The sequence below is a fragment of the Falco cherrug genome, chromosome 1 (assembly GCF_023634085.1).
Source record: "Falco cherrug isolate bFalChe1 chromosome 1, bFalChe1.pri, whole genome shotgun sequence".
Lineage (NCBI taxonomy): Eukaryota > Metazoa > Chordata > Aves > Falconiformes > Falconidae > Falco > Falco cherrug.
The window spans coordinates 70,809,003-71,045,407 of NC_073697.1; the positions used below are offsets into that span (position 1 = coordinate 70,809,003).

At 38.8% G+C, this 236,405-nt stretch overlaps 1 protein-coding gene across 6 annotated transcripts; it reads right to left on the reverse strand.

Moving 5' to 3' along the window:
- Positions 1 to 245: 245 nt before the first annotated feature.
- BANK1 (B cell scaffold protein with ankyrin repeats 1) lies at positions 246 to 167,312 on the reverse strand. Of its 6 annotated transcripts, XM_055720306.1 has the most exons (18): positions 167,154 to 167,312; positions 144,194 to 144,290; positions 143,038 to 143,436; positions 133,997 to 134,062; positions 127,858 to 127,914; positions 122,342 to 122,490; positions 121,053 to 121,191; positions 118,888 to 119,030; positions 111,622 to 111,742; positions 102,608 to 102,804; positions 29,777 to 29,873; positions 27,912 to 28,217; positions 24,707 to 24,988; positions 14,564 to 14,626; positions 10,512 to 10,693; positions 8,799 to 8,862; positions 3,811 to 3,860; positions 246 to 843 (listed from the first exon to the last, which is right to left on the reverse strand). In XM_055720306.1, exons 2-17 carry the CDS (start codon positions 144,279 to 144,281, stop codon positions 3,850 to 3,852), a joined length of 2,364 nt encoding a protein of 787 aa, XP_055576281.1. In that variant the 5' UTR covers positions 144,282 to 144,290; positions 167,154 to 167,312; the 3' UTR covers positions 246 to 843; positions 3,811 to 3,849. The 6 variants fall into 6 exon arrangements, with proteins under 6 accessions (XP_055576281.1, XP_055576249.1, XP_055576243.1 ...); XM_055720274.1 differs by lacking the exon at positions 144,194 to 144,290 and having other exon boundaries at positions 127,858 to 127,911; positions 167,154 to 167,307; XM_055720268.1 differs by lacking the exon at positions 144,194 to 144,290 and having other exon boundaries at positions 167,154 to 167,306.
- Positions 167,313 to 236,405: the final 69,093 nt, after the last annotated feature.

Sequence of the window (236,405 nt, forward strand, 5' to 3'; positions counted from 1 at the left end):
CAGCAGGTGACACAGAGGTCTTTTTTTTGTGCATGAATTAGGGCAAGTTTTCTTGCATACTCCTGTTACTGTCACATGCTCACTTAAATTTTGGAGCATATAGCTGTGGGAATGGAGACCATTATACCCATTAACCATATCTACTACTTTAGTTTTGCTGTGTGAACGCAGTAGAGATTCTTTCAGTTTGGTCTGGATATCACTTACCTTAGGCGACTTACTAGACAAAACAATTTCCTTGTAAACCCAATTCTCGTAATCACTTTAATGCATTAGTAGATAATTAGTACACATAGTTTGACTTCAGAAATTAGCTTTGAGTACAATTATTTCAACTAGTGATGGAGTACAACTACTATTCCTAGGAAAGACAAATGTATATACAAAGTTTATAGAAAAATGTCTTAAAAAGTAAAACCTAAATTTTGTGTATTATAACTTCATAATCTTCATAACTTGTCACGATCTTCCTCTTTTGTGCATAAAATCTACTACTAAACAACTATCAAGCATTATGGAAAAATTGAAATGAGTTTAAAAATGATGAACCAAAACATGCAATATATCTTTATATAAAACCTCAGCTGTCATCTTGGGGAAAAAAACAAGACAAAGAAAAAAATCTGAAATTCAGTGCTGACTTTACCAGAAGTCTTATTAATTTGCTTTAGTGATACTGGATTCCGTCCAGAGTTGGCCCAGGTGAGATTCCAAGATGCTGAAGTGCAGCGATGATCGCACGCAGCCGCGCCACAGCAGCATGCGCTGGATGGAGCCTCAGGCTGTCAGGGCGCAGCCTGGAGACGTGTTGGATGCCAAGCAGAGGAAACGATGCACAGACGGCTGAAGAACCACTGTAAGAAATAATGAAAATGCCCATTATTCAGTAAGACTGGTCATGTTTGTTTAGAATAAGATCGAACACTGTATTTATTGAAACAAGTACGAAAGAATCAAAGCCACAGCCTCCTCCTTCAGGTCCACCAGCTGGATCTCAACTCTGTTATTCTTCTCCCCCCTTACGTAAGGGAAGTGTGATGATCTGTGGGTGGGCATGAGCAACATAACTAAGAACTTCGCCTTGGAGTTGGAGGCTCAATCATTTGGAGAGTCAGAGTATTAGCAATAGAATTGCAGTTTTTGAACGTTTTATCTGCAGGGTTTTTGTAATAATTAACCACTGAAAAATCTCCCTGCAATTGGTCATTAAAAAAACCAAACAGTGGTCTGTCTTCAGGCACACATTTTTTTTTTTTTTTTAAATCAAGAAAGGTCCCATCCTCCTATGTGGTATGCACAGTATTGTTGTGTACATCACTGAACATATTTCATCACGTTTAGAATACTGAAGTCTTTTAATTAAAAAAAAGACATTCAGTTACTTTCTCATGATTTAGAATTTTGCCTTAAATACATGTTTTCCAGCGCATGTGGGTGAACGAACATTCCCTTTCCAACTGTTATTTTTCTGTTAATACGATCTCCTTGCAAGTGATGGAAAAGAGAGAGTGGAAAAAACCTCAACCTCCAAACCACCAAGTTTTTTTAATCTTGACAGGGCTGTTCTGCTGCTTTACAGCTGTGGCACATGTGCCTCTACATAAATTCTTTGCTTTTCGAAGACTAGTACGTTCAGTGTTATGGTATTGTAAGGCCTCTGAACCAATCTGAAGACAGAAGAGCAAGAAAGCTATGGTGAGGCCATACTTTGCAGAAGAGGAGAACCTTGGCATTTGGTGCGGATAATTCACAAACAGAACTGATTGAATGTTCTGTTCTGGATAAATTCTATTTTGCATGATCTCCCACGTCTAATTCACCTTCTCTCTCCCATGTAACAATTTTCTAAAAGTGACAGATCACCTATTCTGATCCCAGGGGTAATTCCCCACCTTGAATGATTCATCTCACTTCAGCAATCTGCAATTTGTAAGCACCTCTGCTGTTACCAAGTTTTTCATAATAGTTTTCTTCAGCTTCAGAGCTTTTAACATTCAAAGCTTTTTTACCCATTTAGTGTAGGTGACTTCAGCTCTACTCAAGGAAACAGCTCTTTTAGGAAAGCCCATGTAGGAGTGGAGCTGCCTATTGAACAAGGAGTGGTAATTTTTCATTTTCAGGTCACACCGTAAGACTAATTTTAGGTTCTTATGAGAACTTTGGAGGAGGGGGGCCTGAACAAGTGAGTTAGAGGCTGAGCAGCAGCAGGGAAGGTACCTATTGTTTTATGGTGTGGGCACTGAACTCCAGTGAGCAGGAGGGCAGCTGGGTCCAGAAATGAGATGTGGAAACACAGTTCTCACAAGCAGCTACTGCTCTTTCCTTTACATGAGAGAAGGGTGGCAGAAAAGACCTCACTGAATATTATCTGTTTTCAGTGCCTCAAAAGTAATGCTGCAACAGTCTAAAATGTCATTCCGCCACTTGGAAAAGCTGGAGACACAAATTGAATCAAAGTAACTTAGCTAACAAAGCCTTTAAATAAAATTACCTTTGTCTTCAGGAATAAACTGCATCATTCTGTTACTGTGAACAAATATTACTTAATCCCTTTTATAACTCTAATAATGCAAAATTAAAAATGCTACTCATATCTAAAATGGTAAATTTTAATTTTGAAATTTTCAGGTCCTAAACTCATCTGAAGGAATGAAAACTGAAGAAGAAAATCTAACTTGGACTTTTGGAGCTGTTCAGCACAGACTGTTCTTGCAGAGATCAACAAACTGAAGAAATTCAGTGCCTAAGAAAACCAAGGGATTGGAAATTTGTTAAAGATCTCAAGGAAAAGATTTGCACATACATGACCAGAATGCAGACATCCTTGTCCTTATCCTTAAAATTTTAATAGCTGTCATCCTTCCATGCATAAAAAGGGTTGCATGACTCCTTCATTTTCAGGACAATTAGCAAAATGAGAAATTTTCCAGATTATTTTTTCAGTGTACCCTATCCTTAAAATGAAGGCAAGCTAATTCATGAGGTGATCTAAGTTCAGTTCCTGGTAAGTTTTTTTCTCAGCACAGGTGTTGAAAACTGAACTGATTAAAAAAACCAAAACACAAACCATAGAAAGCAACCACCAACCCCCCAAAAAACTCAATGAATGCTGTAAACCCAATTTATTTACTTTACCCTCCTAGCAGCAAGTCTAATGATCAAGCCTCATTGAAAGGTAGACATACAGTTCTAAAACTGCTATGAGATTACATGTAAGCACACAGGTACCAAAAACTAATTACCCCCCCCCCCCCCAACTATTAAAGAACTCATTAGATGCCCAAAGCCAAGAAACTCACAGTCACTAACACAAGCATCAGAAAATTCTGCTGTTTGTCGAGACAATACCATCACCTGTTGGCTTTTGAGCACTTAAGTGACCATTGGTCTCTTGGTTAATCAGTATTTCTGGACACATGCTTGTATCTGTGCCTTTCAACCTGATTTTGATGTTCGGTACATTTGATACTGCATGTGTGATCAGTATGGAGGAATACAGCCTCTAGGTGCATAAGCTCAATGAATTGCAATAACTAACGGGAACTCTCGTCAACTGCATCGACAAGTCAGGCAAGTGTCTCGCTGCTTGCAAATCTGCCCTGCAGTAACAAGAATAGGTTGACACCTGATAAAAACCAAGTTCCAGTATAAGCCAGAATGACTTCGAGAATCGGACTGATGTGAAATCAGATTTCTGAGATGCACTTCCATTCTATTGTTACACAAATGCACTCTGACGGAAGGTACTTCCACAAGTGTTTTCCATGACAAATAACGTCTCTGTGCCTGTGTTCATATACTTGCTCTTACCTGTGTTAATTAGGCATCTGTTCCCCTTCTGTTGGGCTCCTAGTTGGAGACTAAAAAGAAATAGATGCAATTAATAAATAGTCATGTATATCAATGATAAATTAGGCCAGTGCGGAATGTCTTTCAAAGTTGATTAATTCTCAAAACACATACCTAGGATGAGTCACTTCTTACTTGTTTTACTTCAAATGTGAATATAACATGTGTCCCTGGGAGCAGGGGAGCAAGAGACATCCACAAAAACAGGCAGGTGTTGTGTAGGAGAATGACATGAGGTGCATTTTGTACAAATCTTATTTCTAACAGCCATCTTTACTGGTGGCAATTAGGAGAGGCGGAGGGTACATGGATATTCAGTTGTTTTGGTGAACTCCTCAGTCAAGAGTCTGACTGTGAGCTTGCCTCATGAAGACCTGATTTGGTGACGAATGGGCAGGAACCTAGCTTTTTGTTATTTTCTTGATTTTAAATTTAAGCATCATGTGAAGCTACAGAATACTTAAGAAACTGGAAATAAGCCAGGCTAAAGGTGCAGCTTCACAAGTCTAATGGACACTATTGTAAACTACCAACAAGTATTTTCCAGACTAGAGGCCCTGACTGAAATGCATACCGTTGAAGTCATGAAGAAGATAAATCTTCTGTGACTTCCTCACTCCCCACACATACAAAAGCTTGTATATCCTTCAGGATCCTGAGTTATTTCAACTTTGCTAACTGGGTTGAGTAAAGAAGTCTTGAGTTCCCATCGATCCAAATGTCAAAATTAGTGTCTTTGTTCTTCTTCCTATCAACCTATCAGAGATGATGGAAATTGGTTAATGTGCTCAAAATTAAGTGCTGCTGTTTTAGTTTTAAGGGAACTCTACTTAGACACTAACTGCAAGCTGGAGTGGCATCAACTGATGAATAAGCAATCTGTTAGCAGCCTGGACTAAAAACAAAGTGCTGATGAGGGTTGAGGAATGAAGCCAGACCTTTAGGATAGCAAACGTAATCAATAACCTGCCAGTTTGTGAAAGGTGCATAGAGCTCTTCTGAGTGGTTTTCTGGATGAAGCTGAGGAAGAGATTTGGTCTTTGGCAGATGGTTGAGCAAACTTAATTAAGCCAGAGCTGCTTTATTTTCACAGGCATCTACAAATCTGGAAGAAGAAATTCTGTGGAGGATGCCTCTACTGCAGTGGATGGCCTGGCTGTTTACAGTGCCGTACAGGAGCGGGTCAGTATGTCAGTATTGAGCAGCCTGTAGCAACAGACAGTAAAATTGTCCTTCTGGGATATGAAGGCCACTTCCAGTGTAAGTACCTACTGATTTTAACAGCTAAGAAATAAATGCTTTCAGTTGAGTTCCCTGTGGAAAAAACTTTTGACCTTTCCACAGCAGGCCACCTACCTTGCCAGTCTTGCCAAGGATCCCAAGACGGGAACAGATGCAAAGACCGAATTGCTCATTTGCCCCACAGGTATATTTGTCACCAGAGCAATACTAAGAATCTTACATGTTTCCTAAGATCTATATTAATTTTAAACTATTACGTTAAGTTGCTGGCACTGAAATACTACTACTACTATAATTTTTAAAAAGTCAAGCTTCACATTTGCTTAATGCAGTACTGGTCTTCTGAAGTCCATCTGAATCACAGTTGGTCTTCTGTGGCCTTTATCTTGCTTGTTACCTGGCAGTGCGCCTACTGCTCAGCTCTTGCTGCTACGCTAGAAGTGGAGAACAGTGTCAGCCATTCCTGGTTCTGAGGAGGACTCTTACGCTATACTGGCTGTATCCCTAAAGACAAAGTTCAAGGCTCTACAGATTGGCTATGAGGGGATAACTAACTACAAGCAATTCAAGCCACCTTACGTAGTTTCTGCAATCTTGCACTTAGTTTTAGATGCTGGATGACTAAATCTGTGGGATGTGGCACATAAGGTGCCATAATGTTAATTGCAATAGAAGGCAGATTTTGAAATCTCATTTTCAGAAACAGCTAAATGATATTCACATAGGTAATTCAAATGTCCAAAGGCGCAGATAGTTGTTGGTTTGGTTTTTTTTTTTTTTAAATAAAATCCTGTGCTAAAAAGTATGGACATGGAACGCATGTGAAAGCTGCATTGTCTTTTAAGACTGTAAAGGAAACTTGTCTAGCCATCCTCACATACATGTTGTCTAAGCTGCTGCCATTCATTCTGTTAGTGGACACGCACAAACCCAAGACTCTTAAGCATTGCCCATAACCTTAAGCGTAAGGTAAGGAATCAGTTACCACAGAGTCAGCTGAGCTCTAACTATTTGGGTGCTCATGTCTTGTGGGATGTCACAGCAGCAGCACGCATCCACCTTAGCGTGACAGCACAGCATCTTCCTGGGAGAGCAGCACACATCTGCCTCACTGGGGGCAAATTCTGGCTGTCCTGATTTGGAAATGTCGCCCAGAGGAGACCTATGGCTGAGGCTTTCAAATGCCAAGACATACCTCCTCAGTTCAACTGTTTCAATCCTGTTGTTCTTTCCATTCTTCCTTGTCTCCTGCTCTAGTATTTCACGGTTGGCAAGGTGCCTTTCCGGACAGTGTATGAGCCTCGCTTATAAATGAAGCTTCCCATAGGCAGTAGACTACTTCTAGTTCAGTACTTCGGTGGTGTCAGGAAAAATGCCAAGGAAAATCTTAAAATACCTTAAAATGTCTGTGCCACTCAGATTTCAAAATGGAGCTTTTGTCCCCAAATCACTTACGTATTTCCATTAAATTTTATTAAAGGTATTTTTTATTCGTTGTTGTTCTGTTGGCTATGTCTTGCTTCCTTTCTTGGAAAAGATATTATCAATGTCTATGGGCAAGGCCTTATGTATATTATATAGTAATGAGATACATCATTGTGCCTGTACTTTCTGCAAGTGAACATTCTACAAGCTTAGTCCTTATTTTAAGAAAAAATAAATAGGTTTTTGTAGATATTTCATTCTAAGAGTGACGGAACTTTTTCTTTGCAGTTAATTTTTTTGAGGGGTGTTACTCAGTCTGATATTAAACTGTTGCAAAATGAGACACGAATTTTGAGATAGCATCAGATGTTTTAATGGAAGACTGAACTGAGTGCCACTCTCGTTAATAACTTTCATTACAGTGGAAGCAAGATCAAACTTACCAAGAAACTAACAATTATGTTCCATACCAATTTATAGGAGTTCTTTTCTTTTCTCATTAAAATAAAATCAAATTCCTTTTCTAAAAGGCTTCTGACATGATTGAATCCTCAATCACTACTTCAAAACCCATCTATGAAAAAGGCTGTCTGAATCTTGATTTCAAACATGGAGTCTGAAGAGGGAGGTGCAGATTGAGAGTCTGTATAGGCATGTAAGAACTGGAATTCATTAAACAAATCTGAGACCTGCTAACATTCATGCATACTGCTTTATTAAATGGCATCTGGAATAAAGGGTCTCGAAAACAAATGCTCCCTGGCCTGCTTTCCTTAGGAACTATGAAAGAGAAAAGAATGTGATTATCATTTTTGTTCCAGGCAATTTATTTACGCCTGAGCTTAGGTATTGGTCTCCTGAGATTCTTCTTTACTCCTGCCACCAATATGCTCCCAGCTGTAGAGGGAGTTCCATATTTCAGAAGTTCTTATTTTCAAGAAATTAAAGCTTTGATAATAAAGTGCACCGTTGGACAAGACAGGGGTCTCCATAATGATTCTTCCCATTGTATTTCTGCAGAGTGAAGCTGCTGATTTATATGGATCGCAAGGATACAAGATAGTGTAACAGAGGGAAGAAAGGTTGGGATCAGAAGGGAACACAGTGACTGTTATCCGACTTACTGGATAATTTCCAAAATTTAAAATTCTGGTGTTGATACTACATTTCTGCTGGTATTATTCAATAACCAAACTCTGGAGGGAGCAGTCAGAGACAGGACTGATGTGGCCTTAGAAGAAAACCCTACAGACAAATACTTTCCAAGAATCACTCTCATGTCATCCTGAGCTTTGCCTTGCCCATAGAAAAGACTGCAGGAACAAATGCAGTGATCCCAGGCCCCCAGGTGCCAAGCACCTCGTGAAGGCTTATGGACTGTCACATGCTCAGGATGCTGCATCCTTACCAAATGTTGAAGATATTAAAGCTGAAATATATAGTATATAGTATATATATAGAAGTATAAAGTTTCTACTGCAACTCTGCTAGGGCCAGCAAGAATTTCCCTAAATTGCAGTATCTTGGAGATCCACATAAATATAACACTGTCTAACAGAATAATGAAAGCAGTACTGTGGATTATGTTTCTCTCTTGCAGTACAGAAATTACACATTTAGGCGATAATTTTAAATAGCAATACACAAATGGTACTAAGTCCAACGTGAAAAAGAAACTATTCCCCTTCCAAGAATGTGTATGTACTAGAAGTTTACAGAAATCACAGGCCTAAACTCAACAGCATCTAAAGCAATCTTTTCATAACAACAAGAGATCGTTTGCAGGAAATGCAGGTGCTGCTGCTGCAGATGACATTCAATCACAAAGGGAAAAAGCATCTCAGATGACCAGAAGTACAGCTTTTATTAATGACTCACAATACTAAACTGCTGTGACAGTGGAAAGTTCATCAAGAATTTGCCAGTGCAAATTGATAGCTGATTTACAAATAAAATACTGAAGTCATCAAGTATATTGTTCTAAAGGAATCACCTACGCTAACTGTGATGAAGCAGTAGGAAATGGGCTGCAGAAAAGCTGAGCCACGAAGACTTGGTAAACTTTCTGCCCCATTAACTCTCAGTGAGCTCATCATTGAGATGAAATCTTGACCCTGCTGAAGACTGATTACACTAAGATAACTGGAATGTGGTCAGATACGGAAAATGCTCATTATAAATTCAATGCCTGATCCAAAAGTCTGCTTATGCTTTGGATCAGACCTTTGCAGTATGCTTACAGTTCCAGGCTTCAGTGAAAGGCAGAGAAAGTGCAACTTTACCATTCAGATTTTCCTTTTCTAGTCTGTTTCCAATAGTGGGGTCTCTAAGGTGATATGCTTTTTCCTTTAGTAAAAAACAAGCGTAAAACCAGCACCAGAAACCAGTAACGGAAATTTACTGTAGGAATAGCGAATAACTACAAAAAGTTGGATTCTTTAGCACTCTGAAGATCAAGCTTCCCTCTCCAGGAAAATAATGTTGAAAGAATGAAAAATGTCTATGATGTGCTATAAGTAAATACTAATTTTAGCATTTATACCTAAAAACTCTTGTGGAGTTTTTTCCTACCAGAAAGTTACACAGATTCTGGCATTAGATTAAAGAAGCTTGGAGGTTTATTTTTTTTCTTTGGACAAGCAATTTTTCTCAGAAATCCCAGTGAAGACCAGACAACTGCAGTGACAGCATGAAGTAAATTCATCTGCTCACATTGGGGTAATAGTGAAAGACTTTTCTATGGTACAAACCCAAAGAGCAATCACACACGCAGTGCAGGGTATAAACCACCCCTAGAAAGCAGCTTTTTCCCTGCAGTGAAAACAGGCCAAGTAAATCCTCCTTGAAATACAGGCATCTTCTAGTTGACCAAGAAAAAAAAAGACTTCCCTAATCTATGCAAAGGTAGCGGCACTAAGTTGTATCAGCTTCCTCCTTGCCTGACAGAGCAATACCAGCAGCTTCCACCAGCCTGTCTGGCCACAGGCAGACTTGGAAGGGGACGCCCACCACACTCACACGGTTTTCCAACAGCTGGTGCTGTGCTGCTGGTGCCCAGCCTGGGAACTGGGCTCCTAAACTGTTCTAAGCCTTGCGCTTGTGCTGTGACATGTTGCACTGTGACGACAAAGCTCACACTATTTCTTCATTAAATGCAAACACAGAGAGCATTTAATCTCTCCTTGTTGACAGCACCTGAGAGCTCTCCCACTCCACATGGCTAGAGTAGCAGACTAGCTTTGGTTCTTCCTCTTTCTACCAAATGCAAAGAAAATATTTTTGTTAATGCACAACCTCATATAAAATGAGGGCATAACCTCTTCCTCCAGCTGTCTTCTTAGAAGTAATTAACAAACCTCCTCACCGTGCCTTACTCCTTAGGCTGTAGCTTTGATGGAGTTCTTTCAGTGACTCAGTGCGTAGGCTTTTGTAAATCCTGGGTTTATGCACCTCACTTTACTCCACACGCTGAATATAAAGGAGCTGAAGAGCACAGCTAACAATTGTGAATTTCACTAAGTAGATTCAACACTTCCAGAGAGGCATCAAGCCTGGTGCAAGTCAATATATATTAACAATGTATGCTTGATATAGTTATGTTTCTGGTAGCTGACACTGTTCAATAGTGCATTTGGTTTGTTCAGCTACAGAAAGTTTTGTGGTTTCATAAAAGATGCATAGACCCAAGCGTCACATAGCAGTTCAAAACAGAAAGCTTAGAAGAGCAACGTATTAACTCATGATTTTAACCAAATGCAACAGCACCTGAAGTTAGGCGAAATAAATTCAGAAAACCTCTCAAGTAAATCAAACCACCATGGAAATGGGTATCTAGAAGATTCAGAACCATACACAGCAAGTTCCTTGGGAGCTGATGGGTATATAAATCATGACTCTTATTTTTGCCCTCATATCTAGGAGCCAAAATACAAGCGTTTGTTTTTGGAACTTCTGATCAAGATTCCTGTCAAGAAACATAAATTTCAGACTCATACCTGTTGAGTAGACTGTAGTATCTGCTTTTCATTCTGCCACTGTTTAAATCTGTCGAGCGCTTCATCCACAGAAATTGCCCCCTTTTTCACCTGTTCCTGCAAGTGGATGAGTTCTTCCTGTTCAGCAGGGATGTTGTGTTTCACAGTGCTATCAATTACTGTGTCAGTGTGGCCTCTGTGTGCTGGTACAAAATGTAGAAAGATAAAGAGAAAATATTATTAACCCATTTCATTTGTTTTGCTTTATGACAAAAACACTTTTTTCAACAAAGGCATGTAAGCAGTGATTTTATAATTGGACATCAATAAAAACACAGTCTTCAGGGTGGCTCCCTCCCTCCCTTTTCCTCTTTCTGTAGTTTTTTTACTGGGTTTTTGGTTTGTTTGTTTATTTCAATGAGAGAAATTTAACAAATCAGTGAGGATTTTACCATTACTCTTTGGCAGCAGAGTAGCATCTTAGACTTTTCATTCATTACTATTGTCCTGATCCACGGGTTCTCCATTAGTGTCAGTCAGTACTCCTTCTACCGCTAAAGCTGTTACTGACTTTTTAAAGGAAATTGTTGCTATGTTAAGACAAATAATATCCACAGTGCCTTTTTTTCCCCTTCCTTCTCCAACTTCACACATTTCTCAAAAGCTGGGCCTGAAATCTGGTCAGAAAGCATATTGAAATTTCACTTGATTTCCCTACCCCAAATTATTAAATACATTGCAGTGACAAGAAAACCACTAGGACTACAACCCAGTCCCTCCTCGAGGTTATGATACAGGTGCCCAGCTGAAGGGAAACGACAAGGAGACGTGTGTGATCAGTCACAGCTTGGCCCAAGGAGGTGTAGCACCACATATCGCCAGGATACTGATACTGAAATGGCCGATCCAGAACGCATGAGCCACCGTGAAGCAGGGCTCTCCCTGCCCTCTATAAGGCTCTTGCAAAGGTGCCATAAAGCACCTGTTTCACTGCACAGGGAATGCAGCCAGGGGAAAAGTTGAAACTGTCGGTATGATTTAGATCCGTTTTTCTGTGTTGTGCACCAATATCTTCATTTTAAGTGAGGAAGGACTGTGCAAAGGGAAATACACTAAGGAAACTAATAAGGAGCTGCTGTGGCTTCTCCCGTTCCTTCCTTTTGATCATACGAGCACATGCTAGGCATGAATCTCGGCGAACTGTTTCTGTTTTGATGGTGTACTGACCCTAATGCTTCCACCTGAGAGAATTAATTGGAAATCAGACTAGTTTAGACAAAACTGCATTTTTCATATCAGCAAAACAGGTATGCATGTGTGTATTTCTCAGACCCATAAAAACTCTGTTTTATCACAGAATGGTTTGGGTTGGAAGGGACCTTTAAAGGTCATCTAGTTCAAGCCCCTGCAGTAAGCAGGAACATCTTCAACTAGATCAGGTTGCTTAGAGCCCTGTCCAACTTAACTGTGAATGTTTCCAGGGATGGGGCATCTACAACCTCTCTGGGCAACCAGTTCCAGTGTTTCAGCACCCTCATTGTAAAACATTTCTTCCTTATATCTAGTCCAAATCTACCTTATTTCAGTTTAAAGCCATTACTCCTTGTCCTATTGCAACAGGCCCTACTAAACGTTTGTCCCCATCTTTCTCATAGGCTGTAATAAGGTCTCCCTTGGAGCCTTCTCTTCTGCAGGCTGAACAACCCTGATTCTCTCAGCCTGTCTTCATAGAGAGGTGCTCCAGCCCTCTGACCATTTCTCTGTCCCTCCTCTGGACCTGCTCCAACAGGTCCATGTCCTTGTTCTGTTGGGGGCCCCAGAGCTGGACACAGCACTACAGGTGGGGTCTCACCAGAGCAGAGGGGCAGAATCACCTCTCTCAACCTGCTGGCCATGCTTCTTTTGACGCAGCCTAGGATACGGTTGGCTTTCTGGGCTGCAGGCGAACACTGCTGGTTCCTGTCCAGCTTTTCAACCATCAGTACCCTCACCAGTCCTTCTCCACAGGGCTGCTCTCAATCCCTTCATCCCCCAGCCTGTATTGATACCAGGGGTTGCCCTGACCCAGGTGCAGGATCTTGCACTTGGCCTTGTTGAACCTCATGAGGTTCACATGGGCCCACTTCCTGAGCTTGTCCACATCCCTCTGGATGGTATCCCGTCCCTCAGGCATGTCAACCACACCACTCAGCTTGGGGTTGTCTGCAAACTTGCTGAGGATGCACTCAATCCCACTGTGTCATTGATGATGATATACTGGTCCCAGTATGGACCCCTGAGAGACACCACTTGTCACCGATCTCCATCTGGACATTGAGCCACTGACCACTACTCTCTGGATGCAACCACCCAACCAATTCCTCATCCATTGAACAGTCCATTCATCAAATCAATATCTCTCCAATTTAGAGAGAAGTATGGATAAGGAGATTGAATGCACCCTCAGTAAGTTTGCAGATGACACCAAGTTGCAGGGCAGGAGTGTTAATCTGCTTGAGGACAGGATCAGAGCAATCTGGACAGGTTGGATTGACGGGCCGAGGCCAATTGTATGAGGCTCCACAAGGAGAAGTGCCAGGTCCCGCACCTGGGTCATAACCACCCCACACAACGCTACAGGCTTGGGGAAGGGTGGCTGGAAAGCTGCCCAGCCGAGAAGGAGCTGGGGGGACTGGTAGGCTGAACATGAGCCAGCAGTGTGCCCAGGTGGCCAAGGTGGCCAATAGCATCCTGGCTTGTGTCTGAGATACTGTGGCCATGGCCAGCAGGACTTGGGAAGTGATTGTCCCCCTGTACTCAGCACTGGTGAGGCTGCACCTTGAATCCCGTGTTCAGTTTTGGGCCCCTCACTGCAAGAGGGACACTGAGGTGCTGCAGCGTGTCCAGAGAAGGGCGATGCAGCTGGTGAAGGGTCTGGAGTACAGGTCTTACGAGGAGCAGCTGAGGGAACTGGGGTGGTTTAGCCTGGAGAAAAGGAGGCTCAGGGGGACCTTCCTGCTCTGTACAACTACTTGAAAGGAGGTTGTAGCAAGGTGGAAATGGCCTCAAGTTGTGCCAGGGGAGGTTTAGATTGGATGTTAAAAAATTCCTTAACTGAAAGGGTGGTCAAGCATTGGAACAGGCTGCCCAGGGAAGTGGTTGAGTCACCATCCCTGGAGTTATTTAAAAAATGCATAGATGTGGCACTTAGGGATGTGGTTTAGTGGTGGACTAGGCTGTGCTAGGTTAATGGCTGGACTTCATGATCTTGAGGGTCTTTTCCAACCTAAACAATTCTGTGATTCTATGATTCTATGTTGTGGGGGACCATGTCAAAGGCCTTACAGAAGTCCAGGTAGACAATACTGGTAGCTATTCTCTTGTTCACTGATGTAGTTGCTCCATCACAAAAGGCCACTAGGTTGGTTACAAGAGGTATGCTACCAATATTCTAACATAGTAAGAGCTAGAAGGTCCTGTAATCTTTTCCTAAGTGGTTTAGCATTCATAAGAAATATTACCAGTTGCACTGGAGACTGCAGTTCCCTGCTGCAGCAACAGATGCTTATATGCTGTCCTGACCTGCTGCTTGTTAAAAGAAGGAGGAAAAAATCTTCACTCAGTGTTCGTTCATTTCGTACGTAACATTGTCAATTATTTTAGAGTACCATTAATGGAATTTATGGTAGCAACATTTGGATGTGCTACAACTCAAGTAACAACTGAACTGTCACAAGAAATTCATTTTTACATGGATCTTGGGGTAAGCAAGTTGCTCCCCATGCTGCTGCCTTTCCATGGCTGGAATTAGTGCACAGCTGAGCCCTCCTGCCCTTCCTTTTCTTGGTCTTAATCACAATGGAGAATGGAAACAGCAGAGCATAAAGTAACCTGACTCTACAAATCTTTTCCACAAGACTAACTTTTATTTTTCTTTCCTTAATCTGATCTCCTAATGCTGCAATACCATTAAGGATATAAATGGTATGTGGGAAAATAGATACTAAATCAGTCACAATCAAGTCACAGCAAATCTCTTACTAGTTCTACTGAAAAGCATCAAAGCAGATAAAGAGCTAAATTAAATTCCTTACCGGGCTTCCTGCAGTATGTCCTGTTGTTGTCACCGGGCACTCGGGTGGCCTTTTGCTGGAACACTACAACAAAATTAATAATAAAAGGAAGTTGGTGAAAAATTGTAATAAAGAACATCACACTTCCTGAATGAAGGAAGTAGGCTCAGAAAGCAGGCTGGAATAAATTTCTTGTTCTAGCCTAGAAGTACTTCTCAACCCACTTGTCAGTCTAATGTTAATTACTTGAAAAACTGTTCTGCTGCACAGAATGGCAGAATTACTGATATTACAGATACCATGACAAGAAGCTTTGAAGAAAATAAACCAGACTTATCACATTAATGGAGTACTTGTTTCAAAAAAACAGCTAGATTTTGGAGTTTTCTTCACATGGTGCAGACACTGTAGCCTGTTTCTTCTTTTATGGGGAAAGCTAAGGCAGAAAAAACAATAGTACTTGGTGAGAATGATGACACTACTTAAGAAAGAGTTTGCATACATTTTTGTCTATTTAAGCACCAGGAACAGCAAAGCATGATCACTTGTTCCACTAGCATAGCCCATCATCTCCATTCCTGTGAGGTGGCTGGAGTACAGCCAGCCTGGGCATGCCCTGAAAAGCTGCAGTCAAACTTTTGCTGGCAGCGTATGTAAAACCCAGAAGGTGGGAACTGCTTGGCTTCCGACTTAGCTACTGCCATATAGGCTTTCCCTCTGAAGTCTCAGTTCTGTTTTTAGCTAAAAAACCTGATAACTAGAATAATTCCTTCCACTAAGTAATCTTCCTGACATCACTGCAATGCAGCAAGGGTGCCAGTTCAATGGAGCAAAGACTCGCGCAGGGGCCAAGGCCCAGAACAACGGAGCTCTGCTCAAGTGGCAGAGCAGACACGCTCCGCAGGGTACCCAGAGTCCTGGCTTCTTGCTCCTGCTGACCTGGGAAACTGAGTGGACCTTGGCCTGCTCAGCCTGCCTTGTATGATGTATCCACTTCTCTCAGGGGAACTTGTAAAATGGATGCTAAAGTCTGCTGTGAGATCTAAACTCTGTGCGTGCTACATGCAGAGGTGAGGAAGGAGCGATTCCTGAGGGTGTATTTTCTACACTGCAGAATAAGTCTCCAGCTAACTCCTGAGTAGGCTTGTATGGAAGGTGATGATGAATGAAAACAGCTGGGGACTTGATGTTCCTTAAAAATGTTCTCAGGCTAAATGGAGAGACTAGAAGAACTATACAGGCAGCAGAGTCTGTGGATGTTATGTCCCTAGCTCCAGCCTAACACCGTTAAAGTTTAACTTTTGTAATAACTTTTCTCTGTAATTCTCGAAGAATCCTGCTAAATATGGTTGCAGTGTTTCCTTCTATACTTGAAATAGTATTCTCTTTTTAAAGAAGAAATTAAAGTAAACCAGAACACAGAAGTAATGCAGGCAGCTCTAATTTTACTGCGTGAGGAGGAGAAGGGATATACTCAACAATGTCCCTGATTGGAAAGCACTTTAATTGATGTGCTTTGAAATTTCTGCTGAGTTTTGCAATGTTGGCGTAATCAGAAATGGAATTACTCTTACAGTTCAACGTAAAATTGTCAAAACCACTTTACATGCCGCATCTTGCGGAAATGATTTTAGTTGGCAGCAAGTACTCAGTATTCAGCAAGACCTCAGTGGGTGAGGTCAATGAAAACAAATTTCTGTTTCTGGAATGCCTGGAAAGACATATGCATACACCACTGCACGACTGCCACAGGTTTAGGGAAGTCTCTAGCAATTTACCCTTTAATTCCCACATTCTAATTACTTACAAACTGCTTGAATACCGTAGTGGAATTAAAGAAACAGTTAATCTTGCACAGGGATACGCTCCCTTATTTCTTATGGAAGATAAAGTTAATAGTCCTTCAGTAAACCAATAGCAATTAATAGCAGGTTTTTTAAGTGTCAGAATGCCACAGACCTTCAGCCGAGGAAGAAATAAAAAAATTATTTTTTTTTCAGAGCCTCTCTGCCATAGATAATCTGATTAAAAAGTTGCAGTACTTCTACTACACTTTTTTGCTTTATGTGTGCCCTCCAGTAATATCTGCATAATTAGAAGGCAAGTCCTTTTGAATTTTTAATCACATTGTGACTGGCTAAAATACCCATAGATGCTTGTAGGTCAAAATCTACAGATTAAATGTCCCAACCCAATACATGCTATATAATTTTTGTCTACAATGTATCTCCTCTCAGTTTCTCAGAATTAAAGGAGGCTGAGAGAACTAATAAGTAATTCCATTTTATTTCCTCTCCTCTCCTCTCTTCAGTTGCTACAGGACACAGATGAAGTTCTTTGCATGCCCTAAATAAATTTTTATGTCTTAGGTATAAGATCACTTTTAAGGAATGTAATGTGACCTCTGTATTTCTCCAGTAAAGGAAACTCTGAGAGTAAGACACTACTGCAGTATTTTCTAATAGGACATCAAACCAGAAAACAACATTTTAAAAGTGTGACAAAACACAAATTTTGTAGCAAATATGTAGAACTCTGGGAAAATCCTTAAGAGAAGGCATGGAAAGTGAGTGGGATCCAAGGAACTCTAAGTTGCCTTTTTTATCTCAATCAGAGTAGCTACAGATGTTGTTTCAGGCTGTCTGCACATGCAGATAAATAACGTTATGAGGCTTGAAACAGGGTTAATATTGTCATGGTTATCACCACAAACAGAAGGGCTAGAAACATTTTAAATCTAAGTCTCATGTGTATAGTTTTGTACCAAGAAGAGCATTTTAGTCACACACTGTGCAAGAAACTGTGATGAGTATAAAGCGTCTAGAAAGAGAGAATGAAATTTTTTACAGTAAAGGCAGGTTGACAAAAAGAACAGGAATTTGATTTTCAAAATTAATTGAGGTTCTAACACAAAGCTGTAATGGTAAGGAATCATAGATGCGCTATGACATTTCAAAAATTGCTTAGTGTTACGCCAGTAAGAAGTGAGATAATTAGAAACATAGGCAATTGAAATGCGGAAACAGTTACAATATAGGAGAGGACAACTCATATCAGGTAAGAGGCAATGATCAACCAAGATATGGTTTCTAGTCTACATTTTACTTCACCCATCTAAACTATGAGCAATGTTGCCTGATTTGTTGTATTAGCAGCGTTACCTCTAAAAATCAACAACAGTTTGCCACTATTCACTAGCAATTAAAATAAAACCAGACCAAAGAACTTATCCTCTGGAAGAGAATGTGAGCTAATTGTACCTAATACCTACCTACTTACTCAACTTTTCCAGCAGAACAAACGCAAAAGAGAAAAGACACAGTGGAAAACCCCCCAATCAATAAATATCACTAATTTGAATTCAGTTTGCTTGGGGCAATTCAAGATGCATTTACCCATCAGCTTCATTGAGCTGATGTTCCAAACAAAATTACTATCGCCATGACTGTTTAATTTAGGAAACATTCAAAATGAAAATCCAGGGGAACAAAATCTTTATAGGAACACAAGGTTAAGTGATAATGCAAATTAATTAATACACTAGGGTTGCACTTATTAACACATCTCAGCTCAGTTGCAAATTACAGTGAGTTTGTAAGCTTCTTCCTTCTTAGTAGGTTTTTTGCTTCATTCTTTTTAGAATTGTTACACAATTAACTCATGATTAATAGAAGAATGCAGAAGGAGGGGTGAATTGCTACTTGGGATATGTTGCAGGGAGAGACTCCTATCTTTGCCCACTCTATTTTCCCCGTTATTTAAACATTTTAACACTTAAACTGTGTGCACATTGATTTAGATTGTAAATTAGATGTAGCACAGCAAGGGATGATAAATACACAGAGAATACAAAGGAAGGAATATAATACACATATTATTCTGGAGATGAGAACTCTGCAGATGTTCGTTCATTTTTTCCCCCATTATTTTAGATCTCATTTCCCTTTTGTCTTGTGTTGTTTGCCGACACGCTGACCATCACTCAGCATGAGGACTAGGCAGATGTTACCAATGCAATGCTAACCAACATTTTCTGAGAGATGATAAAGGACTGCCCCTAAAATTTAAGCAAACTAGTTCACATACTTAAAATTAAACCAAAAAAGTCTAGTGATTCTTAACATGAACTCAACCATGGAAACGGGATACTGTAAACAGTATGGACTTCTTTATTTTTCTGAGACAGCTGAGCACAGAACAAAAGTGTATCAGCATGCCTCGTGACTCTGGTCTCGTTAGGTCAAAGCACTGGGGAGAAGGGATGGCTGGGCTGTGTTACGCTGTGCAAGGTGACAAAGGCTGAAGTCCCAGAAGCTGTCCTGTCACGGTAGCACAGGTGTCTGAATGCACTTACACTGGTACGAGGCAAGGGGAAAATGACTGGCCAGTTTTTAACTGCACTGGTGTCAGAAAAGCAGTGACCACATCTAAACCGGTACGTAAGTTCTGATCTGTTCTAGATGTGCTGTCTGACACTCAAGACACTTACGAGAACCCGCAACAGTTGTTTCAGCAGAATAAAAACTAGATGATGTCAAATGCACTTGTGGTAACACCAAACTGCCATGCTGCTCCGTTATTTGCAGTGGCCCAATGCATCCCGCCCGAGTTTTTGAACCACAGCATCACGCCCACCGGTCACAACTTACACAGGCTGTTGTCAGCCTCTGCCTTCCACAGCCACATAATTAGTCAGTTGAGATTGACAAACCCCATTTTCTCAGACCAAAAGGAAAATGACTTTAAAACCAGTGTAATGACAATGTGAAAACATTAGTCCAAAAATAAACTTATGCTCACCAGCAATTCTCCTCCCAATTTGCAGTGAGATTCTCAGTCTGTCAAATATGAGCTCTGATCTGTTACAACTCCAGCAACCTTGGTCAGGGAGGGACCTCAAGAGACTACACAGAGACAACTCCCCTACACTGAGGCAAGATAATAAAAGTAATACCAGAACCCTTCTTATGGGAGGGGTAAAAACTGAGGGAGAAGAATAGGTACTGGTGGTTAGTTTAAGAAGCCGTTCAGAAGGCGGTGTCAATGCTTGCTGTGCCACACACAATGCAGAGAACTTCCCCACTGTTGCTCTTATCAGAAATTTAACTTAGTGGATCATAGAAGTTGGAAGGACTCGAGCGATATACTCAAGAATATTTGCCCCAGCCTGTAAAACCCGAATATACTTCTGCAGTCCTGTTTCTTCTGTAGAGAAAAGGAAAAAAGGGGAAGACTCTGTATTTACCAGAAATATGCTATTTAGAACAGTTTGCTTTTCAGCCAAGACAAATATCTTCTCTCTGTGCCCCTTATTCAGTACATGTTTCAATCCACCGAAGTCAAGATAGCAAAAAATCTGATGGAATGAACACAGTGGATGACGCTGGTTTACCACTTCCCAGCCAGGTCTGTAAAAACAGTTTAAGTGCTCTAAGACAGCTGAGCAGTGGTTCCTAGTATTTTATTCATGGAAAAACACCCTTAACTTGGGGATACATAATGAAATTCATCTGCACTGCAGTACTTTATACTCACTGTAGGAAAGTACTAAAAAATCCCTCTGTGGGACATAAATGTTTTGCACTTTGCATGAGACTACACTTTGGAAACCCCTGCTTTACAGCAGTTAAACAACGTGCATAATAAGAATTACTAACTCAAGATGCAATCACTACGGTTCCCAGTAAGCAGCCTGGTAAGTTTCCAAGACACTAACAGATCTGTTCTGGGTTTTGTTTTTTCAATTCATTTATGTTGTCTATTCTGTATATGAGATATTCTGCCTACCTACAAATATTCACTGGCTGCTGCTACTTCTGCATATCTTCTGATTCTGAGGAGCAATGAGAAAGCTATTTTCTTGTGGGATAGTACCTGGGAAACATATTTTTCCACTTCTAACTTTTAACCCTAGTGTGAAGTCCCCCAGACAGCTATCTTTAAATAGTAAAACATTTCCAGTGCACAGAAGGGAAACGCATTCCTTCAGGGATTTGTGAGAGGCTTGCAAAGAAATAGTGCATATGAAATTTCATTTAAGCTGTTGTAGGTAGGACAGGTGTCCTTGCTGCAGAGAGCCTCTCTCATACTGGTGGTCCCTGATAAAGAGGTAAATGATCAAACCAGGACAGTAACGTAATCCTTAAGCCCTGAGGTAGTCCTGGGAGGTCAGGAATGGGAGGGAGGCATTATAGAAACTCATCCACCTGTCCTAAGATCCACCAGGGACTTTGGTTTCCAGCTCAATCAAATCTGGTCTCAACAGGGAAAATTAAAACTGCACTGTAAACTGAAAGTGCAACACCTTCATACATTTATTTAACAGTTGTTTTGGCAGCACATGATTGAGAAAACACTGAAATAACCTAAAAAGGAATACTAAGCACTTGAGGAATGGAAAGGGAGCACGCTAAGAGTCACACAATCTGGACAACAAGCTATATGGCACCAATTTGCAGCTCCATTGGTTGATGAGCCTTTCACACAGAAGGCAGAATTCTTGCAGTGGTCTGAATGTGCTCTCTGTTTGTTAAAGATGCAGTACGTTTAGCAGTGTTCAATACAGTAGTTTGCATGTTCATTAAAATTTGAAAATAGAATAAATGAAACAGAGTAAAAGCAATTAGAACGTTCCTGTTTTATATATTTCAACTCACTCATGTTTCCCAGAATTCGTCGCAAATTCAGGTCAGCTGGTCAAACCATATATTGTGGTAGTTCAGTTATGACAGCTTGCATCATGAGTGCCTACTGACTAGGTTTTAAAGTGCAGATCCTGCTCTGAAAGAGACTCGAAAAAACGAACTTGTAAAGTTCCACGTTTGTTTTCTATAGATCAACAGTTCTGCTATCTTATTCTGCAGAGCACCAAGTGGGTAAGCCTACAGGGAGCAGGCTTTCTGCCTAGTATATACTTGAGCTTCCATCTATTTGAAAGCTACTCATTAGGAAGAGGGCTATTTGCTCACATTCTTTTATGCTGTTCTCATGGAAACCCCACCACTTTCACTTAAAGGAGAAGATACTCTTTTGTAACTTCATGGACTTCAGTGTGTGGTGAAAACCCTCGTGCGAATTCAGCCACTTAATTTTGTCCTGATGGATTCAAAAAACAAATTAAAAAGGAGGCACCAAGCGTGCAAGCCAAAAAGCAAAAGCCATTTCTGCTATGCAATGCTTATGCTTTTTTTTGCCAATAAATAAGCCCATCATCTCTGTGGGTGCATAAAGGGCAAGAAAAATTCTCTTCTTGCATCTCTGCACGGTGCTATCACAACAGCCCCTGTGATCCTTGGGGCATGAAACTTGTTCTTTCCATGAACTCCCCAAGTACATGGGGATCAGTCGTGGGTGACTGTGTAGCCTTAACACAGCCCTCCTCTGTGCATCCTGCTCCATTCTCTAAACCCATTTTTCCCATAGGACCTGCACCTTACTCGACACCAGAAGCGAACAGTTCTGAAGATCAACCAGAACTGTGCAGTGAAGACAACCTGCTTCTTACAGGAATATTTAATTTGTTTTAAAAGTTAAAAGGTATTTACTGAATGGAAGGAGAACAAAGAGGAGGGAAGGATGCCTCTGTTAAGTAACTAAAAGCTGCTCTGCAGAACAGGGCTTCTCTCTCCAATACAGCCCCAGCATAACCCCAGATGAGTCATTTCAGTCAGCAATCAGGCTGGTGAATCCAGGACATGAGGGTGCTGACTAGACACACTCATGATTTACTTTGAAGTTTGGAGCACTCGTAGTGGCCATGAAATCAATGGAATCTCTGCTTTCAATAGGTACAACCTTATCCAATACTGTTAGTCTTAGGAATTGCATCTTAGTTACTTCATACCGGAGATCCAAAAAATCAATCCAGAAAAATCCAAGGGTTTATCACAGGAGGGCCTGAAACAACACACTGGGACCTAGGGCAGGCACGAATTTTATTTTAAACAAAAATAGGAATGAAAAAAAAATGAAGAATTTTGCATCTTATGCTCACCCACTTTAAACAACAGATGAAACAAAGTATCTGTGATAAATAGCAGCATGTGGCTGTATACTTAAGGACTTACGTGGATACATGTATATACACATTTAAGAATTGTAATGTTTGTGGCATGGAGAAAGAAGTAAGACAGCAAAATTACCTCAATTCTAGCTTTTTGTTTATTTGGCTTTGCAACTTCTGCAATGCTCTTTTTAACATAATGTATGATAACAAAACCTGAAACTATCATTAATTTGAGAGATGAAAAATTTGTATATGCACTAGCCAGAGTAATTTTATTCTACAGTGATTCGATTCTTTTATAAAGCAATGGATGAAAACACATGCAGATTTTAATGATGGACTGGAGTGAAATTTTCTGGTTCTTACAGTGAAATAATCTTTTTTTCTGATTATAAGCAGTTTTAATATAATAAATTGGAAACTGGGATACTGCTGGACTGGACAGAGTTTTTTAAACCACTGCGGAGGAGGAGAAAAATTGGCAACCCAAGCCGCAAGAAAAATCTTTCAGCTGAAGATGTATCACTTCTGTCTAACATTTCACTATCTCTCTCAGTGAGAGATAGTGCACAAAACAGGAGACTGAGAAACTCCAGATCTGGAACCAGTAGGATGGCCAGGCAAAACAGAAGTCTGAGGCGCCAACTGAAGCTTTCTTGAAGTACTTCCACTTTTCTCATGTATGGTGTAAGTAAATGAACTTGACCCAGAGGCTGATTTCACAGAACAACAGGAAACTAATTTGTCTACCACTACCTGCTTATAAAAGCAAAGCTAAAAACCTTGGGGGTGTGTGTATATGTATCTATCTATATATATATCTGGCGTAAAAGAACTATGGTCCCATCAGAGCAGTTCCTCTATAGTCTCTTCTTTAGTGAACAGTTAGGGTAGACAAAGCAGAAACACTCTAGTGCAATAAAAGACAGTAAAAGCAATCTCCCAAATAATTTATCTTCACAGTAAGGGTTTTCAAGTCACTGGCCTGTCTATTATTATGGAGGAGGAAGATATGAGACGCTGCTCTAGCAATCTTAGTAAAAGCGACCATTCCAGGACTTTTGTAGTTCTAACAGGCCCCCTGTATACATCCATTCTTGGATTACACTTTAACTACTGTTACGATTTATCCTTATACCTCCTGAACCTACTGAAGAAAGAGCAACTGAATGATGAATGCATTAGCCTACACATTCTGGCCCTCACCTGGAGTTATACAGCCTGGAGGCAGAGAGCTAGCTAGAAGAATAAAATAAATCACTGACTGAAATAGGCATAGAAAAGGAGGTGCTCCTCTGTGTTTGGCAGAATGATTTGGGTAATATTAATCCTCTTTTAGTGCAGAGCATGCGCTGGATGGAGTAAGCAATCTACTGGTGTCCTTTCTCAGCCTGGTTTTCTACCATTTATTCTTATGCATATTCTTATTACATGGCAGGTTTTTGTAGAAGAGGCTGGAAATGCAGGCAGTATGGATTTGGGGGCTTACACAGAGATCTCTGCAGTAGGTTCACAGAAATTACTTTTGTTATTTTGAAATTTGGCTTGAGTCTGAACTGGACCACATGATAAAAAAATCTCTTTCAGCTTTACCTCTCCATGAATAAGCTCAAAAAGGTCCCCCCATTTTCACAGAAATGGTAAAAGGACACAATCCTTCCTCAGGTGGCCATTTCTAGCCATACATTGCAGAAAGGATATGTGAAAGAAGAGCTCTCACACTCCCATTTCTCCCTACCGCTCTCATCAGGGGAAAAAAAAATCCCCCCAAAAAACCTACTACAATCTTTCTCAGAGTTAAGCAAAAAAGTTTTGACAAACTGATAGGAACTGATAGGCTATTCAAATAGCACATTCTGTATCTCACCATTAAGAACAGACACACTCATAGCTAGCCCAGCGATTCTTAAATTTTCCATCACAATTTTTGTAAAATTAAAGCAAAAAAGTGATGCTATCTGAGATGCAAATTGAAAATTAACATTAGTTAGAGATGTTCTCAGCTCATTTGAAAGGTGAGAATAGGTTGACTGAATCAACCGATATCTTGGTTTGAAAGTAACTGAACAGGATCTTAGCCTTTTAAAATTACTATTCATCAAATAGAATAGACACATCTGTATTCTACCAGCAAATATTTACAAAGCAGCAGCACTAACCTTGTACTATATAGGGAGTGTTCTCATCCCTGACTAGTGAACACATGGGACGAGGGGCAGGGGCTGGTGGCCTGTTCATGATAAATGACCTGCGTTCTTTCCTTTTCTCCTCCTCCTCTTCAGCCAGTACGAAATCATACAGAGATTCATCCAGTTTCACCAAAGTGTACGGGTCTTCCTCCTCGCCATCTCCCTCGCATGTATCTTGGTCTTCTCTGTAGCGTGCCGTTATGAGTCCACCACCACATTCTCTTTCACTTCTGTCCTCCACAAAATTCCTCTCTGAAAAAGCAAGGAATTGTGTTCCATACATAGGGTAAAGAAAAGAGATTAGGACTTAAAGCTTTATAGTTTCCTAAAGTATCTCAGAGACCTCATTTCACTTCTCAGCTAAAGCACTCTGATTTTCAGAGGCTTCTGATCATCTAAGTCAGAAGAGAGGATGCCCCAAAGGACTAATTCCAACTTCAGGGCCTCCTCATGATTTCACATTGGATTATCAAAAGCAGATGCTTGGCTATTAGCCACAAAATAAATGGGCTTATTTAAAAGAAATACCGAGTGCCCCTGTTGCTCCTGCAAGAGTCATGCAAACATATTCTTTAATGGTGAAGCCACGTAAGTGGTTCCTGTGGCATTTTGGAAAGTCACACAATTTGATAGCTGTTGCAACAATGACTTAAGAATTGAAACTTATTTTAGAAGATGTTGGATTTTGTCTTTCCTATATCTTTGATATCCCAACTTGTTTTGAGGGCTTTACAAAGATGTACTGCAGGACAAGGTGAAAAAAAACTTTAAAAGCCCCTTACAGTGTAAATGAAATTTATGACCCCTTATAATCTATGCTAAGACTATCTAACTCCCCCAGTAACTTCCCTGACTCTCTATACTACCTATATTTCATGTATTTCATAGTACAACTACTTGGAAGTTGCTTTCCTTTAGATTTTACATTTTACAGCATTAAAAGGAATCAAAGAGTTTCCCAGTACCTGGATTTGTTTTAATTTGTCTTTAAAACCACCACAAATGGTAAGATTTAGAAGCTGTTACTGAGGTTGGTGTTCCTGTAAATGTCTGTAACTTCCTTGTGCTGATTACCCGTCTTTCATACAAAAACAGTAGACCTGCCTGAAAATTCTTGTACTGAGTTACGTTTTCCTCATGTTGTGATCTACTGCCTGTAAATGTGTATCTGCTAAACTAGGCTGTGGTCACTACTGGTGTTTTCAATCCTTTGGCCGCTATTTAAAGAACTGTTTTATCTGTTTATGGGTTCAGGGGAGCTAAACAATCTTTGTAAGTGAGATACATTTATAAATGGGATGTGTCATGTATAAATGGGATGTATTATTAATATGTACTGTCAACAGATATTCTGGCTGAGATGCAAAAATGCTTTAAAACAACAAGTGGGATTGATACACCTGTCATATTAAATATGAAAAATATTTTGTTTCCACGTTGCCATAAAAGTTCTGTTTCTTTCTCTGTCGGGTATTCTTCCTTTCAACTCCCACTGGGGGCACTCTAATGCCGCTGCCAAAACAGATTTCACGAAGAGGAGACTTGCCTTTTACGTATTCCACAGCAACACCTAAAACTGTGGCTGACTAAAAATACGTCGCAATGACTCCTAAGAGCTCCTCTTTGAAAGCAAGCACCATCCTCATTTAGAGGAATTCTGATAGCCCCCACCCCACTCCCCAATGACGAAACTGAGGCTAACTCTCAGGAAAATTCACAGCGTGTTTTAAATGAACTATTCACACAGAAGTGCTTTTAGACAAACTCTTCCTCACCAGCACAGGATTCAGCACAGGACACAACGTAGCTGAGAAACTTTCTCTGCTGGTACCCACATACAGACAGCCGGTGTTTGGCAGAGAGGGAGTAGCTCTCATGTGGCTATACCATCAAGTAGTAATGTGACCAAGACAGGCATTTATATCAAACCCACAGTAACAAATCCTGTATGCCAAACCTGACTCCTCATTTATGCACACATAGCTGCAGTTGAGTATTTTGTGGGAAGTAAACTGCACCTTTAACATTACTTTTATTCTGCCCCTCTTTCTCTTAGAATCCACCTAGACTTCCTGCATACACCAGCTTTTTCTTTCACAGCAGAAAACAGGACAAAACCCTACCTATAGCAGGCTATAAGGCTAGAAAGCTATTTTGATCTACTTATGTAAACTTCAAAGTGCTTGGTGATGTAATTTACGACTTTAATAGGTTATGCCACATTTAAAAACAGAGTTAACTGTAACAAGCAGTGGAGAAACTGAGAAGCAATTTGTGTGCACACTTATCAGTAGTGTCCGTGACAAATAAGCTGGGTTTTTTCACCCTATGTGACTATTTAAGTCTGGTATTTAAGCTCAAATTCTTTTGCATACTTTTCTCAATAAGAAAAAATTATAATCATCCTTTCTGAAACAGATACAAATAGTATTTTGGGCTTTTCATCACTTGAATCAAACTACAATACTAAGAGGTTTTTACTCTGGGGCAGAAGCACTTTAAACAAAAAGGAAAGAAAAAAAAAGGGCAAAGCATTTTATTACAGGTCACATTTTCTCTCTCACTTTTCATTCTGCAACACAATATAGCCTCTTATTTCTAACCATAACATAGGCTAAAATGTATTAAAATACTATAAAATACTATGTTACCTCTCTCTGCACAGTCCTTTTCTATTAATTCCACCTATGAAATTCCAAGCTGTATTAAATCAAATGTGTTTAATACTTTTAACATGGTGAATCTCTCCATACAGTCACTTTCTATTAATTCTACCTATGAAATTCCAAGCTGTATTAAATCAAGATAATATTTAATATTTTTAAAGGGTAAATGCTTGAGTTAACTTGACAAAAATACAAGCTCAATCTTTGTTTCAAGCCTCTCTTGTAAATCCAATGCATCATGTATTATTTGGCAGCTCTCTGAGATGTGCAGTATGGCAAAAACCTGAAACCTGAACCCAGCAGTCCATATCACAGTATAAGCTGACATACCTGGTCATGAAGATCTTGATGTGGCAAAGTTCATGTGCACATGCTTGCTTTGCAAATTTAGGACCATACTGCCCAGCTACCACTGCTAGAAGAAGTAATCAAACATAATCTCTACAGCAGCACCTAGTCTACACTTGCACATGTTTGTACCTGGGGTTATTTTCCTCCCAAGATCATACCTTGTGCTAAATTGTGCAGATCGTCCTGTCTTAGGATGCCAGGTAGATTTTGAGGGGGAGGAGGGGGTGGCCCCTTACAGGAAAAACAGCCTCTTCTGTTCTCTTTGAGGTCATCAGGTATGCTGGCATACAAATTGTCAGGACTGTTGTGAAAGCTGTATGAATCTTCCTCTTCTTGATCTTCATGTTCTGTCTCCTTTCTGCTGTCTTCTACATCATCTTTCTTTCCCTCATCCATCTCAGCTTCTTGTTGGCACCTTGATCCAAGTCCACATTGATCTCCTGGGTTCTGCGTGGCTTTTAATGCTAAAGAATGCATTTTATTTCATTTAAAATTTGCCACCTGGAAACATTTCCTGTTTAAAGGATTCCCACAGAAGCAACACAATGGCTTAATAAAACTTTTATGAACTGATACAGTAGGAAAGCTGTCAAATACATACTGTCAGTGAATAGCTCTTTAAATATTTACCAAATCAACAGTGGAAGTTTTTATTGTATCTTGCTACTCTGATACCATCCTTGTGCATGCAATGCTAAACTTTTCTAGAGCTGCTGTCAGAATGAAATCACACACAATTACCTTGCCTCCATGACTTGTATTACTTGACTTTCAGTGCAGCACAGAGCAACACTTAGTAAAATAAAGCTGTAGCTCAGGCAGCTGTGTAACTTGTTTTCGTACAATGGGTTTTGGGTGCTTATTTGAATCTTTTTAAAATGAAAAAAAAAACAACCCAGAAATGTTGTCCCTGGGAGACACGGCTGTATGCTTGTGGAAATGGAACTCTTTTGTCTTCAGTGGCCTGCAGACTGCAGAACAAGAATATAGTGGAGGGATGTGAAAGCGCACATTTTAGTCAGTATGTACAGCATCGAGATTTGGGTAGTCAGCCTCAGTAACATAACAGAGTAAACTATCCAAGTCCATCAGCAGACTCACAGTCAATGCATAGCAGGTAACACAAACCCCTTGAATTAGGTTTCTACCCTGAGTTACCCTTTGGTGACGCCTTGCTTTCGCCACTGATTCAAATGGCAGGTTAGGGCATTTAGCTGGCAAACATGGCCAGCTGTTCCAGTCCACAAGTCCGTGTTCTTCTTCCATGTGCCCATCCTGACGTGTTCCCATGTACAGCATGACAGAAACAGCGAAAATGTGATCGGGGCTAACCAGGTTTCTAGCTCTCATTCTCACAGTGTCTATCATCTACCCAGATGTGCTAAAGCAACCAGATTAAATTTAGCAAATAAGAAATATCCTTTTCATACAGAATATGAGACAGTTGAGAAAACAGAATTGTCAACAAACAGGTAAGATACAAATAGGATAAAGTTTAGCTTTATTGATCCATGATACTGCAAAACATATGCAAAATACACACCACCAGTAAATGCAAACCAGAAATTTTGTTTGCACTTTTCAAGGGGAATGTGCATGGTCACACAGATTGTCAACAAGACATGCTTAGATGTATGAACATCAAGCTGCAAAATGTCTACTATCTGTGTCTTCAGGACTTGGCTGCCGCTGTAGGCAGAGTCTCCCCTTATATGAAGGCTGTTCTCTGAAAACTTGGAGAATTTATCTGTTTTATAGATTCAGAGCAGAGATCACAGATTTCCAGAATTTACCAGGAGGGGTGGTTGCAGTGAGGTCTGTTTTACTGGGTGGTGACTGTTACCATGACTGCGTCCCTCACCTGCCTTCCCCCTTTTCCTAGGATATCTGCCCTCCCTGGAAGTTGCAGTAACATGTGGAAACCGAAAGTATTAAAATAATTTGCCCCCTCTGTTTGTCCATAATCCCACTCAATACAGCGCATGCTCTGTTACTGATAAAGCTGTCTAACAACATCACTTACTCACAGCTCGTTGGGTTTCTGAGGCTAACATAAGCATGTAAGTGTCATCTTCTTCTGCTTCCTTCTTGCAATTGGTGAAGTTATCTGCTGTGTTAATCTTGAAAGAAAAATAAAGGAGAACAGTTGTTTTGGTGATATCATCTCCTACCTTCACATTCTGCTATCAATATAATATTCAGCATTCTACTAAGGGAGAAGTGGAGACAGAAATATCATGCATTTGCAACTATGTAGTGGCATAAGTACTATAGGCAAAAGGAATGCATATATCTGGGCACATATAAAGGACATAAGGTTCTGCCATGAAGTGATATCCAAATTTGCACAGCAAGGACTGAGGCTAATTGGTCTTTCCTTAGCACTGTGCTGGGCTGTCCAGACAGTCCCCAGCTCTGCTCCCAGCAGTGAAGCACTCATAGGTAGTGACAAAGACCAGTAAACCAGGAAGTCTATAGGACATTACTGAATAGCTCAAGGGTGCACAGCATCCAAGAAATCTGTGGAGAGCCCATTACATTCCCATAGCCTAGTGGTTAGTACCAAAAGCCGCACGTGCATGAAACAGACAGAAACAGGACTGCAAAGCATGCTGACAGTTCTACCTCAGTGCCCAAATGTGGCAAAGTGTTGGGTTTTGTTCCTCTAGAAAGCTATTATGTTCACACAGCACTATTCAAAATTAACCTCAGGAGGTCAGAACAACAGTTCTCGAAAACGTTATCAATGTATTTCTTCACACAGAAGAGGTACAAACTTCTGCTCACCCATAGCCACTAAGAGCAAACCTGTAACATAACTACACACAGTTCTGTTGTCTTAAAATATACAACACACTTGTTAATTGCTGATTTTCAGAAACAACTGGAATTTCAAAAGGTGCCCTTTTTTTCCCCCCCAAGGAGTCCAGCAGGACCTTGATTCCCATGTAAGTGTAATACACAATGGAGCCCTCAATAATTATTCAGGAATTTTAAATCACAAAACGTTAACTCTGGAGTTTTGAATACACCAACCCCAAAGCAGGCAGAGAAACAGCATGGTCCACACATGATCCAGAGTGCAAGATGAATTACAAGCAGATTCATTCACTGTCAATTCATTCATTCACTGTCAATACAGACAGTGAAGTCAAGAGAAGAAACTGATGAACAGAAACTGCTTTCCAAGAGCTTGTCCAAGACTCTCAAGAAGTTTGTTCCTAATATCCTGCTGTCTCCTGGCATCCACAGCCACTGCCTCAGGGACAGAGTTTTCACTGTGTGAAAGGGGAAAAAGTTTGGAGAAATGGTGTTTTTTTCTGGGGAACTGAGAATGCCTTCTTCCCTGCTGCTCTTGTACACAGTCATCTCATGAATACCAGCCTTAAGACAGTGCAGCCATCAGTCTGTGCATCAGGTGCCTCCCTGGCCCACTTTAGCGCTGTTTTAAGAATATGCCTGGATCTCCACAAGGCTATACCTGCCTCCAACAACGAAGTATTAATCTCGGTCTTCTACACCATATAATGTGCAAATCAGTGCACACAAACAGAACTCTGTTTTGCCTGAACTTCCCCATCGTTTGTCTTGTTCCTCTACACTTCACAGAAATATGATACCTCTTCAAAGCCCTGAAGTCAGAGCTTTCCAGAATATTTATTTTCAGAAGATTTAGGCCTGCATGTGCTAAATGTAATTGCATAGTTGAGGCAAAAAAAAGGTCTTCTGATAAGTTCTGCATTTCTCCTGTGAACAGAGGATGTGTGCAGAAGAAATCAAACAAGCAGAGCTCTAGATCTATTAAGTTCTTCTGCTATTACAGTTGAGTACCATGAAATTCTTTTATCTTTGCAAACATGAAGTACACATGGATATATAGTTCATAGAATGAGGTAAAAAGGGCAAGTCAAGGAAACAAATGGCACTTTCTGATTTTCTTCTTTGGCATAGATATTTCTCAGCTGATGGAAACCTGGTGACTTGCAGGAAAACAACAGAATAGATATGATTAATATACATCTTTGAAACCTCAGTGTGTCAGAATATTGAAGGTCAGCCTTCCTGCCCTGCTAGCTTACAGTGGCTCCACTGATAATGCTGTATCTTAGGGAATTCAGGATGCAGTTCAGAAGTTTAGCCGCTGACGACATTTCCTAAAAGTCTCCTGGACCTGGGAAACACAGAAAAAACTGAAAAGATGGAAACAGACTTTAACTAAATATGTTTGCACTAGAAAAAGATTCTGTATAATGCACAAATTATTGATAAAAGCCTCCTCTGATACTGGGCATAAAGACATCATGCAGCTGAAAATGGTGCAGCACCTCCAAAGGCAGTGGAGAGTGTCCTTATTTAAGAATGCAAAGCAACATAGCTAAATCACAATAATCCTATGGCTCGGCTTGGAAACCTTGCCATGATGTCCTGAATGAATGCCTATTACTTTTAGGTTCTTTGATTTACACTTGGATTTCTTATTGATGTCAAGTCACCTTCCACAGGAAGAACTAGCTTTATGGGAAACGGGTATTACAAAAAAAGGTATTAAAAAGTTGTTGCTGTCAGCACAGAGCCGCTCACAACAGACTGCTGAAAAGGGCTCTGAAGGTCTGAAACTCTAGCTTTCTAGTTAGCAATAAAATTTCCTTAACTCAAGATGCCACAGGAATGCTGGAATGAATTGAAAGTCCTCTGAGAGGCTGATGATGTTTCACGTCCTAAGACTAAATGCCACCTCTCAACATCAAAACTTAATTTTCTTTCAGTTATGTATTTTAACTGTCTTTCAAAAAGGCCAAGTTTTTTAATAGCTTCAGAACTGTCCCTCTTATACAAAGCCTGAATTGATTTACCTCAGTTATTTACTCAAGAATGCCATTAGCAAAATTATTATAACCATCTTGTCAGCATTTTTTGCAACGCTTTTCTGAAAAGCTATCCTTTTTAAGACATGTTTTCTAAAGATTTCTTCCTTCTTATGCAAAGGATTTCTTACCCCTCAAAAATATTTCTCTCCAGTGAATATGTACTGCGAGGGAATCCTCCCCCTGGCAAGGGCCCACACCATTGTGTATAGAGAGGAGTGAAACATGAGAGAATTCAGAGGAATCTAACCCAACAGTGACATTGTATCAAGTTATGGCAAGAGTGAGAAGCACCTTCACTTATAAACAGTAGTTCACAGGTAAATACATCAATCACAGCTCACATTAGCCTTTATGTATAAGATATAAGTGGATATATAGAAAAAATATATCCATACCTTATATTCCTAGAAAAGAAGTAACACAGAACTCCTTACAGTACATTGCTGAACAGCTTCAAAATCAGATCTTCATGCTTAAAATTGGGCACGGGACAATGCTTAGGGTAATAATTCATTAATTCATGTGATTCGTATGTGCTTGATTCCATTGCTTTTTCCAATTGTCTCCTTATCAGTTGTCCTTTTCTTCCAGAAAATCGGCCCTTTAATAAGTTGGAAGGCAACTGTGTGTATATCTATCTACCTACCTATCGATCTATCTGTCCATCTCTTTTACACTGAATAATTACATCACTCGTGAGTATACGTTCAGACTCACATCTCTATTTCCTCTTACTGTACTGGTATTTCTTAAATTGTAATTTGGGAATTCATGCTTTCTCCTACATCCTCAGTTTTTCGGCATTGCAGCAACTAGGAAAACTGCTAGAGAAAATCCTCACCATTGCTTGTAAAATTCTTATGGATCCTTTTGACAAGACATTCTTTTTAGTTACAGCTGAATTAAAAAATAATTATTAGCCCATGGAAGTTAGTTCCCTGACGTGATGCAGGGTAGCTCATAGAAGTGCACTAGAATATTTAAGTTGTTGTATGGACTAACAAAGAGTTGCTTGTTTAGGCTTAAATATCAAGCACACCATTAAAATGCTGACATGGACTCAACAGTTTTGTGTCTCTGTCTTGACAAATCTGTCATCCCTTCTGTTCATTATTCTCTCATTTCTTGTAGACTTTGTATTCTCAAGTCACAGCTCTGTGCTGTCTGGCATTCAGTGTTGCTGCACCTGAGAGCTCAAATGCCACCTTGGCAAACCCCTTAAATCTGGACAAGGCACATTACTGCAGAACCACTTACAACGCTAAATGAAATGTGTATTCTGTGGGGCTCTGCAGTGAATCTTTTCATTAAACACCGGAACTGCAGACAATTTTCTTCTCTACAAGTCAGTCAGACTCTGCCAGGCCTACCAGGATATACTTTGCTGCATTCTCTCCACATATCTTCTTCTTCAGGATGAAATGATGTTTTTGCATCCTGTGTAAAAGATGCGTGAAAAACACCATGTTTTCCTTCCTCGAGACAAGATTTTCTTTCCTGAAAGTCAGTGCATTACTGCCTGAGCTAGGTGATCCTCTCCTCCTTTTCAGTACAAATTATCTTCCTTGTAGGCAGTATCTCAAGCAGGAGAGCACAAAAAAGGCAGCTCCCTGCAGCCAGTCTTGCAAAGCCCATAATTTATAGGATTGCCACAGGCCACATCTAAATTTTAATTCTAATCTTTATTTCTAATTCAACTTTCACACCTCAGTCAGTCCATCTGCCTACCGGTTTTCTTCATTAAGCCTTTTTCTGAGAGAAGCAAGACTTCAAACACTAGATTAAACTGAAGGTGCTGCCTTCAATTTTTAAGACAAAGACTATCTGATCTTCTTCTGGACTCTAGGACATTTCCAGCTGCCTGCTGGATAGCATTTCAGCCTTGCTGTCAGATATCTCAAAAATATTATCCAGTCACACTAAGGCTTGTTCTTCCAGAGCTGAGACAGATCTGTCTGCTTGATTTGTTTGTAACACGTCACCACAACAGTCCTTCTTATTCCACTCCCAACATTCAAAGTCTGCAACTCTGCCAAGAGGAGCATTGCTCATTCATGTGTGTCCTGCTACTCTGTAGCTCAGCATTTCAGATCAGAGGACCACCTCGGTATGGCTGTCCTCCAAGTGCAGCTTGGGGCATCTTCTTCTGACTATTAAGCAACAAGATGACATTGCCAGTCACCTGGAGTTGAACCTGTGTCAAACACCAGGAGTGAAACAGTTTCCATTGTGTGGCTTCCTTGAGGTGCACCAGTCTGAAAGACTCCACAGCTGCCCTCTCCCTCTGCTGATCTGGAGCCCTGATTTTCCTGGGTCTCTGAGAAACAAGTTGCCACGTGCTGGTCAAGGCTATCACCATCTATATGGACTTGCTAGAAAGGCTGTGAGAGCATGGATAGCTCAGATGCAAGTACAGTGGTGCTTTTAAAATTATCTGATAGCAACTATGCAGGTACATGGACGCCTGTGTCTTTGGGGTCAGTGCATCCTAAAGAAACTATCACCATTTTCTCTAAATACTATTATAAAAGAAAACCAAGTAGACATGGACTCATTTGCACTTATATTTTCAGTGGTTTTTCTCTCTTTTTTTCTCTTCAGTGCAGGCCTCAATACTGCATACAGTCCTTTCTTAAAAGTAAAGCCAACAGTTTTGAAAACCTGGAAGTAGATGAGAACTACGAACATCTCAAAACTTCATGTAACTGGGTAAGAGTATGCCCACCCATAAATCACCACACTGGATTGTAGAGCTGGAAGGAATACTGAAAAATCTATTATCTAAATTGCTAACAGGGTATTGAATAGCACTGGAACGAGGATGACTCTAATCAATAAGCCCTTCCATTCTGACAATGAATTGCTGAAAACTAGCCTTATAAAACATTTCTTATTACTTCTGATTACTCTTGTTAGCTGCATTTCATTGTGTGCCTTGGTCTTTCTCATAAAGTCCTTAAGTGCCTGTGCTACACTACTGGGAATCCTAGTAACCTGCTACAGTTTCTACTTCCTAAGGACTTCATTCTCCTGTTGGGGTTGTTCTCTTACTTACTGTACTTCCATTCTTTTCTCCTCAGTGAGGTAAGTTCGCAATTAGAAATGCTTTTTTTGAAATCTACCACTATTATGTTGTTATTTCTCGTTCTCATTACAGAAACACTGTATTGTATATGATATTGTATACAATAACGTATCTTAGATTCCTCTTGCCAACATTACTCTCTCTGGACACCCTCAATGACTTTCTCTTCTTTGTTTACAAAGGAAAGAGTCCTCTAGCTACCTCCTTCACCTTAAACATCAAAACCTTACCAATGCACTTAAAAACTTGCTGGATAATGTCTCCTGCCATACTGCTTTCCAGGCAGGTGTTGGTGATCTGGGTCTCAGAACAAGCCCACACATTGCTGTTACACAAACACTGCACTTTTTCCTGTTTACCCTTGACTGTGTTTCCTGAACAAGCTATGCTCTTTCATATAAAACATGTAAATTATTCCATCAGCTATCTCTTATATGAATTAATTCCAAGTTTGGTCACATAAAAGAACTGTATCCTTATCTTAACTTCTGTATCTTTTGAATTTTTATACAATTGCCTAAGTTTTTGGAGCACGGGCCTACTTTTTCTCTTCCTTTGGCTAAAAAACCCCTCCAAATGAAACTGTAAACAAACTTCTGCCTTCCCAGTTGGCAGACAGCAATACAAATCACTACAGATCAGCATTTAAGATTCTAGGAAAGGGAGATAGCACAAGCAACCTAAGCCTCAATTTGAGATCAACAAGCCCTAATATCATAAGTAGTTCTCTACTCCAATAGAGAAGGATGGGTTTTCATCTATTCAATTCAAAGCAATGGTATGGATATCAAAAGAAGATATGCTGGCTTCTTTCTGAAAAAGTATGCTGGATTCTTCTAAAAAAGGTCAACTTGTTAAAAAAAACCCAAACAACCATCCCCACCCCACCCCTGTTTCTACATCTTCTCTACTGCAAAGTGGAAAGTCTCTTCCAGATAATTTAAAAAGAAAACTATGAACCTGTTGTTTGTTTGTTTTTTTTAAGTGACATAAATTTTCAGTAATTTCATGGACTTTTCCATGTGACTTCCTGACGTAATAGAAAACTTATTGATCTCTTCACAAACTGTAGAACTGAAAATGAGATTTGCCTCTATTAAAAAAAAAAACAAACAAAACAAAAAACCAAACCTCATAGAAAACACTCATCTGGTCTTCCCACAAAATCCACTTTCACGTATGCTGTATAGATGTAGAAACAGATTAAGTATCATTCAAAACACCACCACACTTCACATTCTATGCCCTATGTTGGCATTTCTGATCTCGGGAGCAGAAAATATTTCCTCAAATGATTCTATTAGTTCATGTTTCATTACTGAATTATTTGTTGGCTTTGACCCTAACATGCTCATTTGGAAACTCAGCTCTCTTCCTTACCCAGCATTAAAGCATCAACATGATATATTTCCTACCCCTACACTGCTTCCAAGTGAATTCTGCACAGCCATCATTGTCTGCATTTTAATGTTAGCTGGTTTTGGGTGGGTGACACATCCACATTTTATTTAGAAAGGACTTAAATTCTGCAAAAGCAGGACTAGATTCCAACTCTCTTAAGTCCTACGAGAAGCACAATTTTAACACTAACTTTATGCGGTCCTTTAGGGTAGTTTCTGACGGACAAGCATTTCCACTTTGGTGCCCACGAAGACAACCTTAACTTCCAGTAAGAACTGATGTTGGGAGATGAGAGGAGAGAGCCTTTCCCAAAAGAAGGGGCTGTCCTTCTGGCCTACACTATGCCATCTGCTCCCAGAAAGCAGTAGCAACAATAAAACACTGCTTTCTTCTGTTACTAGATACCCAGGGACATGTTTGGCAGACTGTTTCTTTCCATGGGAGGTGAACTGTGCGGGCTAAACCAAGAGATCTGTCCTGTAGCCCAAGCAGGGTGCTGGTGCCTCTCAGGGGATGGAGTCCTCTCCTGTGCTCTGCAGGCTTTATCAACCAAAGGGCTTCAGTGCATTTCTGACTGATGTGGATACAGATCTCACCAGGCAGGGATTACAGAGGTTTGCATTGCTTAACAGACCACAACCACAGCTATAGCATCTTTTCACTGGGAGTGAACTTAAACACAGGTGAAAATGGTATAGAAATAGGGTAAATTATCTCAGAACCTCAAGAGAGAAGAAAGTGTTTTCCTTAGCTGGATGTTTCCTCCATTTCCCTGTCACAGGCATACAAGACTTGCTTTCTAAAGTATTTGTTCTTGCTTTCAGAGAAACTGGATGGAAACACAGTGGATGGACTTTTTTTCCAGCCCCAGGTGATCTGCTCAGACCACTCCTCAGACCTGCCAGCACTGTCTGCTTAGACTCTAGATGCAGCAACCAAAGTAGAAGGGACCTCAAATATACTGCCATTTGGCATCCATCTTGACAGTTATTGCTCCTTTTGTCTGACCCTTGCCATGGTCTACCCTGTGCTATACCCTTTGCCACTGGGCCTGCCCCAGCTTTCCAGAATGCAAAGGCGAAAACTAGATATGGTCCAGGAAATATCTGCCATTTGCACCCTCAGTACTTCATGAAAAGCTAGCAAACAATTTGGCAAACACTTTCCTTCATTCAGTTCCACCCACACCCCTGAGCTACAGCCTAGTGACAAGCCATTCTGGTTATAAAAATTTTTCTAACTCTCAAGTCTGCATTAATGTTACTAATATTCACATATTCTACAATGTAAAATATTCATCAAAGTATTGGAAGTGTTTAAGTATTTATTACTCATTTTTCCTAGGGCCTTGTATGAGCACCTGGAGAAATGACTGAAGAAGCCAGCTTCATAAAATTGATTGCATGCATGAGGACAGATCCAACATTGCTGTTCATTAGCTTTATTAATGTTAAGCACTTTTACTACCCTATTACCTTGCTTGATAACTCATGCTTGCAAAAAAAACCAGATGAGAAAACACAGATTTCTCTAAAGCATGAGCACAGTGAAACATTCAATACAATGTTATAAGCAAAGACAAAAAACACTTGGGAACCTAACCTAGTTTTAAAGCTGGGCAGGTGGAAAGCAAGGGGGGGGGTTTGCTGCACATGTTCTGCCATGAAATGCTGAAAGAGAAAGCAGTTTAAAGCAGTGTGGGCTGAGTAGCTTGGGGGCTGGATCCAGCCCTTGAAACACTTAAACCTGGCCTCCTGACCTAAGCAAGACTTGCCTTAGAGAAAGCCAAGAACAGCATATATTATCCGGCCAGCCAAAACTGCTGCCTTCTACTGCTTGCTCCCCATTTGCCAGAGCAAGCTGTGTGACGTGCAATGCACTCTGCCTTCTCAAAAAGCATGGCTGAGCCACAGCCAATGTACTGCGTGCTGCTGTGCGAGGTGGGCCTTCAGCTTCCTCCTTCTCAGCTTCACCAGAGACAAGAGAGCCTGCGTGCTGCAGTGCCTGCTCTACACCGCATCTTTGACTCATACACATCTCAGGCTGTGCCCAGGAGCTGCATGTGCAGCACGGTTGAGCCAGACAGATCAGCACATCCAACACCCAGAAATGAGTTAGAAGACCCTTCTCTAACTGTTTACAGAAAAAGTGCAGGGCCTAAAAAGTTCCTAGGATTTTTCTCACTGATGCTGTTCAGTGTTTTCCATGATTTCCTTTCAGTTTTCCATGCCTTATTGAGGCCTTATGATACCAATACAAGATGACAGCATCCACAGCACCATTAACATCCATTAGCAAGCTGAGTGAGAAGCAACTGACCCAAACCTGTGTGCCACACAAGTTGGACCACAAAAAAAAAAAAAAAAAAAGGGTATTTAAGATCAGTAACTGTATTTTTGAATAAAGCTGCTCATTCTATGAACAAAAGGCAATGATTGCTCCATTACTCAAAATGACTTCTCAGAGTAGCAAGCTATCACAATCTACCACAAACCTCATGCCTTTTTAGTTTCTCATGCAGCTGCTTACACCATGTGGCTTTTTATCAGATGTCTGGATGTAATAGATGCAGCAATGTTTTCAGTTCTTAAGTATATGACCCCTACCCCTGTTACAACTAACTCCTAACACTTGGAAGTATTCAAGGTCAGGCTGGACAAGGCTTTGAACAACCTGGTCTACTGCAAGTTGTCCCTGCCCATGGCAGGGGGGTTGGATTAAACGATCCTTAAATTTCCCTTCTGATCCAAACCATTTTCTAATTCTTCCTCAGCAATACACATGATTTTCTTTCAAAGGCACATTCCTGTTGTGTAAAACTGCATCATCATCTTTCCCAGAGCACAGATTTCTTTTTTGGGTCATAGGTGTGTATAATTGCTTTATTTCTCTTTATAGATTTCAGTTTAACTGACCGGTTTCTGCTTTGTTCATAATAGTCCAACTCAGGAGTACTTAATGATCTAACGGACAAGCATACTTATGTTCTGATTAGACTAATCCTAACAAATTAATATGAATTTAAAAAAAATACTAAACTAGGCAGAAAACTGAGCAAGGATGCAGAATGACAGTAAAAATAATATTGTGACTTCCACAATAATTTGTAAAATTCCTTCTGCATATAGTTTGCCAGAAGTCCCAACAGCTACCATATTTTCTGAAATACTAACGTGTTAGAATTCTTAAGTCAATGTGCTGAAAGTATATAAATGGACACAACTACCACAGATAGATGACTACACAGAATAAAAGAAATGAGACATGAACCATTCCACTACCAAAATCTAATGATTTTGAAATCAGTCTGGAGTAAATGTATGACTGAAACAAATTACTTGCAGTATATTAAGAAACTAAACAAATTAAAATATCAATGAATACCCAACTTTGGGCTCAGATATTTTAATAAGAGCAAAAAGAATTGCTTTTTTTGAAATCATCTATTGTGATCTTAAGTAATTTCTTTCTGGGCTGTCTTACTAAACCATTTCATTTGCACATCTGCCTTTAACTTCATTACAATCAGATTTACTGCACTGCATATCACCCAGCTAGCATCCCTGAACTGATCCCTATTTGCATCATTATTTTGTGTAACTTCATACTTACTTTGTATGCCTGTCTATTAAATCATAGTAAACTTTCTGCAATATTTTTTTAAACTCCTGCTTTTAACTGAATTTCTGGGAAAAAAGCTCTTCCATTGAACAAATTCACCACCACTGAGAAACAAGCAATAAACAAAACACAAGCTAAGTAAAACACAAGCTAAGTAAAATCTTGGTGTGTAAATAACGGTATCTCCCTTTGTGTTTTAAATGTCCATTTATTATTATAGAGAATTTGTGCTTGCTTTCTCTCTTCCAAGCATTTGTGCTGTTCTCCAACTACTGAGTATCACGGGATTTTTCTTCTGAGCATTCAAAAATAAAATTCCTCCTCAGACTCATTTTAGCTCATTTCTCCTTTAATGACAATTCTTGTTACTTCACTTTTCATACACCCACACGACTTTTTGAAAGACTTTCAAATCTTGTAGAGTACTGATTCTGCTGAACAAAATATCCACTGCTGTTTGACAGGCTGTGTAATCACTGCAAACTCCACAAAAGCACTCCCATCTCACCAACAGGTTAATTTTTCAGTCCAGCAGGATAAGAATTTTTCTTGCTTTTCTTAATTTTTTTCTGGGCAGAATGATAACCATTCTCCAGAGAGCTTCTCTTTCACTTGATGGCAATTATACTGTTTGAACTTTCAGTGTAGTTACTAAATTACTGCTCCCTTAGCAGACCAACTGGTAGCAGAGAGAGAAAATGCTAATTAATTAATTAATCAATCATTAGGTAACATCTAGGGTTTGTGTATGCTGCGAGATGAAGAACCCTTTCCATAAGGATTCCCTGTGGGAATCTGAACAGGATTTATAAATATAGATGTACTGAGCCTGGCTGGAATGGAGTTAACTTTCTTCACAGCAGCCCCTATGGTGTGGTATGGATTTGTCACTTAAACAGTGTTGATAACACACTCATGTTTTGGTTACTACTGAAGAGTGTTTGTACAGCCTCAAGGACTTCTCTTTTTCCTCCTCTGTCCCCCTCCCAGCAAAACAGGCTGAGGTGGGCAAGAAGTTGGGAGGGGACACAGCTGAACACTGGGTACTCTATGCCATATGTCATCATGCTCAGCAATAAAAACGGGTGGAGGAAGAAAAGGGTGGGTTTTTTGGCTTCTAAGGTGGCTGTTCAGAGCCTGGCTGGGCATTGGTCTGTCTGTGGGAGGTGGTGAACGATTTCCTTTGCTTCACTTGTTTTTTCTCCCTCTTTCCTTCACATACTAAACTGTATTTATCTCAACCCACACGTTTTCTTGCTTTTGCTCTTCCTATTCTCTCTCTTATCCCACTTGGGAGTGGGGCAGAGTGGGTGAGTGTGCATTTGTGTGGGTGCTTAGCTGCTGGCTATGGTCAACTCACCACACTGTATACCCCTATAAGTATACTCTGTAAAAAGGAACATGTGTAGCGTAACATTGATTTCTAAAGCATTTTAGGCTATGTCAACTGCAGCATCAGCCACTATGCAGTGAAGACTTCCTTCCATCAGTTCATGACAGTTCTCAAGAAGCTGCTGTCCAGCTCAAAACTGCTCTGGCATAGCTTCATCTAGATTCCTAGCACCTCCAAAAGTCATCCTGTAATGGAACAAAAATGCTATACCTACTACAGAGGTTCCTCAGCTTAAAAGACAGACAGCATTTGCAGCGCCTGAATAATACAGGAATAAGGCAGAATTTTAGATCTCATATCTATTTATTTCTGCTTTTATTTTTCCTAGATGGCACATAGTAAAACTTTTTTTTGTTTGTTTGTTTTACCCAAAGCAAGAAAAAAAGCTTATTTGGTTCTTTTAGACAGCCATAATATGTACAGGTAAGAATTTTGGCTTTGTAAAGCATAATTACGTTTTAGATGACCATAATATCATATAGGGGTGTCAAATGTTTCAAATACTGCAGGCGCACAGCAGCTAAATAACAGGTAGATAGAAATGCACCTGAAAGGGTAACCAGCTAGTGGAAGAGCAACACTTGTAGAAAACTTAACATTTGCACAAATGAACAGCTTATGCTTAATAAAGAAGAGTAAATAACTGGCATTTAGCAGGGTTTTTGGCCACTGAAATAATCAGTGACTCTATCTCAAAGGAAAGGAAGATGATGGAGAGGACACTGAGGAAATGCATCAAACATGCCTACAACCTGTGAGTCTTTCAATCCCTTTGCAGTGTGATGAGGACAAACATGGTCTGGCTAATGAAAAGAACATGAGTCTTTCAGTATGGTATGCTTCAAAGCCTTATGCTCCAGATTACTTAAAATTATGTCATGGGCTGGAGTCAAAGATTGTGGCATCTATACTGCTGGCAGAACATTTATGATTTATCAGTGGGTTCTAGTTCTCCAGCATCAGCCAATCCCTCTTTTTCTGCCCTGTATTCTATGTATACACTGCACAGTGCTGCTCTAGTGTGTTAAGCAGATGCTGTATTTTGCACCAGAAGAACTATGTTTTAGATGCTGTTGTTTGTCATTTGCACTCAATAGAAATTTCTAAGCTCTCTGGTGACCTCTAGGATTCAGCTCTTCACCCTGATCCTGCTGCATGCCTAGAAATTTTTCTTTTCTCACAAGAACCAGTGAGAGAGTTTTGCTGTCTAGCCAACCTTTTTTTTTTTTTAATATTGAAGCAAAGAGGAGAGGGATAAAGCGCCTAAATCTGTGAAATGCCATGGTGTTTCTAGAATATGTGCCACACAGATGTGCTATCAATAATCAAGAGTTTTCAGATACAAGTTTTTATATTCAGGTTCTTAAAATCATCTTTACATTCCTAAACAACAGCTAAGAAAAAGAATGAGAACAGTAGTTAAAATAGTAGTTATTATCTGTACTGCACTCAACTGTGTCAACTAAAAAGCTACTGTTCTCAGGCTGTGTATATACACACCAGCAAATACATTTTAGTGAAACATTCCTTCTGTGGGGACACTGGTACAGCATATGGTAAAATCAGGCACTTGATGAGAAATAAAAGTGAGAAAAAAGGTAAAACAATTTTCCCTTTGCAACATGTATCATGTAAATTAAACCCCTAGTTAATCAGATAAATAATTAGCCTTTGTAGAATTTAGTTTTCAAAGGCCAGCCAGGGTCTTTCTCTTAATTTTTAGTTATCTCTGAACAGATACAAACTTGGCACATGTACTGGCTTTCAGATTCAACTACTAAAAAACTGTTGCTAGTACCCTGGCCATTCTGCATTATTTTAGTTCAGGTATATCTTTGTATATAAACTGAAGGATAGTGACACTGTAGTCAAAACAACAGAAAGCAAATCAGAAGACAGGCTCTGCTAGAGACTTCATCTCCTTCTCTTTGTAAAATGGAGATGTTAATTTTTTCATTCTGTAAGCAAGTTTCAGGTCTTGGTAACAGGCTGCAAACTGCTTTGAATCCTTTGGACACCAATTTAAGTGAAAGCTGTTCTCTCTCTCTGAAAAAGACAATCTATGCATTTGATCCGTGACCTCTACACTACTGTCTCTGGACAAATCATTTCCCTTTAAGGTGCTTTGTTGCTTTCACATATTTTGGTGATGGTTTTATTTGATGGCTATATATTTACTACTTTCAAACTGTAATCCATTGTCTCAGAAATACACCTTGCATGTACAGAAAACAGCTAAAAGAGGCAAAAAAGCCAGCCTAAATTTCAGTCCATTTTGTGTACAGCATGCCAACAATATAAAGTTCATCTTCATAGCTTCTACAAGTCCTCTGACAATCCAGACCCCCAAAAGGAGGAGAGAAAGTGGCAACAGAGAAAAGAATACCAAGCTACTTTTTAAAAAGTCAAACCAAGGTACTTACAACTCAGCAAAACAAAATTCTTTTCAATGATCTGTTATGCAACATAAAGTAACACTGTGTTTCACTTGAACATTTCTATGGAGAGAAAGTCCTAATGCTTGAATGAAAAATTATACAACGTGGAATGTGAGTTCACAGAAGATGCTATCGAAAGAAATAAAGGTTTATTTGTCGTAATGTTATATTTCACTCTGACATGCTCTCATATCTTACGGAAAATACCCAGTCCTCTTAGCCTGGTTTGTTCTATGAACAGCAACAAACCAACAGTGAGCAGCCGCCTGTGCTTTGACAGTCTTTCTGAGAATAGATATATGTGATTTGTACCAGGGGCCATATGTACTTCAGCACTCGGTGACCTACTGTGAAACCTGCTGCAATATGTGGTCTCTGTCTCTAAACAAGAGCATCCTTCTTGAACTGTGTTGTTGCGTTTGTTCAATCTTTACCACAGACTGTCATCAGCTGCAGCTGCTTCCCATATAGACCCAATGCACATCTAAATTTCTGTTACCTGTAGCACTGTATTCCCCCAGAATCCTGTATGAACACGTAAGGGCTAAACAGCACAATGCACCGAACTATGTGCTATAAACCATACAACCTGTCACAGCTGAGGAATGGTTAAACAAACAGGAGTGTTTTGCATAAATCTGAAAGAAATACATTCCCTGATTGATGAATGAAAAACAATTGCTGCTTGCAGGGAACAGCCAGGTACTTGCTAAAAGTCGTAAAAGCTACTTTGGATCACATGGCATGTTGAGGCCTACTTCTGCTTCAGGAGGGCAAAAGAGACATAAAGACAAATTATAACTTGAAGGCACTAATATATGTAATCTGTGTTAAAAAAAGTTTGTAATTTTTTTTTTCTTCTCAATTTAAGGAGGGGAACCAACCAAACTTGGCTAATCAGCCTTCTGTTATGCTAATGACATCAGTATTAGAAAATGCTTAGTAAGCACAGCTCAGTAAAAATGTATTTGACAGCTATCCTAAAGGCAGCTGCTACTAGATTAGAACTTGGTATGAATATAGATCTCAAGTATTACCTTTTCAGTAAGCACTTTCAGTTCTCAAGATCAGAAAGGAGCAAAAACCAAAAAAGCCGAGGCAGAAAAAGACTATAAAACAAGAGAGAAAAAGGGGAAAGCAACTTAATCTGACATCCAGTGTGTGGCTTCCTACAGCATCACATTCTTACTTAATACCAGTAGCATTTGTCTACTGCAATTACCCTTGCTGTCACTTACATTTTTCTAATTCACAGTCAGGATCCAGAAGCTTAGTTAGTCAGTTTTATAATTTAGAGCAGTGGGCCAAGTTTTACATTTGGCAGACATACCTGCTGCATTAGAGTAAAACAAGATGCTAATGAACCTGGGATGTAATACATTAATGGATTGCTTTTTTTCTGCTTCCATCCCTCTCTCCGACACCTTGTAGCCCCTACTATCATTAACACAACACTATATAGCAGTAAAGCAATACAAGCAAGCAGAGATATTGGAGTTAATAAGCAACTGGATTCTACCTTTTCACTTCAGTTTTTTCCAGAGCGTTTTTTCCCTAACAGGTCACATAGCAATTTTTAACTAATTTGTTCCCCTCCTTCTCCTCTGCTCTCACGCAGAGCAGAAAGTAGCTATTGAGTGTAAAGAGAAGGTAACTTTACAAGAGCTCAGGAGCTGGAAGGACCCCAGCAGCAGAGGGGAAGATCAGCAGCAGTCAGTTACAAAAGGAGTCCCATTTTACTCTTTCCTCTGGGGCCTCTGCCAGCCACGTTGCACACGCCTTGCTGCAACATGCTCATGCAGGATAACACTCTTGGCGCAGATCTTCATGTGTAGTAAAATGTATGTCAGCCTCAAAGGGATTGTAATAATTTACATGAACTCTAAAACCTACTTTTTGTCTAAACATGTGTAGCAGGATAGGAAGAATGTCTGAATCTAAAGGTCTATAAACTCCACCTATAAAAACAAGTCTGTGGCAGAAAAAAAGTGTTCCAGACAAATCAACTACTGCTACCAACTATCACTTCACGGTGACTTGCCACATCTGACCTCCTACTAAATGCAGTTACTCTGGCAGGCAGGAATAAGAAAAGCAAGACGGAGATGGCACTGTATAACCTGCTGTCTGTAGCACTCTGGTATTGTTTTCCAATGGACTCCTGAGTGTCCTGCCTTGTCTTTTTGTTTTTCTGTTACATTGTAAATTCCATTTTGTGGAAATCTAATAATGTGTATAAACTCTGACATGCAATTCCTGTGATGGGCAAACTTTTGATATTCATGTTTCACTGAACAAACTCACAGTACGTTTAACTTCTTCATACAACAGTGTATGATGCTGAGGAAGCTTGGAAATCAGATTTATTGCGGAGGGTGGAAACCATTTTAAAATAATCTCTAATACTGAAGAGAGGTTACTTTTTGTCACAGCAGGCAACTGTGGAGCATTGAGAGATACAACTTTTCTGGTTCAGAGGAATGGGTGAATAGTAAAACCTTAAAATTCAATATATTTTTAAACTCAAAAACTTTAGCAGACACCATAAAGAAGAGACAATGCCATTGCAAGGAAATTACAGTTTAGAGAATATGAAAACCAGCGTAACTCAAATGTATTTCATATCAGTATTTCCATTTCTGCCTAAAATGCTTGAAAGGTTCATTTCGCCATGAGTGCTGGATGAACTGTTGTGCTGTTGAGCGCTGAAGAACCAAAGAATAATAAAAAAAAATATTAACAACATACCTAAGGGCAGGAGGGATATACAAGGCCAAATATCCATCTTTAAGAAACTGATTAAAACTACTCAAGCATTCCTGAAAAACAGGCAGTCACATGATAGATTAATATGAAACTTACAATTTTGCTCAATTTCCAGCCTATCTCTACTTCAGCAGCTAGGTAGACAGGATAGACTGACAGAAGAGAGAGCTAGAGGCTGACAGATGAACAAGGACCTTGGGGCACGAGTCATGAAGTTGTTGACTTACTACACTGCTAGGCACCAGTCTCTAGCTAACTCATGCTGAAACAGCAAGCAGCAAAACCCACACAGGAACAGATATTGTGGGAAAATGACTTTGGAGGGGAATTAGAGATAGCTGGGAGCTAATAGAAGTATAGCATTACAGAAAGCTTTTTAGAGTAAAATACAGCTATCACTTTCAGGATGGTTGGCACGCACGGAATCTGCTTTACCACAGCTCCCTATGCAACACACCCTGCCATCTCAGCACCTGCTGACAGAAGTAACGGAGGGTGGAGTGCAGTGGAGACACTGCAGCCAGGCCCTGTTGTGCTCCCTGCAGGAATGGGAACTTGATGGTCTGATAAGCTGCAGAGCAGTTGCCACATGAAGAATATATGAGAAGATGTCCACTGCTGAGCAAACCATTGTGGCTCAATTACATTCCTCAGATGAAATAATCTCACTGTAATACCAATGCACACCTCCATCCCAAAGTTACCTGCCTCTAAGGTACAGCTACACCTCACTGGGCTTGTGATACCCATCAGTAACAACAATATGTATGACTAGAGTCACTCCAGCTTCACCTAAATGTAAAGAAAGTGAACTGGTCCTGGTCAAAGGGTGTGGGGTGGGGAATGGGATTGTTGACTGAACTCCTGAAATACCACACACTGATTTAGTGTCACAAGGTTAGGTCAAGCTGGGACACCTTCTAAAGTTGTCAAAATTGATGAACGAAATGGAAGGATTCAGCCTTGAGAAGGACAGGAGACGAAGAACAGATGGGGAAAAGAAAACCATTATTTAAGAAAGAAGCATTCAAGTGAGGAAGTTCTGGCTGCAAGACAAGACTTGTGCTGATAAGGTGCTGCAAACCTCATACATCAACAGAAACTTAGTTGAAAGTAGGATAAAGTTAACTGTGGTAGTAGCAGATCATGATTGCTGACTCAAATAGCCCCCCAAAAGAAGGCAAAACCCTGCTTGGAGAGTATGCGTAGTTAGTAAACAACTCCGGTAGTGCTATCTGAGGATGTGTGCTAATGTGCATTAGAAGTGAGACATTTGTAACCAATCCTGTGTATGATAAATGAATATGCAATGTACTCTAAAGTATATATACTACAAAGTGAACAAATAGGAGAAGTTAGGGAAGGCTCCATTGTAACTTCTGGGATAAGTCAATGGGCTGAACCTGCCTTCTCCCCCATAGGGATGCCTGTTGGGCAAGAACTTTATTCTATGACCAACTCATGCTAGCTGTTAAGTGTACTGCTTTAAGCTTGTTTTGCAGTCATCACCAGCGATCTTTGAACCTTATTCTGTCACAAACTTGTATTTTGTGTAATAAAAATCTTCAGCTGAAGTTAATTTTGTATTAGTCTCCAGAGATTTGAGTAGTTGTTATAAGGGATTTGACTCAGTGATGCTGTCAGCAGGGGTCCCCGAACAGGTTAGTCAAATCACCCTCCGATACAGTGGGCTGTCAAAATGCAGGTAGTGGACAGGCTGGTTGGACACAAGGGTCCTGTCTTTCTTGGAAAACCGATAAGCTTCGAGGACCCCCCCCCCCTTCTTAAAGTGACAGATATCATCAAAACAGAAGCTACATGGCTTTGACACTTAGTCATGCCTGCAGTTCAGTGTTCCACGGGAAACTTGTTAATGCTTCATACATTAGGGTGGTTGCAGACTACTGCACTCATGTTTATTATGCTTTAGAAGAGCTCAGGTTTAATAAATGAAAACCAGCTCATGAGTACTGAGCAGACCCCAGTTGATTTCATTATTTCTTGACCATCAATTTAAATGGGATGCCTCCCCTTCAGCACAGCAGATTCTGCAGTATACAGGTGCTTTGCATGACTGATGCAATGGAAATACCAAAATAATACAAACACTACATACGTTTTCAGGTTTTTTTTTGATACTTCACTAAAAAGCATTTCACTAACAATGATGGTGGTTTGGAACATCTGGAAGGAAGGGGGAAAGAACTGAAATACAACTAGATTCTCTTGCTTGGGATCATCTTCTCAAGGTCTGCACAAGACTGATAATTCCTGAACATGCTGTCAGGAAGAAAACCACAGAACTGGACTCCATTGCCCAAGGAACACACACCTTGCATCACTTTGCCTTCCCATAAGAGAAGACAAAGTAGGAAAAAATAATATAATCATACCTCTCTCCTGTGCAGTTCAAGCTGCACAGTTTTGGAAATCATGGGGTCCTGTGTACCCTAGATTTGTCCTTGAAGTGAGCAAGCAGAGAAGAGGCAATAAAACGTTTAAGAGAATGATGAGAGAACAGATGAACACACACTACCAAACTCACTGTCTAATAACAAATGATTAAACACAAGAGACTGATGTTTTATACAGCAGTCCTCCAATGTAGAATCTCAGGATGGTTATTTATTGACTCAATTGAAATCTTAATAGATGAATGACACCTTGTTTCTATGACAAGGCATCGATATTTCTAGGGAGGGGAAGTTTTAGTACCTAAAGTAATACTACTTTTACATTGTAGTAGACCAAAGGAACTACCAAAGTTAACACAAAAGACTCATATTTTAGAGGGAAAAGTAGTGTTACCTGAACAGAATATTTCGAGGAAATATTACAGTGTTCTTCATCACAACCCATCTCCACATACCGAAATAGCAACTATGACTTTTCAGCTTAGTTTAGTGAAATAGGCAATTTACAAGCTTAAGGGACAACTTTCATTTACATTTTTATATTTCACTTTGTTTTGCTCTACCTGTTTGGCTGTTTAACCAGTCAAGACATTTAGATTTCCCTTTTTTTGCCGATTTGACTTTTTGATTGCCTTATATAATAAAATATTGTCAATGTTTAAGACACAAATATCCAGTTTAGGAGAAATGTGCAACATCCAAATTGTTTTTGTTAATGTAAAAGAAACAAATAGACACCCATGAAAACTAGAGCTCTGCAGAACCCCAAAGTATTGGCACAAGAAGGGCTTGGGGAGATGCTCTTGTGCCTCCACACAGACTGGGAAGCTTAAAGAATTTGTCCTCACAGTTCTCAGTGCAGGATTGTGTATCCTAAAACTCATGTCCAAACTACGCATCCATTGAGTTAAAAAGCAAGCAACTAACCAGAAGAAACCTGTTAAGACTGACAGAAATATTAGGGAACAAACTATCTCTTGTTTTGTATTTAATACCTTGAAGATCTCTTATCTCGTCAATGTATCAGAGTATCATTTACCAATAGATTTTCAGGCAATGTCCTCTATGGCCAGAAAAGAAAAACTGGTCAGAGAAATCCTTTGTGTAAACCTTTTGTTTCACAAAGCATCTACTAAGGGCATTGATCTCTGAAATACGTCATGCTTTTCATTGTAGTTTTCTGTCAAATATAGATATGACAGCCTAAAATACTGTGCATCTTCAGCCGTACCCCAAAATAACACACAGAACGTATTAACACAATATAATTACAATCATCTACTTCAGCACACCTTGTGAAGACCCGAGACACATCCAAGTCTTTGTAGCGTGTATATGCAAACATGCGTTTGCTGAATTACAAAGCAGAAATTGAGCAGCCTAATTCTATTCCATTTACAGTAGTAAAGGTGTCACTTATCAACTGTTGCAACATTTAAGTGAAGAATTCAGTACTTGAAAGGCATTTTTCATAAACAAAAAAAGTACCCTCCCCAAACCTCCAAAGAATGTATGACAAAATTATATATAGCCACCCAAAAGAGACAAAATGAAAGGGTTACATAGAAAGAGAGTGAGAAAGAGAAAGAAATAGAAAAGCAAAAACAACATTAAATCAAGCTATGGTGCTTTTCAACAGAATAGTCAGTGTATTATGCCTCCTCTTCAGGCAGAAGAAAAGATAACTTTCACAACTCCAATTTAGCAAGTTAGTTAATGATCTCAATATGCAAAGATGGTTTTGTATGTACACACACGTGTAGTATTTATGAAGCCGCTTATGACATTTGTGGCTGAAGGTGAATAATCATCACATTACAAGCAGTACTTCACAAATGTAGCAATTCCTTAAACATCAATGGAGCAGCGGAGTCACCTCCAGTCTTTCGCACTTAGCAGACCCATACAAAGACAAGTGTTTTTGTTTCTTTTGTGGGGCTGAAAAAGAAAAAAGAAATTGATAGTATCTGGAGATAACTGCAGTGACTCTTGTGAAAGAACTGGAAACAACAGAAAACAGAAGATACTCTGGGAGCTTGAGTAAGCGAGCAATTGAAGAACCATCCTGATAGTGTACCAGGACTAAATTTGATGCATAAGAGCGATACCGTGCATGCAAAGGAAGGGTAGCAGCTGACCTTCCTTGACCAACAAACAGGAACAGTGGTATATATGCAGGGAGGCAACTTCCTACCAAGACACAGACACAGGAGAAGTATACAAGCCAGGATCCAACAGCACTGAAGTAAACAAGTTTTACACTGGCTTCAATGGATCTCATAGCACTGATGCAATTTTTACCTCCTGTCACCCACAAACATCATCACTTAAACTTCCTCTTCAAAACCAAAAAGTTAGCACTGGAAAATTTCTATAGTGGTGAAGAAAAGCATGTTATCTTTTACCAGACTCACAGTATAGAGAACATCTTGCTATGTTTTTATCATAGCAGACCTGTAGAAAAAGGTTCTGGCAAATACAGTCATAAAGTGGCTTTTTATCCTCCTCTTGTGTTCTGAGATGGTTAAAAAAACCCAAAAACCTGAAGCTGAAATGTGTGGTTTTTTTTTTTTAAATAATCAAATTCTGCTCTTTTTCTGTAAGCTAGAGCTCTTAGCTATCTACACAAGGTGCTCAACGGTCTTGATTATATCCTGCCTGCTGGATAGCCACATCTCTGGTGTCCTATAATGCTTAGGGCTTTTTTTTTTTTTTCATTTTTCTTAGATCTCTCAAAAAATTCCAGTTCCCTTCTCTAGTGCTCCTGCTAGGTAGAGACTGGCTACTACAACCTTCTCAGGAATGCAGTACAAGGGCTGTAAGAGCAATATATAGGTCAGGAATGTTGGCTCCCAAGATCCCGTAATTTCTTAGGCATTATCAAGAGCTTCAACCTTGTGCATATGGGGAAAAGTTAAAGCCCGCACAGCCTCTAAGTTCTTCAGGAGTCCAGACCCTTTACCTAAAGCAGTAGCATAAAAACTATAGATATCTGTGAAACAACACATGTTCATATGCCCTACTATGCTTCAAATTCCTTGCCACGTTTCAGCACTCCTTGGGGCTAGGTCAGAGGTTCAACGCACAGCTTTTCTTGAGAAAAGGGAACCAGTTTCCCCTTTTTAAAGCAATCTGTTTCCCTTTCTTCTCCTTTCCAAACCTCCCTACTGCAAGCACTTTTGTTTTATAACCCTCATCCTCTTCACCTGGGGACTCTTCCATCAGCCTCCTTAGGTGATCCAAGTCCCACCAGCCGATCTGTTGCTTAGTTACTGCTCCTCTGTTTCAGACTCAAAAATGATCTGTCTGGGGCAATAGCCAACTTTTTGTAAAATATCGCTCTATTTAAATACATGTTCACTGTAGTTTAAATGACCTGTTCTTTTTGCTTTCTGGCACTGCAGATACTCTCCCTCTTCTCCCTGGTAGATTTTATAACAATATAGGAAGAGAGACTGCCAAGAAAGAAAGCAACCTCAATGTTCCAAGTGGCGTTCACAGTTTGATGCAGACTCTGTTCCCAGCACTGAAGAGAAGTCTCATGCTGCACAAAACCTGAAAAACCTCCTCCTGTTTTAATAGCATGTGACAAACCTGGAGAACACGCTCAAAATATGTGGTTTTGTTTTACATGGAGCTAATTGTGACAGCTGTATTTTGCTGTACTGAAGTCTCAAAATCCACTTATAACATGCTTACACTCTATGCTGCTAGGTGACGTACAAATGTGTTCTGCTGTTTCCAAAGAACTCAAATCCATTACAATTTGACCTTCTAACACAGCATCTTTCAAATTTCCCCAAATCATACCACTTTTTCCCCAAAAATCTGCATTTACAGGCCTGATTCTTATTTCCCAGTTGTTAGTTGTAAGCCACACTAACTTCCCCACCTGAGCTAAATTATTCTGGATTCCCTAAGCATCCATGAGTGGAGAATCAAGAAACTGAAAAAAATACAAAAAATGAGACAAAGTGTTTTTCTCTTCCTCGATTCCTACAGACAAACAACTGTCTACAACGTGAGATCTGAGGAGCACTAGACTTGTGTCTCAGTCTGTGTTCTTGGGAAGGTTGTTAGTGGTTCCAGACTGTGACAAAAGATTTCTCAAATTTCTCCCTATGTCCAGCCATGAATTTAACAACTGCAATAAAAAATATTGTTTTGCTTTGATTTTGCATTCCTCAACTTTTTTTTTCTAGCTCACGGTGGTAAGAGCAGTGTTGGCCATTAACATGCTGCCAGTTTACCTTGCAGATATGCCACCCAACACGTGTTCCTCACAAAGTTGCTACCTTCTTTTCTCCAACTAAGCACATGGAATAACTTACGAAACAAAGACAGGAGGCTGCTTGTGGGAGACATACTGACAAAGATTTATGGCAAAACCTTGTTTCTGGCCCCATCTATCAAGTAAGTAAATAGAAATACTTCCACTGTACTGTCTTCAGCAGGTATTTGATGTTACTCCTACTGCATCGGGAGCTGAATTTTGTAGACAGTTTTAGGAGAAAACAACATCAGGACCTTAATTGCAAATGACAATTTAAACAACAGGAAAAGAAAATGAATTTATCAACCATCTGGGCCATAATATCAGTGCAAAGTTCAAAAATGAGTATGTTTACTGTAGGAACTATCTCCAACAGCCTTAGTTTCATGAGACAGCATTATACTCTTGTATTATACAGTGCAAATGCTTGCAAGATAAAAGACTACTGACAGTGAATAAAGACATGAAAACTCTAGCCTCAACAGTATTAAAAATAATCTAGCTGATAAAGATAACCAAAAGTAACTTAAAATAGCTAAAAAGCTGGAAGCACACAGAATAAGCTCACACAGGAAACTGTTTTGAAATTGCTGTTCTAGAGGCCATTTTTGTTCTGGAAAGCAGTTTTTATCATCTGTCTGGACTGCTATCAGTGACCACAGATGAGAACCACCAGAAAGCAACAATTGCTCCCTTCCCACATGCATGTCCACATTTCCCACCAAGGGGCCTTCCAGAGACCATGTCTGGGAATCCAGGCTGAGGAACACGCTCCAGGGTCTCTGCCCTGTAATGTAAATACAACCTTTATGTATTTTTCAGATGCTGTCTCATAAGAGACTTTTATTCTGGAGGCCATGTATTTTCCAACTAATGTCTTTACAGTCATAAAAGAGAATGAGGCCTGCAGGTTGACTGGAAAAACATTTATTGCCCAGAAGTGAAGGACCATGAGGAGCTGTGTTCTGTGCACCCAGGTATGCCACCACTGCCATTAGCAGGACTGTGGGCCAGGTGGAAATTCAGGACAAGGCTCAGATGTGTTGCTCTAGGAGTGTTGTTAAGATTCTTGGAGATTATCAACAAGGTAATGAAAAGGGTAGCAGGGCACAATAAAGTATGAAGCTCAGCTTATGCTAAATACAAAGTTTGCTCTCCTTCCAAATCCAACCACATTCCTTTTGTATTTATATTGTGGCATTTGACATACTCACATTACGTGTCTGTTGTATTTGTGCTTCCACCCCTCAAAAATAGCATTGTGAAACAATAATGAAATTTCAATGAAACAATATAAAAAAGAAGAAATACGAAGATTTTCAGTGAAAAAAGAGAAAGCTTCCACAAGGGACCTTACTACTGCTATCAACTCTTACACTGAAAGCTGGAAGATAATACAGTAAGGAGTGATAATATATAAACTTAAAATAGAACAAGCAACATATAGCTTAAAGATGTTGAACATTTGTGACTGCGTACACAACCCTTGACTGTATTATATTCTGTGGGGCAGATCCTCAGACAGCCATTTGGAGTCCTGAAATGAATTATGTCAGCTGAGGAGCTGCTTTATGAGAGTTTGAAGCTTAAATTAAACTGAGAATACCAATACACTTATTTACTTCTGTACCTCTTGACTAGAGGTCCAGTTATTATTCCAGGGATTTAATGGACTATATTCATGACTCCTGATATTGTTCAATGTGCTATTTTAAATTATTCACCACAGTATAAAAAGTTAACTTCTACAAGTAGCTGCATACCCCACTGTCCCAATACATTATTTTCTTGACTGGTTACATTCATTCCCCCAATACACACATACACACAGACTGATAATTCTGACAGAGTGGAGTAATGTTCACATCGCCACTAAGATTTTCTGTTTCCTGAAAAATGCACCTTTATCCTGCATTATTTTTTATATTAGGGAAAACAAGAAAACACAAAATGCAACGTCTCCATGTCAGATTGGTATACGTATCTTCTTGAAGGCAGCTAGTCTCAGGACAAAGAGCTGCAGACAAACCATGCCTTGTGTTTAGTACAGGGTTTGACCAACAAAAGTAACTTCAAAGCTCCATACAAATTCTTCTCTGATCTCAGATTTTCTTTGTATTCAGCCTATGTATTAAGCTGTATCACACACTCAGAGTCCCCTCTTACCAAAATATTAATTCAGTGTACTGGGAGGAAAACTGGCATCCTAGTTAAAGCAAGAGAGTAGTAATAATCTTGTTTTCTCTCAACATTCAAAGAAACTGCAAATATTATAACCTGTGTGATATACAGCAAACACTACTGTGCTCTGTCTTTGTCTACAATTAAGGCCACTTGGAACTTCAAAATCAATGTGAGGTAACCACAAAGTGCACAGGAGTATCACTGCTGTATAGAAACATCTAAATCAGCTCACTGGAGGCTTACATGTAGCACAGTCTGAAACACACAGCCAATGTGCTATCTCTGCCCAGCTGGTGACCAGGAGTGGAAGACTTAACACGACATTCCCACAGCCATGCAAAAGTAGGATGAGGTTTTCCTCATTTCCCTAAAAACAGTCTAAAGAAGAGTAAAATCCAGATAAAGGTATGCAGCCATCAAAGACTGAAGCCTATGGGGAAGAATTTGGGGACAATTAAAAGAAGAAGTGGGAATTAAAAGTCATTCTCCCATTTTGAAGTTGAGAGATTAAGCTGTAGCTGCCAGGGTGCCTTTCTGCAGGATACCTTAGCTGCCTCTATGCCCACTTTGATATGCAATAGACAGTGCATTTTCCACTCCTCTCATGTACTGAAGCAATTTTTATTCAACACACCACAGTCCAATTCAGCTTTGTTAAAGCAGACAGTTGAAGAGAACAGTAAAGTTTTAGAGGTGCAGGTATGTATCATGCACACATATGCCTACATACCTTATTTGCAGCGACAGAAAGTGTAGACCTGTCCCACACTGCTTTACCACCAGCTCTTTAAAACAAAACACTCTGAACAATGCCCCTCTGTTAATTAACAGTCCAACAGCTACAGGGTCTGTCTGTGTTTCATGTTTCCCCCCCCAAAATGCAAATCTCAGCCCTGAACAACGAGACCCAAAATAGAATTCTGTACAAGTAATGCAACAGCACAGGGCTTGTGTCATTTACTGATAATGACTACTACAATTATTTTAATTGCTTTCCTGTTTATAATTTTATGCACACGTTTCCTTAAGGAGGGAATATTTTTTAATATAAACTTAACAAGAAAGACATATACTAAAAGATGCGAGCTTAAATTAAGTTTTCTGATCTCAAACAATAAATTCCATGATAAATTCACAGAAAAAATGCAACCAGTAGCAAAAGAAGATTAATAGGAGGATTCCAGCCAAAATAGGCTTTTGTAATCTGGGGGTCTGACAGTTCCATAAAAAATAGCGGACAAGAAGAAATAATGGCAAAGTTACAATCACAATAAAGGTAGCATATAAACTAGGTCTTTCAAAAGATAATGCTGTGTGTGGAACTTTGCACCAAAATTTCTTGAGCAAAAAACTGACTGCCTATAAAGTTATCTTTTGCTTCTTGTTCTAGTACATATGCAAATGAGAAAAAACCACAGATTTTAAAATACACAGCAAACTGGCCAGTAACAGAATTTACATAGCCACCTGAACAAAACAGGAAGAAACTTTATAGGGAACTATAAACATAGTCATTTATGAAAATCCACAACTAGCACTCATCTCTGGAGGACTGTCAAAGAATTCTGCTGTAAATACTGAAATAGTATCTTATAAAAGGAGCCATAATCCTGTTCTTCTCTTTGAAATTTAAATGCTGTTAAGTGTCTTTGCTTCTTTTAGTTTGGGGAATTGAGTATCACCTTTACAAAGGTAAAACTAGATAGGCAAATTCTGCTGTCAGAGCACATGAAACAAAGAATATTAGTGAGTCTGAACCCACCTTCCTTCTCCACCCAACAAGTCAGTCAAGGGCCAATGTTAGAAAGGGTTTGATATCAGCTCCAGTTGCATGTCCTTTTTCTAAAAGCCTGATATGGCTCTCATTGCACTGCTCTACTAGAAAGTATTACCACATTAGCCACTATTACTACTTACCAACCCTCCTGGAATCCCCAGGCAAACAAACTGCCTTACAACTTTTAATGCCATTAGAAAATAAATATGAATATACTGCATCAACCCAGTCCTAAGAGCAGACATGGGGCAAAACACCTGCAGTGCTCTCCATATTCACTGTTGTGGGCTCAAGAGATTTCCTGAGCTAAATATGGTTTCCCTGTATGTATTCACCCACAATGATTTTCTCTTCCTAGTACTATCCCAATCTCCCTCTGACTTAAGGGACACACCTTTAAACTCTGAGCATTCACAGCAGCCTGTGGCAATGATTTCCAGCTGTATATTGCCTGCTCTGTGAAAAATAATCTGTCTTGAACTCTGTTCTTAACCAGTTTCACCCAGTGCTCTCCAGCTCTTGGACCAGAAGAGAGGCTGATGGAGGGATGCCTATCTCCCCACTGCCTGCCCCTCAAGATGCCTCTGTCCCTCCCCTCTTATATTCCCCACCTACTGATGAACACCACACACATAAAGCAAGTTCTTCCATAAGCATATATTCTGACAGAATTGCATCAGCCTTGGCCCAAGACTGATAAAGGAATCCTAATTTTACCTATATTCGCTGTTTTTACCATGATTAAAAATTGATTAAAAGCCCTGTCTCAGCACTCATGTAATAGTATCTCCTTTTCCAAAATAAACTACGAGCTTGTTAGCTGACAAAAATATCCTGCCCTGAGAGCTGCTCCTTTCCTAAGTAAATTGCACCAAGCAACTCAAGGATCTGTAAAATACTACTACTGCTAAAACCTCTCCTTGACAGATTTGTCATGTTCTTGACAGAACTGTATTTTATTCTTCTGAACTTCAAAAAAGTGTCATAAAAATCCTTCTTGCTGTTTCTGAATTATAAAATATAAAAATGCAAACAACATTCTTCAGTTCTATTCACATCTTGTTCAAAAGATTTCATAAAATATTTTCCTGGGACTGGCATTATAGAGCAACTTTTTCTAACAGTCATAAAATCATGGAGTAACTTTTGTCAACATGACAATCTTTGGTCACTAAAATTCACTTAACTGAAAATTTTCTCATTGTACACAGCTCTAAATCTAGCACGTTATGCCACACACTCCTGAGAAAACTTTACTTCTAATTTTAATATGGTGATGTGGGGTAATACAAACCAAACAGAATTATTTTGGTTGCTTTGCCCTCTCAGCCCTTACTTGGAATCTGTATCTCAGTATTTCCACGGCAGTAGTGAATAGGGCTCAAATCATCATTTCAACGTTACTCTACAAATACTGTGTTAAAGTGTACATGCTTACATTATCAAACAAAACTTGTGGCTTTGCCTTGTCTATGTTCTTTCAGCCTAATTCTCAGCTGATTTATACACAGTATAAGTAAGGACCAATCCCACTGCAGACCAAGGAACTGTAAATAAATCAACACCAGTTCCTAATGCTTCACACCACTGAGCTGTCATGCTGTATCAGCTTCTGCTTCTTTACCTTTGAAAGTCCAGAAAATGCAGCAAACTCTCTAGACCTGATTTCCCCCATAAATTAGAACTAAATAAACCACCACAATCACCATCTTTGTGTGTAACAATCATTGTGGACTTCTCCTCTAAACTCCATTCTGAAAAATCAGGAGTTACTTTTAAGGCAAAACACCCAACTAATTCTGATTTCACTTTTATCAGCAGTCTACCAGTTAAAAAGAATACGAAGGTTACAGATCAGCTATAGTGATGAAATCAGGGAAAGCTTTTAAAAAACACCATCATCCAAAGAACTCAGATATCCAAGTCCCACCAAAATAGCTTATCATTTTTAGAGTCATAGATGCTTTTGCCAATCTACTGCATTCAGCTAGACATGAATTTATGAGTTTTGTATGCTTTGTGTTTAATGTCACCAGGCAGTGCTGCAATGAACTTAGGATAGAGATCCTTTGCTGAATCAGAGCTCATCATTTTGCAGGAATAAATACTTTTAAAGCTGCCAGTAAGCAAGGTACCATAACTTCATTGAAATGGACACAATTTATCTTGTTCTAAATATCATAGAAAGCTATGAATCACTGAAGTGCCCAGTTGCTTCCTGCATCAGATCAAGGTTTTGAAAGCAAGACATTAAAACACGCCTGACAGTCAGAAGCTTGCATACGAATTCAGTGAAAGCTGGCAATGGTATTTTCTTTTCCTTATAGCTCTGTCCACATTTTCTGATATCAGCCTCATCAACTACCTGCCACAGTGAGGCCTGCTGTGACCCTTAGACAATGCCAGTGAACTGTTACTAAAAAACACTGTGGGCAATGCAGCTGTGTTTTGGTGCTAGCATATTCCCAATTGATTTTTCTCAAGTACACAAAATGATATTAAGTATCATTCCACTAGAATACAGCACTGCACTAATTTAGCATTTTGTTGCAAAATCACACTCAGCGATATCAAATATTACTACATTTTGGCCCAGGAGGGCAGAACAATCAACAAATGGATTTCATGGCTAGGAGCTCCCTAGCCTAGAAAATCAGAAGCCTGAGTGTTTGCCATCTTCCAGTGAAATCAAGCACCGTGATATACAGTGAGCTCAGAAATTAACATAACAAGGGAGGCAGGAACAAGTATTGTAAGGAGTGGGAAAAATAAATGGGCTTTCAGAGCCAGTCCTCATTTAAAACAGAAATGGTTTTGTTAGTTCTAATCTTTGATAACTACCTTTGTTCTTGTAACTAAAAGAATGAGTGTATAGCTTTCCGCTAATTAGACTGGAATGTATTTTCATAAGAAGGGTGTAATGAAGAAATCTCTTAACTGCATAGCATGGAAGTGGTGATGATTCTGAATGTTAATTCCAAATTACTACACATTATAGCCTACTAACCTTTCCCGTTGCATTATTTTCCAGGATATCAAATCCATAAAGTAACTGTGTAAGAATTGGGAGCAGACTATTCAAAACTTTCCAGTTGTTTCACAATTTTCTGATAGACTTAACAGCCTAAGCATAGAAATACCATTTCAGGCTGACAATACATGCAGTTTCCATGATCGCTACATCTGACAGATTTGGCCATCTGAATTAATCTTTGGCCTGGAAATGTCAATATTTGACTCCTCCCTATTTTTTATTTCGGTCACCTGGGTCACATGGGAGATCACTTCAGAATGATTACAAATGAAAACTTGTTCTGACATCAACTTACCTTTTAATCATGGTAATTTCACTACTTAGATTTTGAAGCTGCACCTAATTTGAGCCACTTTGCTGAAAGCACAAGGGTCCACTGCAAGCAACTTTTGTGAAAATAATTGGGCTAAATTCAGTATTGCTGTAAATGAGTATAGGAACTGAGTGGAAAATAGGTGTGAGTTGATTTAACATTCAGAGGGAATGGAGGCAGAAGAGGCGATGAGCTGCTCCTGTGCATTTTCTTGGCCCTCTGTGTTTAAGACCAAATTCCATGTTTGCATCATCCATTTACAGGGAACACTGCTCACTTGTCAGAGCTTGAGTTTGATTCCCCACCTAAGATACTTATTTTGCACACACATACTAAACACAAAATCAGTTCTAGTCACATCACCCTTCTATTCCACTTGTTTTTTACCAACTCAAGACCTAATCAACAGCTCAAACTACTATTTAAATCACCACTGAACAGACCCAATATTTGTTTTGTCTTACTTTCACACCTAAATTTTGCTCCACTGGAAAAGGTACATACTGCTGCAGGAATCTTGTGGAGACACTATACAGACTTATTTCACATTTTATGACATGTCTAAAGATCAAAAGACTCTTTGAAATAAACTTAGATAATTGACCACACACAAATAAAGAAAACGGTGTCTTACTATTTGTAAGAAAATGACTGTAGCAAGGTAGTACTAAATGAGTATAAACGCAAATGTACTTTCCCCCACAGTTCACAAAGGAGAAGAAAAAGATGTCATCTTTGCAAAAGGTCATATTTCAGTATAATTGCTTTTTAATGTATTTTATATTTGGTTTTCTCTGTTATGTCTTACAGTAAATACACTTTATTTTAGCGATCCTTAATTGGGGATTGTATTTACTAGAGAGTGAGAGAAGCAGGAATTACTGCTTTTTTCTGCCCTTTTTTTTTTTTCTTTTTTTTTCTGTGCCTTGGGCTCAGCTAAGGCATGTGATCTGTTTATTGTATATGACTACCTGTATTATATTAATGGAAATGGATTTAGTTGTGGTCTCTGCTATTAAAGGTATTGTTTATCCACCAATACTAAATCTGCAACATGAGACCCCCCCTAGAACTGGCCACACATCACAGGAAAAAGAGAAAACCGGAATAAGGAGTGAACTTTCTGTATCTGGTATGGTCAAACTCCAAGCAAAGCTTTCTCCTCATGAGCATGTAACAACTTGTGAGTGTACTGAGTAACAGAGCATGAGCTCACATGAGTGAAACGCTTTCCTCCCTGGAGCACAATCCCAAGGGTCTCTCCTCAACACTTACTATATCTTCTTACAAAATCTGCAAAAAGCAAACATCTTTAAAAGATAACAGTAGTTAAATTCCTTTCCACCAAATACTAAACGTTTCATCACAGTGAACTGGAAATGGCCAGATAAACCTAACCCCAGGTTTGCTTTTATAGTTATGGCAAAAAGCAAATGGAAAAAGTTATGCTTATGCATTTATTGGGGATTACCAAAACTTCTATGTAAACCATTGTGAATGATCAGGAAAAAGACTCTGTACTGAACATCTTGAAGTCCCTTAAGAAATATACATAATACAAAAATAAAAGTGGCTTCAACCCATTATGTATTTCCAGCTGAAACACATACTCCACGGTTCTACATTATAATACCATGACTAAAACCAAATTCTTACACAACGTTCTTGCTATGCTACCTTTGCGAATACCTGAGCTATTGTACAGCTCAGTTGTTTGAATTTCTTCCTCTAAACTATCTATTAAATGTGGTGGTATTAGGCAATAACATGTGTTGCAAGTCTTCTCTTCATGTAAAAGTGGTTTTAGTGGCAGGTCATTTTCTGTGTTTATCCAGCTTTGCATTTTATAAAAGCAGAAAACACTTATCATACTATTAAGGCAAATAATGCACGCCACATGAGCCTTCCTCTGTCACAACTCATTAGGTGAGCTGCTGCACTCTTCCAAGCAGCTAGACAGAAAGAGACATGTCAAAACATGACTTCTTCAGGCTTGGCTTTTAGGATTTACTTTGACAGAAAACTCTGAAAAAAATTAATTCACAATGCTGACAATTCAGGTAAATTATAATTGCATCTACCTTTTTAATATTTTTTGATAGGTTGGCATTGTTTCTCTAATGTATAGCTGCATTACACAAGTCCTAAAGATGGCCTATCATTTTTACCTTGTTCTTGTGGTGTCAATCAAAGACGAACTTGCTTTCTTCGTAAGTACTGCACCACAGAACTGCTTGCCAAGTAAATGTAAAACATGTAAGATGTAATTTTGTTGAAAAGTCTATTTTTTTAGATTATGTAACACCGGAAGCATCTGTATTTCTACATAATACAAGAAACAGTTTTGAAAAAATTCAGCTGTAGCTACTATTTCCTTGTGATCTGCAAGCTTGCTATTTTTACACAATATACACTCTTTGGAACATACCATTAAAAACACTTATTTTAACCTCTGAAGATTTTATTCTTCTGTCTTTCAGATTCTAAGCCAGCCATGCAGCTACAGTGTATAAGCACCTGACACAGGAAACCAGCTCCACTGAAAACTAATGTTTTGGTAGCTCAAGAGCTTATAACAATGCAGTTAAACTAACACTAGTACAGATACTACTAGTTCACACTAAGCAGAGTAAAAGGAGGATTGCGTCAATGATACACACATGGTTCTCAAGTCAGGTTGTTTTCCACATAGCCTTCAAAAAAATTCATACAGTGGTTTGGGCTGGAAGGAACCTTAAACATCATCTAGTTCCAACCCCCTCACCATGGGCAGGGACACCTTCCACTAGACCAGGTTGCTCAGAGCCCAATCCAACCTGGCCTTGGTTTTGTTTTTTTAAAAACCTAGGAGATCTGTTACTCCTCAATACCATGCAAAGGTAAAAACCTAAAGAATACAATTTATCAATGGAAAATATCTCAAAGTTTTCTCTTGTTGTCCTACTAGAGAGGTGTAGGAGAGCCAGATTGCTTGTCAAATATGCTCACCTGCCATATCAACACTCAGCAAACACAGCTTTCAAAAGGCAGCAAACAAAAATAAAAATCAAAACTTGATACTTCAAATACAAGTCTAGGAGAAAGTGTTCCCTATCCATTCATAGATCCCTTACTGCTACCTACTGTATATAAGCCAAAGGAATTATCTATAAACATCAGGAGATCCAGCCAAGTGGATGTGCGGTCTCTAGGATGTTCCTGAATGAACCCTTGACACAGATTGTGAGAAAAGACTATAGGTGTTCTGCGAATGGTTAAATTCTAAAGTTCTGTTTAATTTGTTTAATTATGACTAGAAGCACTTCATTTTATATTTTAGAACATAGCTCACAGAAGAAATCTAAAAAAAAAAGAACAAATAAGCAGACAAATGCTGAACTCATATGCATATTCATAGATTTTTTTTTCTCTTTGCAATATATATCTTGTTCTGACCTAGCATACAGGTAACAACCTAGACAAAAAAGGTACAAGCTCAACAGCCAAATCTATACTATTCTGCACACGCTCAGCTGTTGTTATGAATGTATCTTTTTTTACTAACCAATGATCAGAACTTTCTATTCTTTTTACTTTTTCTTCTTTTCCTGTGTTACCTTTGAGACAACAGTAAAATGCCAGTAGTGGGATCCATTTGGATTGCTAGCGAGTTGTTTACACAGTCAACTTTGTATTTTCACGGTTAACAGTTTCCAGTTCAGCTGATGTAAGCAATACAGACTAAAGACAGAACAGAAAACTGAAAAATCAACGTAATCAAACCCTAAACTGTACACAGAACTATGGCATACTGAGAGTTTGGTGGTTAGTGAATAAGAACAATAGGAATAGCCAGTTTCTAGCAGCCAGCTTATTTTTCAGTGCTTGTGTATAAAAATCATTGCCCAAAAGCCTTCCAAATGGAACAGAAAATTAAATTCAAGCCTGACATTTAAATACCAATGGTATCTAAGTGAAATGTTATCATCCTGAAATCTGACTCACACCCTTCTGATTTGAAGAACATTACTTTCAGTATGTTAAAACACACTAGTATAACTAATAAAAGGTTTGCCAGACACAATAAAATGCTGGAATCATCATACCATTGTCATTTTGTCAAGCAGCAGTAGCTTTGGTGGATTCTGGAAGAGAAAAGAACTCTGGCAAGCAGCATTCACCCCCATGGCCAAAAGCAACAGCTTTTAAACAAACTGTGGTCTCAAATTTTTTTCCCTTACCCCATTTGTCAATTGGTGATTTAAATTCTTCTAAGTCCACTAGTCTTTGACAGACTTCCATTCAATGTTCTTTTTCTTAATCTAGTAGATGGAAGCAATGCCAGTCTCTTCATTCGATTGCTTTACAACACCAAGTAAGCTCTGAACAACAACTACATCAATGTCAACTGGAACGAGTTAATCTAATCACCTCCACCTGGAGATGAATGGGAACAGACAAGCACTCAAGTGCCTTTCAGGTGCAATTGCTTCACTTGGCACCCATGGGGTTCTTCAGAGAAGGACCCTTCCAATGAAGTTTTGTACTGAGTCCTTACTGGATAATTCATGGGGATCATCTGCCCAAACAGTATCATACTCAGTACTGGAGTTATCTAATTATGGTCTTCAAGGAGTAGCATACTTCTCTGAGCATGGTAGTCAATCCACATTTTAACACCACTGATTTCTCCTTGTACGTCATTGGCTAATTAGCAATAATGATGTCTTTTGATGCATCAGTCTTGTTCTGGCACCTTTAAAACAATGTAGGTATGAAAACTTCTTCCCTGTTACTTCCCCCTGCTCACAAACTGCATCAAACTTTTACTTTCTGTTTTTGCATAGTAAACATAAACCCAATTGAGGCAAAGTTCTATGTGCCTGTATTTATTGCTACTTCTTTAATATAACCCAAAAACATTTATAAGCAAAAGTAAGCATGCTACTGTGGAACATCTTCACGTAAATAAAGGCCCCAAACCAGTACAGAAATTTCCAGCAAAGAAAATCAAACCAGGAAGAAAGCCCTTTTCTTCCATGTACCAGTGACTGAACAGTAAGAATCTCAATAAAATTAGTGAAAAATTAAACCAAACTGTTAACTTAAAAGTTAACTGCTTTGTTACTGCAAAGCTATTGTCACAGACGGGAACTCTAGTGCCCTATATGCTCTCACAGACTAAACCCATTTCTTTGCTTTTGGATCCATGAGTCTATACAGGGTTATTTCTTCAGCTCAGTGCTACCTCTCGTCTTTCCCTACAATTCTGCAATACAAGTGCATTTTTTCTTTAAGTCAAGTTACTAGGTAACTAATATTCTGAAAATCTGCTCTATACATTCTTATATTAATAAGAATTAATTATAGCATCCCAATGTAGCTTTGCTTGTAATCTATTCAAGTATTCTGATGGTTCCCAGATGAACTTTATTCTTTTCACACTTAAGAAACATCCACTGCATTTCTCATAAAGACGGTAAATTGTCAGTTGAAGGCTGATTTATTTGTTTGTTTAGCTGGGAAAGAGAAACTGTAAAGATTTCCCACCCTGTTCTGCCTATAAACTCTGGCTTGGAAGTCCATCATTCAAGAGAACATGCTTTGGCCTTTCCACCGAGACATTCAACAAAGACATCAAGTAACTGCAGTGGTGATAGTATTCTGCAAAAATAAGGCAAAGAACAAGAGCTAAATTAAATTTTGGCTGCCACCTTTCAGTCTCTGCTGACATGGGCTAGATCTGAAAGGCTAATCTAGACAGATGGCTCTGCAGATAGAAACCATCTAGTTTCTGTACCACAAAGAAGAATTTCTACACAAATCTACTTAACATGAAGCAAACCACTGAGGAGTTTACTGTTTGTAAAACAGCACTCATTTTCCTCCTAGTTTAATTAGGCAAGGAAATTAAATACCTTGCATGTAGATATTAGTCTCCTACAATAGTGTAAAAGGATGGCTTGAACACAGAACGGCTTAACCCCTTGGGTAATGCACAGCCAATCTCTATTAAAAGGAGTTGGTTAGCATCTCAAAAAGCAGGAATAGCTCCCACATTTGGTGGACTACATGCTCCTGGTGATATACATGCTATTCTAGTAATCATTTGTCCACCCCCACCTCTGCTGCTGTCAGCACTGGTGATGAGTGCCCAGCACTCTACTGTATGACTTAGCTAGTACAGAAATTTGAGCTGCTACTGTCCATCATCTGTTCCTTCTCCACCTACAAACTTAAAACTGAAGGAGAGAGAAACTTCCCACCAACACCCATTTTCAGACTTCAGAGGAACGAAACCTGAAAATATCCAAAGCAGCTACGATGCTTCTTTCTGCCCCGCCCCCCCCCTTTGTTTCCTGTATCTTCTGATTTTACAGGATTTCCTTTCTGCCATAGCTGGGACATACTCAGTGCTCTATGGGACTCAGGAAAGGAGAAGTGGAATAAAACCATAGTTCTATAAAATCTTGTGTAACAGATGCACTTGACCCCTTAACCAAACTAGCAGTAGTTTGGTACAGGCTCTGAAGGAGGTAAAGGTCTGAGCCGTAGCTGAGCCAAGAGTTTGGTACAGGCTCTGAAGGAGGTAGAGGTCTGAGCTGTAACTGAGCCAAGAACTCCTCTAGTTTCAATCTGTTCTCTGAAAACTCACAAAGGAGCAGAGTGACACTGTGAACATCGATGCGTATGAACTTGGAACACTGATCATGTGATTAACATGAATAATACAAATAGTGGGTGGTTTTGCCAAGACTCATTTATCAAGGAGTGAAGACAGTGGCGGGTACAAGGAGTCTCATACATACTGTTGCTATTGCACATAACTGGACTACGAGCCAACTACTTTATTCCATAAATATGACAGCCTAAATGAGCCTTTTTTGAGCTCTCCCTGCTAGGCAGCGTAGCTGCATGGTGGTGGTCTCCCCTTGAGCTGGGATGCCCCTCAAGGTTGCTCCTTATGGCAGAGAAACCTTTTGCCAATGGCAGGTTTTCGGTAAGCAACGGATATCATGCCTAACATTGTAGTATGGTAACTATGATTGGTGCCTTAGTAACTTTGACTGGTGCCTTGGTAACTGAACCATTGTTCAAATGACTGTGCTGTATGGTAATAGAGTGAACCTTGCCTTTGAACTTTGTTAAGTCACAATTTTACAGCATTGTATTAAACCCACTTTTGCTAATACCTTCGTGTAGTGGGTTTGCACGGCAAGGTTTTGGTAGCAGGGGGGCTACAGCCATGGCTTCTGTGAGAAACTGCTAGAAACTTTACCTGTGTCTGATGGAACCAATGTCAACCAGCTCCAAGACAGATTTGCCACTGGCCAAGGCCAAGCCCATCAGCGACGTGATATCACGCCTCTGTGACAGCGTATTTAAGAAGGGGAAAAAAAATCTGTTCAAAACAAAATTGCAGCGGAAGACAGGAGTGAGAATATGTGAGAGCAACGGCTCTGCAGACACCCAGGAAGGAGAGGCAGGGGGGTGCTCCAGGCACTGGAGCAGAAATTCCCCTGCAGCTCGTGATGAAGACCATGGTGAGGCAGGCTGTGCCCATGCAGCCCATGGAGTTAATGCTGGAGCAGATATCCACCTCCAACCAATGGAGGACCCCACGCTGGAGCAGGTACATGCCCAAAGGAGGCTGTGACCCCGTGGGCAGCCCACGCTGGAGCAGGTTTGCTGGCCGGGCTTGTGACCCTGTGGGGGACCCACACTGGTGCAGTCTGTTCCTGAAGGATTGCACTCCATGGGAGGGACCCACGCTGGAGCAGCGTGTGAAGAACTGTAGCCTGTGGGAAGGACTCACATTGGAGAAGTTCATGCAGGATTGTCTCCTGTGAGAGGGACCCCACTCTGGAGTAGGGGAAGAGTATGAGGAAGGAGCAGCAGAAACATGCGATGAACTGGAATCCCCATTCCCCATCCCCCTGCACTACTCACGGGAGGAAGCAGATAAATCAGGAGGGAAGCTGAGCCCAGGAAGAAGGGGGAAGGTGTTTTTAAATTTTCATTTTTAGTTCTCATTATCCTACTCTGGTTTGAGTGGTAATAAATTAAATTAATTTCCCCAAGTCAAATCTGTTTTGCCCATGACGGTAATTGCTGAGTGATCTCCTTTCTTATCTCGACTCATGAGCCTTTTGTAATATTTTCTCTCCCCTATCCAGTTGAGGAGGAGGGGAGTGACAGAGCAGCTTTGGTGGGCACCTGGTGTCCAGCCAGGGTAAAAACCACCACACTTTGACAGTGGTCCTTCCAGCAATTTACATCACCCATTTGACACAAATAAGTGTAGTCAGCAGGATGGCAAGTAGTATCACTGATTACTTAGGGAAACACGGAATAAGTCTGGGTCCCAAATCCTCAGAAGAATGGGCTCGTGACCACTGGCATGACTGGGGTGTTACTGAAGAACAATTAACATTAGCAAGAGGAAATATTAAAGATGATAAAGGTAAAGGAATTATTTTTAAGATGTTAGGCACCTACCTAGAAGCCACCTGTCAGGATACAAAAAACCAAAATATAGAGAGACAAGATCTGAGAGAGGAAATAGAAGGCAGGAAGACAGCTGTGTTATTACTGGCCCTGCAAATTGAACCACTATAAAAGCAGTTACAGGAAGAAAAGGAGCAAAAACAAAAGTTGGAAGAAAAAATCAAGATGATGTGAGGCAGGCCCCACACCTGCCTAACCCCATGAAAATTAGGAAATTAATAGTGTTTCCAGGAGCAGGATGGTGATATTTGAGGTGATCCTGATGATTATGATGACCCCTTGATCCCCTCAGTTTCCCCTAAATATCAGGCTAGAGCCATCATTAAAACCGAATACGTTCTGGTTCCAGTTGGTCATCAATGACAACTGCTGAAATCTCTTAACAGATATCAATACTAACACAACAGGATGCTGAGAAGCTGGGTGTGCGACCTGGACAGCAGAGAGTTAAAGTCACCAGAGAAAATGGAGCATGTGTTATTTGCTAAACCGCAGAATTTAATTTATGGCTCCTGGGCAAGAAGTGCCTGTCCTCTACTAGCTTTTTGATTAAAAAGTACTATGAAAATATTCTGTATTTTCATGTTTTAACCGGAAAAAACTGCTGCTTGCCAGATGGCAGTGTGTGGTTCTTCAGGTACCTATGCCAACCCCAGCAGAAATCAGGAGACTACAGTGTGTGTATTCCATGCAGACCCTGCACTCCCCGATTAAAAAATACTGTGACATCCGGTTTCTGCTGCTGAACCCCCCCCCGAATTTCTAGTGTAATAGCAGACTTCAAAAAACGGCATATGATTTCCAGAACCCACTCGCCATACAATTCGCTTGTCTTGCCAGTCCAAAAGTTGGATGTGAGACAGCACCTGAGAGTTGATTATTGGTGCCTAAATGCCAACACAGCTCCACTAACAGTTGCCATACCTAATATTGCAACTAATTACCTAATATTGCTGCACTACAAGGAGCCACACATCCATAGATGGCAGTGCTAGATGTTAGGTATGTTCTTTATGGTCCTCTTGCAGGAGAAGAATAAAGAGAAATTTGCTTTTACTTGGGAAGGTATACAATGAACGTTTAACAGGCTCTCACAGGAGTATAAACATTCACCCATGACTGCTCATGCTGTGCTTGCTAAACTTTCACAGACAATCTCACTTCCTCAGGATATGAAACTATACCAATATATAGATGATATTCTGATTGGAGGGACCTCCCCTGAAAAGCTGGGAGAAGTGGCAGAAGCAGTGTGGCAGGCACTATATAAAGCAGAAGTTGAAGTTCCAACTGAAAAATGCAGGGACCAAGTAGAGAAGTAAAATTTTCAGGTACTTGGTGGGTTGCAGGTAGTGCGGCAATTCCAGCAGACACCTAAAGTAAAATAGAACAATTACACATGCCCCAATCTAGGAAAGAATTACAACAACTTATGTGTATTTTAGGATACTCGAGGAAATATACCTGGAGTTTCAATCATTGCTCACCCACTGTACTCACTTTTATGGAAGGGAAAACCATGGAAATGGAAGCCAGAATAGGAACAGGCAGTAAAAACTCTAACAGAGGAATTAAAAACATATCAGTCACTGGGGCCAGTACACCCCTGTGGCCCTGTTATAGCAGAATGGCGTTTTGCAGGTACTTGGCTAAGCAGGCCAAAAAGGCCTTTAACGTTTAGCTTGACTGCATTTAAAGAGACAGAACAGAGATATTCTGAGTGGGAAAAGGGACATCTGTCTTTTTAGTTCAAGCCGTTAAACAAGTTGAGAAAACACACCAGGGGCAACCTGTTCAGACTAGAGGGCCATTTAATTTGCTAGAAACAATCCTAAAAGGAACTGCTCCCTTAGAAGGAATTGCACATAAACCTACCACCAGGTAACGGTATGCCTACCTGATGGGAGTAGCAGATGAAATGCAATTGACTGAAGGACATACAAAAATTTCCAAATTACAAATGCCTATAAGCACTGACCCACTAGTACTAAAACAGCCATTTAAACCATCACTGATTCTAAACGCACCTCTCCTCCCTGAGAAAACACCAACTGAAGACGTGGTTTACCAGTGCCTCAGCAAAGAGGGTAAATGGCAGTATAAAGCCACCACATTAGAAATTAGCACCAGCGAACAAGTAATAGAAGAAAATGAAGGTAGTGCACAAGCAGGAGACTTAAGGGCAGTTATTCTAACAGCACAGATTGGAGCCAGTTATCTTTGTTGAGTCCTATGCCACGTGGGCAGAAGCCACACAACAGCTCTGTCAATGAGAATCCCTGAACTGGGAAGTAAACAGATCTCCAATTTGGAGAACTCAAGATTGGCACCTATTACTAAATATAGCCAGAAAAACATCATGTAAGATGGGATGGGTAAAAGCTCATGCCAAGGACAATAAACCGGCCACAAACTAGAACCAAAAGGTGGATGAACAGAGTAAAACTAGGAAAATAAAATTAGTAAACTCCTTAAATCCCAAGTGGCATTGGTTGGGAGAATGACTACACCAAAGATTAGGCCACATAGGTAAAGAAGTGCTTTATTTTGCTGCAAGGGTTGGCCTATAAACAGAAAAACTCATGAAACTATTATTACAGAATGTCCCCAGAGTAGATTGAAATTACAAGCAGATTATCCCGCTAAGGCACAACCTCTACATATCAATGAAGGGAAAACTTTAAGCTCTACATGGTAAACATCACACTGGGCCACTCAAACCCTCTGCAGGATATCGGTATATCCTCACAGGAGTGGAAGCAGTCTCCAACTTGCTTGTGGCAACTAAGTGCCAAAAAGCCAAAGGACAAAATACAGTACAAGGGCTACTGTTTTTGTTCTTAAGTCTGCCTCCTCCTGATGTCATCCAGAGTGATAACGGCTCACACTTCTCATGTATGGAAGTGCAAGAATGGGCAAAACAAGAAATTCAATGGGTATTTCACACACCATATTATCCTCAATCAAACAGGATGGTATAAAGACCTAATGGCTTATTGAAAAAGTGCCATAAGCCACACCAGGCCCACTGGGACACTTGACTTTCCAAAGTACTTGATCAATTCAATAACTGGTATGGGCCCACTGGGAGCCCTGTGAGCTGAGCATTCTTCGCAAAATCTGAAATTGATGAACCTTCTGACAAAAGACAATAGCTGACAATTTTACAGCAAGGATAACCTGTCATGGGAAATTTACCACAAATTGGAACTGTACCTATATGACTCTTAACTAAACCTCATGGCCCATTTGCCTGGGAAGCTATTGATAGCAGTGGTACAAAACATAGAATTAGCGCACAGTGGGTTTTTCCTTCTTTTTAATGGGCTAACCTGTTCAGACTCTCCCCACTGAAACAAGTCTATTTTTCTCTTACAGCATCCTGCAGGATGGCAAAGAGAAACGATATGTTCATATTACTATTCCAAATCCTAACAATGCTTCTTCTCCCAACCTGTGGCCAAAGAACCCTAGGGTGGCCATGGTCTCAAGCTTGTGTTAAGTATACCAGGACTATGGGAACACTCCCTAGTAAGGGAGGTTTAAACCTTTCCATTGTGGTCATGCACTGAACTAAAGTATACTTAGAAAATGAATGGAGCTGGGATAAAAGTGAAATTGATGTTAATAAAGTTCCCCGACTTCAGGGAACAGCAGGGAAAGAAATTAAAATAGGATACTGCATGATCAATGTCTCTACCCATGAGAAGGCAACTGAGATTTTTGTGCACAACATTACATCAAACATCACATACAGAACGTTGGGCTTTGAAAGACTGGGCTGTTGGTACAATTCTACCTTAGTACAACCCATTTTTATAATCTGCCTCTGGGCTCACAAGGACATGGGACTATAATTTAAATTTAAAATAGACATTACTGACCCATTCCTCCCCAACATCCACCCTGATTGTAAAGGATAAGACAATTCTATCCCCATAAATTACTGCTCTGTCCTCACAGACTTCTGAAATTGGACCATACACTATTAAATACACAGGCCAACAACAACTGTTGTTTAATCTGTAGTGGTCCCTCAGACGAGTGGAACTATCAATGCAGTATCTCTGCAATTAAACCTACTTGCTTGCTATTCTTAAGTACCTCCTATGCAGGATGGTTAGTGTAGTTGCACGGATCAACCTTCACCTCTCTAAAATGATCAAGAAGAGATGTGACTGGTATCTTAGGAACAGGATTAGGAATATTAAACAGCATGGACACTGAATTTTTAGCAAACAAAATAAGCTCAGCAACAAGTAATTTACACAAATTAGAACATCCATTGCAGTCTTCTCTATCAGCACTGGGAACTAACCAATGGCTCTCACTTAATATATTACCCCAATGGGAAAGAATTAATGAAAAGGAACACCAACTAATTGTGAACACACTAGGTGCAGCCTAAATTAATGTCTCTATCACTCCGAGTTGTATTCAGGCTCAACTATGGCTATCATCTACTGTGGCAGTGATTGTAAGAGAAAGTGAAGAGGGCACCTTACCCACTGTAATTCAAAAGGTAATCTGGGATAACACAACTGAATATGAAAGGGAATTCCAATCCTGGTGGTTAATTAATTTCACTTATGACCCCACCAACAGTAAAGCCACAGATTTTATTCTATCAATATGCAATGCTTTGGTATATACCATATACCCAATCATTGTGCTAAGATTGAATCAAAGTGGAACTGTCCTGTATTAGTTAGAACATAGAGTATGGGCCCAACAAAATGGGAACAAATGGCAAACTGTCAGTGTTGATGCATGTGTTGTATGGGAACAACAGGGATTTATTTGTGAAAGTAATACCATTAAGGCCCAAGACATTCGCCTTGACACTGAACAAAGTGTCTGTAATTTTGAAATACTGATTAAACCCCTGAAACTGTGCTTGTGTATGTTGCAAATGGCTGTGTTTGTATAGGAACCCTTTGTGAGTCTATATTTACAGACAACAGCACTGCACAGACACACAATCACTCAAATATCTGTATTTCTAATTTTACAAAAATCATAGGATACAACTTTTAGCTATTCGGCTCCTGTCACAACCCACCAATTGCTACAATCTAACTATACACTGTATAAAGACTGATTGCCTAACCCTATTGGAATGACTCTCATATTGGTCAAAGAATTGTTGCAACATGATGACCTCAGTCAATTGCTAAAATTAACTCAGAACAACAAAGAACCCTGACTACCATCCATCATGACAGGAAAGATGCACCATGTCCTAGAAGAGTGAAGAAAGATGGAGAACATCAATGGTGGAAAATTCTTTTTGAATGGTCAGCAACAGTATCTGGAATTTTGAATCTGATGCTGCACCCAATTGCAGTTTTGACCTTATTGTGTCTATTGCTTATAATTCTGTATACCAAAGTTTGACAAAAGATGAAACAAATTACATCAATCCAACAGTAAAATGTGTACAATCAACTGATTCTGTATGTGAAATGATATAGAATATTAATTGTGACACTAAAACTAAACAGCTTATGAAATAATTGGACTCCTACCACTGATATATGTCACATATTTACGACACACAAGCAAGAGACGTGTGATGGAAGCACATGACCCCTTAACCAAACTAGCAGTAGTTTGGTACAGGCTCTGAAGGAGGTAAAGGTCTCAGCTGTAGCTGAGCCAAGAACTCTTCTAGTTTCAATCTGTTCTCTGAAAACCCACAAAGGAGCAGAGTCACACTGTGAACATCGATGCATATGAACTTGGAACACCGATCATGCAATTAACACATGACTAGTGGGTGTTTTTTCAAAGACTCACTTATCAAGGAGCAAAGAAAGTTGTGGGTACAAGGAGTCTCATGCATACCTTTGACACTGCATGTAATCTGACTACGAGCCAACCACTTTATTCCATAAATAAAACAGCTTAAGTAAGCCTTTGTCCTAGTTTTGGCTGAGATAGAGTTAATTTTCTCTGGTGCAGTGCTGTTGTTTTGGATTTGGTGTAAGAACAATGCTGATAGGACACTGATGCTTTCAGTTGTTGCTGGGTGATGTTGATACTAAGTCAAGGACTTCTCAGTTTCTCAGGCCCTGTCAGCCAGAGGGCTGGAGGGACACAAGAAATTGGGAGGGGACACAGCCAGGACAGCTGACCCAAACTAGCCAAAGGGATATTCCATAATATAGAACATCATGCTGAGTATATCAGCTGGGGGAAGAAGAAGGAAGGTGGGGACATTTGGCATTATGGCGCTTGCCTTCCCAAGTAACCATTGGGCATGATGGAACTCTGCTGTCCTGGGGATGGCTGAACACCTGCCTGCCCATGGGGAGTGGTGAATAAATTCCTCGCTTTGCTTTGCTTGCTCATGTAGCTTTTGCTTTACCTATAAAAGTGTCTTTGCCTACACCCACGAGTTTTCTCACTTTCACCCTTCTGACCCTCGCCCTCATTCACTGTGGGGGGAGTGAGCGAGTGGTTGTGTGGTACTTAGCTGCCAGTTGGGGTTAAAGCCTGATAGCCAACTTTTCAGCTCTCCCTGCTAGGCAGCGTAACTGCACAGCGGTGGTCTCCCCTTGAGCTGGGATGCCCCTCAAGGTTGCTCCTTAAGGCAGAGAAACCTTTTACCAACGGCAAGTCTTCGGTAGCAACAGATATCACGTGTAACCTTGTAGTATGGTAACTTTGACTGGTGCCTTAGTAACTGAATCATTGTTCAAATGACTGTGCTGTATGGTTAAGAGTGAACCTTGCCATTGAACTTTGTTAAGTCACAATTTTACAACATCATATTAAAACCACTTTTGCTAATACCTTTGACAGTGATACTTTCAGTGATCTACATCACTCATTCATGACACTTTTATCTTCTCCTACTACCCACAAGCTCTGTGGAAGCACTGTCAGTGCAAATATTTTTGTAAGACGCAATTGCATTTGGAGAAAGGATATTGCCTTTAAACCTTGGGGGTTACATCAGCTCCAGAGCTAAAAGGTCAGCACAGCAGCACTAATGCAAGATGTATAAACAATGCAGGCTACTTAGATAATGAACACTATCTCTTCTGACCTTCAAATGTGAACTTAGGCTGTACAATCATTCCAATAAAATCCTCTACAATGTAAACCATAAAGTTACTGCCTTAACTGGATGTTGTCTTGGACTTACATCTGCTGGGGGGTGGGGAAGTCTTCTCATTTCCTACAGTACATTGCATATGGTTCCCTGATTTTTGCATCAGTGTTTCCCAGAAAGTATTGGCATCTGTGAAACAGAAGATCAGCTGCACACTCCTGAAGAAAGAACCTCAATGCATGAACCAGACTGAGTAGCCCACAAGTGCATAGCTAGAGGGCACATGTAAACCTCTGCCTTAGTGTTTCCATGGACGCTCAAGAGAACTGTGCTGTAGCCCGATGGATGCCTGGCTCTGAATCTAAATAGTATCCGACTGCAAACATTGGAGAATATCTAACCACTCTTCCCTATGGCCTCCACAACGAGCTCCTACTCCTCTGTCTAATGCCACCAAAGCATTTTTTTTTTTCCAGGAAACAGACTCTAGTCTTATCCTTTGGTACTCCTGTAGGAGAAACAAGATGTAAAGTTGGGGTTTTTTTCAGTTTTAAAGATGTTTAAAGATGTAAAGGAACAACCTGGCGCTCTCCAACTGTATATATTGCTATATACAGAAGTACTGTTACAAATACAAAGCACAAGACTACCTCTATAGCCATGTATACAGAATATTTATGATAAATCCATATATGAACAGGACCCAGTTTAATGAGACATGAATAAAGAGGATAAGATTCTATCTGCACTTCAGTACTGTGCTATATATGTATTAGAATGATGAAATTTTTTTTGCACACTACAACTTTTGCAGAGGTTAGTGGAAATGATCTTATTATTCAGCTAACTTCTGAACCAGGTCAGGAACTTCCTCATCTCCAAATGAAAAATACCTTCAGCTAATGTTGAAAGTTTCTGTGCAATCTTTTCTTCTAAAAATAGGAGAAATGTAATAACTGCACTGCTTTACTAGAACGATAAAAAAAAAGAGTGCAGAAAATGGTCATCTTATAGCCTGTCTGATGGAATGAAAAGAACTGCATTACCAGCAATAGTTCCAAAAATTACGATCAAATTAATCAATGCCTGAGCTGAAAAAAGGAGACAATTCTTTTCAATAAGTTATAAAAATAAAATAAAAATGAAAAAATTAAAAATGGCTAAAAAGTTCTGTGAAATCAGGCTAAGAGGTAAAATTACAACATTTTCTTCTCAGAAAAATTTTAATACACATTTTCCCCTATTTTTCTATTATTTTAAAAATATACAAGTGGGGGAAGTGATAAAAACAAGAGATGACAGATGTCTTCTGCCACGTGTCAAGTCAAATTAAATTTATGCTCTAAGATATACTTCAGCCATGAATACTGAAGGCTAAATAGTGACCTGTTGTCATACACATCTCTAGAACAATCATCCTTGGAACATTCTGACAAAACTACTTCCCACATACATATGCCATCTGAACGTATTTGCACCGGTTCAAACTGTGTTGCTAGAATTAACATCAGTAGTATTATAAAAACTGGAAACATCTGCTTACAAAACATCATCAAGTCCTGTGAAATCAGACAGTTCCTTCAGCAGTATTTTGAGTCAGCACAAAATATTTTTAGTTGAAGCCATCTTCAAAATCACAGCTAACACAGCATTTTAGGCATATATAAGCATGCACAGAACTGTAAATAAGAAACTTGATCTAATCATTAAGAGTTTTTAAAAAAATGCCAAATAGCTTTAAAATTTGAGCATACTCAAGTTCTCTGATAGCTTGTCTATTCCTTACAAGTTCACCTTCATCTCTGCATTTGTTTTATTGAAACCCTGTGCTGTTTTGCTCAAAGCTTAAGACAAATAAACAAATATGCAAAATTAAAAGTAAACAAACAACTATGCAAAGCCTGAAAGTGATGTTTCTCAACTAGCAATTATTAAAGTATCCAGAGAAAGGCTATTTTTTTAAAATATTGTTCTATAGTAAGAGAGTGAGAAGAGGGCTTTACAGAGAAGACACTCCTGGCTAGCCGTATTTGCCTTGGTTGTAATCTCTTATATGGGTATAAATGAGAGTCACTACTAATATCTCTCCTGAAGGTGCCATAACATATAATGCTGATGGTTCCATAATGGGATATTTCACTCTGTGAAAGTCTTACTCTGCTTGCATCAAGTTCTAGCTGTTTCTGGTGTTTAAGCACTTTGTAGAACTCCCACAGAAAAGAAAAATAAAATAAAAAAAGGAAGAAAACACAAAACTCTTAATGAAGAACCACGGGCAAATGTTTTGCGAATACTGATTTTTGGGGTTTATGTTTTCAAAAATGTATCTGTAGCAGGTTTGTACGCCTAACATTGCAGTTCCCTTAAAATGCATCTCTAAAGAGGAAGTTCTCCACTAATGCATAGGCCTTACTGGAAAAGCAAAAAATAATTCTTTCTTACTGAGAAATCTGCAAAAATTGCTAAAAGGTATATGGATTTCCTGCATACAAAAGGCAAATAAAATTAAAAGAAATTTCCAAGGGATTAGTTTGATGAATAATAAATCAGAAGGATAATACATTATCACCATCACTAATGTTAGAGCATTTTACCAATGACTGGGCATAATACAGTGCTATATTAGTTAAAATTATTATAGGTTAAGAACTAAACCCCAGTAATTATTACCATTACCCTAAAAAATAGTAATTTGCATTTTAAAATCACATTTATCAAGGCTTTTCTTTCAGTCTCTTCAACTCTGAACCATTAAGTGCTGCAGTTTTTTCCCAAAGCAACTGAATTAGAGACAACCAGCATGCACTCTTCTGATCATACGACTCTCCACAACCTCCTGTGTGATATAGTTCCAGTTCCAAGAGCCTTAACAGACTCACAGGAACAGTATGACTCATCTCTGTTCATGGAGTGAGTAACCCAGAACAGAGTGGGGAATCCCAACCCCCAAACACAGATTAGCAGACAGATTAGCAAATTCAGACAGGCACTGGTCTCTAAATCAGATAAAAAATACACATACTAGCATGCAAAAATGGAGCCAGAAAGAGCCTTCTGCACACGCCCCAGCAATTCTGATACTAACAAATCCCATGCTATTACTCTGAAATCCTCAGTAAACATCTGCATATCAATCTGTGAGTTGTTCCAAACTGCTGCAGTATAAAAATCACTATCTGATTCTGCAATTTACCAGTGTTAAAACAGGGTGGTAAAAATCCCACTGGCCTGCCTGCAGACACCCTTACATTTCTCTCAATGTTTGTATGCTGACTTTTTCTCTGATCCCAAAACAAGGACGTTCTGAGTGTGCACTGCAACATAAGGGAACCTGGATAGGACAACAGTAAACTATTCCTGCCCTCACACTCAAGCAGGAAAGGGACAGGGAGACTTCTCCCTCCATTGCTCTATCCATAGGAAGCAGGACAGATCCACATAGCAGAAATTTTAAAAAATTCTTCACAGTCAAAAGGCCTTCCTTATCTGATGGTTTCACCAAAGAGACAGGGCTTCTGCATCAGTTACAAATCTTGAGCTCCTACTGCATGACTCCCTGCCAAACTTAATTTGTCTGTTTTGTATGAAATGTATAAATGATACAGTAACAGTTACTGAAACAGCTGTGAATGAATCATCAGCTACAGTAAACACCATTTAGAAAGCCCCAATCAAAACATCTTGGTAATACTGCAAGTTTTGGGAACTTCAAACACAGAAATAGACTATCCCTAGACTTGCACAATCTGCTGCTCTCTGGATTTTTCAAAACCATCCAGAAAAGGAAGAAAGGAGGAGCAAGACAGATAAAGCAGCAGGGAAAGCAGCTCATTTCCTTTAGCTTAATTTTTCCCTCTTATACAACTCTTCTGTTGTATAAACAAAATCTTTTGAGCATGGAGATCAGAGAGGAATAACAGGTATGCAACTTCTCCTCAAGCTCCTCATGCAGTCTGGCTTCTCAAAAAAACCTTGCCATCTTGCTGGGTACATGGCCTAACACACTGGCCACTTCCCCCAGCTTTTTGAAGAACAGCCTACAGTTCCTTACGAAAATGAGAGGTGAGATAACATGCACAAACCAATTTTGACCACGACTCAGAACTGAAAAAAAGCACAAACCTTTCACTACCGTCTTTACTGACTGTATTTTATTGGTCATGGCAACACAAAAACCAAACAGGAGCCTTGTCATGCTGTATCCACTGGACGTCAAATATAGCTTCCAGGACTAATTTTGTTCTGAAGAGTTTCCTTCCGATATTTTGACTTGCTTTGTTTGTTTATTTTTAATAGATTATTACTGTTTTTCATCACCTAAATCTAGCTATTCTTTGCTGTTAGTTAAAGACTTGGCAAATTACAGAATACATAATTCATCATCTAAATATATACAAATGGATAACAGCTCAGTTGTGATTGGAGCTACTCTGTTCCTTTAATATGGTTGTGAATTTTGTGACTGTGCACTTAACAACATAATTAATCTATAAAATGTTTTCAAACTATCACTGTAATACACCTGTAGCATCTCATTCTATAGTTCTTTAACCCACTTACATGTCCACAGACTTCGTGGCAGGGAAAAGCACAAAGAGAAATCACACCAGGCAAAACACACGAAGCAAACACAAAAGTCTATCTAGACTTTTTCTAAGTTTTAAAATATTTTTAACATTTTAAATTTTAAATTTAACTAAAAAATAATTAAAAAAATACTTCTGTAAAAATAGTATTTACTTCATCAGTCCTTCCCATTAGAAGTTCCCAAGTCTCTGAGCCCACCTCCACATGTATTCTTTTATAATGTATTTGATATGCAAACAGAGGTTTACGTAAGCATTTTTAGCTGTACTCATCTCTAGCTGTTCATCTCCAGTCCACAAGTAGACTTACAGCAGGACTAAGATTTGGAAGCACTTAAAAAATACTGATTGCCAAATATCATCTTCCTGCCTGCCAGCTTTTAATATTGTAGATTTATCTATAGTATTTAGAACTAATTTTCTATTTTGTCATGTAAATAAGTATTTTTGAAGGACACACAGGCAGGAATGCCTTGCACTGCCAGCTACAATGTGGCTGAGATCATTTGAGACGGATACTATGTTTATTCAGCTGAGTCAGGATTTGACCATACGGAAGTTTAATGGCAAAGCCTGTATGTGGAACAGCTACTGATTACCTACAGAATAATCTGTTTCATTCAGAAGACCAGTAAGATCAAAGTAGTGCAAGACTGTATACAACAAGGAACAAAAATCTAGAGGAAAAAGGCTACTTTCTGCATGAATTCACAGGAAAATAAGCTATACTTGAATTTAAACTCTGAATTTAGCAGTCAGGTCACCTTTATATTTAAGTTTGTGAATCTTTCTAGCCATTTTCTTGTAGCATATATTCATTTGCTTGGAGAATGCATACGGTTGCAAAATTTTTAAGAACTCCCACAACTGGCACATAAAACTGCTTCAAAATGCTTCGCATTCTTCTGTGTCCACTGCTATTAACCTGAGGATCCCTGCTTTTCCTTCTTTTCTAGGCTATCTGCATTATTTTCCCAGAGCATTATCTGCTGTTCTCTCCACAGAAAGACAGACATGTGTCATACAGACAAATTCCTTCTCCTCTTCAGAAATAGTGTTCTAACCTGCATTACCCTCCAATTAGGTAACTGCCTAGGTCAAGTTTCCTGTGCTAAAAAAAACGTCAAGTTTTTTGGTGATCTGAACACCAAAGCCTGTCTGCCTTAATATTCCTTAAAGCACAGAAAACAGACAAAAATACAGCTGTTCTTGTTGTAGCAGATCACTGTGGCTTGCTGTCACTGAAAATGCCAGGCGAAGCTATGCTTGAACCTCTGCTCTAGCTATTTCTTCTTTTCTTCTTTCCTCTATGCTGATAAGCAACACGAGCACTACTGGATAGAATAACCTGGAATTTCAAAAGGTCAGACTTACTGCCTTTTTTCCAGACCTGGAAGCTATTTCAGGGATACTGTCCAAGGTTAACATCATTTATGTGTACTGTGAACCTCATTGAGGGCAGTAAGTGGAGTTACAAGGGGGAAGAGAGAGAGAGGTGAGAGACCCACACCTCAAAATAAAAGACTCTTCTCATTTAAAGGTATGAAATATTTCTCTGTGTAGAGTAAGAACACGTAAGGCTGAACAAGAGCTCTAACATGTTCCAAGTCCACCAATCAGTGCTCTATGAGGCCAGAGAATATTAACACTAGACTAAAATAGCTTTACACCTTTTTAACATATCCACCTATCATACATAATTAATACAAAAGTGCCTCATACAAGCACCATAATTTTATTAGCAGACACAATTTAAGTAGCACTAAACAAAAAGCTGACAAACATAAAAGTCCCACATATACATACAACAAAATTTCCTGACTTCTACTCCCTTTATCTTTCTCTAACCCTAGGAACAGCCCTCCTGTTATTTCTGACAAACTGACAGCCCCAATGGCATTCATCCTTTTCTTAATTGGTGTTGCACTTCTCCGATCAACAGAAAAAAGAACAAAACTTTGAGGAGAGAAGTGGCAAAGAAAAAATTACAGTGAAAGCACCTGAACTATGACATGTTTCACTAGATCTGAATAAATTCATAAACCTAATATATATTAAAAATAAATAAATAGTTTGCAATGAAAACAATAGTTTGCAACTAGGCCTAACAAAAAACAATAACCAGAGTTAACTTTCATAACTTGGTATTAAACTGCAGGTTTGATTCTTTATCTACTAAGTTCCTTGGGACAGAATCGCCTACTCACTCAGCCCGAAGTGACACAAGCTCATGTCATGGACAAGCTGTAGCCCTGTTACTTGTCAAAACTGTAAAGAATTGGGTAGATGCCCACAAATTCATCTCTATTACCTTAGCAACTTTGGGATTAAGTATCAGAAATTTTGGTGTGGGAAAGACAAAACAAACAAAATGATCAGGTTACCAATCTAAATTTTACACATGTAACGTATCTAACTTCCATGAAGCAGAACTGGCTGATATTTTAGACGTCATTAATAAAATAAATATGAGATTTCTGCACTGATTTATCCTCCTCCTGCTGCTGTTGATCTCTGCTTAGTCCATAGATTAGTCATCTCTACTAATCTGCCTTCTGCTCAACACTGCTCTATGCTTTGGAAATAATGTTAGGACTATCAAACTAACAAACTAAAAAAAAAAGTAATAGTGTTTTGTTTCCGTTTCATTCTCTTACTTACTCCAGTCCTTTTTGTATAAAAGGTTAGGGAAAGCAGCTTTTCCTGAAAAAGGACTGAAGAACTTTTCTGAAAACACTCCTTTCCAAAGGCCTAGTGACATCCACTGAACCTGTGATGCTTCAGGGTTTGAATATTCCATTTGCTGCATATTCTCAAAGCCTGATTAAGTCTGCAAGAGCCAGAGTGCAAAGCACAAGTGCAAGACTAAGCCCAGATAGAGGCCGGTGTAAAGACATCTGACATTCTTTCAATTTTTTTTACCAGCTTCCTTTGCATGGAGGTAAAAAAATAGTAAAAATACAGAAGAAAAGAACTGACAAAGATAAAAGGAGTATCTTAAAGAGCCAGTCTGAGCAAAATCTTAGCTTTTCCACATGAATATAACTGGGATCTCAAAAAATATCACGTTACTCAGAAATACGTTTATTAAAGGCCTCTTAGAGCTTCTCTAAAAATAAAGTTAGGCCTCTTCCATCTCAGACTAGCCAACTTAGCAATAATGCCTGTTACATACAGCCTGAATGAGGGAAACAGGATTCACCATCACAAAAAGACACACACAATTTTGTGTTCCTGCAAACACTACTCAAAAGCTGCACACCACTATCACAGTTTTGGGTATTGTTGGTATTCTTTTTTGGGTAGAATACGTTCCTTATTTATGATGTTAAAATATCCCCAATATTAGTGTTAATGGGGAAAAACCTGTCATGAAATTGTACCTCATCCTTGATCAGCATGAAATCAAAAAATGTGATTATAATTAGAAATAGATCAGAATCACAAATGGAATCTGACTTTTTATTATGTCAGGCATGTTACACCCACATTAGCTGTGATGGGAGTAACAGAAAGCCAGATCAAAACAGAAGTTTGCAGAAACCAGGAAGGCTGAGATCCTGTAAGTCCATTTCTTATAAATAAACGTCTTCGTACTCCTTTAAGTAGCTACAGACAGCTAAAACATGGAATAACACATGTAAAGTCTGTACTCAATTTGTCTCTATCCCTCTGCTGTATCTAGATGTACAACATGAGCGTAATGGATCAGGGGAATGATTTTGTCAGAATTTCTGAACTTAGGTCTCTAGTTACTTTTTGCAGATCATTCAAGGTGGTGGGAACAGAGGGTGTCTAATCTGTATAATATGTGTATTGACCAAATAAATTTAAGCTTTAAATCTTGAAAAAAGTTAGCACACACTGAGGATGCAATGTTTAAAACATGTAGGAGCTGGGGAAAAAATTTAGTATACAGTTTGGCAATTAAACATTGATATATAGGATGACAAATACTGACAGATTTTTGTAATGTGAGATAATTCTAGTTGTTATTCATAACATCACACTTTAATGCACGATATTTCATGTGCCTGAGCTCTAGGAAAGATCACCATGTACTTTTACATACAACCTACACTGATATGTGAATATTACATCTAAAACAACATTTGAAGGATATAATCAAGAACACCTTTAAAATCACAAAATGCTTTCCTAAAAACATAGAAATGCAAATGTTATCAGCCAAACACTAGAATAATTTTGTTAAATCACAGTATTGACACGATTTACGAGATAGGGATGCTCATATAAATTCCTTCTCAATGCTGACACCAATTGGAGTATTCAGTAACCATGGAAGCATTTATTCCCCAAATCACTCAGGAACAATTACTAACCACATTCCTATCCGATACACCAGCATGTTATGACCTTGGTGTAGTACCAATAGAATCAATAAAAGTTATAAGACCATTGTAATAATCTGTGTACCAATCTAACACAAAACTTGCTACAATAAGAAAAATCTGCAAATTAATCTAAAGCTATTATCTAACAAACTAGCAGTATTCAATTAACATTTCACTGCAATCTGAATTATAATGAACACAATAAAATTTCCCAACTATTAGGTATTAGAAATGGAAATACCTGTAACTAGAAAAATCCAAAAGAAAGGTCAAATTACAATTCTGAATATCAAAAATGACTCACAAACTTCTTGAGGCTATGATGAAGTTTCACAAAATATCAGAGGAAATGTTTGAAACTAGTATCATGAAGCTCGGGCTCTTGGCAATTAAAATTCTTACAGTCAATTTATTAACTAAACAAACTAGTAGCATTCAAATACTCCATGTGATTCCTTGTAAATGGGGCTAGATTTCCAAGTCTTCTAAAATATGTCAACACTGCTGCTGTCAGGTAGCAACAATCCATTTGTTTCTTCTGGATGGGTTAGATCCTGCAGTTCTTATGCTTCGGCTTTTTAAAGTAATCTCTTGTTAGCCTGCTAAATAGTCCACTATTTTTTGTGAAAACATTGAATTCTGCAGTCACTGAGACCACTCTAAATACAGTCTTGTGTAGAGAGCTGCTAGATGACCAATTCATGTTGAGTTCTGACCACTGTCTGTTGCTGTAACCCTTTACATTTACAGCAACTGTCCTCTGCTGCCAGGAGCACAACCTTTTTGGTTACAGAATATGACAAACCATGATTCATTTGCACTATTCTGCTAACTTACAGGATTTAATACAGAGCCAAGTATTAATTCAACAGCCTGTTAGCATATAGCTACTTTAAGTACCATTTTTCACTAGTATTTAAGAATGAAAATAATGAATAGCAGCACTCAAATTTTTAAACCTATATTTAATTGCAAAGCCTTTCACTCTTGCCCACATAAATATGGTCAATTTTCATATATTATGTGAAGCGTGGTATTCTCCAGCAAAGTCAAGCAAGCCAATCAGTAGTTTATCTACATTTTCTATGAGAGCTATTGAAAGATCTTTTGAAGCTCTCTTAAGGAAATGAGAAGAATAAAAATATAGAATACATGATTCCCCCTGTCCCCAGCAATATAAACAAACTTATGTCTGCTTTTCTCTAGGGAGCCAATTCTTCTTAAACTATCAACAATTAATTCTTTCACTTGACCTGGCCTCTATTTTTGACACATATGAAAAGTCTTATCTGTGTCTCCAATCATATGGTTCATTCAATGCAAGTATAAAATATCTCTGCCTCGCCTACCACAGATTTTTCTGTTCTTAAATGCATCTGTATTCTTTTGTATCCTTTACAATGTATTGATACACAAGAGTATAAAAGTTTCCAGTCTCATCCAGTTAAAAAGGAGAAGAAATCCCACCTATATAGCAGAAAAACTTATAGTAAAAATTAGGAATATGCAACTTTTGTTGCTTTATAGTATTGTCATCATTACTATCCACAAACGGTCTACAGCCCTTTTTACAGTAGATCACAAAGTTTGCTTTCTCCAAATACACTAAATTCTAAAAATTTTTTCTTTTATAACCAGACTTCTGCGTATGGTGTTCAGAGCACATATCCATAGCTAGCTTCCCCCTGAGTCCTCATGGACTTAGGCAACAACGAAAAAGCTGTGTGTGATCCATTTTGCTTAACACAAGCTTTTGAAAAGGATACTAATATTTTAAAAATCTTGAAAGTCTGCTAAATCCTTCTCATTTGCTAGGTATAATGCCATTTGTTTTTGCTAGTGGCCGTATTACATAAGTCACAAGCACCAGATTTTGACCATAGGCTTATGAGAACATGGTGTCACAGTATAACTTCGCTTGATACTCACTGTCAGAACTCCAGACACTTTAGTGATCATTTTTAGCTTTTCCATCTCTACTCAGATCAGCATACCTTGTCCAATGTATATTTTCACCCCTGGTGATCTTCAGTTGCCATTGGAAAAATTAGATCAGAAATAATTCCCTAAGAACAAATTTGCAATTCAAAGTAAGTGCAAATCCCCGTATCTTCTGTTTCAAATCCCTTTACTTTTTTCAACTCTATTGTAGCAGGCAGTTAAAACTTCAGCTCTTAAAAAAGGTATAGTTTTGTTCATTTATGCCGTGGGCATGTTATTTCTGCTCTGTGGAACTACTGTTTTTACTCAACAGTAGCCCACCAGCTCTGCATTTTTCCAAGGTTGCTTAAAGCCTCTGCTGATACACTTCTACCATCTACCCTTTCTGCTGGCACCTACTGCTTCCAGATATAGAGTGAATCACTGTTAAAACCTTACCCAGTTGTTTACCACCTTTCTGGAGATTTTCAACTCCAGTAAGTCTTTTAACTGCTCCTCCTAGTTAAGTACTGCCTGAACAATGTGCTGCTTTTTGCTCCTGGCACTGTGCATTATTTGTTCTTCAGTAATGATTCACAGTCAAGGGTCTGACAGAAGCCTGTTTCACTGTGTGCCCAAGCTCTAACTAAAGACATTGTATTTCGTGAGCCACAATACAACACAAAGCAGTCCCAATGTACTGTACATGTATACGCTAGTAAGAAATATAATCTTTCTCTTTGCATTATATGGATGCATTTAATATGAATAAAATAAAAAGAAATTACAAATAAACCCCTATTCTTTAATTAATAATATGGAAAAAAAGACAGTGAACGGTCCTCGCTCATGAGCTCAGTCATTACTGCTTTCAGAATTCTGAAATTATCTATTTTGGATTTTCTAGAAGGAGGCTTTCTTTTCTTGTTCTGTATGTGCATGTTTAGCTCAAACCTGTACCTAGGTCTGTCTTGTTTACCTTCTATGAAGAGAGGACCAAAGAAGTCCATAAAAACCACTAGCTTTTACAGTTGTAACTTCACTGATTGTGTTGTCAATGATAACAGGTGTCCCTAGGATAAGCTGGCCAGAACTGACGGCAGATCTATATACCAGTACCAGATTTTGTCTCCTTTAACTCTTTTACTTGTAACACAAGACTAAGTAATTTGGAAAGCACCTTGCATTCATATAAAGTCTCCATGGAAACTTTTGTTTAGTCCTTCAACCAATTTATGTAAGACAGGACAAGCTATCAACCAGCAGCATTTTAAAAAATATACTTCATTAAAAAAGATCTTTGAAGGTTTGATTAAGTGATCCAATCAGGAATCACACTTATATTACTTCCATGCCTGGTACAGACACTAGCTTCTGTGTTTTCCTAGCTAGCCCAAAGGGAATTTGCTAGTGTCTTCCACAGGGCAGAAGAAAATCCTGCCTACTTTCATTCTCGTGGCTCTCAGAAAGTGGTATTTATTAACAGCAGATGAACTCACTTGGAATTCAGAAGGTCACAGGTGGTCAACTGCAGGTTTCAAGCCATTCTCTAATATATCAAGGATGGCTCCCAGGTCACCCCAAGACTATACAGCTGCAGCAGAGTAACCTGAAATCTCAGGAGCAAGTAAAATAAAGCAAATCTGGCTCATAAGATTGGCATCATTGGAGAGTGCTAAGATCCAGTTATATGCCTCACACTCACAGTAAGAGCCATAGAGAACCATTAATAACTTCAGCCTGAGAACAACTCCCAAACCTCTGCTGTATGTATACTACTGCTGCTAGCTACACAAAGATTCTGGTACATAGCTCATGGGGTTGAGCAAGGTCTGTTACAGACACAACATACAATTTCAAATAAAGTGATTGTAATGGTTATTAAACACATATTATGAAGCAATCTATTAATATATTGGCTTTCTTCCTTAAAGTGAACATATGTATGTCAGTCGCTGCATGTTCTGACTTTGGTAGACTGTGGGAACTCAGAAATCACTTTTAAGTTCACATCAAACACAAGAAAAGGAAATTATTACTGCTAGACACCCTATAGTCCTGGCGATGAAATACTGAATCATTTATTGTAAAAAAATATACGGGGTGGGAAGAATAGAAGGTAAATAAAGAGTGTGCCTTCTGTGCAGGGTCCTCAGACAGAATTATAAATTGAGTCTATGCATGGCTGTGTTAAACAGAACTAACACTATGCATGGCAGAAATGGATTTTCTTAAGCAGTTTCATATAATGGGCTTGGTAGCTTTGAGAAATGCCTTTCCCTAATGGTCATTCTATTGACATAGTGCCTAAAGACAATTTTTCTAATTAAGCAATAAATTACAGCTGTCTGGTAAGTCACTATTAGATCTGTGCAGAGCTCTGAATCTTTGGATTGCTGAGGACACGATAAGACTCTTACCTAACTTCACTCATTAATTCTTGCTTCTCCACCTAGTTTTTCTTAGGGGTTTGAGATCAAAAAGCTCCCTTTAGACCTCACAATGTCACTCAAAAGGTAGGCGGTTTTGGCTCACAGGTTATATTTATCACAATAACCCTTCCTCTCCTAATTTTCCGTCATTTTCCTCCCCAAAGCTGAAACACCCTTATTACTGTTACGTTCTGGTTTTGGTTTTGTTTCTGTTTTTTCCCTTCTGAGGAGCTGGAGAAAGACATTGTTGATATACTATCTTTCTTTGTGCTCAACAACTTGTAAGATATGACAGATGTTTGATTCCTTCCAGATCACTGGGAGGCAGCCAAAGGGCATACTCCAGGTAGTTTCATTGAGAGCATATACTAAATCAAGATGAACCTGTTTTTTGACAGCTATACATATACCTTCAAATTGCTTCAACTGACAGAGGCAAGATTCAAAACTTGCTTCCAGACATTGTATTGGAATGCCCCAGCAATCCTTCCTTCTGTAGTAAACCTGGAGCCAGCGTACAGTTTTTGACCACTTCACCTTTTCCTTTGCACTGTAAGGGCTTCTGAGATATCTGTATTTGAGGAAGAAGAAATAAATAGGCAACCTTCTCACCTAATCATAAACTTGGTGGAATAGTCAGTGCAGGAACGTTAATGGAAAGGTGCAAGGAATGACTGCTTTAATGGACAACTATAGGTTAGTTTCTCCCTTGGAAAATTTATTCCTTAACCTCATGCAATTTATTTGTAACTTAGGTAGAGGATTCATGCCCTTATGATGAAAACAACATACTACATAGGGACTAAAAATTCTCAATACCCACAAAAATCTCTAGCCTATTGAATCCTAGCTTCAGTGGTATCTTAACTAGCTGAACAGAATCACAGAATCATAGAGTGGTTTGCATGGGAAGGGACCTTAAAAATAATCAGATTCCAACCCCCCTGCCATGGGCAGGGACATCTTCCAGTAGACCAGGTTGCTCAAAGACCCATCCAACCTTGCCTTGAACACTCCCAATGAGGGGGCATCCACAACTTCTCTGGGCAACCTGTTCCAGTGCCTCACCACCCTCACAGTAAAGAATTTCTTCCTAATATCTAATCTATATCTACCCTCTTTCAGTAATAAGCCATTCCCCCTTGCCCTGTCAATACAGGCCCTTGTAAAAAGTCCTTCTCCAGCTTTCCTATAAGCCTCCTTTAGGTACTGGAAGGCTGCAATAAGGTCTCTCCAGCTGATTATTTTCACCCTAAGTACTCCTTCTGAAAAAGTGGATAATCCTCATCCCACCTTCCCAAAAAGCCCCTTAGGTAAGTATCTTTGCTTATGTTGCCATGTCAGCAAAACAGTCAGAAAGACCTATGGTAATCCCTTGGTTTTACAGTCCTAAATACATTTAAGAACAGATATATCATCACAAAACCCTTTTTCATTTTTCCTGCTTCTAATTCACAAGCATTTTGCCTGAAATTCCATTAGTATTCAAGTTTTCCTTAAAAATTGTAAAAGGCTTTTAAAACAGTGAATTGTAAATAACTGACTTCTACTGTGTCACTGCTATAGTTACAGAATATCAAAAGATGAGACAAAGTACCAGCCAATTCTTTGGAAAAAAACATCCCACTCCATTTTACATTACACACAAATTTCAACAGGCATCTCATACAGAAGTAAAGTTTCCAAACCTGCAGTTCCATTTATCATTCTTTTTGCAACAAGGCTGTACTCAATTGCGTAGTTATGACAGAATATTTTAGTCACAGTTAAGGTGCAAGGTTCGAGCCTGAATAAAAGTCTACATAGAAACTTTAAAAACGTGTTTAATGACTTTGACTTTTTAAAAATGAGAAATCTAGCCTTCTCTCCTTAAAGCCAAGCTTTTCCATACTTAGTCTGTACCTTATCTCTTCACTAAAACATAAATTGTCAGACCCCAAAGGGCAGTATATGCCAGCAAATTATTATTACAGGGAGCATGTCCTCTAATAACATGTGAAAAAAAGAAGGAAACCTCGTCACCCAGTAATAAACTCCCGAAATCAAATCTTAAACGTAAAACACCAAGCACTGATAATGGGAAGCCTCTCCACAAGCAATTTTGGAAAAGAGAACCCAGCGAACAAATGTCTGGTGGAAACCATAGGATAACATTTTCATATCTGCTGGCAGAAGCTCACAGGTCTTAGCTTAAATTCCTCAAGAAATTTAAGGATTTGATTTGTGAATATCCAGTTATTAAAAGAGTATCAAATAATACATTTACTTATTCATTTAAGTAACTTCCAGTGTACCAAAAGATATATGTAGCACACATTTCTGAACATTAAAATATTGTGGCAAGAATACAATCCCAGCAGGTTTCACCAAGGAATCACCAGTGGATTAGCATGGATCTCAGAAACCAGCCTAATCCTCTTTCACATACTCTACCAGCTATTTGAAAGTAATGAGCTATGGGCCAGTGCAATACTACAGTAGCATTTAAATTAATTAAACAAATATTGATAGCAGATTCATTTAATTTAAGATTCTTTAATATATATGCACGTCATCTTTCTACACATTCCTTACACAGCAGAAAATTAATAGCTCAGGAAGACATTGCAACCAGATTTAAAAATATAATTGTTTCATGCTGAGGAGCTCTGCCATATCATATAGCCTTTTACAGAAACACAAAGCTAAATGTAAATGTAAGAATAACACTGTGTTCAAAAAAGCTGATTCCAGATGAGCTTCCAGAACTCCACAGCAAATAATGAGAAACCTTGCTGAAGGGATTCCTGCTATCTAAAGATTTATTGTCATTTGGTGATAGTAGCTACAAAGCCAGGTAGGATTCCTTCTGCATAAAACATCCAAGGAAAAAAAAGTACCCTCCATTTCCACAATACACTGGTTTTGTAGATTCTTATCTATTTCATCAAGTTGAAGATAATTGAAGAATTCTGTATTCTGCTTCAACCATTCAATTAAAAAAAAGATAGAGACAAAGAGATGAGGCAGAGAGATGGTCAATGATGAATTACTCGCCAGTCTACATCCCTGCCCATCCTTTAAGTCTTCCAGAGTGAAGAAGAATGGAGAACAGCACTGGTGGGAAATTCTTCTTGGACGGTCACTGACAGCAACGGGAATTTTTAATTTCCTGTTTCTTCACCTAATCAATATTAATCATGATACAGAAGATATACACCTTCACTACAATTTATAAAAATATAGCTTGGCATTTCAGAAACAAAAACCTTCTCCTTCACCCTGCCACCTGTCTGAAACATATCTTCCATAAAACAGGCTCTGAGTGAGAATTATGACCACCTGTACGATTACATTTCTCTATGCTACTGAGGGAACTTCGAAGAGCAGTGAACTCCGTAGCTATGGATCTAGACATTGCAGGATGTACCTCAACATAGTTAGAAAGGAATTTATATAACTCCCTTCTGGAAAAAAACAAGCTTCTTGTGAAAAGCCTGTCTAGGGCACTGTGTCAATCTATGCAGTTCTAAAGGAACTTTGCCAACATGTACAGAATTACATAGCTATTATATATTCAATAGTTGCCTAAGAGATGCCTGAAGCAGGCAGGCAGAAAATTCTATTAAACAAGAAATCCAGACAAGACTTTTGCTGGTGGCAGAGGAAGAAGATTCTTCCATGAGTCCACTGTTCTGCCATGGATTGGCACAGGTTTGGCCATAGATCTTGCGCAGGTTAAAAACCCCCTCCAATAACCTGCATTTTCTGCCTTAGATTTCAAGGCAATCAATTCTGAAATGTTAGAAGGTATTTTAAGAACAAAAATGAATTTGTGCTGTCTTGATCATGTGGTGGCAACTTGAAATGACTGCTTCAATTTTTATATTTAAATAACATTTATGTCCCCCCTAGGAATCTGGTTTAAAGGCTAAAGCCAACAATCAGAAGTTATTTGCATTAAACAACCTATAAAATGCTTTCTGAATTGTATTTTTCTTAGAAACTGTGATGTATACTACAAGTGGTACACAGTAATCTTCCTGACTACGACACATTGAGAAGCACAGTTCTTAGTAAAAGAAGGGAGAAATTAGCAACCCAAAGTGCTAGAACAAAGAATTACACCCATACAAACACATAAATGCCTAAACTGGCTATCAGTACGACCTTCAATTTGAAATTGTTAGGTCACAAATTGATCATACTCCCCTCATTAGTCACTTAATGCTTAGAAATTTTCTCTCATCTGTTTTTTAAAGTCTTCCTTTGTGTGCTGGATAAGAACTTCATGTACGTGATCTCTTTATTTTCTGGAGGCAGAACTTTTACATAGGCTTAGAAGACCACAGCTGGTGACAAGAACAAGCTAGTGCCAAAGCAATTTCCAGGGACAAAGCATATGCAAAAGACAGACTATCTGAAATAGGGTTCCAATGTCCCACTAAACAACTGCAACTTAACAAGGTACTACTACTTGTCACAGGTACTGTAACAACTGGCCACAATATGTTTTGAGCCTCTGGCTAATGGAAAGCAAAAGTACTTTGGCCTTTCTTACTGGTGTTAGAGCCATCATCTGGAGCAATTAAACTCAAAAGACTCGTTGTTTCCCTGTTCAGATACTCTGAGACAAGGATTCCTGCCAGTATTCTTATTGAATGACTCTTACTAGTTTTAAATTCACACACTTGATTCAAGCAATTCAACCTAAGAGCAATTATAGAAAATATTCAACTACTTGGTTCTATAGAGGAATCAAATCACAAGACTAACAATTCAGGATGTTATTGCAGAATGTTAAGTGATATCCATCTTTTATGCTATAGAAGAGGGAATTACTTAATCTAAACTATTATGAAACATGTAGAAATTGGAAATGAATGTCCATTAAGGTGGCTTTGTGCTAAAATGCAAGAAAAATACCATTTGCTTAATAAACTGCTGGCACATTTGAAACTGCACTTTACCATAATCACTATTAAAGCCTCTTTTAGGGACAGCTCCATCAATTTAGTACCTTTAACACAAACGGTTCAAGCTTGCAGTGTTCCCTCAGCACAAAGGACACATTTTCAATGAGTGTTTGAAGTGCAAGATTTCTGACAGACAAGGCAGATACTACCACTTGTGGAAGCACACATCTATACGGGTTCTTAAAGAGCGTGATATTTTAGTATTTAACAATCTGCATATGACACTGGTACTAAAAGGAGAAAATCTCTTCCCCCCATTCATACACCTGTATCACAGAAGCATGCCATATGTTATATGATCCTTTCTTTGTACTTTGTTTTGACACAAATCAGATCAGCTCCCAGCATACCCACCAGACGTTTCAAATCTGCATTCTCTGGGCGTAACACTCCCACATCAACATTGTTGGTGTCCAGTTCCAGAAAAGAGGTTTTCCCTTTAAACAAGGACAGGGAACTTGGGCCATACAGATGACCCACTGTGCAAGTTAGCCAGCTCCTACAGCTCAATGCTGTAAACAGAGCCGTGAACACTTTTTCAGTAAGCCTGCTGGACATGGGAGCTGAAGGGCCTTACCAGCAAAGCTGCATCACTAAGAAGCTCTGAGCACAGATCTGCCCACCAGCCACCAAAGAGGGCTGCACAGCAAAGCTCTGGGCTTGAAGGTAGAAACAGTAGCTGTGGTGTTGCCACTTTCTCTTTTGCTGCTCTCTCTCTCTTTCTAAGCACCTTGGGAAATTGTTATTACCCTAAGGATTCTCCAGCACAAAGGCAAATGGAAGATGCTTTCCAGGATTTTGGACAAACTGAACGTATGTTTTAATACACTCATTCTTCTGGAACCCTACTGCTCTTTAAGATAGAAGTGATGAATTACTGTGTATTATTTTGGGGGTATTCCTTAAAGAAGTGGCAAAACACAGGTAACAATTTTAGAACAGTGAGAGGTCTGCCAAGTACAAAAGTATTTCTATTGTAATAACAAGCAATTTCAACACTCCAGCTGTAACAGAAAGTTCCTGGAACATGGTTAAGCTAAATTCTGCTTGGCTCACAGCCATGCAAATATTTCTTTTCTACATTCCCATCAATTACAGAATACAGTAAGTGTTTTTGTTCTTAAGTGGACTATTACAGGGGACACAAATAAGCCATTTTTCTTCCAGTGGTTGGAGCTAACATTTCTAAAATACCATATTACACATTTGGCAGACTTAAAGCTCCCATTTTTATATGTGTTGCATTAGTAAGCTGTGCCATTTGAATCAACTGAAAATGGGTAGTACAACTGCATGTCCTAACCAGACTACACAAGCTTATGATGGTAGTAGAGTTGTTTTTACCTCAGTGCTGGTATAAGTATTCACACCTGGGAGACCAGCCATCTTGAGCAGAAAACAACTATTGTTAACTGTTTACGTGCAAACAATAGCAAATATGTAACATGAAGGAACCATTTGAACAAAAAATTACATTGTATGAAGTCAGTTACCATTATAAATCCATGTCTAGATTGATACTTTTATACTGAGACTTTATTAGGACAATTAATAATTCTACTAAAACAGAAAAGCTTATCAGAGGTATGCATATAATTTGCACACCTTTTAGAGTGAAATATAACACCCTCACAAAACTGTCTTCTGCCACTGACAGTGTCTACCAAAATGTAAAAAGGCATGTAAAAAGAAGTGTAACGTACTCTCTCAAGCCCTATTAATTGTAGTCTGCCGGTACCATATGTGCTTATGTCTCCTCTTACAAAGGTTCTAAACTATATCATGACGTTGAGTATGACTGTGTTCCTGAGGATAAAAAGAAAATCACTGATTTTCTGAAGCCTCCAATCCTATCTGGGGTGCAAAACAAAGACATCTGAAGTGCAGGGAGATTAGTTTCTAAAACACTAGTGCAAAAAACAGATGTCCTACAGAATTAACCATTTCATTAAACATGATAAATTACCCTTGGAAACTATGTTCCCATGCTCAACCCTTTGACTCATACGACCATCTCAAAAGAAATCTAGGTATCTCACTGAAACTAAAATATCACCTTATTCAAATTCTGCCTACTCTTAACAAGCCTTTACAAATACATTGTACCGTACTGGCAGTACATGAGCAAAGATGACATCTGGCCAGATGGACAGGTAGGGATACTGGGGAACTAAGTTCCTTCCATTCTCTTCAAGGCAAACTGGTAAACCCCAAGAGCTGAAGGCCCTGACTGCTGAAGGCATCAGACTGCTACTCGGAGGACCTCTCTGACCAGTGCAAGGATGACCGGGACACAACAGCAACAATTAGAAATTTCTGAATGTGAAATTACTAACATGTTGATCCAGGAAGACAGCCTGGTTTTATGGACATCTTTATGCTGGATAATAAGGAGGATCACATTTTCTTCAGTTAAATTTGATCCCAATTGCTGTATCAAAAACTGACGTAAAAGCATCACCTCTGTAGTATAACGCCCCTCCATCAACAGAAAAAAGCTCTGCAGTACTTTTGAGATCTGTATTACAACAAGAAACAAATATGAAGCTTTAGCAGCTATAGACACCCATAAGCAAGATCTCCATGGACATGCTGTGCCAGCAGCACACCTTGGTTACTGCAAAAAGAACTATCTGGTGCTTTGCAGTGGGCTCTCTGTTAGGGGGCACTGAGGCACCCATCTGCTGGCCTGACCAGCAGTCATGTGAGGTGTGCTGCCTTCTGGGAGCTAACATCCAAGTTAATGCTAAGAGGGAACCACTACTGGTCAAGAGCATGGACTACTATCCTCTGGTACCCTTTCATGTGGGCATGAATGACACTGCAAGCTAGAACTTGGACAGAATAAAGGAAGAATATAAAGCCCTGGGCATACAGGTGAAAAATTTTGGTGCTCAAGTTATCTTCCCTTCCATTTTTCAAGAAAGAGGAAAGGGTGCAGCCAGAAACAGACATGTAACACACACTAACTTGTGGCTTCACAGCTGGTGCCATCATGAGGGGTTTCACTTCTATGACCATGGGAACTTCTTTGACTGTAGCCTGTTAAGGAGGGATGAGATCCACCTGTCTAGAAGTGGCAAGGGAAGCTTTGGCAGCAGGCTGGCCAGCTTGGTAAGGTGGGCTTTAAACTGAAGGGCTCAGGGGGAGGGGTCCAACATGGCAATGCATATGCCACCGAATCCAACTGGGGAATAAGCCAGGCCAACCAGAGCGCTGATGTGTGCTCCTTTGCTGCCTCCCAAGATGAGTACCAGAAGGCCAGCCACCTCAGCCACCTCAAGGCCTGCGCGGATGAGCAAGGAGCTTCTGGCAAACTTCAGACAGAAGGAGGACATTTACAGGATGTGGAAAAAGGGACAGGCCACTTGGACGGAATATAAGGTTGTGGTCAGAACATGCAGGAAGGTGACGAGGAAGGTGAAGGTCCATCTGGAATTAAATCTCGTGATGGAGGTCAAAGACAGCAAGAAGGTCTTCTTCAAGCATATCAGCAGGAAAAGGATGACTAGGGAACATGTGGGCAGGCTGCTGAACGAGGTGGGTGCCCTGGTGACAAAGGACACAGAGAAGGTGGAAGTACTGAATACCTTCTTCACTTCAGTCTTCACTGCCAAGGCCAGCCCTTGGGTCTCCCAGACCCTGAAGGCAAGAGAGGAAGTCTGGAGAAAGGAAGACTTGCCCTTGGTTTAGGAGGATCACGTTAGAGATCCCTGAAGCAAACTTGATATCCCCAGTGGCATGCACCCCCCCCGAGTACTGAGGTAGCTGGCAGATGTAATTGCTCTAGAGCCATTCCCCATCATCTTTGAAAGGTCATGGATAACAGGAGAGGAGCCTGAGGACTGGAGGAAAGCCAGTGTCACTCCAGTCTTCCAAAAGGGCAAGAAGGGGGACCCAGGAAACTACAGACCAGTCAGCCTCACCTCCATCCTTGGAAAGGTGATGGAACAACTAATCCTGGAGGTCATCTCGAAGTATGTGGAGGAAAAGAAGGTCATCAGGAGCAGTCAACATGGATTCCCAAGGGGAAACCATCCCATACCAATCTAATAGCCTTCTATGATGGAACAACTGGCTGGGTAGATGAGGGGAGAGCAGTGGATGTTGTCTAACTTGACCTCAGCAAGGCTTTTGGCACTGTCTGCCATAACATCCTCATAGGTAAGCTCAGGAAGTGTGGGTTAGAGGAGCGGACAGTGAGGTGGATTGAGAACGGGCTGAATGGCAGAGCTCAGAGGTTGTGATCAGCGGTGCAGAGTCTGGCTGGAGACCTGTAGCTACTGGTGTGCCCCAGGGGTCAGTGCTGGGTCCAGTCTTCTTCAACTTAGTCATTCATTACCTGGATGAGGGGACTGAGTGCACCCTCAGCAGTTTGCTGATGATACAAAACTGTGAGCAGTGGCTGACACACCAGAGGGCTGCGCTGCCATTCAGCGAGACCTGGACAGGCCAGAGAGCTGGGTGGAGGGGAACCTAATCAAGTTCAGCAGAGGCAAGTGTAGGGTCCTGCACCTGGGGAGGAACAACCCCCTGCACCAGTACAGGCTGGGGTTGACCTGCCGGAAGGCAGCTCTGCAAAGGAAGGGCCTGGGAGCCCTGGTGGACAGCAAGCTGACCATGAGCCAGCAGTGTGCCCTGGTGGCCAAGAAGGCCAATGGTACCATCCTGGTGCGCATTAGGAGAAGTGCAGCCAGCACGCTGAGAGAGGTTGTCCTCCCCCTCTACTCTGCCCTGGTGAGGCTGCACCTGGAGTGCTGTGTCCAGCTCTGGGCTCCCCAGTTCAATAGTGATGAGGAATTACTGGAGAGGGTCCAGTGAAGGGATATGAAGATGATGAGGGGTCAGGAGCATCTCCCTTATGAGGAAAGGCTGAGGGAGCTGGGCCTGTTTAGCCTGTGGAAGAGAAGACTGAGAGGGGATCTTATCAACGTACACAGATATCTTAAAGACGAGTGCCAAGAGGATGAGGCCAGGCTCTTTTCAGTGGTGCCCAGCGACAGGACAAGGGGAAACAGACACAGAGTGAAACACAGGAAGTTCCATCTGTGTTTCCATGAGGAAAAAGCCTTTACTTTCAGGGTGACAGAGCACTGGAACAGGCTGCTCAGAGAAGTTGTGGAGTCTCCTTCTCTGGAGACATTCAAAACCCACCTGGATGTGGCTTTATACAACCTGCTCTAGGTGAACATGCTTTAGCAGGGGCATTGGACTAGATGACCTGCAGAAGTCCCTTCCAACCCTGACCATTCTGTGATTCTCTGATTCTGTGATCAGATTAATTGTCCACTAAACACAAGGAAATATTCTATCACTTCAGAAAATACAGCTGCCCTAGTTTCAGCTGGGATAGAGTTAGTTTTCTTCTTGGTAGCTGGTGCGTGCTGTGTTTTGGATTTGGTGTGAGAACAATGCTGGTAGCACACTGATGCTTTCAGTTGTTGCTGGGTGATGTTGATACTAAGTCAAGGACTGTTCAGTTTCTCAGGCCCTGCCAGCCAGAGGGCTGGAGGGACACAGGGAACTGGGAGGGGACACGGCTGGGACAGCTGACCCAAACTAGCCAAAGGGATATTCCATACCATATAATGTCATGCTGAATATATAATCTGGAGGGAAGAAGGAGGAAGGGGGGGACATTCAGCATCATGGTGTTTTGTCTTTCCAAGTAACTGTTATGTGTGATGGAGCCCTGCTGTCCTGGGGATGGCTGAACACCTGCCTGCCCATGGGGAGTGGGGAATGAATTCCTTGTTTTACTTTGCTTGCATGCACAGCTTTTGCTTTACCTATTAAACTGTCTTTATCTCAATGCACAAGTTTTCTCACTTTTACTCTTCCAATCCTCTCTCTCATCCCACTGTGAGGGCAGCGAGTGAGTGGTTGCGTGGTGCTTGGTTGCCAGCCAGGGTTAAACCACGACAACACCAGATCACTTCCTTAATTAGGTATGAACTTTCTTTAATAGTATGAGAAAAGAGAAATACCAGATTGCAGATATTCTGTCACCCTCAGTTTTTTCAGCACCTGTGTCAATAGCTGTTCAACAACAAAATTTAAATAGTACACTCTCATTCAGCATCTTGACCACTGCCAAATTGCCTTACTTTCAGTCTCTGGGGTCTACAGTTTTCTTCCTCTTGAACCTATTGAAAAAAAACCAAACCTAAACCACTCATAAAACACCGCTAAAGCTATCCTCATGGTTCTCCACTCATCATGACAGGCCTGTCTTTAGTTTTCTCAATCCCTCTCCTACACCTTTACATTAGATACCAATTCTGTCAAAGAAAATACTTGACAAATCTCTATGCCCTTGCTCTAGGATTTTAATAACTAACTCAGTCAGCCAGTGTTTCCACTCCTTATGATATCTCTTTCTACATTAAACTACCCTTAGGTTTCTTGCCTTTTCCTCCTCAGTCATGTAAAACATTCTCCCTTACATAATCTAGACAGGTATTGTATTTCTTCAAGTGCTATCTTTGGTCTTATGTCTATCCATCAAGATGATTGGTTAGCAGAAAAGCAAAACTTCTGGCTTTCACTCCTTGCATTTTCTACTCTTGACATGTCTGTTGTTACCATTTGTCTGTGAACATGGAATCCAACACCAAAAAACCAAGAAAACCCGACACTATCAGCAAAGCTGCACCAGGTCTTCTCAACATAGGCTTACTTATGCTAACAATCACACCTTGTTTTTCTTTTGATATATGATTTATCTGATTTGTTCTCTAGGCTTTAAAACCTCTAGGACAAGAATTATCATCTCTGCTTACATTATAATTAGCACACTAAAGACTTAAAACAGGTTAAAGCTCTCAAATATTGCTACAGTATATTGCTTTTTACACTGCCAATTCTGTTAGATTTCATTGATGATAGTTTGCATGCTAGAACTACACACAGACCGTTATTCTATTATTATCTTTCATGCAGAAAGGCAACTATTGCCCCAAACTCCTCCTGCATACCTGGCTGAAGAAAGATTTACTCCATCTAACAAAGGGTGCTAAAATTTAGCCTTCCTTCACAGTGGAGTGGACAGCCAAGGCAGGGCAACCACTCTTTGTTGAATGGTTAAGAGTGGCAATCCTGAGAGAGTTCAGAGTCATTTCTAAAGTGACTTTGAAAGAAGTCTTTATCTCCTACTCTAGGTGGTTGGGCTAAACTACTTAAAATATAATCATTGGGTGCTGACAGCACCAAGATAGCTAGGCCACAGGAGGAGCTTCTGATTCACTGTTCTCCCTCCATTCCATGCCTCAAATTCAATCAGCACAAAAGCTCGGATCTCCATTATGACAGTGTACAAAGAAAGGGGCTGTACTCCATTTTGACCCCTTTCTGAGATAGGAGGAGTGTAATAGTATTTTCAGACAGAAGGACTACAACGTATGAGGCTTTACAAGAGTTGTTACTATGGGATCTCAGCAGTACAACACCTGGTCCCTGGTTATAGATGACATGAAAAAGCATGTGGACTTACTGACAACTCTGTGATTAATTTTCTTAGTTCCCTGTGCCCGTGCTTCTCAGCAATATTTGCTGGATCTTCTCCATGTTTGTTGGTTATTTTGCAAGCCCATGAGGCCTCAGGGCAACTGAGTAGAAATGTTGCAAGGTTCTTTAATCCAAATCTGGCTGCACAGTGAAGGAGAGTAGGAAATTCTTCCAAATAGCTACCTGCATATGGAAACAAAGTTTTCATAAGAACGGTTTTGCTTTTTTGGAACATATTCCACCTTCTTTTGTAAAAGTCCTTTGAATATTAGTGCTACAGAATCACAGTTATCAAACTGCCAATGCAGAACTGGCATTCAAGGAACAATTCCTCCAACTAACAGTTTTACAATTCACTTAAGTATTTTAATAAAGAAGCCTTTAGCATAACTGAGAAATCTCTTTTTTTTTTCTGATAGAGGGATTTTGAACACTTTAGTTCTATTGAGAAATAAGTGTTCTTGCAAGGGGAAGAAAATTCTACAGCCAAAACATGCTTTTGCTCTAGATGTATACGATTTAATGCTTTAGGAATATTTTCATTTGAGACATTTGAATGGGACATTTTTTATAGGCTTATGGTGCTATGTTTTCATATTAAAAGAAATTTCTGAAAATTCCCATGTCTACCAGAGACTTGCAAAATTTGGCTTACCCCAGTAATGAAAAATCAGAGAATTTAAAGATTAATGTATTGGGTAATGGTTTTTGGGATTTATCTGAAATAGCATAATACTAATTTCTATCACAGACTTTATTTTTCAGCTTGGAGGACTGGGACAAATGTAAAGTGAAGTTAATAATTTCAGCATAGTCTTTTATTCTAATTCTATGAGTTACATAGAATAATAACCCCACCCCACACCCACAAAAACCCCCACAACAAAAAAGAGCTCAAGCATAAACAATACTTCCCACTGCCTTAATACTCTCCTCTATAACCACTTGTGGTTTGTTGTGTAGTGATTTGTCTATATATCAGCATGCAGTGTATCTCTCTTCCAAGTATGCATCCAATCTGCCCCAGGCACCATCAACTTCATGCACCCTCAGGGTCTTTACTACCCACTGCATGAAGCAGCGCTTCCTCGAGTGTGTTCTGAGCCTGGCTCCTGCTAGGTTCAATTGATAGTCCCTAAAATTAATCTTAGTCTCCATCCCTGTCTGCCCTCTCTTCACTTCTAGTGATTTACTAATTCCCAGAACTTCTTTCTTGAAGAGATCACGTCTCCTTAATCGTGCCTTACAGAGAATAAACTCCATCACCCAAGTGTTCTTCTACCTTTTTCAGCTTTAATGTAACTATTTTGAGATGATAGGCAAAGAGTTGCACGTGACAACTTGTGGGTGAGCCATGTAATTTATGCATTGTCATAATTATGTCCTGTTTTGTTCTTTACTCCTTTTCTAACAATTCCTAGTAATTCATTTGCTTTTTGATCTGCTGCCTAGCAACAAGTTGATGTTATCATAGAACTGCGTGGTCTTATTTCTCAGTGCTAACAGCCTGCTCAAAGCCTCTTATTTTGTATGACAACATAGGACTGCTTTTTCCACTTGCATCACTGTTTTTACCTACAATTAATATCATCTGACATTTTACTGCATAATTACTAAATCTTGTAAGGCCTTTCCTCCCATACTTTTTTTTTTTCAATTAGCCCTCTTCCTTACTACTCTGAATACTTTGTATCACTAGTGTAAGTTTTTTCCAACTGTCTGCCTCCTGTCTTTGGCCAGTTACTCATCCATACCCAACCAATTACTGACTTAATCAGGTTTGCTGACTCTTACAAAAAACCAACAAGAAATCTATAAAGCAAGACTTCACATTACAGAAAATTTATTTGGTTACAATTTCTATTAATTTGTCTGGTAGAGGCAACACATTAACCTGCTTCTAGTTCTCAGGTCTGCAGAGAAATTGGGTTTTGGAATCACAATTACACCTTCTAGCACTACAGAACTGAAAAATTGCACAGTACTGTTAGAAATACAGCTATTTTACTGTTTCCTCAGAGCTGTTAATGAATACCAGTTAGTTCTGGCAATTTCTTGTGCTCAACCTGACCATTTCTGCTCTAACTTCTTGATTGCTTCAACTCCAGACAGTCTGAACGAAATGGGCTGAATAAAGTGATGCCACCACTGAGTGCTGCTGTATCAGACCCATTAGAGCTCCAATATGAACTGGAGCTGAAAGCAGCCAAGTGGTGTGCTACAACTGACATTGCCAATGCATTTTTCTCAACTGCTTTGGCAGAGCGCAGGTCACAGTTTGCTTTCACATGGAGGGGTGTTCAATATACCTGGAACTGACTGCCCCAGGGGTGGGAACCACATCAGCTCAACCATTTCAGTTCTGTGTGTTTCAAGCCACGTTGCTCTTGTCCCAGTTGCTTTCCTACACACAAGAAGTTGAGCTCCTTTCAGGTAAACAGTAAAAAGCTGGTGCTGGTACCCAACAATTGAACATACTGCTTCTCCTGTCCTGAGTACCCATCTTGGCAGACAGGGCTCAAGTAATAGCCTTTTGTAAACATCTGAAGGAGAAGAGGATGCTCATGGAACAGAAGAATAATATCTGTTAAAGGATGGGGCACCGTAGTTAATGAGAAGGTATAAATCCATATGTTGGGTATAAAGATGGTTTAAGTATGCGGTTTAAGTGTTGATAAGAAGGAATTTCATGACAATGGAATGGTTAGAAGACATATATATGTATGTATGAAGTTATATGGAACCTGAACATAATGCAAATGGTACAGAATAAGGCATGGAGATTGTATTTGTTCTGGCTGAGCCCCATAGCAGCCCTCACAGAGCTGTGCTTGTATCAGTAGCTAAAAAGGTATAGATAACGCACAGTGTTTTGGCCACTGCTGAGCAGCGCTCACACGGCATCAAGATGGGCTCTCCAACAACTAGTAGGCTAGGAGTGAGCAAGATCTTGAGAGGGGACGTAACCAGGATGGCTGACCCAAACTGACCAATGGCATATTCCATACCGTACGACATCTGGTCAGATATAAAAGCTAAGAGAAAAGAGGAGGAAGTGGGGGAATGACACATTTGTTATGTACAAAGTCTGTCTTTCGGAGCAATTGCTATGCATACTGAAGCCCTGCTTCCCAGGAAGTGGCTGAACATTGCCTGCTGATGGGAAGGAGAGAATACCATCTTTTGTTTTCCTTTGCTTCCATGTGCATGACTTTTGCTGTTGCAGGTTTTTTTCCATCTTATTTTCTCCCCTCCTGTTCTGCTGAGGAAGGGACTGATACAACAGCTCGGTGGGCACCTGGTATCCAAGGTCAACCCACCACAAACTACAAGAACTCTAAGTGTTATCCCAGAATATAGCCATTTGGACTTCTTGGGTTTTGTCTGTACTTTGCTAACTGCAGGGACAGACACACAGACACACACACACACACCCCCCCTTGATGTAGACATGTACCAACTTAAGAAGCAGTCATGTGAACAGTATGCAAGTGATTTTAGGGCTGGGACAACCGCATCAAAGCTAAGTGTACTTTTACATATTGCACAGAATTCTCTTAAAGTTCCCAAGCCCAAGCTAATACTTCAAAAAACATCCACAAATCATCAAGTTGCTTTTCTTAATGCTTGTCTTTTGCTTCTTTTTTTTTGAGATATCCAGCAATTAAATAGGTGTTTAGCATTAACTTTAAAGAAGAGCAAATTACATGAACTCTAATCAACAGTCTTCATCCTGTTAGCAGACTCTAGAAGGTCAAATATAGTCAGTACAAAGAGCCTTCATGAAGTATTAATAACATGATCTAAAAGAATTTCCACTCATGCTAACGAAACCTGAAACAATTGGTTACAAATCTGAAAGGGAAATCAAGTCTCTATTACCAATGGACTGGATGCTATGATTACTCCATCAATATAAAAAGTCAGTGGTATTCATAAGCCTGTTCTACGCTTTTATCTCAGCTTTCAAAGTAACACAAAACAGAGGTATCCCAGAACCAACTCCAAAATCCCTTCAGCTCCTTCACAATTAAGCTTTTTCCTGGTTACCACTCAACTCCTCCCTAGCTAGGTTTGATATTCAAGCAGGACTGCTACACTTACATACTTGGAACATTACAGGAGACTGTATCATTAACAAATGAAATACCTCAGCCAGCTATGGAGGATGGTAAAAATCATATATGAAATATATGAAATAAATTAATTTCCTAAAACAACCTTTTAAAAAAATATTATTTCTTGCAGTAAGCAGAATAAAAGGCTGTCTTTGGGTATGAAAACTTTAAAAGCAGCACTAGCAGCGAGATCTTTTATGTAATACTCAAAAAAGACATAATATTTTTAACACCACATAAACAATATTACAGCACTTTGACCAAGAACAGTAGATAAATAGTTTTATTTATTTCTTATTTTGAGAATGAGTATTCAGATAAATCTAACCTGTACATCTTCACATCTTGGGCTACGTGAGCTTTCTCATAATATCATACAGCCTCAAAATGTTGGTTCTAGTTGTGATTTTAGGTAAAGGAGCCATTGAGGAAAGTGCTATTGCTATACACAAACCTGTTGTTTGCAACTTTGTGCAATAATGCAACAAAATTCCATACATACATGCAGATAAAAGAAGGACTGTTTTATTCAATAGCAGAGGGATTTTATTTTTGTACACGGTCCAATGGGATCTTAGACTAAAAGGCAATTTCCAACAAGGTTAATTTTAAGCAAGCATCAATGCTAGCATCACTATTACATCTCTGAAAAAGAAGGTAGAGGGTTTACCTTATTTTCTTGGGATTGTGTTAAATCTAAAGACTGAACTTAAGTATTGAAGTGTTAATTCCAGGAAACAAATCTTGCTTAAAACATAAATCTACTGATAGTCATAAATAATTTCATCTTTCCTACCTTTTCATGGCATCCACTTCAAAAATAAGCATTACAAGGAAAGTTCTGTTCGCAGAGTAATTCAGATTACTTTCACAGTATGAATTTCCACACCATGCTTAAAACAGGTGCAACAGACAAAAGTAAAAAAACCCTAAGTCCAGAGAGGACAAATAACATATGTTGCATGGGAATTACAAAATTATTGTAGCCTATCTCCTAATTCCATTCAAGAGATCTCTCTGCAACATCTATTGTTACAGACAAATTTGAATACTATAGTGAAACCCACTTCTATAATAAATATGGCTGTATTATCTATAAATAAATAACTGACCCTTGAATTGAAAGTGTTTCAGTAGTACAAAATATGATGGGATAATAGCAATTTTAACAGTAATTCAATACTCCGGGTGAAAAAAAAAATCATCACATTTGCACCATTGTCGGTACACTGTTATTACAAGTAAAACTGAGTAAAACTGGCTGCCTGAAATATTTTGCATAGCTAAATATGCAGTTTGAGCTTTCTATGACTGGATTTTTTAGCTATGAGCCTTCCATGAAGGTAAACACAGTTTCTTTTCAGTAATGTAACTGTATAAATGCGCTGATCTTCCCAACAAATACTTAGCAAAATACACTATCGACAAAAATCCAGATTTTTGCAGGCCATGCAACACAATACCTAGTATCACTGTTAGCTAGTGGACATGATCATCACAATGTGTAACTACATTCAAAAGTTTCAGGTCCTTCCCTTCAGATATTACTGAACTTCTTGGTACTTCTGCTCTGCTCAAAATGAGCAGAACCCAAAGACCTATTTTCTTGTGCAAAGAAATCTGAACTACACAGACCTCATATGGTAGGGTGGTTGCATGGCCACCTTCCAGAAAAAAAATGCACATCAGGTGAGCATACACGTGGCTTCGTGGCTTCTGGGGCTTCCTATTGTACAGATGCATTAAGAGCAAAAAGCTGTCTGAAAGTAGCTGACTGCTGTCACACAAGTCCTACCACCCTAAGCTAGTGATCCCAGCTAAAAAAAAAAAACCCACAGCATCATGCTCTCCTCAGCCAGGTGTCCATACTCCCAAATGAACAACTGAAAATTCTGACGACAAGAAATACAGACTGGTAACTCAAGACACCACCTGGGGTGACTCTTCCTTTAAGGAATCCAAACATCACTGAACCACATCATCATACTATTCCCAGTATCTTACTTTGGACTTAAACCGCTTTCTTTTGAACATGGTAATATTCCATCTCCAGCATAGACTGTGTACTAGCAAGGTTCTGATTAGAAATGGAAGAAGCTCTGTTCAGACTTCTCTTCCCTTCCACTCAATGAATTAATGCTAGGCATGAGATTAATCAGTTGCTGCTGCAGTTACAGATTCAGCCATGAACAATGTAGGAGGATAAAGCTTACAGCCATGATGACTGCTGTTTCTGCATTCCAGTCAGTCACGAGCAGTTTCAGACATCAAACTGTACCAGCTCCTCCCACAGATGGCTCATACATACCATGTGGTCTGAAGGGAGAAGGCCACACAAACATCAGAAACTCGTGGGGAAAGCAGGTATGCGGCTTTGTCTATTGGTCCTGGGCTTTGACATTCCATTTCATTTAATTATCACAACGATTTTGGACTACGAGGGTCTCTTCAGGTCCAAGACAGATGTGCATTGTTTAGTCATGTAAATCAGCAGCTGGGATTAGGAGGCCCCTGACTTGTCACCTTGCCCCTCCACCCACTAAATGCCTCATAATTACATCTTTTCTAGGTATCACTATACGGTGGTATATTGAAAATACAGAAAATAAGCAAGCCCTCTATCCTCAGGTACTAATCTCATGTCATCTTCAGTTGCTACAGCACCACCAGCCTTACTCTCAAAGGGAGGACCTTCATATCTTGTTTCAGTGTCATGTGGGATTGGTTGTCCATTAGTGCAGATGCATGCAAAGGCTTTACTGAGTGGTACAAATGGACAGATTTAATTTCTTGACCATTACACAAAAGCCTGGTACCATCAAGTTGTGACGCAAGGCAAAAAGTTATTGTGAGGACCATCAGACGACGATACTGAGCTCCACCAATTTAAGACAGCTTTAAACACTCTGATTCACGAAGCCTTTTCAGGCAACAACCAGCAGCACCCTGCACTTACACAAAGTAGGACGCAACCTTCAAGGGCCAAACTTTCCAAGTCTTGCTGATAGAAAACTCTGAACTATTGAACTACTTGAGGCCATCCTGATACAATTGTTCTCTTGGCAAATACTATACCAACAGCTAAGATGGCTGCTGTTCCCTCAGCAACCTCAGGAACACTTCAATGCCCATTTTGCATGCAGCTGTGGTACCAGTTACCATTCTCTGCCCTGTATAAGATAATGGCTTTGCCACCCAAGCAGTGAGGGGAAAAGGATGTTGTTGGATTTGACCTCTCAAATTCCTCCCCTAAATACATATTTGATTAATTAAAAAATATAGTAAGGTTAATGACCTCACAAGAGATGATTGAAGGCTACTGGTCTTTCTTTGTGCCCTAATTCTGAAAAGAGGCACCACTGTTTAATTCCCTCCCGTCCCCTGACAAAGGTGAAGAAGTTACCTCTTTCTTTCAGGTTCTACAGCAAAAGTCAATGGCAACTAAGGGTACCAGTGTCAAAATTATCAGGTAAGAATAACCGACTACAAGATCTATTTGCATTTGGTTTTGGTTGGGGTTTGGGGTTTTTTTTAATTGTATTTGCTCACTTAATTGCCAATTCACAAAATTCAGTGAGCTCTTAAGACAAATTAATGTTCTAATGTAAAGAAATTTCCACCATACCGTGTTTAACTGCTTTAACTGAAGTTTTGTATTATACATGTAGGAAGAGGCTGTAATTATCTGAAAGCACACATGCTTCAGGCAGAAAATACCATTCTTGAACTTGCAAGTTTGTCACACTGAATTGTGTGACAAACTGAATTGGGGAAAATTGCTGAACTTTTATCAGCTGTGAAACTGGAACAACTGATACATTTCAGCTAAATATATAGAACTGAACAAAAGTAGTAGTGATCAGGGTAACTAGAAATGAACCACTTTTACTCAGTAGCAGTATTTTAATGAAGAACGTTAAAAGAGAAAAGCTGCTGCTGTTTGGAACCTACACTAAGAACTAGTTAGCTAGTGATCATAAGCAGGAAGGAAAGGTTAAAGATAAAGTGACAAGTGGCATATTTTTAAGTGCGTTAAGGTGGCTTCTTCAACTTTCAACTAACTTTGAGGCCAGTGCTTGTCTTAATTAAAGTTTTAGTTGACATGCACAAGGTTAAGAGGGAACTGCTGTTTTGTATGTTTTGTCATGTGATATTCCCTTCTCTGATATTCTCTGCAGAGGGTTCTAGAACACCTCAGCTATAAAAAAAGCAGAAAATCTAATATTACAGTATTGTAGTACTGTCTTAGTCTGTGGGAATTTTCATAAAATTGCAGTAAGCAAACAAGAGCCTAAAGTGATATTTCTGCAGCTCTTAGAAGACATCCTTCTTATTTCCCAAATTATTGACACAGAACATTACTTCTTTTTTAGCAATTTAAATAGACAGTTAAAATGACTTCTACAGTGTCAATATCAATTAAACCAAAGAAATACTTAAAGCCCCATCTGTTTCTTTTCAAAACCCACCTGGACACGGCTTTGTGAAACCTGCTCTAGGTGAACCTGCTTTAGTAGCAGGGATGGACTAGATGACCTGCAGAGGTCCTTTTCGACCCTGACTATTCTGTGATTCTACAATCTCTTTAGGTCTCTTACTGCCCATTTTCTCTGCAAATATAAATCTTCTCAGCTGCAAATTTGTCAATTTGCAGTTAATCTAAAGCTAAAAAACATCCAGACAATTATAAATACATAGTACTGAGTCTCAAAGTAATGATTTATAGAATTCTTTGTTCCACTTTTCCTTGCTATGTTGTCTTTATTGTGGATTCCTCCATTTTACTAGTGGTTTTAAATACTTAATGATTGTCTTATTAACATTTGTAAGTAATAACCATAGCATCAGCAATAAAAATCAATGCATACAAGAAGTGACTCACTAGTTTGTTGATGGTGCTCTTCTTCACTTTGGAATGGGCTGAATTCATAAGTAGATATTTTGCTTTTCAATAACCAAGTCAGAACATTGTCCAGCTTCTCTACAGAAGAAAATTTAAAAGCCTGTTTAAAATAAGAAAAATCAAAGAAAAAAAATAGTTTATTTATTGCATATGTTTTTAGCTTTATCCTCAGGGTGCTGCTGAATCAAATGAATGAAAACAGTGTTATTACAAATTCACTTTTAGTAAGAGAAGCAGTTTCTGAAAGCTACAGAAGAGATACCGGTATAGATAGAAGGATCATGGTAACACAATCCAACTGAAGAAAACCAGGTATAACAACTTATGAAGTTCAGCCATGACTAAAACCTTCTGAATGAAGGGTAAGGACAGGATGATTATTTCTTGGTTTAGCTGTGTACAACAATGCTGGGTGATAACCAGGAACTGTTCTGACAGACACGAGTCGCCAATAAATCCAAGATCTTACTACAGCAGTAATTCAGGATGAGTTGACTACAGTAGCCTTCTGTTACCCAAAATCTTTACATTAAGATTTGGTAGGTAGGAAACGGCTTCAATTCAGTCTGCAGAGGCCTAACATTCCTGATAGATTAAGAACTGATAGCAACCAGTGAGATTAGCTTCCTATTAAATACATAGTCTTTAGACATGAGAAATCCTCACTGACTTGCCACAAGATCTTTTTTTGATTGCCTCTTTCTGGAGAGAAGGCCAAGATCTATTCCTAATGACTCTCAAGGCAGCCATAATTAAGTTTGTTTGCTTGGTGTGATAGGAGACTACATGATAAGCACGACTACAGAGATTTGAGCAGTAAGGTTATTTTACACTGTTTACTATGGCACTAGTCCAGTCTGTGCTGCACTGGGTGCCAAAAGATGCTCATTGATGGTCATCCATGCTCATACTCCAGTCAGATGGCAGCAGCTGTGTGTTAAAGGTTGCCTTTCCACAGTTGAACTGTTTCTGGTCAAGACAATTCTGGGATCACTAACAGGGAATATCTGCAGATACACTTAGCATATAAACTTAAAAAGAAACTCTGTGACTGACATGCTGAGAAGAAAAGGACACAGAGGGGTCTACTGATGAAACACAAAGTTTAACTCCCGAGGCTGTTAAAAGCGAGTAAGAAAATAAGTGTGACGTGATCAGAAAATGTTGAGTACACAAGCAAGATACAATTTTCAGCTGAGTCCTAGCCAGAATTAGAAGACAAGTTTGCGCAGATAGGGAGCTACCAATAATAAAATGATTATTTTTCCCATAATTGATACTAGCCCTTCCAATATTGATTATGACACATCAAATTCATCACATTTAGTAACTCGTCACCTATTTCTTTCCATAATTCACCCTTTCTGTACTGCTGAATTATATTCTCTGTATTTGTTACTCAATAATTACAAATACATAATTTAGTCCTCAGTAACCAAAGCAGTAAGTATTATAAAAAAAGACTCTACCTAGAAAAAAAAATCTTGAAGACTTGTTCTAGAACAAAGATCTAATTGGAGTACCAGACTTACAGTGTGAATTGAGAAAGGATATGCAAAACCTCCCAAATATCTAAGAAAAAAAAAACCCTATTAACATGAATAACCACATTTAAAAATTAAGGGGAGTAATTCAGTTAGGAAACCATACTATTCTCTCTTATTCCAAGTAGGTCTTCTTAGATACAATATCATCATTGGTACCACCTTAACAGAGTTCAATCTAGAGTAGGACAGAGAGAAGTAATAACATAGGAACTGTCTCAGATGAGAGTATGTGCAGGTACTGTGCCATGAAGAAAGAGGCTCAAACCCACTGGTATTCACTGAAACAACTATATAGCAGAAATTCCAGTACATAGAGAATAATCATATAGGTGGGTTTCTAGACAAACTGAACTTGAAGTAATATTTATAATTTCCTTTTAAAATAGCAGGGATACCCCTTACACATTCCATACCCCTACCTATCTAGCCTTCCCTGTTCAAAAGAAAATGAACAAAGTAAAAACACCCCAACAACACCTGCCTCTTATAATCTGTCCTGAAATGCTCAAGGAGCAATTTCAAACCAAAACCATTTCAGACTGTCTTGTATATCAAAGCCAAATAAACACCCTACAGCCTCTTTTCAGCAAGCATGCTCGTTAATCTTGCCAGCAAAGCTCCTCTGCTTTTTAATGACCTGAGGCAGGAACCTTTCCTTCTCCCTTTTATTCAGGCAGAAATCTGGTAGAGAAGTACCTGAGGAGTGTTTAGCTCTTATTTTGCACTCAGACAACCAAATCTACATGGGATAAAACAATGTTTCACAATCCGAGATCAAGCAAGTTCTTGAAATGAGAATGCACAACTTCAGGAACTTGCAGCAAAATTTTCAAGGCCATAAACAGTTGCATGGCTTAACTACATCAGGCTAACTCAATTTTGACAAGCTGCTGAGACAGAAGTTAGACTGATCTCCCAAAGGGAACAGACTAATTTACAGTTAAATTTCTCATGCTTTAACAGGCCTGCCTTCCAATGGCCTGTCTATACATTTCTATGATTTCCAAGTCAGGCACAATACACTTCTTATACACAGTTATTAGTGCAATTTGCTCAAAGTTTTCCACCTCATTATTTTTTTCTCTTGCTCCAGGGATCTAAAATCTGAAGGCTCAAGCAATGATTTAACAAGCTATCTTGTTAACTAAACCATAACGAGGAGCTTTGTTCTGCTACTCTGCAACAAAGGCACAGCAGGAAAATCTAGGTTAGTTATTTTTAAAAGTCTACGTTGATGCCTTTTGTCTCACATACAGGAGCACTTGTTCCAGTACTTAAGTGAAGATAACAGCAGAAACAACAGCGAAACCTAACTAGCAATAGTATCTAGCACTATCTAGCTCCATACCAACACAAAGCGCACTTCCCCCAAGAAAGAATTCAGTTTAGAGAATTTTACTTTACTGCCTATTCCTGCTCCAAAGCACTCACAGACTCTAAGTAAGCTGCATTTACATATTTTGATGCACCCTACACAAGTCTCTAAAGGCCCGTGAAATCTTCCCAAGAAATCCCAACAGTACATGCCTGAAGTTCATGCTGAATCTTCACCAAAGCCAAGGGAAGTAGAACTGTATTTGAAGTTAAGCACACTGCAAGGGAACACTGAGCCATTCAGGAGTTTCAGGAAGTCCACATTTTATCTGAATATTGATTTAAAACATGACAGAAAAGAAGTAAAAGCACTACTTTCTCCTTGTGTTCTTGCAGACAAGTTATTTCCAGGAGCCACTCGGAATTAAGCTAGTGAGTTTGTAGGTAATCCTTATGGTCTCTGAAGCACAGCCAGCTGCTCTTTGCTCCACCTTTCAATCTTGGTCCTTCTGCAAGTGCTACTACCTGCCCCAGAGCTCACCACCAGTAGCTTGTCCTCCTCACTCAGTACCACCTCCTCAGGTGTAGGCACTACCTGCATTCCTTCGCTCCCTTTTCACAGCAACATGACACAGCTGTATGCAACAGAGGAACCCCAACTGCTGACCATCACACATGGGCTTCCAAAAACATCCTTGAAAAAGGAAATGAAGCACATATCTTGCTACTTTTGTGAATGAGATGGTCTACATTCTTCAATAACTGCTAACAAAGCCTGAAAATATGTGCCACTGAAACACAGCACACACAGCCAGTAAATTAACATATTTCTTGCTGGCTTTAGCAGTACTAACAAGGTTAGATTTACATAAAGATGAACTCTTTCAGTAGTTCTTATATATCAGACACTACTTTATATGCGCTTCAATATCTAGATTACTTCTGCCAAAAAGAATGGGCTAGACTTAAAAATCACTTAGGCTTTTCTGACAGTTTTAGCCACTGACAGAACATGGAGAGATTTCATACCTAGAGGAAAATAAAGAAACATTTTAAAGTAACTGCTGCTGACATGGCTTAGAAGATTGAAACATTAAGAAGCTTCAAATTATCTTTGGGGATCAGGTAAAGGCGCATACATAATATGACCACATAAGTCATGTAGTGTTTTCTTACAAGTTTCCATAGAGGATCTGCAATTTATTTTCCTTCTTCTTTTTCAACATGCACTGTAACCGGAATCCTGTTTGATGACTATGATAAAAACATCCTTTAAGATATCAAGTCTCTCAAAATCATAGCAGTACTATTCCGTCAAAGCTTGTCATACAGACTTTCTGAATCTCTAGATATTCTAAGTCACTCAAACAAACATGAACCTTATCAATCATTAATTTCAGTAATAAGGATATGACCATATTTTCAATTTTTTTTAAAAACCTAAGAAATCTGTACCAGGAAACCCCAACACTAACTAATTGAATCAATAGTTGCATTTAGTAGAACGTCTGAGAGAAAAATCAATACACCATGTAAATCCAGCAGAATGCTGAAATGAGAAGTTGATAAAAAGTAAAAAAAGATATGAAAAAGTTTATTTATGAATTATAAGAACCTTAAAATCAGTCTGTATACTGGGTTATTACAGAAACTCCCTAAAACAGCTTCTTTAATGCAAAATTATAAGAAAACAAGAGAACAAAAAAATTCACAGCCTTTAGCCAGCACCCACCCTCATATGTCCTGGTAGCAAGTTCATTGAGCATTGTGATTCAGTTATTATGACCCCAGCGCTTCCTACTTTACTATAAAATGTCAGAGTTTTTTCTTGAAAAGCTTATGCAAATAAACTTATTTCATTTTTTACTCTATTTATTTCCTTACATTTTAAATATTTATTCAGTTGTTTAAATGTCTTGCTAATGTTGATAAATTACTTCTAAATTCAGAAAAATTCGCAACACAGAAAATTACAACCGAACAGATGTGGCAAAGAATTTAATCCAAAAATGTAATTTGTAAAAACCTTAGAATATGTTTAATCTGAAATGTGGCCAATGTTAATCTTTAATTGCTCTCTGACAGGAGGAATTCACAAATGCAACAGTACCACACTTCGTTGGTCTCCCACTAAGATATATGAACTGCCCCGACCATCAGTAAAAGGAATGGATTAGCTGTAAGCCTATGTGTTGGGTTTTGTTTATCTGCTTGGCTTTACTGGAGGACAAAGTGGAGAAAGGGAAAATAATCTTAACAACAATAGCACCTCAAATTAGCTGGAAGGGTTGGCAACACAATATACAGTACAATGAAAGCATTTTACCAAAGCACTGTGGGTTTGGTATGCATTACTGTAGCAATTTGCTTTCATCACAGAATTCTAATAAGGAGATACTTCTCAGATTGCAAGCATTTGTGAAAATCTTGAATTTTTCTTTGAACCACGGAGTAATATTGCTTTGATCAATAATTGCTGTAAGCTTTTCTATTTTATTTTAATTTTGTTTTCCATTGTGTTTGATTGTTACTTTGCACTGTTGCCCCCCAGATACTTTTGCAAATAAGCTGATAGTCTCAAAGGTTTTAATTATCCTGGCTAAATAAAAGTTACTACTACTCCTGCGACTTGACAGGAATTTAATTACTATCAAGTCTGTTTTGTTTTTCCTTGCGTGAACATATTTTTAAAGATTAAGGTAATTCATGTTATGTAAATTGCAGCTTTATGATCTATCTTATTGCCATTAAATCAGGTTTACATGGGAGCTTAAAGTATTTTAAAAGTTTGTGGAAATACTTTAGCTACCTAGCTAGTTAGTTTACCTCAATCTGTGGCCCAGCAGGTGACGTTAAGTGTGATGACAAATCTTCCAACACATATGTACACTTACAAAAGAATTACCATTAGTATACTTCCCCACAGAGCAGCCATTATATTGTGTGGCTTGTAAAACTTATCCAATTATAAATATCTTCTTGGTATTAACTTTTCAGATGCTAAAACCAAAAAATTAAGAGCAGGCAAACAGCATTGCCTCATTTAAACCCTTGCTTATTATCCAGATGAGTAAAGCTGAGGAACATACCTGGCAGTCATAACCTACAGCTGTATTTCCTGGTGTGCACTACTGCTCTGCCTAGAATTATTTTTGCATTTGAATATAATTTGAATTGCATGTGTCTTACTAAATATTAGTCATGCTGGTTAAATGAAGGGTCAAACTCCTGAATAACGCAAATAATTCTCCAGTGGAAGTACCAGGTGTGTTGTAGGTATCTAGGTTACCATGTTAATTATAATTTTTTTAATCATTATGATATTTCTTACGCATAAAATTGTAAATGAAACCTGTTAGAAGCTTACTTTGATGTCCTTCAAAACACAGGCTAAAGAATAATGGATATTAAAAATGCATTTGTACTTGGAGTTGCACTATTTTTCTTGTGCAATAGCCTGTTTTCTTAAAACAGAAGTGACTTGTACTGGGAAGGAATCTACCCCCACCCTTAATAGAACACTAATATTGCAATACATCATTTTTTATTAATCCTTTCATTATGAGTGTAATGCCTGAGGTGGTAGATAAGGTAGATTTGTCACAGGAAAATGAGACTGTCTGCACTGGAAACACAGACCATTATTTTTGTTCTGGCTTTGCAGTTACAATATAGACATCATGACAAGTCTGCTTGGGCTATCCACCATTCAACAAATGATAACTGAGATTCCGTCCTTTCTTAATAGATGCTTTCTTTTCTTATTATTTTGTATGTGCTATTGGCAAAGGACACGTTGCAGAGCACTGCAGCCTGCTGTGCTGGATTTGAAACCCAGCTCAAAACCTGAATTCTTCTAAATATATGCAAAGAATCTGCATGGCAACCAGCAAACCACATGAATGATAATTCAGCAGCTGTAAATGTACTCTATATGAATAGCAACCTACTGTCTCCCATACAAGCTATGCCAGAAAAATCCTGCTTGACCGTGAATGAATAATAACCCTCCAAATACAATGTGATTTAAGATTACTTGCTTCTATTGGTCTTAGAACATACTAAAAAGGGCACTTTAAATGGAGAGGGACATTGCTACTGTTATTATTTTCATTCTCTGTAATGCAGGATATTGTCCACTAGGCATATACAGTACAAAGGATGTTTATATTACTTTCTATACAAAAACAAGAAAAGAGAAAATTTGTTTTCACTTGCCTGACTTGCTTACAACTAGACATCTCAAAAGACAGGCCTCTGTAATTGTAAACCTGTTACTGAGCCATTACTCATTACTGTGCAATCAAAAGACTGTGCATTATCTCTTAGCTCATACAGGCACTTATATTGTATTTTTTAATTAAAAATGCAGAAGTCAACTTACCTGACAAGTGAAAGCTATTGGGTCAGCCACCTTCTTGAAAATGTGCTCAATCTCCTCTAGTGCAGTATAGTACTCTATCTGCGCTGTGGTCTTAATGACTCCCCCACAGTAGACATTTATATATACAGGGCCAGCACAAAAATCTTTTAAAACACAAATCAGAACAGTAGCTGAAAATATTTTCCAGTCCCAGACCAGAGGTCTTGGGGAATAAGTAAAAGAACAGGAAAATACCACAGAAAATGCATAGAGTCAATTAAATGGATTTGCATTTCACACATGATTCAGTGTAATCAGTTTTTTATCCAGGTCTTTCAGTCTAACATTAAAAAGCTGACAGAAGAAAATACATATCTGTAAATCTGTATAAAACAAAGCTATAGTATTGCTTCACGTTAGAAAGGAGATGAAGAGAGTATGCTTCAAATTTCCAACTTCCCTTTGATATACTGATGACCTATAAACAGATCCCCTATGCCTACAAACTAAGGAAAAGTTCATTTATTACAAATAGTGGAATTGCTCTTCATCTTTTGAAACATTTTTCTTAATTGCAGACAAGGTTCTCAAAATTGGATTTGAACTAGGCTGCAGAAATTGCAGTGTAATTATTTCCATTCCAGTTGTTTACCTAGTAAAACCAAAGGAAACAGGCATTTGTACAGTCTGTTGTTACTTAAGTGTAACTTGCTCTGTGTACGCAGCATAAGCCCCTTTCATGAGCACATTTTATAATTCATTAGTATTCATTGTGCCAGGCATCCTGCTGTACCATACCAGCACTAGCACAGTTTCCTTAAAATTCAAACTCTGCCCACAGAAAAGCAATGAAAATGCACAATCCTGAAAATGGAGAAGAGTAATAGGGCCAAAGAAACAAAACAAATAGAACATCACCTTAAATCACTCAAATGGAAACTGATCAAATGCATTTTTAATAAAAACAACAAACCAAAACCATTTTCTGGTCAGCTGAACTCTTATTAAAACAGGGTACTCCCTAACTTCCAACTTTTCCAGATTTTGGAACAGAAAAATGCTTACAGAGGGAAGCATTAAATACCAGTAATATAAGAAACAAAATGAAACTTGGGCTGCAGGTCTCTGCCAGATTTTTCACAATATTTCATTTACTGTTCATATTTTATTTCCTCATGCACTATAGAAACCTCACTGTAATCAACAATGTTCTCAAAGTATAATTCTGGAAGAATCTTTCAAGATCTGTGAATGAGGATTTCAGCTCTCCTCTGAAATCAGTTACAGATGGAAGTTTCCTGTTGGTCATGTACTTCCCAATCAGGTCTCTAAAAACAAACTCTCTGCACGATCACAGTGATAAAAAAAACTCAGATCATATGTGGCTGTCACCTCAGGACAGTGTTCTGGATGAAAATCAGACCACAGAATTACCCAAATGTAATTCCAAGAAGCCACTGTTGAAAATTGTAGCCTATACGTATATATTTCTTCTATCTAATGTTGTATTCTAATGCTTTTAGAATAAAATTTAAGTTCTTTTGCGAATTCACAGCATGCAGTGCAGTAGCAAGCTACACTCTAAATATTTACGTGAAAATCTTTTTAATTCTTAACTCACATCATGTGAGTAGGGATAGATGTGGCACTTAAATCTGCACAGACCTTCTAAAAGAAACTGTTGTTACATAGCTAAAACTGTTGACAACTAGTTATAGATGAAGCAGTTGAAAAAATCATTAGAAACCAGCAGAGCTGAGTGATACAGAGAAATGGCATGGATACAAACAAAGAAAAGAAATTATTTCCTAATCAGTAAGAATTATAGAGAGGAATATAACCAAATTTACTGCATTAAATACCAAATGAAACATTTTAGTAATGGAGTAATAAGAAAAGAATATTAGCTTTGCATTTTATGGCAGTAATTTTGAAGAATGTTAACCTGTGACTAATCAATGACATTTTAAGACTGCCACCTGCCATTTAACCACACAAAAACAACCTAAGAGAACCTAGTTTCCCATAAATCACAAGGCCTTTCTTCTCTGCATTATTAATAAATGTTCTGTGTGCAAAACCCATGTACAGGAAACACCTACAAAATAGTGGGAAGTAAAACTACTTATCAGAAAAAGTGATGTGAGCCCAAAGTTTTCTGTTTACTTAAAGAAAGTTTTTCTTACCTAAGGCTTTCACGTACTTGACCTTTTTATTCCAAGAGGTTGGCTGCGTCCTAATTCGTTTATTACCTGCTATGAATTCAATTTCTAATGTTTCATCATCTATTTCATCTTTCAACAGAATGAATATTTCACCAGGATTCTATAAAATTAAAATATGTTCTTGTTAGTCCTTCAGAAAATTATACTGGAAGTGTAAAATGCAAATGAAAACATAACTGGGAAGAAAAGTTCCTTCATACAAAAAAACAGTAATACCAAAACATGCTGCCATCTCAGTGTTATACTTTAGTATTTTACTTACATAAATGACACAATTAATGTAGTATTTTAAATTCATCTTATCTAACAAAATTTTAAGACAGTATTTTAAATACATATGTAGCTGAACTGTTATGTTTTCTAAGAACATTCTACTTTATAGTCCAAGAGAATGACATTCAGCCTAATAAGAACCACCTAAAATACTTTAGACTCAAATTCTTTACAGTGAACTGCCAGTAAAGACAGACAGAAGCAGCAGGTAATGTGATACAATACCATCCTACTGCCTCCTGAACGAGAGCGAATGTTACTCCCTTAGAACTGTACTGGTCGCAATAATGAAATAATGTAAGCCATCTTTGAAAGACAGATAGCAAGCAAAATACATGACGTTCTATACACACCACAACCTCAAAATCTGACTGTGGCCAGTCATTTATATAAATTAATGCAGGATATTGTACTTCCTCTGTTTATATTTTCATATATTTTCTCACAGAAACTCTGATTAAAAACAAACACATATGAATATTTGTGTCCATTGGATATGCATGGAGATATGTATATATAAATATTTCTGATTTAATTTAAAATTAGACAAGGTATATGCTCACACAACCGCTTGTGTAACTTGTGGTATGGCCACATATGCATGTACCCATAAACCAATCATGGATTCTTGCCATGAGACACTCCGTATCCCTCAAGAAGTGCCTGACGACACGCTCCCTCTAAACTACAAGGCCCACATGACAGTTAACATCTCTACTCAAGCTGCCAAAAAATTCTAATAGAGATAAAAATCCCTCAGAGGCTCTCTCAAAACTATTTTATTTACAAATCTTTTGGCTGCAGCGTGGATGTGACAAAGGCAAAATAAACCCCACTGCAGTCTTGATGAACTCTCATTTTGGCCTGTTACCTGCTATCGGTTTTCAAAACTGTTAATAGTATGAATGAGTTTACAGCAGGAAGAGGAGAAGAGCACTGACTGTTATCCTAACGATTTTAGCACCCAAAAACCTTACCTCACATGATATTCTTCCTGGAAGCACCAGTATTGACTGCTCATTAGTTTCTAACGTTTCAGAAAGCATCTCTGTTTTAAAACAGAGTTCCGTTTTTTCTGATACTCCCCTGACATCTGTCAAGTTAACATCAGAGCAAGTGTGGTGACCTGAAATATATAATGCGGAATGAGGACATCGTTAACAAACCCAGCAACAAAACATAGCAATGATGTTGTTTCCAATATATAGCTCATATGGCATTTGGAGTCACATTAAGAGCACTGCATGAAAGCCTGGCAATATTCCTTTTTCTGCAAATGTGATGAGGTTCCCCCCTTTGATAATCAGAGCTCACCTCTGAAGTCCTGAACCTGCAGCCTTTATTTATATAAACAGATTCTTCTCATACATTTTGTCTTGTGAAGTCAAAGACAAGGCCTTTACACCAAAAACATCGTGACCAATGAAGTCACAAGATCAGCCAGTTTTCTAGTCTCAGAACAACAAACTCTCATACACTGGGACAAAGTGGGATTTTTACCACTCTTGCTTTCTCTATATGTAAACAAGGGCATGCTACACATTTACAACATCAGCCTGCCTGGCTGCAGGAAGGATTTATGTAAAGGCAGTGATACCTGTGACCAAGTGACTATGACGGTAGACAAAGATCTTAACACAGGCTATGGTCTCTGCCTTCCTTTACAGACAAAATGAATGACTGAAGGCATACATTTTTTGCGTAGGATATTCTGGGTTTGGAAATGCTATGCCAGTCATACAGATAGCTTGCAACCAGTTTCTTTTCTGCTCTGCTATACCAGTAAAGGCCCAAAAGCCATAGTGATTCCTTCACCAAATCACAGAATTTTAATGAGAAAATATAAAAGAACTGACAACTGCATCTGCAGAGCTCTGACTAAGCCTACGTTTCAGAAAAGCTATTCTTCACACCTGCCACTTTACAGTTGTATCACTACTACTCCTTTCCAGACACTCCATTACCCTGTACAAAACGCTCTTGTCACCCATCTCAAAGGACTGCAGCAGCTCTTCATCACACAGGATTACCCAGCATATTGCAGTAACCTAGTTAGATTAATAGTATCATTCCGAGCAGCTCAGAGTTAAAGTCTTGACTGGCTGGTGAGAAAATATCCTGAGAGTCATCAAGAGTATCTTGTATTACTGTAAATTATGGAATATTCACAGTCAATTACATTCAAGGACATAAATAACTTTTCAGGCACATATTTTCCTCTCAAATGAATGTAGAATATTAATATAAATTAGTGATGGGCAGAATACAGAACAGTAGCAATCTGGCTTTGCTCAAACAAGTACTGCAGCCATTTTGAGGTTTTTCCAAAAGTGCCCAAGTGACTGAGCTATACAAACCACACAGTACTCCTAAGCGGCACAGAACTATTTACATTTAGCATCAGTATTGGTAATTTACAATTAGTTTTCTCACTTCTTGCTTGCCTTTATTTCCCCCATATGTACCAGTTCGTCTGATACAAAATGTTTCCTTTCCTTACCAAATTTGCCTTGCTTAAGAAGGCACAGACTTCATAAACTTCTATAATAAATGTGCCTACTAAGTGAAGTTATGCCAGACAATGCAGTACAGAAACTTGGGTATGCTATGTCTGATGTAGATTTTTTTTTTTTCCCAGAAGTGTGCTTTGGTTGTTGGAAAGATCTTAGAAAAAGAAAAAAAAAAGAAAGGAAAAAAAAAAAGTAGCATCATTTGTCCTTGCTTCATTAAGGAAGCTAAAAGTTCTTTGAACATCTAAGGTGTGCAGGTTCAGCATTGGTCACCAGCTAGTAAATTTTCCTACCCTACTCCTGCTTATAGTCTCATGCCTTTAAAGCAAACTAATTCTAAATTTAAACTGTGAATTCAATGTAAACTGATAAAATTACACTGAACCTGCGTGCAAACATACTTTACTGAAATAGTTTTAATTCCATTTGTTTTAATTTGTTTTGAAAGTTAAATAGGCTCACTGAACAAAGGTTATTTTGATTCTGAATGAGAATCCACGCACAATTCAATGCAGTTTAACTATTCCAGCTCAAAAAGTAACTACATTAGTTTCTATGATTATCACTGTGAAGACTAGACTTTAGCACCGCTCTTCAGAAAATGGAAGGCCTGAACCCTTGCTGACGTGAACAGCTAGGATACTATATGCCCACAGCGCGTACTTTGGGAATATTACGTGTTCATATTTTAAGTCTCCCATCAATTTTAATCATATAGAATTTACTTAAGACAACTCATATGAGGTGCATGCTTCTTCTGAAAATTTGTCTTCCACTTTAAGCAAAGGAGTCTTGCAAAGACAAGAAATATTTCATTATCAGATTGACAAAATGAAAGGACTGAATAACAAATCTGGTAGGCACTGGATTTTCCGATGTCAGCTTTCTGTCAGTGATCATTCTTCAGGGATCGTGTGGATGCATTCTAATCTATGTGAAGTTCACGACAGCTTTATTTCTAGCCTGCACTCTGCTTATCAAAGATGACAGTATTAACTTCCACCTTTTAATGTCCACAATAATTCATCTACTAGGAAGGTCAATGCTAGTGCTAACAAGCTCGTTCAAATTAGGATAATATTTTCCTCCCACATTAACTGCATTTTAGTATTTTTATTATGCTTAGTGACATATAACTACAGTATCAGGACCTCAACTCAGTCAGTATTGGGATTACACAGCCCTAGAGTTCAGACAAATTATGAAGAAAATGCAGCCTTTGCATCAGACTTGGATATTCAAGAGAAACAGCAATTCCCCTACTGACTGTGAAAGCAGTTAGCAATTTATTAGCTAAAAACCATCAAGCACAAACTCTTTCACTAAATGTCAGGTCTACCTGAGAATCAGTGAAAGACACGTACAACAGTCCAAGAGTAACAGGGATCTCTATTATCACTACTATATATTTAATAACCAAACTCCAGAGCAACCATCTCCAGCACTCAGATTCCTACCAGCAGTTGCACACACTGTCCTAAAATGTAGAACATGAAACAACCATGTCAAGTGTTACTTGTCAGTGCTGAACAAACACTGCATCAGAGATTAAGCAATACTTGGCTTGGTGGCATTAACTAAAACAATGTAGCTCATAAGCGTTTAATACTAAAGTAATGAGATTCTAGTAACACAAATGGAACAAGTACAGACAGTATTTGTTTAATTGTGGGTAGAAGGTGTTGCCTGATGTACAGGTCTTTTGAACACCTACATTCTGGACATCTTCACTGTGAATCCTTTACAGTCTCACTTTTAACCTGAAAGCAATGGCTAAGGAGCTCCACTAATTGCTAAGGCTTTCAGAAAAATGATCATTCAACAAGGATTTAAAACTGTAGGCGAAGATTAGCTTAAAAGAAACATAAAAGGAACATCATTATAATGCTGAAATATCAGAGAGAGGATTTATTAAAGGGTATTTGTTGCTTGGTGAATGTGTTCTTTTAACATTTTATATAACGGTGACCTATCTGTGAGATTCTTAAAATGGAGCAGTAACAATTAAAATAATGGATTAATAAAATTGGACCCTTTCTTGTAGGATTGAAGTCTAAGAAATTATTAACTATATCTAATGATCCTTAGACAGCACTATGAGCTAGAAGCTGAAAAGAAAGGAAAATCTGTTATAATCTTCCCTTGAGTATTCATGTCTCTCCCACCAGGAATTACTGTCTGTTACTGAGGGTAATGCTCTATTTCCATCACATTACTTTTGTTGGCTTACTTTTGACAAATATCTACTGCTGATGGTCACATTGAAAGGATTGATCTTAAATTTAAGTTCATATTTAAATAATAAAATCACACACATTTACTGTAACAGTTATTCACTTAATTGGGCACAGTGCTGATGTTTTCAATTTTACTTCAATGTTCCCTTAATTCATGCAACTTCAATACATCAATTTGGTATATTTTACACAAAGCCTTTTGGAATGCATTATTGCTTTTCATTTAACATTTTTAACCGAATTCATTAAATGACTTTGAAATTGCATTCCTACACATAAACTCAGAATTTTTAATGAAGCCTCTCTACTCTCTTGTGGATTCAACAATTAATGCCTCACCATGGCTTCTGAACAACTTCCACGCCACATCCAACCTCCTTCCCGCTCCCAAATTCTAACTTTTCAAATACACTATTTAGCTATCCATATTGCAGCCTACATGAGTATTATAAACCGTCTCTGTCTTTGATTACTTGGTACTTGCTATGTGTTTTGAGTCAACAATGTATGTGACAGATTTGGGGTATTAAAAATAGCAGAAACAAACTTATGAAAGATTTATGTGTTTTCTAAGGCTACCCATGGAATGAATCTCACAGCCAAAATTTAGTTGGCTTTACAAAAGCAAAATACCTGCTAGCTTAGCAAATTTCAGTTCTTCCTCAAGTCTTGCTAAAGCAATGCTAGCTGAAGAACTGCAACTGAATTACAAACAAGGTCCTCATCCCTAGATCACACAACATACAAGAGAATGAGAAATATGGGCAAATCTGGTTAGGCAGATGGCAGGGAATGGAAAAGTAATGAAGCGCGTGGCCAACCTGCCACATGAAAGAAAAGACAGGGTGTTCCAGTGTCAAAGAGTAAGCCAAAGGGGATTACAGGGAAGAACACTCAGGCTAAATTCAGCAGATCATGTAAGTGCAGGAGTCATCCCATGTAATATGGCAGGACCCCTCCTCAAGACAATATGAGGTAAAGGCAGAGATGGTCCCACTGGGTTCTGTGAAGTATAATTGAAAAGGTGCTTATGTGTAAATAGCTTCATTGCAATTCAAAACCTTCAAGCCAAACACAGATGTGTGCTCTGCAGAAAAATGGATGAAAGTAAAGCCATACAAAAAAAACCCAAAATAACCTTCTGTTATGTGGAAAAATTAGGAAACAAGACTTACGCACGTCATATTCTTTCTGCTATCAACCATGAGTTTATCATACACATTTATGAAAGCTAATCCTCTTAAAATATGGGTATTTGTAAATGTTGCATGAACTCAGAAAAGTGCAGCAGAGTGGGATGGAAAGGCAGCCTCTAACTGCACGGATTGCTCTATAAATGACTTGAGAAAGGCTGTGAGAAACATGGAGGCAGAAAACATTCACCACACTGGGCTTCATTCAATGAGCCTGTTTTCCTCAGCATGAGGATGAGATTTATTATTTTTTACCATAAACCCTATCTAAGATATGATTTCAAAGCAAATCCCTTTTTCTGCTCTGCTGAAAAATTTTCTTTTACTGATGGTGAGAGAGGACTTAGGAACAGAAAGGTTTCTAAAAATCACAGAACAATACTAAATACATTCTAAAACATATAAACATCTGACTTAAATCTTAACTTCTTTCATTTGTTTCCTATCAGGTAAATTCCAGACCAAGGTAAACATATCCACTACTGAACAAGCTTTAAATAATTTTTCTCTCTATGCTGAATCATCTATCTTTTTTAAATAGATTGACAGTTACCTTTGTTTTTCTCAAAAGCATTCTCAGTCCCAGTTCCTCCTGCATGGCTGCATTCTTCTGTCAAAAACAGTAGATTTCTGTGAGTTGGCCTATTTTGCACATGTTTCCAAAAAGTTTCTATTACTTTATTTACGGTGAACAATTTTTTTTCCAAATAAGCATCAAGTTGACAGTTCCTTTAAAAGCTATGAAGAACAGGTTTTCCTTTTCTGAATATTTGGAGTTGGTGTTTATGTCATCTAAGCAACTGATGGTGCTGTAATTTTCATTCACATCTATTTCTCTCCCTTATCAGAGCAATCCCTGGAACAGCCCCCACATCTAATACTTTATGCATCACTTCATACATGTAAGGCAAAGGCTGATTTGATTGCAAAGGTGCGTACCAACCTGTTCTTGTATTATTAGGTATAATTTTGTACACAACAATAAAAAACACCCCACTCTGATATAATTGTAGCCTAATGGATTGATTCATGTAAGCATCTAAACACAATGTAAGTCTTCTTATGAGTAGCCATATTGGATCTGATAGTTAAACCAAAAAATCCTGCCTTCAAATAACCCCAAAACAGTAAAAAGCAACTTACCATTAATTTACCAATAATATTTAAGAAATAATTTCCACATAAACTAGATGTTTCTTTATATATATACTTTTATATAACTGTAACTGTATATTCAGAGACTATGCAAGGCTATGACAACTAACTAGTTTGTAACTGGTCTGTGGCTTGGAAGAAAGATTTGACTTAAACTCAACAATCAGTGCTTTGGTTAGGATGCATACATTTAGAGGCTTTTTGGGACTAAGTTTGTGTTTTACTATATTATCAATTAATGTTATTATTTTTACAGCAGTCAAACACATGATTTTCAGCTGTACCAGCAGTATTAATAGCATTACTGCTCTGTGAGCTTTAGACACATAGGAAGACAGTCCCAAGAAGTTCCTAAACTGCTAGGCACACTGATTATTTTGGAAATAACAGCTACCTGCCTGAGGTCATTTAGCTGCTGAGCAGAACTGTTGATGGAGCCCAAGCCTGTTATTTCCACTTTCTACATTCTGCATGCTTTTATCCTGTCTCTTCTCCAGGGAGAAGCAAACTGAAGTCTGGCCCTCTGTGTGTACCAGCAGTTCTCAGTTATTAAAGCCTGATGTTTTATTGAAGAGTCCATCTATCCACTTCAGAGTTACTGGAGTTCTACCAGAGTAAGAACACTCTAGCTGGCATTTCTATTCCATTTCTCTGGGGTATCAGCGCACACACACACACACCCCTCACCTCTGTTTCAGTGAAGGATTATACAGCACTAAACATTGCCCCAAATCTGAGATGTGCTGTTTGAACAGTGACAGGTTATCCTCCTGCTGCTGACTCAAATTACCACTGAAGACAAAAGGACTGATACGCAGAGGCATCCACAGTTGTGAGCAGACCTCCAAAAGGTGTTTGCCTGATAAAATGGTCCTGCAACTTCCTTATTATTCCAGAGGGGCTAGCTGTAGCTGCCTAGTGGCTCTATATTTCTATAACTACAATTCAAGCCTCTCATAACTGGCCTGGCACAAACTGCACACTGTGCTTGGACACAGATGTGACACGAGGTTACATTTTGAATTACATAGATCTAAAAGAACATAGCTAGAGAGAAGCACTTTAGAATCAAGCCATACTTCAGGGAAGCACACCTGGCAGGCAGGCCAAGTGTTCACATATCAGGCTGAATATGGGTTAAAGTTTTTACAGATACCACCCTCAAGGAACTACCAGTGAGCAGCCAAACTTTCCCCTCTTGGCCATGTTTGAAGCTATTCTCTTGATAAAGAATATTCTTTCCAGTCATGAAAGTTCAAAAAATTACATGGCTGAAAGGACATGAAGTTTAACATAAATGAGAAGTCCTTTAACAACTGCATTGGGAGAGGCTGGGGGAGAAATGCTGGTAGCTGGCATTCTCAGCCTTTGCCCTACTCAAAGTACAGGATACATATTATTAATAGCATGAAAATGTTTACTGACACAAGACAAGTATACTCCATGTTACAGCATCCCTTGAATCACTCTGGTAACACAAGCCAGCTTGGACTGCAGCAGCTCAAACAGTGTATTTTAGCCTGCATATGACCAGCAGAGCTCCAATACCTGCACAGGGCTCTTACCAATGCCTGGATGAAATTTATGATGCTGTTCTTTATCTGTACAGCAATAAATTACATGGAACTTGTCTATCTAAGAGACCACATGTCTCCCTGTGCCACGCTGCCACAGCTGCTGTCAGCAGAAAGATTCACACCAGACACATTTGGTATTAAAGGGGGGGGGGGGAAAAAGTCAGTTGTCAGCAAGACTGACTCACTAGGGGACAGGCTGGTTTGCAATTTACTCCCACCTTTGGTTTGAAATAGCTAAAATCTACTGAACCTTAAAGCAGGCTAAAAGGTACACTACTTTCTCAGGAACACAATCAAGAGTGATGTTTTTTAGACATTTCTGAAAACTATGCTTGCTTTCTAACTCCTGATTGTTTTCCTTTTTCTAGGGTTACGAATAGGAAAGTAATGTGAGGTCTTTATCTTTTAAGACACTGTCCTTTAACCCAACACCTAGACCCCAGAAGAGCCACATTTTAGTAAAACAGGATTTCAGATAGCATTATAGGAAAGAACAGTATAGCAGAGAGAGGTACTCCTATAGCTCTTCTTTATCTGCAGAAGGGATGCCACCTATTTTGTTACAAAGGCCTGGCCTTTCTCTGGTTTAGTTTGGTAAAGGCTACAGGTAACACAACATGCACATTTAAGTGAGTTTGATGAGACCTCTGAGCAGAACCAAAAGATGTCTGCTGTTAAACTTAATAGGAAGACAGCTATTATATTTTAAAACCACCGTTTTTGTGCTCTGCTTGCCTGTCCTTAATTGGTCCAGTTAATTAGTGCTAGGATACAAGCTTCAATAGCACATGCTAAAAAAAGACAGAACTGTTTCACAGCTGGGGAACAGACTTTTCTGAAGCTGAGTATTACCTAATGAGCATCTAAATCTGAGGATAGCTCTATTTTGCAGGTAAAATATTGAATGCCAATTCTACAATAAGGCATTCACATTTTATCTGTGTGGGTACAAGGCTCTACTCCCAGATTCTAGTAAGATTGCTTCACTTTTCCAACCTTAGTACAAATTATAAATAATGATTCCTTGGGGAGCAAAAAATTTCCTGAGGAACCACAACAGCTTCTCAAAATACAGCTATCTAGTAATAAAAATAAGTCTACTTTTCTTATATAGAAACAAGAAACACAGCAAACACACAACATTTCGGAGTGGCTAAAGAGCTGACTTGCTCTATTATCACCTACAGGAATAAGTGCTCATATATTCATATCACGGTGATTAGCATTCCACAACTGGATCTTTTCCATCACTCACTAGGCAAATCAATTGTTTTCACATCTGCCTGTAGCTCATATTCCCCAAAAGGATCTCAGTGATCATATTGTTTTTCCATTTTCCAATGTACTGTCTGACCTCTTCCCTCAAGGCCTTGCACAATTGCACTTTAGTCAATCACTTCTTATTGATTTGTTAGTGCTTGCTCATTCCCCATCTATCTTTGCTTTATTGGATATAATTTGTTATGGTCTAGGGCTTTTTTATGTGTCCTGTCATCCACTTACTGCTCTTCCCACCCTTGTTGCTTTAGATTTCTTGTTTAGCTTTACACTTCTGATCTGTTTAACTTTCATTCCAGTTAAAGTCTAAATTCCATCTTCCCTTGATTTATCCCTCTTTCGTACAATATCTGTGCAGTCAAAACAAACCTCAGATTTCAGCATGCCAGTCTCCACTTCAGACTTTACATAAAGTGCTGTTATTTTGTGAATTTATAGGGTTCTAGCAAAAATCCTTTCTTGGTTTATAATTCCTCCTGACACTTCTGTTTTGTGTCACACATACAATTCAGCACTGCATACATTTCCTTCTTATTGTAAAGAAAAAAGAAGAACAAAAAGTGCCTGGAAACATTTTTTCAGAATTCATCCAAAGCCAAATCCTGTCTGGTTACCTGAAGATCAACCTGCTTTCTACAGGGCACAAACACTGGCTCATTTGCAGCTGCCATATTTCCTTTCTTGGCTTTGTAAAGACTGACATGCTGAATCTTGGAAACTGCGATCATTTCACTTCTTGGGCTACTTTTCCTTCCAAAGTTCTGCAGTGGTATCAAATCACTGCTCCCTATTGCACCACCACAGAAGAAATGACCACGTATTGCCTTACACTCATGCGGGAGTCAGTCTGAACCTCACATACAGGATACAATTATTGGGAAACCCACTTTTCTAGTTGGCCTTTTCACTCATCACAGCAATTGAGAATCTTTTTGGTCCTCTTAGCAGTAACTAAACATTGTTAAGCAGCACAGGCTACATACAATCAATGCTGTCGACTACCAAAAGCTGACTGAGAACTGTGGTCCAGGCAACTTGAGCGAAGATTAAGTGAAATTTTTGATTTTAATACAAGATTTTCTTAGCTGGAAAATCCTCAGTTCACTTTAATACAACATCAACCATTCAGCTGATGGGAAACTTGGACTTAAGCTGCTCTTCAAGTCCACCTATAAAAGCAGAAAAGGATTCATATAAAGAGAGTCAGGGTTTAACATGGGAGTAGCTTGGAGAAACAATTCCCTAGTCCTTTCTTTTCTTAGGATTCTGTTCTCTCTGACCACTCCCTCTTTTACTGTCTCATTTTTTGGACATCACATTCATGAATGACAGGAACAGTGACGCCAGCTTATTGAGCACCTGGATGATGAGCCAGTAATAACAAAACTCCTTCTTTATATCAACAAACTTCTTCAACGCACTGGCCCATGGCACATTCAACACACAATCAAAAGAGATATCCTTGGAAGCCTTGACAGTAGGTTTGTAGGCATAAAACACTGCAGCTTTCCAGGAGTTTTCTGCTTGAGACCACACCAGTGCACTCAAGGTACCAAGAAAGTCATAAACAGTTCCTATCAGAAAGGAGCGGGAGACCAATAGAAAAAAATTTAGTAGAGGGAAACAGTTGGTGCTAAATACTCCCTTCCACATTTCAAAGAGGCATATTTCCAACTAGTTCTGGTCTAGACCTGTAGAATGCACACCTTTCAGTGTCTGAAGTGAACCCAGTGAGCACCATAAGTGCATTTTCCCTTTTAGCTTTATCTGAAAAGAAACCAACGTGCATGCTCCAAAATTCTTCTGCATTGTGAATGAAAGCATGGTGAGCAGGAATAACTGGAGCATTTAAAAGCACACAGGTTGATGCTGGTGTCTTGAAATTAACTGAAGCAGCTAAAATTCTAAACTCCACACATCATTGACATGTACACTAAATTAGTGCCAGTAAGGAAGAGTCACTGAGCTTGCAGCGCTCCACTTTGCCAGCAAAGATGACCCATAGAGTCACTAACCTTAGAGTCCAGCAGCACAGAACTGCTATACCAGGAACTCCAAAATAACTTACCCAAGCTTTTCTATCAGTTAGCATGATGCTGCTGTTAAGCCGATCAGTACACAACAGTGTCAACCCAGAAATCAAGTTAAGTAAGAACTGGGGATAGGAAAGATGCTATGTAGCTCTTCACTAGGAAGTGGAGATTTTGCCTGTTTTCTCTACTATAACTCTTTATGGGCTTTCACAAATATAAATAAACCAGAATGACAAGTATCAACAGGCACTGAAGTCATGATGCAGGGCTTCTCCCAAAAACTGTCTGACAATGAGCGATGCTACAAATGTAATGCGAGTAGGACTGATCTGCAATTTCATATCAGCTCTCTCTTCACTACAAGCTGGGAACACAAAAAGAAAGCTCTCCATTTCTCTACTCCGAAACAAAACAAAAAAAGGAAATGTCCCAGCTGAATCTCTGTCCCCCTTTCACACTCCTCAGGAGAATGTGTGGGTATAGATCTGTGGGTGGATGTTTGAGAACAAGGCATGTTCCTCTACACAACTGTATGCTATAGTAAGGTTAATTTATTGCCTTTCATGTCTGACAAGATGTAAGAAAACAAATTTAATTTTCTGAAGAGTACTGGCTTTATTCAAGTAAATGCAAGGGGAATTCAACTCACCATCTGCAAGAACTGCTTCATAAATGTAAGACAAAGAGTCTCCAAGATTTTCATTCTGTGGCTTACCTAGGAAAAAAGATTAAGTTCTTTTAATGGTATCTACCTAGAAATATCCCTAACTGGTCATCGACTTTCATGACACTATCTCATCTCACTACTATCCTACTTGATTGTTTCATAGAATCTTTACTTTGCTCTAAGGAAGATCTTAACATCAGAAATCAAGCTAGGAAAAAAAAAAAAAAAGAAAAAAATGGTAAAATAAAACAGTTAAGCAACCTAAACTCTCAGAAATAAGGAAATACCATGATAGCAATTTCCATTTTCTTTTTTTAGATGTAATTCTGTATGTTATTTAAGATGTAAGATAAAACTATTTTAAAGCTAAAGTTTTGCAGATAGGAAAAAAAATATCCAAGGACTAGCGGAGAGGAACAAGCCTAGACAGATCTTGAGATGGAACTGTATTTAAATTTTTTTCAATAAACATTCCTGTGACTGATCTTTTCAATTTACTATAGCAGGTAAGAAAAATGGACTTCAGGAAGAAGAGAAGTTTGCCTGAAAGTCAATATAGCAAACAATGCAAAAGGAGCGGGGCAAAAATGAAAGAGAAAAAAATCCCATGCAGGAAAGTGAGAAATGGAAAATGGATGCAGGCATTAGGGTTTGGAAGACAACTGTGTAGGGCTGTGTTTGGTAACACAATAAATCTGGCTACAGAGTTCCCAGTATTGGGTCAAAAAAAAGATGGCCACATCATGTAAAATACTGGTCCAATATTAAAAAACTGTCAGTTCCGATTTGCTGAAATTATTTTTGGCTTAGTAACCACCAGGAGACTTTCTGCCATATTAAGCAATGTCTGTCTATGCCACTCTTTCTTTATGCTGGATCAAGTTATCACCTGGTTTTCCACATCTGAGGTAACATTCACATAAGAGATACAAGGCCTTCTTGAGCTCCATATTGTGAGATCCAACTAACTCAACAAACATGCTGTTACACAGCATCTGTGGGATCCCAGTCAAGATCCTGTGTTATATTGCTGGGTACTCTGGAAGTGACTAACTAATATTACTACAATGGACCAAGTCTGAAAAGTAAGAGTCACTGAGTAAGGGCACCAAGGCTGGGATGTGAAGAGGAGCCTGGGAAAGCAATTGCATTAAAATGACTTCATTAAGGTTGCGTAAACCCAAACACTCAAAAGCAGTCTTTCTCCTTTGAAGTATATTGCTGACTATTTCTTTTAAATTGATCTTGTGGACAGTGCACAAGTTAGACCTACTCTGGCATTGACTTGTGGTTTTGTACTTAAAGAAGGTGTTGTTTACCTGATTTGATTCAGTTATTCTTGTAATAACAGAAGTCCAGTGAATGAGGAGAGAATTCTAGTGAGGGGAAAGGGCAGTGATATTAGCTGACTGCTGATCTAGAGAATTTAGGTAATTTCAGGTTCCCATCCTGAAGTTTTCAGGCAAAGAGCTAGAAGGCTTTTAAAACATGCTTTTCAGACGTGCTCATTAGTTTTGCATTGCACTTTATACGAAAGACGTTACAGCTGACCTGCAGACATCTCAGCAGTCACAAATGCATTTGAAATTAAAGGAAGTTTGAATATAAACATAAAAAAATATTGTATACTGTTATGTGTTATGAGAAGTAATGTCTTAAAGTGATTTCAGAACTGGAAGAAATGCTTCACCCTGATCATGCTAAATACTAGTACATAAAATGATAACCCACTGTTTGACAGTACTCAATACAGAACAGAGTTCTACAGGAATGCACATTAGGAAATTAATAATTCTGTTTTCTCAACAGGATTTGAATGGCATTCAGTACATAAATAATGCAACTGCAAACTCAAACACAAAACAAAGTATCAAATAACTGGTAATTAACTGAGCACTATTTATCCTGTATACTAATGAGGGCAGGTTCTTCGTGGGGGAGGAAGAATGCACTTACATAATTAAAGGCAATCAATGCAACGAACAATGGTCCTACCTAAAGTTTAATAGGCTAATTTGTGCCTGTATCTTTTTGACATTTGAACACCTAACTTTCTAACTGTAATAACATTTTCTGGACCAAGATCTGTCCTTATAGCCATTTAAGTACGTACAGAGAGACCCTAACAAGAGCAAAATCTGAATCTAAATAAAAAAGTTGTTTTTTTCAGTATCAAATTAAGTAGGTGCTACATAGGTGTTACAACTTTTCAAATCTGAAAAACCACATGACACATTGTATCCTATTTTCAAAAAGCTGGCACTAACTCAACAGAAATACATCATGGTGAAATTGCAAATAGCAATTTTGTTGTAACAAAACGTGTGTGCCACAAAATATACAAGGAATGCATTTCCAGAAAACTTCTCTAGATGCCTACCAACAACTTTTCAGTAATTGTGATTGATAACCACAGTGCAAAACATGATGAGAGTCAGTAATGCATTATGTGAAGGACGTGTAAAACTACAGATTCATACAGCCATATTACGGTTCTAGCTGCAAAATATCTGCTGGAAATCTTGAATTATTTGTAACCTTTAGAAATAACATCACAACTGCAACTAAATACTAACTGATCATGGTTGTGCCATAAACAAGACATAAATTTGGATGGTGTCCACTTGCAACCTTGAAAGAACAGACTAATGATAATAAATCCATTAATTAATTTTAAAATATATAACCTAAAGAAGCAACAGTAAAATCAGATTACATTAAATTAGTACATGTTGTTGCAATAATGTTTTTGTTCTAGCCACATTTTTTATTATTAATAAAACCTTTTATGAGGTTGTCCTAAGTGTTAAAAAACATTCACTTTAAGATGTCAGTGTATTTACTTTTCCAAGTGTAAGCAGTTTAGTGTCAAAAGTAAGAGGAAAACACATCACATACATGATGCATACTTCAGAATCCAGGGGTACAGGTCACCACGACTGGCTAGACAGATCAAAACACGAGCTACCTAGAAACCTGACTACATAATTAACTAAGTCTTCTCTGGATTTTGCAGGAACGAGAAAAAACAAAGAACTCAAACAGTTTAAGCAGCAGGGGGTGGTAGTTTCAAAATCCCATCTGTGGCTGCCACCTCCAGGCTGCCACTTCAGTTTCTCTTCTGGTTTGAAATAGCCAGGATCACATACCAGATGAAAAAAAGCGACACTAACTTTTTTTTTTGTTGACAGTTGTCCCCATTAAAAATCCCCATCAGGGTACTGGCATCCCAGCAATCATCCTCTGTGGAGATGGAGAAACAGAACTTCTCAGGAAAAATTATCAATCTGGTAATCTTCGCAGCAGTCCAAAGACTCACTGGCAGGGCAAAACAGAAACTAGGACTATACTGGAGCATACTTCTGCTAACAAAATGTCCTTTCTGTCCTTCTGCCTATGATAAATTCATACAGATTATTTTTGTTTTAATAAAAAAATTTAATTGGCATTTGAGGTGCTCCTCAATAAGCCGATGACCTCATTACCTTAAAGCACCAACAGTGGTATCCACTGCCTGATTGTAAATACATTGAAGGAGGAGGAAAGGGAGGCACAACTGAGTAGTCTCATCTACCGCAACTTCCACAGCAGCAAACTGTTGCAGCACATACAAACTAGCAGGCTGCAACAAGGCTTTACCATTGGTCAGATTCGACTGTCTGTGCTGTATCTTCTTCCTCCAGCAATCAGACCACACAACTCCTCCTCCATCCAACCCCCCTCTCCTACAATCTTCAGGGCTATTTAACCACTTAGTGGGAACGAGCTACAGCTGCACATTTTCCATGTCAATCAACCCACTGCCTCTGAGGCAAGGTCACAGCTGCATGTTATCAATGCTAATCAACCCACTGCCTTCATTCCTCCACAGTGAACGAGGCCAGAACTACCTCCATTCCTCCCTCCTCCATTTACTCAATCTTGTGTGACCTTGTAAGAAATCTTTACAATCAAGACACTTAATTCACACACACAAAGCCACAGTGTATTCAGTGCTCACAAACAAACCAACCCCAAAATTCTAGTGATTCTGTTTTCTCTTCAACGGTGGTTCCTATTAGCACTTCGTGCTTGTCAGCTTCATTTCTTCGTAGATTGCAAGTCATTGTGAAAACATAGGTGAAACACTTGCCCACTGAAGAGAATGATAAAGTTCCCACCTAAATTAAGGGGTTTAGCTCATCAGCACAAGTCTTGCTGACAGTCTAGGAAAATGTATCATTATTGGTTACTCATATTTGAGTACCAATGTGAAGAGGATTTTACAGAACAAGCAAAGAAGTGATTCAGAATGTGAAGTATTACTTCAGTATTCAACATTACATCCAAATGCCTGCTACAATTCCAATAAAACCTATGCCACTGTTCTAGAAATGAAACAAGAGATACCATAAAAGCATATGATAAAAATATAGTGATTTATTCCTCTTTTTCTGTGACCTGCACAATGAAAATTAGCCCCATATTTGAAGCAGGCTGAAGATTTGTATGTTAAGCCCTATCATAAGCTCCCAGCCTCTTTGTCCTTCATTTACTATTAGAGACAAATACCCAGCTAGTATCTCATTACTTCAGATCTAAACCTTACTAATAGTTGCAAAAGAGTTTTCTTAACATTCCTTTTCATGGTGATTAAAATTGTGTGCAGGTACACTGAATATTTAAGTAACAATCAGAAATGAACAGCATATTGCTGTCTCAGATAAAAGTTACATATTCATTCTGAGAATCTTTCCTGGGCTTTCAAAACAGTACATAGAGTTTTCTAGTTGGGTTATGTCACTTTACATACCTCTTCTCACTTTTTGATAAAATAGCAGGTAATGAATAGATACACATAAGTTTGTTGAGCAGTTCCCAAATATCAAATTTTCTAGAAGTAGATTCTCTTCATTATTTTTTTTTTTTGGGGGGTGTGTGTGTGTGTGTAAGAAAAAAAAAGAAAGAAAAAAAAGGATAACACTGCTTAGAGAAAAGGCTGGAAGTCGAAGTGACAAGTGTTGTTTAGTTGAACTGTAAACAACAAAACCTAATAAAACAGCAAGCACACTAATGGATACTTCTGATTCCTGAGCTGTACTGAAAGTCCCACAAAAAAAGTCTCATAAAAGTGTCAGCACACTTTAGAAACAGTGTCACAGAAAATTATTTTTGAATCATCAGTACAGAGGCACGAATAACTACAGGGAATTCAGGACATTTAAAGTGCCAAGTAACTACCTCCAGCTGCAAATATCTATCTGTATCTACAAATCTCCTGCTTAAACATAAGGCTCACCTGAATTTGAAGTGGAAGTGTTTCAAGACTAAACAAAAAAAACCCAGCTATGTCTAGGCTAAAATCCACCAGGGTACATTGAAAGTATGTCAATTTAATATAAAAAGGGGTACACACTTCAGCAGACCAAGGAGAAGCTGTAGAAAGAAAAAGGGAAGGGAAAAGACAGATGCAAACAAAATGTGTCTCCTGATTCTACTTTCAGCAATATTAGAGAAAGCTGTTAAAGCTAAGTCAGAATTCTAGAGTCACACTGGGCCATCTTAAATGTTAACACTGAATAAAAGAATTTCTAAGTGTTCTACTCTTTCCCTGAGGTTTATCTTTTTTTATGACAATAGGCCCTTACACAAAATTCAAAACCAACTCTAAATCTAAAAGGTAGAGGTTTCAAACAGTGAAGTATTTTGTGAACAAGTCCTGCTAAAGGAATATTTTGACATCAATAAAAATATTTATGTTCCTCTTCATGCATAAGGTGAATATAATAAAATCTGTCACCATCCAGGAAACATATGTTAGGCCAGTTGCCATGTCTCAGTTCTCCCTTTACTCCTCCAAGAACATGTTCAAACAGAAATTACAAACCCTTCAGATTTTGTGTTTGAATCAGATTACAGGGCAAACAAGCTCTCTATTGGGTACAAACCCCCCTGCATCTTCCATTGTATTTAGTTTTACTGAACATTTTAATTAGTATTGGGTTTGGCTTAGAATTTTTTGCATATATACTACTTTAAAAGGTAGAAAGAAGTTTTAGCAGATAAAGAGCCCTACCTGCTCCAACAAGATGAAACTAATACCATCTTGTAAGTAGAAGGTTTCAGCAAAATAACTGGGGGGGGAGGGGGGCATATAAAATTAGATTTAGTTTGCATTCTTTCCATCTCAGACTATAAAGACAATGCAAAGAGAATACCATCTAGGAGAGAAGACACAGCTGAGAACTTACCTTGCCTAGGAAATTTGCAAAGTACGGAGAAAGCTGTAGTGGAAGGGTGGTGATTACTAGCACCTAAGCTATTATTAAAATTCTTCAAGACTGTGAGGTAACAACCTGATTTAGCATCCGTCTCCAGTTGTTCTAACTACCTACAAGTCATTCCTGAGCCCTGGCATCAATTAGACCTAGGATCTCAATACCATGCTGCCCTAAGGGATTAACAGAATTTAGTTGCAGTGGTGTAGAGCAGCATAGTGCCATGTAATCATTGTAATTAAAGTGCATCACTAAATTTTTAGACTTCGGTAAAGTGATAGCTCTTGTTAATACTGAGGAGACAAGGAGGTGCAAATACATGGAGGAAGAAGTTAACAGCAATGAAGAGTTTATGGGGGAAAAAAATAAAAAGGAATGGGAAAGCATGAAGAACATACACAAAAGTGTTTTCATCAGTATCTCCAAAAGCAATGTAAGGGACAAGGGACAAGCACTGAAAACAATTTAAAATGACAGAAGATGATGATCCATATGAAGAGATATGGGAAATCTCGTAAATGCATAGTCCTGAAGAAAGGCATAAAATTTGCTCCAAAGCAAAAATAATCCAAGCATACTTAATAACCCCTTAGCAAGCCATTTTAAATACAAGGGAAAAATCTTCTTCCCAGATGTGTAATCTGTCAAAATCCCTGCCACAGATATCACAAAGGCTAAGAACTTAACAGGGTTCTACAAAAGTGTATCATAAATACAGACACTGCAAACAGTCACCATTACCTTTAAGCAAAGGTAAATAATGATAAAATACGCACATCTTCATCCCTCAGAGATTAAATCAACACCCAGGTGACAGCAAATCTAGCACTTGGAATACTTTCACTGTGCAACACAGAGCAGTGCAGAGGTCTCCTAGCAAGCACCTATCTGAGCTGGCCTGCCTGATGACCGGGGCACACCAATATAGAAAAAACAGGGCCAAGGCAGTTCTCAACTATGTGTATGGAGGAGGGCTTACAGCTTGAGGCACCACAGGCAGCAACACTAATCCCAGTCCTGGACCTAGTACAGTCAATTTAACTTGTCCCAGCTACAGTCTGTGCATCCCTGGTATAGGTGTACACATTGACACTGAGGCTTTCAACAACTATTCACTAATTGAGCTTTGTACTCATCTCTGAAGTTACTGATAGTGACCACTGCCAAAGAAAAGGTCATTTGAGCACTTATTAGTCTTTCGACATTACAATGTAATTAAAATTAGTCTTTCAACATTACAAAGTAAGGGCATATGCAATAAATACTTCTGCGAACGCACAGACCTAAGAAAAGAACCATCATCTGTCTTCTAGGAAACACTTTTATCAGAAAAGTTTGCAATTTCCTGTGCAACTGACTGCTTCTGGACCCAGCTCCCTGCTGTATACACACACATAGAGAGAGCATAGACCCGCTGTTTTCATTCCAGTAAAAAGCTGTAATGACCCCCAAAACTTAAAAAGTCTGAGAGACACTTGAAAAGATATACTGAGGAAAAGGTTAAAAAATACTGGACAGCAAGAAATGTTAGAACAGGAGATGGTTAGGCAGGAGAAGTTTAATTTTGAAAACACTGATATGATATTAGCCACACTGTGTGTAGACATATTCTGGGCAGGTTTGCAAGCCTCATAGTACGCTTAAGTTTATCCGCTCAAGCACAAGGCATTAGGGACATCTAGATAGGTCACACTGACTGAACTAGGGTCTCTCTATCCCTGTGTTCAAAAGAATATTCTTGGTTGTTCATCTGCACCCAAAACCTGGTTAATTTCTAAGTAAGAACCCTGAACTGCAGGATGTCTTTCTCAAGCCCAAACTCCCATTCCAGTAAAATGGCACCTTGCAGGTAACAAAGACAGGAACACAATGTTCTGCTTAGATAAAATCATGATAACATAGCAAGAGCTGAGAGGAGGTAAGAGATCTATAGACTCTAAAGAACTAGTAGTAAGTATGCTTTTAAAGCAAAACACACAGCTATTTAGTTGAAACCTGTACACAACTTATATCACCTTGCCAAAATGGCCCATGCATCTATCTTTCTAAAGCTATTTCTTCTTTATATTTGTGCAGCCTGACAAAGTTAAACTGCAGGTTAAACTAAACCATGTGTACAGACTGCCATTTCAGTACCTCTCACTCTCAAGAGAGGAGGTTTACTTACATTCCAGAAGTGCTAATCTCTACAACAATGCTTCTTTGTAGTTTCCATGGACGTGTGAAAACATACAAACTGGATAGTTTTAGTCCTTACTACTTGGGTTGGCAAAAGGGGAAGAAACTTCTGCTCTTATTTTCTGTGTCACACAGAAAATGATGCCATCCACAAAACTGGGTCTTAGTAATTATTTTTCACTGTCAGATTTATCTAAAGAGATATATACACTGTCACATTACGGCATTTTGAAAGAGATAAAACATAAACCCCTAGTTTTGTACGGTTTCTGAGATTTGTAAATCCAAGAAACAGAGAAACAAGTGCATATCAGGTCTTCAATCTGACCATGAAGCGATGGTAGGATCACAGGTGCCAGCAGCAGATTTGAGGCTTTCCAAAACTGCTTTGCTGCAAAAATGAAGCTGGACTAAGAGTGCACTATCTCATCACACTTCAATAAGAAATGCATCACAGAACTAAAACTGTTGGACCAAGCTGAAGAGACATAATTCAGATTTTCTGGAAAAAAATATCACTTTTTCTTCCAAATGATACTAATACAGCTAACTTTTAATAACCATACAAAGTTTTCAGTTTTAGATTACCTGGTTGAATAATTCCAGTAACAACAGAGAGATACTCCTCAGGTTCCTGATCAGTGGAAATCTCTTTGCTGCCTCCATCTAAGGTCAGTATCTCATAAAGAATCTCCGAGCTCTCCACCCCACAAAGTAGAATCACCACGTTATCTGGAGGTTTTAGAACTTGCTCCAGAAAATAACTCCTCTTTCGATTCAGGCAGTTAAGAAGTCCACACGATAGTATCAGGAGTTTACATTTGTAACAGGGTAAAGAGAACAGCTCCTGGTGCTTGAAAGATGAAGTCTCTAGATTGTAGAGTAAGATTCCTCCTTCATTCACTATGTGTCCAAAAAGACATTTTAAATACAAAGCCCACTCTTCTGCTTCTTGTTCATATATCACGAGAATATCCTTCGTATTTCCTAGAGAGAAAAAAATATTAAAAAATAATTTCAAATGCATTTTGAATCCATTATAAATATCAGAAGACAGATAGTTATGTTTTCCCCCCCTCTTAAAAAACCTTGAGGTGCTGGACAGGTTATCACCTTGAAATGATAACCATCTACTTATTTCTAGACCAAGGCAGAAAGATCACCCACAAAAATGCTGGTAAAATACCTCAAAATAATATATGTTTAGCATAGCTTCAACTAGTATTTCAGAATAAATACTGAAATTGCAGTGTAGAAAGCAGAGCGTATTCACACATTCTGCTTACTCCTAGATTCTTGACAAATAGGTGATACTATTAAAAATGCAACAGTTAGCTATCAATGGTAAAGGTAAAGCATATATATTTGAACACTGGACATGATCTGACTTCATTAGAAACACGATTTGTATGTTCAGGATATTTTGGCAGCATGGTATTAAGACAGTTGTTATCGATCTCTCTTTCCTGTCCTTATTCTAACAAAATTATTTACGAACCTGACAAAAATAAATCTAGAACTACATTTTTTTAGTTCTGCTTTCCTTTCAAGATGTAAAGCATGATGCCACAAAATGTAAAACATGACTAATACTCTTCCACATGTTAACTAGGGTGACAGTATGTAAAAGGCAACAGGCACAAGCTGAAACACAGGAGGCTCCCTCTGAGCATCAGGAAACTATTTTTTTGTTGTGAGCACTGGCAGGTTGTGGAATCTCCATCCCTGAAGGTACAGAGGGTACCTGGACATGGTCCTGGCTCTAGGTGGCCCTGCTTCAGCAGGGTGGTTGTACAAGACAGCCTCCTGATGCCCCTTCCAACCTCTAGCATTTTGTGATTCTGTGAAACAATAGAAAACCTGTGATTTGCTGACCAATAAAATATACATTAAAACACCATGGTAGTATACACTAAAATACCCCTGGGGTAGTTCACAGTAACAGCCCTGTCGAGCAACAGTAAGAGACTCGGGAATAGAAGTAGCTGCTGCACTTAACCCTCCATTGAACTTGACTGTGTCTCCCAGGTTCCTGATGGGTCAGGCAACCCGATGGACACTTGTCTGCAGTGCACCAGAGCTTCTTTGCAGGTGAGCATCTAAGCTGTCTCTTGATAGTCACAAAGAAGCAAGGAAATGGTGGGCATACACAGAATTAAAGTGTTTCTTGGGCGCACAATGGATCTGGATAGTGGGATGCGCCGTTGGAAGCATAATACTGATGTAGCTAATGATAATAAAAACTTGTCAAGGATCCCACATAAGTCTTTGTACATAAGAAGAAAACGAACCTATATCTCCAGTCTAGGATCAGTGCTTTATCTATTGGACTTCCCTTCTTTTTAGAATACATTCTTTCTAAATTTTAATATAATCTAAATTTTGTTCATTCATCTTTTACTCAGGAGATGTTTCAAAGTCTACCCACCTGAAGGCTGACTAAAACTTGTACCATAGGGGGACACTGTGGCTTAGTCTCTTCACATTGCTATATGTATATAAACTGCTTGGAGAATTGCTGCTATCTTTTAAACATTTGTGACTACTCCTCCTTTCAAAGTCATTGGAAATCATATAGGGCCATGCTCAATATGGTAGTGGGTGATGATATTTCAAGATAACTGACCCTGACCAATACATTAGAGCAAGGTAGTATTTGTCAAAATGTATTTGGAAAGGTAACCGCTACATTTTCAATGGTAAAAGCATTCTGACAAACTCCTGTTTCTGCTGAAATGCTGAAATAAAAATAAATAGTAGCATATTTCTCATTTAACTCAGCAAAACTATGTGGTTTTTGACACTAGGATAAGAAACCTTGCTTGTTGCAATGTTGTTTTCAGCAGCTCATTTGGTTTTCCATAAATTTGTCTCACAATAAAGAGACAAAAAGCTATGAAGCTTGTTGCACAGTTTCAAAAGAAGAAATTATGTTAACAGAGCTGTAAGGCCAGAAGCTCTTCCAGTCTTATCACACCATTCCACATCACAGGAAATGGAATCACCTTGCACCTTCTATTTTCAGCCCCTGTTTACTAAAAGTACTGTAGTGGTCCTTCAAAAATAAGGATTTAAAGAGGATGCTTAGTCCATGAAGATTCAAGAATTCATTCTTTACATTTTGCTTGAATTTGCTTAGTTTCAACTTCCAGCCACAGAATATAATTTTATCTATTTCTGCAAGCTTAAAGAAGTACCTGCTCTCAGAAATCTGTCCCCTAAAGTCTTCAGACTCCCATGAAGTGACTCTTAGCCTTTCCTTCATTACAGTTTGTAAATTGGAATTATTACTCTTCCCACTACAAGAGAGGCTTTGCAGAACTCCTACCATTCTTTCTGCACTTTTGTGAACTCCCACCCCTTCAAAATACTTTTTGAGGAACCCAAAAACATATACAGCGTTGAAGCTCCTTGATAAAGTGTACGGGAAGAATAAAATAATCTCATTTGAGATTACCTTGGATGTTCATGGAAAGTTCATACTAACTCTTTAACTTAAAAAGTCTCATTTTAAGTTCACGCACATCTGTGTTTCCTTCTATTATCATGGACTTGGGTAAAGACATAGCTAAATGGAATTGCAGGGGGGTATAAAAAAGCATATTTAAATTGAATGGTAAAAATGTTTGGTTTTTTTATAGCCTCACAGAATCTTCGTGTCCTGATTGTGCTGAAGAGGGATCTGCTGGTGTCTCCCACTTGACCAAAAGCCTAAGTATCCTCTCCATGTAGAAGGCGAGCATTAGTAAGAAATAGTGCACAACTGCGCCTCGTCCCTGTGAAGACTGGAAGCACCCACGAAGCATTCCCATATGCCAGAGCAGGAATTAACTGCTGGACTCAAACATTCAGGCACAGCTGAAGAGCTCTCTGTGTGCTGGGCATGGAGGAGTAATTCCTTCAGTAGAAATATTCTTAAAGAGCTGACATTATGTAATAATCATAATAAAAATATACATAAGGTATAAAGTTCACCCCTGTGCAAATGGACAGTACAAGGCTTGGGCATTCAAGAAATGCTAAAGATAAAAGTGAGCAAATTGCATTGAAATGCTAAAAGAAGACACAGTAATTCTATTTCCATTCAGCGTATCTACACCCAAGTCCACAGCTTTGATCTTAGCTAAGTATGCATGAGTGTTTTAAGACGTTTATTGTAGGCTCGACTTTATTTCTTTTTAACTATATTGATTTTTATATATAAGAAAGCTTTATTTATATAAGAAAAGGGAGCAAAATACACCTAACACCATACTTGATGGAAGAAAGACTATGCAACATACATCTCATAAAACACTAATTTAATATGGCTGCCATATTTAATTTGTCTGTCTATACGTAAAGGGAAGAGCCATACTGTTGAGGAGAGACTCATATGAGTGAGGTATTTCACAGTGGACTTTGGTGCAATGTTTATTGGTTTGAAGAAAACAGCTAGTGCTATAAAGTCACCTGTGGGAAACCAAATGTGGGTTTGTTTTGAATTACATGCTTGTATTTTTTTTTTCTGCTATTGATCTGCCTTCTGTATTGAAAGTTAACTTCGATATTAAGCAGGAATGCAAGAACTACATCTTACTTCCCCAAAATTATTTTAAGAGATCAAATATCGGTATTTCAAAATGCTTGCCTGACTTTAAATGTAGAGTCAAAGCTTACCCTAGGGATAGTTATGAAGTCCCCTGTCTAAAACCTACTCCATGTGCCTTTAGCTTTTTCCTATTAAACAATGGTTTTGCCTTCAGAAATTTTGCAAACGTGTAGATGCTTGAATGCATCTTACTTGAAAATTAAAGCCCACCTAAAACTCTGCCTTCAAAACAGTACCATTTTAACCTGAAACAACAAAAACTGGCCTATCTTTAATGCGACACTACCCAATACTGAATACACAGTAACAATGCTTAACTTCTCAGCTAGAGTTTTTTCCCTTCATTATTTTCATCTTTCACTGAATATTTCTTTGAAGTTACTGCACTTGGAATATAATAAAAGTTGAGATGAATTTTGTTCCCTTGAAAGTTAATGTAATAGGAACTATCATATCCTGAAAAAATTAAGCCATGCTTCAACTACTCATGCTTGGAAACTGACTCAAAGGTAGAAATAAAATGTATTATTAGTTCAGCAGTGAGAAACGGGCAATGAGAAAGACTAAGAGAATTTAGGCAGTCATCCACAACCTGAATGGGTTCTTCTGCCAAGCAAAACTATTCTCTAGTTACTGGAATGTAGCTGCCCCAAAAAGCACATCTCATGAAACATGCCACCTGAAACCTTCTTTGAAAACACCTTCTGAATGTTATGAGAACCAAATGAGATGAAAACACCTTTGCAGACTAGTGTGATGAAGCAGTAAGAACTTACATAAGGCAACAGAACATCTTTTTATGGCAACAATTAAAAGACACAGTATGGAGAAAAAAAAAAGGCAAACATATTAGAAAATGAAAGGAAATCTTCAGAACTCTGTAATGCACTAAACATCAGGCAGGCAAAGGAAACAAATCAAAGATTGGGGGCTGGTGGCTACTCTTAAACAGGTACCTCTGTTTATGAATCTTGCAATCTTGTAAAAGAATTTCTGTGCGTTTAGAAGTGATCAAGTAGTACTTGGTAACACACCTTTGATAATAACACTGCTAGATCCAGAAAAGCAAGATCTCTGCACAGATGCCAACTTATTCCCCACATTTTAAAGACTTAATGTTCATAGATGATGTGCTTTACTTGTATATGCCTGCATTTTACTATAGTTTTTTCCAGCAATTCAGCATTAACGTACTTTGACTAAGTAAGGCTGGTTTCAATTAGGCTAGGGTTTAAAAATTGGTTCTACAGTCCCACTGCCTTAGGATGCTTTGGTAAAAAAAAAAAAAAAGGTGACACTTGAACAGCAACATTTGAACAGCAACATTTCTCATGGCAATTTCTTTCTTGGGGTCATCTACAGCCTTCTGCACTTGGGGTGCTGGACCTTGGCATTCTCTGTTGTTCATTCAGCTGCCCCAGAGTTCCTGTAACCACCCAACAAGCTTGCCACAGTCAACTCTAACGAAAAAGTTATCCAAGTTTCCTTAAATCATTGCCTCAAGCACACTGGCTTTTGATATCTGTGTGAAGAAAACTCCCTTTCAAATTGTTCTCAAACACTGTGTTGAGAAAGGAGAGGATCAACTGCTAGAGAAAGAAGAAAATTCACCTCTTATTTCTTCCTGTCACAGACATTTTCACTTGGGGAAGGGGAAGTTGTTTTACTGTTGTTTTTTTTAATGCCAGTCTTGAAAGAAAAGATATTTGAGAAAGAAGTGTATTAATTCTGTCAGTATGTAATGAGCTACTGTCCATCAGCAAAAATCTGTTGGAGTACAGTTGCTGAATATTTCAAAGAAGAAGTGGAAAAACACAAAATGAAAGTTTTTGGTCACTTTCTCGTAACATATTGATGAAAACCTGAGGTGACATAAGCAACACAGAAAGACACCCACTGCATCTTCAATACTTTTTTGAATAGCAGACTACGCTCTAGGATTACCATGAGTATCTTCCCATGTTAAAAACTTACACAAAAAGAAGTAGTAGTTTTTTCCAGGCAAAGAGAACCAGGGTAAGGAAACTCAAGATTTTAAAATTAACCACACTTACCTGATTAGACTCCTATGTATCTTAAGATTCTCGTTTCACTTTACAAATCAAATGTCACCCAAAGAAAATTAATAACATTGTTCCATAAGCTCCCATTTCACAGAAACATGCCTTCTTCATCTAGAGAATCTTAAGTAGATGGTTTTTAAGACTGCTAGGTTTGAAAAATGTCTGTTTTCCCTCTGAGGCATTTCATCTGCTCTCTCTGTTCCCCACATTGCTTTTGCCCTGTAGGATAAAACTAAAGGTATAGTCAAGGGTAATGACACAATGACAAAGACCGGAGCATGAGAAACATAAGCTCAGACATTTGCAAAACCCTTCTTCTAATCTCAAGAAGATCCATTTCCATTCGGGCTGTATGTAGGATGAGAATGGCAACCACATATAGTAGGTCAAATAAGATTTCAGAAACAGAAGTCCTTTAGTCTCTTGGCCCCTTTGCAATCTTTTCACAAGGATTCAGCCGTTCATCTCCTCATATTGCTTGCCCTCATTACTTAAAATGATATAAGGAACTATGGAAGAAGTTCCACTAGGACTTCAAACAACCCCTGCAATTTAGTATTTGGAAACAGAATGAGAACATTTAATTCAGCACTAATCAGTTGTCTTAGCATAATGAACTGCCCCTCACCCATCAAGAAAGCATTGATTTTCCCAGGCAGCACACCGGACACACATCCAGTAAATATATCTCAAAATGCATCTCTAGCTCTTGGTTGCTGGAATCCTGCAAGGCAAATCCCTTGAAGCAAGCCAAAATGGATTCATCGCGGGAAGGACAGCAGAAAGCACTTTAGAACTACTTGCAGATAATGGAAAACGTTATGTTGCTTCTCAGAGATGTTCCTCTAATGGAAATGAAAATTATAAAAGCCTGCTTGTAAACTTTAGAGTGAGATCAAAAAGCACCTAAATTGCTGCAGCACTGTGGCACACCTGTTTCAATTAAAGCAATTATCCTAAACCATGGGACATTCCTGCCATCACTGTTATCAGCCAGCAGAGCGGCTGCACTTCTATTCTCAGATGCCTATTTAACTAGCACATAATAAGAATATTTTCATTGTTTACATACCATCTATCACTCATTGCTAAGCAGTGTGTGAAAACAAGTACTTGCTCTATATAAAATCAAGCCTCATGTCTTCATCATTCTTCTCACTAAGCTCAGTGAGGTCTGGAGTGGGCAAAATGAGGTTCTACAGAGAGGAAAAGGTTCCTACAAATGGGATGAGTTTAAGCTTTGTCTTGTGGGCTTTCTCTGTAAAGAAGTCTCATTGACCTTCCCTACAGTCACAATAGGAACACAGAGCCAGATAAGTTCCTGAGGTACCTTTCTACAGCATGGACCTGACACAGGTTGATTACAAAGATACCCAACCTGACAAAGCTACCATTAGGCCCATGTCCCGGTTTCAGCTGGGATAGAGTTAATTTTCTTCTTAGTAGTTAGTATGGTGCTGGGTTTTGGCTACGATGTGAGAACAATGTTGATAACGCACTGATTTTTTAGCTGTTGCTGGGTGATGTTTATACTAAATCAAGGACTTTTTAGTTTCTCAGGCCCTGCCAGCCAGAGGGCTGGGGGGCGGGGCACAGGAAATTGGGAGGGGACATGGCCAGGACAGATGACCCAAACTAACCAAAGAAATATTCCATGCCATATGACATCATGCTGAGTATATAAACTGGGGGAAGAAGGAGGAAGGTGGGGACAACTGGCATTATGGTGTTTGTCTTCCCAAGTAACCGTTAGGCATGATGGAGCCCTGCTGTCCTGGGGATGGCTGAACACCTGCCTGCCCATGGGGAGTGGGGGATGAATTCCTTGTTTTGCTTTGCTTGCGTGCACCGCTTTTGCTTGACCTATGAAATTGTTCTTATCTCAACCCTCAAGTTTTACATTCCTTTCTGATCCTCCTTCCCATCCCTTGGGGGGGGGGGGCGGGGGGGTGGGGTGGGAAGGAGTGAGGAAGTGTGTGCATGGTGCTTGGTTGCTGCCTGGGGTTAAACCATGACAGCCCAAAAAGCTGTTTCTCCTGAAGAGTGAAATGGCCTTATTCCCTGCTTTAGGCCTCTCTGTGAATACATACGCAAGTGTAATGATTATCACAGCATCTTCACCTGTGAACATCTTGTCATTCACAGCTGAATACCTACTGATTGACACGTGCTCTCATTTCTAAAGAACAAGACTAAACATAAACATGTGATACAGAGATCAGAACTCAGTTCTCTATTTCAAGGTATACCTCATCCTGTATCACCACCACAAGACAAAATTTTGGGTCACTATAGTCACTTCTTTGAGAGAAAAACCACACCTTTGGTAGATTTTAGCACAATATAATTGGATAATTCAGAAATGCTTTAGACACATACAAATCATGAAGAGAAAAATATACCATAATGACAGGATAAAGAGGAAGTATATACACTACTTTTTTTATGATTGCTGTGGAACAAGTCTTTTAGGTCACGTGAAAACCTGAACAAGCTGTATCAAGTTTGTATTAACTGATGCTATTGCTACTAAGAACAACCAATGCCCTTATACTATCACTGTAACTATAGATCTATAAACATGAAACCTTTTTAGAAGTTTCAATTTCAAAATTTCACTGTTAGGGTATACCAAAGTGACCTTACTTATTTTTTGGGTTTTTTTGCCAGTGTTTCTCTTCTCAGGCTCTCTCTAGATGCCTAACTTACTCCAGGGATTTTTGGATTTACGATTACATTTAAACTCTGCTCGTTTAAATTCAACTTCTTAGCTTTTTGTTCTGCTTTCTATTGTTTTTTTCTCTGCCACCTTTGATTCCATTGTTACTTCAGTTCCTCACAAATTCTTACCTCAAATTTCTTCAAAATAAGAAACAGAGGATGGAAAACATTTTCTGCAGATACTAACTATGCTAGAGGAAACAGTCTCATAAAATCCAGTACATTTACTTCTATCACAAGAGAACATACCTCAGAAAACAGTGCCTAAGTACCAAAACAGAAAGCGCTAATCTTGCAAGCAAAACAATTTGGGCATGTTGCTGTGGTTCCAACTGCTGTGATCTGGGGAGGACACACAGTAGCACTGCTGTATCAAACACAAAGAAGGTGTCTTACACATTAAGTAGTGTAATTTGTACACCAAGGACTGGGCAGACACTGATCATCAGACAATCACCATTATATGACAATGTTTTTCAATAAATATCACCACTTACTGCAATTTCTGCTGAGATATTTCTGCATTCCCTGAATTTGTAATGTGGTCAAATGCACTGAATTAACCATAGATGACATCTCAACAGTTGCCAAGTTAAGACTATCATTGACACAAGAAAACTGTCTGGTAGAACTCTCTTAAAGCAGTCACAGAATCACAGAACAGTCTGGGCTGGAAGGGACCTTCAAAGATCATCTAGTCCAACCTCCCTGCCATAGGCAGGGACACCTTCCACTACATCAGGCTGTCCAAAGCCCCCATCCAACCTAACTTGGAATACTTCCAATGATGGGGCATCTACAACTTCTCTGGGCAACTTGTTCCGGTGTCTCACCCATACTTCTTTAGGTTTCTGAAACTAGTTTTGTTTGCTGCATGTCAGCAGAGTATCCAGGAAGGGCTTCTGACACCCCATGAATCAAATAGATTGATCTTCTCCTCCTTTTGCAGACTGGTTTTAAATTCATTTGTTATGCATCTCATTTACTTGAGCGTTCACTCAGAAATTAAAGGAAGTGTGAGAAGCAGTTTCAATTTGATGTATAACATGTCTAAGCCATGAGGCTGTAGAAGTGTCCTCCCATTTCAGCTCATTTCTTCTGTCCCTTTCTGACAAATACGTGACAGTCACCAACACCCCTCCCCCCCAAACAATAGCCAAAAAACCCAAAACCAACAAGACAAATCTCTAATCAGCATTGGGCAAGCACTTTATATTTTTGTGTTGACCTTTTCAACAGCATTTATGGTAATGATTCACACAGAAGAAAGTAAATGAAGTATAAAACTATTACATAAATATGTGTGGCTTCATAAAATGAGCAATGACAGAGCCAACAGTGAGTTAGAAACCAAGCTAAATAAAAGATTCAGCAACAACCTCAATAGAAAGTTGACATCTCTATATTAAACCCATCTCAGCTTCCTCTTTACTGCCTTAAGACAAAGATCCTCGACACTAGCTATGTTACAAACTACTTTTATTTCTGCCTGTCAGACAGAAAGAAATCAAGTTAGTCACATGAGTGCAAGCCTACCTTCACACAATTCACCCACAGGATTACAAAATTAACCGTGATGCCCAAATACCATAAAGCTTACATGAGATTCAAAAAATGTCTTTCCAGCAAGCCTATCTCCTCAGTATAAGTTTAATACATACAATTTATGTCTCCTCCCTGCAAAATATAAATTCTCAAATTATTACCAGTCCAAAAATAGGACCAAACCAGAGAGTTACCTGAGCACCCATTTTGAGTCCTCCTCTAGCAGACAGCCCTCACAGAAAAGTTTAATGTAATTACTACTACCTTTGACCAAATGGGTTGCTTCCTGGAAATGAACCAATTGGAACTTCTGTATGTTCTGATTCTTGCAAACAGATTTACCACATCATATATACATACCTATTATACTTTACTGTCATTGCTGTATATTCTCACTGTTGGATAGAAACAGGAAAACCAAATCCTTCTTGAACCAGTTCTGCAACAAAACTAACCCTTACCTCATTACAGTCAGAGAACCTGTATAGTTCAAATTTACAGTAAAACTCAGAAGCTTGAGGGGCACAGAACAGGACCAAGGAATGATGAAACGTGCTGGTTTTTTACATGATCAAGCCCTTCACTGTTTGACCAAATCTAAATAACCAAATCTTTACTTCCCTCTTGAATATCCAAAAAAAGAAAAATCTTAAAAGAAAAAACAGGCTGAAGATAGCATAGGTTGTATCGGGTATGGCTGAGCTCCATAGCAGCCCTCATAGTGCTCTCTGCTTTGTATCAGTAGTTAGAAATGTGGTGATAACACATCAGAGTTTTGGCCACTGCTGAGCAGCGCTCACACAGCATCAAGGCTGGCTCTCCAACATCTCCCCTTGTCATCAGTAGGCTGGGGGTGGGCAGGATCTTGGAAGGGGACATAGCCAGGATGGCTGACCCAAACTGACCAACAGCATATTCCATACCCTATGACATCTGGTCAGATATAAAAGCTAAGAGAAAGGGGGTGGGGGGGTGGGGGAGTGGTGGTGTGTGTATGCATTTGTTATTTACAACATCTGTCTTTCACAGCAACTGCCACACGTACTGAAGCCCTGCTTCCTGGGAAGTGGCCAAACATCGCCTGCTGATGGGAAGTAGAGAATAACATCTTTTATGTATGTGGAAACAAAGGAAAACAACCTTTGCTACTGCTTTATTAAACTGCCTTTATCTTGACCCACAAGTTTTTTTCCATCTTATTTTCTCCATCTAGCCCTGTTCTGCTAAGGAGGGGAGTGACAGAGCACCTGTCATCTAGCCAAGGTCAACCCACCACATAGGTCTGTCACCGCCTTCTTTCCACATACACTTTATTACTGTCTAATCTAAGATTCCTCAAGATACAACAGTTTAACATGCTACTATATGCCACCTGCTCACCAGTAACTGCTTGCATGTTTGGTATAGATATGAAATAAAATGTGCAGTCTTACATTTCCTCCTCTGAAGGGCATACCTCCCATGCTCCATCTTACAGATTATTCTTAGTTATATAATTACTAGTTATAGTTTACTGCTAGAACTGCACAAACAAAACCACAAAAAAACCCTCACTGCTATCAGAAGAGGCAATCCTACACATTTCTAATATACAGTTGTTTATACCCATTCTGGCAACCTATTTTTTTATTCACCACTTTGATCAACTCTCCAGCCTGCTTTGCCTTGCAGTTGCCTAAGCACTTCAGTTGACAAAAGGGAAAATGAGGCATGGAATAAATACAAACCTCTGAAACTAATGAGAGAGGAAGATGGCCACTTGTAGCAACAACTATGGCTTAGTCAACATTAATATTCAGTTGAGATCATGCGTATACTTTTAAAACACATCATCTGAATGTTTTAAAACCAATCCACCATTGTTTTTATATCTCATAAAAAAATGAGAGTTTTAAACCTCACCAGGCTTTGCTTCACCTTACCAACTAGCCGTAAAGCACATAAACCGCATACCATTCAGACGAAAGTAAAGCCAAACAACGTGCTTTGGAATTGCACCTAATGTTCACCACCTTCTAATGCCACAGGGTGAGACTACAGCGAGTTCAAAATAAGCTCCCTCTAATGTATCCTGCATGTCTGAGGTCCTTAGCACCTACTGCTGGCATGTACAACTCCCCCTCTTTATGGAACACTATTTACCAGTGTGGAACTAGCCTTACAGCATCTGGGAAACTAAGACCTGAGAGTGCTCGCTGACTTGGCCACAGACACTCAGTGCTAAACTGCAGGTAATGTGAGCATGCATCAGAGCTCCCACTCACTCTTGCATGTTTGTGCCAAAGCAGGTTCCTCAAGTAACACGGCTACTTTCAATTCATAGCTTGTACAGACTGTAATGCTATATGATCCTGTAGTCCTTAATGCATTTATAGGTACCTGGATTGGCTAATTAGGACTATAACAAAATGAAACACTTGTTAAATGAAACGCTTATTAAGACATTAAAATTCAGTGAACAAGACTTTAACAATATAATAAGAATATAAATATCCACAAAGAAACCATATTTGAGTCATTTTCAAGACCTGACAGTTGCTTAAATATCTTATGACACTTTTCATCAACCTGATCTGCCAGCAAGAAACATAAAACGACTAAAAAAAAAAAAAAAGAAAACAGAAAAAAAGAGGAATTTATGTTTGGAAACACTCCTCTAAAGACTCCTACTGCTTTAATGAAGACTTAGATTCTTAACTATAATTTATTCAGTACTGGATTGTTTCAGGCAAGCTTTTTTGTTTGTTTTGGGATTTTTTTTGCTAGGTGAGTGTGAAAACTTTGCCCTTTTCAGTATACTGAGCAAAATACACTTTTGAGGAGAGTATATACATTTTGGCAATTTAAATTTTACAGTGCTCATCTGTGACATAAACGTGGCGATAGAAATAAAATAGTATAATTGACTTCTATGATAGTTTAAATTAATGTTCAACCCTTGATTTCTGATTAAAAGCACTAGCTTTTCACAAAAGTCTCCAAAACATTAAATCCAATGAATGACTTGTCACAGCTTCAAAGGATAGTTCTGCCTTTTTATGACGTTATTTAATACATGTTTTAAAGAAGGGGTTGTGTACAAGATTAATAATAATAATGATCATTATACATCTTCCACCATGAACAGCATGGACTTAACAGAATGTGGGAGTACAAAATTTCTGGTATACACTATCTGCTTGCAAGCTAAAGCACAAGAATATGGATTGCCATTTTAATGAATTCTATAAGCTTTGGTGTTGAAATACAGGCTGCAAGCTTGCCAATGAAACAGAACTGTTTTTAAACTCCCATAGAAAACCAACTGACAATAGCTTGGCAAGAGCACTACAAGAACATTAAAATGAAACTGTTCTGAATGTACCCTGTAAGCAGAAAATATTTCTGTTTCCAAACTGATAAATGTAGGATCTGCCTCAAACTTCCACAGAAAATATATTTTCTCCAGTTCAATCATTACAGACTCTTTCATGCATTAAAGGCCAAATTAGATTTGGCATCCTCTAAAATTGTCAATCTTGAACAGGGAACAGAATTTATAAGGGAAAGGAACAAATTTGGAAGTTTTGATGATAAGATTATAGCATTATAAAACCAGAATGCAAGTATGAAAACCTTAAAAAGTTTTGATTAAAAACTGGCAAAATTTCCCCCGACAGTGCACAGCAACTAAGCTTCATTGATTAAATAGAGTTATTCTGACATACTAGCCTGGGGAATCAGCTTAAGTGAAATGCTCTAGTAGCAGACATCGGGGGGGGGGAGGGAGGAAAAAAGATTTATTGAGTTCTCTGCATTTTTATTGGATTTTCTAGATGATATTGAACATTCATTCCAAGCAAGATGTTTTTAATTCTTTGATTCAACCTTTATCGAATTTTCAGGTAACGTATCCCTACCTTTTAAAAGTACTATTTAAAAGATTCAGAAAAAATTGACACGTAAATTATCTTTAGATATTAAAAGTAAAATTAAGCTGCTAGAAATTACTTTCTGGATATAACTAAAATCATTTAGACACTCATAAAGATGTTTGTGTGGTCTCTCTGGTTTACTTAAAGGCCTAATCGACTTGCTTTGAAATCAAAGTGAATGGAGACTCATAAATCACACCGATTGTTTACTTCAGTTTCCTGAACAAAAAAAAAGGCATTTGAAAATTAAGGATGATCAAATAGTTATTTTCCAGAGGGCTCTTTTTATATTTTTTTTTTAAGTTGGATCTAAAGTTGTAAACATCTTAGAACTGATTGAGCCACCTTCTCTTTTAATGCTCAGCTAAACTGAGCATATAATGCAAAGAACTTGTTCAAGGTAGATATAGTCCACTCATACACCATTAACCATATTGGCCACCTTCTAAAATTTTTTCATACATATGCTCAAGCACACACTCCTGGCTACCGATACATGATTATCGGTCATAATTAAATTCTGTGAATGCTACTGCAAACACTTCAAAAAAATCTCAGTAACAAAACCTTTGTGAAATCAGTGTGATGAAGGATTTTCATAGAATCACAGAACAGTATGGTTTGGGTGGGAAGGGACCTTAAAAATCATCGAGTTCCTATGATGACTCCATCGAGTGGAAGGCAGGGACGCCTTCCACTAAACCAGGTTGCTCAAAGAGCAAATTCATCCAGCCTGGCCTTGAACACTCCCGATGATGGGGCATCCAGAACTTCTCTCAGCAACCTGTTCCAGTGTCTCACCACCATCCCAGTGAAAAATTTCTTCCTAATATCTAATCTAAATCTACCCTCTTCCAGTAATAAGCCATTAACTTGTCCTGTCACTACAGGCCCTTGTAAAAACTCCCTCTCCAGCTTTCTTGTAAGCCCCCTTTACGTACTGGAAGGCTGCAGTAAGGTCTCCCTGGAGCCTTCTATTCTCCCCGCTGAACAACCCCAACTCTCTCAGTCTGTCTTCATAGAAGAAGTGCTCCAGCTCTCTCATCTCTATGGCTCTCTTCTGGACCCACTCCAGCAGCTTCCATGTCCTCCTTATGTTGGGAGCCCCAGAGCTGAAAGCAGTCTGCCAGGTGGGGTCTTGCGAGAGCAGAGCAGAGGGGGAGAACCGCCTCCCTTGACCTGCTGGCCACGCTGCGGGCGCACACTGCCGGGTCATGTTGAGCTTCTTGTTAACCACCACCCCCAAGTCTTTCTCTTCAGGGCTGCTCTCAATCCATTCTCCACCCAGCCTTTATTTGTGCTTGAGATTGCCCCCACCCATGTGCAGGACCATGCACTTGGCCTTGCCCAACTTCATGAGGTTTGCACGGGCCCACCTCTCAAGCTCTGAGGGGCACCTCCATACCCCTCTGAGTTACCTACTAATATCACCTGTCACCTTCTCTTAGTTGTGCTGATTGTTATAGGGGGAGCAGATCAGGCTGCCTTACTCAGCTCTAGTGTCTCTCCTGATGTGACGGGTCTTTCCTCTTCAGTCTGCAGAGCAGTGAAGTGGTTCTGCAAGGGCAACTCAGGCTTTGGGGAAAGTCTCTTCCTCCTAAGGGCTACTTGCTGTTGTAAGCTTCCATTCTTCTGCATATTGATTTTATACTGAATACTTAATATTCACCAAATTTCCCACCATTTCTTTTTAATTTTTTTTTTTTAAATCTTATTTTTAAAAAGGAAGCTAATCAAAGTCAGAAGATACCTGGTTTTTGCTGTTTGTATGGTTTTGTTAAAAAAAAAAAAGTGATTTCTGTCAGTCATGCATATTACAGTTTAAGAAAGAGCAAGTGCCCAAGTCTTTTCAATCACATAAATCTTAATAAATCAGAGGAACACCACACTTGTGGGCTTCTGCTATAAGTACTGCTTGTTTTCATTTAGTTCCCACTATCATATCAGCATTAAACTGCTTTGAAGTCTATACTGTATTTAGCCTTTCATTTTTACAGAAGACACTAGCATTACTTAAGATGGGGGCTTTTATTTTCAGTCCTCAAATAGCTCTAAATGGTCCTTGTTCAATTCAATCCAGGCATATTTTTTTCCTTTCAGCTATTTAAACTGTAAATGTTTAATGAATAAATGAAAATTATGAATAATAGAAGGGTGTACTATATGAATGTATATTTTAACATATATTATTCAATTTCCTAAAAGTTCAATTCATAAACGCTATACCATACATTTTTCTATTTTTAAAAAAGCTTTTATAATGTTTTGTATTTTCCATTAGAATATAAATAATGCTTACTATTTCAACCATACCTCTAATCTGCTATTTAAAAAAATAAACAAAACCCCACCACTTTTTGTTGAATACAGTCAAACTTGAATTATTTATTCTTCATGAGTTAGCATTCCCCTATGCCATTGAGAACAACTAAGAAATGTAGTATTCGGGGGGGGTTATTTGGAAGAAAGTATAATGATAAGTAGCGAGTGAAAAATATTACTTCATTACATTTTTACAGGAAAATAGCTTGCTTTGTTTGAGAGACAGAACACATGCACGTCCTCAACACTGAGAAACTTGGCGGGTAAAGTATTTTAAGGCATGAACTGAAATGTGTATTCACACAAGGACTTAAATAGATTAGAGAGCCCTTGACAGGATCTCAGTGAGGTCTGGAGGGACAATATTGCTTATCTTTTAGTCTATTTCTTGTAATAAGTGTTTTACCTGGTTAATATGGTATATATAGAGTAGGGAATCTTGGATCAGGTATTAGTTCCTAGATCCAGTTGCAGTATTCAGTTGCACCTTAACTTGGTGTCACAGCAAAACTCAGGCATCCATGAAAAACTTTCTTCCTTCTCACATCTGATGTTGGTTTCCATAGAAAGAAAACCCAAGAATGCAAGCTGGACAAAAGCTGTAGTACACTTCAGCAGGAAGACGAGGCACAGCTATTAAGTCACTTGAATGATGAGATAGGTGTTTTCCTTGTGGTTTTAAGAGGTTTTGCTAAATAGAGTAAGATGGAGAACCTTGTAAGAATGTACTCTCCTCATTCCTTCCAAATTCTTTACCCTAAAGTCATGTGCAAAATCAGGAAACTGCTAGAACATGTTTCACAAGGGTAAAGAGAAGAACAATAAATGCATACAGGACCTATGGACTTCAGAGCTACAAGAAAACTTTTCTTCCTCTAAAATAAAGGAATGAAGAAATAAAGACACCTACTAAAATATTCTATTGGAAAAGGGGGAAGATATTTGCAGTTCTTTTCTTCAGCTATGAAAACCCACAAGATTCAGCAACTCACTTGAAGTTTACCAGTACATACAGAGAGAAAAATACAAAACTTGAGAAAAGATATTGCATTTCAGCTTCACAGCCTTACATTAATTGTGTCTAGCTCTTAAACAGAAGCAACAGCAGTTATGAAAATCCCTATTCCCTTTTTCTAAAGAACATCCTTAGGCATATACAGACATAAGCACATCACATTTACCACACACAAATGAAAAATTTAAAATGCCAAGTCACCAATGAAGTTTTAACAATTTTTCACCCTTTTTTTATTTGCTTTTCTTTTTTGATTTCCTTATTTGAACAGTGTATTTAACAATAATAATAATGAAGTATTGCAGTATGAATCTGTACTTGATATAATCATAGAACTCAGAAATAAAACTATAAGGTAGTATACATCAAGACAGCTGGACATGCTACAGACAGCATTTCCAAGAGAAGCTCACTACTCTTAGTATCTGAGGAACCCACTACTGCACTGACCACTGGAAAGGTGGAACATACACTTGTAAAACCATCTCCTTTCATCTCAGCATCCTTTAAGAGCTTCTCTAGACAGGAAAGCTAAGCCCTGCACTGCACATTACAAACCACCACTATGTCCAAACTCTGCATAGATGCTCAAAGACTGCAAAGAGTTGAATAGGCTTTGAAAATAGGTTTGTTTTTTTCAGTTAAAAGCAAACATTACTATTACTACTATTTATATATTTATTTTTACTTAGTAATAAGGGTCCTGGGTTTGTAGCACTAAGACATTCCTACCTTGGGTAACATTCCTAGTTTTCTATGTCATTCCTAGACAAGCTGTTTAATTTAGGACGTATTATCTTTCTTCCTTTTTAAAAAATATTATCATAGTCTTAAAGAGAGTAATTCAGCACCAAGACAACAAGTTTCAATGGACCATCATAAATACCAAAAAGATCAAAATCTTTCTGTGCAGCATCCCACCCAAGGGAATTCCTATTGCTACAACTATCATATTCTTTATCTAGATTTAGTTTTGGGTCTATCTGCACAGCAAAGAACTGCTGTACAAAGACTCACCCTTTGGGTTTTTGCACACTATTACAGCACCCTGAACATTTGACTCTTTCTACCCTCACCAGAACTACGTTTTCTTTGCTTAAAATAGTATGGGACCTATAATTAAGTGTATTCACAACAATTCTTGCTCTGACCTGACAGAAGACACAAATGTATCTTCTACATGAGCCCCAACATTAACAATAGTTTTCCAGCACTCTACATACACATAAGAGAGCTACAACTCTACCAATCATGTTTAAGTCAGTTTTTATAAACAGACAGCAGAAGCAAGTAATAATAAATGAATAAATAAATCTATTTTTATCCTTTTCGTGTTTTGTTTCCCCACAGGTTGAAAGGTACTGCCCTGAAAGTTCTCATGCAGCTGATCAGTTAACATTTACTACAGACCTGCATATTTTCACTATCTGCATTACCTATCCAAGATTTTACTTTCAAAAGACTGAGTACTCACAAACACACCTGTGGTAAAATGCAACAGTAATTCCTAAGTATTTTGAAAAGAAATCCCAAGTATTTCAAAGAAGGTAAACAAACAGGCTTTTAAAAAACATGGACATTTAAGAAAATCTATTCATGGACTGTCTGTCCCACATTTTCAAAAAAGCTCGTCTCCTGAAAATAATGGGAACTACTTGGCACTACATGCTCTTAAAAAACCTTGGCATCTTTTCAATAACATCTGTCACTTATATTTTTGAACTACACTGATACTACCTTCATGATCAAAAAGGAAGAAGCTTTCCTTTCCTAATTGCAATATACATTACTGTGTACTTCAGGGTTAAAATACTCTGAATCAATGCTCAGATGGTATACTAGTAAAACATTGCTCTCTGATGAAAGTATCACTGAATGCAGATATTCCAAATTGTCTATACTCAGACAGTAACTGTATTTCCTATAGGTGTTTTGAGGTCTCATTCACCATAAAAGCAATTTCAAGATACTGCTAAAATGATTTATACTTACTGTTGTAAATTCGTTTTTAATAGCATGTAATATTTGGCAATAATGAAGCATCATTAGTTGGCAATTGGTCATATAATAAAAATGACTGCTCATCACCCCTAAGTTTACAAGGAGCAATGAAACATAGCCACAAACTGAAGCTATTTATAATCTCCTGTATAAAGTAGCAAGTTATTTACAGCTGTTAAGCATGTGATCTGAAAGCAAAACAGTGCTTTCCAGACTCAGCTATACCTCTGCTTGAACTATCTCAACATCAAAAATGTGTAAGCCTTAATTGTACACAAAGACTCACAAAAACATTGAAAAATAAAGTAATGATGGGGACTGCTTAAGACTAGTTTGCTTTAACTGGCAGGCCTGCAATTGCATCAAATTATACTCTGTGGCTTAGTACAACGACTCGCTTTCTTACTATGCAGGGAGCCAATAAACTCTAAATAATAATCAATATTATCACATGAAATAGGTCCTAGTTTAAAATTTAGATCCTGGTATTTGTGACTCTTATCATCTTCACAGTGGTTTCAAAATGCCTAGATATTTAAAATAACATTCTGAACTTACTACTTTTGTTTACATTTAATAAAACCTAGCTGTTTATCACAGATCACATTGTAATAGTCTGATTTTAATTTATACAAAAGGTTAAGTCAACTTTATTTTTTAATGATAGCCAGAAATGACTGGACCTTCCAGGAGGATATAATTATATCACAAGCTATTGCTGCTGTTTGCATTGTGGCACTTAAGCTTACTAGAGGAGTTAAAACATTCTTTATTACCTACAAGCAAGTATATAAGCTAACCTAATGCTCAAAGACCAGCTTCAAAAGATACACAGACAAGAAAATAGGGACACTTGGACACAAACATTCTTCTTTTCAGAAACTGAGATTACTGCTTTTCCACCATTACTGTGGCATCAGTGATAGAATTTTTCAAATGTGAGTGGTCAATTGCTTGCATGCAAACTTCAGTAATCACTGCTTGGAAGAGAAGGGAGACCAGAGAGGATTATCATTAGGAAAATGCCTTAGAATCAACTTTTGAACTTGAATCAGCAACCCAACACTTCTGAGGACAAATGGTAGCTTTGTATTAATCATAAGGTACTTGAGTTTCAAAGCTTAATGGATCCATTTTTCTTCTTCCTTACGCAATGTATTTTTAAAATATCAAAATCTAGTTTCTAGCCACCACTCGCCTGAAAATGGTGTGCCTGGAGTACACACCGGAATAATTTCTTTACCCACAGTGAAGATCTCTATTTATACATTCTAAGGAGACAGATTTCAGCTTTAAAATATCTGAATATTATATCTTTGTTTCTCACTGCAGAAATACCAAAATGTTTCATCAATAACAAAAAATAGGAACTTCCTTTCAGAATAATAAGACTGTAAACAGATGACAGTATCTTTTTGCAGTACGGGCTTCTTTGACACTCAAATTACTAATACATTATTGGTAGTAATATTAATTATTCATATTATGATGTTATTGCTGAATATGCTTCAAAGTTCCACCACTAGACCCCTTAGATTTTGAATCAAGTCATGGTCTGAGACCTATTTTGTCCCTGAAAGTGAAAGGGTTTAAAATTTTTTAAGGCTATTAAAAATTCAAGTGATCCCCAATTCTCAGGAAAAACAAAAGTCAAGTATTAGTTGTGTCTATTCACAGGCCAGATTCCCTCACAGAACATCTGTCATGTAAACACTGCCCCAAAAACAATTGGATGCACAGAAATGTACATCATGTAAATAAAAGAGTTCACAATGGAAGACCTCAGTGCTGGTATTTATGTTCATAAGTATGGAGAGGAGTGACAACTCAAACACAGCATAGCCATTTGCAAGTTATACTGCCACTACCTCCTACCTCAAGTGAAGACAGATGTCATCAAGGATCATGCATAATGGATATTTTATTTCTACTAGGTACAGCATGTTTAATGGAATTTGCATAAAGGAGTTTATCTAGGCTACAGTTTCCTACAAAGTACTGACAAATAACAAGTTTGTCCCTCACATCAAGTATCCCAAACAGGTTTCAGATTTGTGCTAGACAAATCCACCCAAATTTGGGCAACCCACCCAAAGCAACTTCAATACCTCACAGCTAGTGTTTCATCAGGAGAAAACAGACCTCTTCTCACTGTGGAAAGAAAGGTTTGGTGCCACAGTAAAACTGCAATAAAGGGGTCTATGCACTGAGGACCCAGGTGACTGAGGCTTGTGCAGAGCAATACATGAAAAAAAAATGACAGAGACAGATGACGACAGAGTAGAAGGCCAGCATATTCACTGCTGGATGAACCTACAGTTAGTTGTTTCCCTGCCAATGTGTGGAACTGGCTGCCAGCAGCTGGGAAACTAGACATCCCTCTTTGGTGCCCTTATGTATTTGCTCAGCAATTACTCCAACAATTTCACATGCATACTCTGAGCTTGACTGCCTTTATTCAACAAAAACCAGACTTTATAAACTGGATGTCCCCAGGCCATGCACAATTCTATACCATCATTTATACAAAATGATCACTAAGCAAACGTTTGATTATCAGAATACAACTGACCAGTCACATCTAGAAATATGTTTGCCTAATAACTGGGATAGTACATGCATATTTAGAAATGCTGTTAAACATGTGGTTTTGCTCATGCATACTACTTTTTTCTTTAAAGAACTGTGAAATACTGCGAGTCTAGATAGAAAATCCTACCTGTCAAAGGCTAGGTAGTAGTAAAACAACTACATCCATTTTACAACCAGCCTTGGGCAGAAATCAAAGCAGTCCTGAATTTTGGCATTTTATCTAAAGCGAATGTATTACGCAACAGTTGGGAAAATCACTTTGCCTTTCCTCTCTAGTGTTTTCATCTGTATAATGAGAGTAGTAGGTAAAGGTGGGTTGCAATGCTAACGTCATTAGAATGCTGCATTTGATAATTAATATATTATATGGTTACTTTGATGTTATAAAAGGATATAAAATATTAGTTACTCTGAAAAAACCTGCCTTGACATCTGAAGTAGTCATTTAAAATGGTGAACCAGAACAGTAAACCAATGCATTGAGTCACCTTTGCAGAGTCAAGCTTTCAGATCTCTCTTTCTTGATTCCTCATTCATAAAGAAAGGATAAAACATCGTCCCATCTAATGGAGGAGTCACAAAGGTAAAGCTGAGCTCCCTGTTGCAAGCATGTCAAACCTCTAGCATCTAGCTGCACATCTTTCATTTCCCCTTTAATAAGTGCCCAGCTTTGCTGTCACTGGTTTGATTTATGTGTTGCTGAGCCTTGCAAACGCACATGAAGAAAACAGGAGCAGTAAATACACAGTATTTCTGTGAATAAGGAAACATGACTGGGAAGAATGAACACAGGGACATGGAGTCAGGGCTTTCTGGTTCTGATTCAGGACTGCCTCTGTTTTACACATGACCTTCGTAAGTCATTTATCTTTTCATCAATTTTTTTTCACCAGTAAATGGGATGATAATACAGCCCAATACTACCAAGGGACTAATGGAAGGTACAGTAACAGTTTTGAGGAACACAAGATAACATGACAAACACCCATAAAAACATAAATAAGGAAATGAGTATTTTTGTACAATGTCTAGCAAGGTTTTACTGTATGGTATAAAATAAGGCTGGATCCTGAATGCTGAAAGACTGGAAAAGGATGATCAGTTTTTAATTAATACCATAGCATATGATTAGCCAGTTGAGACTATCCCAGAGTGAATATACAGGTAAGACAGAATTAACATTGCTCATACAACTTTTATTCTTTCATGTCCTAACTCTCCAGTGCCAGACTTCCTGCTCTTCAGAAAAGTTACGTTCTGTACTGCAAGACAGTAATAGGCGCATTGAATACTACTTGGAATTCAGGGTTATTTTCAAGGAAAAGTTATCTAAAACTGCCTTGAGGTACCAGGACCAGCTACCTCAATAAAAGCTCCGGCATAATTTGTCATGAAAACTGGTAACATAAGCTGAAATACCAAAAGGAAAAAAAAATTTTTTTTGGACCAGCCATGCTAACTGGGTATGCACCCAATAAGCACGCAGCCTTATCAAGAAAAAGCAGATAATACCTCAGGTAGGTTTCTCCACGCACCAACGTGACACTTGGACGACAACCTGAGGAAGCCAAGGCACTTCCCGGGGAGCAGCGCACCCCATTTCTCCACAGGAACCTCACTGCCACACCACCGCCACCGCCCCTCACCGACACCCCGCCAGCAGCCCCAGAGGAAACCACCGCACCTGCTCCCGCGGGCATGCCCTCCTGCTCGCCGACCCCTCACGAAATTACTCCTCACCCACGAGGCCTACCTGGGCACGGCTCTGGCCGGGCCGCAGCCCAGCCCAACCCGACCCGACCCACCTCCGCTCGCCCCCGTGCGGGCTGGTGGCTGTGGCGGGGCGGCCCCCGGGCCCTGCGCCAACGGCTGAGGCAGCGGGCGGGACGGGCGCGCGCCCACCCTCACACCCCCGCCCAGCCCCCCCGCCCCTCACCGACCTGCCGGCCGCATGGCGCCGCCGCCGCTCCTCGCTCGGCCCCGGGTCAGAGCGCGCTGTCCCGGCCGCTGAGGTTGCCGCCTCCGGGCCGGAAACGTGGGGCCGCCCCCGGCTCCTCCCGGCCATGGGGCTCCGCTGCCCGCGCCGCCCCCCCCATATTCCCGCCGGCGGGCAGCGCCTGCGCCCGGCTCTTGGTGGGAAGGGTGAGGGGACCCCGGCAGTACGCCCCCCGCCCCCGCCTCCCTCATTAGACGCCGGTCGAGAGCCCTCGGCCGTCGAAGTTGGTGGGATGCGGAGAGAAAATGAGAAGGCAGGTGAGCCTCTCTAGCTCCGCAGAGAGTTGGGTTTAGTGCGCTGCTGCAGCAGGGACCCCAGGTCACCCCAGGGACCCGCCGCCTTGCACAGAAAGCCCGAGGGCGGAGGGCACCTGGGCAATAGTCCCCAGAGATCTCTGTCGTAGTATGGCAGTCCCTGTGCCCTGCTGGCAAGGTGGCGTGATGCAGCGTTGACTTAGTATCTCTGTGATAACTGTGCCATATATTTATTTTTTAATGTGGCACAGAAGAGAACCAAAATGTAAAGAAGTAAGATGAAGTAGCCAATGAGAGAGACTGCAAGCACCAGCTCACTGCTGTGCTGTCTGCAAAATTTAGTCAGGAGCCATCGATCAAGGTAGCATCTTTCAAGTTCAAAATAAAGGTTTGACCTACCACGAGGAGCCGGAGTTGCCCTTTAAAATAGGACTGCAGGAAAACTGAAAGTACTTTCTGGAAGAAAGAAGTGTTGAGCTGGTGTCCAAAGGAAGCAAAGCTTAACCAACTGCACTTTATGCATGAGTATGTGCTTCTCGGCCATCTGAACATCCTGAAGTGTTCCCCTTCCCTACCAGAACTTTAATGCCTTGTGACTGATTTTGTTGAAATTTATCAAAGGTTTTAAGAGATCTCAAAGGTGAAGTGGCTAAGTATAAGTTTCAGGAAGATGGGTGTCCAAAATAGAGGAGACAAATGTGCAGCTCTGCCTGAAGGAAAGGCTGCAGGGTGAACTTCAAGCAGTATTAGAGAAAGGAAAATCCACATAGAGGCAGTCTTTAAACCTTCCGTTTGCTATCAGCCACAAACCACACAGCTGCAGGAAGCTGGACTTCAGTCAAAGAACTACTTCTGTAAAGCCCTTGCACGCTTCAGGGCCTGTGTCCAACTGAAATATGTAAAAAACTGAACCATCGTGAGCTGTTCCTGTTTCTCTTCTTGCACAGGTAGATGATACTTGGTTTTTTATTTGGTATGTGGGGTTTTTTTAGCGGGGTTGGGGTGGGTCAGTATGCTTTTGCTAATGAGTGGGTAGTTTTGGTGAATTTCTGGCCTGGCCTACCACACAGAGGAAACGAGAAAACCTCTAGCTACGTATATGCAGGTGTTGTGGTTTAACCCCGGCCAGCAACCAAGCACCACACAGTCACTCGCTCACTCCCCCCCTTACCCAGAGGGATGGGGATGAGAATCAGAAAGGAACGTAAAACTTGAGAGTTGAGATAAGGACAATTTAATAGGTAAAGCAAAAGCTACATGAGCAAGCAAAGCATCACAAGGAATTCATTCACCACTTGCCACGGGCAGGCAGGTGTTCAGTCATCCCCAGGGAAGCAGGGCTCCATCACACATAATGGTTACTTGGGAAGGCAAACACCATGATGCTGGATGTCCCCCCCTTCCTTCTTCTTCCCCCAGCTGATATACACAGCATGATGTTCTGTGGTGTGGAATATCCCTTTGGCTAGTTCAGGTCAGCTGTCCCAGCTGTGTCCCCGCCCAACTTCTTGTGTTCCTCCAGCCCTCTCCCTGGCAGAGGGACTTAGTATCAACATTACCAAGCAACAACTAAAAACATCAGTGTCCTATCAGCATTGTTCTTACACTAAATCAAAAACACACCACTGCACCAGCTAAGAAGAAAATTATCCCAGCTGAAACCAGGACGACAGGAAAAATCCAAACTAGAACCAATTGTGTCAATCTACAGATGCATCAGGAGGGGCCTGGAATACCTCCCATTGTTCCTTTCTGCTCATTTTTCCCTTCATGTTCCATTCATTGAAGTGACAAGTATCTCAACAATACTTCATTCCAGTACTGTATTTTTAGACACAAGGGATGCAGCACTAGAGCGTCAATAGTCTTGAGTCGTGAGCGGGATGAACAGGTATGAGATATAATTGAAGAACCAATATGTCAAAGTTAAACATTTGGAAATATTGTATCTGACTATTTTGCCAAGACAATAATGATTTCTGCTTCTTAAAAGACAGATTAGATAATGTGGTTGGAAGCAGTTGGGATGATTTAGCAGTCTGAAGATGGTCTTCACTGTAGGAATAAGAATTCAGAAAAATAGAAAAGATAATTAATATAAATGTATTTAAAAATAAAAATAACGAAAATGAAGCTTGGAACTCTGTTATTCTACTAAACCGAAGCAAAACTAGTTTTCACTGGGTGTTACGATGAGGGGCAAAATGGAATTGTGATAAGCCAGTTCTTTACATTTTGAGAAGAAATAAAAGTAATCCAGCACTGTGGAAATGAGTCCTAAAAGGAAGAATAAGGTTTGTCCTACTCATATTTTTAAACCAAGAACAGGCAGGCTTCTACTAGTCATAGAAAGATTAGCCATCGGCAGAGTCCAAAAGCAAGAAGCTCTGCTCCACATGGAGGCCTTGCTGGAACATTGGTCAATGCGTATGGCACACACGGAGGCTTGCAATGGTATGAGCAAAATGTTTGTTCTCATCTGGGGGGAAGAAGGAACTGTGGTGCTATGTGTAGGATGATCTGGATAAGGCTGGAAGGGGACCACCTAGGACAGGTTACTGAGAAGATGAAGACAGAGATGGAACATAATGTAGGAGCTGTGTTGTTAGATCACAGTTTAAAGGAGGATAAAACTTGGAGGGGATTGTAGCAGTTTTAAGGAGGACTGCTTGGTGTAGTGTAAATCATTTGTCATGGTACATGCACTTTAACCCCTATCTGATGATGATTAGGCTGGATGTGTTGGGTCTGTGCTTTTAGTTGAATCTGATTCAGCCTTTGCTACTGAGCTGAACTAGTGTTCACTTGAATATGGTTTTCCTGAGCTATGGTGCTGCCACCACAGCTTTTGAGACAGTGATACTGGCCTGTCTGGGACAACAATAAGAACAACAGAGGTAACAGTGAGTGTGGTGCTGGTCAGCTGGACCATTTGCAACTCAAGATAGTATTAGGCATAGGAAGGCCTACAACCAGCAGCCTTATTTTTAAGAACAAAGGAGGGTTATTGCCATCAGTTTATACTTCTTCCTATACCAGCCCAGTTATGAAGGTTTTCTCTGATGGGGTGTAATGTCTGCATGTGACTAGATATTACTGCCAATGCCATTTCCAGCAAATACTCCTGCTGACAAAATAACTTTACTGTGAAGTCTCTCATGTTGAGGTCTTCTCTACAAGCCCAGCAGAAGAATTAGGTTTCCCCAGTTCTTTAGCTTCCTAATCACTGCACTTTGTATGTGTCATAAATTCAAGGAATTTATAATTCACACTGGATGTGTAAGAACACTCACTGTTTCTAGGCAAGGACAAACTAGTTAAATTATTAAGCAACCTCAGTACTTGTCATGCAGCAGTGCTATATGAGAGGGAAAACAAACAGAAAACCCATGTTAAAACATGAAGAACATGTCTTGGGAATTACGTCAGTGTTGTGTCCAAGTTGTCTGGGTGTGCTTGATATGAATTTCAAGCTTCAATTTTAATAAATTTACTTCAAGTATAAGCTTACCTCCAAAGGTCCTAGATTCGTGGCACTAATTTGGGGATAATTATATACTTCTAGAATGCTTTTTAGCTTTGGTTTCTCACTGATATTCTCAGAACTGATTTCTTATTAATACTGGTTTTCTTTTTCCTTTAATGAATATACTGCTGTTATTGAAATAGTGGCTTCTGGACTGGATATAATTAATATTCAATACATTGCCAGTATAATTTCATGCATATATTACACATTTGTTTCCTACAGATCTGCTAAATTTGGAACAGCTTTTTGTCTATTGAAGAGGCTGAAGTAGTCTTGGAAGATTTATTCACAGTTCATTATAAACTCTTAATTTTATCTGCAGCTTTCATTGTAAAATTCACTGATAATATTTCTAGGTTATACAACAATGAAAATAATATATATATAATCACTAATACAAGCAGTTGGGACTATTGCATTTTGCAGGATACTATTTGGTTTTGTATTTTAACGGGGGTCTGCATATATGTGGGGTTTTTTAGATACATGCTGTCATCATGTTAGTTTATCTGCTTGTGCACACAGATACTTCATTTCAGACGTTACTATAGGAATTAACATGGAATTAGCTGAGTGTCCACTCTCGTTAAGTCTAATGGAAAAAAAGAAGAAACTAAGTATGTGATATATTTCTAAATATTGGTTAAATCTTATGAAGGGATATCAAAGCGTTAAGAATGTAACTCAGTTTGTATGATAGCTTTCAAGGAAGCAAGAAAATAGTGCTTGAGACCTTCGTTTTGTTACTTAAGTTAATGCCTGCTAAAATAATAATAAAGAAGATCTAGAAGGGAAGATGAATCCAAAAGAAAATGTTACTGTATACAGTAACACTATCAGTTAAGGAAAAAATGGGTCAAGTGAGACAAATTTAATAGCTTCTTTCTCTAGTACCATTATGATTAAATTGGCTAATGACACAGGTGAAATATAAGAGAATATAAAATAGGTGCCCTGGAACATAAAAGCACTGCCAGTATGTCATAAAAATTGTGTCATTCTTTAATTTCATTCTTAAATAAAAAAAAAAATCTATTGCCTTCCATAGGGTCCTTGGTGGTCACAACAGGGTTTTATGTAGTTTTGAAGAAATTCAGATACATTATACATCTGTGTGGATTTAAAGAAAAAAAGTCTCTTCACAGGTGTAACAGAGCAGAAATGAAATTCTTCCCCCCCCAGAATAGAATCCCATGTACCTGTTATTGTGATTTAATTTTTGCTATGCATGTACATGTCACATCAGTCCTCATAGATTAAGGATTACTTCAGTGGTAACAAACTGAATTAATGCATGTTGTGATTAGAAATCAGTTCAAATACTGGTTATAGCATAAGAAAGTCAATGCCACAATATAATGCTATATAGCAAACTGCTCTTACATACTTAGGAAGGTAATACCTGATGTGTCTTGTCTATGCCTTATGGTAATTGTTGGTAAAGATGAATTTTTAATGTCTGCCATCATGGTTGTTTTATACCTTTATTTGGAAATCTGTATTGAAGAACTACACTGCTAATAAATCACTTGATGCAGTGCCCCACAGGATGCTAGTAAAACTGAGATTGAATTGATTTGGACTCAAATCCTACTAGATAGACAACAGAGTGGCTTATGGATTATAAGTAAAGCTTGGTCATAAATGAACTGCTGGTTTGTCTTCCCATATGCAACCTCTAACAAAGGAATGACTGGAAAGACAATTAATAGTTGTTGAAGTCAGTTCAGATCCCCAGTAGCAGAATTCAGTGTTTCTTCGCTTCACTGAAAGTGTAACTGGATGCATACATACTGGATTTGTTAGACCTAGATTACTCACAGTCTTTGGCCTGTATTCTTGGCTGATGCAAGTCAGGTTTATTCCCTGTTCACTCTTCTCAAAGTCTATGGACATACCTTCCTATACATCACTCTTTCTTCCTTTCTATCATATTGTATGTTCTTTTCAAATTAGTAAAATATCTGCTAATATGTTTAGCGAAGTAGCGACTGCTTGAATGACAAAGGAGTGATGCTTGGCTCCTCTTTAAAAGCAATTGTTAAGAATGGTCTGGAAGATAAAGGAAGGGGACATTTGGATTGCATTCTTGAAAAATAGCTAATGTATGTGTTGTGAACAGGGAAGGACTAATTTAAAACAATTTAATAGGACTGTAGCAACATGTGGAGGTTTAAAACCAATGAGGCTATTGATTTCAATGTTTGGGATTGGAAAGAGAGCTATCCAAGAATGAAACCAGAGCAAAGGTGATGCATAGTTCCTGACCAATAGTCAGCACTTGCTTTTTATTGATTGCATGTGCCTTAGAGACTAAGGTAACATTATTTTCTTCTCAGTAGCCCATGTAACATTATGCAGTCCTGACAACTGATTCATTGAGGACTATTTGTAATTTTTAAGAAAACCATTATTGTACTGTAATGGTTTGTTAAAACAATAATGATTTACAGCCTCTTCCTGTTAATTTAATAATGTGCATACCTTTGACCGTGGACTACAGAATTAATGTAATCCAGATTATAGGCATTATTCTTCAAGTAAGAAATTCCTTTTCATATAAAACTGAAGTATTATGAAGAAACCAATAACATGTCTATTAAAGAATATTTTCTAATAGCATGAAGTTTAAGTACTTTGTGATAGTCTTCAAAGACACCTTGTCAGGTGGCAAATGAATTGTAAAGAACCTTTCACTGGAATGATCTTACTCACTTTTTAATTGGAATTACTCAAAATGAGGTTGTACAAAACACTTCCTTCAAAATGAACAGCTCAGTCCTGTCAGAATAGAAGAAATAGACCATGTGACTTAAGAGTTTTTTGCTGAAATTGTAGTCTAATTTGCCAATATTTTACTTTTTAACTAATGAGAAAAATCTAACAGTTCCTGTTGCAGAAGCAATTTCAGCATACATTACCTTGCCATTTGCCTGCAGTTAACTACTTGCAAAGATACAATTCTTTTTCATATTTGCCTCAGCTTGAGGTTTCACAGGGCTTTTTTAAAGCTTTTTTTAAAAAATAACTGATAAATGTAACATAGACATTTTTTTTCTCAGTGTCCTTTTTCCTCTTACTAATTTCATATCACAGAAATACAACTTTATAGCATAGACCACTGTGCAAAAACTGTCAGTAAGGTCCCATGAGAAAAAACATTATTTAAAATACATAGTGATGCAAGTTTACAGAATAGAAACAAAAGATTAGCAGCAGAGAATAAAAAAATAAATAGAAAAACTGTTCACCACCAGAGTGGACAGTTTACAAGATTAAGAAATAGTATTTCAAAACTCAAATAGAGGTGGATTTGGCCTGCTGTATTTCAGAGATCTGTGGTAACTACCTGCTAATTCATACTCTGTAATATTCTAAAATTTTATTATACTAAGAAGCAGATGATTATGAAGAGATTCATTGAAGTGTAATTACCATAATGTTCAAAATAACTGCCAAGAGCCAATTGATAATCCTAGTTATTGAGCCACAAATTGTGGGGGAAAAATATGCTGTGATTTTAGACTACCCAAATTAAATATTCTGTTTGATAACACCTCAGTCTACTAATAATCACGTCTCTCAGAAGCCCTTCCATCCCCAAATTTCAGTTCTGAGAGGTGATAATTTTAGTTGTACATACTGCACAAACTGGTTTTGTCTTGTGCTAGGTAGAGAGGGAGATGTAGGTTTAACCCAAAAATATCTATGACCAGTCTTTTCCCCCATGACATACCTGCAGGAGCAGCTTAATGCTTGGCTCTTCTCATAAAGGAAAGTATGTTAATCTCAAGGAATTATGTTTCTTTTCTAGATTGTTTGTTTGTAGGTCATGTTGAACTCTTTTGTTTTGTTTTCTCCAAAATATTATTGTACCGAGGAAATAAAATTCAGACAGCAACTTTAGATCCACATTTAAAAATATATAGTTTTTGTATCCTATGTGGGTTGTTACTCCTTTTCTCACTTTGTTGAAAGTTGTCTTTTGAATTCTGATCTCCTAGCTCACAGTCTCACTACATACAAATCATCATACTTCCAGATGCGTCACAAATATTGTTTAGTTTATCATCTCCTTGCCCATATGAGATTGGAAACTGTTTATCTCAGTTCTATTAAATCTGTTGAGGCTGGATTATTTCAGTACTTTAGGGAAAAAAAGTGAATAGGTTTTTAGGAGTGCAGAACGTGGAAGAGAGGGAGATCTGAAAGAAACACAACTCATACTTTGTTTGGTCCCACATCTGCTGTGGTGGAGATGCAGCAAAGCCAGTATGCATGTGACTCATTTGCCTCTGTCCTGGAGTGAAGGCGTTCAGACAGTCTGTCAGGTAACTGGGACTCCCAGCCACCCAGAAATGACTCCCCAGCGCCTGAGGCAGGAGGGAGGGCTTGTTTGATCCTGCTGGCATTGTTTTACACATAAAAGGGGCAGAACAAAGACTGAATTTTAAGAGAGGCTGACTGACTTTGCACCATGTAGCCTGGTATCGCTATTTTAGGCTTTGTAGCTTGATAGAGACAGGGAGAAAATATAGCATTGAAAGCAACTCTTAAGAGTTGCATGTTCGGCATACACTATGCATTTTTTTATTTTTACTTTTTAAAGTGCCCATAAGTAGGTGGGTGCTTGCAAAATGGGACAGCATGATGAGAACGACTGTTAATATCAAACATGCTTTATATGCAGTAGCTTTGCTAAAAGTTGTATTTCAAAAATGACTTTTTTCTTCCTCTGTTTTATAGGAGTTGTGATATATTACCATAATCAGTTTGGTAACTGTCCATAAGTCCAGTTTAGAAACCTCGTATTGGTAAATAATTTCCTTCCCTTTTTATAAACTTTTTTTTCCTGACATTATCTGTCCCTCTATGGGTAAATGAGCACATATCCAAGAGGTGGCCTGAACATTTTTAAAAGCCCATCAGAAGAGCAGGAGAGGTGCTCAGTCGGTAATGCTTTTGTACATTCAGCGTCTTGTAGCAAGCAGAACCCAACAGAACCTGGCATTTTTGGGAGCTGTGAAGCTCTGGGTAGCACTGATCCATTTTGGCGGGCACATAATAACATCTTAATATACTTTTTATTGGAAAATAAAAGCGAGATAATTTTCTGTCTGAATATATAATGTATGAATGACTGCTTTTGAGACACTGATACATAAATTATAGATAGCCTTTCAGATTCTGCACTATGTATTATTAATTAAAAACTAAAGATCTTCTACATCCAAGTTACACCCTGATATCTAGGCCACTGGAGAACACATTATAGCATTGGGTACTATATAACCCAGACAGAATGCAATAAAATGCTGCCTTTTTGTTGTTTATGGGTAGCATTTCAGTACATGAAATGCTCACGAACCTTCTATTACAGTGGACCACAAGATTTTTGCTTTATGAAGAGGAGGCGTGAACACGAATGAAGGTGATGCTGTATTTTCCTTCACACACAGACACAAACAAGAAATATTTGTATCATGCTTTGCCTGGATTATATAATTTCCCACATGGCACAGTGTGTTCTAGGAGATCTCTCTTTCTGTCCCTCACTCCCTCATACCATCCCATCTCTTTACAATAGATTTTAATGTTGTTTGATGGGTGCTGTAGTTGCCTGTTGGATTCTTTCTCAATTACAGGTTTAGAGAGCAAATGATGAAGACAACCAAAATTGCCTGATATTCTTAATAGCTGAGCTTCTGAAGTAAAATCAGAGAGATACATAACACAGCATGCCAGCAGCAATTCCTTTTATGTCAAAATGGGAACAGCCCATCATAGATGGCTGAGATGTTGGCTAGTGATTGTAGATTCATATTGAAGAATGTACTCGGGGAATGTCCATTGCTTGTTTCTCGTATTCTGAGGAGGATGTGCTATAATTGACAAACAGCCTTGGATTCATTCTGTAAGGCAAAGTAAATAAAAGTTAATATCCGACACATCTACAATCACAAAATGAACGGTCAACAGAATATGTCTGCCCAAATCTTCACCTAACTTTTTTTTTTGTACTAGTTTTACATGGAGACCTTCAGATGGTTGCATTTTTGTTTACATTCTATGAATCAGTTGTAGCTTTTACAGTAATACATGGGTTTGTAGTTTTTCATTTTTGCTGGCAGAATTGTTCATGCTGGGACTGTTACACAGAAGAGCTATGAATCTTACGCAAAAGGCAGACAATACAAATGAAGATAAATGCAAGCTACAAAAACTAGACTAGAATGAGAGCTTCACACATCCTATAGCTCCTGCACTGGAAACAGAGAAATCATTGTCTGTGGAAAGGACCTCCTTCAAAACCCATACAGTTTTGAGGTGTTGTCTCAAAAGCCAGATTTTGTCACAGCTTCCTTAAGCAAAGTTTCCAAAGACTCCAGGGGAATTATCACAGCAAGACTCAACTCTCCAATATGCATACATGATAAATTAAAACAAAATTTGATGACTTTAAGGATTTCACCCAGGGAAACTCGTCTCAGGCAGTGGGACTAACAACCATTTATTTTCTTTTAGTGATGTGAAGGTAAAATAGATGCCATCTGCTGATGATCCAAACAATTTTTCACCACCCTCTAGCACAGCACTCTTGTGCTTGGAAGTAGTTGCCTTACCGCACTCCTTTTTCTATGCAGGCATCTTGTGTATGAATTGGAGTCCAGCTATCAAACAGCCCTTGTGAATATTTGAATGAGTTATTTTCCGATGAATAACCTCCCTGCATTTCATTGCCAATTAAATGAAAAGGGAAGGAAGGGCTTGTGAGGGGGTAATTCTCTTGGACTGTAATGGGGTAGCTGCTGGGACTTACAGGTTGGTTGGCTTAATTTTCCTTAAAGAAGGAGCTGATTCAGCAGTTGCAGTTGTGGTTTGTGCTGATGGCGGCCTGCCCATGCAATCAGCATGGGCAAAGCAATGTAATCGCCCTGTAATGCTACTTCAATTGACTTAACTTTGGCCTGCAATGTACCCACATGATTGGCTGCTTTGCAGTGGTTGACAACAGGAGGGCTGTAACTAGGCAAAAAAACAGGATTTCCAAGGCCTCCACAGACCTTGTGCAATAGTTGTCTCTCTCCGTCACTCTTCTTACCTCTGTATTACCTTTAATGCTGCCTCCTTCCCATTTCTTTTAGGGGAACTGGTAGATCATGGCCTACCAGTGTTGATCTAACCTGAGTGTTGCCATGTCTTGCAGTGTGCAGAGTCACAGCATGTCCTGGTTTCAGCTGGGATAAGGTTAATTTTCTTGTTGGTAGCTAATAACTAGTGCGGTGCTATGTTTTGGCTTTGGTGTGAGAGCAATGTTGATAACACACTGATGTTTCTAGTTGTTGCTAGGCAATGTTTACAGTAAGTCACTGACTTTTTAGTTTATCAGGCCTTGCCAGCCAGAAGGCTGGAGGGGCACAAGAAATTGGGAGGGGACACAGCCAGGTCAGCTGACCTGAACTAGTCAAAGAGGTATCCCATACCTTGGGATGTCATTATGAGTATATAAACTGGGGAGGTTGGCCAGGACAAGCTGGTTGTTGCTTAGGGACTGGCTAGGCACCGGTCAGCAGGTGATGAGCAGTTTTATTGTGCATCACTTTTTTTCTTTCCTCCCTTCCCTTTGGATTTCATTCTTCTCCCCCTCTCCCTCCTTTTCGTTATAACTGTTATTGTTGTTATTATTATTATTGCTTTTTCATTTTTATTTTATTTCAATTATTAAATTGTTCTTATCTCAACCCTTGAGTTTTACATTCCGATTCTCCTCCCCATCCCTCCGGGTGAGTGAGTGGCTGTGTGGCACTTAATTACCAGACGGGGTTAAACCACAACACAGAGCAAGCTCTAATGGACCAGGGCATGAGTGTATTAATGGTTCAGGGAAAAAGAGCATGGTACGGGCTAAGCTGAAGTGAAAAAGGATGCGGTATTGTAAGGGAGGGGAAACCACTGACCTTTATCTATTTCCAGACTTTGGGAAGCCCACGTTGCCAGAAACTGTCCTCATCATACCCTGTGAGTAACCCTCAGGGGCACAGTGATTCAGAGCTACACCACTGAGTCATAGTTCACCAAAAGTGACTTTCATTAAATATTCTCATGCAACTTCTAGCTAAACAGAATGGTATCAAGGTCAAAAATTAGGCAGATCTGAAGACTGTTGGAAACACATCTCAAGTTACAGTACTTACAAATAAAAATTTTGGAAGTGAGATTGAATTTGGGGTACTGAGTTTAGGACAAGACCTTAGATATAGATGACGGAAGGTATCTGTCACCTTTATTTCAAAATCCTAATGCTAACTATGATCAGGGGCAATGTTCTGGACTGGATGCACAAAAAGTCAAATACAGAATTACAGTACAGTTCTTTTCTGCTTCTCTGTGCTCCAGCAGGGAACAGAAGTTAGATTTGCTTCCTTGTTAGTAATTCATCATACCTTTTTCCATCAGTTCATATATGCAGGAATACATACATATATTCTTGCAAGCAAGAGTCTTGTAAGGGTGATATTTCTCACCCACCTACTTTAGTATCCTATAAACAAACAGTTTATGCAATTTTCAGTCTTGTGCAGCTTTGTGGTGCATGTGCCAATACAAAGTCAAAGGATTCAGGCAATACTGACTTTCCTGTCATGTTCCATTGTTTCAGAATAAATGGTGCTGTGTTGTCTGTTAGTACAGTGCAGTTCTGTGGGGCTTGCCTTTTAAATACACTGTTTCAAAACAGGTTTTTGAAATAACTATTGTGGCAGCAGGATGCTGAGTGGTGAGTGGGCTGTGTGAAAGTGGCTCAGAGATGTGAAACTCCAGCATCATGGCTCATAGGGATTATTGGACACCAAGCAAGCAATGCAATAAATGCTACAAAGTGAAGGCAGTCAGTTGCTGACTTCTGTGGTGTAGAAAACAAACTATTGTTCCTCTGAGCCATTTAACCCATGATGTATGTGCAGAACAGGGAAGATGAGACAAGATGTGCAGCAACTGTATGCAATATTGTATATTGGAAATCCTCAAAGCTATAGCCATGGTTTTATCACCAAAATTAGAGTTATGGTGAACACTGAGGAGCCATTTAATCATATGGGTTTTGTCTCTGGTTGTAGCTAGTGTTGATTTAAGAGAAAGAATAAGAATTAATGTTGAGGCAGACAGCTTAAGTGGAAGCTATGGTGCAATGTCTGTTTCCTAGTGTTTGATTAAAGCAACTAGAAATGAAAGATATAGCTTAAAAAGCCAGGCAATAGTAAACCTAGAAACAATGGCATACTTGTGTTCCAGACAACTGTTCTTTCTGGAATTTTGGTGTGCTTTATTAATTATTCTTTTTCTCTCCTTTTGAAACCAATGTAGTTAATCAAGTCCACTGAAAATTGTGGAAAGATTCTTGTCAGCGTGGATATTGAATCAGTCCTTAAGACCTGGCTTTAGATACAGAGGGATGCAAAAATAAATGTCAAAATATAAAAATATATGTACATGTATGCATTAAAAATGCTTATACATACACACATATACACATATACATATACATAAACTTTCTTAAAACATTTCTGAAAAAATTGTGTAGAATAAATGGTGTTTGCAGAGTAATGGTTTTAGTCATTTGTTACACTTTAATCTCTATGCTGTTCATGAACAATTTTGTGCATTTTTTGCCAGCTAAATTCATGTCACACTACACAGCTATTTCATATTTGGGCCACACATGCTTGGACAATACCTTGAAAGTATTTTTAAGCCTTGTAATGGATGGTTTTCTTCCTACATCTTTGATTAAATAAAATCAGGGCAGTTCAGAATTGAAATACATTAGAGATGTTTGGGGTTTTTTTAATTGACTTCTTTAAGTAGTTTTACATATTTTTACAAGTTTTTTTCTTGTAAAATGTCAACAGCATATACATAGATTTATGTATATCTGTGGATACTGCATAGATGTGGTGTATATATTCACAGGATTTTTGGCTACACATACTGATTTTATGTCTCCTGTTTATTGTCTAAAAATTGAAGAGGAAAATAAGTTTGGGTTAAGTAGCTAGAATTATGTATATGGTAGACAATTATATTTGAGTAGAGATCTAAAAATGTGAATACATGAATGCTATAAATATTGCCCATGTTTTTAAATAAATAGACATAGCACTTCTTCCTACCTCCAAAGCTGCCAGTTTATATTTGGAAAGAAAAGTGATACCTTTATGAAGCACACACATACATCTCCTTTGCTGAGTTACCTCCTTATTCAGTGAAGGCCGTATTCTCTCAACTTTCCATTCCAATTAAACTGTAGGGAAAAACTCTTCTATTTTTTAAATACTTCAGGCATGTTCCCATTATTAGTATGCTGTAATGAAACCCAGCAGGTGTTCCTATCAACAAAACATTGCATCTCAGTTGGACATTCTTGTATAAATATGAAAAATATATGCAGATACAATTTGATATCAAAACATAGCAGCACATTCTAATACTTGTCACAAGTGGTGTGAAGAGTTTACACTTAAAGAGATGTATCTCTCTAACTTAAAGAGTTAGAAACTCCAACCTGAGTCCTGAGCTACCAGTACCATTTGTAATGTGAAACTGCGCCAGGCCTCAGGACATAATCCAATTATTCAAACATTGCAGGTAACAAGTTAATAATTCTTAAAATTAACTTCTTGCTGTTTTGTCCTATTTGAAGAATTCTGCTTTTTATTTAAGTGGGTTGCATAGCTGTAGCAAGGCAGGTGGGTACAGAACAACACTTACATTTATGTGGGGCACAGTGACAAACATTTCAGTGTCTTAGTGCAAGGGAGAGAACAAAAGGACCCTGCGATGCATACTAAATGTGCAAAGAAGCAGCTGGGTGAAGAGAGATGAATGCCTCACTGGAAGGTGGCCATGATGTCAGATCCTAATGTCTCCTGCGTTCTTTTATTACTTGGATTAGGAAAGTAGGAACTGAAGATACCACTGACTTCTCTGAGTCAAATCTTTTGTTTGATCTGAACAATGTAAAGTCTTCCGAAGCAACTAAAATGCTCAGTGCAAAGCCCATGCCTGCATTCTTTTGTTTTCCATAGAGTTGAGTGCTTTCCTTGCATTTGTAACTTGGCCACTTGAAATGTCCGTCAGAAAAGTCGAAGGAGAAAGCCTAAGAAATCCTGTGTGGTGTTTTGTCACCCCTCCGAGGCTCCGAACCCTGGGTTACTTTGGGTAAAACACGATCCATGTGGCTATCAGTGCTATGTCAGTCCTGCATCACCACATCCAACAATGAAAACTGAAAGTCATCAGAAAATCAAAAAGGCAAAGAGGAAACCCACAGCATATGTCTGCCCCAAAGAATCACACAAAACTTAAAATGTACAAGAGCTGTTTGATTCTAATTACTTTCTAATCCTGGATGCTCATAGAGGTAAGTCAGAACTGCACCATGCAGAAGCTACAGTTTCTTTAGAAGTGAAAACTGAGATTCTCATACATTCTACTGACTGCAGTACTTGACCCATAAGAAAAAATAAATAAATACTATGAGATTTTCCAGTAACACTGCAAATTGGCAAAGTTGCAGAAGCAATTAAACTGAGGCTGTTCTAGTCACTGCACAAGGGATGTTCTGTAGTTAGGATGAGGTAATATTGGAACTTTTTTTTTTTTTAATAGAAGCTTCTTAGCTATCTGTACTGCTCATTCTGCCAATCTATGCTGTAGTAGGTGGTGAGAAATGGAAGAAATATGCTTGAAATTATATTTTCCCAACAGATTTAAACTCATAAGTGGCAAACTGGCCCAATCATCATAGCTATTTCTTCAAAAGTGTAGAAATGAGAAACCAAACCTTTCAATTTTTTTTGCCTGTGACAATTTTTTCAATTACCTGAGACATTTGTAGTGTGGGATGACATTAGGAAAGATATATAAAACTTGAGGCGTTACAACAGTAGTGTAAGCAAGCACAATTTCATGGTAGCCTACCAGCAGCTGGAGTTGAAGGTGTGAGCAAAGATACTTGACTGTAGGATACCCCAATACTTTCGTTCCCACTAATTGTGAGCCTCAAGACATATATCTTCTGACGTCTGCCATACATCCAACAGTTACTGGATTGAACAGAAATCATAACCTGGATGTAGGCCTCTAAAGAGCTTAATTGCCCTCTGTGACGAGCAGGGAGGGAGTATGTGGCCATCTATTCATATTGCATCTGTTGCAGTCAGCAAGAATAGTCATGTTGGCACTAAGGCTGTAACTCACGACCGCAGCAGGCCTCTCTGGTGAGGTGTCAGGAGCCGCCAGTAGTTTCACTGGTGGGTGTTGTGTAATAGGTCGAATTCAACATGCAGACATCTCACATACACATTGTCCTTTTTGTTTCCTCTTTTACTCATTTTTTTTCCTCTTTTACATAGTTTCTGATCAGTTTGATTACCTGGAGCACCCCCCTGCCATTTGCCTTCATTTCCCTTCCATCCTTTGTCTCTTGCCCCCACTTTCCTTTTGATGCGTCTTCATTCCTGTGCACTGCAGGAAAATAAACAGTTACCATTGTAACAACATCAATATTATTAGAGAGATGTTTCTTTGATCTTTTTCCAATAAAGTCATCACAGGAAATTTCTAATTTGTTCTGAAAGAGTGTTCCATAAATCTTACTGCTTTCATAAATGTCAACTTGGCATTTCACAGGGTTGCTTGAGAAGAAATCACTGAATGCGTTTAGAATGCTACAGCTATAAATATAAGGTATCCAAAAGGACAGCGATCTTCTTCAGAGAAGCAAATCTGACCAGTGGATGGTGAAAACTGTGAATTTATTCTCAAGGCATGTTCAGTTTTCTTATTTTTATAATAATCAGAAGTATTTGTTTTTCATTCATAAAGACATTTGTTGAAGTAATATTAAATATTTAGAGCAGTACAAGTACAGAGAGTCCATTGCTTTGTTTCTTTTTCATGATACCCATATTGTCCATACTTGTGCCTATACAAAATGAGATTATTTCCTTTTCTGAAATGACTTCCACTGTAGGCAGATTAGCCCCACTCAGACAGAAACAGGAATATGATGGAATATATTCTAATATATCATAATAACGTTATAAATTATGATTTTCCTACGTTAGTCGTTTTATATGAAGCTGAACCTGTTAGCTCTTTATTGTCCCCTTTATTACATGATTACTGTAACTTTTTTCAGTGTCTTCATCCGCTTTGAGTAGCTTCCTATCTTTTCCAAGTGAAGCAGTAAAATAATGTCACTTGGAGCCTGGGTTCTATGTGAAACATTTCTGTGGATCCTGAGAAAGACTTCATTTGTCCTCTTTATTCTCTATACAAATAACTGCCAATTTTTCTTTTGTCAATCTTACGGTCTTTCTGGAATTCTTGAAGTTGTGCCGGCTCCCTCTGGTGGCTAACTACCACTGGCCAGCCTAGAAATATTTTTAGTAATAAGAAGGTAGAACATAGGAATTTGATAGAGAGGTTAGTTCTTATAGCTGGCTTCTTATTTATGTGGATTATCATTAACAATATAAATCTATATAAGCATGGAAATATAATAAAAATAAGTATTAAATATAAATATACATAAATATAAAATTAAATTTGTGGTATTGTAACAGTCTCTAAGTGAAGACTCCTGTTTTATTTGAAGATATTGTGGTACCTTAGTTGTTAACCTGCAAGCCAGGCATGGTTTCTTTCTATCTTAAGATTGCAAGACTGGGAAAGTTCATTTTAGCAGTCTTTATCACCAGGCACTGATAATCAGGCCTGAAAAGGAAACAACCATCTTGCCACTGTTTCACATTTCCACCTTTCCAGATGCTGTTTTCACTTCTTTTACATTTGCTAATACACCTCGCAGAGCTGGAGAGCTTAGTAAGTTTAGTCATTTAGACTTCACATCAGCAGATTTGAGATCTGTTCCTCTGCACGGCAGTTTAGGGTGGGATGTGAGCGGGAACCAGGATGACCTCTCACTTGTTCACAGTTTGCTGTACAGATAAGACGTGCTTTGTAAAGCAGAACATGGCAGTATTGACCATTTACCAGGGTAAAGATATCAGAACACCTTGAATGCTTTCATTTCTACAAGGCATTTGCTAGTTTTTTGTTATTTTTATCTTGTGTTATGTAGATCTTAACAGCAGAATTCAAAGACTGAATGTGAACTTGAGCTATGAACCAATTCCTTTGTTAACTTTTTAGGCTAATCCAGTGCCTACTAACATCAGTGGTAGCCATAGTCTTCATCAGAGGGAAATCATACTCTTAACTTATATTCAGATCAGAAAAGATAAAATATCACATCCCTTCATGTTTTTAGAATTACTAAATAGGTTATTTTTTCTTACCATAATTTCACTATTTGTATGTAGTAGCATAAAAGTCAACGTTTCAAACCCTCTACCATATTCAATTTTATCAACTGATACTTTCTTGTAATTATATATGCTGTTTTGGCAGTTGTAACAGAAAGGAAATCCAGTCTTAACAGCAAAAGTACATGTTACTTCGAAAAATTGCCAGGAGTCCAAGGTCCAAGAAAAGCAGTTTAACCTAGTGAAAGATATTTTGTAGTTGCTTTTTTTTCATTAATTTCTATAAAACTGATGATTTTACTCCAGTGTCCTACTAAGCACATACTTTTTTTGCTTTTGCTGCAACTGACACAGCCAGTGAAAGGAAGTCTGTAGTATTGCACTGCTGGGAAGGGGTGCACAGTCTGCCATGTGAGGGAGATGAGGGGAACAGACTCAAAGGTGTGACACACTGTTAGTGGACAACTGCACTCAGGCACTGCACTGGCTGCAGCTCTTTCAGAGCAGCACAAAATTTATGACTTTTGCCCATATTTGATGGAATTCACCCCAGTGATTACTGGCCACCCAGGATCAGGAGCCCTGAACCTACAAGTTGGCACTGCACTACATGGTGCATGCTTACAGTTTTGTGAGTGTGAGGACAACTCGGGTACTTTTGCCATTAAAACCATCTTTCTCTCTTCCCTTTGTCATCTAGAAAAGCAAAAGTAAAAAAAAAAAAAAGCGAAATGCCTCTTTTTGCAATTATCTAGTATAGCTCATGCATATAACTCAGTTTGTTACCGTGTATCATGAGTTACCTAAATCACATTTTGCATTGCTATACACTGATACAACTTCAGGGAGTTAATTGATGAAATTATGCCAAAATTCTGATTTGGGTTAATCAAATTGAGGTAAGAACCAACTATAAACCAGACTGAGCAATCCTGAGGTTTTATGAAACATTCTTGAAAAGAAATCCTAGGGAAAAAAACCTGACAGAGTATATATGACCTTTTCTTTGAGCCTGTAAATGCTGTATTGTTTCTGTAATGTGTCTAGGTTTGTTTTATGATAATGCTGCTTAGCTCCAAAACTATTTTGAATTGAACAGAGAGAATTAAACAAACAGGCATAGAACTATACTGTTTTTAAAACCCTTGATTCACATTTAAGCATGGGAAATAACTCTTTTGTGTACAAGGATGATATATGAACATTTTTAGAGTATGTTGGATGAAAAGTTTTTGTTTCCATGTTAAAAGGTCTCTGATTGGTTCCCTGACTGTTGTGAAAAAGATGACTCTATGAAGCCAGTAAGGCTCCAATGTGTCCAGCTGTGTCAAAAATAAAGGGAAAACTTTTTATCTCCTTCTTTCCTTAAAACAAAGGAGGCAACAACTCTGTGTGGCAAAGGATCATCTTCTGTGACATTCATCAACATGTTCCTATACCCGCATGAAGTCTGATCTCCATGTCAAAATCATTCAGGTGACTTCCACAAATTTCAGCAGCTTCTGGTTGGATCCCAAACTTCTCAGTGAGATTTAAATTGGCACAGTAACAGATCTCCTGGCATTTAAAAGTCTGTTGTGAAGAGTAAAATAGAATATATTTACTTCACTGTTCAAAAGGTTCAAAGAAACTAGCTGTGAACTCCAGAAAACTATTAAGCTAGGGGCCACCTGTAGTTCTGTTTGTGGTCCCTAAGTCCATAAAATCTCGTCTCCTAGAAAAATGAGCTGGTTTGCAACAGTCAAACTATAGGAACCTGAATATAGTCCACAGATCTTAATCAATTCAAAAGTGAACATTTCCAGTAAATTGTAAAGTTTCTTTCACAGCCTAGCAGAAGAAAGAGATCTCTGTGAAGGATTGTATTTAATTCATACAGTTTATGACAGTGAATGCAATCAGCTCCAGCTCAGCTAGGTGCAGTAACTTACTTTACTGCTCTTGCAACACAAATAAAATTCAAATCAGAGTCCAGGTAAAGTGGGCACATCTTCTTTGATAATCTAATATAAAAGTAATTCTTGGTGGGGATTAAAAAACCTGTGTACAATTCATACAGAAGGAAAACTCTCCTCTTACCTGTACTATGTGGAAACCTTTCTTAAGGAAACCCTGTGTGTGCCTATAGCTCTTCACTTTGTGAACAGAGATGTAGAAAGAAGAAAGCAAGGGAAGTCACATCAAAAACTTCAGGAACAGCAGGAAAACTGAGACAGTTTTGAAGCTAGTTTCATACACTCATTTCTTTTTTAATTGCTTTTATCATTTGAAAAGTCCATGTTATGCACTGAAAAGCTGGAAGACAGAGCACTTGCATTACTGCATGAATTTAGCAGCTGTACTGGAGCTAAAATAGATAAGCACATTTTTTGAGTGGTCTTTATTGACAGAAGAGCATGAAAAAGTGAAAGTTAATATATTTTTATTAGAACGTTAGATTTTGTGGTTTATGCTGCATTGTGAAAGGTTATTTTCCTGACTCTAATGTTCTGATAGGTTAGGAAAGTTGGCTATTTGGGGATATAAGACCACAGGTGAGAAAGAGATATAAATGTTCGGCTGTGCTGGTCCAATAGTATTTTCCCAGTAACGTAACAGCATCAGTTGGCCACTGTAACTGGCACAGGGAGAAGCATTCCTGGTTGCTGCACAGCCTCTGGAGTGGCATGGGAGAATGCTTGATTAAGCAAGCTGGTTGAGGGTGTTTCTGAGGGACTGAGCTGCTGTGTGGCAGCTCCAGACTTAGATGATTTACCAAAAATAATTGCTGTCAGAGTGTTTTACTGCTTCTTTGCTCTGCCCTCCACTATATCCAGGGCTTCATTCTTCCCTGAATTAACATTGTATGACAGGAAGAGGTGCTGCCTAGTAGGTAGAGCACTGTTTATTATAGGGTGAGGCAGACCTGGGCTCTAGCCCTTCTGCCCAGAATTCTGTATTATTTAATGAATGTTGAATAGAAAACTGCAGAATTGGACCTTTGAGCAGGAGCTGCACACGTAACTGCTGCAGGATTGTGTTTGTTCTGTGTTCTCTTTCTCTGTATTTTGAAGATGTGGTGCCGTGTAGAAAGCGCAAGTGCCAGGAGCTGGCAACAGCATGGTGGTCAGGGCACTCAGGACAGATGGGCATCTAATGAGCTTATCAGGCATGCTCAAGAATGTACCAAATTTCCAACAAACAGTGAGACAAAAGTGGGAGAGAAGGCTGACAGCACTGAAAGATCAAAAGCTCTGGAGTTTGTTGACAGCTAGGTTTCAGAACTGTGGTTTTGGCCACATCCCTCTAAATTCTGCTTATGCATCTTAGACAACTGTATCTCTTGTTTGGTATATAACTCTTTTTCTCATTTGTCTTTGTTGGGTGTCTACCCTCTCCTTCCATCCTGAAAGAGACATTGCATACTACCTGGAAAACACTTGGACATGGCAGCAGGGTTAGTAAGTATCCAGGTAGTTGTAAAGGAATGTAGCATAAAAGCTCTCTGATTATGACAGCTGTATGCCCACAGTAGGCAGCTTAATTTTATGAATTCTGTGCCCTAAGAGTGTATTGTTTTAAGCAATGAACTTGCAGTAATGCCAATAAAAGCCTAAAAAATGGAGAAGTATCAGGCAGACAATATTTTGTCAGGACTCATCATAATACCTTACAGTCCATGTCTTACAGAAAATAATAATAATTGAAAATCTTTTTCCCCACTGCACTGGTGTGAAGGCATTCTTGCATCACCTGAAAAAGTGCTGTTTTCCAGTGCTAAGGTCTGACTGAAAGAATATAACTGTTCAACATATTTTTAGGTCATTGTAGGAACCAATAAATCACAGCTGATAGGTTCAGGTAGATTTCTTACTAGAATCACAACCTTTTCACTTCATATAAATCCTCCAGTCACATGGTTCCTGGCCAAAGCCACAGAGAGCAATTGAGCCAAGCTTAACGAGCAAAAGTTATGAAGGCTCTTATTTCTTTCTTTAGGCCCAAGACATATATCTTCTGACTTCTGCCATACATCCAACAGTTACTGGATTGAACAGAAATCATAACCTGGATGTAGGCCTCTAAAGAGCTTAATTGCCCTCTGTGACGAGCAGGGAGGGAGTATGTGGCCATCTATTCATATTGCATCTGTTGCAGTCAGCAAGAATAGTCATGTTGGCACTAAGGCTGTAATTCACGACCGCAGCAGGCCTCTCTGGTGAGGTGTCAGGAGCCGCCAGTAGTTTCACTGGTGGGTGTTGTGTAATAGGTCGAATTCAACATGCAGACATCTCACATACACATTGTCCTTTTTGTTTCCACTTTTACTCGTTTTTTTTCCTCTTTTACATAGTTTCTGATCAGTTTGATTACCTGGAGCGCCCCCCCTGCCATTTGCCTTCATTTGCCTTCCACCCTCCCCTTGCTTCAGGGAGCCATGGAGAGGGAGCATGCACTCCTTATGGCTGGCATGAAGGTGTTCCTCCATTTCCCAAGCACTTACAGAAAGAACAGTCTCTGAGACAGGCAGAAACATTATGAAGGGTCCAGATTATAGCAGAATAATCACATTCATTGCAGTTCGGTCATTCGGGATTATTCTTTGGTCAGAATTAGTGGTTATAATTCCAGTTCTGTGAAAGTAATTAAAACTGCAGACTAGCTAGCCCTCGGTTCCCTTGCCTTCTTGCTGTGTTTGGTAAAATGAGATATGCAATATTAATTTGCTCCAAACATGCTAAATGTGCTTTGTTTTTTGCACAGCTGGGCAGTTCCTGAATGGTTGAAGGCACCGAGTCCTCACTGCAGTACACACAAAATGTAAAGAGACAGCTGTGTAACAGGCAGACCATTAGGTCTTGTTGCTCTGTTCTTTCCATGCACTGCAGTAATCCTACATACAAATTTGCATAATGTTGGAGAGACTAGTGTGCAATGCCCAATTTCGTTCTGGAAGGAACAGAAAGGAATAGTTCCTTGTATGTAACTTTAAATGTCTTGGTTAATGTTTCACAAAAATAGAGGAAAGAAATGAAGTTAGTAAGATGAAATTGAACCAGGAAGAACTTTTTCATGTTCTGTTATTAAAAGCGAAAAATTAAAAAAGTCTCCTTTCTGCAAACTGGTAAAATTATATGGTAATTTACTATTCATTATTAGGCTCAAACCAACTTGTCTTGTAATAAACTTCATAAAGTAGTCCTACTGGAATTCTGCCACTATTTTAATTAACAAACATCATACATTTTGGTCATTTATGTCTGTTTTATATATCAGGAAAAATGGGCTTCATCTCAAGTTGCATAACTGATGGTTATGATTTGTACTTAAAACAACTAGCAGGTAGATTCAGTCTGTTATTCCTGTAAATCAAATTATTTGAGCTTGCATTCCTCTTGTTCGTTATATCTGTATTTGGGGTGAGGTTTTGTTGTGCTTTTTTTTCCAAAATGATTTCCAAAAGGTATGTCTGGGGGAGGACATGAAATAATAACCCAACTGTTTACAATTACAGAGAAGTATTGGTGTTAAAAGTAACGCAGAGATTCACGTGCATTTAAGCTAAACTATAATTGCAGTTTGCAAAATCAAGATAAGAATTCTTAAGCATGCTTATAAAAGTATTCATTCACTATTATAAGTTTATAAATACATCCTACTCTGAGGTTGTGATGTTTGCTGATGGAGGTTACTCAAAATCTGCAATATTAGGAATTTTTTTTTATTGTTTTGTGGTTTTCAAGAACCCAGCCATTGTAAATAAACACAGTAGTGCTTATGCAGTTTTAAAGAGTAAGAATTTCAAATAAATACCCCCATTCTATTATAATATGAAAATAAAATTTAGCTTCATATGAAGATAACAGTTAAGCTCATGAAGTAAGGAGATGCAAAGCAGAGCCATGACCTTGCAGAGGATTCAAAGAGCCTTACAGACATACACAGAAAAATTTCACAGGTATGACAGTTTCTTGCAGGCTTGAGCCTGACCTGTTTCATTCACTGCATTTTAAAGCAATTGAGACTGGCTGAGGCTAGAGGAAAGGTTAGTGTTTCTTAAAAGGTAATATCTCCAGAGTCAGTGAGACTGACAGTAAAAACCAGATGCCTAAGACAGGGGTGATCAGACTTCTGGAGGTTTCCTAGGAAGGCCATTTCCATTTTCATCAGTCAAATTCCCTCTGCTGCTTCTACTTACTCACTTCACCAGCTCTTACAGGTACACAGGCTTTTCTGTTGTAATGGGTAAAACAAACTCCACAGCTTACCCTTTCTGAATCAAACTAGTATGAATGTGTGGACATGTGGCATGAGACTATATGTATTTGGTTTATGTCAGTGTTCAAAAACAAATGTAAGAATGCAATGACAGGTAGAAAATAGGCATATCAACCAGTACAACCTGTAAAGGAAAACCAGTTTCCTTGGAGGTACAAGACAAAAAAAAAAAAAAAAAAGCTATTCATGCTCCTAGGCAAATTGACTATGGTTGGTTTGTTTGTTTGTTTTATTGGAGCTAAAGGGTTATTGAAGTACTGAATACTGAGAGAAGATGGTTTCCCCAGCAACTGTGCCTCCAAAAAAAGGTTTTGGCTTGTTCTCTTGCTTGTGTGTTTTACGGCGTGTAACCAAATTATATCACTAGTAGGAAGCACATACCTAGACTAGTGGTCACTGCGGGTCCTGTTGGTGTTAGTAGCTGTGGGAGTTCAGGATGCAAAAGCAAAAGTCCTGCTGGAAGCAGGTGAGCTTAGTCAGCAAGATGACTGCCTGAGACAGAGTGTGATCTAAGAGGGTTGATTCTCCATTTCCTTTAAAGCTCACAGAACACAGACCTTCGTGCTCAAAAGGACCCGGTGTTGCCTACCAAGAACCATGGTCAGAGTTTAATGAGAAAGAAATACAAGCCTTAGGATGCCTTGTTTTAGCCATAGCCGTGTAAGTCAGCCTTAGTAGTTTGTTGTAATTAAGGAAAACTATCGTAGGGTAAGTGTGATACAATCTAGGACACAGAAATCCTAAAACATTTGCATTTTGAGTTAAGTATTTGGGGCACACATGATTGTACACTGAAATATTGAGTAACTATTCAGTCAAAGAGAGAGAGGACTTGGGATTATTTAAGTAAGGGGTGTATTGCCCACTTTTGGTTTTATTCATCTAGGCTACTAATATAATAGCCCAGGCAGGATTCTTTGAATGTAAAGATTTGGTGTATTTCTAGATTAGAATGTTAAACTAGAATGAAACAAACTACTGTTGTGGTTTAACCCTGGCCAGCAACCAAGTTTGCTCACTCCCCCCACAGTGGGATGAGGGAGAGGATCAGAAGAGGGTTAAGACAGTTTAGAAGGTAAAGCAAAAGCTGCGCACGCAAGCAAAGTAAGGAATTCATTCCCCACTCCCCACGGGCAGGCAGGTGTTCAGCCATCCCCAGGACAGCAGGGCTCCATCACACATAACAGTTACTTGGGAAGACATCCTAACTCCTGCTTCCTTCTTCCTCACCCTTATATACTCAGCATGATGTCATATGGTATGGAATATCCATTTGGCTGGTTTGGGTCAGCTGTCCTGGCTGTGTCCCCTCCCAATTTCTTGTGTCCCTCCAGCCCTCTGGCTAGCAGGGCCTGAAAAACTGAGAAGTCCTTGACTTAGTGTCAACATCACCCAGCAACCACTGAAAATATCAGTGTCCTATCAGCATTGTTCTCACACCAAATCCAAAACACAGCACGCACCAGCTACTAAGAAGAAAACTAACTCTATCCCAGCTGAAACCAGGACAATCTGTAATTGTAAATTGATGTAAGGCAGGCTATTGCAAACAGATTGGAGGTATGTTGTGCTGCTTGACTAGTCAGGTGAGGGGCTGTGTTTTCAAAGGTTGTGACTTTCAGATACAGAGTTGGTAGGGACCTATTAGTAACAGCAAATAAAAATATCTTCAATCTGTTAAGCTGGTTCTTTCAAACCCAGTTCTGATCAATGTGTTTTTTTAATTCCTAGACTGGGGCATTGATATATAGTTATATGAGCATACTATCACAGCAATTAAACTATGAAACCCCAGTAACTCATGCCGCCTCCAGAAGATGAATTATTTATCACTGAGCAGATTGCCTGACATGTTGATTTGGGGTTCTGGTTTCCAGTGTACCTGAAGACAGTGAAGTCTAAAATCTTACTATTGGTCTTTAAAAAAAAACCACTAATCCAAACAAAAACAAAACCTGACTTTGTGTCTCGGATGTTCCATGCTGTCTCTAGCCATGATATGAAGGAAAAAACTCACTGATGGAGTGAAGTGTGTGTGTGTTTATCAGGGTGTTTTCTGCAAAAGATATGACAGCCTTCTGTAATGCCTTCAGGACAAATGTTTGGCCTCTGTAACAACTTTCTTGTAATAATGAGCTGTAGTGAAGAGAGAGAAAAAAAGAATTCTTGGGGAATACATTCTAGTTCAGCCACCTATTCATCACTGAAAAACGGAAGAGTACCTGGGTGGTACACCTAATTTGATCTGAATTGTAACAAATCCAGCTTGCTACCACGGAAAACCACTTGAAATACCTCAGTGTCTGTGTAATTCATCTATGTGCAGATACTTAAACCAAAGCATCTAGTTCCATTTTATACATTTGGATAGATGATGCTTATGTCACAAACCCTGTGAGGTCTATACCCTTCTGAAATGACACCTAGAGGCTTGGGATGAATAGATACCCTAAAGCATCTAACATGGCAGAAAGTATCTTTATACTGATCCTCAAACCTCACTCTAGTGATTGGGAAACTTAACTAAATCAACTGAATAGATGAACGTAGAATTGTTTTTTGGATAATATCTTTTTCTGGTGCCCTCCCACTCCCAAACATTTTTTGGGATTGTCTGTTTCTTTGTTTTAGAGTTAGCAGCAACGACTTGCATTTGCAGCACTACCATGGAAAACTGGATGTTTGGAAATGCTGATGGCCTTTCCACTCCTTGACTTGTTGTTAGAATGAGAGGTGGTAAAGTCTTTCTTCTCAAAGATCGTTTATCAGTCTCTGCAGATGATAATTTCTGAACCTCTTCCCACCTAGTGCATGTAAACCAGAAGTACATGGGAAATACTCAACCTCTATGAGAAATACTCTCTGCTCTGCTTCCTTTGAAAAACATTTTCTGCCCTGCGTTATCAAGAAGACAGCAGGGCAGAAAGAAATGGTGGGAGAGAGTTCACTAATCCCCAGTGGTATCAACTGTATTCCATCAGACAGTGAAGTCAGTTGTCCTCTCAATCTTTAACACATCAGGGTACAGCTAACCCCTTCTCATAGTCTCCCTTGTGTCAAAGCAAATCAAAGGCTTTGGCAAGACAGAGGTCTAATTCTGAAGTGTAATTCTGTACCAAGGAATAAAATACCTGCTCATTTGTGGAATGCTCAGGGCTCTAATAATATAAAGTTCAGGTTGCTTAAATGCTACTTGATTTGCTTGGAATAGACAGCTCTGTCTCTGAAAACCTTTACAGTATATACTAATACATTCTTTTTTCCCCTTTCAATTAAGTACACATTAAACATGTCATCTTTTGCACCTTTTTTTTTTTGTTTGTTTGTTGTAGACATAACTTGATTATTGACATTTTAGGGCTCTAAATCTCAAAGTATGGCCTTTGTTAGTTGTGTAGTCCAGTCAAAATTTAGATGGTAGATTTTCTGTTCTGTTGTTGATGTTTTAATAGGGTTAGTCATGTATGCATGATGAATCCATCTCCTTTCAGGTTAAATGCAACTAATATCACATCAAGGAACTGATTAACATCCCTTGGGGGGGGGGGGGGGAAATGAGGAATTCAGCTCTTTAATAGAATTACTCTGCAATACACTGAAATTCAAGATAATCCCTTTCAATCAAATTGCATTTGAACAGATCTTTTTCTCCAAATCAGTAGGTGAGCTCTTTATAAAAGCTGCATATTTATTTGTCCCATTTAAAAGAAACTAATTTTAACAATGCGTGTATTTATGCTTCACTGGCCTACTAAGCATTATTATCTTGCAGTTCAGTGACTTTCAGATGTGTGTTACTCTAAGACATTTAGTGGTAGAGTTTTGTTGAGTGAACTGGCACAGTCCTTTATAAAACTTGCATACATGTCCTAATAACTGCCTTACATCACACATGTCAAGGAAACATGCAACACTGTTGCCTGGAATGTATATTATGTATAGCCATGGTGACCTGCAAGAACGGCCAAGGGAAATTAACATGTCTATAATTAGTAATTAGGTGTCTGTGGCCGAATATATGATGGAATGGCCATTTTATGTTTGTGGTGATACCCTCATCTTTTTCTATGCTTTGCTAGCTGCTTGTCCCTGTAGTCTGAAGAGAGCTGTAAGGTGCATACTGGTGTGTATGCTAGTGGAAGTGGCTTTGGGGCTGCATTAACACTGTAAACATCCCTGAAAATGGTTACAAGAGCACGAGTTGGTACAGGACAAACCTGTGCCAGGGACAGTTTTAGTAATTCAGCTGTAGAGATGAGAGAGTGCCAAGCCTGAAAACATACACCGGCACTGCTTCATTTGTTCGTATGGACCTAATTTTGTAACTCTCTGACAGGAAGATTATGGAATTGTTCTACCCCAAAAGAAATCCAGTCTTCTCCACCAGCTTAAGGGTAGGTTCAGAGAGTAGGGGGAAGTTGTATTTTTCTCATTCTTCTTTACCCTTTTTGATTACCTTGTTTGTCTTATTTAATGAACTACATTAGTGTGTGTAACATATGGAGTATAGTGGCTAGCTAATGTGAAAAGATAAGACTCAACTACAGTTACAAGAGCTAGAAATATCTCCTAGTATTCAAGACATAAAATAGGGTTTATTTTTTGTGGCTAGCCCAAGCCATGCTGATGATAGAACTCGGTGTATTTATGATTAAGTAGATCCTGGAAAGAAACAGAAGACTAAATACTTGAGGGTTTGAGTAGTCCCTTGGAAATTCTGTGAAGAGGGGAAGATTCCTTCTGCCCTGCAGAGTATTAACGTTTGAGCATAACCTGTTCTTCCTCTTAAATTTTCTAATGATATTGTGCAGAGCTGACATAACCAGGCCATAAAGTTTAGCCATGTTGTTCCAAATCTTTATCAACAACTCAGATATTTTTTATCGAGATAAGGTCATTTGTGTTATACTGTCTTTTCTATTTTCTTCCCCATCTTCCCATAAATCAGAAGATGAAGATGTTATAGTGGTGTTTTTCCTTTACATTATGAATTTATTTTTGCAATCGTCTTACAGGATAGACAATCTAATGGGGAAACAAACAAACAAAAGAAAAGGAAGTCAAAGCTTCTTTGAGCTATTTATAAAAGTTATTAGTCCATAGCTATAACAAAGTAAAGCAGGTGTTTAAACTTAGGTGAAACCTGTAAGTAAGTTTATAAAATTATGAATTCGTTAATACATTTAACCATCAAAACTTTAAGCAACAAGCACAACTACTTGTCTTCTATTTATTTGCAAAGTGCATACCAAATAACTTCCCCTACAATTTTAGAGGAAAAAAATAAATTAAAATGTTGTTATTCTTATTGAACAAATTTACACCTAGAGAAATGGCCTAGTAGTAATCATTTAGCTATTTGCCTACTGTGGATGTATTTTTAAAAAAACTGTTCAGTTTCTCCCCTGAAGGTAACATTAAAATTTTTTTCACCTGTTTTAGCTCCTTCATTATCTCTATTTGTACCATTCCCTAAACTATACCTTTTTTTTTTTTTTTTTTTTTTTTTTTAATTCGTGACAAGAGCCACACTTTTAGGGATATACTGACATATCGAAAACTTTCCCTGGGTATCAATCCTGGGTGCCATTTTTGATTGGTTTTGTTTGGCTCGTTTTTGTCTTTAATTGGGTACAGTATCTTCTATGCTTTTTTGATATAACAGGATGTTTGACTTCATCACCAGGAGCCTGGGAGTTCTCTCCCTTCTTGTTTTCCAGAGATTTAGAGGAAGAAGTAATGAAGCAAATCTAGGGTTTACAGCTCACATGGAAATCTAGGCAATAACAAGCTTGATTCCTTGTAAGAACTAGCAGGTCTGAAGAACTGGGGAGCATTCATCAGGTGCAGACATAGGGATAGTGCCGGGCTCTTTCCAGAGATACATGGCTTTGCAGAGTAGCAAATGAAGTCCTGTCTCTGCTCTGTTCCTTCTAGGGCAGTTACCTGCCCATTGCTCATAGATGTCATTGAAAGCTGAAGTACTGCAGTACCACCTTTGTTGTTGAGTTTTCACAAGGGTGTGAGAATTTGTACAGAGTTTTTTCCTGATTGTTGTTTTTTTTTCTTTGAAAATCAGTAGAGGTCTGAAGGAATGTATTGTTCAGTCTTGCATGAATTTTGTTGGGAAGTGAAATACAGTGGGAGGCCTTTGGTTGTGCTGCATGAAGCATATAAGTGACCCCCTGCAGGTTTCAGAACAATTGTTAAAAATACAAGCTGCACTATGCACATATGCCTCATCTATCACATGGTGTTTAAACACTAACTAAGGAGAAGTACATGAAAGTCCTTGAACAAATCCAGTCTCCTGTTTTTGCCAGTTCTGTTTTAGTCTTTCAGATAAGGTTAGGATAAGCATACATATAGTGGGGTCCTGTGACAGAGTGGGGAAAGAAAGGCATTTTGCAATGCCATTGATTGTTATTCTCCTGTAAATGTGAAATTATTAATCTTTCCAACATTTGGGGTTTCTGCGTTTTATGCCTGGAGGTGGGATTACTTTGTGCTTTATATATCAGGTTAATAAAGAAGGCTTTTCCTTCCAAACCTTAAAAAATGTATTTAAATCACAGGGGGTTTTTTGGTCTTTAAATGCTGCAAGAATCTGAGGATCTCAGAAATGCCAAGTCCCTGAAGGATTCCATTGTATCCTTTTAGGCAAGGGGTTCCCAAATACACTGACCATGATTGAAAATGGGTTCCCAAAGCAAAGGCTGAAATTCTGCCACCTTTATGTAGTTCCAGCCCAGTTGGGCATTTAATGCAAGGGTTCTCAGTTGAGGAAGGCTGACAAAATCTGGCCTGTGATGATTATGACCGAACATCACAACCAGCTCATCCAGGACAGATTGCATCCAGATCTCACAGTGATTCTCAAGAATGAGCTGAGCTCAAGAGCTGCATTCAGAGCTCAGAGAGCTGCATTCAGAGCTCAGAATTTGGCCCAGAGGAATTCTCAAACCATGTGACACAAGGAGAACAAAGTTTAAAAAAATTTGAGAAATCTACCATGTTGGGGAAGAAAAATTTTCATAAACTTTATTGATTTTTCTCTTCTCACTTAGGCTTTAACTGGACTTCAGCACTTGTTTAGTCAAATCATAGGATTTCATACAATCTTCAGGTTTTCTTATCCACAACCAGTTGAGAAAACAGTCCTCTTCAGAGAGCAACCCCTTGAACTGGTCTAGTCAAATCAAGAGAACACCTCTTGGGAATTTAAGCTAAGAGATTCTCTCTGTTCAGGTTCTTTGGCAACATTTGAACATATTGAAAAAACTGCTAAATATCCAAATTAAGAGTTATTGGAATAAATGGCTCATAGCTGAGGTAACTTATTTCTTAAGACCTTTAGATGGAAAAATAAAGCATAAATTAGTCATATTGCCAGTAAAGTTATTCCCTGTCACAACCTTTTAATTTCTCTTCTCCTCTAAACCACTAATGAGCACTCTAGCTGTAGAAGAAGCACAAACATTGTGCTACCTAGTTAGTACTTTTGGCAGTTCATAATACATCAGTGTCTGTGCTGTCAGATTCTGCTTCAGATCAGATGGCCACAGATCTGGCACTATGACAAATACTTTTAAATTTTGCATAGCCCAAAGAAGTGGGGAAGTTTCTGCAGGTTTAGGTATGAATGCAGCCCTTTCTTCAGCCAGGTGTTTTGGCTTTCACTAAATTTCACTAAAATCACTGGCATAATCCCTGCTGCAAATAGTCTGTTTCCTCTCTCTACGGTAAGGTACTACTCCCAGTGTGTAAACAAATGGTGATTCATTAGCACAATGACATAGAACAACAGATGACCTTGCATATGAATGGGTTATTCTTCTACTTCAGTTATGGTGATGAATCACTTCCCTCATATGCTCCTCCCTTCACTTCTACTTGAATAGATTTCTTAATATTCAGAATTCTCTTCTTGAAAGAACAGTTGTCCCTGGAGGTGGAGAGGGGAAGGATCTTTACTTGTACAAAGCACAGAGGAACACAACTTTGCTGAGTTATCAGGCAGCCTTCTTGTTATCAGTGCCTCTATTTACTGTTTTACATTGGACGGTACTTTCCTCTTAAAGTTTGTATCCTCCTGATATGAAGTATGTTTCATATGTGCAAGCATAAATCATACATGAAAATTCTTATTCCTTCTGTAGAGTTCTCATTGAAATTTGGAGACTGGGTAAATGTAAATTCTGGGTAAGAACATCAAGATTGTTCACTGGAAAATCCATTAGAATAGATCTCTTTTGTCAGTATTTAGAAAGCAGTTAGCATGTTTCAGTTTTCTTATCCTCCAGCCCACTTGAATACAGGGAAGCCTTGTTCTGAACTTGCTACCCCCACAAGCTCTTCTTAAAATACTTCAATATGCAGCTTTTCTGAAGGGCTTCCACAAACTGGTACTTAGGAATCTCTGGATGTTTCTTCTGGAACTTTGTTGCATAGGTAAATCTTAAAACCATAATCACACATTTAAATAGTCCTTTAGGCACTTGGCCATTTGTCCCTGTTACATATCAGTGGTAAACAGCTGAGTTGGCTGACTTTTAAATACAAAAACATTGTGTTCTAGCAGAAGCTGTTAATGAGAAGACTACTGAAAAGACTGTTGGTGGAAGTTGGCAATTCAAACAGTCCTGTTCCTAGAAGTTCAATGTCAGATATTAACAATGGCTTTGTAGGTAGGTCTGAACACTCCTTTTGGCAAAGGAATATGTGCAGCATGCCATCTAGCTAAGCAACTTCTGAAGCATGGGTTTACACAGCTAAACTGTTTACACATTGCTTAGACCTGAGGTGAAAAGAGTGGCGACTCACTGACATTCCTCAAATGGTTAATAACTTGAAGCAAAAGAAGGAAAATATTTCTGAGTCCATAGTGGATAAGGCAAAAGTAACAAGCTTAAACTGTAGTAAAGGAGGTTTAAGTTAGATATCAGGAGGAAAAAAAAATCTTCCTAAAGACAAGGATGAATTAATCACAGAAATAGACTGCCTAGAGGTTTTAGAGCCCCAGTCTCTGAATGTTTTTGTAAGAGTAGTTAGACAAACCTTGGCAGAGATGCAGCTGATCCTGCCTCAGGGCAGATAGATGGACTTAATAGCCTCATGAGCTCTTTCCTAGGCTAAATTCTTTAATTCCATCACTGCTCAAATCATACGAGAACTGTGTGGCAAAACAGGGAACCACACCTTCTGCACCAACTCCTGCTAGCATTACAGCTAAATCATGCTTTCTTTATTAGGGATGGCTTGAAAACCCTGAGTGTGCTTGCTTACTTTGATCAAGAGATTGTTGCTGCTTACTTTCCTTGTGCTTGCATTTCCCCTGGGCAGAAAGTGACTTAATCAAAAGGCCAGCATAATGTGTCCCTTATATCCTGCAAAGGGTCTGTGCAGTTGAAGTCAGGAATAGCACATCTGCACGGATAAAGGTAGACAAAGATCTTTCCTTACTGGTGCACCAGAATATACCAGTTATGAGTTGCAATAGCAATAGGCAAAGAGAAAGTTGCCATCTCTGCTTCTGCAGATACAGCAGCCCTAATATTTTGTACAAGTATGGATCATAGTCAGTTGTCCACATCAGGAATGAAATAACAGCCAAGAGGCTATGTAGGTCAGCACTATACTTCATGCTGGCAGTATGGATTTGGTCACTGTAACTTTTATACAGGTTTCCTAAACAATGAGGACATGCAAATTGTCATCAGGCTGACTTAAAAAATCTTTGGATTCTAAATAAAATGCTTACCTGACTTCCTTTTTCTAGCTGATGCTTCTCTGTATTCTCATGAGTAATTAAAAAAACCCAAACCCAAAATTTAACAGAAATAATAAAGTGAGTAATAACATGGCTACACAAAATGAGTTTTACAAGATTTGACAGTGCTGCAGCTACACTCAAACTTTCCTGATAGGAGCCAGCCAAGAGGCTTTTCCAAATTCTTCACTGATCCTCATTCATATTTTTGCATTTCTGTTTACTTCATACTGATTTTTATGATACTGCAACTACAAGTACATATATCCTGAGAAGAATGAAGTGCATCTGAAATACACTGCTGTTGTATTGTAATTGCTGGTAGTAGAAATTATAATGATTTGTTGTAACTGTGGGTGAGTAGCTGTCTGTAAATGATCATAATTGCCATCTATAATGCAAAAAATAGAAGGAAAAAAAATAGTTACTCTTTTCTAAATTTCATAAATCTGGGGTGAAGGTTGTGGATTTATCTTGTACACATTGAAAACTTTTTTCCAGAGTACCAACATATCATTCTAAGCAGTTTAAACATTTGGCTACATAAATCTGTTACATTCTTCTGAGAGAAGATTAGATGTAATGATTTTTTGCTTTTCAAATCTCACATGCAGCCTTTCTAAGCAAAAGAATATATTTGAAGCTATGGGACTTACTGCACTACAGAATTGCTCTGGAGAAAAGTACATGAAGAACCTGAGGAGAGCAGACTAAACAAATACTACTTCGATTGCCAGCACCAGGTTCAAATTCTCATTGCAATGGTTTTGTCATCATGTAAAGGTTTCTATGATCATATGGAGAGCCTCTAGGAAACTGCTGAACCTGGGATGTGTGACAGAGAGTCAGACCAGTGGGTGGACTCAGTCAGAAGAATCTTATTCTGGTGATATATATATTTTTTCTAAAATATCTGCATAACATCTCAGAGTCAACAAATGCTTAAGAGAAAAGTTCTAATTTGTTCAGGTAAACAGAAAAAAAAGCAGACTATCTGTCCTAATGATATCTCATATTGATCAATAAAATGCAGCCTTCAACCCTGCCATTCATTTGTCTCTTTTTCTCATGAAGAGGGATTGATGGAAGAAATTACAGACTGGACTGATAGTATTGACACCACTATGTTTTTTCTGCAAGGTCATATCCATAGGTATCTGAAGGAAGAAAAAAGTTAACTAAAAAAATGAGTACGAGAGAACCCCTGAAGATGAAGCAACTGAGGAATATAGTGTGAAATTACGAAGAGAACACAGAAATATCCCAGCTTCTGCTTTGACTTGCACCCCAGAAAAGCAAAATGATTTAGTGCAATGTCCCTATAAGTAAAATTTATTTCAGCTGAGAAAAACACATTTAAAATATTATGTAAGTGTTCAAGAAGGAATAGGAAGTTGTTTGGTTGTTTTTTTTTCCTTCTTCCTTAAGCTGCCATTTTGTGCTCTGTAGCAAAGGAGTACCTTAAAAGGAGAAACATGCTTTAACAAGCATGGAACCAACTTAAAAATGAACTTGAGTCATAGCTTCAGTTTTAATTGGGTCCTGATTTACAGTACTTTGACATTTGCTGTGTTTCCAGATCACATATAAAAATAAAACGTTACGAGATGCAAGAGAAGATTGACCATAGGTGTGTCAACCAGATCCGCTACATTTTGGAAGTTTCACAGCGCTCACTGAACTCCTGCTTACATCTAAGCAATGCTTACTGCATACATTCCTTAAAGTAACTTGTTCAATATTCAGACTCTCCCTTTGGTTTTCAAATGCTCTGTACCTCCTCCAACTTCCATGTCCCACTCCCTCAGTTACCAAAATGTTGTTTTCACCCTTTTGTACTTCCACTTTCATCACTCATTTTTGTGGATCAAATATTCACCAAGTCACCTGACTTGTCAGATAAGGAGTTTGTTACTTTTAGGATCAGTAGAGTCTGCAAACTCCAAATGCTGACGACGGTACAGGGAAGCTGGAAAACTTCATGAGATGTGCATGTGGGTAGATGACAATTGGAGAGGGTGCTAGGTTTGAAAAAGAGCATGGCAGAGCAATGGCCACTAGATCCATCCTCTTATCTTTCTCCTATGATGGAATGCAAGACACTACAGCTCAGAAGAGGTTCATGTAAAGTATTTGGTCATATAGAGTCTTTGGTCATATGGAGTATATGTGGCTTTACCAAGCCTCTAGGAAGATAATTCCTGATGGTTAAACCACTAATCTTCTGCAGACCAAGCATTAATGTAAAAACATGAGATGGGGGGGGGGGGGGGGGGGGGGGGGGGGGAAGCACATTATTGTGACAAAAGAATTGGAAAAAATCTGAAGTAGGTAAGTATAGAATCATTGCTGCAGCGGAATAATAGGTGTCATTCTAGGATGATGAACAGCTACTTGGGGTGTTGCTTAAGCTCAGAAAAATTAGAAGAAACTTGTGCTGTGTTTGTCATATCCAAGAGGAGATCAAAGTATATGCTTGGATGTAATCCAATCAGCAATAAAACCATTACAGTTCTTTTTCTAGCAAATCCAGTCAATATGTCGATCATACAGATTAACACTCCTACGATAGCAGATGACAAAGATGCAGTTGATGAGTTCTACCAACAGCTTGAAGAGACATTCAATAAAAACGAAGCAAAGCTATCACCCTTGCAACTGGGGACCTAACTGTGCAAATCTGGCTGTCGGATGCAAAAGCTTTCCAAAGAAGTAATGGGAAATGACTACTCATTTTGGTTTACTGAATGAAAGAGGCATCTGGCTGAACTTTGTTGCTTTCATGTTCATTCATTCTTCATTTGACACAAATTGAATATCCAGGATATTTGTGTAGATGGGTATGGCATCGTGACTAAGAGCCAAGTGATGCTGAAGGCTGAACTTGTAGCAGGCAAAGACCATCCCGAGTCAGAAGATCAATTGCTGGTTTTTAGAATGTCAAAAGACAGATATTCAGCAGCCCATTGCTTCTTGTCCGGAGTAAGAAAAATCCGTGTGGTATCTGTCTAGAAGAGGTTGGTGGTATTGGCATGGAGCAGTAGTTAGTTAATCCAAATGGGCTATGGAATAAAACTGCCAAGTGCAAGCTACCAATGAACTCATCCTGGTAAGTCAGTAGTGTGCTCCGAACATCTGTGAACAGCAGCAAGCAACCATTTCATTAGACAGCATGTGAAACAGTAACGTGCTGCCCAGAATTTTTCAACATGTGCAGAGTATTTGCTTTGAGAGAAGCTCTGAAAGGATTTGCAAACTAAAAAGGAATGGCATATCCGCACACACATACACACACACTCCACCTCACCCCACCTCAGATGGGTGATAACAAGGCAAGCTGCAGTCCTGGATAATAGGCAGCAAATGCTGGAGTTAGTGAAAACCATGAGTGAAAACTGCATCAAGGACCTTAATGTGAGAGGGAATGAAATGCCTGTATACTGACTCAGTTACCACAGGTAGGATGCAAGCAAACTTTACCTAGTGATCAATTGCAGAAACAATAGATAAGTTTAGTTATCTGGAAACTTTTATATCCAACCACAAAGACATTCAAAGGGAAGTGGAGGCAGAATTCCAATTCAGCTGTATCTTCTCACAGAAAAAAGAATAAGAAACCCTAGAAACATTTAGAAAAGTGCAAAGGTTCAACAGGTGAAAAGCTTAATTTTTCCCAATACTGGCTTAGAGAAGCAAACTGTAGGAAACTAAGCCTGATCACAGAAAGAGAGCCAAGATGTGCAGGCTTTATGCATATTGTAGATAGAAAAGAATAAAAATGCTTGTTAGAAATATTGAAAGATCAAGATGGTCTCCTGTAAGAAATCAGCATGAGCAACTTCGGTATCTTGGTGCTTAAGACATAAAGAGAGAAGGAGAGATTTACAAAGGAGAGAATGACTGTGCTTTGTACTAGATGGGAACAACTAGAATGAGCTGGAAAGGTGGGGGGTATTGTACCGTACTTTGCATCTCAACAATGCATTCTCTCAAGAAGACTCCGAAGGATTCTGTCAGAAACGTTCCCAGACAAATGCTTTGCTTTTTCTTTTACTGTTCAATCAGTTGGCCAGTCCTGAATTCTCTTGCATTTCTTGTGAGCCCCTCAGTGGCTTACTTTAAATGCCACCTTCAAAACTGCCTCCGATTAGCCTTTTTTGAGCAAGACACAGTGAACTAGATGACATAGTGGTCTGTAAGCAGATGAACGTAAGAAAAGCAACTTAATGCAGCTTTGGTAATTTGGAGCAATAAAAGATTAGTGACTTCTATATAAGACTTTTTTCAACATATTTTAAGTCCAAGGTAATGAAGAAAAGAAAAACAGATAAAAGCTTATTCTTCACCTGATTTTCTTCCCATAGTGCATGGATCAATACTTGGTTAGCTTAGCCTGTGTTCCAGGCCTATCTTCTAAGACATCAGCAGAAGCACCGCCTCCAGCAGTACCTGCACACAGTTTATATAGATCTCATTCCAAATTACTTAGGCTGGTACTAGAAGGAAGTATTAATGTCATCAGTGTGCAGTACCACCTTTTGGCAACTGTCCTCCCTAAGAAGATCGGTTAGTTATACGCTATGTGTCTCTAATGAAGTAGTACTGAGAGACAAACAGTAGTTAAACTTAATATGGATAAACCTGTAATTTTAGATCTTTGAAATGCAGTTATTCTGTACTTTTTACCTCACTGCTTTCACAGCCCCTCTGTATTGCCCACTTGTATTTTTCTGACTCATGCCTACAGTAATTGAAAACTAGTTTTGCTTATTTGATGGAAAATCTAGACAGATTGAAATGCAGCACATAGTGTCTCTGCTCTCTGCTGCTTTTATGTACAAACTTTGAACAAGAGCCACACAGTTTAACATGCTCATTACATTTTATTGTGTCTACTGCCATGCAGTTAGTTTCAAGACTTATTACTTTAGGAGAAAATGTAGGTTATCTAACAGTTTCCTGGACCATTTGCAAATACTAGGTTGCAAAATACTATACCTAAGTGCAAGAAACCACAAAGATATCTGCCCTCAGAACAACAGATTCAATTACAGAACTGAACTTTTTAGTACTTTTTTCCCTTTCTCCCCCTCTCCCTGAAAATAAAACCCCCAAACTGCCTGTTCTACTTCTGACTCCTGCAGTATCTCCATCCACCCTTTCTCTTATGTGTTTAATTGTACTGTTTCCCTCCTTTTGATGCACAGATAGATCAAATTAAACTGGTCAGTACATAACCAAGATAATGTTGGACTTTGCTCTATGTTTTTCAGTTAAAGCTAACTCCATATTTATCACTTATGGTCTGATTAAGATAATTACTTTTATTTTTTTTAAGATCAAACTTTCCATGCTGCGAAGAAGAAATTTGGAGATTGACATTCTCCCTTTCAATCCTTGTTTTCTGCATCCTAAATTGCAGGTTTCATGCTGATATTACAGAAGTAGTTAGAGAAGGCTTCAATGGTCTCCAGAGCCTACTGCAGTAGATTAATTCTTTGCCCCTTCCTCTCCCATTTACAATTTTTGCAGTCTGTGAAATACAATGCAGCTTTGCAGTCATGCTGATGCTCTTCAGCCTCCCCTCTTGTTTATTTTATAGGAAAAAAAACAAACCGCTTTTTCTGGATTTATTCTTAAACAATTAGGAACAGCATAAGACCAGAAAAGGGAAAAAAAGGTGATGTTTGATGAGCAGATCAAGTGCACAAAATGATAACTTGGGGTTTATCCAAAGGACATTTTATTTTACCCAGACATGCTTTTTCTCCTTGTTGCTGTCATGATTGATTAGTGAAGCACCAAACAATCCATGTAATTATTCACCAACTGCAGACCATCTGGAGTTAGGAATTTGCAGTCTTTCTAGAAATGTATCTGCACTGGGTTTGCTGCATGCTTTTGAGCCTAGTACTTAATCACCACATGTGGGAGGTGTTAACTAGGGAATTGCCTTTCCAATCTAACTACATTATCATTTATATTGTGCTGTAAATGTCTATAACATTTAAGATGCTTTACAAAGGGTTAGAAGTGCAAACACACAACAGCTCATACCCCAAAGAGCACAGAGTTGAAGTGCACAAATGGGTACCATAAAATAAAAGGCAAATGATGAGGGGAGAGTGGCTGCTAGAGAGGTAAAGGAACAGATGTCAGAAATTTTTCGGAGGAGGAGGTGAGTGAGGAGGAGGGAAGCTGTTCCCATGTGAAAGATGATCTAAAATGAGGAGTGGGCGAAGGAAACAATTTGGAGTTTCTTACAAGTATGTCTGCTGTCCTATCAAGAAGTGTTTGCGCTTTTGAAAGCATAGCTAAATTTAACAAGAAAAATAAACCTTTTAAACATACTAGCGTAAAAAGAAATGGAAAAACCCTACCCATTGCATGTTCTAAACATACTGTACATTACAACAGTAACTGTCACCAGAATAATGCACACCTTACAACCAGAATCTCTCCAAAAAGTCATAAGCTGATCATAAATTGTATCTCTCCTCCTTTGGAGACCAGGCAAAACAACTGAGCCTGAAGAAAGACCTGAAGGTCAGCAACTTGGACAGGAAAATCAATAGTTTGGCTCTGTGGATATGAGGCAGGAAGGCAGGAGGCTTGTCCCTCAGCTGGGTTAATGCAATGGATGCCAGACTGGCCACCTTATACTTAACCAGACATTGCCCACATTTTTCACTGTGGTGCTTCACACATGCCCAGTGATAACTGGGAATGACATACCTTAGCAACATGGTCTTTTTGGCTGAGACTTCAGAAATTTACTGTTTCAAGATCCAGCAGAGACAGCTCTGTCATTGTTGAAGCTACAAATATGTGTTCATAAGGAATCATTAAATATGAGAAGACATCTATGTTTGGGATAATGTCTCCTGGCTGGGGGAACATCCATGCTGCTTCATGCACTAGTTTCTGCAGAACTAGTTTCTACAACTCTTTGACACATATAGTGAGGCTATGATCTGTATAGTCTGAAGTAACAAAAGCCATCTTGTTTATCAGTATTTGTGTACAATATCTGGCCCTACTTCCAGGATACAACAACAGGTTTCTTTTGAAAGGAGGAGAAATGGATAGATTTGTTGCATATGCAGTTTTCCTCCGAAGGCATGCCACAATGCAAACACATGGGTGGCATCTCTTTATGCTAATAAACATTATAATGCCATGACCTGCTCTCTGGCAGAGACATGTCAGAGCTTATAACTATGTGATTAAGGTCTTCTGCTGGTATAATCTGTTCTCGCTGCTTACAGAAAATTGACCTTGTCCTACTGCTGAGCCATGCTGTAGCATTGTCTGGAGGAGCACTAATTGTTATGGACCAAATTCATGGTTGGCAGCATGCTAACAATTAGACAATATGAATGGTCATGATCTAGTGCTGAAATTCATGCCCTGTTTAGATACATGTTTAGGTACACTTGTAAACACATAACAACTGCATGTAGCTAGTTCAGAACCATTTTTAGACAGCAGATAATGACCAGGAAGCCTCCCTAACACACCTGACTCTCTGCTTTCTCATAAAATGTACCTGAGGAACAGGAGCCAGCGAGCAGGCTGGAATAGTCCATCTCCTATTGGGCTGTAAGCTACCATCCATATTTTGCCCCACTGATTGTGTTTGGTTCTCTCATTCATTCATTGTGATGCAGTTTAGTCTTATCCTTACATAATTTGTCATCCCTTCCCAGCTTATAGCATCTTGAGTTTGATCTTAACGATCTCCGTCCTATACCAAATTGATTAAAACCAGTCATTAATATTAATCTTAGATCCCTGTAGAATCAGCCTTGATGCTGGGCAATGGATAGTTACTTAACAAGCTGATTTTTGTAGCCAGCTGCATACAGCAAATGAAGGGACAGGAAAATTAGGTGAGGAATGTTCCTCTCTACTGATCTGGTAATTAAGAAAAGGTGAGAAGCAGTAAATATCACCAAAGTTGTCATATAGACTTAGCAATGTTTTACATTCTATCACACTTATTCCCATTCTGTCTCTCTGAGCAGGCAGCTGCTAGACTTAACTACAGTAAGATAATGTCAGAAAACAGAAGCAAAATATTTTGATCTGGGGACTGCAGAGCTGTGGGTGGTGTAAACTGTGGCCTCCTTGTAGATCAGAGACGAACCAGGAAGAACTTTTAGAAGAGTGAGAAGCTAAACTATGCTGTTACCAAATTAATGTGTTATCCTTGCTTAAGTCAATGGGAGGCTCATCATAGTCTCCAGTAAAGTCAGAATTTCATTCTCAGTACTTAAAACTCTACCAGGTTAATGGAAAAAGACTTAAAAAAATCACTTGCTGTACATTTTTGGAGATTAGATATATATAGTTGGTGTATCCCACTTAGCCACGTCCCAGTTGCATATTGGACAAGACTCAAACATTCATTAGGTTCGCCACTCCTTGGTGCCTTGATTTCTACTAAATGGGAATCTTGGCATATGGAATGGATAGAAATCCTGGTCTGCTCTGTTCTTGTCTCAAATCTCGATGATCACAGGATACCTGAGAACATCATGGCACGTATCCACACATCAGTCAGGCTGAGAAAATCTCTGTCTTCAGAATGAAAGAGGTAGATACCAATACATGGAGAAGCCCATGTACTTCCAGTAACAATTCAGTCTTTCTACCTGAAGATACCACTGTTTCATAAATGGTCTAATAATGCTCATTGTCTTGGATGTCACAGAAAGGTATCCATTCAACACATTAGAAAAGTGCTTTAACCAGGCTAAAGAGCAAATAGTAGAATGATGTGCAGTAGAAAGATTGTTGGAACCATCTGGTGATACCTTGTCTGATTCAGGCCATTCTTCCTTTGTAATTCATACTATTTTTCATTACATTAACAGGTCCAGCACAAAAAGGAAAGAGGGAAAAGAGAAGGGGAAGCAGGAAGGGAGGAGAGTCTTTGCCTTGGTCTGCCAGGTAAGAGTCCCACCTCTGTTACTTACCCCTGCAGAATATTTCTTCCATAAAGCATTTAAAAGTCCCATATGCCAGGGAAACAGGCCACTGTTGGAGCCCTATCTGAGTTGTGCATCTGCCAAGTTTAAGAAAAGGTATTTTATAATGAGCTTTACCAAAAACATGTTTTAGAGGAAACTTTCATTACAAGCAAATGAGTTAATGAGGGGGAAATACCCTCATGTTTTCCAGAAGCACCCAGTACAGTGCTTCTGTAAAAAAAAACACAAACAAATCCCAAAACTTGATCTTACTTATTTATAAAGGAGAATTTTTCTTCTCAGCACACAGCAGTATCCTTGGGAAGAAAGAAGAGTTTGTAATTTGACCTGGAGTCAGGAGGTCTATACTGCATCTTTTGTGTACCCAGTGAGCTATACAGTTACCTTGGCAAGCCGTGGTGAAGCTGTATGATCACTGACATTTTGTTTGCCCAGTGACTTTTAGAAGACTGTAGTTTTCTATGCCATGCTGATCCAGGCAGATCAGATATGATTTCATGAATAAGGGGGCAAGGAAGGTAAGGAAAGCTTTTTAAATTGGGACATTTTCCTGATACAGTCTAAACCAAGAGTAGTTATCAAATTAATTCATAAACACCAGCAGCCACTGACAGTTTTTTGCTGCTTCCAGATTAAACAGAATTCAGACCAGTGATCAAGAGGAAAAGGGTCTCTCACTCATTAACAACCCTGTGAACTATCAGTTTCCCAAGAGCACTAGGTTTTATAGGAATGTCAGGAAATATGCAGTAGTCATGGTGTAGTGTATGCTTAAAATGTTAATGACCTTTCTAGCTTAAATGTCTTGTGAGTTACTGTAATTAGACAGCAGAAGACTTTTTAAAGATGCGTTCCTGGAGCAAGTTAAGCACTGTTTCTGTTACATGTCATTCTTCAAAGACAGCGTCTGAACATTGTTTAGTTTACCTCAGACTTCACTGTAGCAGCCTTCTCTGAATTTAATAAGGCTGCATTAGAATAAGCAGTGCCCAGGGTAACCTGAGTCAATGAAAAGCAATTTAATTTAGTATATGGAAGAGGCACATTGTATCCCTCCCCACCCCCCAAAGCAGATTAAATGAAAATCTTTCTTATGTATTGAATGAATGCTTTCAGTATTGTGTATCATACTGCGATGTCTATCACATCTTGTGTAAATTTTTATATTTTGGTCACTGTGTATTTTGTCTAAGATGCAAAGATGAGCTGAGCATAAATGAATACACTCCTCTAAACATATATAAAGACAGCTATTTAATTCACTGAAATATAAAATAAAATAGAAGAGCTGAAGCACAACTGGTATAAACAGGATGGCTATGATGGTCTACGTGTATATGCTTTTATTCTTTGCAGTTCTGTAACATCTTCAATGCCATATATACAGGGCACACACTAGGAAATCTTGTCACCGCTGCAAGGAGCTTGGCTCTTTAGTGACACAGCACGGTGAAATATCCAGAGCTAGTGCCCAAAAATACAAAAGGGTTATGTCCTGTGCTATGTGCTGATTTGAATTTCACACTGATGCCAAGGGCCAGTATATGTGATACATTATACATTGGTAATGTGGAAAGTGACGACATCCCAGAGATACCCTAACCTCTCAAGTCAAAGAGTGACCTCATTAGGCCACAGAGGAAAACTCTGAAAAGACTTCTGCATCCAGGATCCAAGTCAAGATACATATGAGACATGTTATGTTATTTAGCATAACAATAAACACTGTCTTTGAATACCTTGCATTAATCAAGACAACAAAGGGTGGAGCTGTACTTCACCATACAGGCATATGGCACAGCACAAATCGGTGTTCGCAGCAGAGGTCACTAACAGAAACCATCCTTTACCACAGGTACAGAAGCTGTGTGTTTTAGTTTCCTTTGAACTATAAATACTCAGAAATTGCACCAGAATGCATGTTGCACTTCTATTTCATGCTTAGTTTTGATCCCATCTTTCATGTCTCTTTCATATATTCTGTTTTTCATGTTGAGGCTCCTGCTAGCAGTTTGAATCTTCTTGAGGTGTAGGTGTCAAAATTAAATGCCTGAGTGCAGAGGTCAGCATTTGTTATTCTCTGCTTTGGACTGTATGTGTTAACATTTAACAGCAAAACTTAAGCGTACAGGATGCAGCACTTCGAAGAGTTTTAGTTCTTCTGACCTAGAGAGCATCTGTACTTAATTTTTTGCTACCCAGGCAACAGTTTAGCTTCAGGCAGCAACTCATAAAGTAACTGTATAAGCTAATAAGAGATCAAACTTCTTCAGAAAATAAACTATGTCACCCTGTGATTAGTTGTAAGAATGAATTAATACCAGAATTACAAAGCTAAACATTATCTCTGTAACACCAAATTTACTTCTGTCTCTAATAAACTGAGTTCATGTTTGAGAGATAAATTAAAAACTAACAAGCTTAAGTTCTCTACCAGTTGAAAAAAGGTCAGGAGGAAAGTAAGATTTATTCAAACACATGTCCATACTTTTCTTATAAGTAAGCTTAGAGGGGCAATATATCACAACTGTATTCAATGTTTGTTCATCAGAAATTATCTCACAATTCACAGTACATAATTCCAGGTGTTGCTAACATCTGTACATACTATAAAAACCTCATATATAGTTTAATGATACCTTCTGCTGTTTGTAATTGTTATGGATTAAGTTTGATCAGCCATTTTTGGAAGACAGACAAGTTTCATGCATTAGATATGTTTGGCTGATTCTCCATTCTGCTGTGAAATTCATGGGTAGAAAAATGACCAAAAAAAAAAAGTACAATGTGCTGGGAAAAGGTAAATGAGTTAAATTAGAAATAAAGGGCTGGAATACTGCGCCGTGTATGTGCATGAAAAAGATAGCAGTACTTATCTTTGGGAAACAAATCCCAGCAGGTGTTTGCTGATGAAATTGGTTTGTGAGTCAGTCATAGCTTTTATTGCTAGCATGCCATATAGCCACACTGATCATGAGTCTCTAATATTTTTTTTCCCATTTTATTTGTCAAGGTGACCTTCCAGACCAGTCCTGTGTGTCCTGTACAGGACTTGAGCAATGTTTGAGAGATGCTGCAGGCAGCCCTTAGGGAAGCCTGAGTACTGGGGGAATGCAAAGCACTGCGGCGACTCTGAACTCGTGCTGTGCACTGGCTGGGTTCTGGGGACCGGAGGCTGGAAGGCCAGGGCACAGCAGGGCTGTGGGCCATGCAAGGTCACTGTGGAGATCTGCAGGGCATGGGGAACTAAGACCGAGATGTAGCCTTATGGTCGGTCTGCAGAAAGGTACTTGAAATTCCTGTTTGGTTTCCATTAAGGAAAATATTTCCCAACCCTACTTTAAAAAGTGTATTTCCATGGCTAGACAGCAGCATTAATGAAGAGCTTTCAAATTCTGGAAGCCTAGTTATATCGTTCTAATGGCCATCAAGGGTTATATTAGCAGCTGTTCTATGTGAAGAAGCAACTCTCAGTAGAAGAAAGCTACAGTCAAACATCCACCACAAATTACACTTGAGCAGAGCAGTGATATCCTCTTAGCATTAGCAAGTACCTCAGAGTTGGAAGGCTTCTTGTCAGTGCGTATTTGGTATAGCTTCCCATGAAAAAGGCCTTTAAGCCATCACACCAGGTTTGATGGTACAGTCATTTCCGAAGTCAATGACTTGCGGCCTCTTACACAATAATTGCAGTACCGCTGCCTTCTCCTTTTTTACCCAGCTGCCGCTTCCTTTGGCATACTTCTGCCTGCATGTTCCATGGGAGAAGATCTTCGCAACTTGTGTTCTTCATGTTATTTTAGGTAGAACTAAGGCAAAGAAAATCATAAACTGAAGGAACATTGTTGTATACATATATATACATATCTAATGTTTTCTTTTTAGACACTCTGTATTGAGCTACTGTTGTCTAGAACTAGTATTCAGCTTAATGGCACCCATCCTCTCTTACTTCGCCCCATGTCTTTTGTGATGAAAGAGTAGATTCTTCCAGAGACAAGCAATATTCCCAACAATAGAACAACTGGGACAAGTCTTCAGTATGCCCAATTTTCACCCCTGTTTATTGGCCACTAGAAAAAAAACCCATGAAGACAACCTGGGGTCATCCCCTTGGAGCTCTTTTCCCATCCTGTTTTATCTAAGAAACCTGAGCAGAATTTTGTAGGAGTAGGTAGACAAATACAATAAAACTTAATAGCACAGATACAACAGAGACAGATGATGTGAGTGTGAGCTGAACGTTCATGCTCACTTTCTTCTCTGTGGGAAAATCTTTACAGTTACCAAATAGCAGAAAAATACTAAGAAAGATCAACAGCAATCAAGAAGCAGCCAACTCTTGAAAATGTATTTGAAATTTTTAATTATGTTCAAATGGCATCTCAGTATACATACTCATCCTGGGAGCCCTAACATATTACTTTCTCAATAATCATCCATCTCAGCCTGGGCTGCAGAGAAGGATCCAAAACTGACTTTCCTCCACATTAGAGTCTGGGCTAATGTTTTCATCATGATGTTTATATGAGAACATCGGTATAGAAGATCCATTGCTCTCCTCACCTGAGCTTTCCTATGCAAAGGCTTCTTTAGTGAATTCAGCTTACAAACATATTTTCCAACTCAGTATCAGAAGCCTATTCTAATTTGATTTGTGTTTCCTTCTGGTCGAAGAACAGTTCTAGGAAAGATATTCATTACTCTATGCACCAAATACTTTCTCCATTCCATCAGACACTCTGTAGACCATACTATGCAACAATTTTTTTCAGATTCCTTCTGCTGTCCTACCAACCTTTCCTTCTTTTTGGAGTGGAATTTAAGCAGCAGCTTGTGTAACTACTCCATGGAGTCCCAGACACTCTCAGTGTACTGTGGTAAACAGAAAGTATCCCACTTTCCCTGAAATGAGTTCAGGATTCTTCGGTCTGCTTCTTCTAAAAATTCTCATAGTCACTGAGCCCTACATAGAATTTTAATGGGAAGCATGTGACTAGTATAATTCACAATGCTGTTTGGTCTTTGACAAAATGTGACTACAGTAGAGAGATCATCAAAACATTTGCCTGTGTCTTTTCTTTTACCCCACAGTAACTAGATTAGAGGAATCTTTCTTTTAGATCCTTCTCTGTAGCCAAATCAACTGTTCCAGACCAACCACTCTAAGGATCACAAGCAGTGATTCAGTTAACCTTCCTTTGAAAAGTTTGTTGGTAGCATTTGGAATTAACCTATAACAGTTAAATTAGTATTTCTCTCCATCCTGTTCTAGTTTTGCCTTCTAATGAGTCAGAGGTGGCTCTCCTAAAATAAATCTATGGGTTCTGGATGAAGAAAATACTAAATTACCTATTTTTCCTCTTTATGGAAAACATAGTTCACCTACCTCTTATCACAAACCCTTTGTTAAAGAAAATAATGCTTTCATTTCAGTAGGAAAAAGATGTTTTCAAAGACGGGACATGAAGTTGAATACCAGAAGAAAACTAATTGCTGAAATAACCAAAAAAGGTCCTCATTCAAAAGCCAAAGATTTTTATAGTATGTTCTCTTGAGTAGGCTTGGCTTGAGGATTTTGGGTTGTTTGTCTTGATTTCAAGATTCTGGACAATATGTGTATGTTATATGTCATGTATTTATCCCTCATTTTTTTACTGAAAGAGAATGATCTTCCTTATTTAATTGTTTATGTACATATTCCCCTTAATATATGATAATGTATCTATTGGGTTTGGGGTTTTTTTTCCCAGAATTTAAATTTCCTGTGACGTTAAGCAAGCATCTTGCTTTTTGCATCATTGCCAGGTTCAGAATTGGACAAGCACTGAGAAGTCCTGTTTAGAGATGAGAAGAGTGTTGAATTTTGGACATGAAAGTTTTAGTAATTTCGATTGCTACTGATTTGCATGCAGAGACAATATGACTAGAGAAATGAAAATTTGACATTCATCTCCTCATATAATCAGAATGACTTATTCTTTAAATCAAACTAACCTACTTTGGTTACTTTTAATGTGTTTTCTGTTTTTTTTCAGCATCTGATTGAGGTGGGGTTTTTCTTTAGCAGAGGGATTTTGCATTCAGTGAGTTCAAATTTACTCACTCCTGACCTTAGAAACTGCAATTTCTGCCTAGAAAGTTATATTTCTGAAAATAAAGGTTAACTGCCAGTAGAAACCATGGGTAAATCTTAACAGATTGCAGTAAATGCTTCAATTTTATGAAATTCCTGCCCATGAGTGTTCTTGTTCTGCATGGTTGTTGGGATATGTGCAATTTGGTATGAATATATATTATGTGGGATTAGTTCTGCCAAAAAATAAGAGCTTGTGTAGACTGACATGGTGACACAAATGCAGGTTTTCCTACATGTGCCTGAACCTTGGACAAAATTCCATTAACCCTGATACTCAATACAAGTAGTGTAAGTGTGCAATGCTTCCTGACATGGCCCTGGTGATAGGGACTGACATGTCTCTGAGATGATCCATGTACACACATGAGCTGAGCCTGTTGCAAAGGTCATTTATACTGAGATATACATACAGATGGACAGAAGCATCTGTGGAAAATTTGGACAACAAGAGAGCAAGTAAAGACCAAGGGATAATTTGGTACTGAGTTATATGCCCTTTTTAAGGAATGTGACTTGTTCTGTGCCGCTATGATTTTGTTATGTTCTGTGTCCCAGACGAAAGGTTGGGGTAGAATAAAATTACCTTCTGTGGCCTCTGAAAAGATTCTTTTGCAGCAACTTTGCTAACTGGTTTCTTGGCAAGATCCTACCCTACCAGGTACTGTGGCAGCTGGACTAGAATGACCACGTTTCACTCGCTTTTGTTTGTTGGGAATGATTTCTGGCTGGCCATGGAAAGGGTTGGATCTGACTTGCTGAGCTAAAATATAATCAGTCTTGGACTCCAGAGGAAGCTTGGGTGGATTTTCAGAGTATTCTCAATTCAGCAGAGCCAAGTGTGTTGAATTTTTTTCTTTTGTGAAATATGAGGGAACACTGAATACAGAAACCCAGATATTAGTTGAAAATAGCATGGAAGTTCTAAAGTGTATGGAGAAGAAAAGGTTTAAAGTGTAAATAACCCCTCTGCAAACCAAATAGTTGCTGACTAGCATAAAAGAGTTAATTACAGCTTGCTTTGCAGTAAGACCTTTTTAATACCTGCAGGTGTCCAGTATATTCTTTTGTATCAGCTAGCCATAAGGGGTTACATGATCCTCCACCATTTCCTTTTGAGTGGAAGTAGACACTGTTTGTAAGGTAATAAAAAAGATTAATAGTATGATTTTTATTGAAAAGAAAATGAACACCACACTGAAATGCGTTTCAACTTTTTGGAAGTTCAGACTGGGCTCCAGCAGGGCTCTAATCTGCCTTTGAACTTAAACTGAAACACTCAAATCAGAGCCACTTTGTATGTTTGGATCATTGCTTTACAGCTGAGTTTCAGCCCCATCCTATTGGGAATCCCCATGCCCTGTTGCTGTCTGCCTGGCGAGGTCAGGCATGGGATCCTCACTGCCAGAGAGAGCAATCAACCTTTTCTTGGCAGCTCTCGGAAAAAATCAGCTACCAACTGTTTCCCGTGACTGAATGAAGCCAGCGCTTGCTGCTGCTGCTTTCTTTTGGGCTTTAATGCCTTTTATCAAGAGTTTTCCCTTTATTAAAAAGACTACTGTGGCAGTGCACATAAAAAATTCAAAAAGCTTCGAGTAAGGAAGAGACTTCAAATGTTTGGTGTCTTAGTGTCAAAATGAGGAAAACAATGGCCCATACATTCAGAGGTTACTCTGAGGTAATGCTTTTGCTGTTCTACTTGTAGGCCCGTTAAATCACTTACAGGGGACTGCATTACCTTTGCTGTAATGTAATGTAATGTAATGGAGAAAGAAGGGGTTGGGTGAAAGAGGTCCTCCTGCCTCCCAGTTACACTTTTATGCTAATATCTCTGAACGACCTTTCTCTTGTAGACTTTTCTGACCACACGAAACTCTTCTTGAATCTGTGGATGTCCAATGTTCTTAGAAAATGGGTTAATAGCACTAACTAAAATGCTGCTGGTACACTTTGATTCAACTATATATTCAGATATAGCTTTGCTTAACTGGGCTGAGACTCAGTTTGAGAATCTTCTATCAGGAAATAGCTTGATGTAAAAATCATGGACTTAAAAGCTACAAAACATAATTTTATCAATCATTAAGCAATTCTAGGAAGTGATCACATAATAAAAACCTTTAGCAATGCTAGGATAGCCATCCTACATAACAGTGTGCAAATTATTAAGTTTCTTCCTTATGAAAGGGCAAACTGAAAGCCTCTTTTACTTTGGGGGTCTGCTATCCTTCTGCATTGATCTTTTGGCCTTTGTTCAGACAAGATACTGTTAATTAGCTTGTCTTCTCTGTATATACTGAAATACAGATGTTTGCAGAAGCACTTCTTAATACAATCTATTTAATTAATAAGCTGGATGTACATATACTAATGCTGTCTGTATACATATAGCCATTGTGAAATACTTCAATAAAAATGGGACCTACGATCAATATCCCAGGTATGTTCTCTTTATTGACCTAAATAGCTACCATGAAAAATCTCCAGACAAGTCTACAGCAATGCTACCCGTTTTGAATGTCGTGGTACCATCTAAAGACAGGAAACCTATCAGTAACCAGGACCTGACCCACAGAAGGCATCTAAAAAGAGTCATAGGTCTAGTTAATTCTTTAAAGTAAATAAAATCTGTAGATTACAACATCAGAAGCAGTCACAAAGTCTTCCCTCCATAACACTGGTCTTAAAATTTCCCCAAAATAATTACTGTTAGAACCAAAGCATAATTTTAATAAAAAACTCATCTCCTTTTTCAAAAACTACCAGCCATGGAGAATTCACCGCAGCCTTTGACAAGTTGTTCCAGTGCTTAACTATCATCACTTACAGAAAAAGCACTTTATTGTCCGTCTAAAACAGCCTTTCTGCACCTTTTTGCCAGTTATGCTCATGTCTGCTAATCCAAACAGCCTTTTACTCCTCATGTTATTACTCACAGAGAGGGGTTAAATTGCTTCTTAACCTTTTCCGTTGTAAGCTAAATAGACTAAGCTTTTAGTTTTTCACTGGTGCAGGACAGTGTAATCCTTTAAGCATTCATGGCTCTTCTCTACATTTTTGCATCATTTTCATTCTCTTCTTGAACTGTCAATACCAGAATTGGAGAGAATCAGCCCGTAACTGCAGTAAGGAATGCCAAATGAAGGGGTTATGCAAGCTTTCTGCTCCTACTGGGTTCTCCTTGTTATGTGTCTTCTATTTTGCACCTGGTGATGCTTTTTGACAAAGAGAAGTTAGAAATATGAAGCTTTGTGTTTCTGTCTGGAAGATGTCCCTCTTCCATATGTATTTAAAGCCCTTGATGTGCCTGAACCACTGCTACTTAGTGCTGTATGCTTTGCTCATAAAATGAAGCAGGGAGTCACAGGCTTTTGCAAATGGAAGCCACCAATGCAGAAGGACCCAGTTCTGGCATGTTTTAAAGAAACAGTTGTTTAAGAGACTGACAAGTCATCTTTCTCTTTTGCTTAAAAAAACCTGATGACAAGTATGTATTGGGCACCCAAGGATCTGATGGAGTTTGATACAGTCTCACACCAAGCAACGAATTGCAATAATGTGAAAGGTCAAGCTTGAAAGCTCATGAGAGCCTTCACTTGAAAGACAGTGAGGAACAAATGCTGGAGCCATCCTCAGTTCACCCCACTGGGTGCAGCGGGCCAGGTGTGCAAGACACAAACAGCCAGAGTGCCTGCCGTGTAGGGATCTTGCCGCTAGATGCATCATGGGGTTGGCTGGGGCTGCCTTTCAGCCCTAACTGGGTGTATGTCTGTCAAGGTTATAAGTCAAACATAGATCCTAAACATGCATCTCATATGCACAGGCTTGCAGGCCAGTAACGCTAACAAAAAGTCGATAGCTGTTAACAGATAAACCTCACACACTTAGAAACAAGGATAACAAACCCCTGCTGTGCACTTCTATCTTCTGGTAGTTAGCCTTGTAGGTGGGCCGTACTGTTATCCTGGAGCAGCCTATGTACCAGTCCATTTCAAATTGCACTGATGCTTTGCAAATTCAGAGTTTTTGGAAACATTGTTGGAGTAGAGCCTGGGGTTTGAAAGGGGGCAGTAGGAAACTAAACAAAAGATGCGATAAAGTAGATTTCTCGTTCAGTTGGTTGATTTGGGGTTTTTTTGTTGGTTCATTCACCCTTATTTTGGAGCGTGTTTGCCTTAGTTATGTTTTCATACCTCCTACAATGTGGCATCTTCACAAACACAAGAGAAATTATGAAGGATTAAACAGCCAAATTATGTGGCAGTTTTGACATCAGACAAGGCATAGAAATTAAAAACACTGAAATTACTCATTTTGTAGCATATCTACTCATATGTCAACAAGGGGTATGTTGTGTGTTTGTGGTTTTAAACAAGTTCCAGAATCTTAACTTTCCTCCTATTGTTTTCTGTAGAAGCATGATTGTTTCAGCAATGTTTGGGAAATGTTAACTTGTGTTAATCCGGAAGAAGCCACAAAAATAATCCGAGGCATCTAGGACGCAAATTGGAAGTCCAGTACTCCTCTGCAGTTAAACTGGGCTGAGGTGATGGTCTAAGAAAAAGATTTTTAAAGCCCTATGGAGATATCACAGGACATCTAATCCCTGCAGTAAAAGTGACAAACACTAATTTTGGGGAATGAGGCTGAAATAAAAATCAAGAGGATAAGTTCAGTCTCCTAAGAGGATAGTACTTGGGAGTTGAAATCAATTAAAATAAATGGATAGGTGGGAATTGATGAAAAAGAGAAAGAGATATAATTATGAAGGGTTATGTCTGTATAAGCACTTTAGAAGTTTCTGTTTCTAATAGGGAGGGAATGAGTCAACCTGACAAGAGAATTGCTAGAATGAAGGCATTTGAAGAGAGATATAAAAATCATTCTTCAGCCTTTATCACAGAAATTGTCAAAAAGTCTGGGAAAGTATCATAGTTAATAACCTGAAAGCTCCAGAGTAAATTGTTTTTCTCATGGGCGTAAAGATTTTAGAATTTTCTTTCCTTCTTTCAGTTCTTGGTCATCCCATAAGCATTTTGGTTCCTGATTTTCCTATGATCACATTCTTATCATGTCCAAGAAGCAGATTTTAATAATGACTTTTCTCTTGCATTTTGAAGGAATATTGAAAAAAATCTCAGTGTAGGTGCCTGACAGCAGCAAATTAAAGACTTTGTGATACAAGAGAGGCACATGCAGACAGAGGAAGCTTGTGGAGCAACTGCCCTCCTTCTGTATGTCCGATCTGTCATTCTGATGCCTTTTAAGAGAGATGTTCATTAAGAATAAATCGTTCTGCCTTTTGACATCCACAGCAAAAACAATGTGTTTACATTCTTTTGCTTGCATATGTGTGCTGAATTTGCCTGAAGGAACATTACTGAACTAGTGCATAACCTTTGGGAGCTCTTACTGTAAAGAAAGATAGGCCTTTCACTTTTTCCTTGCAAAGACAGTCCGAGTGTGAGTTTAGGAGGAGTTTCATGAGGTGAATTCTGCCTGCACAGAGCAGAAGCAGGCTGTATAAACCTAAGTGTGGGGAAAAGCCAAAGTAGCTGCTGCTGCTGCTGCTGCTGCAGAAATCTTGAGGTGATCCCTGTGCATTGGATTCAGTCCATCATGGAAGGGCCCCCAGTTTAGCCCATTCTTTGCCTGTGGAGGAGGGCTCCTTTGACTCTTGCCATGTGGAAATTTTACTGAACTTACCATTGAGGACTCTGCACTCAACTTTTAAAAGAAGTCCTGTATAACAAAAATGAAGACAGTGGGAGTAAGGATGAGGAGACTGGGCACAAAAGTTCTGAAATACCTTCACCATGTTAATTTTGTAATTGTTCCATCTCAAATCACAGAGAAGCTGTTGTATTTTTAGAATTGGGTTTTGGCTATTAAAAAATGAGTGAACTGCAGAAAACTACCTGCATGTATACAACCCATTAGCACTGCTAATGTAGATGCCCTATTGGCAGCCTCAGTGAGAGGGTCTAATGGCAAAGCTGCAGTCCTAGGCTGACCATGGTTCCTCCACAGGTGTTGTTTGTGCAGTTTGTGTTGTACTCAACTGATGAATGGCATTCTCCAATACTTTCAAACCAACCTCTGTGAAAAGCACTATGTTTAAGGTCTAAAAATTACATGAATTAAATACAACCAAATTCTAGCACTGTACAAAATATATGCTTTCACAGTTATAACCCAAACCATTCCAGATGTATGTAAAGTTTGATTTTAATTGGCTGTAAATTCAAGAAAGGTGATACGTTTGAAAGGTCTGATTTGTTATGTTATTTTAGAAAACAAATGCAAAATGTTTATTTAACTTTAAGCAGCTCTGAAACTTGCCTACTGTAACTCATAATCCCCTGATATTTTTGGATAAATGCTTTTAGACCAGAAACCATGAATGCAACAGACTCTATGTAGCCTTCTGTGGTTTCTTAGCATAAAAATAGTCTAGGACGAAACAAACAGTAAAAAAACCCAACCAAAAACCAAACAAAAACCAAAAAAAATCCCAGAACAAAGCCATAGAACAGAACTATCGACGACTTGAAGAATTGTGTCATGTTGTTAAAAAAGTTCGTGTTTCATTTTTGTCATATGGAACTTTTCTTAGCAAGGATCATCTAACACTACTAGAACTAATGTGTCATTTTGCCTGAATGATATTAAAATATCCTTGAGTAGCTAAGTATAGCTGCTCCTCACAGAGATTCACAGAAAAACCCAAGTGGATCCTTTATCCAGCTTACATTTTAAAAAAGGCTGGACTTGCTCCCTTGAATAACAAGAGGACTACCTAGCAAAATAGGTTAAAAAATTGTGAAAACACTGTCATTGCCTATAATGCCAAGAACCTGGAGATACCATCAATTGCTCTGTCATCACTGACACAAATCAACAATTAAGAATATTTAAAGATACATTCTATACATTTTTTATCATCAGTCTTCAATGCCCTATTATGTATTTTTCCTTTCTTGAAGTTTTTTTTTGTTCTTTCCCCCTCTGCTTCACAGCTCTCAGAAATGATCCAGTCATCACAACATGCACCTTTTTTTTAAATTATTTTTTCTTTTCCCAAAACCTGCATTTCTACGACAAGTTTCCTGGATCCATGTATCCATGTAATTAGCTGGAAGTCTCATTTTTCATTTACGAAAACAAAATAATGTTTCTGCTCATTATGGTTGCCAAAGACATCTTAAGAATATAAACCCCAAAGACTTTGGGTCAAAAAGAACATTAAAAAAAAAAATCCAAAGTTCAAGCATTCTCATGCTCTTAAGCCAACCTTTGTAAGTTAGTCACCTTTTACTCATGTTTTGAACGTTCACGTTTAGTGGTACTGCATTCAGAAAAATTAAAGGTTATCAGAAGAGCAGCTCTATGAGTAAATGTTAAAAAAATTGAATGCAGCAACATATAGCTAGGATTATATCAATGGTGGGACCTGGAAAGGGGTTTCTTTTTCCCTCCACAGATTTCTGTTTGGGAACCTTCACCCTCCAGAAAGTAGAAACAGAAGGCACACTATGCAGAAAAAAATTGCTTTCTAATACAGCTATTTATCTTTGGTGAATTTAAAAGCTACCAAAGATGAGGATCAGTACATACTAATACAAAAGAAAATCTGGTAAATATATGCTCCAAAAAGGGAGCAGAAAATTTTCCTTTGAAAATATAAAGTATGGACAGCTTTATCAAATATGCAGAACTGAGAAATTGTTTTACTACTGCCTCATCAGAGCCTATCTGCATGGCATAATATGCATTGATAAATAACCTCACTTGTACTGCTATTGTATATTGCATTTTTATGTTGAAAACTCCCTAGAAGAGCCACACAGTTTTTCTGCTTCACTGTCCAAACCACACATGATTTCATCTTTCAGTAACATTCACAGGAAACACACGTATTCAGTATAAAATGGGCCTGATGTACCTCTTCCATGCATGAAAGAAAAATCTAATTACAGACTTCAGGTCTATCATATGAAACACAGTGATACACTTTTATTTCAATTAAAATATATAGGAATGCAATGGTAGACCAAGTATAAATGCAAATCAAAGGTATATAAGAAATCATAGGTAGGATGATCCAATTTTTACATGGGCACAACATGTTCACGGTATGATTAGCAGAGGCCTGTACCATGGTAGCTGATTAAGCTGCCAGTACTTCGGTACAGAGTCACACATCCCAAAGAACTGTAAGGTACTTCACAAGATACTACGATTCAGAAACTTAATGAAATACACTTGCCCCTGGCAAAACAGAAGGCAATGAATGGCCATGCAGCACAGGCACAACACTTCCTATTCCAGTGCTTATAATGTTGTGCACAATGTCAAAAGGCTTTAATTTTGATTTCCCTGGCACAATTATTTTTCCTCATAATTAACTCCACTGGCTATTTAAAAGTTTAGCTTGATTTACTCTGGCACAGAACCAGATTCAACACAGATTTACTGAACAATTACTCCCTTAGTTACCCATCTGGATTACAACAGTGTAAAACACCAGCAGAACATGGATTAATACTATATTCAAGACCATTCTGATGCCCAGCCTGATGCCAAAATGTATTGATTGAGCAGAAAACATTGACAAAATGAAGTAATTCATTATTTTAAATCTTGAAATAAAAATTCCAGTGTCTTCTCACTCGTCACTCTCAAACAACTCACTTGTGTGTCTTTTCTGTGGAATAAACTCAGATTCTCCAAAGTGTTTAGGTGCTAAAGTCAGTGTGAAAAAATACAGTGAGGCTGGTCTCCAGAGCTCTTTCCTAAGCTCTTCCTGAGCTCTTTCTATCCATACCCAAGCATCTACACATAAAATACTAGAAATCCAAATAAAACACTTCCAGCAGTCGTATTTTGATTATGCCTAGCTGAAAATGTACCACTGTAAATTTGATCTGCGGAACTAAAGTTCAGCTTTTGTCAGATCAATGTTTGGTTTATTATTTTTTCAACAAAATATTCATGTCAAGTTCTTAGAATGATTTTAGGCAAGTGAACAGGAATTCCAGTGTACTCTGGAATACTGGTGAGGCACGTAAATGCTGTTAGTAATGCTCTTATGCTTTTGCAATATATTAAACTTAAATTCCAAAAATTATACAAATGAATCATAAGTTTGTTTATTATGAAATTAATTGTTGACAAAGCACCAAATCATGTCATGTTCTACCTTTTTTTTTTTTCTCAGCTGATCGTGGCATGCACATCCTTTGAATTTGAAGTAGCACACAAAATTGTCCCAAAGCATTTATCACTGTTTATAAGACCAGGAAAAAGAAAAAACCCAAGATGCTTAATGACACTGTTATTCTGTGCTTTTTTTTTTAATACTTGTGCATCTTCCAAGAAACAAGGGAAACAATTATTAAAAATTTGGAGAGGGTGATGGCAAAATCCACCCTCAGTGTCTCTTAATATTTGACCACATACTTTCATTTCCACTAGTGTTACCTGTCTGTGGCTGTGTTGTGGCAAGCTAGCTCCCTGACATATCCCACGTGCTGCCCCTGTCACCATGCTCCTTGTTGTTACTGCCTGCTGCTTGCACCCAGGTTTCCTCCACAGGTAGTCAGGGTGTGAATGGCTGGGAAGAGAGTGTTGAGTCTGAACATCATATTGGATCAGCAAACTGTTTGCCCTTGCAGACCTGGTGGCTGAGGAATACCCTGGTTCAAATAAGACAGAGGGTGATTTTAGTCCATTTATACAAAGGCTGACATTTTTAGGACAAAGTTGCATCAAATTAGGAAGGAGAGGGATGCAGAGATACTAAGAGTCAAGGACTGAATGAATTACCAAAAAGCAATTAATAAAGGATGACAATTATTATCTCCCATTACTAAGAAATTATAATGGCCTAAAGACAAAGATTTTAAAAAAAAACCTGTGCAGACATCTTCCCTTGGTGTGATGGTGGTTCTGCTGCCTAGGTCTTACTGACTCTAGTAGGAGTTAGGCAACTCTGCCGTGTGGAGCTCTTTGAAGCAGTATTTTACAGTCTCTTGAAATATGTATAGAAACATATACTACAGAAACCTTGCTCTTGTTATGTGATTTGAGCGTTGAAATTTAGCAGTCACCCATCTCTCAAATGCAACATGATTGATTGCTCTTTGATGTCTACAGCCCATCAGATAGACCAGTACACTCAGATGCTCTGCTTTGGCCACAGATAGTTCTGTAATTACTGTCCTGCTGTAAAATGAGATTGTGGACACCTGTCTGACAGATGAACCACACAAAATTTTCTTTGACTTTTCTAGGCCCTGATGAAAAGAGAGGCACATGCTGCTACTGTTCCCATATCTAAAGGATTAATGAGGCTATTTAGTAATTGTTATGCAAGTTAGGATTGATCTGGAAAAGTAGCATAGAAGTATCACCTTATTTCGCAAGGCACAGGGTAGGACAGGAGCCTGTTTGTGTCTACAAATACTATCTCTGTTCTGTTGGAAATTTTCTTTCAGTTGGAAATATATTGATGTGATAAGGAAAAAAAAGGAGAACCCTGACCTCATTAACAGTTGTAGCCTTCATTATGGAAAGGTGGTGACTAAGGGAGGTATGACACGGGTCTCTAAAATGATAGATTGTTCAGAGAAAGCAGGTAGGCAGGGATTACTCACTATTTCTTACAGTACAAGGCTTCTTCTACACTCACACTATAAAGTGACTTCAAAACAAACAAAAGGAGGTAGTTGTGCAGGCAATGCAGAGTAAATTGGTGCAGCTCCTTAATTAATTACATTGTGAAGACAAAGAACTAAGAGTGCCAAAGAAAGGACTAGACATTCCTATGGGAGATGGGTCAGTCAGTGGTTGTTAAAAGTTTTTTCACATGCAGTTTTCAGCTTGCGAAGTTCTTAAATGACTGGTTAGAAAGGTGGTTGAGTATTAAAAAGAATAGATTGTTTTGTAACTGTTGTTCTTACATATCTTCCTAGATAAGTGATAACGGCCCCTAGCAAAGAGTGGATAGCAGGGAGCTGGAGGGATTTGCAGCCAAATGTAACTGCCTTTATGTCCCTTTTTCCTGAACATTGTGGTTTTCTGTAACATAAGCTGCTCATAACAGTGAAAACCAATTAATTTTCATGGCATTTTCTTGGCTTTTACCATGTGATGGGTTTCTCATTTAGACCAGCACATGGGTTCTCATTTTGCCTATACACAGGCATTTGTGTGGGCTGTCCTGTCAGTGTCACTCTTACCTTGAGCAACTGTTAGATATTTCCAGTTCTAAAGTAAGTCTTTTCATAGAGTGAGAGCTGTGTTTAGTAGCAGGGAACACTGACTTCGATTAAAAAGGACCACCTGAAGTGGGCTTAAATGCCAAACGTGCTGCAGACACCAGGATTTTTAAATTCATGCTGTAAACTGGAGTAATTTTGTCATCACTTCTAATCCAGGCAGGACTTCAGGATTCTTGCCTGTGATGGTGAACCACTAGTGAGATACATTTTCTAGTGCTACAACTACATTGCTAGAGTGGATGGAGTATTTTCTCCCGCTTCTAAGGACAGCTCCATTTGCAGCTTACAGAACCCTTTCAAAATTAACTGAATCACTTGGTAGTTAATAATAGCTTGGCAGTAGGTAGTAGCTTTTGGAATGAGCTATGGCAGAAAACCTGAAGGGAAACTTGTTTTCACCTATAGGGCTTCTGCGCCCTGCTCCTCTAATTTAGGTACAGAAAATTAAATATTGACTGACCATGAAAATGTATGGTACAGGCTACACATCGGGTGCAGGCTGGACAGAAGATATGTTAAGTACTTACTTCCTGGAAGCTGACTTTCAGTAAGCATGCATGATTAAATATGAAAGTTAATCCCTCAGCATTATACATTTTAATGCATGGCTGACCTTCCCCAAAGCTCCAAAAGCAGCTCTGGGTAGTTACATAGATACATGTAACTAGAACTAATAGATACATGTTCACCCAGCTTCAAGGTTTAATGTAAACCCAGCAAATGATAAATCTATGTAGTTACATCAATTTTGCATTGCTATTAATCATTACATAGATGCAAGCGACTAACTCATTTGCTGCCCAATTTATACACCCGGTATACAGTCTGTTACTGCATTTCTGTCACTACTGTATTTCTCCAAGCTTTTGCTTGTATTTCACTGATTTCAACAACATGCCAATAGAACAAAGCAGAGTGGAATTCTATTTGATACCATGCCTGAGAATCTGAAGACACATTCTATTAGAAAGCCCTGGAAGAAAATCAATGCTGTGATGGGTAACTACACACTATAGATTAATTAAGGCCAGAGGCAAGGGATTAAGCCCAGCACAATCCTGTATGCATTCTGATTGCAAACACAGTTGGGAAGCAAACTTCTGTAAGAGTGCTCCAAGTTGCGTGGCATTGGCAAGGCTTTTTTCCCTCAGAATTTCAGTTTCTCTGTCTCTGTATGTGGTAAGGTACCAGTGACACTGTGGCCACGTGAATGAAACCTTCAGTGTTCCCTGTGCCGCTGTGATGTGGAATAGCATGTCATTTGTTTGGTCATTTCCTCCAGACTGGTAATTACATTTTACTTTATTTTCTCTCCAGATTTGTATCATGATAAATCATTGCAATCAATGCACAGATTCTTTATGAGAGAACCTTTGCCTGCTGGACTAAGTTCTACATTATTACTTGTCTGCATGAATCCCTATGATAATTAGAAGAATAGTGCTAATTAAGTAGTACCAAAAGTGGCAGAGGGACTGACTTAATTCTGCCTTGGACTGTAATCCACATAATCTCTCCTTCTGCACCCTACATGGAATGCCCTACTCTTATCTTGTTGCTTACATGTGGCAAAACTACTTGCAGTGTTGCAGCCCAATGATCAACAATATTTTTAGTTAACATAGCAAGCTTTTGAGGTTAGAAGCTTTTGTTTGTTAAATTAAAAACAAAAAAGGGTTGAAGACTTTTCCCAGCTTCAGTCCCTTTGCTCCAATGCTCAGTTGGCAGAGTGGCCAGAGTCACTAGGGTAAGGAAAAACATATGGTGAGAACATGAAAATTCTGATAAAGCAAATAAAATCCCAGCTGCAAACACACCACAAACCCTTCATTACTGACCCAATCATCTTGATTTCATGGAAAACACCAACTCCTACAAAGCTAGTTAATGATTGTTATGGTAAATTGAAGTGTCTAAAGTCATCTATTGTTATAATCCAAACACAGTTAAGAGAAACTCCTCTTTGGTGCTCTGTATGTGTTACGTATTTGATGTCTCATTGAAAATGATGCATCTCAAAGCACATGCAGTTCTTTAATGCTTGAAAAGCAGCTTTCCAGAACTGTGTTCTCTGCTGAAGATTTTCCATAATCATGAAGCCAAGATCTTTGATTTGAAGAGCTTATCAGCACATTCCTGTGCAATTTAGTGCATTGTTCATACTCCATATAAAGTAGAAGCACTTCTATCTTAACACATCCCACACCTGTTATAGCTCCAAAATATCTTCCAATTTACAGAGCTTCTGTAACAATTACTCTTTGTAGTGTTTTCCGGGTCAAACAGTTCTTTTTAAATAATTCATTATCTCTCATTTGGTTAAACAATTATTCATGACCTAGTCTCACTTTCCTCTGATGGTTTTCACTATTTGTGATTTACCCAGGTAGTCCCACTAAAAATCTATGGTTTGTTTGGAAATCACTCACCTTTTCTGTGCTTTTTTATTTGTTATCATAGCTGGTCACTTACATCTCATGGGATTATTTTTATTTTCTGGTTAGGTAGTTGACACTTTTTAGGCACAGGTTTCACAAATGAGCTCTGCTGTGAAAGATGGGAATATAATTATACTACTGTAACTATGGGGAAGCTAATAGTCATAAGCATTTAATTAGCATCCAGAAGTAGCTTGAATTCTTCAAAATAAGTAATTATTGCATGACTTACTCCAAACAAAATACATTCTTTTGTTAAAAATTCATTAGCAAATTGAGGATTGGGTTTGTGCTTTTAGGGGGAGGTTAGGGTTCTCAGACAGAGCTGTGACAGACACTGGTATCACATTACTGTGTTGCCCAGTGATCTCTGAGGACAGCACAGAAATTACCGAACAAATCGTACCTGCAGCACAGAAGGTGCCAGAAACCACTCTCAGCATAACTGAGTGTATAAAACCAGAAATTCTTGAGTATACAGGAAAGGAGAAACATAAATAAAATGTTATTTCCTGAGAGAGAAAGTGGAATACATCAAACAGACTTTGAGTGAGAAAGAAATAATCATGCTGTGGAACCTCCCAGGAAAAGAAAGGGAATGTAGGTTCCCAAGATTGTTCCAGTATGTGGTGTTAAACTTTTATTATGGTCCGTTGTTTTTCCCAGCTCTCTTCACAAGTGAAGCAGCTCTCTAGCTTCTTAGGATCCAGTCTGACTGATCTAGAAATACCCATTTCTCACACTCTGTCTTTTTTTAATTGCACAACACACTGAACAGTAGTCATCTTTGTTTACAATACCTCACTGGAGATCAAGCATCATTAACATCCCTCCATAGTTTGATTACTGGAGCTTGTGGCTGTTGCTTTGGTTACATAGACTTTGCTGTCACTTTTGCAGTTTTGTCAGGCTGTGGCTTCAGGAGCCTCTCCACGTCTCTTCCCTTTGCCACTTCAGTCTTCAGCCACTAAGGATCCTCTGGACTGCAGAATTAACTTTGTCGTGCCCCATTAAACACAATCATTTGATCAGTCTTGTAAGGTTTTTACTGAGTCTCTTGGCAGCCAAAGTAGAAGGATCTCTTCCAATAGCTGCTGATTATGTCCCAGTAGCTTTTGTTGGTTTGTTTAAGTCCCAATTGCAAAGTCCTAATGTTGGTTCATGCAGACGGAGCTGAGCAGACAGCTCAGGCCTGCATCAGGAAAGCAGGCTGCAGGGCTGGTACCCAGCTGGGGCTGTGAGGCCTCTGTGGCCAGGGAGCACAGCTTTCTCCTGAGTCTGTCCCCAGCTTCGGTGACCAGCGCATGTGTGCACCTGGGCTTCTCTGTGTAAGGCTTAAAGGGTATGTGCTGCTCCTGATAGAATACAGGGGCCTTTGGAAAACACAGACTTTGCAACATTTGGGACTTGTCAGAAGTGTGAGGATGAGACCCAATGTGCATGTTCGGTCGCATAAATGTGCGTGCATTTTCTACTTTCATGTACAATAATGGATACAGTAAAATTAAAGCTATTTAATGGCTTGCTTTGGAAGGTACCATCTGCTTGAACGTAATATTTAACATTCAGGACTCTATTTATAAACAGGAAGATGTATAGACCGCAAAGCTGGATTTGCTTGTCCCAGCACTATGGCCACCTCACAAGCTATATCACCTCACAAGCTATATATATATATATATATATATATATATATATATTTAACATGATACAGATCTACAGACCAAGCCCTGTACGTTTAAGTGAAGGAACAGAATGTGAAAGCGAAGGCTTATACACCCTCATCCCCAGGCTTAAACTAGAAGCAATCAGTGGGCGATAATTCTTATCATTCTACTTTCATTAAATAATCACCAGCATGTGAAAATATATTAGAGAAATAGAAATTACATAACCGCTTTGCTGTGATACAGATGTATTTATAAATAGATACTGGAAAAGAATACCTATTATACTGATCTAACAGTTTAGCTTTAGTCTTGCCACTAAAAATTATTCTTTACTGGTCAAAAAATAAAATTGGTTGTCCATGACGTGTTTGCACATATGATATTTGGATTTGATCCATTTTCTGCCTGAACTAAGTAGCTGAACGCAGGCAAATGAAAGCGTGAAGGAACAGTCCAGAGAGGTTTGTGGCTATCTGTATGACTAACCCATGAAGCAAAGCAAGCCAAGGTTTGTCTGTTTTCCACATGAAGGCAAGAGAGGAAACCACTTAAAGCCAATACTTATCAGTTGAGTAGTTTTGGTTTTGTATTATGTCTTTGTATTCAAATGATAAATTGTTCCATGTAGCAAGGACCTTTGAAGGACACAGTCACGATGTTTGCTTCCCTTTGGGAAACAGCCTGCCAGGTTACAATGTGTTTTACACTTAAAGGCAGGTGTTAACATACCCATTGAAATAGCGAGCAAATTCTTAAAGTTTTTTAGTAATAGTGATGATTTTTCAGAATCTACTTTTATTTTTTCTACAGAAGCTTTGAATTGGGAAACATAGCTATGGATTCATGTTTCAGATATGATCCAGATAAAAATTAGTAACTTGTAAGATAGGTTTACAAAGAAAAAGTTGAATCTTTCATAATCATGCTCTCATGGTTGCCAGGAGTATCATCTGCCAGCAGTATTGATTTCAACCATCTTTAGTCAGACAGAACTCCTGGATCCATTTGAAAAGTTTAAGCTGTCTTTATTACAAGTTCAAATGGGTTGCAGATGTGAAAAAAACCCCATCATTTTGATACACCCACAAATAAACTTGAGATGAAATCTAAGTGCAAACAAATTCAGTACTTTTTGTGATAGAGCATATGAAAGCACAAGTACCTGAATTGTAAATGGGTTTGTTTTCAGAACTTTTGTTTGACATTCTGGGTTGACAATGAAAAGTCATTTTGACATTTCACATTGAAAAGCTACATTTGCTTACTACCATGGTTGGCTTACGCTACCATCAGTGTGTACTGTATTCTCCCTCGGGAGACAAGGTACAGCGCAGACTTTCTGCTCCAAACCTCCCTCTTGTTAGACACATGAATTTGGGCCTTTATGTAGATTTGGGACAGGAAATGACATAGAACTTCCTTGTTAAAATATTTTATTTTGATGGGTGTTTCATCAAAAACTTTACATACATGGACATTTAATAATGCATGCACTCTGGCAGTGCTGAGCCATGATGTTTCACCAAGAACGCATCCAGCTGTAAGTTATTTCCCTCAGCATGTAAATAAGGTTTATATCTTAAAGACAATTGTGTCATGATTAAAGATGATAAAATCACTGGTAAATGCAAAGAAAATTGCCACCAAACTAAGAAGATAGAAATAACCTGTAGCCTGATACACTTCAGACTTACTTTCCATACATCTGACAGCACAGGTTATTTATCTGCTATTTTATATGCCAGAATCGTGCATGTGTGTATGTTTATAGGTACATACTTATCTGTGTATGAAGAATGGAAGTTATTTATTGCCACTAAGATGTACATAAGTAAAGATGAGATCCCTGCTCAGTGACTCATAGGTTTTATCCTGCAAGTTTTAGATTTCACAGAAGAGCAGTGCCTCAAAGTCCCTCCCATTGCATTAGTGGGAGGATGATTTTTTTTCTTGTCTTGGAATTTGCTCAGGATGTTGCAGATCCTAATAGGAAAGACATTAAGATCCATTCAATTCCACAGGTGCATTAAGTCTAGACACACTGGCTGAGGAATAAACCTTTGCACAGGTTGTTTTTCATTTGTCTGGTGATAGACAGTAGTGAGGCAAAGTAGGTGGTTGACTGGATTATTAAAAATAATTTATGATGGAGATTCGAGTCTGTTGAGTGAGAGCTGGGTACAGAAATTTTTGGAAGAACATTCTGCATACTATACGTAATTTGAAGGAAGGGTTAGAAATGTTTTTTTATTGAAAAAATGAAAAGCAATAAACAAAATGTTGATTGCATTCAGCTAAGACATCTGTACTGCCTTTGCCTTGTCGTTGCTAAAACCAGTGGAGAGACAAAATGTTTACAACACTTCCACTAGAGAGAAAACAAGTGCAAGAATGTATAAGTAAAAGAAAAAAAAAAAAAAAAAAAGGTCTACAGAAGGCAGATAAAAGCTTCAGTTAGCCTGGCCAAGGGGTGAGCAGGGTTCATTGTAACTGGACAACTGTAAATGCAGGACTGATGGAAAGACTCTTCCTTCCATGTAAATTCTTAGACTATTGGATTCAGTAGTGGCAGCTGCATTTGGGGTCAGCCTTTTTATCTTTTAGAATACCTAGAAAACAAATGTATCCAGAGCTACAATATTAAATGCACAGAAGGTACATAATCAGCTCTCAAATGTCAGAAAACCAAGGAATTTCAAATAAATAAATTTTGGGAGGAAATTTTTTTTCTGGAGACATGTCTCAGAAATTTTCCACTGTGTACTTTTTTGCTTGTATTAATAGCAAAATAATAGACTAGATGGAAAACAGTATGTCTTGATTCCTTATAGCCCAATGTTTTTAAGAAGATGCATACTTTAATCTTTTTAATTACTTGAGAGTCTAAAACTGTAGTGAGATTTTCTAAACTGCTGGAGCATCCAATTAATACCAAAATCAACAAAAATAAAAGGGATGTTTCCTGCAGGTCTTAATGTTACTCCTCTGAGAATACCTAAAACCAGATTAAAAGCTGATGTAAATTACCAAAATACTATAAATTGGCCACCATTTCTGTTAAAGCTTGTAAATTACTATTGTTTGGTCATGGTCCTATTATATCTAGATTTAAACCTATCCACATCCATAGAAACATCATGCATCATCTTACTTAATTCAGCCCTTTTCAAGTGCTGCATGAAATCCTTTGCCCTTTCTGAAGCCCAGGGAAAACCTCTGACAACAGCAGATAAAGAATTTACCAGGTTTGTTAGTGCAGGTTTGCTACTGAATGTGTAAGTTCTAGCGAAAAAGAGGTAACTAGCTTAATTTTACCATGGAGAGCCTTCATTCGTCTCACCGGCAAACTTAAGCCAGGGACTATCAGCTCAACTTCATGGGCAGAAAGCTGAGTTTCCTGAGGGCAGAAGGAAGAAATTTATCTGGGTACCATAAAATTTTTGGGTTAAGGAACTGTATCATTGCTGTAGCCTTCTCCAGTGCTACTGCCAGCGTGGGCCCCTGCTCCCTTCCAGTCTTAGACATATACATGCAGACTTAAGTATCACACGTAGGTAGAGATACATGCAAAAGGTTTTTGCTAATTTGTTTGTATACCCAGCTTTTTCTCTTATAATTGATACTTCATCATGAGGTAAATACTGCATGTTGCAAATAATGATCAACTAATTTCAGTTCCACAATGATTACACTTCTAGGGCCTACGTACCGCAAGCATGTATAATTTCTCTCCATAATCACTTCTTGCATCCATAGATATCCTTTTTTTAAGTTTTGGCAGCTGGGTAGCTAGTAGTAATTTGAACTGAGGACTTAGAAGGAATCCCATGTGTGACATTCTACATTGAGTAGAGACTTAAATCTGAAACACAGCAGAACGATGGATAATTCTGGCCATCTATAGTTTCTTATTTTGAAATGAAATCATTTGCTAATTCAGTTTGACATTATAGGCCAAATCATAGCTTCCTTGTTTATCCTATAGATGTGAAATGTGAAATCTGAGTAGGAATGAATTGAGAAAGGGTAAGTCCTAGGTGAGATACTCCACAGTGTTTCATTCCCTCTTTACCTGAAAGAGGTGTTTATGAGCCCTCTGTGGAATAACATGGATCTATGAACACTTTGTATTTGGATTTATAAACTTATTAATATGTTTATAAACTGTATTAATAAATAAGCATATTTATGAAGCATATTAATTGATAAAAATGTTTCCCTGGGACAATATTATTTGCTCCATCATATAATATGTTCAGCCCTCACTCATGGTTTGTTTTATCAGTTGACAGTCATTAGCCTGGTAGTGGACTGTAGCAGATGCACATTTAGTTTAGTTTTATAGCTGCACACTCTTCGATAAACAGTTGGTGAATCTCCATTAAAAACTCCTGATCACTGAAGTTATAATACCATCTAATCCTGACAATTATTTTTTTTTTGCAAACACCAGCCCTCAAAGCCAGTCAGACTCCTCTGTCCTATCCTTTCTGGCTGCCCAGTCCCTGTTCTTCACAAAATGTTGACAAAA

Excerpts from the sequence above, each read along its gene's own strand:
- BANK1 (XM_055720306.1), bottom strand. The coding sequence starts at position 144,281 with ATGCTAGAGGTTGGAAGGGGCATCAGGAGGCTGTCTTGTACAACCACC. Across the intron at positions 134,063-143,037 it reads TACTGGAATTATTCAACCAG|GTAAGCCACAGAATGAAAAT; the intron begins GTAATCTAAAAC and ends CTTTTTTCCTAG. Across the intron at positions 111,743-118,887 it reads CAATAGCTTTCACTTGTCAG|GCTTTTAAATTTTCTTCTGT; the intron begins GTAAGTTGACTT and ends TATTTTAAACAG.